Source organism: Schistocerca cancellata, chromosome 6 (genome assembly GCF_023864275.1).
Source record: "Schistocerca cancellata isolate TAMUIC-IGC-003103 chromosome 6, iqSchCanc2.1, whole genome shotgun sequence".
Taxonomy (NCBI): Eukaryota; Metazoa; Arthropoda; class Insecta; order Orthoptera; family Acrididae; genus Schistocerca; species Schistocerca cancellata.
Window position 1 is genome coordinate 429,320,353 of NC_064631.1, and position 288,358 is coordinate 429,608,710.

The window sequence follows — 288,358 nt, forward strand, 5'->3', positions numbered from 1 at the left end:
ATAGATCTGTCGGTATGCTCTCCAGCGCTTGCACACACCACTCAGTGGGAAGTGCTCAGTGACTTGCACTCAGGTGATCACTTCCCGATCAGCATTCACCTCGCAGACAGAGCGGTGCCAAAAGAAGTGTCCTGACGATGATGGTCTATTTTATCACAGTTACCGCTACCCGCAGACAAAATTCAGCTTTCCGACGCTCTAGAGTGGCTACTGAGAGGAGCAGTCCGGAATTTAGTTAACGACTTATGAAGAATAAAAATGCCCCTTCTCCATGTGGAAGCTGGTTTCTGCGTTGTCCGCAGTTGGTGACACGTCACCTTGTCAATTTATGATCTGTTGTAGAAAAGGCACCTCATAAGGTGGAGTGAAGAAATCCTCCTCGTCCTTTCAAACCTCATTTTGGCACTCGTGCAAGAGGCAGTTTTAATTCCACTTTTAAGACCTGGGAAGGGCCGCACATCCCTGAGTTATTATCATAGTGCTGTCCTCACTAGCTGCGTGGGAAAGACCTTGCAGCACTTGGTCAACGGCCAATTTGTCTGGATCTTAGAGTCGAGGCAGTGTGGGTTTTAAGGAGGTGATGCTCCTTCTCTGACTCGCTCGCCCCTGGGCAGGAGGTAGGTGTGCTGCTGGAATGGACACGGAATGGCCTGCTGCGCTGTGGCACTAAGTCTGCGATGCACTTAGCACGTGAAGCTCTTGCCCCACTATGGCCGCCAACAGGTCACTTCTACGGGCAGTTTCTTGTGGCGACCACATCCAACACAGTCCCATCGTCTTAGTAGAGCTGTGGAGCTGAGAACAATTTCGTTACAAAACGTCCATTACTTAAAGTCGGCAGCGGCGCATTTGTTGTGCATGTGTGCTACTGCCAGTCACGTGTCCTAAATCTCTGCCACTGCCAGTGCAGCAATCCGCGTTTCCCCTTGCTGCACGGATCAGTGCAGTTCTGCTGAGTCCGCTGTTGCACCAAACTAACCTGCCTCGCGTCATTACATCGGCTTTGTTGGATTATTACAGCGACAACACTACATGCACGTCTGCTGTCACTGCAGCTGCAATCAGACTTTCAGGTTCACATTATTATATCCGTATGTAATCGTTGTGCTACAGAAATAGTGGTCAGTGAAGGCACAGACAAGAGTGAAAGAGGAGATAATGAATTCTGGAATCCGCACCCGGTAAAATATTTTGAGCAAATGTCGAAAGATCCAATTTTTGGACAATCCATTCAGTCCAGCAGGGTTGATACGGTTATCTTACCCGAAGTGGCCACCGCACTATCAGCAAATGCTAGTAGGATGTTGCGTGGATAACGAAGAGCCACTTAAGTCATTACTACAAGAAGAAGAGTATATTAATAGCGAAGGTAATACGGGCGCGAGGCTGAGAGAAACTGTACGGTACGTCTTGACAACACAGAGAACATTCAATGAAAGAAGGAATGCACATTACAGAGCTCGAGGATCAGGTTGTGGATAAATCAACGAAACGGAACGGTAACAGTAGAGCGGAAGTGATAGATAGTGGATGCTGTGCAGGAAGACAAAGGACGCTGATTATTGATATTCGATGTCCCAGTACTCACCATGATCGAAATTTAGGAAATTTATGTTGTAAACTAGTGCAGTGATAAGCGGGAATGAGATATGCGCTGGAGTTTTCTGACATTTGTACAGCAAAGTTTCACTTCGCACCAGCATTCTGTATGGATGAGAGCAATTGTGTTTTTCGGTGTGAAGTCGATTTTCCTTACTTCCCTTCTTAATCGATTCCTAAGGTTCTCACAGTAGGTGATTGTTTTTCAAAATTTGCTTAATGATTGCGGCACTATGATCAGTCTATGTAGGATATCATCAGCATGTACTTTCCTCAGGAAGGAAGGTTATGAAACATATCTGCTGGAGACAACGTGGCATTTCATTTTTGTTACTGTTATTCTCTCCTCAATCACACACTCACTAGATTCGTTCTTCTTTCCTCTTATTAAATGATGCAAGGTTTTATATCCAAGTTGGGACACAGATGAACCCAGAGATCGCCACATCCTTCTAATTACGGCATTCAAATTAATTTGATGTAGGGTCGCCTTTTGTACTAGTCTGGCAAATTGAGAGAGTGTAAGTGAGCTTTCGCAGCATCGAGGTGTAGTATTGACCAGAAGGTTCAGCCATATCTGGGGAAGGATTTTCAGGAGCTCTAACAGTTTTGCCACGGCATAGGTTGGCTCCCCTACCTGCTGGTCCAGGAACAGTAATCGTTCATCAGTCTGCTCAGCTTTGTGTGCTTTCGGCACGCAGGCAGATTTTTTCGCAGCATCTGAGCAGGTGTCTGGGAGACGAGCCATACAAAATAGCCACGGCTGTTTGGAATGAAGGAATCGTTGGAGATGAAGAAAAGCTGTGCATTTCTTTACGGTCTATTTTGTTCATTCTGTTTGCCTTCTGTATCGCTTGCTGGCGACAGGCTGGATGCTAGTCATAAAACAACAGACTGCGGGTGGCTGACTCTCCAGATAACATCGCCAAATCAGTGGGAGAGTTAAACTTGTGCTACGTCTTGCCCGTTTTTTGAAGAAGTACTGTCGTGTTTCTCTGTCTCTAGGACTCGGAGGTCCTCGAACCGTCTCATGTCGTACTGAGAGGGAGACGCTATGATTGGTCGGGCCTAAAAAATGTAGACAGTGTAGTAGTCCCTCCAGGATGTCTGAGTTGCAACATTTTCCGTGAGTGGGAGCCTGTACCAAATTGTTAACATTTTGTTTAAACTACAATATTTAGAGATTGGCTAGCGGAAAAATAAACTTTTCGGAGAAGAGATAGTGTGGTTTGTTTCGTAGCATCCCATTGGGAGTTCATCTAAGAACATTTTAGACTGGCTAGTAGACAGGTTTTTGCCTCTTCTCCGCGTAGAGCTCAGAAGAAAGGCATTCTTGGTCATCCCTTTCGTTGTGGCCGCTCTTCTGGAGACTCTTCTTCGAGACTTCTGCGGGTACTTTTACTTAGGGATTTCGACTGCAGTTATTACTTCCATTTCGGCCTCTGCAGTTACTTAGGTTACAGCCTAACTTTATGTACCGGAGCATCAGGGTAACTTGGCGCTGTGGAGCTGCTAATGTGATTGCAGGCTGATGTGCTTGAGCCAGTGTTAGGCACGTTGCTCTAAAAATTAAGCGATCTTGTTTCGAATTACGATGTGCGTGATGGCTCGCTCGTGACTCAAGTAGTTGGGTTCCAGGATGTGTTTTCCCACAGGCGACGATGATCGATGCAGTCAACATATTTGGCGCTGATGACCTTGCTATTTAGCGCCCTCAGCCATAAATCGTCATCGTCACGATTCAGAATCGCGTGTGCAATTCACTCCGGTGGAACACGAGTTCAGTATCTGATGCGTTCCTCTTTCCTGCGCACTGTACCGTTCAGTGTTGTATTATGTTAACTGAAAGTATTTTGCAGACTTTATTGTACAAATTTCTCTTATCTTGTACTTCGGAGAATTTATTGCTTACTTTCCGAATAATGTTTATGGTTCTCCTCTTGTTTTGAATAGTACACATATTGATCAAGTTGGACCTGCACTATGTGATCAAAAGTATCCGAACACCCCAAAAACATACGTTTTTCATATTAGGTGCATTGCGCTGCCACCTACTGCCAGGTAATCCATATTAGCGATCGCAGTAGTCATTAGACATCGTGAAAGAGCAGAATGGGGCGCTCCGCGGAACTCACCGACTTCGAACGTGGTCAGGTGATTGGGTGTCGCCGGCCGGAGTGGCCATGCGGTTCTAGGCGCTACAGTCTGGAACCGAGCAACCGCTACGGTCGCAGGTTCGAATCCTGCCTCGGGCATGAATGTGTGTGATGTCCTTAGGTTAGATAGGTTTAATTAGTTCTAAGTTCTAGGCCACTGATGACCTCAGAAGTTAAGTCGCATAGTGCTCAGAGCCATTTGAACCATTAGATTGGGTGTCACTTGTGTCATACGTCTGTACTCGAGATTTCCACACCCCTAAACATCCCTAGGTCCACTGTTTCCGATGTGATAGTGAAGTGGAAACTTGAAGGGGTACGTGTAGCACAAAAGCGTACAGGTAGACCTTGTCTGTTGACTGACAGAGACCGCCAACAGTTGAAGAGGGTTGTAATGTGTAATAGGCAGACATCTATCCCGACCATTACACAGGAACTCCAAACTGCATCAGGGTCCACTGCAAGTACTATGACAGTTAGGCAGGAGGTGAGAAAACTTTGATTTCATGGTCGAGCGGCTGCTCATAAGCCACACATTTCGGCGATAAATGCCAAACGACGTCTCGCTAAATATTGGACGTTTGAACAGTGGAAAAACGTTGAGGAGTAACGAATCACGGTACATGATGTGGCGATCTGATGGCAGGTTGTGAGTATGGTCAATGCCCGGTGAACGTCATCTGCCAGCGTGTGTAGTGCCAACAGAAAAATCCAAAGGTGGTGGTGTTATGATGTGGTCGTGTTTTTCATGGAGGGGGCTTGCACCCCTTGTTGTTTTGCTTGGCACTACAACAGCACAGGCCTACAATGATGTTTTAAGCACTTTCTTGCTTCCCACTGTTGAAAAGCGATTCGGGGATGGTGATTGCATCTTTCAACACGATCGAGCACGTGTTAATAATGCACGGCCCGTGGCGGAGTAGTTACATGACAATAACATTCCTGTAATGGACTGGCCTGCACACAGTCCTGACCTGAATCCTGTATAATACCTTTGGGATGTTTTGGAACGCCCACTTCGTGCCATGCATCACCGACCGATATCGATACCTCTCCTCAGTGAAGTTCTCCGTGAAAAATGGACTGCCATTCCCCAAGAAACCTTTCAGCACTTGATTGAACGTATGCCTGCGAGACCGGAAGCTGTCATCAAGGCTAAGGGTGGGCCAACACCATATTGAATTCCAGGATTATCGATGGAGGACGCCATGAACTTGTAAGTCATTTTCAGCCAGATGTCCGGATACTTTCGATCACATTTATTCCTGTCGTTATTATTAATTTTGATAAGGACCACATCCACGATTCATTTGGCAGGCCGACCGCTGTGACCGAGCTGTTCTAGGCGCTTCAGTCCGGAACCACGCTGCTGCTACGGTCGCAGGTTCGCATCCTGCCTCGGGCGTGGGTGTGTGTGATGCCTTAGGTTAGTTAGATTTAAGTCTGGGGGACTGATGACCTCAGATGTTAAGTCCCATAGTGCTTGGAGCCATCTGAATCATTTATCAGGGGCATTAATTTACCAGTCGTTCCCGTTGCGCCCAGTTTGTCGTATTACATTTGCGTCGGAGCGGGGCGATCTGCATACCGACAGAGTTCACTCGAAACAGATCACAGACACGGCTTGCATCTAGGCATTGCCCCGTAGCGCCTTGAATTCCCGCGCTCGACTCACATCGGCGTCTTGCAATATGAACTGTCTGTGTGATTGTGAGGAGTTCCCTTGGCCAGGAAGATCCCCAGACCTGTTCCCGGAAAAACATGTGTGGGACCATCTGGTACGTCAACTTCAGCGTGTCAGCATACAGCATATCAGGACCAGTCCCACGACTAGTGAGCCGTCTACCATCTTGAGAGGATACAACGGCTGATGTCACCCTTCCCAGTCGAACCAGTGGATGCCTTCTTGCCAGAGGGAGGGGGTAGGGGGGGGGAGGGGGTGTAACGTCATATTGGTAAGTGGGCTCATACTGCCAAGCTCTTTGTAGATGTGACTCGGTTTTGCAATCAGTGAAATAACATCACACACCCGTGTAGTTTCATAGCGTTTTATCCTCCCCTTCAGCATTATAACTTTTTTTGTTTCGGGTGGTGTATAATTGAAGAACGCAGTGTTTACATGTGCTGAAAAGTCCCCTTAGAAAAATTTATGAATTACTGTGCTGATAAACCTTTTACATTATTTGATTTTCAAACAGCTGAGCAGAACTGAACGTACCCAGACATTTTGCTCTTTACTTATTCTGTTCAACACTGAACTGATACACAATATTTTTAGCGCAACGTAATCTGACTTTCAATAATCTCTACAAAAGAATGGCCCTGACTAACAGTAACATATACCTTTCATGAATCACTTACCTCACAAAAATCTTCGTTACTCGATCTACTGCAATACTGCGAGCGCCAATACTGCCAGCTAAATAAAATATTTTGACTACTGAAGGCACTAACTACTGATAGGTATAGTTAGCAAATAAAAGATTTTGATAGAGAACAAACAATGTATTTACCTTAATAATGTTCAAAAATCATCATATATATATCAGTTCATGATATCCAGTGTTACAAATTTACTCTTTCTGATGGATACACGTCCAGATCATCCGCTCTCAAAACTCCGCCATCTCTCTGCCCACATCCACCACTGCTGGCGGCTCACCTCCAACTGCGCAACGCTACGTGCTGTTCACATCCACCTGCCCAACACTAGAATAGCAAATATTCCAACAATGCAAACCAGCCACAGACTGCACACAGCACAGCCAGTGATTTTCATATAGAGCGCTACGTGGCGTTACCAGCATAAAAACCTACTTATAGTGTTAAGTTTTATTTCTTGGGGTTTGTGGACTTAGCGATGCTCCCCGTGGTGTAGCACGTCTTTCTGGGAGTCGAACAGTGCTGGAGGACTTGCGGTCCTGGTGGCAGCTCAGAGTGGGTCTATCAGATAGTAAAGTAAGTGTAGTATCGTTTTAGGTCTCCCTGACGTAGCTTTGGAGGAAATTTCAGGGATAGAAGAGTTCCATGGACCACTGCCATACAACGCGGAAGAATTCTCGACAGCTGAAACATCCGGTCGTGAAAGCCTTCATTGTTCGATTTATCGATTGTCATTTTTTATTTGTAGTTCAGTGTTGCTTTTTGGGCTGACATATCGTCATTTTATCATTTCGAGATAATAGGTGGAACTGTGGACACTAGAAAGTGGAATGCCAAGTGGAGAAATCGGAACATTACCGATATATTCTTCAGTTTGAGTACAGTAGAGGTATGACAGCAGCGGAAGCAGCCTGAAGCATTTCCGCCATGTGTGGGGATAATGCCACTGGACAGTGTACGACAAGAAAAGGGTCACCACATTTTAAGGAGGATTGTTTTGACTTTAGTGACTCTCCGCGTTCAGAGAGACCTTCTGAATTTGATGAAGATCATTTAAACGCATTGATTCACAATGATCGACGCAAGTGTACTCGAAAATTGGCAAATTTGATGAACTGTCATCATTCACCACCGTGTGACATTTAGATACATTGAAGAATGCTCAAAAATCGGGTGTATGGGTACCACACGCTTTAAGGCAAAATCATAGAAATCTGCGGGTGGCCATACGAGCGTCTCTGCTTACTCGTCATCAGTTGACTCGTGATCGGTACCGACCATTCCTTGGAGAGAAATAATGTCTTCTTGCAAACATAAGGAAAGGAAAGGAACGGTTGAGCCCAAACAAAGCTGCATCTCCCCGTACAAAGATAAGCTTGCATCCACAAAAGGTAATGTTATGCATCTGGTGGAGCAGGACGGTGCGGTGTACCACGAATTGCTTCTCCCAGGTGTAACCCTTACTACTGGCATTTATTGTCAACAACTGTGACGTCTTGCAGACGCTATCCAAGAACAACGACCAAGAAGACGGCGTGAAGTGATGCTACCCCCAGATAAAGACCGCCTGATAAAAATCAGTATACTGGAATTGAGGTAGGAAGCCATTCGGCATGCACCTTATTCACTTGATCTCGCGTCCTCAGATTTTCACTTTTTACGCTCTCTGTGGAACAACCTTCTAGGAACCTCCTTTCCGGATGAAAATGTGCTCCGAACGTTGCTTGACGAGTTTTTTGCCTCAAAACAATGTGATTTCTACAGCCGCGTAATCGAAAAGTTACCCCAGGGTTGGCAGACTGTTCTAAATATTGAAGGAGGATATATTATTGATAACTGAAGTGTCTGTTACGTGTATCTTCTATGCTTACTAAATTTATGGAATAACTCTACGAAATGATGCACCAACCTTATATTATAAGTACATAAATTACTTGATTCTAGTCTTCAGGTAGGTCAAGGTCATCCCGATTTCACAAAAACTGCGCTAACGCCAGATGCCACAAAGAGGTGTTTCAGATCGGTGGAGACTGTTAATATAGTATAGAAATCAAGGGAGATAGACTCCTTAGCCTGTTTAGAACCGCTTGCTAGTGCCGCAGGCCACAAAACCAGCCGCTGTTTATTTTGACCTAAAGTACAGTTCAGCTATAAACTTTGAGCATGTCAAACAGTTGTGTATTAATTTATTTCTGAACGAATATTAGGTAGCTGTATTATGTTTTCTGTAAATAATAAACTAACACTGAATGTCTCAGAAAAGTTTGTGTAGAGAATGGATGTCCACGACGGAAATCCAGCAACGATTTGCATTTCAAACCGACGGTGAATGTTCCACCTTGAATAGACGAAGAGGAAATGTTCAAGTCCATGGCCATCCCAACGTCCGTAGGGAATCTTCCTTCTAACGTAGGTCGTACCACCTGTAATAATAAAATCAAGATTATTTTTATGCCACTATCAACGTCAGCCACATCCGTTGCCTCTGTGAATGATGACTCTGATCCTATGGAAATCAGGCGGGTATAAGAATTCCTAGCAGGGTCATTTGTCGTCTATCAGACGAACCTCACGTACAATTCAATTACGGTGTACAGAACATCGACGCTATACGCGCCTGTGTGGCTGAGGTATGTGTGCAGGCAAGCTACGCTATGGATTACCATATTATCCGGATTTTAACATCTGTTTCGTCCTTCAGGGACTCAGTTTTCAAAGACGCTATTGAAATACGTTTGACGAACAGTTCAATTAGTAGTTATGATGGTTTTAATCTTGATAAAATGTGGAATGTGGCACTGCAGTAGTTAACTCTTACAGACGGCAGTGTCCGCCCTTGGTAGCTGAGTGGTCAGCGCGACGGACTGTCATCCCTAACGGCCCGGGTTCGATTCCCAGCTGGGCGGGGATTTCCTCTGCTCAGAGACTGGGTGTTGTCCTTACAATCATCCTTTCATCCCCATCGACACGCAAGTAGACGAAGTGGCGTCATCTCGGAAGACTTCCACCAGCGAACGGTCTATCCGACGGGAGGCCCTAGCCACACGGTACTTCCATTTTACAGACGGCGATACGGTTCCCTCTCGACCGGACCTTGTGAAACAACATCAGTTAAAAAGGGGTCGTGATAGCATATATCTGTGCCGCCTGCGTGATATTTCTCGGCTCAGCACCATATAAGATGGATATTGGTGCCTTACAGTCAGTCCGTCCTCCTCGCTCTGAAGAATGTAGGACGAATTGCAACTGAAATATTAGCAACGGACCAAGTATGGTTACGACTAAATTCCTGTAATATTATAAATCAAGGCACTAAAAGTACGCAGCAGGCAATAATACAAAATATTGTTGTTTGATTTGATTTTGAGCACACTGGACTCGCATTCGGGAGGACGGCGGTTCAAGGCCGCGTCCGGCCCCAGTCATGAGTTTGATCTCTTTTCTCTTCATTCCCAGGATTGCAGACTTCTTCTAAAGCATGGCTTGGGCATCATTACCTTACCATGCTTTTGTTTATGGACCTTGGTCCAATATTCTGCGTACTGTTTCCTAAGCTAGATCCGTAGTTCTAGTTTGGTCACAGTTTTGGTGATTGTCAGGACAGGTTCCGGTCCAATAAATGGAGTCGTTGCCCCCGTCCTGGCCAACCTGTCTGCTTGTTCACTGCCATGGATCCCTGAGTGGCCAGGGACCCACACTAGGCTTACCCTATTGCTTCCCCCTAGCTCCACCAAAGCCCTGTGGCATTCTGCAACAATCTTACATCTCTTTGCAGGAGCTATCAGTGATTTCAAGTCTGCATGGCTGCCGGAATACATGTAGATGCTACCGTCCTTGTAGCACCTACGCGTATTCTCCTCCACACATACCCTGATTACAGTAATTTCAGCTTGGAATACTGAGGCCAGTTTTCGTAGAGAGATGATACCCTCCAGTCTTGAATGAACACCGTACACCCCTGCCCCAACGCCTTGGTCTGATTTCGACCTATCAGTGAACCAAACATCATCACCTGTACGGTGTCGAACAGTTTTTTCCCACTGCTCTCTGCTTCCAGTTATTATACTGTAAGGCTTTTTGAATCAGCCGGGACTTATTACATAGTCAGCCGGCATTTCCCCGGCCATTTCTATATTTACCCCACTCACTCTCTTAGTGTGTGATTCTGGATATCCCGATGAGATCCAGTTTTTACCAGTTTTAAGTCTGTCTGCCCCAGCTGCTGCCTCCATATTGACCCAAAGGTTTAGTGGAGGCATGTCCTGCATGGCTTCCATTCCGGCAGTTGGTGTGCTGCTAATTCCGCCTGTTATGGCTAACAGGCCAGTCTCTGCACCTTAGCAAGCTCCTTAGCTGCAACCCGCTGTTCTACCTCCTTCATCCACACTATGGCCCAGTAGGAAATCCTAGGTCTAACCACCGTGGTATATATCCAGTGCATACCTCTTGGGCTTAGGCCCCAGTTTTAACCACAAGCCCTTCTGGTACTCACTAGAGTACTTTTAGCCTTGGAGCAGATGTTCTTAATGTGAGGGCTCCAAGTTAGTTTTCCATCTAATGTTACCCTAGATATTTCACTATCCCCCTCACAGGAAGAGTTTCATCAAAGAGCTTTAGATTCCAACTTGAGTGTTGGATGTGCCTCTTCGTGAATGGCACTACAACAGTCTTCTTAGGATTAACCCTTAGATTCTGTTTAATGCACCAGTATTGCACAATGTCTAACCTCCTTGTGCCATATTTCTGTGTCAGTAAATTTGCCAAGTATTACTATGACAAGGTCTTCTGCGTATCCTTGGCAGAAGCATTGTCTGGAATTTAGTTCCTCAATGAGTTCATTCACCACTAGATTCCACAACAAAGGGGACAGAACTCCTCCTTTTTGGAAACCTTTAGTGGTGTTAATTACCATGTTTACATTCATCATGGTAGCCTGTACCGTCCTTCCACTAAGCATGGTCTTGGTCCACCTACATATAGTGGTCCCTAGGTCATGCATCTCTGCTGCCCTTACCAGGGAATCGAAGGTCGTGTTACTGAAGGGCCCTCGATACCCAGGAATATGCAGAGGGCTATTCTTGGAAGTTAAGTGCTTCCTCCACCCTCCAAATGAGTTGACAGAGAGCCGCCGGCCGCGGTGGTCTCGCGGTTCTAGACGCGCCGTCCGGAACCGTGCGACTGCTATGGTCGGAGGTTGGAATCCTGCCTCGGGCATGGATGTGTGTGATGTCCTTAGGTTAGTTAGGTTTAAGTAGTTCTAAGTTGTAGGGGACTGATGACCACAGATGTTAAGTCCCATAGTGCTCAGAGCCATTTGAACCATTTTTTGACGGAGAGCTGACTCGCATGATTTACCTGGTTGATATGCGAGCTGGTTTGAATGTAGAGGGGCCCTACTTTGCCTCCTCTCCCCAACATATACATTAACCAGTTTTTCCTATGTTTTGACAATAAAGAAGGTCATACTGATTGGTCTCATATCCTTGTTCTTGGTATGATCAATTCTCCCTGGCTTTGGAATGAAGACAACCTTCAATGCCCTCCAAGCATTGGGAATGATTCCTACTGCTAGGCTAACCCTGAATAACCTGCATAGGACTCTTATGAGAGTCTCTCCTGCCTGTTGCAGGAGAGCTGGAAAGATTTCTTCTGGGCCACGTGACTTGAACCGTTGTAATGTTCCCATCGCCAATTGCATTTTATTGACGTCCTTACACTCCTTGGCCGATTCCCAGTCCTCTCTTCGAGTGCCTGAGAACCATTGTCTCTCCAGGATCACATTTTGTTGTACGATGAGTGCCAGAGCATATTGAGGAAGGTGAGTTTTGAGGAGTAGTTCCAGCGTCTCATGTGTTGTCTTTGTATATTTCCCATCCCCGTTCCTCAACATGCCTCCTGCATTGGTTGATACTCTAGTGAGGATTCTGTGAAATCTGGCTTGAGCAGCCGTGCTCTCCACTTCCACTCACAACGCATTCCAGGATGTCCCCTTTGCTTGTTTGATTGCAAGGTTGTAGTTGACAAGGGCCTCACGATATTTTGCTCATTGTCCTTTATGTCTCGCAAGGTTAAACAGTGTGATTCCCATTTCAACCTTGAATTAAATGTACATGTGGTCCGATGAAAATGGCTCTAACGCCACATGCCATTGTGTGACATAGCTGCCCATCGCCATGGAACCAAAGGTTATGCCAATTATTTCTTCCCTTCTGCTATTCCTGAATCTAGGTTCGTTGCCCCTATTGAGGACCTCCAAGTTGTTAGATAAAAAAAATTGAATAAGGTGCTCACCTCTACTGTTGGTGCCCTTGCTGCCCCACACAAGGTTGTGGGCATTTGCGTCACATCCCACCAACAGTTGTTCACCTTGCCGATGGCAAGCTTCTACTAGTCTCCTCACCTCCAAAGGAGTAGGAGAGCTGTCTCCATAAGGAAGGTATGCTAAGGCCAAACAATCTCCCTTGTGATACCTTCCTCAAATTGCTGCATTCTAATGGTCACTAGGTTCCTGGAGCAGAAATCCATCATCGGCATGAAAAAAATTCCATTTCTTACATAGATGCATGTCCTGGAGTTTCTTAGATTTCTAGCATGAATCAGCTTTAAATAAATAGGGTTCTTGTATCAGGGCTACTTCCACTTCCTGCCTCCCCAGGCAGCGGCTCAGGGCAACAGAGGCCCCTTTCCTGTGCTGCAGATTAATCTGCAGCACCACCAGTCTCTGTCTTGCTGCAGTCATTGCCTTTGAGGTCTTTGATAGCCCTGACGGTGTCCTGCGATACCCTAAAAACAATTTCAGGTCTTGCTCTCGGATCACCTTCAGGGACTCCTCTCCGACCTCCACCACCAGGGTTCGTCCTTCCGGTACAACATTCTGGTTGATCACTCCCCAGTCTTCTGCCGAAACTTTGGGCTTTTGGGCCCCTATTTTCTCGAACAAAGTCCTAGAGGAGACATCCTTAAGGAACTTTGGTACCCATATAGGTATCTTTGCGGTCTTAAGAAGCTCCGCTGCCGTCTTGACCAGCAGCTTCGCGTCTTTCCACGGGGATATTATGGGTATCTTGTCCTTAAGCCATTCCACCGTGTGCAGCTTCTCACAGACAAAAATAACTGCACCACGATCGAGATAGACCCTGCTGAAGTTGGGTCCTAGACTAGTGTCCCAAAAGAGTCAGATTTACAAGTACCTCCCACTGCGAGGTGATGGCTACCAGTGGATAGCCTTCCCGGATAACTGCCATCTGAAAAACCGAGACTGCAGTACTACAGGTCTGTTTCCCCATTTATTGCCTTGGTTTTTTCTGGGCTCTCTTATCCAGGGAGGAGGAAGTCTTAGATTCCTCCCTTATCCTCTTACTGCCTGTCTTCGACTTTGCGGGGGTCTGCATCTCCTCTTCATTGTGATACAAATTTTTCTTGGGGGTCTTAGGATCAAGCCCCTTTAGTTGCCTCCAATTGTCTTTAGGCAGCAGTTCTTTCCCTTCCTTTTTTCTCTGTTACCTGAGTAGTTTTGTCCTCTGGGCCACAGACAAGGCTTTAATCTTGATCTGGTCCAACTTTTCAGTTAAAGTTCCCACTTCTGGCTCAGGTCTAGACCCTGATTCAGTAGTGGGAGTGCCTTCCATCGGTCCTGTCCCCGATGTTTGGATATCTGAGGTCTCAGTTTACCTCTCAGTTTTTTTTAATTTATTTTATGTGGTCGTGTCCATCTTGGTCCCACGAGATTTAGGGATCTACACAGTCCACACTACGAATACCCTGCATGATGTAAGACTACTTACTCATGGAGGTCGCCGGGTATCCCTGAGGCTCCATTTGCGACACATCTTCCCATGTGCCGCGCACCGCTCGGCACGGATCGCATCACACCTTGGGTTGGGAAAGGGAATTGGGTAAGGACTAGGGGTGGATGGGGAAGATGGGACGTTGTGGGACACTCTTAGTCTGTTTCATCAGCTGAGGCCTTTCCGGCAGTAGGTCCTCTACCTTCGGCATAGCCCTCAGCTTCACGCGGATGTGCAAGCCTCTTCACCCGCACGGACAGTGCTTCGTCAAGATGGTGTGCCTGGAGAGGAAATATTTTTATTGTAAATACATGTTTTTGTAAATACATGTTTTCGTATGGAAGCCATCACCAAAGGAAATGCAGTACGCGAATGAAGGATTGAGACTATAATTGGTGAGTAGTTGAAGTTTTAGGTAGATAAATTTAGTTAAATTTAGTTTGTAAGTAACGTTATCGAAGTAATCGGGAAATGTGGTGGAAAATGTTAATAAACCAATCATGCTAGAAAAGAGAACCAAAGGACCGCATGTTGGCTGTCTGGTATTCGCTGATGATCCGGAAATACTCACAGGTGACACAGAAACTGCAGTAAGGCAAATCGAGGTCTTAAAAGAGACAAAAGTTATCCCAGTTGAGTTGTATCGATGTATGAGAAACTATGTGAATTTTAAAATGTAATACCATTGTTTTACTTTGTGAGCTTCAGTTAGTTGGTATGAGTCCAATCGGTATGAAGTGTGGATGGTGGACAGATGTGGGAAGACAAGACTGGAACTTTTCTCTATTGCGCCCTAGTAAAAGGCATTCATAAAGTCATGTGGATGTGCAAAATGTGTTTGCACTCAAGATGTGAACCGTTAATTATGTGAAACATATAAAAGCGGCACTTTAAAAAGTGTTTCAGTCAAGAATATTTCGAGTTTACCGGTTTACATTATTTCGGAAATGAACAGAACTTCATTAGTAATCTAAGTGTTTGGTGAATCGTTTATATCGAAACCCGGTTTCCTAGAAGAGTTAGATTTCATTCTGAAAAGTGACAAATCCTGGTCCCACTTACCGAGAACGTACCTCGTTTCATTAGAGGACAAATAGCAGTAACATCTACTTAGACATCAAGAGAATTAAGAAAAGTATAGCTTTTCAACTTCTGATTTATACAGCAGTTTACATTGGTGGTGCCTATCTGGAATCCTGGTCGCATAAAATGAACTATTAATATTTCTGTCATTTTAGACTGAAATTTCAAAGTAATAATTTCGATCAGTTAACTAACATCACTGTTTAATTAGACTGTGGGACTGGGTTGTTTAGTAGCTCCTTTCCTGGAATCAAGCAAAGTAAAAAAAAAAAAAAAAAAAAAAAAAAAATTGCCCATGTTGGGAGACTTTATAGTGAAATTCGCTGAGTTCAAAATGGAAACGTATTCATTCGTCTATGTGCTGGCCAACTGCTATTATAAAATGTTGAAGTATGATATTGAGGTAGAGGAACTGTAAAAATCTGCTAGAAATTAGTCCGAGGAGTCTGACTACAAACCGCATGTTTTCGAGTCGCCGTTCGTTGCTGGCGCATTGGTTCTCATGTACAGTTTTTTTATAATGTCTGAAAGAGAAAGATAAGTGCTTCTAAGTTGCTTATCAGATTGCTCAGTTATTGACCACGCTGTACTTGCACACGAGTAAGAGTAACTGGTGTTACGTTGGTATGTTGTGAGTGCCGCATAAAAATGGAAGTTTCGAAGTATAAACTTGTTAAATAGCGACTAACATATTTGGCAGTATGTGAGAGCCGTATACCGCTAACGTGGGCCTGCCTGTTACGAGAAACTTGGCGTATGTTTTTCGGCACCTAACAGTGTAGTGATAACAGTATGTAAATGGAGCGCTACAGTTTTCCTAGAAGCAAGATATTTTTCGTCATGACAAGTAACCTCTCTGACATGAAGCATCAGATACACATAATCTGAACAGATTACTAGAAACCGAACTCTCAGAATATCTTCTAATATGTCAATTGATAATTTCTGTAACTTAGGCAGGGGGACCTGGGCACAACGGGGTACCGTAGCGGAATGATGAGCGACGTTTTTCAGAGTCAAGGGAGTTGTGACCAGCGAGCGGCCAGTAAAACTGGACCAACCCGTTTCCGCTCGACTACGACAGCAATGTTTGTCTAGTTTTCATGTGTGATGGTGCGTGAAATTCTCGTTGTGTAATTTTATGTTCCTGTCTTCTAATTTCTGGAGATTTTGTAACCAAGGTAAGGTACACACTTATTTACATTACAGATGTTGTTAGTACACAATTAAAACATATTTAACGGTGTTCAGTATCGTGTAGTTAAATGTTTCTCGAGAGAATTTACCTCCCTAAACTGGGGAGGAACGAGTTGGGCGCAATGGGGAAGTACCCCATTCTGCCCTGTAATTTTTGTATCTAAAAGACAGTTTTTAGTAGGTCCCTAATTTATTTTTCAGGCAGTCATGGCCTAATGAGACAATGAACAATGCTGTCATGACGGTTTTTCTGGGCAGGTTGTGTATTTGAAGGCTTCAGACCAATTTGATGTTTTCCAGGCCACCCTGGGAAGGTGCCTTAAAAGGAGAAGGGAAACCCTAAGTACAATATTGATAAAATGACTGGAAAATTTGGAAACGTATTTACGGAGTCACGGGAACCTGGGATCTTCAAAAACTATGGAGGCTAGGTCACTCGGTTTAACAACGAAAGATTCAAATGGTTCAAATGGCTCTGAGCACTATGGGACTTAACATCTGTGGTCATCAGTCCCCTACAACTTAGAACTACTTAAACCTAACTAACCTAAGGACATCACACACATTCATACCCGAGGCAGGATTCGAACCTGCGGCCGTAGCGGTCGCGCGGTTCCAGACTGAAGCGCCTAGAACCGCACGGCCACATCGGCCGGCAACAACGAAAGACTTTTGTAGCTTAGTTTATCAGATGAGTGTAAGAAATGACATTGTTCATGTGTTTAAAAGTGAAACCGCAGACCGGGTCAACGAATCTCGTAAGAGGCTAACTGTTCTAACAGTTCTAACTGTTCTAAAAACCGGAAGAAACATCTTTTGCAAGGGCAATGGGTTTTAATAAAGCAGTTGTAGGTAGTTTTTTCGTTACTAATGAAATTAGTTGGCAAGGACTAACTAGCAGCTTCTTAAATATTTAACCACGATGAAACAGGCGTTTCAGTGAATCTTAAAAACTGTCAAAGATAATACAGGGGCGGACAAAAATAAAGAAACTGCAAAAGCACAACGCATTACCATGAGTAATATGATGTAGGAAATTCGTTGGCATTCAAAACAGTTTCTACTCGTCTATGAATGGATAAATACCGGTTCCGCCTGATTTCCAAGGCAAATCGTGGCGAGTTCAAATAACGACGATGTACTGAATAGCCGTATCGCACCTTCTCTGCTCAGTAATATCGAGACCTGGCGACCCTGATGGCCAACGAAGACGCGACAGTTCATCCTCGTGCTCACAAAACGATGCGAGCTGTGTGAACAGCGGCCCTGTCGTCTTGGAACACAGTATCGCCATTGGAGATCAAACGTTGTACCGAAGGGTGCGCCTGAGCAGGCAAAATGGTCACATAATTCTCGGCAGTAATGTGACCTTTCAGCGTAACAACGAGGTCTATAGTGTACCACGATATGGCTGCCCAAATCACCACCGAAACTCCGCCACGTTTCGCTCTTGGAATGTAAACTCGGCAACAAGTTGGGAACTGTGTGAAACAAGGTCCATTCAACCAAACGACTTCCTCCATTGCTCCATAGTCCAGGTTTTATGGCTTCGGCACCACGTTTTCCTGTTACGGGCATTTGTTCCACTGGTGAGTGGTTTTGGAATTCCAGCTCACCCTACGATTCCCTGCGTACGAAGCTCCATTCGTGTTATTTTCGTACTGACAAGTTTCGAGAATGCGATATTCACTTCTGTTGTGACTTTTACACCCGTCGTCCTCTTATTTTTCGTCACAATCCTATTCAATGACCGTCCGTCGCAATCAGTCAACACACAATTTCGCCCACGTTGGGTCTTAGCGGATGATGTTTCTCCGCTTTTCCTGTATGCGGTATAAATCTTCGATACGCTGCCTTTTGAAACATCAAACGCTTCGGTTACCTTGGTTACGGAAGCACCAACCATACGAACACAAACAATTTGCCCACGCTCGAATTCGCTTAGCTTCAACATAATGTGCTCACACCTACATACGATAAAGCACTGTTGTGACCACTACTCACACTTGCAATGTTTTGAGGGCATTGCACAGGTGTCGCTCGTGGTGAAATACAACAGCGCAACCTGCGGGCTTGGATAACATCTGCATTTATGTTCAAGCACACATTTATCATGGTGTTTCCATATTGTTGTCCAGCCCCTGTAGCTTGCAAGGGAAAACATCAAGTCGGGGACTTGATATCCTCAGAAAGCGGCGAAACCATATCCTGCCTAGTTTTTCTTTTATCGGCTTGCTTGAACGTGATGCCAATTTTTCGTTGATACAAGAAGTAGAAATAATTTAATTGCCACCAGGGGGTTGGGCTACGGTCCACAATAGCGGACGGATGTGTGCAGACAATTTTGTGCGGTTTCGAAAATTTGTGGAATTTGCTAAGGCATTATTCGGTCCAATCACATCAATGTGACCACCGCTTATGTTCGACGTCAACGTGCAATAAGCAATCACAGGCGGCAGGTGGCATCAGGAACAGTTATGGGTACATAAACCATGTCGGGGTATGCGGAAGACAGTGCAGTCGCTGTCGTAAAGCGGAAGCGGGGCGATTTACCTGACGCCCATGGGGCATGATCGATCAATGGCTCTGGGCCAAGGTGGGCCATTTCCGAAACATCTACATCTACATCTACATTTACATGGATACTCTGCAAAATACATTCAAGTGCCTGGCAGAGGGCTCATCGAAACACCTTCACAATTCTCTATTATTACAATGTCGTACAGCGCGCGGAAAGAATGAACACCTATATCTTTCCGTACAAGCTCTGATTTCCCTTATTTTATCGTGGTGATCGTTCCTCCCGATGTAGGTCGATGTCAACAAAATATTTTCGCATTCGGAGAAGACAGTTAGTGATTGGAATTTCCTGAGAGATTCCGTCGCAACGAAAAACGCCTTTCTTTTAATGATTTCCAGCCCAAATCCTGTATTTTTTCTGTGACACCCTCTCCCATATTTCGCGATAATACAAAACGTGCTGCCTATCTTTGAGCTTTTTCGGTGTACTCCGTCAGTCCTATCTGGTAAGGATCCCACACCGCGCAGCAGTATTCTAAACGAGGACAGACAAGCGTAGTGTAGGCAGTCTCCTTAGTAGGTCTGTTACATTTTCTATGTGTCCTGCTAATAAAACGCAGTCTTTGGTTAGCCTTCCCCACAACATTTTCTGTGTGTTCCTTCCAGTTTAAGTTGTTCGTAATTGTAATACCTAGATATTTAGTTGAATTTACGGCTGTTAGATTAGACTGATTTATTGCGTAACCGAAGTTTAACGAGTTTCTTTTACGACTCATGAGGACGACCTACCCGTTTTCGTTATTTAGGGTCAACTGCCACTTTTCGCACCATTCCGATACCTCTTCTAAATCGTTTTTCAGTTTGTTTTGATCTTCTGATGACTTTATTAGTCGATAAAAGACAGCGTCGTCTGTAAACAACCGAAGACGGCTCCTCAGATTGTCTCCAAAATCGTTGATATAGATAAGGAACAGCAAAGGGCCTATAACACTACCCTGGGGAACGCCAGAAGTCACTTCTGTTTTACTCGACGACTTTCCGTCAGTTACTAAGAACTGTGACCTCTCTGACAGGATATCATAAATCCAGTCACATAACTGAGACGATATTCCATAAGCACGCAATTCCACTACCAGCCGCTTGTGTGGTACAGTGTCAAAAGCCTTCCTGAAATCCAGAAATACGGAATCGATCTGACATCCCTTGTCAATAGCACTCAGCACTTCATGTAAATAAAGAGCTAGTTGAGTTTCACAGGAACAATGTTTTCTAAACCCATGATGACTGAGTGTCAATAGACCGTGTTCTTCGAGGTAATTCATAATGTTCGAACACAATATATGTTCCAAAATCCTGCTCCATATCGACGTTAACGATATGGGCCTGTAATTTAGTGGATTACTCCTACAACATTCCTCGAATATTGGTGTGACCTTTCAAACTTTCCAGTCTTTGGGTACGTATCTTTCGTCGAGCGAACGGTTGTATACGATTGTTAAGTATCGAGCTAATGTATCAGCACACTCCGAAAGGAACCTAATTGGTATACAGTTTGGACCAGAAGACTTGCTTTTATTAAGTGATTTAAGTTGCTTCACTACTCCTAGGATATTTACTTCTACGTTACTCATGTTGGCATCTGTTCTCGATTCGAATTCTGGAATATCTACTTCGTCTTCTTTTGTGAAGGCATTTCGGAAGGCTGTGTTTAGTAACTCTGCTTTTTACAGCACTGTCTTCGGTAGTATCTCCATTGCTATCGCGCAGAGATGGCATTGATTGTTTCTTGCCGCTAACATACTTCACATACGACCAGAATCAATCTGGATTTTCTGCCAGGTTTCGAGACAAAGTTTCGTTGTGGGAACTGTTATAGGCATGTCGCATTGAAGTCCACGATAAATTTCGAGCTTCTGTAAAAGATCGCCAATCTTGGGGATTTTGCGTCTATTTAAATATGGCATGTTTGTTTCGTTGTTTCTGCAAATCGATGTTATAAACTAAGCGAGGGAGAGTGGGGTTTCGTTGCAGTGTCTACCACCTCACAGCCTTCAGCTAATTGATGGTTCGTTTATGAAGCCATTAAGTCCGCACAATAGTGATGAGTTTCGAAAATGGCTACGACGCGACCCAAGGCAAGTCGTATATCCGTTTCATATTTCCGCACTTCTTGCGTCAGCTTTTATCAGAAGCACAACAATGGAAATTTCTCTTAAAAGTTTAAAATATGGCCGATTGTTCCATCCATATTCTCCGGAAACAGTTTTCTCCCAGTAGACACCAGTGATATCGGACTTACGGTAGGCCTTCAAGTAAAGAGCTGATCGTATCTGGAGCTGAACGATCGGAATTTACTTCGCCTGGTATATCGGATGAAAAAGACGTGCCTGCCAGGTTGGATGATAAAGTTGGCGAGGTTTCAGCCAAATGCAACGATGACACGCCGGCTAAGAAGGTCTGATCGAATGAGGGTAATTGTCCCAGCCCTTGGGGCTCTTGAATAATTGACAACATGGTCTATTCATTTAATGTTACACATGAAATTCTAACGACTTTGTCAAAAGTTCATAAAAGGGTGAATCGGAAGAGGGGTAAGACTCCTGTTACCGGGATTTTTACTTAGAGTCAGTTGAGGATTGGGCCGCTTGTTCCACATGCGAAAAACGGGCACATAATTCGTGTGCGGGAATAGAGAAGATAATGAGACTACCCTAGTCTGTGAATTTTGTGAACAGGATTAAGAAAAGGATGCAATCAATGAAAACTGCAGTTAAACCGTTATAGCTACTTAAAACCAAATAAATACAGAGGAAATTTTTTCTGTAGTTTTATATGATTTTTTTTTATAATTAGTTGGTGCAGAATGGGGCAAATGACATACGTTGCTGTTTCTAGAAAAAGAAATGTTCTTTTTTCCTTTCGGATTATTGTATTTTTGTGATCACTACATTATAATGAGTTCATAGAGAAATTTGCAGTTCTCTTAGTTAATCTTTTTGTATATTTGAAAAGCATTTTCAACTTCATATATCATCCTAAACTGGATTCCCCTGTACGGCAAGGTAATTAGATGTATTATGACAACATTACTAAACTTACGGAAACACCACACTATATATCTTAGACAATAATGTTAATCTATTGATATAATGTTACATGAACACTATTTACTATGTACACCCACACATGGACACAAGTGAGGGACCGCCCCAGGTCCATATCTCTCATGGAAAGGAAAAAATATAATATAGAAAATGATTTAATATATAATATAGAAAATGATTAAGAAGTCGGTATCACGTAGTAACAGGGTCGGAATTGGAACTGTCTTATGACCACTTACAAGTCACCATTCGTTTTACAGAATATTAAAAAATACCCAATATCCTCAGGTCTCGACCCCTGCCCCCCTTCCGTCCAAAATATCGTATGGGTGCTCTTGCTATTTACTACTACAAGTTGTCGGCAGACTACAAAGTTTTAATTTCTTCAGCATGAATTTCAGCTGGTTCCCTTTCCTGACTGCTTTAATGTATAGGATGAACAATATGGGTGAGTTTTTATAACCCTGTTTCACTCACTTCTTCACTACTCTGGCCCTTTCATGTGCTTCGATTTAGCTTCTGCATAGATTGTAGATACCCTTTTGTTCCCTGTAGTTCATCCGTGGTAACTTCGAAACTTCAAACAGGGTTTTGCAGTGAACATTGTCAAAAGCTTTTTTTAGATATACAAATGCTACGACCGTGACTTTTTTTCTTTCTATCTTGCAAGCTAAAACGCTGAGTCAGTATTGTCTCGCGTTACCCTACGAGTACATTTATTCGGACAGGAAGGCGACTTTCCCCTGGATTGGTTTCTACAAGCATTTCCATCAGTCGGTAGATAATTCGTGTTAGTACACACGTCAAAAAAAGGTTTGCATCACCTCGGTTCCGAGAGTTCCGGAACCTGTACAGAAAATTGGAAGAGAGATCAATATAAACATCATTTCTGCCCTTATTATTGCTCATGAAAACCACACATTGCATGTTGTGCCACCATACAACGAGACCTTCAGAGGTGGTTTCCCAGGTTGCTGTACACATCGGTACCTCTAATACCCAGTAGTCCCACCTCTTGAATGAGATTTTCACTCTGCTGTGGAGTGTGCGCTGATATGAAACTTCCTGGCAGATTAAAAATGTGTGCCGGACCGAGATTCGAACTCGGGAACTTTGCCTTTCGCGGGCAAGTGTTCTACCAACTGAGCTACCCAAGCACGACTCACGCCCCGTCCTCACAGCTTTACTTCTGCCAGTACCTAGTCTCCTACCTTCCAAATTTTACAGAAGCTCTCCTGCGAACCTTGCAGAACTAGCACTCCTGAAAGAAAGGATATTACAGAGACATGGCTTAGCCACAGCCTGGGCGATGTTTCCTCACGACTGTGAGGACGGGGCGAGAGTCGTGCTTGGGTAGCTCAGTTGGTAGAGCACTTGCCCGCGAAAGGCAAAGGTCCCGAGTTCGAGTCTCGGTCCGGCACACAGTTTTAATTTGCCAGGAAGTTTCAGTACGACCTCTTGTATTGAGGCATGCCTGTATTTGTCGTGGCATACAATCCACAAGTTCATTAAGGCACTGTTGGTCCCGATTGTCCCACTCCTCAACGGAGATTCGGTGTAGATCCCACAGAGTTGTTGGTGGGTCACATCGTTTCTAAACAGCCTTTTTCAATCTATCCCAGGCATGTTCGATAGCGTTCATGTCTGGAGAACATGCTGGCCTCTCTAGTCGAGCAATGTCGTTACCCTGAAGGAAATCATTCACAAGATGTGCACGATGGGGACGCGAATTGTCGTCAATGAAGACGAATGCCTCGCTAATATGTTGCCGATACCGTTGCACTATCAGTCGGAGGATGGTATTCACGTATCGTACAGCCGTTACGGCACCTTCCATGACCACCAGCGGTGTACGTCAGCCTCACCTAATGCCACCCGAAAACAACAGGGAACCTCCACCTTGCTGCACTCGTTTCGCTGGACAGTGTGTCTAAGGCGTTCAGCCTGACCGGGTTGCCTCCAAACACGTGTCCTACGACTGTCTGGTTGATGGCATATGCGACACTCATCGTGATGCCAATCCTAAGCGGTCCATTCGGCAAGTTGTTAGGCCCGTCTGTACCACGCTGTTTGGTGTCGTGATTGTAACGATGGACCTCGTCATGGACGTCGGGAGTGAAGTTGCACATCATGCAGCCTATTGCGCACAGTTTGAGTAGTAACACGACGCCCTGTGACTTCACGAAAAGCATTATTCAACATGGTGGCGTTGCTGTCAGGTTTATACCGCGAGCCATAATCCGTAGGTAGCGGTCATCCACTGCAGTAGTAGCTCTCGGGCGGCCTGAGCGAGGCATGTCATTGACAGTTCCTGTCTCTCTGTATCTCCTCAATGTCCGAACAAAATCGCTTTGAGAGCCCTTCCTGGCACAAAGTGACAATGCGGACGCGATCGAACCGCGGGATTGACCGTTTTGGCATGGTTGGACCACAGACAACAAGAGCCGTGTACCTCCTTCCCGGTGAAATGACTTTAACTGATCGGCTGTCGGACCCCCTCTGTCTAATAGGCGCTGCTCATGCATGTTTGTTTACATCTTTGGGTGGGTTTAGTGAGATCTCTGAACAGTAAAAGGGACTGTCACTGTGATACAATATCCACAGTCAACGTCTATCTTCAGGAGTTCTGGGAACAAGGCTCATATCTAGGTCATATCTAGGGGAAAGTTTTTTGTCGTGAGTAGTTCTTCCAAGGACCTTAATTGACCATGTGAGAATGTCATCTGCTCAGTTCCCGCCTGCTTTACTGGGTGGTAACGTCCTTGCCTCCCATGCCCTGGCCCTGGGTTCGATTCCAGGTCGGGTCGGAGATTTTCTCCGCCTGTGAACTGAATGTTGTGTTGTCCTCCTTATCGGACGCAAATCGCCCAATGTGGCGCCGAATGAAATAAGACTTGCACTTGGCGACCGAACCCAGTGGGACATCGCGCTCAACAATGATTTGTTTTAACTTGTCTTTATTTATTTACTCGCCACTAAAAAGCCAAAGTAATTAAATTAATATAGGGTTTACGTTGATGGCACATTTGTGAAAAGAAACTTTTTCTCTTTGTTAATGACGATCAGTTGTAATACTGTGGCTCTAATTTCGTGTAAACTATTAGAAACGATTTTATAAACGTTATAAAGTAGGCACAGTGGCTGTGTCAGAGATGTGGCGCTGTATAGAATCAAAGATTTGGGGCACGTAAAATCTGTATACCACTGATCTAGGTAAGATCTTTGGCGTACAACAGAGGAAATTGAGCCAGGAGTAAGCAGTGAGAGATATGGGAAACACTGTAGGCTCCAGCTATGAGAAAAAGCGCGCTCAAGTGAGTGTATATGTCAGCGTCGTGGCGGCAATGCATGTGGCCAACCTTAGTGAGTGTGAGGTGCATGCAATTCTGTCGGCCGCAGTACAGCGTTAATTAATGAAGAGGCTTCAAGAGAATTACAAAGGAAGAATTATCCACAACTGGAAAATGACCAGCAGCTTCGCCTCAAGTAAGACTGTACCATTTCAGACAACCAACACTGTGAAAGTGTGACAATGTTGTGAAGTTTTCAGTGGACAGTAAGTTCAGTAAGTGAAACTTCATCATAGTCCTACAGTAAGCACTAGTCTAGTTACTTAACCAAGACAATACTTCGATAATCATGGTTCTATCCTACTATCATATTAACCTAGTGTCACGTTATGCAAAGGAGAAACGTTTCGGTACAAAAGTTGATAGAAGTGCCAGGAAATAAAGTTAAATTCTATTTTAAGTTACTGGTTAAGCAAACTAAGTAAGTAAATTTTACACCAAAATGATATTAATTAAACATTTATATCAACCTTCAATGAATGTTGACTTTACTGAATCTGGCAAATGACATTGATTTTTGTACTCTTATTTATATAAGGGTGAGTCAGCTGCTTATACTGCTGTGTTTTATGCAACCTGCAATGCCTTCAAATACCACACGCAATGGTTTCATACTCCCTCGCTAGCTACTTGGCAGTTATTAGTCACACAGGAAAAATTAACAGCACTTTTTTCAAAAAATTTAATGTAGTTAAATTCTGTAGCGAGATGTGTTGTCGGTGGAGGTCACGGCTTTCGAGTTATTAAAAATACGCGTTTGGAGCTCACTTTTGCACGCTTTTCTTGAATAATTCGAAAATTACGACTTCTAGCGTAAACGTGTTCCAGTATTAACTTTAAGTACGTGATATTTCCTACAAGAAGGTCCTGTTAAACTTTTATGTAGGCTAACAGACTGAGCGTAGCGAGCGAGGAAAATATGAAAAATTTGGACGTGGTACCTGAAGGCATTGCGGATTACATAAAACCTAGAGGTAGGAGCAGCTAATTACCTGTATATTAGGAAGTTTCGTGTGTACAGGTAATGTGGAAATTTGTGGTAAGATCTTATGGGACCAAACTGCTGAGGTCATCGGTCCCTAAGCTTACACACTTCTTAATCTAACTTAAACTAACTTACGCTAAGGACAACACACATACCCATGCCCGAGGGATGACTCGAACCTCCGACGGGGTGGAGCTGCGCTGACCGTGACAAAGCGCCTCTGACCGATCGGCTATCCCGAGCGGCCTCGTGTGCATAGAAATTACACGTATCGGTCTCTTGGTTACCGAATTTTGGCGTTGCTTTCGTACGCTGTTGTCATTCACGATATCATTTACGTATAAATATTATACTTTTGGTAATGAATTTTGACCATTTGGGAGTAGTAGTTATTTAAACTCGGCGACAATGAACGTTACTGTGAGCTGACGCTACGCCGTTATTTCCGTGTTGCGCAAGACAATAAGTCAATCAATTTTGTTTTTGAATAATCCTAATTTTGTCGAATATCATGGTAAATGACCAATCTGATTTTGTAAACGCTTGCATATTCAACGGAGCTCCTTAATGAGTAATGACCGTTGTCGCTGTCTCGCTGGTGGTTACGTAGCACGTTCATATTCAGTCTGACCCAACTACTATAAAAAACTGTTGTTCACTTTAGGACTTGCGACCGTATTATTTCCCTCTATAATTAACTTCTCACAAAATTACAGTTTCTCATTTTGTAATAAATTCGACTAACTGATCAAAATTAACCTTATTACCCATATTTGCACCCGCTCGTTGTTAGGGCAACACATCCACGTGTCATAGTAACGATGAATTATAAACTTTTTCTTGTCATTTCCGTTCATTTTCTTCGGAACTGATGCTTTTTCCAGTAAATATGTATACTTAGACACGTTCGATCGGAAGTATCTCGAGGGCTGTGACAGAGATACAAAGACATAAAAAAAAGGCCTACAACCATTCATGACGACAACTTCTTTGAATTTAATTTTCGTTAACGTACTGATCAAGACATGTTGTTTACGTAAAATAAAAGCTCTTGAGACATCACATGTAGAGCTTCTGAAGACAACCGTCATCTCCCTTAACGGACACCATGGAATCTTAGGGACAGTGATGATTTTTGTGCGCGGTATTATCACCAAACAATTTAAACGTTCCCCAAAATTTAATTTTGTCCATTGTTATTGTTGTGGCGTATCAAGACAGCCATGCCACTCGGGAGTAGCCGAAATGCACGCGTTAAGCTCACGCAGATGGGCGTGAGGTCTGAAACAGGATACGTAATGAATGATATAAAGAAAAGTACGTAGCTGCTGTAATACTTAACTTTAATCCATCATTCGTATACAGCATTCTTGATGATACAAGTGAGACTCTCTCTAGATATGGTTAATGGCGCCTTGCTAGGTCGTAGCCATGGACTTAGCTGAAGGCTGTTCTAACTATCTCTCGGCAAATGAGAGAAAGGCTTCGTCAGTGTAGTCTCTAGCAACTTCGTCGTAAAACTGGGGCGAGTGCTAGTACGTCTCTCTAGACCTGCCGTGTGGTGGCGCTCGGTCTGCAATTACTGACAGTGGCGACACGCGGGTCCGACATGTACTAATGGACCGCGGCCGATTTAAAGCTGCCACCTAGCAAGTGTGGTGTCTGGCGGTGACACCACAGTTATCATCGTGACTGTATCGCTTTCGTAAAAAAAAGAAAGAACACGTCTCGAGTCAGTAATCGTGATTTTTGTTTCAACGCATAATACATTTTGAGCCTTGAGGGTTCATCGTCATTCTACAGCACTTTTTGACAACAGGTTAATGCTGGTCCTATCATCGATTACTCGCAGCGGTTCTCCTGCTGACACATCTCTATGCTGGCAGCTTCGGATATACTCGTGGGGATGAGATACACAACAACCTAGAATGAACAAGACACTTCACTCCCTGTAGTACTTGTACTGAGGATTCTAGATGTAACTATAATACTACGTAATGATAGGTTTTAACACTTGTACCGGTCACTGCTAGAGATTGATACGTCAGTTATACTGTCTTACTGGTTCGAAAACCAATTCCATCCTTTACATCGTATTTCTCTAACCCTACAATTTTGTTCTACGTGTTCAACTACATCACTTTGGAGGTACGTAGCTAAGCATCGCATTGTGAATTTTCACCCACTGTCTGGCCTTTATGTATATGTGGGATCTGCTGACGGACGTTAATGTACCGAGAATCTTCGGGGAGCCTTTTCGCACATACGGTGAGCGAATTACACAGTATTTTCCCTTATTGGAGAAAAGGAGTACAGCTTTAACGCAAATACTCTGCAGGTCACATGTAAGTTCCTGATAGAAGTTTCATCGAAGCACCTTCGCAATTCTCTATTATTGTAATCTCGTATAGCACGCAGAAAGGGCGAACACCTATATCTTTCCGTGCGAGCTCTAATTTCTCTTATTGTATCAAGGTGGTCGTTTCTCACTATGTAGGTCGGCGTCTAAAAATATTTTTGCATTCGGAGGAGAATGTTAGTGATTGGAATTTCTTGAGAAGATTCCTCCGCACCAAGAAACGCCATTGTTTTAATTATGTCCATCCCAAATCCTGTATCATTTCAGTGACACTCCCTCCCTTATTTCGCAGTAATACAAAACGTTCTGCCTTTCTTTGAACTTTTTCGATGCACTCCGTCAGTCTTATCTCATAAGGATCCCACACCGCGCAGCAATATTCTAAAAGAGGACGTACAAGCGTAGTGTAGGCAGTCTCTTTAGTAGATCTGGTACATTTTCTAAGTGTCTTGCCAATAAAACGCAGATTTTGGTTAGCCTTCCCAACAACATTTCCTATGTGTTCCTTCCAATTTAAGTAGTTCGTAATTGTAATTCCTAGGTATTTAGTTGAATTTACGGTCTTTAGAATTGACTGATTCATGATGTAACCGAGTTTAACGAATTCCTTTGGATGACCTCACACATTTCGTTATTTAGGGTCAATCTTGGCACAACTTCAAAAAATGGTTCAAATGGCTCTGAGAACTATGGGACTTAACATCTGAGGTCATCAGTCCCCAAGAACTTAGAACTACTTAAACCAAACTAACATAAGGACATCACACACATCCATGCCCGAGGCAGGATTCGAACCTGCGACCGTAACAGTCGCGCGGTTCCGAACTGAAGCGCCTAGAACCGCTCGGCCACCGCGGCCGGCGGCACAACTTCAAATAGGATTATTGAACAAGTTCTAGAACTTAGTCGAAATCGAATATGGAGTTAGTTAAGAGAAAAGTACGTAAAAGAGGCATAGAGCAATGACGAAACAGGCACCTACTCCCAATTCCAAAGAAGACAGGCGCTGACACGTGTCAGTATTAGTGAGTTATTACTTTAAATAAGTTGTGGTTGCAAAAAAATGCAATAAATTACTTGCAGAACGATGGAAAATTGTTGGATGCTGACCTCGGGGAATATCAGTTTGGAATTCAGAGATATGTAGGAACACGCAAGGCAATACTTAATTCTACGACTGAACTTAGAAGATAAGTTAAATAAAGACAAACCTACTTAAATAAAATTTGTAGAATTAGATAAATCTTTGATGACACTAACTGGAATACACTCTTTGAAAATCTAAAGACAGTAGTGATAAAATGGGGTAGTTAAATGTTATCAAAAAGTTGTACGGCAACCAGACTGCAGTTATAGGAGCTGAAATATATAGAGAAAACTAGCACGAATGATCACAGGTTTGTTTGACCCGTGGGAGAGTGTACCCAGATACTAAAGACACAGAACTGGCGGACCCTTGAAGAAAGACGTGAACTGTCCTGTGAAAGATTACTTAGAAAGTTTCAAGAACTCACTTTAAATGATGACTCAGGCGTTTACTACAATACGCTATGTACCGCTCGCACAGGGATTGTTAGGATAAGATCAGACTTATTACAACTCGCATAGAGGGATGTAAACAATCATTCTCACCACGCTTCACTCGTGAATGGAACAGCAAGCAACTCTAATAACTGGTACAATGGGATGTACCCTCTGCGATGAGCTGCACAAGGGTTGCAGAGTATAGATGGAGATGTAGACGTAGAAGTGATCGGTGAAGCTCGGCTGAGTTCGGGTCGCTTGTTGTCAACCTTACCTACGATACAATATTGTGCGCCGCAGCAATAAAGTACTCATTGTGTAAATAGTGTTGATTCTTGTGCGGTGATTTGCAAAGTGCTTATCATTAATCAGAAAAATAACAAAGATTCTGAATGCAGAACTCGGTCCTTCTGGCAGCCTACCATCAACTTTTGTGTCATTTTTGCGACTCTTTGTCCTATTAAATATTGGTTTCTGTATCAGCTATTAACCGCCTGCCCTGGGAGAAGGAGGCGGGGCTTGTCCCAACAACCGATGTACTCTGATATGATTGCAAGGCTTTGCTCCCAGCCTCCTCCGCAGAAGGGCCACTTTATAGCGTGCGATTAGTAGCTGAGACGGGGCTATAGCCTGTCCCCGATGTTATTCGTCTGTAAACTTGACGGAAACCAATGAGAAATTCGTAAAGGGAATTAAAGTTCACAGAGCAGTAACACAAAATTCGAGGTTTTCCGATGACACTGCAATTCAGTCAGACACGAGAGAGGAGCGAGAAGACCAGATGAACCAAATGGCTACTGCCTTGAAAATAGGTTATAAGATGAAAAGAAACAAGAGTAAAACGAGGATGATGGGATGTAGTCGAATTTAATCAGGCGATGCTGAAGGAATTAGTTGATGTACATTACCATTTGGGGAGCAAAGTAACTGACGGTGGATGAATCAGACGTGATACAAAATAAATACTGGAAATAACAAAAAAAGCATTTCTAAAAAAGTAGGCATTTTACCAACATCTAATACAAATCTAAATATTAGAAATTTTTTTCTGACGACATTTGTCTGCAGTATTGATTTGTACAGAAGTGTTTATATGTGCCTCTACATACACACCCCGCCAGCCACCTTATGGCGCATAGCGGAGGGTGCCTTGTACCACTACTAGCCATTTCCTTTCCTGTTCCACTTGCAAACAGAGCGAGGGTAAAACGACTATCTATATGCCTCCGTACTAGACCTAATTTCTCTTATCTTCGCGGACCTTATGCGAACTGTTACGCTGGCGACAGCAGAGCTGTTCCGCAGTCAACTTCAAATGTCCGTTCCCTAAATTTTCTCAGTACTGTTGCGCGAAAAGAACGTCGTCTCCACTTAAAGGAGTCCCCTTTGAGTTCACGAAGAAACTCCCTAATATTCACATGTTGATCACACCGGGTCGCACAAATGTTCTCTAAGGGGTCTCCTTCAAAGACGAACCACTCTTTCCTAAAATTCTCTCAGTTAATCGAACTCGATCGTTCGCCTTCCCTATTACCGCCCTAAAACGTGGACGAAAAGTGAAATAGGCAAAAAAGGAATAAGCTAGAAGATTCGTAAATGTACTGCTACACAAAAATGTTGAAGACTGAATGGGTACTCGTATAAGGAATGAGGATGCACTGGATGGTATTGGTCAGAAGAGAACTGTTGCCCTATACGACAACTCGACTAAAAGAAGTGACAAGTTGGTAGGACACTTCCTGAGGCGTGAAGCAATAGTTAATTTGGAAATGGAATAAAATAATGGTGCGCAAAAGTAATAGAGGGAAACTAAAGCTTGCGTAAAGTAAACATGTTCAAACAGACGTAGGTTGCAGTAACTATGTGGAGTCTTGCACAAGATACACTGTCCGTCCAAGAAGGTCCGTGATTGATTTTATTCCTGGCGTGTAAGAGACGTCAGCGCAATAGTTACGTTAACAATGTCAACTAACGTATGTAAACAACAGACAGAATTTCGACCAGTTACTTGTAAGCGGGCAGTGTAAACTAGTGGACGTGTGGCTGCCAACGTTGTTGTGTCACAAATTGCAATGGGGCAACATCTCTAGGTCGGGTGTTCAAGACATTTCCTCAGAATGTTTTAAAGACGAGAAAAGTATGCGGAAAGTTTGTCCCGTACTTCTTGACTCCCGAACAAAAATGACAACGTGTGGACGCCAGTGGCGACTTCATTGAAATGCAAAACGCAAACCATTCTTTTGTGGAAAGAAATCACACGGGTGACGAGATTTGACGTAATCAGTATGGACACACTACAAAAAGGCAAGGCGCAGATATTCATATGAGGGATCAACGCGTTGATGGCATAACCAACATTCGAGCCAATGTGACCCACGAGCTGAACTATATACAAAAGAACTTTTCTGCCAGTTTCGCTTGGTCGTATGAACGTTCTAGGCGTTTAATCAACTGGGGATCCTCGTAATATACAGGATGCTCGGAAATTCCCTTTACAAATTTGTAGGAATTCATGTTCGGAAACGTACCGATTCCGTGTTACAACCGTTCGCTAGTGAGGTATGCAACACTGCAGTCATGATGGGGAGCGGTTACGTCGAATCGGCTGATGTCATTTGACGTCCATCCTTTCTCTGTGACCTGGTTCGAGCCTTAATCACGTGACTGTGAGTGTTAGAGGAACATGACTGAGTACACGTTTGCAGAAAACGTCGACATAATCCTTATGCATTGCAAAGCTCGCGGTAATGGAACAGTTGATTCTCTCCTGTATCAAGTTCTTTCTCCATAACGTCCGACTCCATCGCATATCCTTTTCGCCACAGTTACGCAACGGCTTCGAGAAAGTGGTACCTTCACCGTCATCAGGCGTAATTGTGGTGATCCAAACAGACGCCGCACGCCTGAACTGGAAGTGACCGTACAACACCACGTTGAAGACAACCCGTCAACGAGTACACGAGAAATTTCTTTGGCTATTAATGAGTGGAATTTCGAAACAAATGACGACTGGGTCACCATTATTCAACTACTTGCAACAATGGCTGCGTTATAAACACGCTGTAGTACGGAAACGGCACGTTTCCGGACATGGGTTCCAATTCACGATATTATCAACTTACTTCCCTCTGTCGAATTAAGTCGGGTGATGCTGAGGGAATTAGATTAGGAAATGAGACACTTAAAGTAGTAAAGGAGTTTTGCTATTTATGGAGCAAAATAACTGATGATGGTCGAAGTAGAGAAGATATAAAATGTAGACTGGCAATGGCAAGGAAAGCGTTTCTGAAGAAGAGAAATTTGTTAACATCGAGTATAGATTTAAGTGTTAGGAAGTCGCTTCTGAAAGTATTTGTATGGAGTGTAGCCATGTATGGAAGTGAAACATGGACAATAAATAGTTTGGACAGGAAGAGAGTAGAAGCTTTCGAAATGTGGTGCTACAGAAGAATGCTGAAGATTAGATGGGTAGATCACATAACTAATGAGTAGGTGTTGAATAGAATTGGGGAGAAGAGGACTTTGTGGCACAACTTGACGAGAAGAAGGGACCGGTTGGTAGGACATGTTCTGAGACATCAAGCGATCACAAATTTAGCATTGAAGGGCAGCGTGGAGGGTAAAAATCGTAGAGGTAGACCAAGAATGAATACACTAAGCAGATTCAGAAGGATGTAGGTTGCAGTAGGTACTGGGAGATGAAGAAACTTGCACAGGATAGGGTAGCATGGAGAGCTGCATCAAACCAGTCTCAGGACTGAAGACTACAACAACAGCAACTCCCCTCTGCAAGTCCTAGAAGTTTGTAACAGCGTTTTTCGAATACCCTGTATGGCAATTAGGTCCAACATTTTTGTTTGCAAGAAAACGCGTGTCCGCGTATATGTGACAGGTTATGGAAGACGTAGTGACAGCAGCGTTGACGAACTACGTCGTTCAATCGGGGAGCGGGTTGCTGCGTGTATAATTTATTGCCTGATTAAAGCGCCTTCCCCTTAGGGCCGGACAAATGAGCTCATCTCTTGTGCCGGCACATCAGACGGCGCCGCCGCGCACGTCCTCGCACTGCCGCCGACGCCCTGAATCCCAATTACCGGCGCGGCGTTGGGCGACAAAAGGCGGGTGACCGACGGCCCGTCCGGCCGAAGCCGGCCGAGCGCGTCCGATGCAGCGGTCCAGCCGGCTGCGCCCTATGGAACAAAATGGCGGTCCCGTACCCGCCCACCGACCAATCGCAGTGCAGATCGGGCCCCGCCCATCCCCTCCCAACACGAACCGGTGGCGGGCGACGACAGCGCCCGCGGCGGGCACGCAGTCCAACTCGGCCCTCCCGGCCGTTGCCGCGTGCCGGCTCGAGAGGTGAGGAGACCTAGCCGCTGGAGCACCCCTCGCCCCGCCCAGAAGACGCGCGCTTTCAATCCCCGCTGAAATGCTTTTGTTTCTAGGCGGCGGCCGCTGCACCGATATTATCTGACCCGGCAGTGACAGTCCGGCACGCGACCGCTATCGCCGCCAGTGCTCGGCGCGTTTTCTCTCGCGAAGCCGTCCTCTCTCTGACGCCTGCCGAGATAGGCTGCACTGATTACCGCCGCTCAATTTACAGACGCTCCGAGCCGTGAAAATTGTTTTCGAAAGTGCTGTTTTTTTGCCTTTGTGTACGTTTCTCGTTTGTGAAGTAGTTCCGGAGCGTTGGAAGAGCTCACACTTGGAGAACTAAACTTTGGGAATAGTTGTCATTAGCCATCGTGTCGACTTCCCACGGCAAGGAGAGGACGCTCTAGATTTATCGGTAAACCTTGTTTATGCGCTGTGGTGAACAGCACGACATATCTTGATAAGTAGTAAACTTGAAGCTAATGTGCTATTATGAATCTCTTGCAGGACGAGAAATTATTTTTATTTGCTTATTGGTCGGCCTCTAAGTAATTTAATTTAGGAACGACAATATTTTCGGCCTGGTCTGTTATTAGATGCATTTATTCACTATCACCATTTGAGACTATTATGCCATTATGGAGTGTCGACTCACTATGAACTGCGTCAATGCATAATCATTGTTTTTAAGAGGACCCAACCCTCGTGTTAATAAAATTTATATCTTCACTATAAATAATAAATCAGTACTCTTCATCATTTATACATGAGAACGTAACACTTCATGTTATCATTCTTATCGAATCCGTGTCTTGATTTTCCAGCAAAAGAACGATCATCATTTATTTCACGCGTATGAAGTACGTGAACATGGTTGATGCGATGACAATGTCCTCTTAAGGAATCACTGTGTGTTGACACTCATCTTGGTGAGCTGTCATTTGATAATGACAGAATAGGCCGAAATCGCGACTATAAATAAATGCATACAATAACAGTCCAGGTGCAATACGTTTTCATTTCTAAAATATTGTAGAACGATGGACACAAGTCAACATCAAATAATACAGTCATTTATTTCTTTCGTTGGATTGCCTGTACGGAAAAAAGGACATTTAAGGTGCAATTGTTCGAGTGTTATACCTTGCAAAACAACACACGGGCAGATAATATTGTTAAAACCCGAAACGAAGCTCGCTGCTTAATTCTGTTGATGCATTTTCACGTTGTCGTTGTTTGGACTGGTTCCGCAGCCATATAAAACAATTTTTCAGGGGAAAAAAAGCTCAAAGAAAAATTGTGGTCTTTCGCTGATCATTCGTCCCCCACAAAGTGAATTATACAGCTATGGATCCGATCCAAGCAACCATCACGTGGGACTGCATCAGGATATTTACTGTATCAGCGTTGATAATGGGAATGTAAGTTTCCGAACCTCGTTTGCATTAGCTGTTGCTACAGATACTCAAAAGGAATCGCAGAACTTACCTCGTGATGCCTTTACATTCGAAAACGTACGCACATTTGTTATGACATCTGAGAGGAGAAGAAAGATATCGGAATCATGGATGTATGTTTGAAAGATATTAAACGAGTGATTATGAAAATTTCTTCTAGAACGTGTGAAGCCAGAGTAAGTCTCTCTCTGCAGCCGAAAGAGAGCAAAGTTACGATAGGATGTTTTCATACAAAAAACAGTCAGACCAGAATGAATTCTGCGCTTTTGGTATTACGAACAGCTGCGCTAAGAAACTGAAATTTGATTTTTTTTAATAGTCACGATCTTCTTGTAGTGGGCTAGCAAAACTTTTTATATCAGTTTTCTTCGTTTTCTGTAACTGCGTTGTCTAAATAGCACCGTTAGTTTGAGAAAAAACCGTGCCGTTTCTGATTGGAGGTGTTTATAAGGCAGATGAGAGTAAAGTCTCTGGTTCAAACCCCACTTCCTCTAAATAAACGTTTTTATTGTGGTTGTCGTCAGCGTACAGTTATTACCTCTTCTTCGGATGTTAACGCAAGACACGCTTAAACGTAGCACGTCAATATTCTATCTTGATAACCGCCCAACTGCGTAATCTGCGTTATAAGAGTTTTTCCTTCTTCGAATAGTACGTAGCCTGTCTTTTCTCCTTATGTTGAAGTGTGACCATCTCCACAAAAACGGATCTGTTTTTGACGTCTCTGTTAAGCAAGTACCATCACGATGCTCAGTTTGCATTATTTACTGTTCGTATTAATGTGGCTTTAATGATCACGTTTATAGATGTTAGTTTTGTCCCTATCATTATGAAAGTTTTCGTTGCTGCACTGCCTATAAACGCAAAAATTTGAGATAGGCGTATTGCGTTGTCTAGACAAAATAAAGCTACACGGGCGTTGAAGTTATATCAAAATGTGGAAACGGACAGACACTGACGCAGCAGAAGGGACGGTGGGAAGGTCCACTAGTCCCCATTTTTTATAGAAGAGCGTCTATATACTCTTGGGCAGTCGAGTAGACTACTCAGCGCTTTGGAGAACGAGAGATACGTGCGACAGTTTTCATCGTAATTTTTCCTCTTTGTTTAAGTCGGCTCATCCTGACATATACAATTTTGTAAGTAAGGGAAGAGTACGAACGATACTCTTAAATTTGGCAAAATGGCATCGCTTCTGGTTCCGTGCCAAAAACTGACAAGAAAACTAAGATACATCCAGAACAACGTTGCACACTAGAAAAGTTGGTGAAATGAACGTTATGAACTTAATGAAGTGGTTTTCGTACAGAGGTTAAATGTTATCGTTAGCTTAAAATATCTTGTGAATGAAAGTACATGCAATTGTATTAGTTATTACAGATTTTATTTTCTTTGAACTCTTTTTCGTTGTCCTTCCGTCAGGGTACTTAAGACAACAATTTTCTTTTTTGAATTTCTACATCTTTATCTACATGACTACTCCGAAATTCACACTTCAGTGCTTGGCAGAAGGTACATCGAACCACTTTAGACTGTTGCTGTACCGTTCCACTTTGAATAACATGGGCAAAATAACGAACAAAAAATCATTCTGTCGGAGCTCTGATTACTGTTATTTTATAACAATGATTATTTCTTCCTACAGAGATAGGCGTCAACAAATTATTTTCGCATTCGGAAGCGAAAGTTGGCGGCTGAAATTTCGTAATAAGGTCTCGCGGCAACGAGAAACGGCTTTGTTTTAATGTATCGTATCCGTGACACTCTCTCCACTATTTCGCGATAGTACAAAACGAGCTGTCCTTCTTTTAACTTTTGCTATTTCCTCAGTCAGTCGTGCCCTGTGCAGTACTCCAAAGTGAACGAAGAAGCGTAGTGTAGGCAGCCTCTTTAGTAGATCTGTAGCATCTTCTAAGTTGTCTGCGAATAAAATACTGTCTTTGGTTCGCCTTCCTCACAACATTATCTATTTTTTAGCGTAATAAAAATGTAATTGTGCTCTTTAGCTGAACATGGTACACTCCTTCAACATTATTTGAGTTATGAATAGCGGTGAGCGGTAGGAGAAAACGACTGGAGTGCTCCTAATTGCGTAGTTTGGGTACTAGAGATAAAGGCAATTTTGCGGAAGGCGCGGAGTTAGTCTGAGTTGGTAGCAAGCGGGAATTAGTTTCCCTACGGGTAGTAGCATCTCAGATACGGTAACGTCTATCTCCATATTACAGTACAGAAGTGCACAAGTGGTATCGGCGATTAACGTACTGCCGGGTCTTTTAAAAAAGAATGTGTCTGACAAGGGAACCGCACCTACTGCCGTCACCGATATCGTCCAAATTTATGGTATAGGGACAGAAGTGGCACCTCCAGACGACCAAACATTTAGGAAAAAACATCGTTTTTGGTGCGGGTCGGGCAAGGCTTGATTCTTTTGTTAGCCTAGTTTCCAGACAGCATTCGAACACAGCGCGAAGAGTAGACTTACATAATTGTAATCCGAGGGTCGTGGGGTCGAGCCTCTATGCGAAATCCTTTTTTGTATAAAATTTTTGCGTTACTTGCACCGTAAATAAACCGAAATAATATTCAGTGTATTATATTTATTCATATTTTCATAAATGACATGAAAAGGAAAAGTTCGGAAATTTGGGATTGCAGTTGAATTTCCAGGAAGGAATTGTCAGGCGGAGAGAGAATTTCGTACATAAAATTATATATATTTATCATTTTACAGTTTTGTTTACACGTGCTGGTGTGGAACTCATCGTAAGAACAGGTATCTTGCACACGTTATAACCGCCGTATCTTTACACTTACTTGTAGTTTTAAGATTTCTATAGAAAAACAAATTTAGTTTACAACCATAAAAGTTCTAAAAGGTTCTCTGTCATCGCACAGTATGGCAGCGAAACACGAGTAACGCATCATTCCTGAAAAAATTGGCAACGAATTATATTTTGGTGCAGTCTTTTCGGGATGTGATTCCTTTCTCTCTCTCTCTCGATAAGAGCAGTTCTTATGGTTTTTGATAAAGTTCTTTACGTAAGAATAAAAACGTGCTACCGTACCACTACACTGACGAATGCATTTCGGAGGAAGGGAGGGGGAGGGGAGGGAGAGACGATTCACTTCAATCTTCAGTACTCCATGATGACAATTCTTTATCTTAAAAAATCTCGTTGTACAATCATGAATTTGTTTGTCCCCTCCATGAATCAAACAACAGAGGACATTTGTTCTCCTGCGCGTGAGGCTTCATCACATCTGTCAAAAGATTTGTGTATTGTGTTGTTGGAAGTTCCCACATTTTGTTGAAATAATTGACGACTTACTGATCCACCAACTTTGTTTTCGCTTTTCTTTTTGACGGTTTTCATGAAAATATTAGCAAACACATTATTTCGAGCATTATTTTGGTTTATTTGTAGTGTAAGTAACGTAAAAACCGAAATTTAAAAAAATTAAAGAAGTTTCCTCAGAGATACTACTCGACCCCACGGCCATCAGATTACCGTTCTCTGCTCTTTCCTCTGCACCAGTCGTTGCCGCGCCAAAAATGATATTTCTTCCAACCGCTTGGTCATCTGCAGCTCCCTCTTCTACCACTTTCGTTTCTGGCCGAGCCCTGCTTAGCTATTCCATAAATCTGGACGAGATCCGTGGTGACGAGTAGACGCAGTCCCTTTGTTAGCGTGAAACCTGGTAACATACGGCGTGGTAATGTAGGATTTCTGTTGTACGCGCGTCGCGCCACACATTTCCGTTACAGGGCGGGAGGCAGCCGGCGTGCCTTGTAACACTGCGGCTTGGGTTTTTTGTTGCTCGCGCCACCGCGCTGCGGTCTGACAGCTACTGGGCACAATTCCGTGTGCGGGTAGCTGTATTGCGCTGTGCAAGTTGCTAAGAAAATTTCTTACTGGACTGCAGTGACAAAGAACCTACGTAGTTTTGAGGTGAATATCATCAGTTATTTGTATGCGTGACAAGAAATGTGTTGAAACACATTAGAATGTTTCGATAACTCAGTGATACTCGGTGTAACGAACCCTTGACACAAAGTTGGTGCACCATAGTTCGAGCGAAGCAGTAGAACTGTTCTTGCTCTTCGTATATCTCGCGTAGGCACCATGATAATAATAGAGGCTGGGTGTGTCAGAACCACCAAGAGCTTCTAATTAAATAATCTTTTATTCACCACTAGTTTCGGTCAGCTGATCATTAGGTAACATAATATTTACATCATTCTGTATAATATCATTCAGTTTTTCGTGGCCATCAGGCTTCCTATGCTTGCAAACTTTTTCATTTCAGAGTAGCACTTGGACATAACACCCTGAATAATTTGTTGGATATATTGCAATCTCTGTCTTCCCCTACAGCTTGTACCCTCTAAAGCTCCATCTAGAGCGCTGGGAGTTATTTCCTGGTGTCTTAACACAGATCCTGTAATCACATCCCTTCTTCCTGTCAGTATTTCCCGTATGTTCCTTTAATCGTTGATTCTGCGAAGAACTTCCTAATTTCTTGTGTTATCAGTCCATAAAATTTTGAACACTGTTCTCCAGTACCAAATCCGAAAGGCTTCGATTCTCTTCTATTACGGTTTCCCACATTCTGTGGTTCGTTACCATACGGTGCTGTGCTCCAAGCGTAAACTTTTCGAAATTTATTTCTCAAATTAAGGCCGCCATTGGGTGCTAACAGACTTCTATTGGACAGGAAAACCGTCCTCGCCTGTGCTACGCTGCTTTTTATGTCCTCCTTGCTTCGCCCGTTAGGTTTTATTTTCTTTATAAGGTAGCGGAATTCCTCATTTCATCTACTTCTTCGTCATCAGTTTTGATATTGTTTCGCTTACCTCATTTCCTCTCCGACTGATTGCTTTCGTCTTCTACTCTCATTCATAGAATGTGCTTATTAGACTGTTAATTCCATTCAACAGGTCCTGTAATTCTTCTTCACTTTCACTGAGAATAGTAATGTCATCAGTTAACCTTGTCACTGATGTCCTTTCACCGCGAATTTTTAATCTCACTCCTGAAACTTTAGTTTAGTTTTGTAACTGCTTCATCGATGTATAAACAGCAGTGGAAAAGATAACATTCCTGTATTACACCCTTTCTAACGCGAGAACTTCGTTCTTTATCTTCAGTTCTTACCCTTGGATTTTGTACATAGTATATATTACAGTCTTTCCCTACAGCTTTACACCAATTTTTCTCAGCGTTTAGAACATATTGAACCTTTTACATCGTCGACCGGTTTTTCTATATAAGTAGACTTATGAAGGTGTCTTGTTTCCTTTAATAAGAGCAACGTCAGGTCTCCCTCTCTTACGTCTTTACCCTTCCTAAAGCCAAACTGATCGTCACGAAAAAGACGATACTGTGGCGTGAAAAAAATAAAAACCATCTTGTTTCTGAAACTGATACCGTTGACGACAGTTCCGATGAAGCAAGATGGTTTTTATTTTGTCTTTTAGCGCTATAGTAACAACGAAATCATATTGTTACTTACTTATGATTTGTTGGTCTAAATTCGTAGTTAATACAGGTTTATTTCTCCATCAGTTTCTGGTGGTCCTTAAATGTGAATTTTTTCATATATGTAAGAGCTGTGTGGGACGACCTGCATAAACCATACCTACTGTTTGTTACACTGCTTTTGGCGGCTGTGACCAAATTTCGAAATTTCTTCTGAAGCCGAGACTGTGCGTTTAGTTTATCGGTGAGAAGTGTAGAACCGTTCCTCATTTGCATTAAGAGGGTATAAGCTCATTATTCTTCAGTCAGGTTTTATTTTGCGGGTGGGAGAAGACGGGAGAAAATCCTGATTCGGAATCATCTTTACAGGTCTCTCCATAACTGACTCGGAGAAGAAGTTCAAAGATCGAAGGAAGGCAAAGGACGGTAGCACCGTGTCAAGTAAAACACTACGGTGTTGAAATCAACCTTTGGCTTCATAACAGCTTTACCCTTATTCACAATAGAGCGCTCACCGCCTTACCTGCCAAGTTTTTAATTTTTCGCTCGCGTGTGCCCTTCCTTTTTTTCTTAGCAAGCGACAACATTTCATCGCTGCCACGGGGCACAATCTACACGTCAGGCCAATGACAGATTATTGATACGTGTATCAGAAGCATTTATTCCATCTGAACGATTAACAGACTGTTATGGTTAGCGGAGGATCCTGACTGTCATTACGTCGGCGAAATGGAAGACGGTCTTACTTTTCATATCATTGTTGAAAAGATGAAGATACATCTGGATGAAGATTCGTTGTAAGTACGAGAGGTCTGAGTACATGGTAGTGATTGGTATTTCTATTCTATGGTAGCGAGTGTTGTTTGTGTTGTTAGTAGTGAAGAAAGGAAAGCAAGAGTTGGCTCGTAGTCTGTTTCTCCCATCCTGTAGCAAAATCCGATCTTAACAAGATCTTAACAACAACTTCGAACGGACAACCTCCAGGAGTTTTCTACCCCTCCATTTTAGTGGCTCACGCCCTCATGATATCTACACACTTCAACAGCGAAATACTTATCATCGGTAAGGTTTTGGTTCATCTTTTCATCGAGGATTGTTGTGTATATCTGTAGGACACATATATTTCTTTGCTTATTTTTTCGAACACGCCATCCACTAGGATGTCATGTCAAAATATTATATCCGAAATAATTGGCAAATTTCTCAATTTGAAACTCATCATGTCAACAGATTTTAATTCCGTAATTTTTTATATACTGGCGCAGCAAGTGTTGTTAATATTATTCCCCACCCCCCACCCTCATGGAAATTAACTCGTAGTGTATATTACGGCACTTTCGGGCTTCGTCCTGTAAATTAAATCACGATTTCGGTTTGGTTCTTCTGTCGGTGTGCTGAGCTCTTCGTGAACATAGGCCATACTTCATTAGGTATCTACAGTCAGTTACGTAAAACTGCTCCAAATACTGTTATAAAGTGCATTAGTTGGCATCACTGCCACTAGAAGCGAGTATATCAACGCTACAAATTGCAGAACATTGCAGACGGCTGTGGTTCAATGGCGATAATAAGAAAAGTTTTGGAATTATATGAAGAAAGTAGAATAAATGTAAGCATGGACTTTCTTGCGAAGTGTTGTGAATATACAGTTCAGTGCCTCAAACCTTGTGTAGCAGAGGTACTAATATTCCACTACACGGGTCCATCATTGGTTTTCTGGCTCTAAATTTTGCAATAAATTCATCTTCGTCTTTTAAAAATGTCTGGGGTTAATAAATAAAACCAAGACTAAGCGTGGGTATACTCTTCAGATAGACGGGAAAATTTATTTTGCATTATTTCTAACAAATTAAGTACGACAGATATCTCACGTATTTCAAGGTTCCCATTGAGAACTCCGCAAAATGTAACAACTCAGTTTTATTATTAATACTCAGAGTAAAGCCAGCAAATGAAATGAATGAGGAATTTTTTTCTAGAAGATTCATAACCGTAGCACTGTATGAAGGCTGATATGAGGTGCTCTGCTCATTCCTTAAAAGTGAAGCGTGTGCTACCGATTTAGGAATGATCAATGGAATTTTAAACTGAGAATATGTGGAAGGTGATTTCCATTTCCGGCAATTGGCTTACAACCAATAATGGCAAATAACGTTTGGAACTAGAGAATTTGAACAATTTTCAATTTATTGGTGCAACAGAACTTTCCTAGTCAAAAATTTTTAAGCGTACTAGCTACATTCACTTCTATATTTTCACTCCGCAAGTCACCTTATAGTGTGTGTAGCAGAGAGTACTCTGTGTGCCACTGTTACTTTGTCTTTTTCCATTTCGGATCGCGAATGATTCGCTGGAAGACTGATTGTTGCTAAGCGTCCGTGTGAAGTCGAATTTTTGTAAGTTCATTGTCTTATCGATAGATATACTAAGGAAGAAGCAATGTAACTTACTGGTTGACTCTTCTGTGCACCTACGTTCTCGGAATTATAGCATTAAACCACACCATGACACAGAACGCCTCTCTTGCAGAATCTGCCACTGGAGTTGGCTGAGCAGTTCCGTGACGCTTTCGCGCGTATCAAGCAAATCTGTGACGAAACGTGCCTCTATTCTTTGGATCATCTGTCTTTCGTTCATTGATCTTATCTGGCAGGGATCCCAGACTGACGAGCAATGTTCAGATATATTCATAGAACGAGGGTGTTTTAAGGTATCACATTTGTGGGTGGACAACAGTTTCTGAGGATTCTTCCAACGAAGCTCAGTCTGGCATCTGTCTTACTGCTGTCAATTATAAGTGGTCGCTCCACTTTAAATTACTCTGCAGACAACAATTGGCCTTTCTTTCTATGTATGGGAAATACGTTTGTATATCTGAAAGTGTAGCTGTTTATGGGTGTCGAAGTGTGAAACCGATAACTTGCTCGAGATGTAGCTAGTGTACCTGCTTTCCAGAGTGTGGGTCTTCCAGAGTTGGGTGGCTCTTGCCTTTTTATCTTTCATTCTTTTCTCCAGATGTTAGAGCGGCGTGGCAGAGATCAGGCCAAATGCGGGACGGGCTGGTTGGTGCAGCAGCGGGGTTCCCAGTTGGGAATAAACGATAAGGGATTACGGATTCCGGTAACTGCCTTACAACCAAGGAAATTCTCCAGAAAACCATAGTCAAAACCGCCGGATCGTAAATATTTTTAATTTATTTCCAGGACAATGCTGTGCACCGCCCAGAGAAAAATTAATTTGCTGTATATGAGTGTGTGTCTCTGAGTGATTTGAATCCAGTGTTCGGACCTGGGTGGAGGTCATTGATTGTTAAAGTCTTTATTTTCCTCCCTTCCGACGCTCTCCCCGTCCCCCTCGCATACAAGTATAAATTGCAGCGCAGTCACGCTGATATTTAACGTACCACAAACGACTGCTATTTTAATAACAGTATAAATAGTATAAATTGCAGTGCAGTCACGCCGATTTTTAGCGTACTACAAACGACTGCTATACTGCTATTTTAATAATAGTAACAACAAAATGTACCAAATATTTTACTATTCGTAATAATGATAATAACAATATTTTTTTTGCATCGGTGGTTAGTACATCCCAGTAACGTAAGATCCAAGAAATCTATAAAATATGTTTTTTCTTGTTTTTCAGCTTTAGTCGTCTTTATCCACCAATACTGATTGGCTTGAAGCGTTTCGGAAGCATGCTGCAATAATCAGGTGCTTCACAGTTGCACGTACATTAACTTTTAATTACAGATTCTATTGGAGCGTGATGATTTTCTTGTTGTGCCAGTGAGATTACGTACCGAAATTTGTTCATATTCGATGAATACGTCGTTGACTAGCACAAAATGCGCCAGAGTACACATAACACCGTCAGTACACATTTTTGAATTTCCTGTTCGGAATGTAAACAGCTCAGTGTGAAAGTGTGAAGTGATGATGTTGGTTTTATTCTTAAGCTCTTTGTCACAGACAAGGACTCAGCAAAAATGGACAAATTTCGGTTCATAACCTCACTGATTCACCAGTCAAACAGACCTCATCAGAGTTCAAATTCCTAAAGGGCTCAAACAGAAACAAATTGGTAAATGAAAGTGCCAGAAGCAGAAAAATTATTTAATACATTTTCAAATAAGATATCAGATTTCGACATATTCCATATAACATGGATAAATTGAAGATCACGAAACTGTAATTCAAAATATGTAACTCTTCAAAGCCCTTTTTTCGAAAATTAGAAAAGTACAGAAGTAATGCAATCGATTTAAGAACCTTAAGTCAACAATATCTCACAACTCAGACAACGTCATAACTTATGCAGTATAAAATCGAAGTGTGTACTCGCTATTACCACTATTTTACTCAGAACAACGATAATGATAACAAGTCTAGAGACTATGCTTATGCGAACTTGTAATGTAGAGAAATCTACATATACATCTGTACTCCGCCAGCCGCCTTACGGTTTGTGGCAGAGAGTACTTGGCCGCGCTACTCCGTTTCCGCTTCCGGTTGCAAATGTTTCGCGGTAAGAACAACTGCCGGTAAGCATCCGCGTCAATTGGAATCTCTCTGATTTTATCTTTATTGTCTTTTCGTCAGATATAAGAAGGAGGAAGCAATATATTTGTTGACTCTACTAGGACCGTACGCTCTGGGAGTTTTATCGCTAAAGCACACCGTAATGCAGAATGCCTCTCTCGCCGCGTTTGCCTCTGGAGTTGCTGAGCATCTCCCTGGCGTTTTCGCGCTTACTAAATGAATCTGTAACTAATTGTGTTGCACTTCTGTGGATCTTCTCTATTTCCTCTGTCGGTCTAATGTGGTACGAATCCCAGATTGGCGAGCATATTGAAGTTTCAGTAACTGTAACTCCATCTTGGGTACACGAGCGTGGGACAGCGGCTGACCGATGAAACGTAACAATACTGTACCTACATCTATTATTTTGATATTGTTTTGTTAAACAAACGGTTTTGACGTTGCAATCAAGTCATCATCAGGCTTGTCGCATGAATGACATCAAGTATCACTCGTGCACGTATAGGACAAGGTCCCAATAATTGTATATGTTTCCGTAGATATACGAACTTAAACAGCATGAGCATGAGCGTTTCCTCCTGCGTTTGGGAAGTCTTTCTATACTTTTTCTCTTTTTAGAGGGTCTTTTCCTCTGTGTTACTTTCCTCAGCTGCCCGTGATTTGTTGGTTCCACTTGCAGACTCAAGAATCGGGTGAGATTTGTTACTGACTGCAGGTACGGCCTTTGTCTGAATGTGCGCCTTCAGCTGGTTGAGATGTTACTGGTTATGGCGAATCACCAGCCACGTGGTCAGAAACTCATTCAAGAAACTGGGAAGTATCTTGTGTTAAACGTAGCTTGTAATTTCTAGAATTCATCACTGTTTTCGAGACGCTTTATACTGCGTGCCACTTCCTCTCGGAAAGTTAGCTGTGATATAGAGATGTCGATGTACCGGGTGATCAAAAAGTTAGTATACATTTGGAAACTTAATAAACCACGGAATAAGGAAGATAGAAAGGTAAAAATTGACACACATCTTGGAATGACCAAGGGTTTTATTAGAACAAAAAAAAAAAAAAAAAAAAACATATTGCTAGACGCGCGAAAGATCTCTTGCGCGCGTCGTTTGTGTGATCGTGTGCTCATCCGCCACTTTCGTCATGCTTGGCCTCCCAGGTCCCCAGACCTCATTCCTTGCGATCATTGGCTTTGGGGTTACCTGAAGTCGCAAGTGTATCGTGATCGACCGACATCTCTAGGGATGCTGAAAGACAACATCCGACGCCAATGCCTCACCATAACCCCCGGACATGCTTTACAGTGCTGTTAACAACATTATTCCTCGACTACAGCTATCGTTGAGGAATGATTGTAGACATATTGAGCATTTCCTGTAAAGAACATCATCTTTGCTTTGTCTTACTTTGTTATGCTAATTATTGCTATTCTGATCGGATGAAGCGCCATCTGTCGGACATTTTTTGAACTTTTGTATTTTTTTGGTTCTAGTAAAACCCCATGTCATTCCAAGCGTGTGTGTCAATTTGTACCTCTCTATCTACATTATTCCGTGGTTTATTCAGTTTTCAAATTTATACCGACTTTTTGATCACCCGGTATGTCAGCATATAAATGCTTCGACTGAAATATTCTTTGGGAGAAGAGTGGGAGGGGCTCAGGACCCTTGCGAGTCCCCTCCTCTCCTAGAATCCGCGCCTGATTTTCGATCTACGAAAGTATCTGCGGAGCTTGGACGGTTTGGGGAGGAAACAAAAAGTTGAAATTTTGAAGCGTACCCAGAAGGAGCAATGACCACCAGAGTTTGGCATCCGGGGTAGAGTCGTGGCCGGCACACAACTTATAATGTGCCACCTGTTTCTAGTCTCTGTGGAGTTTGCATGTACGTGTATAGGTTGCGCCAGACATCGTCTATGGATCGCCCCTCCTTCGATGGCGACTATCGCAATCGGTAAAGGCCCCACTACGAAGGGCACACATTGCGGATCCACTCTTGCACTGTTTCACGATACATTGTCACTACTTCCATTGCTGCACTTTACCTTTTCTAGAGAACGGATATGCATTTCCGTTGTTGTTGAAATAAGAAATGTCAAGACAGAAGGAGTAAATCTACAGTGCCAATCGACCCACTGCGGTATTGCCACGAAGCTATCAAACGCAGCTGCAGATGTTCCACCAATGAGTGTAAAAATAACGGATATGCTGAGCATACCGTTTAGTATTTCATTTACTGTGAGTAATAAGCTCCAAGAAACAATAAAATATGTAGGTGCGAAAGCAAAATTTACTGTTAACAAATAAAGGCGCAGTGCAGTGTTTTCCTTCTCCCTTAAATGGCTCTGAATGAAGAACTGGGGTTGTAGTTTAAGAAAATATTGGAATAGGTTATCAATTGGTTCAAATGGCTCTGAGCACTATGGGACTTAACTGCTGTGGTCATCTGTCCCTTAGAACTTAAAACTACTTAAACCTAACTAGCCTAAGGACACCACACACATCCATGCCCGAGGCAGGATTTGAACCTGTGACCATAGCGGTCGCGTGGTTCCAGACTGTAGCGCTAGAACTGCTCGGCCACTCCGGCCAGCTGGAATAGGTTATCGTTAAAATTAGTTTTGACTACGCAGTTATCACAATATTTGTACGTTTCGTATTTCAACGTCTATAACAACACAGAATACGTTTTTTTCTTTCTTTGCTATTTTAAATTCACTATCATAGCTTGGCACTGATGACACTAAGTATCTACGGGTGGACGACTTGGCCGGCAACGTAGCCTTAATTCAGTTTATGGGTCACTCTGCAGAGTTACGATTAAAATTCAGAGAATAAGATTAAGTAACGGCACATCTTCACTTCCGTACAGCTTATACGATTTAATCAGCGCACGTCAGGAAAGTTCTCAGAAAACGAGACTTAATCGACAAACATCATCATAGCTCAACCCATCTGCAGGCAATATTTGTAAATTATATACGCAGAACTTCCTCGTTAATCAGTCTGCCTATTATTAAAGCAGTAACAAAACGTCTGTAGTACTTATTTAAATTAGTCTCCACGCGGAGACAGAAAAACACGGCAGGGGACTTTAAATTGTGTATGTATGTATGTACGGATGTGTGAATGCACAGATATGTGAAACAAGTTCTGCAGTGTGTGACGTCTGCAACGTTTGATGCAAGCTTAATGAGCTGTTGCAAATTGCTTTCACTTTAGATTAACTACTGACATGCCTCAAACGTTTATTAGAAAAATTTGCTTTTCACCCGACGAGGAACTTCGAAACCGAGAATGACACAATGATACGTGTGTAGATAAACATCAACTGGATGTAACTAGTAGCTTCGCTTATTTATTAGTTATCATAATTGCTGTATAATTTTACAAATGATAATGAAGTATTTGCACTTTGCGACAACACTGGTATATGTCGACAGCCACGTGGTGACTCGAAATGTAATTATCATAGACTACGTGATGGGAAACACGCCTTTCGAAACAATAACAGGCTATGGAAATGAGTTATTTGCGGCAGTCACAGTCTTGATAGTAGGCTTTTCTGATTTCCTTTTCTGCTTTCTTAGTGGATAATAGATACGTTCGAAATATTGCGTTCTAGGTACGAAATACGATGGCTGTTGTCAGGAAATAACTCACGCTTTTCAGGCGAGAAAATTGCATCCTACGTGGCAATAACACAAGCCGTAGATTGCTCTGCTTGAGCTCAGAATATTAAAGTACGATATCTATTCTCAACCAATACCTCTTAGATCGTGCTGCCCTGAATAACACGCATTTATCGCGAGTTTCCTGTGCCCGGCCTTTCTACGCTGTGCGCGGGGGGGAGACAGCAGATTGCGTGACGCGAAGTTGGTGGTCAGCCACTCCAAATGTACGGACGGCCTTCCGATCAGCATGACGCGTGGTGCACGGCAGTTATCGGCGCAGGAATACCCTGTTGATCCGATCACAGATGGAGAGGCAAAACGGGCGATCAATATGCGGTGTGGAGTGCTGTAAACCGTTCCCCTTGTAATAGCAGGTGGCATTCCGTGCACGATGGGAGGGGGGAACTATCTACTACCCACGGTACTTTATTCAGCGTGGTTTTTGTCGACAAAAAAACGATCTGAGCATTCTGGCGCCTGCGAGCGTTATAAAAATATTTAACTTACTTCATTTGTGCACTAAACCGAAAAATTTATCAGTGTTTCGAAGGTTCCTTTCTGGTAAAATCGTAAAATTTCTTTTTATCGTACTCAGGAAATAAATTACTTACGAGTAGTGGGTGTCGATATGTAGACGTCTTATACATTAGCGATCCGTCCCGGCTTCGCACGGACAGCACTAAAACACAAACCTTCAGATGTCAGGCACTCACGGTGTCAAAAGTTGCATATCGATAGAGTACCAATCAGAACACCGGTATGGTTTGTGCTATGTGCTGCCGTCCAGGAGAACGTGCGTAAACGGTAAGTAATAAATAGCACATGTCCTACTGAACAAAGGTGAAGTACAATTGTAAGCATTTGCTCTGTGGAGCTCACCTGGGGAAGTCGGCAGAGCTTTAGTTTATCGTACGAAGGGCTCTAGGTTTGATCCCTGGTACTGTTACTTTTTGTGCCATAGTACGTATGAAACTATTTTATGGCACAATATGTTCCTGGTGTGTGAAAGGACTGTTCGGAATTTATAGCAATGTTCTACTGGTAGTCCGCTTTCGCTTCGTTTATTTGAAAGTAGCAAACCTGCAGGATACGTTTTAAGTTTCACAGAATAAACACAAAAAATCGAAACAAGAATAAATAAACAATTGCAGCATACTTGTGGAAATATTAACAGTAATAATAATAACAGTACTAATAGTGACAGTACTAAGGACAGTAACTGCCGTACACCTATAAACTCCGAACAGTCCTTCTACATGTCAGGAACACTTTGTCCCAAATCACAGTTTCAGACCTACATTGGCATGACCAGCTCTCGAAAACGGTACCCTTGGTACGATTAACTAACGTACTACCGACTTCACTAAAGGAGCTTCACACGACAGATGCTCAAGGTATGCTTTTACTGTGCTATGTAGGTCATGTCGTACTTATTACTTACCGCCTACGGACGCTTTCCTGGACGGCAGCACATATCACAAACTATATCGGTGTTTTGGTTGACACTCTACCAATATGCAACGTTTGGTACCGATCTGACTGTCTGACATGTCAAGGTTGGTGTTTAAGTAATTACTACCGGACGACTTGACTGGCCCAGTGGTAATAAATTTTATGCACTACCATTCCTCGTAAATCGGCCTAACTATTATTGAAAACCGTATCAAAATCCCAACCTTAGTTCACAATATTAGCCTTCAGATACAGACACATAAACGCGTTGGGTGATTTTATTTTATAAGTAAAGATTTGCAACTCGCAGGAGCAGTTGTAGCCGAAGCTCTAAAGTAAGAGACAGAAGCATTTCTCAGGTGTACTACAAGGATTTATTTACTATGTGAATGTTACTGGGATGCTTATAAATTGGAATCAGCCTAAAAAATCTGCGTTCTCGTATTGAAACTGCGATGAGTAAAACTGTTAAATCAGATACTTTGCATTTCAAAGCATCTTCTTCCACTGCGTATTTTGTATAAGGTCTATGACAACAAGTTAATAATATTAGAAGCGCAAACGGCAGTAAGTAGACATTCACGTGTTCCTCTATAAATTGAATTTGTACGTACATCTTTGTGAGCGATCAACAAAGGACTGTTCGTCGTGCATTTTACAGGAGCTTTTGGATACTCTAACATGAATGTTGGTGTACAAGTAATGTAAGAATGGCATAGTTTTAGTTCTCAGAAATATTTTATTTTCATCGTTTCCGATTCTGTGAAATTCTAACAGTAAAACATATTTCTTCCTAAATATTTTAGTTATCTATGATATACTAAATCTTTGTCCAGAAAACTTGTAGGATCTGATGGCAAGATGAGATGAAGAAATAATCACTTTTCCGTAAGACGACAATTTACGATGACGCCCGATTTTTAACAGAGCATGAAACTAGTTACGACACTCTGTTCTGAATGCAGAACCAAACATGGATGCGAGTCTGATACTCGCTAGTAGGTACAGTCTTCTGGAGTTCTTCGCATGCATAGAGTAAGTACGTAGTGGCAAAACGTTTCCGACTTTAAAAATCAAATTTTTAATTTTCCTTTACAACTTACGGGATGCATCGAACTGGTTGGAGGATGGACGACCTCAGCCATGACATTTTTGTCAACATTATTAAGTATAGCCATCTGTTCCATATCTTGAAGTTGTAACACTGCGACAGTGTTGTGAAAATTAACTGGGCATGGCTCAGTAGTCATCATTGCAAGTCTTTCAATTGGACGACAATTCGACGACTTGCGTGTCCCTAACCCAAACCAGATATCCAACGAAGGAAAGAGGACCTTCAATTTAACGTGGAATACGCACCTTGTGTCGTTTTTGGCGGCTCCACACATCGTTGACTGGTGAAAGGTAAACTAAAGGCAGACTGAAAATTTCTGTGAACCGACCAGGGTCTGACAGCGCGATCTCTCGGTTTCCAGACACGTGATTTACGGTTAGACCATCAGGCCCGACAGTGTTATATTCAGTGGTAGAGCTGGCTGGTTCTACATTTACATCTACATCTACATTTACACACATAGTGCACAAGCCAACGTAAGGTGTACGGCGGAGAGTACCTTGTACCGCTGCTAATCAAACTCTTTCCAGTTCCACTAACAAATGGAGCGATGCAGAAGCGACCACATGCTTCCATACGGACGCTGATTTCTCTTATCTATGCGTTTTTTACGTGAGGTGTACGTTGGTGGCAGTATAATCGTTCTGTAGTCTCCAATATCAGTGTGAACTGACAGTTGTAGTTGGGTAAGCCGATTCGGTCGCCCTGCTATGATCATTCGCACCAATCTTCCGTATATACACTCGATGTGTCCTGTCAGCCAACCTGATGAGTAGTCCCATACATTTGATCGGTATTCAAGAGACTGCCGGCTGCTTAACTTATGACTGAGGCTGTGTCATCATTCCACTTAATATCTCCACGCACGTTTATTCGAAAATATTAGTGTGGCGTGACTGTATGCCTTATTAATGTTGTTGTCAAAGAGTATCGCGCTATGGTGATTCGTGACATAGGTCTACACTGTCTCGCACTTCTCTTGGCCATAACTGTTGTTCAAATTATATGATATTCTATTTCTGTAACTCCCAATGGCTCTTTGAGTGGGAAAAGCCTTTCAGTTGTACACAATTACAGTGATGTGCGCAAGAGACACGTCAGATGTGTAAACAGAATTGTGTAGGTGGCTGTGGTGTTGAGTGTAGAGTTTAGTACAGTATTTGTCTTGTGTTAAGAACGAGAAATGAAACAGAAGATGAAACACAATGACAAACCATACCTCGGAGTCTTTACTAAAAGTAAAAAATCGAGCATATCTACATCTACACACACATTCCGCAAATCACCACACGGTTCACGGCGGAGGACAGCGTCTATTACAACTAGTCGATCCCTGTATTGCTCGACTCGCAAACGCAGTGATGGAAAAACGACTGGCTGTATGCCTCTGTACTGGCTCTAATTTCTCTTGTCTTCGCGGTTCTTACGCAAAATGTACATTGGCGCCAGTATACTCTTTCTGCAGTCAGCCGCAAATTACGGTTCCCTAAATTTTCTCAATAGTCTTTCGAGAAAAGAACGTCCTCTTATCTCCAGGGATTCCCATTCTTTAGGTATTTAATGGACGTGAGTGTTCTGTTACTTAAGAAGTCCTCGAGCCACGCACGTATATAAAAAACTATTCCAAACGTCACACATTTGTTTACAGTCTGCAATGGAACACAATGTCGAAACCATTCCGGAAATCTAGTAATACACAATCGGCTTGTTGCCCTTCATCCATGGCTCGCAAAAGGGTAAGTTGAGTTTCGCACGACCGATGCTATCTAAATCTGTGTCGCACAGTGGACAGAAACTTTTCTGTCTGAAGAAAGTTCATTATACATCAAACTCGAACATGCTCAGTAATTTTACAGCAAACCGATGGTCAAGAAATAGGTCTGTAATTTCGCGCGTTTGTTCTTTTACCTTTGTTATATACAGGAGTCACTCGCCTTTGTTTCCAGTCGCTAAATGTCTTGCTCGATGGACCATCAATTGTGTCACATACCCTGACTCCAGGAGATGACAGGGAATACAAATATGAAGGTTGACTCAACGTCTAATGATCGATAACTTAAGAGTATAACCCGAAATCGAAGAAGGTCAAGAAAGAAATGGCAGTTCGTCTTTGTACTATCACGAAGTAAGGAAGAGCGTGTTATGGATATGTTAAACGAGTTGGGGTTTAAACAGAGATATTTTCCCATAATTACAATCATTAACCTCCTCCTCCGGATACGAAACAGAGTTTGTTGACTCTCATTTAATTACTGAGAAATGACCACATATGGAAAGATTAAGGTGTTATTTTCCCCTCATGCTGTGGAATGTCAGTGCAATACCGGGTGTAAGCCATAGCTACTTACAACCCACCACAATGGTGTTGGGGAAGTCCAGACGAACGGTTTGATATTGATACTTTTGGTCTATTGAATCGGGAAACTACATCAAATTGACTACAAAGGCCACCTAAGCTACGAAGTATTGGCGCCGCGCGAGGTTTTGAGTATTATCTCGCCCCATTACACCAACGACTAAGTCGGTCTGATTTCTGAATTTGTTTTTATTTCGTTGACATCAGCAATTTAAACATTGCAGTGAGGGCAATGAAAGAAAAAAAAACTTTTCTTAACGGTATGAAAAAACCGATTACGGTAACATTTCGATCTCAACTGAACCCTTACAAGCACAGTGGTCTCGTAATAAGAGGTTGAAGGAAACTAAATAATTTAATTATTAATTTACAAAATTTTGATGTAAAGCTTACAAAAACGTTAATTTTGCAATTTCTAAGTGCAAGAACAAGGCGTGTTGAAGATTCGAGAACGATTTTAGCTAGGAAAAGAATTAAGCTTTAAACGGTTAAGACAGAGTAAACACTTGGAGTAAAAAGCATTAGGACATTCGTAATCTCGCGTGGTGCTCACGCTCTAAAGCTTACGTAGCTTTTAAAGGCTGATTTGAGCCTTGATAGACCACAGATGTGCTGCATCAAATTGATCGTCTCGATTTCTCCCATATGTCTCAGTTACGTTATAAACAGTTATCCTTTACACCGTGTTGTCTGAAAGTGGTTCTGTGAACTTACTGTGGAACACTGAAGCTTGAATTTTAGCATAATCATGTAGATGTTTTAAGTAGTCAGGCTCTAGAATGCTTGATGCTGTGCGTCATATTTACCTTTGTTGTTCTAATCTTTTCATCTCTGGCGCAAGTACTACGGTCAGCATCCTATCTAATCTTTTTTAGACAATCTATGCGTGCCCCTACCATTTTATTCCCTACCCTTCCATTACGCACAACGTCGGATGGTTTCAAATGGCTCTGAGCACTATGGTACTTAACATCTGAGGTCATCAGTCCCCTAGAACTTAGAACTACTTAAACCTAACTAACCTAAGGACATCACACACATACATGCCCGAGGTAGCATTCGAACCACGTCGGCTGTAGCAGTTGTCACACTAGCCTGCAGCTTCTTCTGGTTAGGTACTTCCGTAGACCTCTTATCTCTCCTTTACAGTACCCCTTCATTTCATACTACCGAGCGAGGCGGTGCAGTGATCATCACAATGGAATAGCATTCGGGAGGACGACGGTTCAGTTCCCAGTCCGGCGATCCAGATTTACGTTTTCCGTGAAAAATACTCCAGGCAAACACTGGAATAGTTCCTTTGAAAGGGCTTGGCAGATTTCCTTCCCCGCCCTTGTATCAATCCGAACTCCTGCTCCAAGGACAGCGCTGTCGACAAGGTGTTAAATCCTAATCTTCCTGTGATGAAATAGTCTCGGGTGATCAACCGAGTGGTGGCGTCGTCTTGTCACAAAGTTTCGATGTGTTTCGTACCCATAATACTAAACTAATCTTCCTTCCTCTCATTTCGTACTTCCCTCGTCCACTTATCATTTAATATTTCTTGATACGAAAGGACTTCTAAAAGTAAGTTACACATTATTATGGCATGCAAAGTAACTTTTATTAAATGTTGCACTACAGTTAAAAGTGGTACAGATACAGGACGCTAATTTTCAACACAGTAACCAAGTATCTGCTAACAACGGTCGGAAAGTTCTACCAATCGTTCAATTACACAACGATGGAAATCCGCTTCTTGGTCACGGAGCGATTCGAGAACCGCTGTGTGAACATTCTCATCGTTGGAAAATCTCTTTTACCACTATATTTTCTTTCAAGTTGCGAAAAAAACGAAAATTGCACTGTGCAAGTTTGGGACTTCATGATCGGCACAACCACGCCTGTACGGCCTCCGTCAAATTGTTGGCACCATTTCCTTACGACTGGACGCGACATTGCATTTGATCCACACAGGCTACCGCCAGAATTTCGTGATGAATCTGTGTGCAATTTAGATACTTTGCTCAGAAGAATCGTACGGCTCCCACAGATTTCAACGTTTGAGTACGTTTCCAGCTGCCGCACCAGTTCAGTCCCACACTGTGAAAGCTTGTTACTCGTGCCGTAGCAGAACCGTGTCTGCAAGAAACCCGGAATGTGTACACTCTTCTGACAGTGCGCCAATGGTCCCTGAGGTGGGAGCGATATGTATGACATACTTTCTTAAGTCAGTACATACAACCACGTTTAAACTTCTTCCAATTACTTATCAGGATTTTGAATGGTCCACGTTTCACGTCCATAATGAGCAGCGCTCCAGCCCTGCAGTTTAGGAGACTCTCCCTCATTTGCACATCAATATGTGGTACCAGCGGAGCTCTTATATTCAAGAAAGCTCAATTCGCCTCTGCAAATCTGCTTTTGTTTCCACAATCCTTCGCAATCTCGCTTGGTAGCTAGAAGAAGTCCTCGACTGCTTGTACTACTCTGCCGTTCCTAAATTCGATGTTCTCCTTTCTTCTACGTCTCATCACATTCGTCTGTGCCTTGTTTATCACTGAGTCATACCAAGTATACCTTCCATTCCTTTCAAAATGTCTTTTTTTACATCCTGCTAGAAGCGGTGTGTCATTTGTGCACCTTAGTATTGCTATCAGTTCACTTTGCATTGTTATTTTTCGTCTGTAATTTTCTTTCACTTCTATTTCTGCTTTTCCAAAAAAAAAACCTCTATCACTGGTGGAACGAACTTTGAGAGTAGCCATTGCGGAAAATGGAATTGGAAACGTTATTGTCTAAAGAGTGGCCGTTGCGGGGAAAGAATCGAAAACTTTACTGTGGGAGGGATCCTTTTTCCATCTCGGCTGTTGCTTCCACATATTTACATTACTGAAACTAGCATAGCTGACTAAGTGCTGTCTGTAACAAACGGGTCAAAGATACAACAAATTCATGTTTGGTTTACAAAAAAAAAGCGAAAAAAAATATGTTTTAGAAATAACAGCCTAAAATTTGTACCTACAGAAGCCAACATATTGTAATGTTCAGCAGCGGACATAGCAGTTCAAATGGTTCAAATGGCTCTAAGCACTATGGGACTTAACATCTGAGGTCATCAGCCCCCTAGACTTAAAACTGCTTAAACCAAACTAACCTAAGGCAATCACACACATCCATGCCCGAGGCAGGATTCGAACCTGCGATCGTAGTAGCAGCGCGGTTCCTGACTGAAACGCCTAGAACCGCTCGGCCACAGCGGCCGGCGGACACAGCAGTTCTGGAAGCGTTCACATAGCGCCAAATTTAAAAAGAGAATGTTTACTGAATGTAGTAATAGTCATCCTCGAAACCACTCTCATATTGTAAGTCACTGAACATTTTCACTTTCCTTATTAAAAACCGATTGCCACTTCCGTCCACGCGGGCCTCACAGCAAAGATACGGCTTTATAAATCATTGTGTTCGTACGTCGATAAATTTGCCAGAGCTGTATCCGTAATAGGTATGTGTCACTATGGACATATTAAAGGCTCGACATTGTGACAAAAGACGTCCCATGCGAACAGTGTGCCAAAGCAGCAAATTCGCCAGCAGATTGAGGTGAGTTTGAAGAAAGGGAGAAAGGAATTCTTTATTGAATTTGACGTAAAGTGATTAAAAGTGTGGATCTGCCAGACGGTACCTAACAATGATGTTAAAAAAAACTATGTATACAAGCGAGTACCAAATATATGTATATTCCGAAGAAGGCTTGCAATTGCTAAGGCGACGTTTTACGACTGTCTTGTAATTCTTAGCTGTTATTATAATATATGGCTCTGACAGATGATACATATATATAAAAGTATGTAACAAATGATGGCCGGCCGGTTTGGCCGAGCGGTTCAAGGCCCTTCAGTCTGGCACCGCGCGACCGCTACGGTCACAGGTTCGAATCCTGCCTCGGGCATGGATGTGTGTGATGTCCTTAGGCTAGTTAGGTTTACGTAGTTCTAAGTCTAGGGGACTGATGACCTCAGATGTTAAGACCCTTAGTGCTCAGAACCATTTGAACCATTTTTGAACAAATGATGAATATGAAGGCATATTTTTCCGTGGCAGAGGGAGTGGGAATCTGTAGTCTTCTATTATTTCCGTGCAGTATGTGCCGTGACTGGTAGAGACTGGCGATTGAGGCAGAGGGTGGATAAGGCAACATTGGTGAAAACGGCAGACCAATAGCAACGAGCATACAGGGGCGCGATGACTGCATTCGGCTTTGCCAACACAACAAATCTGCGATGGCCGAACACTAGAAAATGTCGCAAGAAAATAAAATTCAACGGAACATGCGTACCCGCATAGCAACATATATAAACATCGTAACATAATGAAAAGAGAGAATGGCGTAAGGCCTGCTCTCTCCTGATTGCCAGCCATCAGAGGCCAACAGCCCGCACGAACAACAGATGACGCGAGCGCTTATCGGCGAATAACTGCAGGCAGGCGGACTGCGTCCTGCAGGAGGAAAACAGGAGTCTACACCTCATTCGCCGATAAATACCAATATTGACACCAAGTTCAAGAAGCGTCAGAGGACAGAAGATTAATATTCACTCCACCAAAGGAAATAAAGTACAGTGAAATTTGTTACTGCTTCGGTCACACGAGGCCAGTATTATCAACGTTTCTGGAAAGTTGTGACGTAATGTAATGCTCAGCAGAGAAGTTTGAACAAAATGTAATGGACTCCGCGCCTCAAAATACACTAGTAGACCCAAAAGACCACTCCAACCGTAGCCGAAACATTGGTTTCATCAGCAATAATTATTCAAAATATGGCGCGGTTAGTCAGATAACTTTCACGTTAACTAACCCTAGCAACCATAACTTTCCACTTTTATAGCTCCCACATGGTTTCTTTTAAAATATATTAGTTTCTCTTTGTACCTTAGCCCCAGTCAGTGACTCTTCTTCATTCTGCTGCCCATGACTGTGCGCAAGGTCAGGATTGGTTCACTGATAAATATTCCCTTCCTGAAAGCAGTTCATGGATGTGTGTGATGTCCTTAGGTTAGTTAGGTTTAAGTAGTTCTAAGTTCTAGGGGACTGATGACCACAGATGTTAAGTCCCATAGTGCTCAGAGCCATTTGAACCATTTTTTGAACGTTTAACGCAACTTCATGTGCCTCATAATATGAAGGTCTGAGGTATTGTGACGTAGCATTTCTTTTAATGGACTAGAACAACAACACATGTTCAAGTTTACGTCTTCAACCACTTTTCACATTTTCTTTATGTTGCATAAATACATAGTTAGCTGAAGAGTGTTTCTGGATTCTTAACGTAATACTGGTTCTTGCAATTATGTGAATAGCCCGTATAATTTGCTTCTATGTTAAGGTGTCTGCCAGTTCAAGATTTTCGACATTTCTATGACGTTCTCCCGTGAGTCAAACAAAGCTGTGACCATTACTGCCGGCCTTTCTGTGACTGCACTGTTAGTGGTGTAAGGGTCCCACACACTTCAGCAATAATCTGAGACCCAATAGTGATATGTAAGCAGACTTCGTCGTAGACTGACAGCATTTTGCCACTATCCTGTCAACGCACCGAATTCTGTTGTTTAATTTACCTACGACTGAGCTTATGTGACCATTTCATTTCACATCCCTCAAATTTGTTACATCCAGTTGTCTGTATAAGTGGACTGATTCTAATTGCGAATCACTGATTTTGTAGTGAAACGATACTACAAATGTTTGTTTAGTGAAGTGCATAATGTTACCTTTCTAAACCTTAAAGCTAGTTTCCCGTATTTACATAGCTTTGAAATCTCATAAAGATCTAACAATATTTGATCTCACGGTACTTCATGACTGATAATTGCGTCATCTTCGAAAGGTGTGAGGATATTATACATATTGCCTACAACTCATTAGTATACAACATGAACATCAAGGATCTCAAAACACTTCCCTGGTCTCACCTTAGATTACTTTGACATATATCGATGACTCCAAGATAACGTGCTGTGTCCTACCTGCCAAGAAATCTTCAATTCAGGCTTGAATTGCGCATGATGCCCAATACAATCGTACTGTCTAGTATTGAGCCTGTTTTAGTTATAAAGAAATGAGCAGAGGAAGTCCTTTCCACGTATTAAAAACACTGCTGCAAAGTATCTGTCGATGAATCACCACCAGTGGGTCAAGTTTCTACTATATGATGTCTCTTAAAAGGTCTTATATCCAAGCAGAAACACCAGGGAAGAACAGGATTTAAAGTCCTGTCGATACAGAGAATAGGAATAGGGAAAGTGCAGGAAATAGACCGCAACAAATAGAAAAGAAGAGTCTGGCGATTCCTTTAAATCGATGTAGCAACACTTATACGAGGATAGCTGAAATGCTAAACGTACTACTTCGACTAACATGTATCTCATGTAATGATAGTGGCGATACCATTAGAAAACTTCAACATTTGTTCGCTGGTAACTACAGTCTTCCTTAACGAGTAACATCAGCGAATAGAAATGAAAGAGGGAAAACGTAACACATAGTGGTACGTACACCATGTAGCATCATTTACATACCGTGAGGTGGCTTGCGGAGTAACTTACAGATGCAAATGTGGAAAGAAGGGGATGGTACTGTTTACGTCGGGAGACTAGGAACTAGCTCAAATGGACACAGAGGACGAGGAAAAAGGCCGCGGCCTAGACGAGGACACATAATCGTATGGCTGTACGGAAACTGAATGTACAATTTCTCTGGTCCGACTACAATAATGGACTAAAATGTGCGTCACCTCGCTTGGATGCATGCATGCTAAACTGTGATCTATGGCCACCCGAGTTTCGAACCAGCTATTCCTCAGCCTCAGCAACACGGCTGTTCAGTTCTGTCAGTTTTCGTAGGTGCACGTAGGGTAAACCGGGGCAAGTTGACGATATTAACGGTTTACAACTTTTAGTTCACTCACTTTTTAGACAGTTAAATTTTCTTTGCATGTATTAATAGAATGATACTTTGCTCTGTTCTACGTAGCATCATATCTTTTTTATTTTAATATAATCACTGTTAATTTGACAGTTCCCCGAAATAATGGAAAAGCGTCGTCTTATCGCAGTTGAAATGACAATACTGATAAAAGTCTGTGACGGTTGTGCTATTGTACTGAATTATTGGCTTTCTTTGAAAGATTTACAGCCATGAATAACGGAAAACATTGGGGAAAGAATTAACAATTTCTTTGTTCGGGTGAACCAACGCAGTTAGCGGTCTAGCATAAAAATCCCCCGATACAGTCAACGCTCCAGCTCAAAAGTAATGAGGTGAGGCCTGAATGGGTCTGAACAGTTTAGCACAGTACCACAGTCAAGTTAAACCTCTCCGGGCGACCACGAGTAATAAAGCAAAGACTACTCCGCCACAAAAATAAGAATAAACAGTTCTCACAACTTCGAGTACCAACTACTAATAAAAATTGAGCACTCCCTGCTCTCATTTGAAAAAAAGATAATTATACTCTCACACATATAAACGTTCGATATAAGAAACAAATGTCTGCAGAAAACGATGTCGATTATATTTTTGGTAACTGCTACATGCAGTGCCGCTTTGTATGAATAATTTCCTAGATGTCTTTTAATAGGTAAAAATGTCGATAAAAGCCCGTTGCGGTGAAAATCCGATCAGTCGGAGAAGAACACAAACCAAGGACTGCTATAACACAACTGATTTGTAATCTTCGTTCTTTAGGAAATAGCAGCTGGTTGTCGCCATCGCTTCCCTTGTTCCTTGCCCACTGTTCAGCACCTCCGCTTCACTTTCGAGTACTCTCTATCCCCCGTGTTGTGATGTTCATGGCATCTCGTATGTTCTCCGCATGCAGCAATTTTCACATAAACGAGTTGTAAAGGTATTTTCTTCCCACTTTCCGTCCTTCTCCGTCACTCAGCATACATTCTTGTTTCACGTTTTGAATTACTTCTTCGCATGCGAATGTATACGCACTCAATACATTTTTGTTCTCTGAAAGTATAAGACATTACATTAATTATTCAAATATTGCTATACATTTCTTATTAAATAGTATACAATGAAACGATTGTTACATCGAAAATCAGTACAACTTAAGATCAGTAACATTCCCAGAAGTCATACAAATTTTCCTAATTCAAGCAGTTCCCATACCACTGAGCGTGGTATTTCCAACACATCTACATCTGCATCTACATCTATTCTCCGCAAGCCACCTTCCGATGCGTGGCGGAGGATACTTCACATAGCGCTGTCACTTGCTCCTTTTCCTGTTCCTGTCGTGTATGGTTTGCGGGAAGAACTTCTGTTGGTAAGCCTCCGAGTGGGTTCGCATCGCTTTAATATTGTTTTCATGGTCCTTTCGCGAGATGCACACAGAAGGAACCAACATATATGTCGACTCTTCTAGGAACATAAGCTCTCGCAGTTTTAACAATAAACCATGCGATGATGCAGAACGTCTCTCTCGCACCTCGTGCTACCGGAGTTGACTGAGTCTCCATGACGCTTTCGCATTTATCAAATGAAGCTGTAACAAAACGCATTGCTCTTCTTTGGATCTTTTCTACTTCCTCTATCAATCCTATCTTGTGCTGATCACAGACTGACTAGCAATATTCAAGCATTAGTCGAAGGAAGGTTTGGGAAGCTACTTCCTTTATTGATGGACCACGTTTCTTGAGGATTCCTTTAATGAATCTCAAGGTAGCATCTTCCTTACTTCGATTCCACTTCAAATCAGTCCGTACATCTACTCCTAGATATTTTACGGAAAATACCTGTTTCTAGTGACTGTTCTGCAATTATATAATCACACAATAAACGGTCTTTCTGTCTACGTATCCGCAATACGTTACATTAGTTTATGTTGATGGTCAGTCGCTACTCACCGCACCAAGCAGCGATCCTTGCAGGTCTTTTTGCATTTCGCTAAAATTTTCTTGCCTTACGACTTCTCTGTATACAAAAGCATTATCCGCGAAAAGTCGAAAAGTGTCATGGAACTTCCGACGTTACTAGGTCATTTATATACACTGTAAATCGCAATGGTTCAGTGACGCTCCGTGGAGGTAACCCTGAAGTTACTTTTACTTCTGAAGACTTCACTCCGTTCAGAATGATATGCTGTGTCCTGTTTGCCAGAACTCTTCAGTCCAATCACACAGTTGACGTGATACTCCGTACGCTCGTATTTTGTTCAGTAGGCGGCAATGCGGAATTGTATCGAACGCCTTCCAGAAGCCAATGAACATGGCATATACCTAGGCACCTGTATCTAATGCTCCGTCAAGTCTTTTGATGGAGGATCAACGTAGATGTCATTACATGCAGGACACTGCATAATAGTTTCTTTGCATGTATTACTCTGTTGTTTAAAACGTTCTTGTTTCTTGCTTGAAATAAACAAAACAAAAAACAACTTCGGCACCGTTTTGACGTAATGGGAACACTATCTGTTGAAAGTACTGCTAATTCACTTTTCTATGTCGGATGTTCATTAGGAGATTCATTAGCAATTTCTGTGGCCTGGACTTTAGCTACTGCTGCCTGACTAGGAGCATTTTCAGTTTTAACATTCTCCGTAACAAGCACATGGTCTGTGATTTTCGCCATAGAAATACTTGCTCGTTAGACTCAAGCGGATGATAATGCTCAATCCCTCATTATTTGAACCCATTAACTGCATTGCCTATTACGGACGCTTTGCAATAACCAGTGCTGAATAGAGGCTCGACAGATTATGAGTTCGTCAACTTTCCCCAAGATCTTGACCCAGCCAGATACGTTGAATGTCTTTGATTTTTGAAGTGGGACTAGAAAGAATAAGACATTAATGAACAGTGGATGTGGAACATATCGAGTTACGTAGACATGTAGAGCAAAGAATGATCAAGTATTGACCCTGCTATTTCACAAGAGCTAATGTTCAACATCTTGAAAATTATACGAGTCATCAGGCAATGCACACAACAATTACCTAACGGACACTGAACTGGCGGCAACGGTTTTACTGTGCAACTTATTGGTGTACCACCTTGTGAACTGTTAGTAGTATCCTATAGTGCTGCTAACTATAGTTGTGGATTGTAACCAAGTGATTAGTCATCTTTTTCTGTTCGTTAACTTGCCCCGAACTCCCCTTATTTTGTAGTTTAACTGTATCTGGTTATTTGGTAGGTATAGTTGTAAATAATAACAATGAAAGTAGTATCAATATCTTGAAGGAAGCATGTCCTAATCCGAAGGTCAAATTCCAGCAGTGATTAAGTTTCCGCTGTTGTGATTGGAACTGCCTAGCTACTGGTTTAGCGCCCATTCTTAGACAGACAATCTGCAGGAAACGGTGGAGAGCTTTGGTTAAATTATTCAGGATGCACTACAAAATACATAAAAAATATTTTAATCGTCATTGACAGCCTGTTCTTATTGAGCATGATAATCATGATCGAATGTCATGACATGAACCAGAACAGGTTGGACGTGTAACATAATTTACTACGTTTCGACAACACATGTAAAAGGCTCTCTGTAGATATGTGTAGGCCCACTATCGTACAATCACACAGCTGAAGAGAAAAGTTTTTCCTCCGCGTACCTCTGACGATAGGGTTGTTCCGCTAAGGCGCAGATTCAAAGAGGGGAGTGGGGGGTGGGATGATGGGTGTTGGGAAGTAGGGGGTGGAGAGGGTCATATGGGAATCATAACCCTCCCGCCTCTCCCCAAAATAGGAAAAAGGATGTGGATAAGTTACTATTTTTATATTATAACTTTTATATATTTTATTGTTATTATTATTAATATCCCTTGGTATTCGTCTCTGTAGCACGTTAAAGGTCACAGTAACGGCAAATTATATTTTCGTGGATTCTGCTGTCATTTCGTAGTGACCGTACAATGTTTACGGGAACAATTTTAGTGAGTTCAGTGGTTAATGTGAGCGAAGTCGAATATAGAGCTCTTTCAGCAGTTAGAAAGTCGTGTGAATAAAGTTCATTTGAATGTAGCTATGAGAACCATTAGGGGCACAGTCTGATCTACACTGACATGCTGGTTACAAATAATATCGAACATTTATCAGCTCACTTTCGTCGAAAGACGGCTCTCCACAATTGTTTCTAAAATTGAGACAATCCTTCGTAGCTAAGATATGCTTGTACTCACTAGGAAACGCTTAAAGTCCAGAAGACCAGCGCATGAAGAAGAAGTCCAAATGTTCTCCACTTGGTTCAACCGGGTCGCTGAATGGGAATGCGATGGCAAGTCACGAAAACACGGGATGACGAACTTACTGACAACCAAAATTTAACGTTTCAGGCTTCCATCTCCTACGGAGGTGTGGGTATAGCTTAATAGATTCGGACTGCAGAAAGCATGTGGAGACGCAATTTGCACAAAAGAGGCTTTCGCGCTGACAGCATGTGTGACTGTGGTGATATTCCGACAATGAGCCACTTTGTAAATGAGTGTCCTAACAGACGTTTCCCTGATGGTATCAGGAGCCTACATGAAGCATCTGACGAGGCGCTCCACTGCAGTGACTTTTCCGACAGTCTCATGTAACGTAGGCCGCTGAATGTTTATTTAATTAAGTACTTGCACTTGTGTATATTTTGGTTGAATTTTTGTATCCTTATACCTCCGACGATGACGTCGTCAGAGTCGCAGCACAAGCTCGTATCGGACAATGATTGGGAAGGAAAACTGCCATTTTCTTTCCAGTGGAGCTATCCCGACATTCGAATTAATCGATCCACCCTAAATCTGGTTGACAGCAAAGGAATTTCAAGCCCGCTCTTATAGGAAGAAATTACAGTGCAGTTCGAAGTGTTGGTCCTAGCTCAGAAGACACTTCTGACAGTATCATGTATAAGAATTTCTTCACATTCAATTCAATTATGGGGCACAGGAAGATTAACTGCTTACATGTCTGTATTTACGCTGTAAGTAATTTAATCTTGTCTTCTCAGTCCCTCCTGGAGTGATAAGCAAGGGTAGTATATTCACAGATTCCTGTTCCTTCTCCTTCTTCATTAATTAACTATTCATTTGTCTTTGGCTAGCACAAATCTGTACTCACCCACAGATTGCGATCTTCAAACCCGTTAATTAAACACAATCATTCTGAGCTTCTTCTTGTGGGTACTATTTTCCAACGTACCTTGGTCCGTCTGAATACCAAACAGAAGGAAAAACTAGACGTAAAGCGAAACCTTAGAGTGCTTTCTGAAGTTAATCCACGAAAAACGTAGTCATTTGAGACGTAATATGGTATTACGTTATCATTTGCTTTTTACTTCTCATTAATGCTAGTGAACAATAACCCATGAGTTGCAAATACTAGTCAAAACGTGGCCGTGGTTATGTGGATCTTAATATTCGTACTAATGGCGTGCGCAATTTCCTATGTTGTCGAGGAAATTTCTCCGTGCTATCAGCCGAGTGGAAGTGACAACGAAGAATCACATTGTCTGAAGATGACAGATAAGAAACACGTCGAAACATCGCTTAAAGACGCTGCTGCGACTAAGCTGATAATTCGGGCGTATTTCGTCGGAGAAATTCTCCGAGAAAGCTGGATTGTCGTACATCGTATAGTGTTTTGCTGGTGGCGAAAGCGCAGTGTTGACCTCATTATCATACAGCTGGCCGGCGGTCCGGTGATTGATGTGCTTTAAAGAAAGCAATATCCTCGATGCCGTAGGAAAGGGTAAAGTCAATATTACGAAAGCATTTCAACACGAATGTAATTTGTGTTGCACAAACTACTGAAGCAAAACAGCTATAAAACGTTGACGACCCAAGGAGTACGTTTGAATGGGCAATTTAATTTCATATACCTGTTGGGAAATATTCCGCAGGAGTTTATCACTTTTTCATTACCGCTTCACTGTGGTTTATCCCGAATTAAAACTCCTAATAACGGTATTGGCATCGAGACATAGAAAATGTTGCTGTGTCTTCAATCTGTGCTGTTCTTGTTAAATGGTGTTATGGTAGCTGCTGATAGTAGTTTTCATTTGATGCTCAGCACCCTTCTTTTCAGCTGCCACTCTCGTTGCAGTAACTGTAGATGATCGAAAAAACTAATGGCCAGTATTGTGTAAGGACCGCGTGTACCTTCCCAAATGTTATTACAGTGTGAATCCTGCTCTGTGGCGAGCGCAGTAATTTTCAACTGAAAGTCGTGCGAATAAAAACCTATTCCTTAGTGTATGTAAGCGCGTGCTTCAAAGAACTCTACTTGTGCGATGACATTTTACTCGTTTGTTTGCGCAGTATTTTGCCGCAACAGGAACGCTGTAACTTCTGAGTCCGCACGGACTGTATAAACCCGTTCTTTATGAACTATCCGGCATACAAAGTGTGGTCACGTCCACTTGACCTAATACGTGATCAACTTTGCGTTGTTCAGTTTAAAAGGCTCAGCGCAATTTACGGTAATCGTTAAACATTTAGTACCACTGCACTGTTATCACGCAGTTCGATTTATCACAGCTGCAGTTGTTGTAACTTTTGTAGAAGTTATTTACCACATAATGTTTTAAAGCTCCGTACATCCTGTTTGGGAGTAAACACAATCCATGAATAACAAGTGGTTTGAAGCAACGTTATATACAGAGGGGAGGATGCGGTTGTTGGGCGCCTGTTCTTCCATATTACTTGTTCCAGTGGTTTAACATGTTAACATTTCGTCCTGAGTGTCTGCTACTGATATTTTATTTCTTTTCGTTAGGTTAAAAGAAACTGCTGTTACAAAGCCATACACTAGTGTAGTGTGCTAGACTACGAGCCCTTGAAGCTGCTGAAAGAGAAACTTTCTCGATTATGAATTGAGAATGTCTACGCCTGTACACTTATTCTGATAGCCACCGTAGAGAGTGTGGCGAAGAGCACTCGTTATTTATTCGAGTTTTATTCACGTACAGCATTAGGGAGAAAACGGCCATGATTCAAATTCCTTTAGCTTGTGTTAATAGCTCTTATACCAGATATAAGAAGGTAACAGCAGTGTAGTTCTTCAGTTTATACGAAATACAATTTTCGGAAGGGACGGGACTCTGTTTCGCGAGGAGAGTGTCTTCTTTGCGCCAGTTCCCTTAAAAGAAATGTGAACACCACTTTAACATTGTCGTACAGACTCAACCAACCGTTAAAAAAGCTACCGCTATGTTTGTAATTCTTTCGTTTTTTTTCCACGTTCCATTTTAGTGAGAATACAAATTGCTTACGGATTAGTCTTTGTGAATGTCTCGTCTATTACCTGCTTACAGGCATACTGAACTTTTCTATTTGATACGTAGTCCAAATCTATTCTGGTCCAAAGTATCCCGACAACCATTAGTGGACATTAATATGGGGTGTGTTCATACTTCGCCTTTATGACGGCTTGAACTCTGCTTTCAGTGAGGTGTTTGGAAATCCGTGGAGGAATGACAATCCACTACCCTCCAACAACCGGAACAAGAAAATATAATTACGTTGGACGCTGGGATCTGGATCGAAGTAGACTTATTCGAAAGCGTTCCTTTGGGTACAGGTCGGGGCTGATACAATCGTCGGCTTCGAACTGTTCCTCTGCTACATGTCGTAAACAGCGCTGCAGATTATGTCCATATTCTTGCACATTTAGCCTTCACTTAAGCGCAATATGGGGACCACAACCTAACCTCGTGAAACACCCGTATACTACAACATAAACTCCTCCATAATTGACTGTTGTCCTACTCGTGATCGCAGGTAACATTTTCCAGGCATTTACCAAACCTAAACCCACTCATCGATTTGCCACAAGGTACAGCGTAATTCATCACTGCACATCACTCGTTTTCACTCTACTCGACCACTGTGCTCCATTCTTTTTAACTCGCAAGGTCATTGTGCCAGCTGGACTGTTAGCAGCACTTCGTGACTCACGAGGTACAGCTTCCACTGACTTCCGACGGCTTCTTACAAGCTCTCTACGCAATGCTCGACAGTCCCTGTTATTCAGTACACGACGTCCGTCCGGTCATGGTTTAGGCGTGGTTGTTACTTTGCGCTTCCGTTTCTCAATCACATTAGTAACAGTCGACTACCGCAGCTTTGGAAAAGTGGAAATCTCTTCAGGATTTGTTGCTCAGATGTCATCCAATGACTAGTCCACGGTCAAAGTCATTGAGTTTTCCTGACCGACCCGTTTTGCTGTTAATGCTTCTGTTCTAACAGCACAATAGCCCCGTCTTCTCTTATACTGGTGGATCTGCCTGTTGGGATATCTAGTGGTCATTACAGAGGAGTGTCAGAATACTTTCGATCGGAGAGTTTATGTTGCATTTCTTTCCAATCTGTAATATTAGCAGTTGTTTTTTAGCAGACGGGCATGGTATAGGAATTTGTTAATATTGTTCCACGGAGATATGTTCTTGTATTTGTATTTCTTATTTGCGTGTTTGTGAATTTTTCAGGTGATATGCAACTCACAACTCCAGAAAGAGTGAGATGACAGAGTACTTCACACACTGGGATGGTTTAAAATCCCTGTCTAGCGGGTCCAGATTTGGGTTACTTTAAATCGATTGAAATGAAGGTGAAGATTGTTTCTTTCAAAAGTTCACGCTCAAATTCCTTCACCTTTTTCGAAGTCCGAATTTACGGCTCGTCTTCAATTACCTTCTCATCGACGAATTTTGAAGTTCTATTCTTTTCCTGTTCCTTCGACAACTATGATTGAGTATATTTTTCCAGTCGTCCAGAACTGCATTGGAATAATGCTGAGACGATATTTCGTTAGTTTACGCTGTTCATTATATCCGTCACGTATCGGCGATTAGATTACTACGTTAGTTGTCAGGAATGTCATGTACAGAGATTTGAGGTTGGGAAACTACGAGAATTTGTGAGCGACAGGAGAGCTGCTTGTGGTACTAAGGTTGTTTGCTGTAGCCTGCAGTCCGGAGGCTAGTCTGATGCAGCTCCCTATGCTATTCTATCCTGTACAAGCATATTCTTGAACGGATAACTACCGTAACCTATATCCTTCTGAATCTGCTTACTGTATTCATCTCTTGGTCTCCCCATACGATTTTTACCCCCCCCCCCCTCCACTCTTCCCACAGTACTAAATTGGTGATCTCTTCACGTCTCAGAATGTGCCCTATCAACTTCTCCCTTTTCTTTACTGCTTGTTCAATGCAGAGATTGAGTAACATTGGGGATAGGTTACAACTCCCTTCTCAACCACTGCTTTCCCTTCATGCCCTAGACTCGTATTAGTGCCGTCTGGTTTCTGTACAAGCTGTAAGTAATATTTCGTTCCCTGTATTTCACCCCTACTACTTTTAGAATTTCAATGAGAATATTCTAGTTGTCATTGTCAAAAGTTTTATCTCAGTCTACAAATACTATAAACGAAGGTTTGCCTTTCCTTAACCTATCTTCTAAGATAAGTCGTAGGGTCAGTATTTCCTTGCGTGTTCCTCCACTTCTCCGAAATCCAAACTGATCCCGCCCGAGGTTGGCTTCCACAAGATTTTTCATTCTTCTGTAAAGAATTCGAGTTAGCGTTTGGCAACCATGACTTATTAAGTCTCTGAATGTCCATCTTTTCAGAGATGGTTGCAGGACTCGGCTGTTCGGTACAGGATGTCAAGTTAAACAACTTTCAGCCATCTAATTTCCAAACTTATTTTATTTGGCTACCAGTTTCGGCGATTTATTATGCCTTCTTCAGGCCCCCTGACGGACGTATAGGAAGATTCCATCCTCGGTTCCGGTCAAAATAGAGGCCTGCACTGAAACACTGGTATTTGTAGATATCTGCTTGATACAGTGGTCACTTCAATTATGATAGTTGGAGCGATCATACAGCTGCTCCTCTTCGCTCCAAACACATTTTTAATTTTCCAGTTGATGGTATTTCTCTTTCACCTAGTGAAATACGCTTTTAAATTCTTACATCTGTATTCTAGTCATTCCTGCTTAGCGATTTTGCACTTCCTGTCAATCTCATTTTTTAGACGTTTATTTTCCCTTTCACCTACTTCAGTAAGTGCACTTCTATATTTTAACGGCAGAAAGCAAGAGGAAATTAAGCTGAATATTTTTCCAAGCGCCTGTAGCTCTACTGCATGGTTAAATGATGACGGCAACCTCTTGTGTACAAATTCCCCATTCGAATCTCTGCTCGGGGGCTACTCAGGAGGATGTCGTTATCAGGAGAAATAAAACTAGCGCTCTACGAATCGGAGTCTGGAACATCAGATACTGGGTTAGAAAATTTTGAAAATGGATATGGAGAGGTTAAAGTTAGATATAATGGGCATTAGTGAAGTTCGGTGGCAGGAGGAACTGGACTGCTGGTAAAGTGAAAACTGGGTTATAAGTACAAAATCAGACAGGGGGAATGCAGGAATAGGTGTAATAATAAATATGAAAATAGGATTGTGGGTAAATTACAATGAACAACGTAGTGAATTATATATGGTAGCAAAGATGACACGAAGTCCACACCCACCATAGTTAAGCGAGACGAAAATTTAATAGGATTGGAGGACTGGAATTCGATAGTAGGAAAAGAAAGGAAAGGAAAAGTAGTATTTGAATACGGACTGAAGGGAAAGGAGTCTTAGAATTTTTCGCAGAGAGAGAGAGAGAGAGAGAGAGAGAGAGAGAGAGAGAGAGAGAGAGACAAAAAAGAAGGTTGTATATGAGGAGGAGACCTGTATACAACGAAAGGTTTCAGATTGTATAATATAGTAACCAGATTTTAAACTGTAAGACATTTCCTGGGGCAGATGAGGACTCTGACCACAACGTCTTAGTTATAAACTGATGTCAAGGTAATAACAGGAAATACTGAAGTGTTTCATCTTTGCATAAGATGAACGTATCGTGGCCATATGGAGTTCATAAACTGAAGCTGATGTAGCTCCCGAAAAAGTCAGTGTCATTCGTGTAAATGTAGCTCTGGACCGCATTCGACTAAAACAGAAAATAAATTATTGTAACTGGTGATGATGCATTATGAACAAAAATATTCTTGAATACGATTTTCACTCTGCAGCGGTGTGTGCGCTGGTGTGAAACTTTCTGGCAGATTAAAACTGTGTGCCGGACCGAGACTCGAACTCGGGACCTTTGCCTATGGTAGTTGGTAGTGCACTTGCCCGCGAAAGTGAATAAATATGTCTTTGCGTATAAGGCTGCATGATTACTCCATAAACTTTAGAGCTTCAGCAATTATTTATCATCCAGTCTAACATTTGTTTCTAACAAAACTGGTGTGGGAAAAATTTAACATCATAGCTCGAACTGTATTCCCGTGCACACTTACACATGCTGCAACGCAGGTTTGTAACATCACATTGCGTTAGATACTCTATCACGAAGTTTTCTGTCGTGGGGTACTGTAATTTTGTTAAAAATGTGTGCTGGACCGGGAATCAAACACAGACCTCTGCGGGCTGTGGTCATAGCAGTCAGTGAGTGCACTCCAGTCACAGCTAAGATGCTCCAGCACCCGTTTCCGGACTCAGTGGGGGCTTCATGCTCACCTTCTGGACTAGTACTCCAAGGAGAGTGGGTGTGGTGGTGAACGGTACGTCTGCCTCTGTACCGGAGCGGTCAGCGTGACTTCTTTGCAGAAGACGCAGGTTCAGTTCCCGGTCCTACCAAGGATTTTCGCTTGATAAGATGACTGGAAGGGCTGCTCCCAGACTGCCACCTGAGGAGCTGCCTGAATGCGAAGCAGCAACACCATGGTATCGGAACCTGACAGCAGCCGGGGAAACGGTAACCTGACCCCCGAGCCCCTGCGCACAGCATCTGAATGACCCCACTGGCGAAGGATGACACGGAGGCCGGTCGGTACTGAGCGGACTGACAGCGCTAGCACGATGAGCTGGTCAGTTAGCCTATATCGGATCAGATATCGTAAGCCGTTCTTTTTATCAACCGATAGTTCAGTTTTCTTTCTAACTCATTATTATGACTTATTTTTATTGCTGAAAACAATACGTGCTTGTACACTCCTGGAAATTGAAATAAGAACACCGTGAATTCATTGTCCCAGGAAGGGGAAACTTTATTGACACATTCCTGGGGTCAGATACATCACATGATCACACTGACAGAACCACAGGCACATAGACACAGGCAACAGAGCATGCACAATGTCGGCACTAGTACAGTGTATATCCACCTTTCGCAGCAATGCAGGCTGCTATTCTCCCATGGAGACGATCGTAGAGATGCTGGATGTAGCCCTGTGGAACGGCTTGCCATGCCATTTCCACCTGGCGCCTCAGTTGGACCAGCGTTCGTGCTGGACGTGCAGACCGCGTGAGACGACGCTTCATCCAGTCCCAAACATGCTCAATGGGGGACAGATCCGGAGATCTTGCTGGCCAGGGTAGTTGACTTACACCTTCTAGAGCACGTCGGGTGGCACGGGATACATGCGGACGTGCATTGTCCTGTTGGAACAGCAAGTTCCCTTGCCGGTCTAGGAATGGTAGAACGATGGGTTCGATGACGGTTTGGATGTACCGTGCACTATTCAGTGTCCCCTCGACGATCACCAGTGGTGTACGGCCAGTGTAGGAGATCGCTCCCCACACCATGATGCCGGGTGTTGGCCCTGTGTGCCTCGGTCGTATGCAGTCCTGATTGTGGCGCTCACCTGCACGGCGCCAAACACGCATACGACCATCATTGGCACCAAGGCAGAAGCGACTCTCATCGCTGAAGACGACACGTCTCCATTCGTCCCTCCATTCACGCCTGTCGCGACACCACTGGAGGCGGGCTGCACGATGTTGGGGCGTGAGCGGAAGACGGCCTAACGGTGTGCGGGACCGTAGCCTAGCTTCATGGAGACGGTTGCGAATGGTCCTCGCCGATACCCCAGGAGCAACAGTGTCCCTAATTTGCTGGGAAGTGGCGGTGCGGTCCCCTACGGCACTGCGTAGGATCCTACGGTCTTGGCGTGCATCCGTGCGTCGCTGCGGTCCGGTCCCAGGTCGACGGGCACGTGCACCTTCCGTCGACCGCTGGCGACAACATCGATGTACTGTGGAGACCTCACGCCCCACGTGTTGAGCAATTCGGCGGTACGTCCACCCGGCCTCCCGCATGCCCACTATACGCCATCACTCAAAGTCCGTCAACTGCACATACGGTTCACGTCCACGCTGTCGCGGCATGCTACCAGTGTTAAAGACTGCGATGGAGCTCCGTATGCTACGGCAAACTGGCTGACACTGACGGCGGCGGTGCACAAATGCTGCGCAGCTAGCGCCATTCGACGGCCAACACCGCGGTTCCTAGTGTGTCCGCTGTGCCGTGCGTGTGATCATTGCTTGTACAGCCCTCTCGCAGTGTCCGGAGCAAGTATGGTGGGTCTGACACACCGGTGTCAATGTGTTCTTTTTTCCATTTCCAGGAGTGTATATGGACAAATTTATTAACAGGTGAGTAATGTAATGATCTGTTTTAAAATACCAGAAATCAGTCACTTTAATGCAATAAATAAAAGAAATGAAATAAATGAAAAAGGCTGACCGTCAGAAAGATCTCTAGTAGCTGCTACCTTTTCAAAGAAGAAAAATATTTATTTTCGAAAGAGATGCTATGCTTATTCTCCTTCAAAAGATCCTAGTTTTCTATATTTGCATGCACAGATCGCTGCGCAGTTTTCACATAGAATTAATGTTGCTACTTACAGTTACTAATAAATACCCTTCAGGGCAAAAGTAATGACGCACCACGAAGAAACGGAAATCGGTAGATGCGATGCACATGTACAGACAAACATATGATTACAGTGTCAGAAAAAAAAAAAATGGTTCAAATGGCTCTGAGCACTATGGGACTTAACTGCTGTGGTCATCAGTCCCCTAGAACTTAGAACTACTTAAACCTAACTAAAATAAGGACATTACACACATCCATGCCCGAGGCAGGATTCGGACCTGCGACCGTAGTGGTCGCGCGGTTCCAGCGCCTAGAACCGCTCGGCAACTCCGGCCGGCAGTGTCAGAAAAATTGGATGATTTATTGAAGAGCAATAGCTTCACAAATTGAGCAAATCAGTAACGCGTTGGTCCACCTCTGGCCCTAATGCAAGCAGTTATTCTGATTGCCATTGATTGGTAGAGTTGTTGGATGTCCTCATGAGAAGTATCGTGCCAAATACTGGCCAACTGGCGCTTAAGATCGTCGAAACCCCGAGCAGGTTGTAGGCGATAATGTTCCAAATGTTCTCGATTGGGGAGACATCCGGCGATCTTGCTCGGCTAGGTAGGTTTTGGCAAGCGTGAAGACAAGCCGCAGAAACTCTCGGCGATTGCGGGCGGGCATTATCTTGCTGAAAGCCAGGAGCCTTGCCATGAAGGGAAACAAAACGGGTAATAGAATATCGTCTACGAGCCGCTGTGCTCTAACTGTCCCGCGGGTGAAAACCACAGGGGGCCTGCTGTGCAAAGAAATGGCACCCCAGACCACTGCTTCTGGTTGTCGGGCCATATGGAGAGCGACAGTCGGGATGGTATCCCGTAGCTGCCTGGGACGTCTACAGTCACACCTTCAGCACTGAATCTCATTGACTGAAGTAGAATTGTCTTTAGTAATAAATCCCGCATCAAACTGAGCCCCAATGACCTGTGAAGAAGCGTCTGGGTATGACGCGGGCAGCGGCAGGACACAAGTTTGAATTTCGCCGGCCATGGGGTCCGACAACCAGAAGTGATGCTATGGGATACCATTTCTTTCCATAGTAGGGCTCCTTTGGTTGTTATCTGCGGCACCCTTACAGCATCGCGGTACGTCGACGTTATTCTACGTCCTGTTTTGTTGCCCTTCAGGGCAAGCCATTCTGGGCTTACATTTTAAGAAGGTGATGTCCTCCTGCACATGGCGTGAGTTTCTATTGCTTGCCTTCGTGCTTGCCAAATCCCGCTGTGGCCAGCAAGTTCGCCGAATCTCTCCCCATTGAGAACATCTGGAGCATTATGGGTTGGGCCATCCAACCAGCTCGGGATTTTGACGATCTTACGAGCCATTTGACCAGAATTTGCCACGATATCTCTCATGAGGACGTCCAACGGCTCTATCAAACAATACCGAATAACTGATACCATAGCGGTCAGAGGTGGACCAACGCTTTATTCACTCGCACAATTTGTAAAGCTCTACCTCTTGAATAAAATATCCAGTTTGTCTGAAATTATACTCTTTTCTTTGTCTGTAGAATAACTGATACCATAGCGGTCAGAGGTGGACCAACGGTTTATTCACTCGCACAATTTGTAAATTTCTACCTCTTGAATGAAATATCCAGTTTGTCTGAAATTATACTCTTTTCTTTGTCTGTACAGACAAATCACACCTACTGATTTCCGTTCCATTCAGAAAACTGCTTCGTTGTTTGTCGTCTTTTTTGCCTTAGAGTGTACATCACTTAGGTCTGCTGAGAAATTCGTCAATGGAACACCAATAAATAATTTAGGCTCCTCGTAATCTATACTTTATTATCAGAGGTTGAAAATATCGCTTCAGTTGTAAGTTACTTTATTTTCACACGTCCGGTTTCGGACTGTTATAAGCCCATCCTCAGGTGTGGTAGCTGTGCTGTGGTCCCCGAGCGCCGCGTGTACCAGGCACGGTATGCTGCCTATGATCGCAGAACAGTGACTCCCTGTTCTGTTCTCATAGGCAGCGCACCGCGCCTGTATAGTCAAATCGCAAACGAAAAATATGACATGTACTAGCAGACTGCAAGTGCTATTCGACAAACGATAAAACCGGAATCAGTTTAGAAAATTGTTGATTGTACAGATAACAGACCACTACAATTTCTTTTTGAAAAGAGGAAGTACAAAGACAACATTGTTCGTTTTTTAACAACAACATTGTACCCTATTAGAAACAGTATCAATGACCATATGAAATGATGATTTCTTTTTATTGAAAATATATTTAATTGCTCGATGTACCTCAACATCAGAGTGAAAATGTTCAATACTTTAAACTTAGCACAGAAAAGTATAAAAAAACTTAAAACGATAGTTCGGCTTAAAAATAAGAAAAAGGAATACGGTTTACAGACTATCAGGGAATGAAGGAAAGACTTTAATGATGTGGAGGCACTGATACTAATCAACTAACCGTCATGATTTATGTGCCTATTTGATTCAGATTTTGTTTCTTTAATAAAAGTAATCTTTTGTAATACGCATGTTAGACCAGTACACTATATACTTTTATTATTGCCTTATGTTTTACTCTAATGCCTTAATAAGTAGCATGAAGTTAATATATTTACTGTTTTATTTACCAAGAGAAGTTTATTTAGTAAGAGAAATTATGTATCAAATACAGCTCATTTTTGGCTTCTCAATTAAAAGAAAATTATGTGCTAAGGCCGTTAAAGTATAACAAAAGACGCAGGTTGTGGTCCCACTGCAGCAAACAGAAGCTGCTGCGAAGTTTCAAAATACATAGGGTACGAGAGCGGAATTAGATGAATTTTCCCAAGGAGATTAACTGGTCTGTGGACTACGAAATTACAAACAGCTAATCGTTAACGTAAAGTAGCTATAATTAATCTAACACAAAAAGTGCATGGAAAAATAATTGCCTTGGTGTAGCAAAATGTGCAGAGCACATACTGTTTGTTGTTGTTTATAATACAAATTTTGAATGATAATTTAGATATCGATTACATTGAAAAAATGGTGCGTACAATTCGTATGGACGCAGTAAGAGGAACCATGTCCTACAATGCCAAACTTCCTGAGAGAAAACGTATTTTCCAGGTTCAAACATCTGCATCTATAGTCCGCAAGCCAAATTTCGATAGGGAGGAAGGAGGGGGGCACGGGCAGAGAATACTTCAGGTGTACAATCATGTCCTTGCTTTGGTATTTCGTTGGTGAGTAGTGCACAGGAAGCTTCCACATGAGTTCGAGTTTCTCAGACATGCCTGTTGTATAGTGGAGTGTGTGTAGGAGGAAGTAATATGTTGCATGTCTCCTCTTGGAACCTATACACTCGGACTGTTAACAATAACAAGTCCCCATCATTCGCAACGCCTTGGCAGTCGTGGCTTCCATTGGAGTCAGTTGAACGTACGGTCTAAATGGAGGTGAAACACGGCGCTCTTCTCTCTCTCTTCTATTAACAACGACGCGCAATATTCAAGAATCGGCTGAACATATGTGTCATAACCTACTTCTCCGCCGGGTTGGTTAGGAGTTTTCCAATAAATCTCAAACATTTGTTTGTTCTTACATTAGTGTTCCTGATACATTGCAGTTTAACTCTCTCGGTACTAATACTGCTACATGTTTGCAAGTTGCGACTGTTTCCAATGATGAATCGCCAATAATGTTATACATCCAACAAAACAAGTAACTGAAAATGTAGGGTCAAGTGCTACTCTGAGGTAAATAGGTTAAAGCAGGATAGAAATTCGTGATGAGCCACATCAAACCGGGCAGAAGACTGATGACTCAAAAATAATAAATGATGGAACAGTAATGGATATCTGCCCCTATTCATCTGCAGTACGTTACATTTGTTTAATGAGCCTGCATCAACAATCGATCCTGAACAGGTATTCTAAATTATGGCACAATTTTATAAATTGCAACACCATCTGCGAACAGCACTGTGGAGTTTCCGGCATTGTCCACTAGATCATTTGCACGCAGGGTTATTTTTCTAAATGGGGACAAACTGTAGGAAACAGTCTTGAGAAGATAAGGAGCATATGGCCGAAAATGCGTCCCAAAGCGAGGTAGATATATTTCAGAATGTAGATTTCAGTGATTTAAAGCTCAAATGAGAATACAGCAGGCAATGAATATTCTGTCTGTAGTAGTGGTTTTAGGAGCTGTAGCATCATTACGTAGGAGTCACTTTACCCTTCGTACCACAAAAAGCACGTCTTCCAGCAGGGCAGGCTCACATGTAGAGAGTACAGATATGCCTCGGCTGTGTGACGTTGTGGAAGGATGACAGGTGCTACGAGGCGGTCGCTAGTTATACCTGCCCACATGCTGAGGCTGAGCCGGTGCTGAAAGTTCCACCATAACAAGGAAATTCTCTACAGCCCACCGGTGGGTGTTATGAAGGTTGATGAGCCCACCACTCGTAAAGGTAGCCTCGTATGTGACAGCGACAGATGACAAATCCCAGCACCTTGCTGTCCTGTGCGACGAACTAGCGATAAAACCGGAGCTTCGAAGGCAATTCCGAAGATAATAAGGCCTGCACACATTCTAAGTGATGCGGGTAGTTGAAGCTGTCGTAGTGAATATTCCACGGCAGTCGTCTGGTATAACTCATACTGGCGGGCCACCTCACTGGTACTGATGCCTGAGCCACTGTCAAAGATTTTATTTCCACTTTCAAGTGGGTGTACCTCACATGGAACACATTTCCGGCCATTTGCCCAAATGACCTTATTTGCTTCTTATCCACTCAGGAATCGTTTCTACAGTTTGGTTCCTTTTAGCAAAATCACCCTGTATGCTCTACATGGATAACGCTTACATATCATATAAAATAACGTACGCAGAATTTAAGCACACAGAATTACTTTTTATTTCTAGCAACACGAGTACACATCAATAAACTAACACAAAAACACGACACTGATAGTAACTTCACAGATAAGCTTTGTACCAACGGTAAAACACACTACACTCGATTGCTGGGTCGATTACTCCTACGTACTACATCTTAACAGTAAAGGCACTATAACATTATCTTGAACTACTCCCGAAATTACTTTTGCATCCAACGGTTTCACTTCACCAAGAATTCTTGAGATCTGTCTGCTGCAAGTCCTGCATAAAATCACAATTCTGGTCCTATATAATATAAACTCGTATTTTTTCCAGTACATGAGAGTGTGGAACTGTATTGACTGCAATCCAGAGTGAAGGGAAACGGTATTAACCCGAGCACAGCTGTCTAGTGTCTTCTACAAGCCGGAGCGTTGACCAAATGCGTAGTGGTAGCAAAAGCCTCATGACTCTGCTCCCTCAATCACTATTAGCCACCGAACTCTCGTCAGGAGTGAGATTTCGGGAAGATGTCCTTTTCTTACATCTTTCACTCGCTAACCATGAAAGTTGTGCGGGCTGTTGTAGAATATTGTTCTCTCCAGCCAAACATCCCTTTAAGCCAGCAGTGGGGTGAACTGAATCCCAATTGGAGATATTTGGGAGGGGCTATTCGGTTCCAACATTCGCCTAATGACAAGGGGAAACCTCCCTAAAACCTTGATCGGTTTGAGGGATTGGAAAAATGTTGTCCCTTGCCCCAAGCCAAAAATTATGGCTGATCACCTATCTGGGAAAAATCGGACGAGTTAAGAATTTCAGGTATCTCGGTTAAGTCATCCAGGAGAATGTATTAGCAGGAGAAGCATTTAATGTCAGGATGAGGAAGTTAGACCAAGCATACCATCTGACGAACAATATCTATAGCAAAAAGTCTATGAGTATAGGGGCCAAGTTAGGACATTATAAAACAGTTGTAAAACTTTGACCATGATTGGGCAAGGTCAAGCTGAGTGGCTGGAAAAGCTAGAGCGTAGGATATTAAGGAAAATCCTAGGTAATGGATGGGTTGATGGACAATGGCGAATGAGAGCAAATGAGGACTTCTACAGCAAGACAGAACCTATCACAGCATCCATTAAGAAGAGACGATTGTTATTTTACGGTCATCTCATGAGGATGAACTGTGACCGACTAACAAAAAGGATGTGGAGTTTCATCCAATCTAAGAAAACAAGGCCAAGATGGTTCGAAGAATGTGAAGAAGACCTTAGGCGGATTGGTATCTCAGAGAGAGAAATTTCTGACAGGAATAAATTTAGAAGATTAGTGAACAACTACCAAGGTTTTAGAACGGCTTCAACGTCCAAAAGATGGACAATGAGCTTGTAGTGGGAGATAAGTGGGACTGTTTGTTTTATATCTCACTAAATGCCACATCTTGTCTGATATCAGTCCTTCTTATCAATATTTGATCATCAGTACTACTACTTTATCACAAAAGAAGGACTGCATTTAGAGAAATAGTGCGACTTAGTGCTAAGTACTAAACTCACCGAACTCTTTCCCAATAAAAGCTCCTTAACACGTCGGCGCGGCTGCACGTTTTTAGGCAACGGGCTGCTGACGTCACGAACCGACCGTTGCGTAGTTACGTACAAATAGATCAGCTTGCTGAGATTGTTTATTGCTGTAATGCTTTCTGAGTCGTTCCTCTGAAGATATCTCCAGCACTGGAAGTCTGAAGGTTATGCATTTGACCACTGCCTCATGCTCACCAAATTAAATTCAACAAAACCTCAAATGACGGCCTTGAAAGCCTGCTTTTAATGATTATCCGCATACGTGCGTTGGCGCCCTCTGCATCGGAGGCAGGTACTGGCGTCCGCTCGGCCTCAGAATGGATACTCGTTCTGTAAATGTTTTCCTTTCTTATTAGCTTGCTTAGAATCGCGTAACTCGGCCGTGCTGATGTGTTGATGTGGGTTTTCAGAGCGCGGGGAATCGCAGTGGAGGCGCGCGCGGCCAGCCACAGGTGGAAACAATAACGCCCACGCGCGGCGCGAGCGAGTTCGGGGGCGGCGTCGGCGTCGGCGAGGGCGTCGACGTCTGCGTCGCGGGAGCATGCAGCGGCGGCGACATGCCGCGCCCCAGCCGCGACTCGTACGGCGACCAGAAGCCGCCCTACTCGTACATCTCGCTGACGGCGATGGCCATCTGGAGCTCGCCCGAGAAGATGCTGCCGCTGGCGGACATCTACCGCTTCATCACCGACCGCTTCCCGTACTACCGCCGCAACACGCAGCGCTGGCAGAACTCGCTGCGGCACAACCTCTCCTTCAACGACTGCTTCGTCAAAGTGCCGCGCCGGCCCGACAGGCCGGGCAAGGGCGCCTACTGGACGCTGCACCCGGCGGCCATCAACATGTTCGAGAACGGCTCCTTCTTGCGCCGCCGGAAGAGGTTCAAACTCCCTAAGGTAAACACAGTTACGACCACTCAGACTTCCGCGCGTATCTGCCGTGCGTCTACACATTGTTCCATAAGCAATGTGCTAGTGCGACCAGTCACATAGAACCAGACCAAAACTATCCGAAAGCCCCATGTACTATGGAACAGGCCACAACACGTAAAAACAGGCAGACCCGCCAGTATAAAAGGAAGCAAGGAGTACTGTGTTGCCAGTAGAGAAACAGGAACTGCACAATGTGTCAGTCAGGGTGTAAGTTCCCCAGTGGTGTTTCAATATGAAATTTAGCCCAAATTTACCTCTCACTCTAAATTCTGCGTGTTACCAAAACAATGTACCCACAAACTGTTATCCAGCTTAAACTCGTATGCTAATCTTTGACTAAACAGAACCTAATTTGAATTGAACGTTAAGAGGTCTGAATATATCTTCTCTTTATATTATATGCAGAACAGGAGTAAAACAATTATCTGGGCCTAATCAAAATTTCCATTTACCTCGCGTCTTGACAACATTGTTGCAGATTTCTCCAAAGCACGACAGAAAAATGCAAGCAGGCAGTGGCTAAGCTAGATTTCTATTTTTAAATAAAATTTCCAAGCAATATTCCTACTGTTGCATACCACCTGGTTCAGTGTGCTAATGCGTAATGATAAACCTTCTTTAAACTGTGGGATGGAGAGAGAAGCTGTTTCATGTTATACGATTTCTAGACAACGATTTTAGAATTAAGTATGTATGACGATAGGACATCTGTTAAGTCATCGGGGAATGATTTCCATGGTACCAGACGCAGGCAGCTGTAGGGGGCAAAAATAATAGTGGAAGACAGAGACTGGAATACATCGAGAAAATAACTGAGAAGGTAGGCGGGCCACATCAAACCCGTTAGAATACTAGTGACTCCAAAAAACATGCATTCAAGAACACAGGGTAAAACTTCGCGTGATCTTCCACAGAACATTGGCCTAAAGAATACTGTGCTTAACAAAGTGAACAATGATTTTAATAGGGTACAATATTAACAGAGAATTTCTATAAAAATCAAACAGCTTAATCAGTTGAGGCGTTAACCATGACTCAGGGAAGTGGGGTCGTCTTTCTCTCAGCTCTGAGCAAGTTAACAAAGTTAACTAGCTGACAACAATCATTCCGATAAACTAGCTGCGCCTTGCTGCAGTCTTACGTCAAAGTTCTTCTCTTATATTCTTTTCGCATTTCAATATATACATAATACTCATCCTTGCTGTCCTTTAGGTATAGGGTCATATCAACAGCAGCAGTAAATGGCATAACGGGAATAGGACTCGTTACAAATAGGAAGGTACGACAGAGAGATAGTTACTGTGAACCGTTCAGTGATAGGATTGTTCTCATCAGAATCGCCAGCACATCAATAACTGAGATCCTCCAATACCGAATATAATCACTAGTTAACATAGCACTACTGCATATGTCCATCACCTGCCTCACTTCAGGTGAGGATGTATCAGACTGCGCGAGGCAAAGACTGTACCACGAAAATACTAAAGATTTTTTAACAGTAACGTAACTTGCTCTCTGTCTGACGATCTTATCGATAACTTACAAAAATCAAAATGAAACGCCCACCTTACAAGGCGAGCAGAGTCACTTAGTCACTGCGCGGTACTTGAGTAACATACACAGTGTATCCCAGTTCAGTTAGGACTATGGGTTATGAAAAATAAGTCATGGATTATGTTCACAAAATCACTGTATTTAGTCTAAATAGTCTACCCCTGAATCAAAATACAACTGAAATCGTTTTAAAAGTATTTCGAAACAGTCATTGTATTCCTTTTTTGCAGCTGCTTTAGTACTGCTGTACAGTTTTCTTGGGTGTCCTTAACTGCGTCATAACTGTGTCCTTTCATTTCCATCTTCAGTTTGGGAAACAAGCAAAAGCCGGCTGGGGCCAAATTCGGCGAAAACGGCGAGTAATCCAGGGCTGTGATCCCTTTGTTGACCAAAACTCCGTGCAAAATCTTCGCTTCGTCGGCTGGGGTGTCGTTATGAAGGAGCAACCAGTAAACTCCTTTCCGGTATTCATGTCGAATTCGACGAATTCTCCCCCATAAACGCCAGAGGGCTCAAAAGATGTTGTCTCAGTTCTTCACTGCCATTTTCCGACGAGTGTCAGACACGTATTGTTACATTCGCGGACAGGATTCCTACAGCAGTAATGTTTGTTCTTTAACTTTCTACACAGCTGTTTTTGAGCCTTCAAGGATGATAAAGCCGCAACTCGCCACGAGATGGCATTGAACTTAGGAATTTCACACAAGCAGTCGTAACGGAACTGGGACAGACATTTCAACCCATTTAAAAGCTGCCCAAGTGGGCTGCTGCTGATGTGGTGGTGAAGTGGAGACGTAGAGGAACAACCACAACTAAACCAAGACCAGGAAAACTTCATGTACCGTCGGACAGGGACGGCAGAGCATTGCGGAGGATGGCTGCAAAACATCGCTTGAAATCTGCAGAAGGAATCGATTGTGAGTTCCGAAGTGCTGCCAGCAGTCCATATATCATAATGGCTGTGCGTAGAGAGATAAAAAGAGTGGGGATACATTGGTCTACCATTTCCTCACAAACCACACCCTTCTGTAGTGAATGATAAGCGACGCTTCAGGTGTTGCAAAGAGCGGCGCCACACGACAGTGGATCCCACACACGAGCGATTTCCGATAAATCACGCTACACTCTTAAGCAATCCGATGGAATGGTTTGGTTTTGCGAATGCCTGAAGGAGTCTACCATCACGAGTAGTGCAAACAGTGAAGTGCAGAGGAGGCGTGTGACGTTGCGAGGATGTCTTTCGTGACTAGGATATGGTCCCCTTACTAAGGTAACGAAATTGTTAAAGCGTGGAGGGATGTGAACAAATTTTACGGCATTGTGTACTGCGTACAGTAGAAAACCTGTTCGAAAATGATGATTGTATCGGCATGACAATGCACCCTGTCATGAAGCAGCATTTACCAGGGTTGGAACTTTAATAGTGGCAACTATTTACCCGGGTTCGATTCCCGGCGGGGTCAGGGATTTTCTCTGCCTCGTGATGACTGGGTGTTGTGTGCTGTCCTTAGGTTAGTTAGGTTTAAGTAGTTCTAAGTTCTAGGGGACTTATGACCATAGATGTTAAGTCCCATAGTGCTGAGAGCCATTTGAACCATTTTTTGCATCTATTTATTTACAGCTCGTACAAAACAGATACGTGTTTCAAAGTTTTACTGACCTTCAGAGTAGTCACCAGCATTGTGTATACCCTTTTTCCAGCGATGTGGAAGTCGTAGGATACTCTTAACAGTGCCAGTTGTGTTGGCAGTTCGAGCGAGTTTGTAACAGTTCTGAAGCAAATTCCGTGAGTGTTTCCTTCGGTTTAAAAATCGAGTTGAGCTCACGGGGGCTTAAGTCAGGGTAGTGTAGTAGGTGGTGTAGCACGTAGCAGCCCCATCAGTCAAACAAATCAGTAACAGCTTGCACTGTACGTGCTTGAGCATTGTCCTGCAAAATGATGGTCAGGTCCTGCAGAAAATGTCATCACTTCTGTCTCTATGCTGTTCATTTTTGGAACACAACATACGACCAGCTTGGAAACAGAAGTGATGAACTTTCTGCAGGACCTGACCATCATTTTGCACGACAATGCTCAAGCACGTACAGTGCAAGCTGTTACTGATTTGTTTGACTGATGGGGCTGCTAAGTGCTATACCACCTACTGCACTCCCCTGACTTAAACCCTCGTAAGTTCAACTCGCTGGAAGCAGGTTATACACAATGCTGGTGACTAGTTTGAAGGCCAGTAAAACTTTGAAACACGTATCTATTTTATACGAGCTGTAAATAAGTAGTTGCCACTATTAAAGTTCCAAACCTCCTATGTTGCAATGATTTCTGGCAATAACATTCCTGAGAAGGATTATCCTACGCAAAATCCCAACCTGAAGCGAATGGGACAGTTTTGGGACGAGTCAGAACGTCGACTTCACTCCATAACCCAGCACCCAACATCCCCACCTTTCATGGTTTCGGCCCTTGAGGAAGAAAGAGCTGCCATTCCTCCACAGGCATTCAGACAGCTCACTGGAAGTGTATCCAGCAGAATTCAGGTTTTAAAAAAGGCGAAGGGTGGACACACCCCTTATTAATTATTACTGTAATGTATCCGGATTGTTTTGGTCAGATAGCGTACGACTGCGTCGACTGCAGTGGTTTTAGAGAGCTGCAGATGATATTCTCCTGCGTGAAGCGTGAAACTGAGTGTCAGTCCAATGACATACCACCGTTTCTGTCCCGTAAGTACGCATTTAATTTGTCAGACGCTCGGTGCATGTATCGTATTCCATATGGCTCTAAGGCGATAATTATCGAGGAAAGCTTGCGTAAAAATTTCGTAGACTTGCTGTTTTTGTACGAACTTTAGACTCCTTGCTAAGAAGCATTGCCTCACGATTTACGAGAGTTGTCCAGAAAGTATGTTCCGATCGCTCGCAAAATGGAAGCCACAGTGAAAATCAGAAACATTTTGTTTTCAAGAGTTAGCTACACTTTCCAGATACTTCTCTACATAGTCGCCGCTCCGACTTAGACATTTGTCGGAGCGTTATACCAAATTTCCACCACCATCGTCATAGAAGGCACGTGTCTGTGCTTTCCGATAATTCTCTACGCTGGTCGATAGCGCGTAGCCTGCGCCCAAGTGTTGTCTTCCTATCCAGTGTTTCATGTGAACAGAGATGATACTCAGGACAAGCAAATTAGGGCTGTGTTGTGGGTGATCGAACACTTCCCATGTGCTGCATGAGCTGCTTCACTGCCCCTGCAGAGTGCGGATGAGAATTCCCATGAAGAAGGAAGTGCGTGACGGTTGTGTTATGTGGGCTGCATTCATTAAGGCGAAGCCTCTCAGCGGGCCCTCCTAGTTGGCGGGAGACATCGTTGTTCTAGGCACATTTACTCGCTCACAATGCACTCACAACAGAAAATAGCGTCTTGATGCGATCGACGGTCATACTAGAGACACTACCGAACATGTCTGTGCGAAGCTTCATCAGGTTTTCACTGTGGTGTCCATTCCGCGACCGTTCGGTGCATTACTTTCTGGGCAACCCTCGTATTTATTTTGGCAGTTACGAGGGTTGTCCAGAAAGTAATGCACCGAATTTATTTGCTTCAACAATTCTGTACTGAACGTGATGAGAATTACACACACGAAAGAACAGTGTTTTATCTACACATCCTATTCCTCCACGTAATCTCCAGCCCATTCTATGGCTTCCTCCAGCGCGAAACAAGGGCATGTATGCCCTGTCTGTACGAATCCTTGTCCAGGGGACGGAGCCAGTGCTTCACTGTGTGAATCACATACTCATCGTCCTCAAATGTCTTCCACGAATGGCATCCTTTAATGGCCAAACTAAGTGGAAGTGTTCGAGGTCAAGGCTATAGGATGGATGGGGTAACACAGTCCAACCCTGTTTTGCGGTGTGTTAAGCAGTCCTCAGACTTGTGTGGGGCCGAGCAACATTGTGTTGCAGCATAACATCTTCTGGGTTCCTGTGGTGCCGAAGTCGCCGGAAGCGCATCTTCAGTTTTGTTAATGTGTTGAAATATGCTTCTGAATTAATGGTACCGCCTCTTAGCATCACATCAATGACAATCACACCTTCACAGTCCCAGATCATGACTTTACCGGCGGAAGCAATTACTTTGAATTTTTTCTTCTGTGGGGAGTGGGAATGGCTCCATTCCATTGGCCGTCGTTTTGTTTCAAGCTCAAAATGGTGAACCTAGGTTTCATCACCTGTCACAATCCGGGACAAGAAGACCTCCCCCTCAGCTTTAAAACGTTCAACAAACAAAGACAAATGTTTTTTCTTTGCGATTTGTGATCCACCGTTAGACACCGCGGGATCCATCTTGCACACACTTTTGAATATCCAAGAGTGCGGATAATTGCAGCCACTCTTCCTTTGCTAACTGACAACTGCCGAGCCGTTACGCGTCTGTCATCGAGTATGACAACATGAGCTCGTTGCAACATGTCAGGTGTGACAGCCGTGGATGGTCTCCCCGAACGCTGCAAATCTTGAAGCTCCGCCGAACCGCCTTCTGGTGACCTCACCCTCCGTGCCCAGCGACTAACTGCACTTCTGTCGACAGCAGATGCTCCGTAGACTTTGCACGAGCGTTTGTGAATATTCTCCACAGTTCCTTTCTCTGCAGTGAGAAACTCAACGACAGCACGTTGCTTGTAACGTACATACCTATAGACGCCACTTCGAAACTGTCCTGCATCTACGCTATCTGTCGGAAGTGACGGAAACTTGGTGCTCTCACTCTCGAGGCTTCAAATAATACATACTTAACATTTTGCATTCGTAGCATTGTTTTCGGCTGAGAAAAAAATCGCCGTCCATTACTTTCTGGGCAACCCTCGTATTTACTATAATACCTGTCTCGACTATTAATTGCAATAATTTTTGCAACGGACATTCTTTACTTCCCAGTGGTTAATAGTTTCGTCAAAGATAACCTTTGTTTTCGATCGAATTAAGCACTCAGCTCTATTTCGGTTTTGTCATTTGAGTTACCAGGATGAAATCTAATTAATATCATAGTAGGTAATCGCATAGTTTTGTTTGGGTACTTCTTGTCATGCGGGTCACTAAAGGCAAATAACTCAGCGAGAAACGGACCAAGGCTTCCTCCTGGAAACCAACACGTATTTCCTGAGTATTCTTGAAAGGAGCATAAAATGTGTGACAATTCTGTGATCTGTATACGTATCCTTCGCAAGATTAGTTCTTCATTTCCCCACTGAGCCAACTCTTTAGACGCAATCAGCAAGCGGCAATTTGAGGTAACATGTAATGAAAGTATTGAAAATTCATGCGATAAACTGATACTAAGTTCGTGCGTACTTCCACTTACATCACACATAGCAAAATTTTTACTTTTGAGTTGTAAGTTGTGGGAGAATGGACAGGTGGTGAAATAGCTTGTTCCTCTATATCACATATTAGTCTCTTATACACAATGAGTCTGCTTCGTTAAAATTATCTGTGCTTCCAATATTGGTTATATCGGACCCAAATTTTTCACAGAAACTGTTATTATAAACACGTCCTTTTTTTAGAGTGCCCTAATCAGTTCCTATTATAATTTTTTTAAAAGTATTAACAATGCGTAAACTTATTTGATTCTGTCCCACAGTCTGCCTGTTTTGCGTAACGTAGACCATAATTAGAAACGAGGTTGCGTTGACAGATGGGACAAGCTACAAGCGACTTTCGTGACAGAAGACAAGACGAGTGTTCACGTGTGTGACTCTTGGCGATGACGGCCGGCTTTCATCGTGGTCAACAGTGCGCGTCTGACTAGGATAATCGCTGCGCAGACGGCCCGTCACAGTGCCAGGATTTGTCAAGCACCAGACAAGCCTTATTCTGTGTAATTCACGACAGAACACTTTTATGAGGCACCGAACCGCGTTCTTTCCACTACGCACTTGTCGTTCTCGTAAATGTGCGTCAGGCGATTCATCCTGCTAGGGGAACATCTTCGCCGCTATGCAACTAAGATGAAGGTACTAGTTGACGGCAGAAGTTTCATTGCCACTCTGTACTGTGAAATAGTTACCTGGTTGCCTGGTTTGAAAGTGACATATACTGTTTACGATAAATTTCATTAAAGAATAACTACAATGGAAATCAGTACTTAGTATACCAATTCTCTGGAGCCTTGTGCAATGCGTTCGTGAACTCACATCATAAAAATTAGTATTGCACGCATTTAAAAGCGTGTGTCATTATGGAAGATAAATATGCTGTCCTTGGAATCTATTTCTGAACATACTCGAGCGCCCTATGCTCTTATTTTTCGTATATTTCCTTGTCCTCTTCAGCTCCTAATTATTCGTACTCCATTTATTGCTGTTAACTTGCAGTCAAAAGAAATCCGACATACGTCATCCTCCTTACAACGCTAGCGAAATTCTCAACACAGGTTCTCTTTCTAGAGTCCAAACGGAAGGAGAAGCAGCAAGGGAATACACTCCAGTAGTCAGTCAATTGGGGATGTCCAAATCCACATGTAAAGTGATAATACACGAATTGTATTCACAGCTGCAAATAAGAACAAACATCAGCTGTATAAGGTACTGACGACAGGAAAATTTGTGCCGCAACGTCACTCGAACCCAGATGTCCCGCTTTACGCGAGCAGTCGCCTTAAGCGCTTTGGCTATCCGTGGATGACTCACGGCTAGACCCAAACCTACATGTGTCATCTTTCCTACGTCACAACCTGTAGTCGTACGTACATGATGTAATACCAATACAGAGGAGGACTTTTTAATTGAAAGTTGTTGCACGGTATCTGCGGATAAATACGATATTGTAGGAATTATGCCATTAATATAAATTTAAGTCACAATTTCACCGAGGAGCCCTAGCGTATGTCTCAGATTAGGATGATAACCAATGGAGTCGATAATGAATTTTCTCGTCATTTTGTTTTCTTTTTGTTTTTAATTATATTAATGTCTGTCACGCGTCTCCAAGTATAAGTGTTTTTCATCTTATGACACCTAGCTCAGTTAGTGTGTATCTCTCACATGACAGCACAGATCACTTTCGTGTGGAAATGGCTCCCGTAAGTATCACACTCAGTGGCTGGAGATGAAAGTGGTTGGGTTGTGCGAAGATTCAGTGTTCCTCGCTTGACGTCTTTATATCTGCAACAACAACTGTAGAGACAGTTCGGCACCAACATTTACTGTCTTCTGTACCCTCCCGGGTCTGGAGTGAGCTGGGTCCTCTTCATGTTGCATTTAAGTTGATCGTTGTAACGCGTCACTGAAGCTCCTCGATACTCACACCAGAGTGCTTTTCGCGCCAAAGAACTTCCTTGGAAAGTCTAGTGTCATTCACACAGCGGACATTTCTCAATCGTCTTAGGTGATGTTGTAGACACGCGTTCTTTTTAGGACTTACACGTTAGTGACATGATCCTAGTAACGTTCAGTATTGTTCTGATCTTCTGCCGGTGGAAGCGCACAAACGTTTGGATACGACGACAATATATCGTCTAGTTTCGCAGGTGTATTGTAACATAGAAATGATAACAGACTGATATGCCATTAGACTGATATACCACAAGTTCATGTGCTCTCCAGGCTCTTCTTTTGTGAAGGTATTAATGACGTTCCAGCGGCTGTTTGTGCAGCACACTTCTGCACGTAATGTGTGGAGGTGCAGATCTTAGATAGAGGTACAGAATCTGGGAGAGTAACAGCATACACAAGGCTACTCCTAGGTATCTCCAGGGTTTCAGCAGATGACTGCGCGAAAATTACGAGACATAAGGAAAATGGACACATATCAGTGAATAGACCATCACTTCAAGGTTTTTCACCCACGTCACAGATGGGAAACATAAGCATCCTTTGTGACGTGGAATATGTCAGTACGTGCGGAAATTTATTGATGTCGCTGATACAAATTTCCTGGGAAAACACGACAGCATCCCAAGCTGGAAATCTATCCATTGTAGTAGTAACAGTGGTATTAGTAAAATCTGTAGTAATTTCATTGCTCCATAAATCACTTTTACAAGACTACTGGGCATTACAATTCAATAACAACAAAAATAACATAATTCAAACATACAGGCACTTATGTACTTACGGGACTAGTTTGACACGGGTGGAACAGGTAGTCGCTCGTGGACTGAAAGGGGAGGAGCCATCACTGCATTTGCCTGAAGTAATTAGGGAAACCATGGAAACCTAAATCAGGATGGCTGAACGAAGACTGGAACCTCCAAGCTCCTGAGTGCAAGGACAATTTGTTTAAAACCGTGCCAGTTTACTCGTTTTATACATAGTTCACATGGATCTGAACACTATGGGACTTAACATCGGAGGTCATCAGTCCCCTAGAACTTAGAACTACTTAAACCTAACTAACTTAAGGACATCACACACATCTATGCCCGAGACAGGATTAGAACCTGCGACCGTAGCTGTTGCGCGGTTCCAGACAGAAGCGCCTAGAAACCGCTCGGCCATTATCCATAGTGTACAGCGATGTTTTGCAATGAAGTTATATAATAATGTAAAAGACTAGTGCTACACTATTCATTTACTTCTCACTCCCAGTCACTGCACACACTGCACGGGCATTGTTTCACAATGCAAAACTACACACACTATCTACTGACGTCATGACGACAGAGACGATGTTTGATTCCTATGCTGTGTGTCGCAACTTTTCATTTGCGAGAGTAAAATCTTAGTCAGCATCCTACTATAATGAGTAAGACTATAAGGTTTCAGTATTATACATTTCATAGTTTTTGGAATAAGGTTTTCCAATAAAGAAAAGAAAAGAAAAGAAGAAAAGTAGTAGCAAACATAGTGGATAAGTGTTAAATGAATTAGTAGACATTTTCTTTCCGTGATTATTACTTATTTGTGTTACATTTTGTATCACACCCCCAACTCTGCGTTATCTCATTGTAAGTAATCTATCATTATGTAGAATGTATTGCATAGCAATAATTTTTGAACTGACTTTTTAGACAAGTTCGATTCAGTTATCCCTTGCATCGCCCTGGACAGTTTTATTCCTTGGCAGAAAAAGGTGTTTACAATTTTACGTTCATTCTTTCTAAATAAAAAAATAAGTTCAGTCTAGATCTTGTTTCATGGTCACTGACAGAGTAATTTGCACAGTAATTATCGAAGTTTTTTTTATATGCGCAATTGACAGGTAAATGTACTCACATGGTTGCCTATCTGCAGGCGCGAACTAATTCGATGCGACAATACAGGTGATATTTCTACGTGTTCTAATACGCGTGCCCCTAGTGCAGCTACACCATGTAGCGCCCGACGAATCGGAACTTTCAGAGATGCCCTGTCAACTACTTTGTGTCATATTTCTGTACGTTTTGGCTCAGTCGCCTTCTGAAACCCCAGAGGTTCTTACGAATAAGAGCGAGTGTTCAGCACCTTAATCACACGTTCATTATTTTAAGTTTTCGTCTGGAGGTACGCATTTTTTTAACAAATTATATAGAGTGAAACTTCCTGGCAGATTAAAACTGTGTGCGGGACCGAGACTCGAACTAGAGACCTTTGCCTTTCGTGGGCAAGTGCTCTACCAACTGAGCTACCCAAGCACGACTCACGGCCCGTCCTCACAGCTTTACTTCTGCCAGTACTTCGTCTCCTACACAGTTTTAATCTGCCAAGAAGTTTCATATCAGCGCACACTCCGCTGCAGAGTGAAAATCTCACTCTGGAAACATCCCCTAGGCTGTGGCTACGCCATGTCTCCGCAATGTCCTTTCTTTCAGGAGTGCTAATTCTGCAAGGTTCGCAGGAGAGCTTCTGTAAAGTTTTGAAGGTAGGAAACGAGGTACTGGCAGAAGTAAAGCTGTGAGGACGGGGTGTGAGTCGTGCTTCGGTAGCTCAGTTGGTAGAGTGCTTGCCCGCGAAAGGCAAAGGTCCCGAGTTCGGGTCTCGGTCGGGCACACAGTTTTAATCTGCCAAGAAGTTTCATATCAGCGCACACTCCGCTGGAGAGTGAAAAGCTCATTGTGGAAATTATAGAGTCATCACATACTAATTTACACATCGATGATATAGCTACACACACTATCTGATCAAAGGTATCCATATACCGACAGACGACATTAATATGGAGTGATTCCACCCTCCTCCTTTATGATGGCTGGACTTAGAATGTATGTAGAGGCGTGACAGCCCGTTCTTCCTCAAGAGAGGAACGCTAGGGTCTGGAGCGACTCATCCCAAAGGTGTTCCATTGTGCTCAAGCTGGAACGCTGGGCAGGCGAGTTCATTTCAGGGATAATATTCTCCACAGACCGTCGCCACACAGATGCTGCTTTATGACAGGGTGGACTGTTATGATGAATCAAACAGCCATCGCGTCCCATATGTTGCTCTATTGTACGCAGTACACAACGCTGGAAATTATCTTCATATCCTTCCGCATTTAGCGTTTCCTTACTCACAGTGAGGGCACCACACACGAACCACGAAATACACCTTATTCCGTAACACCATCTTGTCCGTACTTCATTGCTCTCACTACATATGATAGCAGGTTAATGTTCTCCGGGCAGTTGCCAAAACGAAGCCCTTCCATCATATTGCCCAACAGTATAGCGTGATTAGTCCCTTCAAATCACTCATTTCCATCGATCGTTCAGTGGCACCCCTCTTCTGATCAACTCAAGTGTCGCATTTTGAGAAGCTCCTCGTCCATTGTACCCCATTCTTCTTAACTCCCTATACGGAGTCTACGTGGAAGCTGGGCTGCTGTTAGAACTTCGGAACTCACGAGTGGTTCTTTCTGCTGTTTCCGCGAGGTTTTCTGCAACCACTATCCGCAATGCTCGACGGCCCTGTCTGTCAGGAAAAGAGGTCTGCCTGTTGTTACATTAGCTGTGGTTGTTTGTTTGCGTTTCCAATTCACAATCAGATCACGAATGGTCGACCTGAGCAGCTTTAGAGGGGTTGAAATGTCCCTGACAGATGTGTTACTTGGGTGACATCCAGTCTCTAATCAACGTTCGAAGTCACTGAGCTCGCCTGACCGACACATTCTGTTGTTGCAGCTATTCTACTGACAACGCAATACTAAAACTAAACTCCGCCAGAATACGCCATGAAGGCCCAACGGGTCCGACCGACCGCCGTGTCGTTCTCAGAACACAGGCGTCACTGGATGCGGATATGGAGGGGCATATAGTCAGCACACCGCTCTCCCGGCCGTATGTCAGTTTACGAGACCGGAGCCGTTGCTTCTTGATCATGTAGCTCCTCAGTTTGCCTTACAAGGGCTGAGAGCACCACGGTTGTCTACAGCGCTCGACAGACCGGATGGTCACCCATCCAACTGCTAGCCCACTCCTGCAGCGCTTAACTTCGGTGATCTGACGGGAACCGGTGTTACCACTGCGGCAAGGCCGTTGGCACAACGCAGACGCTGACGCTGGTGCAATTTAGACAAAATTGTCATACCTACGGTTCCTAGGGGGGTGAAGACTAGATATTACCATTCTTGTTGATTTGTCCTTGCTGGCGGAGCCTGTAAAAGAGGTAAACACAGTCTGATGGGCGATTGGTAAAACTTAATCCCTCAGCAGGTCAGGCCAACGCGTGTTTGGCCTGTGGTGAGGTTGTTGGCCCAGTCCTCCGATGAGCCGGTCGCGGGAGTGGCCGGCTTGCTCTTAGAACTTCTTGGCGCTGCTGCGAATCCTATCTCAGAGAGGCAGGATCCCGGTGTCCTCGTGGAGTTGGCGCGTCGAGTAGCGCCTTGGAAGATGCATGGCAGTCTTCAGCGACGATTCTGTATCCGCTGCAGAGTCACAATGTGAACATCTGCGGCTTCCCCCCCCCCCCCCCCCCCCCCCAGACCACAACCGCATACTCTAACAGTGGGCCGACCTATGTTAGGTATAGCGTGTGGTGGCAATGACGACTGCGGGTTTAGCAGCGGATACAGGGTGCGAAAGCGTCCTATTGCTATCCCTTTAACATCACGGACGTGCTGCTTCCAGGTGAGCCTGCGGTCTAGTGTTACCCCTAGGTATTTTGCCGACCCACTCCATGGGATAGGTTCTCCCAGGATTTCGACTGGCGTAAGCCCTGGCGGCAGAAGTCTTCGAGTGAAGACAACTGCCTGGATCGTGGCGTTGAATTTGAGCCGCCATTTTGTTGCCCACGACCCCAAGGCATCACACCCGCGTTGGAGGCGGTTTCTCAGCACTTGGGGGTTCATGCTGCGAATGAACAGGGCTGTATCATCCGCGTACAGCGCCAGTTCAACTCCTGCCACTTTCGGGGCGTCGGCAGTGTACAGGGAGTACAGAGAGGGGCCGAGTACCGACCACTGCGGCACTCCTGCACGTATCTGCCGGTCTGTGGCACAGCGCAGTAGTGCCCGCCTCCTTTTATAGCGGTGGGTCTGTTTCTCGTGACATCTAATGGCTACTTGCGCATTACATAGCGGTGACCGGAGAAACATATCACCCAGTGTGTATAAGCTAATTTCGCTTCAAGCGCGACTACTCCGTACTACAACCGCTCATTCGTTTGATCAGTTTGGCTCATGAAGTATATATTTTTAAAAACTTGTTGAGTAATCAAGTACGCCGCGCGGAATTAGAAGAGCGGTCTAAGGCGCTGCAGTCATGGACTCGGCGGCTGGTCCCATCGGAGGTTCGAGTCCTCCCTTGGGTGTGTGTGTTTGTCCTTAGGATAATTTAGATTAATTAGTGTGTAAGCTTAGGGACTGATGACCTTAGCAGTTAAGTCCCATAAGATTTCACACACATTTGAACAGTAATCAAGTACATAGTATATTATGCATCAATGGTACAGATACACACACTGAGATGACAAAAGTCATGGGATACCTGTTAATACCGTGTCCAGGCTTCTTTTACCCGGCGTGGTGCATCAAATCGAAGTTGCACGGACTCAATAAGTCGTGGAAAGTCCACTGCAGAGATATTGAGCCATGCTGCATCTATAGCCGTCCACAATTGCGATAGTATTTGCCGATGCAGGATTTTGTGCACGAGATGACCTCTCGATTTTGTCCCATAAATATTCGATGGAATTCATGTCGGATGGTCTGTCCAGAATGTTCCTCAAACCACTAGCGAACAACTATGGCTCTGTGACTTGGCGCAATGTCATCAATAAAAATTCTATCGTTGTTTGCGAACATGAACTTCATGAATGGCTGCAAATGGTCTCCAAGTGCTCGAACATAACTGTTTACAGCCAATGATCGGTTCTGTTGGACCAGAGGAAAAGTCTTTCATTCCTTGTGTACGTGGTGCTACCGCCAACTGTATATTCGCATATCGCTATCCCACGAATTTTGTCACCTCGCTGTATGTGAGGACTAACAAGAAAGTGTGACCATAAAAATAACGACTTTTGTCGTGCATATATCTATTTCGTAGCTGTTATCAGCTTATACCAAAGGTATCGAATGTGAAGCGGAGGGACAGTCGGAAAACAAAGCCCTGCCTCCAAGAGAAAGTTCGTCCAAACGTGTATTAAAATGCGAGCGTGGAGGGGGCGGCATTTCGGCGGCAGATGCTTCAATCAGCGCTTTTTAATAGCAGTGGCGGTGGCGGCAGTACACAACGGGAGGGAAACAAGTTGCGGCCTGGCCCGTATTATATAATCCGTTAAAGCGCCGAGAGCCGAAATTACACGTCTGCGGCGGCGGCCGTGGGAATACACCACGTGGCGCACGCTCTACTCTGCCTCCTTCCAGAGCGCGGCGGCTGGATAATTGTCAGCTGCTGCTGCATCCGTGATGACTCACAGTTTACACCAGTTGTTCTTGCCAAGCGTAACAGACAAAGCGATAAATGTGGGACGGGAATTACGTTGTACATTTTAAAGCATCTGGGTCCCGACTAAAAACAACGGCGTAGTTCCAACTTGTTTGCAAGAGAACCAGAAGCTAATGTCCATTATCTGTCAGACAACTGCTCATTGTGAGAGGCTAACCACTGCTTGGATTTAAGCGCCAGTTTGACTAACTTGAGTGGTAGTTCTTGTGCTGCTCACAGTTCGTTACGTGTCGGTATTCCTGCCGTGCTGTATCAGAAGGAGCAACATTACGAAACCAGTGGAGGGCTGTGTCCGCATTCACCTACTCTTTGCTCTAAGAGCCCGTTCACTTTTTTCATGTATTGTTGAGGTGCAGAAAACGTTAAATGTGGAAAGAGGCCAGATGTTGTGCAGGCATAAATACTTCAAAAGTATAAAACACATTTATTAACAACAGAATTCAATGCATCAAAGAGCACCACTAAAAGTAAAACACAGGGAAAATGACTAACTCTCATTTACGAATTAACTTAATATCTAGAATAACATGCCAAACAGTGAAATTCCTGGCCTTCAAATTAATTTTAGCCTTGCAATAACAAGATCAGCACAAAGTAACAGTCAAACACATCGCTGATAACTGTATAAGCTGGAAGGAATGACAAGAAAAATAAAATAGCCAGCTTGTACATCAGGGAAAAAATTCAGAATTAAACCAAATAGAGCTGACACACCAGGCCCCAAAACTAATTCAAATATAGCTAATGAACAAGAGAAATAGTAAGTAGATATTAGGGCACAGTGAATCAGACTATATGATGCTAGGTCATAGGACAAAATAAATTAGACTAGTAATTCACCCAAGGCCAGCAATCTCAAAGCCAAGAAGGTGAAACAGTTGAAAGACATACATTGTCTTTTGTACCTCTTTCATTGACTATAGATCCCATTAACTTAACTAGAAATCGTGTTAACGTTTGCCTGTTTTCAGTTCTTTAGGGTAACACTTTCGTTTTATTGTATTTTTAAGTGGCTTCTCTGATCAATAACTTCTAAAATAAAAAAATAACCGGATTAACGAACAACGGTGCATTTCTGTGTGGCCTGCGTGACTAGTAGAGCATGGAGAAACTGTCCTTCCAGCCAAAGTTTTAGTTGAGTCTTTTCATTGGCTCTTCAGATATCTTGGGAGAAGTTTTTTAAAGCATCTGATAGCGCAAGAGCTCTGCACAAGATCTAATTGGACTAGATCATAATGCAGAAAAGCGTGACACTGGACTGGCCAGTTAGGACTGCGAAAACACGGGCATGGAGCGGTCATTTTCGCTTGCTAGAAGCTAAACAGGTTTGGGGTCATGGAGAGAGCAGTTCAGATAGCCATGGGATCTCGGAGTGTGCAGTCATATATCTATGTTGTTGTATAAAGTTCAGAGTGTGCTCGGGGGAGTATCAGAGATTATGAAAAATAACTTTATTCAGAATACAGTCAGTAATAGTGCGAATTTATAGGGACTATTGTCGATGCTGAAGGGTATCAGATAGATATTGGGCGTTGCATAAATCAGGTCTTTGTCGAATGGAGCAGATGACTGATGGAAGTCAACAGAAGTTGCTACCGTGGCGGGGCTGCTTCATTCAGCGAGAAGAAATGATAAGAAACATATAATTATAAGCGTGGTTAACGAGGGGAATGAGGAGTGAATTTAGAGTTCTTCTTTCAGTTCGCGTAAGTGTCCACTTCGATCTTTCACATACCGGAATGATCCATACTTGTATTATCTACCAATGCTTTAACTAGTGGTGCTTTACTTAATCACTGCATGATTGATCTTACATGCTCTGTAGTGCGGGCCGCTCTGGCCTCATAAAAAAGTTCCTAAGCAATTAGGGAACGATGATGTGATGTGATGTTTTTCTGAAGGTACACTGCGCTTATAGTGTGCTGTTGGCGATAAAGCAGGGGCGCAGTTTTGACCAATTGGTTTCTGTAACATCCACTCGTGGGAGTCAATGGAAGACGTATCTGAGGCCGCTTTAATCCCATGTAAACATCCACCACGTGAGAACATCCTTTCTGTCAGTCAGGACTTATCCCTCTTGGCAAGTGGGATAACGGGCCTCATGATTCTTGTTGTACTTCTACATTGCTACTGAAATATTAGCCCACTGGACAAAATACTTCTATTAGTCACCCCTTAAATAAACACTTTAATCGGTTTTTGGCCCTGTGATAATACAAAACTGTTCCATAACCATGTGATTTCCTCCCCCCCCCCTCCCCCTGTTGATGAGCCAATACAGTGAAGTGGTGTCTGAAGGAGAATGGCAGACAGGAGCTATCATGTCTGAACTTGCCCAGGACCATACTGTGAATACAGCTGGCCGATTTGTTGCTGACCAAAACGACCGCAACAAATGGTGTATCGCTCACAGCCATGTAACACGACATAACAACATTTGTAGCAATAATCTAACAGACAAGGTCCGGAGACGAGCGTCACTCCTTCACGATGACACGCGGTTTCAGATGCTACCTTAATGACTCCAGTCAGTCAATATAGGTCAATATCAACCAGTTTATGAGCGAAACTTGCGAAGTGAGTTGCCTGCAATGGACATATGGAGTCGGAGACGTGGCATTGTTCACACCGGGACAATGGACCAAAGAACGCAGAATATCGGTGATAGTTCACTGTGCATGTATAGTGGTCCAAAGAGTCTCAATTTTGACTCTTTTCAAACAATGCAAGATGTCGGTGCACAGACTGTCCAATGAGGCGTTTAACCAACACTGTCTGGAGGGTATAGTTCAGACTGGAGGTGAGTCTGTCTTGTTTTGAGGATAGTTTTCGTATCATTACTTGGCCATCTCATTCAAGTTACCGTAAATGTGTACCAGGATGTTGTTTTCTAGATTCTCGGCGAAGATGTGTTACTCTTTCTTCTGCACGTTTCCATGAGGAACATTAAATGAGCTAAAGTGGAGACTGATTGAGTTAACTACATAACGTGTTTCAATGAATTAAAAGCAAAAGTGATTCTTTAAGCAGATTCAAGTTCAACGAACTCACAAGCACTAGGAAATTTTCTAACACTGAGAGGGTAGATACATGTTTGCCTTCGCAATTCATAATAAGTTTAGGACACGAAACTTGCAAAAACTTATACGTGGAATGCGAACACCACAATAATGAATTAGCAGCAAATCTTTCCAATGAGAACCGCTTCGAATAACCATTAATAATTTAAAGCTCTCACCAGTAATTGCAAACCCGTCTCGCCGCATATAACGTCCAGCAACCGACGACTCGAACACAACGGACAGATTGAGTCAAAGCGAACTGTAAGCATGTTCTTTTAATTGTTAGCACTCTGACAGGCTGAAAGGATAAGGGAAGCATCAGAAGTGATTATTTCTCCACCACATTTCAGAAAAACATATATATCGACACTGGTAGCAGAGACGTCTTTGCTAGGTATCAGCAAAAATAAGTTCGCGAGTTACTGAAGAAAAGCTGTCGACAAACTGAAAGTGGCCTTTAACAGGAAACTTTCAGAAGCAGTTCGTAGTAGCTAATGTCGTGCTAGCGACGCCGCTTAACCATGCATGTGATGTGTATGGATACTATGGCGTTTTGTAGAGGCCAGAAAGTAATGTCGTTCAGTGCCCCCAAAACCATTTTAATCTACTTCGAGTCCAAACAAGCTAGAATCTAGATCTATCCATCTTACAGTATGTGGCGGAAAAAACTTGACGTATCACTATCGTTTCCTTGCTTTCTGTTCACGGATGGTTCGCTAAAAGAGCGTCGATCGACAAGCGTCCATATCACTTCAAGTTTCTCTGGTTTTCTCGAGGCTGACATTAGCGAAATGTGTGAGTGTGTTCGCGGAGGGGGTGGGGGAGAGGGGGAGAGACACAGTATGTTCCCCGACTCTTCTTGGAACGTTAGCGTTGGAGTTGAAGTTCAATGCGTACCTATGTGACGCTCTCGTGTTTGCTAATCGCTGTCCACCACGAGACACTTCGAGTTTCTTTGAATCTTATCTCTTTCCTCCATTAATTCTTCCCAGTAACGCTCTCAGAATGTCAGACAATACTAACGAATCGGTCGAATCATGATTTTTCAAGCTACCTCTTTCTTGGATGGGTTATAGTATTTTCTTAAAAATTTTCCAGTAATCTCAGTGTACCATCTGCTTACCACGAAATTAACTTTATTTGGTTATTCCTTGTCCGATAGCTGGATACGCATATTTCTAGATGTTTCACGGCTGTTTCTTTTTCTAACGATTCTTCGTCAATCGTGTAATCGAAGAAAAATCGGATTTCTTGCTTGTTTGTAATGCTTGTGTATTACTGTCGCTGAGTGCCCGGCGTTGCCCAGGCAGGTATTTACTCCAGTCTTCTGGTGGTTCGTCTCGTCCTTCCTCCTCTCTCTGTCCGCCACCTCCTCCCACGCTCTCCCACTCTCCTCCCCCCCCCCACCCCTCACTGTCCATTTTCTCATACTCCCCCCTCTCTCTATCCATTTCCTCCTCTTCCCTCTCTCTGTCCATCTCCTCTTCCCCGTCTCTGTCCATCTGCTGCCCACCATCTCTATCCATCTCCTCCTCTTTACTTTCTCTGTTCATGACCTCCCCTCTTATCTCTCTACACCTCCTCCCGCTCTCTGTCCACATCTCTCTCTCTCTCTGTCCATATCCTCCTCTCCTCTATATGTGTTCATCTCTTCCTTCTCATTTTCCGTCTCTCCGTCTCCTGCTCTCCCACCCTTCACTGTCTGTTTCCTTCATCTCAGGAGGAGGTTGGTGCTCTTGCTACCACAACATTTCTTTCCAGACAGTAAGTAACATGTGTACCAGATTGTTTGAAATGGATTCTGGAGTTTAGAAAGAGCTTTTTACACGCGGCTTCACCCATGTGCGCGCATGTCACATATATTTCACATATGTTTAACGTATTTCACACTTGTTTGTATACATATTTCAACTGTATCTCTAGAGAATTTCTTCGCCATGGAGTTTCGTTTTCAGGCATCTTAATGTTTAGGACGTTTTATCTCCAGAACTATGTGTCATACAGTACCATAATTTTTCAGGTACTTTCAGTATTATAAGTGAATACTGTCTGTAAAACGTATCGCGAATAGAATCGATAGAAAAGAAGTAACAAATTAGAACGTCATGCCTGATGCGTCAGTTTTACTGCAGTAAAATTTTCTCCTTTCAATATTTTGTGAAGGGGCGTCACCCAGAAAAGGTTTCACGAGGGTTTGAAACTATGTGAAAGGTTTTTTGCAAGTGGCTAAGTGCCCTCATTCTCATATACTGGATTAATAAAGTCTGGGTATTGTCGTGTCGTGAGCTATACATATTTTTCACCTCCACCCCCATCATAGGTAAGTGGTTCTACCCCCACAGCACTTCTTTCCACACAGTAAGTGATGTGTGTACCATGTTTTGTTCAAATGAATCCAATAGTTTAGGAGGAGATGTGGAACTTATGTACAAACATACATCCATTTTTGTAGTATGTATGGATTTATTTATGTCGGCGAAGAACTGCTAGAAACTGCACCAAGTGGCGATTCTTTGGACGTTTTCCTTGATTTCGTTAGAGTTTTGTGATGTTGAGACTTTTCTACTTATGGAGACATTATCCGCAACAGCCTTATGGAGGTGCCCAAGTTATCACTCAGATCTTTTACGTATATCGTGAACAATAGACGGTGTACAATACTTCGTACGGTTATTAACCTACACACCTCACGATACCTTATACGTGAAAACGAAATGTCCAGCTGGGAAGATAGTGCAATATTCAGTAAATTTATATTTTGTGCGAGAGGCGAAAGTGAGAAACTGTATAGAACGTTACCGTGAGAGGAAACGATTAAAACAACGTTCATTCACCCAAATTTAGGTTTTCCTTGATTTCCCTATGTCGATTAAGACAAATTCAGGGATGTTTACTTCCTCTTTCTTCCAAAATGCGAGTCTGTGCTCCGTCTCTGTTGACAATGTTTCCGACGTGTTGTTAAACGTTAATCTTCCATCTCTCCTCCATTATCTCGAATTCCATCAGGAAGTGAAAGACTATGACATCAATCTGGACGTCATTGCCTGAATTTTTAGCGTGGATGAACAGAATAAGTTCCATAAAATCGGCGTTTTAGGACGCCTGTTTATTCATTAAGAGGAGAGTTTCGGTTTCTGTAATGGCAGTACTACGCAGGGTTGAAACTTTTACATAGTTCTACAATCGAATGCTGTCAAGCCCTTACGTATTCGTATCCATCCCACGACCCCTGCTGTAAAGGGGAAATATCCGTACTGTTTCCAATGAACTCGTGTAGTAGACATGTGTATCGTACTGATGTCGGACTATTTCATTAGCCGGCCGCGGTGGTCGATCGGTTCTAGGCACTTCAGTCCGGGGCCGCGCGGCTGCTACGGTCGCAGGTTCGAATCCTGCCTCGGGCATGTATGTGTATGATGTCCTTAGTTTTAAGTAGTTCTAAGTCTAGGGGACTGATGACCTCAGATGTTAAGTCCGATAGTGCTTAGTGCCATCTGAACCATTTGAACTATTTCATTACTGCGGAATTGTAGACAGAGTTACTAGTATGTGACAAACTAAAACTATAAACCAGACTATGATTCGAAACTTGTTTTCTGCATTCAGCCGGCCGAGGTGGCCGAGCGGTTCTAGGCGCTACAGTTTGGAACCGCGCGACCGCTACGGTCGCAGGTTCGACTCCTACCTCGGGCATGGATGTGTGTGATGTCCTTAGGTTAGTTAGGTTTAGGTAGTTCTAAGTTCTAGGGGACTGATGACCTCAGAAGTTAAGTCCAATCGTGCTCAGAGCCATTTGAACTATTTCTCCATTCCACAAACACTGACTGCCAAATGAACACCCCTCTTGAACTGACTCTAAACATGCCTGCAGACTTTGTAAAAAATTCCAGTTTAAAAACTTGTATTCATACCGCAAACGAGTGCGTCAGTTTGACACAAAACTAAAAAAGCCAATAGTCTGCGAATGTCGATAGAAACACGCTGGTAGGCTATAATTAAAAAAAAATTGGTGTCATATGTAGAAACTCTAATTTCAGCTCATTGTAGTTTTGTAAGGCACTAATTATGTCGTAGTAGTTTGGACGCATTATTATGAAACATTTTTATTTCTTTTTTTCCGCCATTAGTCAATTTGACATGAAGTTCATTCCCTCTGCGAGATTAAGTGGTGCTGAATGTTCTTGGTCAGCAGTGTAGCTCCTTTCTTATGCAAATTTCATTGGTACGCACGCGTGTAAATTTTACGTCAGCATCAACTGATCCACGAATGAATGGTGCGTGGCTGCAGATTGGCAAATGTTTTCTGTTTCTTTTGTTTATTCATCGTAAATAGCGAGAATTAAAAAAAAGTACAGCGCAAAAGTGCTAACAGTAGATGAGTGAGACGTGCAGCTTTACCGGACATTTATACGCGTCCAGACTCATGTGATTTATTACTGGTGGTGGTTGTTACTGTTGTAAGGAAAGCACCACTTCAAGAGAAAAAAAAAGATAAGATCGCAGGACTGTGAAGTAATTTGTAAGCCTCGGTGTCTTTTTGCTCCCACAACCTTGCAGTTACCGTGGTGTTCGTCATACGCGGAACAAACGACAACCTCTGCAAATGTCACATTCATCATTAAAAATATACAGCTGCAGTAGTGATTTATGTGCTGCGCACAGGTCACTTTCCAGTCATTCAACCGCAGGTGAGATAAAATAAACATAAAAAGAAGGAAGTATAATAATGATTTACTGACATGCAGGTATGCGAAGGACTGTAGACATTGACAGAAACTTGTGTGTACAACGCATCGCACGAAGACGGCGACCATCGTCTTCTAAATACTTCCTTACTTAATCAATCTCGCCCACATCTCCTTCGCAGTGTAGACGACATAAGGGATCAGTATCTTTACCCGTCCGCACTGCAGGTATCGCCATTTTTTTCAACGACTCTTTCCTGTATACACTGTCACAGATATGTACACCTAATTAGGCATACCACTATCGTTAAATCCAGCCTAGTCTTCAAAGATGGGATGTCTAGGTAACCTGCTTTCTCGGATCACTAGACAAACAATTTAAACAAATCGTATTAATGAGTTTTATTACGAAATGTAAGTGACAATACGTATTTTGGAGAATTACATACATGTGTCGCAAGCAAAGGGCAACATGCAAAATAATCAACATTCCTCAGTGTATATAATTCCTAAGTTGCTGCTATACAAGTACTTAATGTTGATGCTACTATTCGACCGGCCGCGTCCAGTAGGGCGCGGCGCTTATGCCCTCTTCGCATAGAGGCCGCTGCTGTTGCGTTGTCGTCCTGAAGAGGGCTCAGTCAGCGTGCTACTGGCTGACCTGCACCCACGGCCGTCGCTGCTCTATAGTTCCCGACTGGCGTGCCGGCGCTTGACTTTACTCCGTAACAACTTTGATTATTATTTGATTTTAATAAAAGCTTCCGAAATGAATTCGGCTTACTGTAAGTGATCATCGTTACTAGTGCGTCTGTATCATATAGTACAGTTAAACAGGGACAGTGTTATGTTATACCCAATAGTGCGTAGCCCTGTAATTGAATTGTTGTCAGTCGGAATAACTGCAGTCTAGTTTAAGAAGAAGAAGAATAAATGCTTGCACGTAGAACATTATATACAAATTCCCATTCCAAATATGCACAACGCACAACCCACAACAACAAACACAACAAGATTAAACAGATTAAACACAGTTAAACTAAGCTGATTTTGTAGAGTGCAGCGATTAGAATAAGTTAAGCGATTGAATAATACTTCTATTATAAAGGGCGTAAATAGTGAGCATATACAGGATGGTCCATTGACAGTGACCGGGTCTAATATCTCACGAAATAAGCACCAAACGATAAAACTACGTAGAACGAAACTCGTCTAGCTTGAAGGGGGAAACCAGATGGCGCTATGGTTGGCCCGCTAGATGGCACTGCCATAGGTCAAACAGATCCAACTGCGTTTTTTCAAATAAGAACACCCATTTTTTATTACATATTCGTGTACTACGTAAAGAAGTATGAATGTTTTAGATGGACCACTTTTTTCGCTTTGTGATAGATGACGCTGTAATAGTCACAAACGTATAAGTACGTGGTATCACGTAACATTCCGTCATTGCGGACGGTATTTGCTTACCCGTGTTAAAATGGACCGTTTACCAAAAGGTCGATATCGTGTTGATGTATGGCTACTGTGATCAAAATGCCCAACGGGCGTGTGCTATGTATGCTGCTCGGTATCCTGGACGACATCATCCAAGTGTCCGGAGCGTTCGCCGGATAGTTACGTTATTTAAGGAAACAGGAAGTGTTCAACCACATGTGAAACGCCAACCAGGACCTGCAACAAATGATGGTAGCCAAGTAGGTGTTATAGCTGCTGTTGTGGCTAATCCACACATCGGTAGTAGAGAAATTGCCCGAGAATCGGGAATCTCAAAAACGTCGGTGTTGAGAATGGTACATCAACATCGATTGCACCCGTACCATATTTCTATGCACCAGGAATTGCATGGCAACGACTTTGAACGTCGTGTACAGTTCTACCACTGGGCACAAGAGAAATTACGGGACGATGACAGATTTTTTTGCACGCGTTCTATTTAGCGACGAAGCGTCATTCACCAACAGCGGTAACGTAAACCGGCATAACATGCACTATTGGGAACGGAATATCCACGATGGCTGCGACAAGTGGAACATCAGCGACCTTGGCGGGTTAATGTATGGTGCGGAATTATGGGAGGAAGGATTATTGGCCCCCATTTTATCGATGGCAATCTAAATGGTGCAATGTATGCTGATTTCCTACGTAATGTTCTACCGATGTTACTACAAGATGTATTACTGCATGACAGAGTGGCGATGTACTTCCAACATGATGGATGTCCCGCACATAGCTCGCTAGCGTATGAAGCGGTATTGAACAGCATATTTCATGACAGGTGGATTGGTCGTCGAAGTACCATACCATGTCCAGCACGTTCACCGGATCTGACGTCCCCGGATTTCTCTCTGTGGGAAAAGTTGTAGGATATTTGCTATGATGATTCACCGACAACACCTGACAACATGCCTCAGCGCATTGTCAATGCATGTGCGAACATTACGGAAGGCGAACTACTCGCTGTTGAGAGGAATGTCGTTACACGTAGTGCCAAATGCATTGAGGTTGAAGGACATCATTTTGAGCATTTATTGCATTAATGTGGTATTTACAGGTAATCACGCTGTAACAGCATGCGTTCTCAGAAATGATAAGTTCACAAAGGTACATGTGTCACATTGGAACAACCGATATAAAATTTTCAAACGTACCTACGTTCCGTATTTTAATTTAAAAAACCTACCTGTAACCAACTGTTCATCCAAAATTGTGAGCCATACGTTTGTGACTATTACAGCGTTATCTGTCACAAAGCGAAAAAAGTGGTCCAACTAAAACATTCATATTTCTTTATGTGCTACACGAATATGTAATAAAAAATGGGGGTTTCTATTTAAAAAAAACGCATTTGATACCCGTTTGACCTATGGCAGCGCCATCTAGCGGGCCAACCATAGCGCCATATGGTTTCCCCCTTCAAGCTACAAAAGTTTCGTGCTTTTTAGCTTTTTGGTTTGACGCTTATTTCGTGTGATATTTGGCCCGGTCACGATCAATAGACCACCCTGTATACACAGATGCGACAAATATCTTGTCGGACCTCCTTTTCTGGGAGTAGTAAAGCAAAGCGACGTGAAGCGGACTCAACAAGTCGTTGCAAATCCCACGCAGAAATATTGAGCCATGCTGCCTCTGTAGTCGCCCATGACTGCCGGTGCAGGGCTTTGTACACGAACTAACCCCTCGATTATATCCCATAAATGTCGAACTGTTCAGGATGTTCTTCAAACCAATCGTCGACAGTTGCGTCCCGTTGACATGGAGCATTGCTATCCATAAAAAAAATCCATTGTGTTTGCGGACATGAAGTTCATGAACGGCAGCGATCATATTCATTTCTAACCAATGATCGGTTCAATTGAACGGAGAATGAAGTACACTCCATGTAAACAGAGCCCTCACCATCATGGCGCCACCAACGACTTGCACATTTTCTTGCTGAAAACTTGGGTCCATTGCTCCGTGGGGTCTGCGCCACACTCTAGTCTTACCAGCGGCTCTTACCAACTGAAATCGGGACTCATATGACCAGGCCATTTAGGGTCCAACCGATACGGTCACTAGTCCAGGGCCGGCTGGGGTGGCCGAGCGGTTCTAGGCGCTACAGTCTGGAACCGCGCGACCGCTACGGTCGCAGGTTCGAATCCTGCCTCGGGCATGGATGTGTGTGTGTTGTCCTTAGGTTAGTTAGGTTTAAGTAGTTCTAAGTTGTAGGGGACTGATGACCTCAGAAGTTAAGTCCCGTAGTGCTCAGAGCCATTTGAACTAGTCCACGAGACGCGATTATGACTATGTCGTGCTGTTAGCAAAGACAATCGTGTCGGTAGCCTGGTGGCATGGCCCATTAACGCCAAATCGCAGCACTGCTTCAACGGATACGTTTGCCGTACGTCCCACATTGATTTCTGCGGTTATTTCACGTTGAGTAGCTTGTCTGTTAACACTGACAGTGCAGATCGTGGACCACAGCTTTGTGCGTTGTGAGAAGTAACGCCTGAAATTGCGTATTATCGGCACATTCTTGACACTGTGGATCTCGGAATATTGAATTCCCTGACGATTTCAGAAATAGAATATCGCATGTGTTTGCTCCAACTATCATTACGTGTTCAAAGGTTGTTAATTGTCACTTTAATACAAATGACAGATCCGCCAACGCACTGTCCTTTTATAGCTTGTGCACGCGATACTACCGCCATTTGCATATGTGCATATCAATATCCTATGACTTTTATCACCTCAGAGCAATTGTTACAAAAATGTCATGTAGTACGTCGCGTCAGAGGAACAGATTTGCAAGTCACAGCGAATAAAAAGTCCTTTACGTGCAATAAAGCAATAATTTCAGCATGTTGTTTTCTTCTAGGGAATTACGTCATATGCGCGTGTATAGTTAAAAATGGGGTGTTAGAATAACCTTGACAACACCAACGGCTTACCATCGTAGTTGTGCTGCAGATAAAGCAGGTAGTCTTCTTCACTCGCACGACCGATTTTGGCCGCTTTCCATAAGTTACCGTAGAAAACTGTGGTGGAAAACTGACACCACAGCGTAATTACAATACTGATGCTTCATTTTTATGTAAGTACAGATATATTTTCGACAAATGGTGCCTTGACACTTACAATTGTTCCTCTTGTGTCTGTTTAGTCACCAGCAAATAATTTTCGTTGTATTTATACATTGATCTCCAGCAATATAAACATGTACAAGAATGTATAAACACCTGAGGATGGACACACACCCGAAACAGATTGTGTGATGAATAAGTAATCTTTTATTGTGACTGGTAGGGGAAATTTTCACTACACAGAATTATGTGTAACTTTCATGTGCAATAGCAGAATATGTACGTTGGAAGTGCTGCATGCAAATGCAGTCCATGATGATGCCTTGAGGCGAGAAGCATCAGGCGAAACAAGTACCGCCTTCATTCAGTTGCATACAGAATGTCTTATCCCAAAAATCATTCATGTAATATTAATAGGAACAAAGGAACGAGAGTTCGTCATTGTTAAATATGTAAGATAGATTTCTTTTGACTCATTGTAAAACGTGTGTTTTGACCGTGTCGTTATATTAGTTAAGGCACTGCTATTTTGTTTAGACATATAAACAGTAATACTGCATCTTATAACACTCACGGCCCAGTTACGTTAATGTGACCACAGCCTATGTTCGACGTCAGCGTGCAGTAACCATTCACAAGTGACAGTTGGCAGCACTAACTGTGGAGAATACATTAAAGGCGTTAGATGGACGCGGAGAATAGCGCAGTATATTTCGTAATGCGGAAACGGAGCGAGATATCTGACGTACAAAAGGGCATGATCATGGCTTTCAGGCCAATGGTGGAAGCATTTGCGAAAAGGCTAAGTATGTAAAGTGTTCGATTGCCGCCCTGATTTAAGTATACTGCGTATGTGTTCAACAGAGATGTGAACCCAAGTCCTTGACTTTCACGAACAGTAGTTCCACATTACCAGTTATGCGATCCAACGGATTTATATAGGCTTGCCCGTTTTCCATCGAAACTCTTCATGGAGCTGTGGATAAACCGAACTTTGTGCTAACTTCATTCGCTTAAGGGAAGTAGTCTCGTAGCAATTACTTTCCGACAACTTTCTGTTACCATACTTCTTTTTCGTGTACGTGTCATTCCTTAGGTAGATCGAGCTCTTTGGGTAATGACGTATGAAAACCCGGGAACTTTTCAGCCGCAAGCCAGGCAAAGTGCTGGTGGGGTAGGAGGAGTACAAATAGAGAATGTTTGAGAATTGGTTTCCAGTTCCTCCGTTTTCTTTAAAACTAAGAAAATCTGCCAGAAAATCCTAGAAACTGAGTAAGGGAATTACTTTTAATTTGACTCTGCCATAGAAGTTTCAGACAAAAAATGAAAGCCTAATGAATGTGAAAGTGTATTTGTTTATAAGTGTACTGAGGGAAGTTGTATCTTTTCTACATAATTTTTTGTGATCTGAAATTGAAGTAAACTGAACTGCTCTGCCTTATCCTGTGTGTATCTGTGTTGTAATGCTGAACAAAACAAGTGGTGAAATTTCAGAAAGTTATCTGATTAAAAATCTCTAACCGTATTTTTAAATAATATGGTAATCAGAGATATAAAACTGTTGACTAAACAAGCTATTCCGTGAAACTATATTGTGCGGTACAATGAGTAGTACTACAATTCGTGACTTTAAATTCCAAAACATGAAGCTAAAAGAATGAAAGAGCTACGTAAAATTACTAACTGAATTTTGAAGGAATGAACCATTAAAACGTTTCTTAACAAATGTTCTGTGAATTTAAGTGTGCAGTCTGCCTGGCAAACTTTTAAACACAGAATTGTGTTGTATGTATGTTAACTGGGAACCTAGAAACGACGGAGAGGCTCCGTCCCCGCCGCAGCCGCAGTGGTCCACAACCCCACGACGACTACCGCAGTCCACTTCACCCTTCCGCCGCCCACACCGAACCCAGGGTTATTGTGCGGTTCGGCCCCCGGTGGACCCCCCCCCCTCCCCCCCAGGGAACGTCTCACACTAGACGTGTGTAGCCCGTATGTTTGAGTGGTAGAGTAATGGTGGTGTACGCGTACATGGAGAACTTGTTTGCGCAGCAATCGCCGACGTAGTGTAACTGAGGCGAAATAAGGGGAACCAGCCCGCATTCGCCGAGGCAGATGGAAAACCGCCTAAAAACCATTCACAGACTGGCTGGTTCACCGGATCTCGACACAAATCCGCCGGTGGATTCGTGCCGGGGACAAGGAGCTCCTTCCCGCCCGGAAATCCGTGCGTTAGACCGCACGGCCAACCGGGCGGGCAAACAAAGAATAATGGACACGGAAATGTAACACTGTACTGTGTAAATAAAATTATCTGTGCAGGAAATTAAATCTGAATTGAATTCTTCTGACCCTATTCTGATAATGAATTTTGAAAACACAGCTAAGAGAATGTTCTAACTGTAATATAACTGTACCGTAAAACTGGCCGTAAAAAGTTTCGTACGGCTCACCTGTGGCAACAGGAAACTTGGTAGTGCGGCAGAGAGCAAGCTAAATAGGAAAGAAAAAGCCTTGCGCTAGTGAAATGCAAGGACGTGCAACTATTCTAAACAGACCATGCTTTACTTTTACTCTGTGCAGTTGTGTTCTCACCGTGAAATGCGGCGACATAGACAATCAGAAAATAAAATTCTTTTGCGAAAAGACGGTGCTGTAATTTGAAATTGGTAAATGACTTGAGGAAAATCGAGCTTCCAAAAACTCTGTTGCCTAAAGCAAACTAACTGCCTGACTATAAAATCATCTTTACAACATTTATCCTTTGTATCAAATACTACTCTGTCAAAACTATTTACTGAAATGTTGAAGGAGTGTTACAATCTTTAACTTCCTAGTGCAAGCCATGTGAATTAAAAACTTTACTTACTCTCGTTTGAACAATAAAAATAACTATCTGAAACCAATGAAGAGAGATTCCACAAAAATTTTCCGATATTCAAACACACCACGATAACTCGCAAGCAGTTTAGAAACACTTTACCTAAAATCTTTTCAGTTGTCCAGTTCCTCTTTACATGATCCACACGGACTCGACTAATGTCTGAAGTAGTGCTGGAAGGAACTGACACCATGAATCCTGCAGTGCTGTCCATAAGTAAGAGTACGAGGGGTTGGAGTTCTCTTCTGAACAGCACGTTCCAAGGCATCCCAGATATACTCAATAATGTACATGTCTGGGGGGGTTTGGTGAACAGCGGAAGTGATTAAACTCAGAAAAGTGTTCCTGTAGCCACTATGTAGCAATTCTCGACGTGTGGGGAGTCACATTGTCCTATTGGAATCGCCCAAGTCCGTCGCAAGGCGCAATGGACATGAATGGATGCAGGTGATGAAACAGGATGCTTACGTGCATGTCACCTTTCAGAGTCGTATCTAGACGTATCAGGTGTCCCATATCACTCCAACTGCACACTCCCCACACCATTAAAGAGCCTCCAGCAGCGTGAACAGTCCACAGCTGATATACATGGTCCATAGATTCATGAGGTTGTCTTTGCACCCGTACCCGTCTACCTGCTCGATAAAATATTAAACGAGACTCGTCCGACCAGGCAAGATATTTACAGTCATCAACAGTCCAATGTCTGTGTTGACGGGCCCAAGTGAGGCGTAAGGCTTTGTGTCGTGTAGTCATCAAGGGTACACGAGTAGGCTTTCGGCTCCGAAAGCCCATATCGGTGATGTTTCGTTGAATGGTTTACACGCTGACACTCGCTGAAGGCCCAACATTGGAATCTGTAGCAAACTGCGGAAGGGTTGCACTTCTGTCACGTTGAACGATTCTATTCAGTCGTCGTTGGTTCTGTTATTGCTGGATCTTCTTCCGGCCGCAGCGATGTCGGGGATTAGATGTTTTACCGGATTCCTATATTCACGGTACAATCGTGAAATGGTCGTATGGGAAAATACCAACTTAATCGCTACCTTAGAGATTCTGTGTCCAATCGCTTGTACGCGACTGTAACACCACGTTCAAACGCAGTAAAATCTTGAAAAACTGCCATTGTAGCCGAATAAGCGATCAAACAACTGCGCAACTGTCTTATATAGGTGTTGCCGACCTCAGAGCCGTATTCTGCCGGTTCACACATCTCTGTATTTGAATATTCATGCCTATACTAGTGTCTCTGGCGCTTCAATGCATAAAGCTTACATCGCTTTCCATGAGTACCAAGAATAAGCTACTAACCTTACAACGCCAATGACTTGCTCGACATGTGCAGCGTACTTGTGTTGCTACCGTTCAGCCGCGCGGGGTAGCCGCGCGGTTTAGGACGTCTTGTCCCGGTCCTCGCGGTCTAGGACATGTTGTCACGGTCCGCGCGGCTCCCCCCGTCGGAGGTTCGAGCCCTCCCTCGGGCATGGGTGTGTGTGTCGTCCTTAATGTAAGTTAGTTTAAATTAGATTAAGTAGTGCGTAAGCAAAGGGACTGATGACCTGAGAAGTTTGGTCCCGTAAGACCTTACCAAAATTTTCCAGATTTCTGCTACCGATCATATTAGGCACAGGGATTCCCCCCATTCCTCCCCCTCCCCGCACCCGACTGGAGATAGTTGAGTTTCGCCTTTACGATGGCTTGAATTCCGCTGAGTATACTTTCAGTGAGGTGTCTGAATGTCTAGGGAGGAATGTCCCTCAAGAACCGGAACCAGATAAAGTATTTGGACTCTTTGGTCTGGGCAGAAGTCAACGTTCTATCTCATCGCAAAGGAGTTCCATCGAATTCAGGTGGACACTCGTTACAGATTTGTCCATTTCAGGAAGGTTACTGTACCCAAACCATTGACTCATGGATGCTCCTTTATGGCAGTGTGCTTTCTCATACTCATACAAATCACTGTACGCAGTTAACTTTTCCTTCAGCAGAACAATGGGACCGCAGCATCATCGCGAAAAACATCACGATAGTGTCACACCACCTCTTCCATAGTTCGCTGTTGGCACTACACTTGTCATAGGTAACGTTCTCCAGGGATTCCCCAAACCCAAACCCTTATGTCGGATCGCTACCGTCTATAGCGTAATTCATCACTCCAGATTACTATTTTCCAGTCATTTACTCTCCAGTGGCGTCCTTCATTACACCGTCTCAAGCCTCGCATAGCACTGGCTACCGAAGGGCGTGGCTTATGAAAACTTGCTCAACAATGTACGCCATTCTTTTTTAATCCCTACATACAGTCATTGTACTAGCTGGACTGGTGGTAGCACTTTGAAATTCACGAGTTATGCCTTCCACGGATTTCAAGCGGAATTTTTACAACGACCCTCCACAATGATCCACATATCCTATCAGTCAGTACATGTAACCTGCGTGGTCTAAGTTTAACTGTGGTTCTCCCTTTGCGTTTCCAATTCGCAGTCACAACACCAACAGTCTACTCGGGCAGCTTTAGAAGACCTGAAATGTCTCTGAGTGATTAGTCAAGTGGCATCCACGTTCAAAGACACTGAGCTGTCCTAGCGGACTCGTTCTGTTGTTACTGTTTCTGTACTGTCAGCATAATGCTCACCGTCCCCTTTTATACTGCCGGGATCGTCTCTCATGACACATAGTGGTCAATTCCGCATAACAATTCCGGATACTTTTGGTCAGATAGTGCATGTATTGGGTTGGTGCATAAGACAGTAGCGTTGGTATTGCACTTGCTATGTGTTTATTTATCGAATGTCATTGTAGTTCACTGTTGCTATTTGAGATTACATGTTGTTATTTTGTCATTTTCAGATAGTGATTGGAGCTGCGAAACCTGAAAAACTGAAGATTAAATGGATAAACTGGAACATTTACGACATATTCTGCTGTTTGCATTCAGTAGAGGAGTAACAGCACCGAAAAACATTTGCGCCGTGTGTGGGGATAATGCCACTGGGCATAGAACGGCATGAAACTTGTTTTCTCGTTTTGACGAGGATCGTTCTCCATGTTCAGGACAGCGTTAGGGGTTTCATGAAGCTCCTTTGAACGCATCAATCCACAATGGTCCACATCAGTCTACTCGACAACTGGCATGCGTGATGAACTATGATCATCCCACTATCGTACATTTTCATGCAGAGGAAGATTCAAAAATCGGGTGTATGGGCACTGCATGCTCTCAGCCAAAATCACAGGAATTTGCGGGTGGGAATATGAACGTCTATGCTCCCTCCTCATCAATTGGCTCGTGAACAACACCTATCATTCCTAGCCTGTGTCGTTACAGATGACGAGAAATGGTGTCTTTATGCTAACGTAAGGCAAAGGAATGGTTGAGCCCAAAGAAAGCAGCAACTCCCCGTACAAAGGCCTCCGCGTATCCACAAAAGGGAACGTTATGCATTTGGTGGAACAGTGATGGCGTGGTGTACCACGAATTGCTTCCCCGAGGTATAAGCATCACTACTGACGTTTCCTGTCAACAACTGAGATGTCTTGGAGATGCAATCCGGGGACAAATTCCAGGAAGACTGCGCGAAGTGATGCTAATCCACAGTAACGGGGTTGCATTGGGAGGTCTTTCACACTCACCTTTTTCATCTGATCTTGCGCCCTCAGATATTAAACTTATCCGCTCTCTAACGCACAGTCTTCAAGGAACTTCCTTTCTGGATGAAAAACCACTGCGGAAATGGCTCGACGAGTTCTTCGCCTCAAAACAACGTGATTTCTACAGTCACGGGGTCGAAAATGTACATAGAGTTAGCAGTCATTTGTAAATATTCGAAGAGCATATATAGTTGATGACTAAAGCTCCTGTTATGTGTATCTATTGTGTTTATTAAGCTTACTGAAAACAGCTACGAATTTATGCACCAACCTAATATGTTTGTATGTGAGTGTGTACAGGTTCTGTGTGTTGGCGAGAGTGTTGTCGCGGCTGTCCGGCTGACTTGTAATCTGCAGGTGAGCAGTCAGTACTTGTGGTGTGGTTACGTGCGGACAGGTGGAGAAGGAGGCCCTGGAGGCGGGGCTGGCGAGCATGGCGTCCTCGCTGCACCCGGTAGGCGGCGGCGGCGGCGCGCCGGCCACGACGCTGCCGCGGGCGCTGGCGGCGCCGCCCAAGTCGTTCAGCATCGACAGCATCATCCAGCAGGACGCGCCGCCCCCAGCCGCCCCCGTGCCCGCGCTGCAGCCACCTCCTCAGCCGCAGCCGCAGCCGATGCCGCCCACGCACTCTCAGCCTCCGCAGCTGCCGCCGCCCGCGCTGCCCGTCATGCCCACACCTCTAGGTGCGTACCTTCCTCGTGCCTTACGGACTTATATTGATGGCCAATAAAATTGCAAAACCAGGAATAATACTTATTAACGAAATAAGGAGAACTTAAGGTCTTCGTAATTCAATTCGGGATGAGACTTCGCAGTTCAGTAGTATACTTCAAGGGTGTCCACCAATAAAAGTTGTAAATTCTGAGAAGGTCTCTAAAGTCTTACATGCATCTCATACACCGGTCTATTCGTACGCTCTGGCAGCATAGCGAAATAGTTGCGCCTGTAGCAGCTCGCTTTCCACACAGGCCATGCGGGGTCAGTCCTACCTCTGAGTCACTTATTATTTTGTTTCCGATAAAGATAATTGTCTGAAATATTATCTCTAAAATTGTATATTGACATTCCCAACCATTGTTTAAAGTCTTATGCGGGAAAAGAACACTTTCTATCAATTATTGACTCTTCGGGAGAACAAACAAAGCCTGAATTATGTGACGAAATCTTTGAGAATGATGAGAAATCATCGACTTGTGTAATTAAAGTGATTCCTGGAAAATATACCCCTCTTATTCAACCCTGTGACGCTTATTTTTATAGACAGATACAAAATATAATTAAGAATTGTGATTATCTGATTAAAAATGATAGAGAAATAAATTACCGTAAAGAATATCTAAAAATTTAATCAAAAGCGCATCATAAAATATCATCGCCAATTTTTAATGAAATGATTCGTTATTCTTAATGAGCTTCCAGGCTTTCTGTCGAACGAGAAGTGTTCATGAATGTTAACGGAGCACATTTTCCAACACATGTATAAAAAAAAATGTTGGTTGCGTAAATAGCCTCTTACATAAATTGTATAAAATGTCAAAATATTTTTTCCATGCTTTGGTGATAATTACCATTCTGGTGCTTGAATATAAAATACGAAATTGCACATAAAGATGGTATTCTAAAAAACTGTTATATAAATAAAACCCTAACCGAAATTTTGTACAGTAATAATTAAAGCTTTAATTTGCCTCCATTAAAAATCAACTTTTGAAAAGAAAATATTAATTGTAATTCTCTTTTTATGATGATTAGCTGTAAGAGTCATTTCATAAATAAAAAATATGATTCTGTTCATAATATTTTAGGTCATTAACTGTATTCTAAAGTTGTTATAATTTTTAAAACAATTAAAAAAATTAAATGCTACCTTAAGGTGGGATTCAACCTGGATCGCCCGTGTGGCAAGTCAGTTCACTACAGGCGCATCAATTTCGCTGTGCTTTCGTAGCATATCAGTTGACTGTTATATGAGCCCCATGTAAAACTAAAGAGCCTTTTTCCTCGGAATGTTATGACTAGTGCGCTTTACAACTTTTATGGGTGGGCACTCTTGAGGGATATTACTAACTTGCGAAGTCTCATTCTGACTTGAATTTCCAAGACAGTAGGATTCTCTTGTTAGTGTGCTTGAACAGTATAGGAGGAAAGATACGTGATTAATGTTATGTTATTCAGTGGGCGAAATTTAGTTACAGAATTGCAGATTGGTATGATCTAACGAAACTACGATCGCCTCGATCTACAACATATGAAATATTAGTTCACTTTTTTACATGACTGACAGAAAGATTGTTAATTTCGTACAATATATTGCCACAGGAGTGTTCGATTATATAGAACTGTCTGTGACACTAAAGCACCATTTGATGCCCACAATTACAAACTCTGATCATGAATTACAAGTTCAACAATTACAAAAGTACAGTTGCAGCTGAGACTTCACGGCCCTGGTGTTCTAACTAGATGATGTGGAATGCTTCATCAGAGATCACGAACTGGACAGAGTGAGCCCGTGCTCGGCCCTATATCTACCTCTTTGCGACGGTGCTGCGGTGCTGACAGAGGGCGTGTCTTCAGGAGCGCCTTCCATTTGTCGCTGACGACTGCAAGGAGAAGCCACTAATGTCTGCACTATTGACACACGTTGCTAACTCTGGTGTTGCAATGCCATATTTGCATGACGCAAGGCTCCAATCGGATGGACATCGAGAGGCACCGATCTTGGGTGACAAATACGTCATTCTACATTGCTCTATGTCAGAGTTCATCATTTGAAGTGGTTCCCAGCTGGTGGTGAGAACAAATCCATGACAAGATAATGACTCGTTTCAATGGGTGAGAGATCCAGAGTACGCGCTGCGAAGAGCAACAGTCGAAAAACATCTGTTTCTAGTCTGGTCAACGGTACAGTGTAATCTACCCCCTCCTTCCTGATTCCAGCTGTTGTCCGCAGTAAACAAAGTCTATTATGAAAAATTTGAGAGGAGCTAAGATTACAACAAACTTTCTAGTTTACTTAGCTCTTCGTGTAGAGTTGTCTCCAGTTCTTCTTGTCTACGGATCTGATTCTTGAAGCTAAATTGTCACATTTTAGGTCCTCATGGTTGAATTGATGTAAATAAATTTGAAGATTGTTGTTGCAGAATTTTTGTTGCTACGTTAATATATGTTGTCACATTCTGGTATATCATATAGTCTTTTGCGTTTTCACATTAACAAAGCCGAAATTACATTGTGAGACCAAAATAAAAAATTCGTATGATCACATTAGAGGCATGCTTACTACTACTTCACTCGTTGGTAATAACCACATTCCAGAGGGTTTACAATTTTTCTTGACATATGAATTTCTTTTAATTTCGATTATTATTTCATAAATGAATCCTGAAATAAATATAGTAAACAGTACTAGACTGCGTAAAATAATAATTAGTATTATAAGTGTGCCAAATAATTCGTAATTTCAAATGTTTCTAAAAAATAATTTTAACTGTACATTCAGAGCTAGTACAGTAGATATCGACTGTATCATCGAAAATAAAGTAATTCCTTTTCATGAATTTTAGCGTGAAATATAACATACTGTGTATAAAATTATATCATAGTTTTTAGAAATACTGACCTGTCCAAAATTCGAAAAATAATACTGGTATCGACAACTACTGTGGAGGAAAAGTACTGCTGGAGGAGGATGTCCCATTACAACGGGTAACATGCGATACTGCATTATCTTGTTGAAAGTAACGTCAAAGGGGTCTCGGAGAAAAGGCGCAGCCACTGACTGAATGATACCAGGAATGTAACGGCAGCTCTCCAGGTTACTGGGTACAGAAATCATAGGTGACTGCGTGTATACCCAAATGACACTTCACATCATCACGCCAGGTGCTTATGATAATAGTGGGCCAATATGACAATAACGAATTCCACCTGGCAAGCGTTTTTTCGTCAAAACGTAAACATTTATTGGTAGTTTTGTTGAGATTAGAATCTATTGTTAATTCTTTGTCTGATCTTGTCGGATCCCCCACATATCGATGCGGCCATCATGTTGCCATAAATAGAATCGGAACTCGTCTTAAAAGACAACCTGCTGCCACTCCGGAGTCCAATACTGTCGTTGAGTGCAGCACCGTCGGCGCGGCCCTCACTGCTACCGCGGCGTCAAGGGTAACCACAACAATGCTCATTATGCTGCCAGTCAGTAGTGTTCCAGATGTCATGGCACTGTCCGCGTTGACACTCCTCAGTTTGGAAACAAATCCATTTCCTGACACTGGATACATGACGTGGCTGTACGATCAAGTGAACCAGATCTCTGTCCTTTCAGGCGCTAGTCGCGTGCGGCCTTGGAAATCCCCTATGGCTTTGACTTGGGTTCTCCTGAACACATCGATTTCATATGTGTGTAAGAGTATTAGATCACAACCAACGAGTGTTGCATTATCGCTATCGATAATCCGCAGTCTCGCTAGGCTACGATACGTGCTTGTAGACTTTTCTCCTTCCTTGACGAGGCGCACGTAACCAACATTCCAATGGGCTTTTTTTTCTTATATACAGAATACAGATAGATGGCTTTGCTCCTGTCTACTTTTTGCGGTTGTGCTGATACGCTAATCTTTTGCGTGTAGTACACTTCGTGCCACTTGATGTTTGTTGCATGCTGCCTTCATGATGCTGTTGTTTTAATGGCCAGCCAAGTGCTACAAGTTTGCTTTCACTTTTAGAGTCTCTCATTTTTTCTCCCTATGGGTAGAGCAGGTTTTTTTCGAGTAACAGCCCTTTGAAGAGTGAGGGGTTTGCAGCCAAATACCGGGCAAGATGTTAGTGGGGCAGAAGAAGCTCCAGTTTGGTATGTTCGGAAAGCTATTGCCAGTTGCACTATTTGCCTTAAGACGAAGGAAAACCTATATAAATTGACCAGAGATGGAGAGAGGAACTTTGTTTTTTTAATTCTGGAACATTAGCAGCGACTTAAACAGTTATAAAGAAGGAATGAAATTTTTCACTCTGCAGCGGAGTGTGCGCTGACATGTAACTTCCTAGAAGATTAAAACTGTGTGCCGGACCGAGACTCGAACTCGGGACCTTTGCCTTTCGCGGGCAAGTATTCTACCAATTCTTTCGCGGGCAAGTGCTCTACCAATAGAGTTGCCCGCGAAAGTGTTGGTAGAGCACTTGCCCGCGAAAGGCAAAGGTCCCGAGTTCGAGTCTCGGACCGGCACACAGATTTAATCTGCTAGGAAGTTTTTGCCCGCGAAAGAGCTTATAGAGCACTTGCCCGAGAAAGGCAAAGGTCCCGAGTTCGACTCTCGGACCGGCACACAGATTTAATCTGAATTAACGCTCCGACTACGAGCGACCGATGGTTCTGCTAAATGGAGCACACAGTCTCCAATACAGTTACGACTGAGAAATTTTCCTTTTTGGAATGACTGTACCTGGGAAAACATAGACTCGTAAGATCAATGGATGATCTACGCCTAGGAAAGGTAGCTGTTGCGGTTTACTTACTTACTTACTACAGACACAGAATGACTTAGTGGCCGGTCAGCTTTGTTAGGCTCACTGCGCCTTATCATCGACTTCTGCATTTATGTTAGAGCATCCTTAGGTATTTCTGGAACTGGAGGGAGGAGGATATTAGTGTTTAACGTCCCGTCGACAACGAGGTCATTAGAGACGGAGCGGAAGCTCGGGTGAGGAAAGGATGGGGAAGGAAATCGGCCGTGCCCTTTCAAAGGAACCATCCCGGCATTTGCCTGAAGCGATTTAGGGAAATCACGGAAAACCTAAATCAGGATGGCCGGAGACGGGATTGAACCGTCGTCCTCCCGAATGCGAGTCCAGTGTGCTAACCACTGCGCCACCTCGCTCGGTTCTGGAACTGGAGAAGTCATTGATAGTGAATAGTCGGAATGATAAGCTCTAAATGGTCTGGGGAATGGGAATATCATAGAGAAACGAGCAATATATAACAAATAAGAAAAGAGGGAAAACATAGTGGAAGTAATAACTATGGAATCAAGAAAGAAAGTTAATTTAAAAGTATTAAGTCAGCATTTACGACTTCTGATCTCAGTTATTTAATTTCAGTGTTGAAAAATTTGTAAAATAAAACATGTGAATGCATACAAATATCAACACGAGAAGTGCAACGCAAATTTCATCCGGTCGGAAGCATGAAATGTCATTGCCATCACCTTCATCATCATGGAAGTTGATTACAGTTGTTTCATTTCCCGTATCTCAGTTGCCATTTTTATCAGTCTTTCCAATCCTCCTTTTGTAATCCTTGGGTTTCCTTGGCTATTTGAACTTCCATATTCCATTTTCGCCCAATCCATCTTATTTTTCACCTTGATACGTCACTCTTTTACTTCCTTTGAACATCTGTCGAAGGTGGTGTGTCGTTTCCACCTAAGCGGTTTTGTTTCAATTGTCTCCTTAAAATCAGCTTCAACGCTTTTTTTCTCTAATTTCTTGATTTCTTCTCTAATCCCTTCTTGTTACTCGACAGACAAGCAGACAAGTGTATTTGATTACCATTGCTCCTATTTTATTTTTATTCGTGGAAGCAGTTTCCACATTTCGCCCCATATATCATTATACCACTATCATTTTGCACATTCGTCTCTATGTGTTTTCAGTTATATTTTTACTTTACATTAACTACATAGCTGTCTTATTGTTAATGTACCTTCATCAACTCTGTTCACAATACCTGCTTACGTGTCAGCTTAATTTGTTATTGAACTCTTAAGTACTTCTATAATTTACCACTTTTTTATAATTCTCGATTTGCTCGTACGTCACTCCCGTTGCTTCTAACTGCGACGAATTCTGTCCTCTTTGCATTCATTGATTGTTCTTACGGCGTATTCTGTCTTCTTTCCTATCATTAGTACAACCCATTTCAGACACTTAACCCTTAATTTGTGTAGCGTGTGATGCACATCATGTGATGTGATTACCAGAGCGGCTGCAAACTGTTGACTATAGGAAGCAATTTCTCAGTCTGGTACACTCATTTTACGCAGTTTTTTTTCTCTGCTTGATGGGGCATTTTGTACATAGGTCCTAAAGAGTGTTGGGCACGTACATCATTCTTGCCATTCTCTCTTAGTGATCCGTATAGGTCCACAGAGTTTATTTCAAAACGCTATTACTTGTTGTAACATTTTTGAACGTTTTATACCTTCGTAATGAGCTGCCAACTTTGCAATTTTGTTGCAATGTATACAGCGACCTATTTGGCTGGGATAGTGTGATATGCCTTTTGAACAGCAGACAACAACATAGAGATTTTCTAAGTTCCAAAATTTGCGAGGTACTTGTGAAAGGACTAAAAGAATTCTGCTGTCTAGAGAGCAATGTAACGTTACGTGACTGAAGAAGGAAATATATTAGGAACATTACTAATTAGGTGAGCATGGTTTTATTCGGCAACAGAGCTCTACTGATAACAAATGTTTACTGAAACTGAGGTAGAGTTCTTTGGAGCTGTGAATATGTTGTTGTTGTTGGGGTCTTCAGTCCTGAGACTGGTTTGATGCAACTCTCCATGCTATTCTATCCTGTGCAAGATTCTTCATCTCCCAGTACCTACTGCAACCTACATCCTTCTGAATCTGCTTAGTGTATTCATCTCTTGGTCTCCCCCTACGATTTTTACCCTCCACCCTGCCCTCCAATACTAAATTGGTGATCCCTTGATGCCTCAGAACATGTCCTACCAACCGATCCCTTCTTCTGGTCAAGTTGTGCCACAAACTTCTCTTCTCCCCAATCCTATTCAATACTTCCTCATTAGTTATGTGGTCTACCCATCTAATCTTCAGCAATCTTCTGTAGCACCACTTTTCGAAAGCTTCTATTCTCTTCTTGTCCAAACTATTTACCGTCCATGTTTCACTTCCATACATGGCTACACTCCATACAAATACTTTCAGAAACGACTTCCTGACACTTAAATCTATACTCGATGTTAGCAAATTTCTCTTCTTCAGAAACGCTTTCCTTGCCATTGCCAGTCTACATTTTATATCCCCTCTACTTCGACCATCATCAGTTATTTTGCTCCCCAAATAGCAAAACTCCTTTACTACTTTAAGTGTCTCATTTCCTAATCTAATACCCTCAACATCACCCGACTTAAATCGACTGCATTCCATTATCCTCGTTTTGCTTTTATTTATGTTCATCATATATCCTCCCTTCAAGACACCATCCATTCCGTTCAACTGCTCTTCCAAGTCCTTTGCTGTCTCTGATAGAATTACAATGTCATCGGCGAACCTCAAAGTTTTTATTTCTTCTCCATGGATTTTAATACCTACTCCGAATTTTTCTTTTGTTTCCTTTACTGCTTGCTCAATATACAGATTGAATAACATCGGGGATAGGCTACAACCCTGTCTTACTCCCTTCCCAACAACTGCTTCCCTTTCATGTCCCTCGACTCTTATAACTGCCATTTGGTTTCTGTACAAATTGTAAATAGCCTTTCGCTCCCTGTATTTTACCCCTGCCACCTTCAGAATTTGAAAGAGAGTATTCCAGTCAACATTGTCAAAAGCTTTCTCTAAGTCTACAAATGCTAGAAACGTAGGTTTGCCTTTCCTTAATCTTTCTTCTAAGATAAGTCGTAAGGTCAGTATTGCCTCACGTGTTCCAACATTTCTACGGAATCCAAACTGATCTTCCCCGAGGTCGGCTTCTACTAGTTTTTCCATTCATCTGTAAGGAATTCGTGTTAGTATTTTGCAGCTGTGGCTTATTAAACTGATTGATCGGTAATTTTCACATCTGTCAACACCTGCTTTCTTTGGGATTGGAATTGTTATATTCTTCTTGAAGTCTGAGGGTATTTGGCCTGTTTCATACATCTTGCTCACCAGATGGTAGAGTTTTGTCAGGGCTGGCTCTCCCAAGGCCATCAGTAGTTCCAATGGAATGTTGTCTACTCCGGGGGCCTTGTTTCGACTCAGGTCTTTCAGTGCTCTGTCAAACTCTTCACGCAGTATCGTATCTCCCATTTCATCTTCATCTACATCCTCTTCCATTTCCAGAATATTGTCCTCAAGTACATCACCCTTGTATAGACCCTCTATATACTTCTTCCATCTTTCTGCTTTCCCTTCTTTGTTTAGAACTGGGTTTCCATCTGAGCTCTTGATGTTCATACAAGTGGTTCTCTTATCTCCAAAGGTCTCTTTAATTTTCCTGTAGGCAGTATCTATCTTACCCCTAGTGAGGTAAGCCTCTACATCCTTACATTTGTCCTCTAGCCATCCCTGCTTAGCCATTTTGCACTTCCTGTCGATCTCATTTTTGAGACGTTTGTATTCCTTTTTGCCTGCTTCATTTACTGCATTTTTATATTTTCTCCTTTCATCAATTAAATTCAATATTTCTTCTGTTACCCAAGGATTTCTACTAGCCCTCTTCTTTTTACCTACTGCTGCCTTCACTACTTCATCCCTCAAAGCTACCCATTCTTCTTCTACTGTATTTCTTTCCCCCGTTCCTGTCAATTGTTCCCTTATGCTCTCCCTGAAACTCTGTACAACCTCTGGTTTAGTCAGTTTATCCAGGGCCCATCTCCTTAAATTCCCACCTTTTTGCAGTTTCTTCAGTTTTAATCTACAGGTCATAACCAATAGATTGTGGTCAGAGTCCACATCTGCCCCTGGAAATGTCTTACAATTTAAAACCTGGTTCCTAAATCTGTGTCTTACTATTATATAATCTATCTGATATCTTTCAGTATCTCCAGGGTTCTTCCATGTATACAACCTTCTATCATGATTCTTAAACTAAGTGTTAGCTATGATTAAGTTGTGCTCTGTGCAAAATTCTACCAGGCGGCTTCCTCTTTCATTTCTTAGCCCCAATCCATATTCACCTACTATGTTTCCTTCTCTCCCTTTTCCTACACTCGAATTCCAGTCACCCATCACTATTAAATTTTCGTCTCCCTTCACTATCTGAATAATTTCTTTTATTTCATCATACATTTCTTCAATTTCTTCTTCATCTGCAGAGCTAGTTGGCATATAAACTTGTACTACTGTAGTAGGTGTGGGCTTCGTATCTATCTTGGCCACATTAATGCGTTCACTATGCTGTTTGTAGTAGCTTACCCGCATTCCTATTTTCCTATTCATTATTAAACCTACTCCTGCATTACCCCTATTTGACTTTGTATTTATAACCCTGTAGTCACCTGACCAGAAGTCTTGTTCCTCCTGCCACCGAACTTCACTAATTCCCACTATATCTAACTTTAACCTATCCATTTCCCTTTTTAAATTTTCTAACCTACCTGCCCGATTAAGGGATCTGACATTCCACGCTCCGATACGTAGAACGCCAGTTTTCTTTCTCCTGATAACGACGTCCTGTGAATATAGGACAAATCAAAACTGTATGTCAGATTGGGATCTTTTTCCTTTTGAACAGCATTGTATGTGATTGATATATGAATAGTGGGAGGGACGCTGGAAAAGTAACTGGAAGCGTAACGAAAAGATCTCGGGTGTGGGGACAAGTGGTAGTGTTGAGGCACCGGGGCGTTTCAACGAGTGTCATACTCATTACTTTTGGGCGAAAAACCGTAAGAGTTTAAAATATAATAGCATAGAAGGATGTTAAATGAATTAAGAGGACGGTTAGAAAATGATATAATGATTTACCAGGAGGAGATGGCAAAGTAAATAATTGATGGGCATACCTTATCATTCTGGACATTCGTTCTGCAGTGTACCACAAGGGCTGGTTTTCAAAACATTCTCAACAGTATTTTTTGAGAATAATTTGTTTCCTCCAAGAATTCTCATTCAACTTCAGGTGCGTTTCCGTAAGGTACTGACTGATATGACCATCGACAAATCTAGGAGCACCACTCTGAAGTGCATCATGCGACGGACCCAGTTGCCTTTGTATGAGAAGAATTCATCCGGCAGGTTGCCACCATAGAGAGTACGCCACCTGTACGCGGTCTCATGGGATTGGCTGAGTGAAAGGCTACAAGTCTGAAAGGGCGTTCTGCTGGCAGAAAGTCTTCGGGTCTTTAAGTCGAGAAAAGTCAAACATATGGTGGACTTTACCCGCATTGCAGTTAAATGTTTCTTCCTTCCTGGAACCTGCTCCAGAGCCATGTTATGACGCTAAGTACGACATTCAAATGTTGGTCCATCTTGAGATGACTATTTGGGGTCTCGGAATTGTCAATTAAACAACTACGAGTAATGTCGGCCAAATGTGTTCAGTGTCCCACCCTACTTCGCAGTGTTACAGGCACGAAACGCATATCACACGCAGTAAGAACATTATACCTAGGGTGACCTCCAAAAAGACTGTTGCAGGCCCACTAAACGATCTCAGATTGGCATGTCGCGTTTTCCGGTTTGTCCTCATACGTCTCGAAGCTCTGTCTTATGGACACCGTAATTAAGCACCTTTTTAATGTTTGAAAAAACTGGTAGCTAACAATGTATTATTTCATTAACAGCTGTTGCTGCTCCTGAAACTTTTTTTCGAAAATTTACGATATATCACTTGAACAAACATATTGCTGAAAACCGTTTTTGTCCATTACTACACTGTGGCTAGAGAGGGGTTATAAGTGGTATCGCTGACAGCCAACTCTTCCCAACAACGTCGGGGCGAGTAAGATGAAATAAAATAGATTATAGTACGTACGGATGATCCAATGGAAGCTCATGTGAACCTATCCGCCGGCGACGCTGGAAGGTAGCAACTCCAGAAGACTGTGGCGACGACCTGCAGAGAATAGATGATTGGTGCAGAGGGTGATACATGTATTGTATTGAACTAGAGATCTAGAAACGACGGAGAGGTTCGTCCCTATCGTAGCCCTCAGTGATTCACAACCCCACAATAGGCTACAGCAATCCACTCACCCCACCGCCGTCCCACACCGAACCCAGAGTTATTGTGCGGTTCGGCCCCCAGTGGACCACCCCGAGAACGTCTCACACCAGACGACTGTAACCCCAATGTTTGCGTGGTAGGGTAATTATTGTGTACGCATACGTGGATATAGTGTTTGTGCGGCAACCACCGACATAGTGTAACTGAGACAGAATAAAGGGAAACAGCCCGCATTCAACAAGGCAAATGGAAAACCGCCTTACAAACAATCCAGAGACTGACCGGCACACTGGACTTCGACACTGATCTACCGGGCGGATTCGTGCTGGGGACCGGCACGCCTTCGTGCCCGGAAAGCAGTGCGTTAGACCGCACGGCTAACCGGGCAGGCGGATGAAAGCTACTCTGAACGTAAGTTAATGTGATATATTGCTGATGAAGAAGTCCACCACTGTTCAATTGCAATATCAGTGACAGTCAATGGAAACAGTAACTAAGGTAAAATACTTAGGAGTAGCCATCCGGAGCGATCAGAAGTGCAAAGATCACATAAAATGAACTGTAGGAAGAGTAGATACCAGACTGAGAGTCATAGTAGGAGTCTTGAGGAAATTATTTTTAACCATGAAAGAAGTGGCTTAGAAAACGTATGTTAACAGCAATTACTATTTCTCATTATTCAGTAACCGTTATTAGACTGAGTTAATAATATATATATATCCAACGAAAAGATCCAACGAAGATTGGCGCGTTTCATCGGATCGTTTAGTTGGTGTGCGAGTGTTACGCAGACAATCAACCTACTCCAGTGGCAGAAGCTACAAGAGAGCAGTGTGTATCATATCATGGAAAGTTTTACTGCTGAAGTTTCGAGAGCGTACGTTCCGGAATGAGTTTTGCAATGTATTAATTCCTCTTAAACACGACCCGCGAAATGACCACAACGAAAAAAATCAGAGAAATTATAGCTCATACGGAGGTTTGCCGAACTCATTCTACGTACGTGCCATTGACGAATGGAACAGGGAACGGGGGAAAAGATACGCTACCAAAAGTGCCCTCCGCCACACACCGTAAGGTGGCTTGCCGCGTAGAGATAAAAATATAGGAGTGGAAAAAAGTGGACTCTATAGAATTCTGAGGCAAACTGCTCAGCTTTAGCAAAGGAATCTCGAGAAGGAAACCGTGGAGATGAACATACCGACATCAGACTCGCGATCGAAACTATGTGTTCAGCTTTTGGGGTTTTGGAACAGTGAGTGGTTCCCTGTGGACGCTACGAACAAGCTTCATACCAGAATGAGATAGAGTCTCGGTCCGGCACACAGTTTTAATCTGCGAGGAAATTTCAAGATACATACCCTTCTCGAAGGATATATGTCATGCTTTGCCAACTACCTGTCGGCCATACCTGGTTGACTTATGGTGACATCCTCAGATGAGAAAATCTGTTGGCATTGTGGCGCCTCTCAGTCCGTGGTCCATGTCCTGTAACAATAATCCAGCGTCGCTACTTTGCGGTGAATGATGTAGCTTTCAGATAATGGCTTCCTGGTAGAGTATACGGTTTTATAGATTGTTAGACAGAGTGACGGCCGGCGCACCGCCACTCCAGTGCATGTTATTACATTTAAATTTCGTTTACTACTTTAAATATTATTTTAGTCTTTTAACCTTTTGTGACTTGAGCACTAAGTCTGTATCCAGTAGTGACTTATAGGGCCACTGGTCTAGTGTGGAAGAAGACTTCCTGCCGTAAAATGAACGTGAACTGGTTACTTCAAACAGAAACAATTATCCTGCCTCACTGCAGCTCCTCATCTTCTAAATTCTTTTCTTCTCTAAATACTTTTCTCTTAGCTCTCTGCCTGAGAGGACACCTATTTATCTCCTGGAGACCGGTGGGTTTCGATTCGTAAAGGGAAAAGGAATTAATGATCTCGATGTATAGTCCTTTTCGTTAATGTTGTTGTAGTCTTCAGTCCAGAGACTGGTATGATGCAGCTTTCCATTCTCTTCTATCCTGTGCAAGCCTCTTCATCTCCGAGTAACTACTGCAACCCCCATCCTTCTGAATCTGTTTAGTGTATTCATGTCAAATGAAAAATTTATAAAAGAATTGAAATCTCCAAAAATTCGTACGTTAACTCATTCAGCTGGCCGGTGTGACGCGCCCACAGATTTCAACCGGCTGGTGCTGACGACGCTGCAGACGGAGCGGGCGTCGCGCTGCTCGTCGGGGCTGTGCCCCGCGGCGGCGGCGGCCGTGGCGGCGTCCTACGTGTCGGCGTGCCTGCACCACCCGCCCCCGCAGCTGCAGCCGCAGCCGCCCCCGCCGCCCCCGGCCGTGTGGCTGCCGCCGCTGGCGCCGCAGTCGTACCCCTACTCGTACTCGTACCTGCACGCGGCCACGCTGTACGCGGCCGCGCTCGGCCTCCTGGGGCCCGCCGCCGCCTCCACGACGGCCGCCGGCGCCGCGGCGCTGCCCAAGGCGCCACCGCTCAAGCCGCACGCGCTGCCGCCCCCGGCGCACGGACTCGCGCTGCCGCCGCCCGCGCCGCCGGCCACTCCGTTCCTCGACGTCGTCGACTCCAGCTCCAACAGCTCCACAGACTTGTTCGCCGCACACGTCAAGGCCGAGCTTAGAACACGTGAGTCCGTGCACCACTCACTCGCCGTTATTCTCAACGCGAGCCACAGAGGACGAGTTTGACAGAGAACACACACATCTGACTTAAGTTTAAAGCTTTTCTATACTACTGGCCATTAAAATTGCTACACCAAGAAGAAATGCAGATGATAAACGGGTATTCATTGGACAAATATATTATACTAGAACTGACATGTGATTACATTTTCACGCAATTTGGGTGCATAGATCCTGAGAAATCAATACCCAGAACAATCACCTCTGGCCGCAATAATGCCCTTGATACGCCTGGGCACTGAGTCATACAGAGCTTGGATGGTGTGCACAGGTACAGCTGCCCATTCAGCTTCAACACGATACCACAGTTCATCAAGAGTAGTGACTGGAGTATTGAGACGAGCCAGTTGCTCGGCCACCATTGACCAGACGTTTTCAATTGGTGAGAGATCTGGAGAATGTACTGGCCAGGGCAGCAGTCGAACATTTTCTGTATCCAGAAAGGCCCGTACAGGACCTGCAACATGGGGTCGCGCATTATCTTGTTGAAATGAAGAATTTCGCAGGGATCGAATGAAGGGTAGAGCCACGGGTCGTAACACATCTGAAATGTAACGTCCACTGTTCAAAGTGACGTCAATGCGAACAAGAGGTGACCGAGACGTGTAACCAATGGCACCCCATACCATCACGCCGGGTGATACGCCAGTATGGCGATGACGAATACACGCTTCCAATGTGCGTTCACCGCGATGTCGCCAAACACGGATGCGACCATGATGATGCTGTAAAGAGAACCTGGATTCATCCGAAAATATGACGTTTTGCCATTCGTACACCCAGGTTCGCCGTTGAGTACACCATCGGAGGCGCTCCGGTCTGTGATGCAGCGTCAAGGGTAACCGCAGCCATGGTCTCCGAGCTGATAGTCCATGCTGCTGCAAACGTCATCTAACTGTTCGTGCAGATGGTTGTTGTCTCGCAAACGTCCGCATCTGTTGACTCAGGGATCGAGACGTGGCTGCAGGATCCGTTAAAGCCATGCGGATAAGATGTGTGTCATCTCGACTGCTAGTGATACGATGCCGTTGGGATCCAGCACGGCGTTCTGTGTTACCCTCCTGAACCCACGGATTCCATATTATTCTGACAGTCATTGGATCTCGACCAACGCGACAGCAATGTCGCGATACGATAAACCGCAATCGCGATAGGCTACAATCCGACCTTTATTAAAGTCGGAAACGTGATGGTACGCATTTCTCCTCCTTACACGAGGCATCTTCAAAATGCGTTTGTAAGGGCTGTTGATGAACTACATGACTGAGAAGTAGCGGCCTCGGTCACGAAAAGTGGTAACGGCGAGGAGAGCCGTGTACTTACCACGTGCCGCTGCACATCCACATCCAACCTCTGGGCAGAGGATGCCATGGCGGTCGGTCGGTACTGATGGGCCCTCAAGGCCTTTTCGGGCGGAGTTATATTTACAGTGTTTTTTGGTCATCAAATAATACAAGTTATCTCCCGGATGCCTTTATCCGTAACAAATTAAAGCACACAAGAAAATGAACGAAGTAAGAGGATCGGATACCTGAAGTTTCAAAAGTTCAGAGTCAGTCGTAGGATGTCGTCAGTGATATTCGATGAAAACATGAACGTATTCAGAGGCCGCGCGGGATTAGCCGAGCGGTCTCAGGAGCTGCTGTCATGGACTGTGCGGCTGGTCCCGGCGGAGGTTCGAGTCCTCCCTCGGGCATGGGTGTGTGTGTTTGTCGTTAGGGTAATTTAGGTTAAGTAGTGTGTAAGCTTAGGGACTGATGACCTTAGCAGTTAAGTCCCATAAGATTTCACACACATTTGAAAATTTTCGTATTCAGAGTTTTCCGCACGTCAGTTGAGGAATCAACGTACCGAAGTCGTACTGAAAGAGCCCAGTGTGGCGATGAGGTGACGGCGGCTTTGCAGCTGGCGGTGATGTGCTTAAAGTGGCTGCCTGAAAAGAACACACTTTCGCCTGCTCTGTTATATCTTCTCTCGTAAATCCCCAGACCTGCGAAACCTATGATCTTCATGGTCTCTGCCATCGATGGATCTACGTCCAGCAATGGGAAAGATATGGTAGCAAACAGCTCAGTCAAGTGTTGTAGTGCCGCTCTTCCACCGCATTCTGCGATCTCATACACGAGGGGCAAATCGGCCGTCTACGCATCTGACACTTTAATTTCTTCCTACGTATAAAACGTTCAAACAACTTACCGGAATGCAGCCGGGTGACGTCTTCGACAACCGGCGTGGTATACGTCATCCGGCTGTTCTTTGAACTACTCACCTGTTAATATATCGATTCTATCGTATACCGTTGTTAATATTTAACTGACAGTGGCGAAAAAAAAAAAACACTGAGACGCAACAGAATAGTATGCATGCAAGCTTATGGGCGAAGAGTAAGTTTTGTATTATTGTTGTCAATCAAAAGTACCGTAAATGGAAGAAGTTTGTATCCAACTAAACCACAAGACAAACTGCGCATACCGTCGGTATCTGCACTACTCTGACACATTTACAGTGCATCGTAAGTACAAAAATAAAAGGGTAAGAAGTAAAACGAAGTGTAATTACTCTGTAGCTAGCGACAGGAGACAGCATGTCCCCTTGAACCAAAACATGCAGAGAATACCACTAAACAGCATCAAAAATTTTGTCGGTGGGGTTCGGGTTTATCCTGTAACAGGTGCTTATTTTTATTTGGCCTCGATGCATTCACATAACACGTTTATAATGAATAACAGTATCGATCATATATTACCTACCTAAAGAATTCGTAAGTCGTAGCTGGTTAGTGACAATAGCCGTCATGGATGCTTTGCTCGCCATGTGCCACCGAAGACGTAGAATTCTGCAGTTAGGTAGTGTATGGCTCAGACCGATAACAATAAAACGGTGTTCTGCATTCGTATCTAAAACAACTAAAAGGTAGCATACAAGGAATAATTCGTTTTTATTAGTCTTCCTATCGTTTTCAGAGCAGAAATTATCTACCTGACTCATTGAAACAATAGGCCGAGCTGAGTCGCTGGTGGTCAAACCTTCGTGTCTTAGCTGTGCAAGTACATCTCAATTCACGATGCAGTGCTTCACTATATCTCCCAGCAATCCACACCCCGCACAGGCTCTTTTGTGAATGTCTATAGAATCTGGTGTCCTGGAACATTGCAGAAGAGTGCATTGATACAAGCTAGAGTTTTAGTTTTTACGTTTTCCAGGCGAACAAGGAGACTAGAAATGTCATGAATATCCGGGTGGAATTCCGAAATCTCATTGAACAACTCGAAGTTCCTTCTAAACACAAGTACCTCACGCTTGTCCTCAGTCTTCCCTACACAAAGATCTTTGTTGTACATAAGCTAATCTCATAGGAGGTTCTGTTATTTGTCATTTGCCATTTGTTATATCAGCTACACAGAAACAGTTAAAAATTAGGACCCACAATTTTTTAATAGTTTGTGCCTACATCTTGTTGGTGGCACAATTTTATCTCGCTGGGTAACGTTTCTGGTACATAACAGACGTGTGTCCGTGGTCCGTCTTTTGTGACAACACAAAGAAGGTCAAGGTGAATAACTCATTGCTTGACAACAAGATTAGGCTGTTTTCTAGTAGTGATATTAGAACGCTTACTGAAATTAGATTTGTCATCTAGGATAACATGAATTAGGTAGATTCATGAAAGCTGAAACCCTTTTCCAAGCCCTCGTTATTTTCGTTTTCTTCCTTACGAGTACAATCTTTCGCATTCCTTATATTCCGCATGTAGTACAAAAAACGTTTTCTCTGTTGTGTCAGTCCACATAACTATAAAAGGTTATGCAAATTTGCAACCGTCGAACAACTGTAGACAAGAGCGGACAAACTCACATATAGAGATCTGAATAAAGTGACATGGAAGCTGTACATTGTTTGCTCATATCTCGTTCGGTTTCATATATTGCATTTTGGGAATAAATTATACAGGAATTAACTATGAAAATGGTCATCAAATCTGTGGATGTTAAATGAAATATACTTAAACAGTTTAAATGACCTAATTCCAGAACACTCTTCCGAAAAATAACTATCAGAATATGCGTTTCACAGGCGCTCTCCACCAGAACAGTTACGATTTCACAACAGACCTAAGCCTTTCGTAGTACGAGCACCATTACTGTCATCAATTCGCATTAAATTAATGGGCAATGCAAATAATAACAGGAGACTCATTCGATGGACAAACAGGCTTAATTTTAAAAGTTGCTCTTGTGTCAGGCGAGTACGCTATTTGCAGAACTTAAAAATTTTAAAAGTTGCTCTTGTGTCAGGCGAGTACGCTATTTGCAGAACTTAAAAAAGTAATGCATCATGGTTCACGAGCTGAAAATTATCTGCAAATTGTTGGCGGCATTACAGACCGTCAGTTGTATAAATTAGGATATTTTTGATCAACAGAACTCAAGTATAGTTTTAGTTTCAAGAAACAATTCCTTATGAGGTTCATTAGGTCACACCTGTGAGGCGTGGGGAATTGTGAACAGAACAGAAAGAGGGTTGAATGACGCCACGTTATGGAAGCTAAAATTAAAAGTTTTAGCTTGTGAGGGAAGGAACAGGAACCATCAAAAATACATCCTACAGTCATCACAGACAGCAAGATTGTAATATATATGGCAAGCAGAATATCAACAACATAAATCGTGAGCCGGAAGCAAGTATCAGATAAGTCAAAGTATTCACTGAATGAAACGTTGACCCACGTCGGTCCTCTTCGTCAGCGGATATTGGAATTTATTGGTGTAATGAAAATGTAACACTTCCATTGCAATATTAGCGACAACGCTACGCTATACCTCCTCTTCAACTCCGTAGCTCCAATCGGCCAATCAGAACGACAGATCAGTTTAATGAAATAATGATTTACACGTTTGTTCGGTACCAGCTTACAGTACAGGCAATGAAACAATTAACCGACAGAAATTAATAATGAATCACTGAATATATTGTTTATTGTTACAGTTTTTCCTTATCCAAAAACTAATTCGTGTTACTCTTTGCTCCAAGAGAAACTTTTTTTTATGGCACAACACATATTGGTTCAAATGGTTCAAATGGCTCTGAGCACTATGGGACTCAACTGCTGAGGTCATTAGTCCTATAGAGCTTAGAACTAGTTAAACCTAACTAACCTAAGGACATCACAAACAGCCATGCCCGAGGCAGGATTCGAACCTGCGACCGTAGCGGCCTTGCGGTTCCAGACTGCAGCGCCTTTAACCGCACGGCCACTTCGGCCGGCCAACACATATTGAATTTATTCAAAACCTCCGGTATACTGTAAACGTGGCAGGAATGATTAAGCTGTACATAAACACGAAATGGGTGCAATTTCAACCATGTTATGACGAAACACACCCTTCAGTGCGTCTGCACCTCTAGACTGCCACTGATCAACGAGCGTTAACTCAAATATTACTCCCAGCGCGCGACCGTCACAAAAAACAGCAACAACAATTTATAAAACACTGTCAGTTGAAGGTAATGTCAACCTTCTTCAAAAAATTACCAAGAAAGGTAAAAATTTGGATCCCTTCGAATACAATGCTAGGGGAGTTTCCGTTAGATCACGTGGCTATTTCTAAATGCAGTTTTAAAGAAATCGTGACTGTAAAAGTAGCAAGAAACAGGGAATTTGATTCTGATCATTACCTGACTAAAATTAAACTGAAACTTCTCCCCAATAAAAACCAAAAGAGACAGCAAAAATTAATTAAATATAACACAGACAGGCTCAACATCACCAAAGAGGTAATAAAAAATTTTCAGGAAGAAATTAAACTAACTAAATCAGGGAAATGGGAAGAAATACCGAAAGAAATCAACAGGGCAGCGAAAAATGTATTTGGAACAACAAAAAGGAAGAAGAATGTCTGGTGGAATGAAATCTGTGAAGAAGCAGTTATAGAAAGAGCAAAACAGGGGAGGAAATGGAAAAGTTCTGGGTTGCCTGAACACCTTGATGAATTTAGAATGCAGAGGAAAGAAACAGCAGGAATAATAAAGAGTGTTAAAAGATCTTTTGAGAAATCGCAACTTCTTGACATACAAACAACTTTGTAAAAAATAACTTTCAGGATTTCTATCAGATGTTTTAAAGTCGTCTAAAGGGCTACAAAGCTTCAAGTATTTGCTTCACAGATGAAAATCGTAAAGTAGGCATAAGCAACAGACAGAATTGTGAAATACTAAGAAAGTACTTTGAAAAACGAAAATACAGAAGCAGATCCACCGACTACAGCTGAAGAAATTAAATAAAGCAATACAACAAAACCAGTAGACAAGACTCTATTACACATGAACTTACTAAATGGTCTCAACCAAAAATTATAACTAACCTTCAGCTCATGTTTGAAGAAATATGTGAAAATGAAAAGGTACCAGAAGATAAGCAAAACGTAAATAACTACAGTGGGTTGGCAGTGGGTTATAAAATATTTTCAACAATACTACTAAACAAGGTGAAAGCAACTTGATAGCCATTTGGAAGAATATCAGTGTGTATTTAGAATGGGTAGACTTTCTCAGAACAGTTTTCAACCTAATGACCATAATTCAACACAGACTTGCAAACTCCAAAGATACGGTTGTAACATTTATAGATTTTAGAAAGGCATTTGACTCGTTTGATAAGGAAACACAAGATAAAGTGATCAGAGAATTTGGCATCAAATCCAAGTTAGCAAACCTTATTCCAGACACCAAATCAAAAGTAAAGTTTCGGGGTGAAACATCGAAGGCATTCACATAAAAACAGGTGTAAGGCAAGGTGATGGCCTGTCTCCACTCCTCTTTAACTGCGTACTAGAGAATATAGTAAGAGAATGGAAACAAAAACTAAAAGAACAGAAGCTATCACCAATCATATTGGGAACTAAAAACAAAGGTACTGAAATTCACTGTTTAGCGTTTGAGGGTGATTTGTCATTCTTGCTAAAAACCTAACAAATGCTAGAATACGAACCAATCCCTTAGAAGAAATAGCTGACAAAGCAGGTTTAAGAATATCTGTAGAAAAAACAAAATTTATGAAAAATATAAAAATGCTCCTGGTTCCCTGGCAACAGATATTCGCCAGATAAACAGGATAAATAAATTTAAATATTTGGGAGAAATTATCCAATTAAATGGCTTAGAAAAATTCGCTGTTGAAGAAAGAGTACATAAATTGGAGAGATCTTATGGAATAACTAGGAATGTCTACAATAATAGGTGTCTGTCTAAAAATTTGAAGATACAGCTCTACAACACTGTAATAACACCAAAATGTCTTTATGAAAGTGAATGTTTAGTATTGAACTACGAATTACACAAACTTGAAACCCTAGAAAGAAAAATCATTCGGAAAATACTTGGTCCACCAAAAGATATAGAGGTATGAAAGTTAAGAAGCAATGAAGGAATTTATCGCAACATAGAAAACATAAATGAAACAATACGAAAGAGGCGACTGATATTTTTTGGACACTTATACAGAATGAACAGCACCAGGTTAACCAATCAGATTTTTAAATATCTTTGGGAAAAGAAGTCAACAATAGCCTGGATTCAAGAATTTAACAAAGATTTGGAAAGAAACAACATAAATGGAAGGATTCCAAGGCAGGAGGGAGAAGAAGACAGGGTTAAAATGGTCCTAGGAGAGAAAGAGGATACATAGTGAAAGAATACTGGAGGAAAAAGGAAGAAGCATTGATATTGGTACGTGGTCCTTAGATGACCCAAATGAAGAAGGAAGAAGAAGAAAGAAAACACTGTCAGCAGGCAAAGATTATTTTTTATTGTTGCTCACAGCTTAACTAGCTGTCGCTGCATGACTATCGATATTCAGTACGAGCAAAACTAAAGAATATTCTTGAAACACTAGAAGAGAAGTAAATTATGCATACATTCTAACAATGTGTATACATTGTAATTACTGGCAGCAACATGTATGTAATGCATGTGTGACCCAAGTTTGTTGTCAGTTTGGCAAAAAACGTGCAACAAAAAACGGGTGCATTCAAATGCTGCTTCGAAATTTTCATATTCTAGGCAGCAGACTCCACCTACTGGACGAGGTCCCTGAAAGCTTGAAACAACTGGCCATGATAAATCGGGAGTGTTGTAGTGTGACTTACGAACGAACGGCAGAGTTTGTTTACAGACAGAGGAATTACTATCTCAAAAACAATACCAGAATGCCTCTCTCTCAGATAGATCAGCATTTAGTTGGTCTAATGTATCAAAGAGAGTTGACTGTAAGCCGCACAAAACAACCTTTCAGTATTTTCATTTGTGTATCGTCTGTTACTGCACCTATTACTGCAAACAATATCAAGTGAGATCATAATTATATTGTAACTGTAAATGCTATGATAGTACAAAGCATCTTCTACAGTCTATGGCTGAAATACATTACCTAAATAGAAATGTGCGGTACATGTAAAAGATATGTTTGCCTGTACTTGATTGTATAAGACTATCTACACATTACATACAGGTCTACCGACAAGAATCAGCATTCCAGTTTCAGAGTGACAAGAGTCGAGAAAGATCAGTTTATAAACAACTATGTCTTCAGATACTGAACATTGTTTTAACTGTGGCAGGTTATCACGATACTTCAAATATTTAGTGGTGTTTATTGTTATGACCTGACGAAAGTACAATCATCTGGTCATAACTGCGGATGCTTTGATTGCTCTTGGCGCTGGTTGATCGGAACTACTACATATGAAATGTTAGCTCACTTTATTACAAGAATGACAAAAAGTTTTAGATAATTTTATAGAGTCCATAGCCACAGGAATATGCCAAATATTCACAGATGTCTTTGAATATTAAAGCATCACTTGATGTACGCTTTTTCTATCTCCTTTCTGGAAGTATAAAGTTCACAAAGTTCTGAAACATAGTACATTTCAAGACAAGAGTCACATGTGTCCTAACTAGACGATGTTGCCTGCTTGATTGGAGACCACGAACTGAGCAGAGGCTTCCTCTGCTTGGCTGTGTATTGACCTCCGTGCGGTGACACTGTGGAGCTGGGAGCGAGGGTGTGGCTGCAAGTCGTCGCTATATCCTGTGGTATCGATGCGAGCTGTCAACTTCTGTTTGGCACAGCGATCTTTGGGCAACACCACATTTACATTTAGAGCAAAGGTGTTTGCTGTCGTCTCGTATACATCCATTTTCCAAAGAACTCGTTTTTTTGTGTAGCGTGTACTGTGTATAATAGACATTAGAGAATGGAAATAACTGTACCATGGAAACATAACCACGTAATTTTAGAACTGACAAGCTGTTTACCGTCAATGACAACTTACGTGGAGCACAGCACAATGATAAGTTATGCGAGTGACATGTTGCCTAATTTGTGGTGGTTCAATAATCCTCTAAGTAAAGTATTGTTATTTTATATATTTGGTTCTATCTAGTCAGTGCCAGGTTTTCTGGGAATGTAAGCTCTCGTCGTTACCATTATAATCCAGAATCTTGTGTTTTGCTGTTCTTATCTTCATGTATATCACATGGATTAAGTGGTAAGATGGAATATGGTCAGACAAGCCAGTGGACTTGACATCGTAAGCGATTATAGTAATTATTCAGTGATTGTAGTTATTACTGTGCAGATTACGTGATAAATGTTCCAAGTTACGCTTCAGCGGTAATCGTTGCACGGGATGGTTGTTTTCGCTAGTGAATATTCCTTAAGCTGTAATATTACTGATGTAAATTTAACGTGTTCAGACTGTGTGGGGCATTACGAAACGTTTCCTTGAAGTTTATAAGAATAATCAAACAAATAATAATTAATGTTTAAAAAACTCTGACTAACTGTCCTAAATATTCCATTCTCCGTTTGTATTTGTGACACTACTTACTCTCTCAGCCAAGGCGCGTCATTTAGATACCTGTCCGTTATCAAGACGTAAAAGAAATATATCGTCACTGAATTCACGGATGTTTCAAATTGTAATTAAACCAAATAAACGTGATGCAGACTACGATGGCCACAGTGATACACAGGAGTTTAGAGCTATAAGGTATTTCATTCTACAGCGTAAATGAAGTACTCAGTGGTTCTGTAGTTACAAAATATAACTAAGAATTAACTGAGAAAGACTAAGATACAGACATGTTTCAATGAGAGTTTTTTGAAAACAGCCATTGTCAGTTAGCAATAGCTCGACGTTATGTGAGAAATCGTCCCCGTTGACAAATAAATAATGCAATTAGTGGGAGTACTACGAGTACATACACGATTTCCATACTTTTTGATGAGAATGTGTATGTTTCCGTCCCTCTTTAAGGACTGTGTGACATAGTGTAATATATTGTTCCGTTTTGAATACACCATTTCTTAACGGTGTTGTGGATAACAGTGTAGGAGGTACTAACATTTGTGAATGGTACGAAAGTCAAGAAAGCCGGTACAGATACTGTGAAACTTATATGATATACTTAATAACAACTAAAGACAAAATATTCGTTTGTGAACGAGCGCCTTTAGCATTATGCCTAAAATTCGCATTTTGAAATATTGTTCATATCTGATTTTACGCATATTAAGGTGTAGCTCATGTCCTAATTTTTACATAAAAAGAAAATTAAGTAAAAAAATTAAGCAATACTTAATTATAAATCATAGTTGTTCTTGTATTAAGTACATTAATGTATTAATCTGTAACCAGGTCATTAGTGAAGTGCTTAAGTCACAAAGTGCACACAACATCTGTGGAAAATCGAGATCAGTTTCGGTGTGAAAATGTCAGTTAGTGAAGCGCAGTGCGACTTTAGACCTGTGATTACGCAAAGAGGAATCAAATAAATCCTAAGGACACATAAAATTTTAGTGGTATTTTATTTTATATAAAAATTAAGCAGTAACTATTAGGAGTGAAAGCAAAACAGTATAATATTTAAGAACAGTAATTGATTTTGCCTTCAATGTAAAAGGCAAAATGCTTTTGACGTAATATGTATACACACTGCTGCACGTAAAACGCTGTTACTTATACAAAAAGGCTTTTACAGCTGCTGCGAAAAATATTCACTCCATTAAACTTGTGCTAGAGAAAATACTTCAGTTCCCACAGTACCACTCAATATCTGTGGAATATTTGGATTAAAATTGTTTGATTATTAAGACAGAAGTGTGACGACAAAATACGAATTGCAGAGTGATTTGGGAACCTTTCAACAGCCTATAATTAACTAAAAACTTTCGGCTTCTGATATAACAGGCAGGTGGTAGCCTCATATCGTTGACTGCTTTATCAATTACCACTGGTACAATCATACGACGGAAACAATCTGTCAGAAAGAAAGTTACGAGAATGTAACAAAGTAGATGTATATATATCAGAGCGAATGGCTAGCGAGTTCCGCTTTAAATACTGTAAACGATTCAAACAACGTTTGAGATAATCTACTAATAATTTGTAAACAACTCCATTACCTAACAATGCAGTGTCTTTTTGTGAGATGTTGTATAGCAAATAAGGAAAAAACTATAAGAGAAGCAGTATACGACAGAACCAAACCAATCTGATATCAGGTGTCAGGAACCTCATTTTCCAAAATATATAGAAGCTACACGTTACGATAAACAGAGCTACATCCTGTGAAACAGTGACTACACTGACGGCAAACTAGTCGGCACGTTAAATCCTAAAGTCTGTTGGTAGGACACTCGGATCTGTGCTGGCGCTCCACATACAGCTTTAGGTGATGACTCTTTCCATGGACTACTGGAAATGATTATCCAGTGTAACCGGTACTACTGCTGAAATATTTTTATGAGACTTAACTGTAATAAGCTTTGTTGCTATAAGGTGTTCTTGCTGCTGCTCTCTGTCTAACGTGGGAAATATGAATAAGCTCCATCAAGTCATATAATCACCTGATTACCAGATCGTCCCCCGTATTTTCAAAATCTCGCTTCCAGAGGCCAAGAACGGTGGAACTATGCAAATGTAGACGAGATGTGGCTCAAATTCAAAGATATAGTAGCAACAGTAATTGAGAGATTTATACCTCATAAATTGGTAAGAGATGGAACTGATCCCCCGTGGTACACAAAACAGGTCCGAACGCTGTTGCAGAGGCAACGGAAAAAGCATGTGAAGTTCAGAAGAACGCGAAATCCCGAAGATTGGCTAAAATTTACAGACGCGCGAAATTTGGCACGGACTTCAATGCGAGATGCCTTTAATAGGTTCCACAACGAAACATTGTATCGAAATTTGGTAGAAAATCCGAAGAAATTCTGGTAGAGTGTAAAGTACACAAGCGGCAAGACACAGTCAATACCTTCGCTGCGCAGTGCCGATGGTACTGTTACCGACGATTGTGCCGCTAAAGCGGAGTTATTGAACGCAGTTTTCAGAAATTCCTTCACCAGGGAAGACGAATGGAATATTCCAGAATTTGAAACACGAACGGCTGCTAGCATGAGTTTCTTAGAATTAGATACCTTAGGGGTTGCGAAGCAACTCAAATCGCTTGATACGGGCAAGTCTTCAGGTCCAGATTGTATACCGATTAGGTTCCTTTCAGATTACGCTGATACAATAGCTCCCTACTTAGAAATCATATACAACCGCTCGCTCACCGATAGATCTGTACCTACAGATTGGAAAATTGCGCAAGTCGCACCAGTGTTTAAGAAGGGTAGTAGGAGTAAACCATCGAACTACAGACCTATGTCATTGACGTCGGTTAGCAGTAGGGTTTTGGAGCATATACTGTATTCAAACATAATGAATCACCTCGAGGGGAACGATCTATTGATACGTAATCAGCATGGTTTCAGGAAACATTGTTCTTGTGCAACGCAGCTAGCTCTTTATTCGTACGAAGTAATGGTCGCTATCGACAGGGGATCTCAAGTTGATTCCGTATTTCTAGATTTCCGGAAAGCTTTTGACACCGTTCCTCACAAGCGATTTCTAATCAAGCTGCGGGCCTATGGGGTATCGTCTCAGTTGTGCGACTGGATTCGTGATTTCCTGTCAGGAAGGTCGCAGTTCGTAGTAATAGACGGCAAATCATCCAGTAAAACTGAAGTGATATGAGGTGTTCCCCAGGGAAGCGTCCTGGGACCTCTGCTGTTCCTGATCTATATAAATGACCTGGGTGACAATCTGAGCAGTTCTCTTAGGTTGTTCGCAGATGATGCTGTAATTTACCGTCTAGTAAGGTCATCCGAAGACCAGTATCAGTTGGAAAGCGATTTAGAAAAGATTGCTGTATGGTGTGGCAGGTGGCAGTTGACGCTAAATAACGAAAAGTGTGAGGTGATCCACATGAGTTCCAAAAGAAATCCGTTGGAATTCGATTACTCGATAAATAGTACAATTCTCAAGGCTGTCAATTCAACTAAATACCTGGGTGTTAAAATTACGAACAACTTCAGTTGGAAAGACCACATAGATAATATTGTGGGGAATGCGAGCCAAAGGTTGCGTTTCATTGGCAGGACACTTAGAAGATGCAACAAGTCCACTAAAGAGACGGCTTACACTACACTCGTTCGTCCTCTGTTATAATATTGCTGCGCGGTGTGGGATCCTTACCAGATGGGATTGACCGAGGACATCGAAAGGGTGCAAAAAAGGGCAGCTCGTTTTGTATTATCGCGTAATAGGGGAGAGAGTGTGGCAGATATGATACGCGAGTTGGGATGGAAGTCATTAAAGCAAAGACGTTTTTCGTCGCGGCGAGATCTATTTACGAAATTTGAGTCACCAACTTTCTCTTCCGAATGCGAAAATATTTTGTTGAGCCCAACCTACATAGGTAGGAATGGTCATCAAAATGAAATGAGAGAAATCAGAGCTCGAACAGAAAGGTTTAGGTGTTCGTTTTTCCCGCGCGCTGTTCGGGAGTGGAATGGTAGGGAGATAGTATGATTTTAGTTCGATGAACCCTCTGCCAAGCACTTAAATGTGAATTGCGGAGTAATCATGTAGATGTAGCTGTAGAGTTAGTAACATCGGTTCTCACTTAAGTTGTTCATTCCAGACTGCCATTATCTGATGACAGCTTCCCACATGATCCAGTAAGCTCCGCGTCGTTGCGTGAAGCTTAGTGGGTAGACATGTATAGTTTGGTGCCAGTTATCATGTACACTCCACATGCTGAATTCATAGAAGGCTACGGTAGCAGCAGACAATATCCAGGTTTCTTGTGACGAAGAAAACAAATCCGCTTTGGGCATTAATGACAATTTCGAAATAAATTCACCGAATGCAAAATAACTTGGCTTCAGGTGTATTAGGTGTAGATGTACAGTAGTATGGATTGGTTAATACTACCACTTGGTAATTAGTAAATATTAATGACAAGCTTGAGGGTTCCTGCAGGCTTCGTACTGCGAAATTCTATCATCCATACGTTTCCCGTTAGTGGTATGCTGATGGGGATGATGTAAAAGTCCCACTGAGAGAGAAGGCGCAATGGTTAGCAGCCTCCCGGGAGGACGGCGATTCAGACCCGAGTCTGAGCATCCAGAGTTCCCTCAATCGCTACTCGTAAATGCTGGGTTGGTTCGTTTGAAAGGGCATGGCCGATTTCCTTCCCCACCCTAGAAACATTCCGAGCTTGTGCTCCAGTTCCAATGATTTTCATATCGACGGAACGTACAACACTAATCTTCATTTTTTTTTGTAAGACTCCCACCACGTTCTACGGTTTTACCATAATGCATTCAATTTTTGCAATTGCTTTATGAAGACGATCCGGATTTGGAACAACGCAGATTTGTTCATTTAGCTACCACTGACTCAAGGTAATAACCACAAGTTTGTTCAGTACCACTTTAAAACTAGCCAGTTGATGCAATCAGCTGTTTTACGTAAGTTTTAGATTTCTCTGTTTACCGGTATTATTATTAGACAGTAGAATGCTCGCGTGCCTACTCATTCCTTTGGCCATAAGTGGTTACAATTCAGTTGCTTTTTAGATAATGTGCAGACAAGCATTTTAACGGAATTTTCGTACTGTTTTGATTTTGCCATTTGTATGGCAGTCGTAATGCACGTGAAAGGATAATGAAGACAAAATATCTATTCATGTTATACATCTTTTATCTGAAATCTAGAAAGATATTAATTTATCGGAGTATAAGTTCACATACTTTTCGCTGTTTGAACTGGTTTAACAGGTATTCTCCTACTGAATATTTTCCCGTATCTCTCTCTTTCTACACCACTCCATTCTTGTCTCAACACTATTCCCGCACTGAGAGCGTATAAAAGAGGCATTATCGAATCATATCGATTTCAATGGCGCTTTGCATAACTTAAAACATTAGTGCAGGCAAACATTTACACTGGGAACAGGCCTTTGCAGTGCTCCACACTTTCTGTGCGAAGGTTTATAAAAGTTGAGAAATTGTAATACCTAAGAGCCATAATGAAACACACGTTTTGTGTAATATGTAAGACCTGCTCTGGCGCAGCATTAAATTGATGATGATCGAGCAGATACAGACTAGCGGAAATAGCGGTCAGGCAGCTCTGTTACACTCAGCAATAAGCAACACGGCTGTTACAAAATACAGTTATTGTTGTGTGACGGATATGAATTACTGATTTATCCTTCCATCTCCAAGATCCTCTTTAGCCTCAGCTCTTAATAAATAACTACAGGCTTGCAATTGTAAATAAATATAGTGATGGGCCACAACATTATGACCACTGCCCACCGCGAGGTTGGATATCAGTTGGTAATGTCGCGGGTAGGTCATGCTAGAAGAAAAGTATGTAGGCGCAGCAGAGGCGAATGGGGAATTATTCTGGCGACGATACAGGCCGCAAATGGGAAAATGCCCTGATATAGACGACTGTGGGGATACATTGCTATGGCCCGGTACCTGGGAATCAACATCTCGAAAGCAGCAGAACTGCTCGGCTATTCGTGTGCCGCTGTCTATGGAAAGTGGCTGAATAATAGTGAAGCCACGAGAATGTGACAAGCTGTTTACACGCATCAGCACAGAACGTGGGGATCGGAGGTTTGCCTTGTCTGTAATGCAACATAGCCGGCGATCTGTGGCAGATCTGCCGACAGAATACAATTCTGGTGTATACACTTGTGTAGCGGGGCATATCCGTTGAGGGAACACCGCTGAACATGGGTTATCGCATCAGACGGTAAATACGTGTTCCCATGCTGCTCCAACGACATCGTCATCTAAGATTCCGGTGCCGTGGGCACTGGATCATCGATACTGGACCGTGCATGATTCCAAATGTGTCGCCTGGTGGTATGATTCACGTTTCTTGTGGCACCATGTTGATGGTAATGTCCAGATACGGCGTCATCCAGGCAAATGTCTCCTCGAAACATGCACTGCACTATGCTATAGGCCGATGGGGACAGCTGTATGCTATGAGTGACACACACTTCAACTTGAACCGTGGTTGTAATCGAATACAGCATCACAGCTATGAGCTATTTGAACATTATTGTGGACCACCTGCATCCCTTTACGCTTAATGTCTTCCCCGATGGCGATAGTACACTCCTGGAAATGGAAAAAAGAACACATTGACACCGGTGTGTCAGACCCACCATACTTGCTCCGGACACTGCGAGAGGGCTGTACAAGCAATGATCACACGCACGGCACAGCGGACACACCAGGAACCGCGGTGTTGGCCGTCGAATGGCGCTAGCTGCGCAGCATTTGTGCACCGCCGCCGTCAGTGTCAGCCAGTTTGCCGTGGCATACGGAGCTCCATCGCAGTCTTTAACACTGGTAGCATGCCGCGACAGCGTGGACGTGAACCGTATGTGCAGTTGACGGACTTTGAGCGAGGGCGTATAGTGGGCATGCGGGAGGCCGGGTGGACGTACCGCCGAATTGCTCAACACGTGGGGCATGAGGTCTCCACAGTACATCGATGTTGTCGCCAGTGGTCGGCGGAAGGTGCACGTGCCTGTCGACCTGGAACCGGACCGCAGCGACGCACGGATGCACGCCAAGACCGTAGGATCCTACGAAGTGCCGTAGGGGACCGCACCGCCACTTCCCAGCAAATTAGGGACACTGTTGCTCCTGGGGTATCGGCGAGGACCATTCGCAACCGTCTCCATGAAGCTGGGCTACGGTCCCGCACACCGTTAGGCCGTCTTCCGCTCACGCCCCAACATCGTGCAGCCCGCCTCCAGTGGTGTCGCGACAGGCGTGAATGGAGGGACGAATGGAGACGTGTCGTCTTCAGCGATGAGAGTCGCTTCTGCCTTGGTGCCAATGATGGTCGTATGCGTGTTTGGCGCCGTGCAGGTGAGCGCCACAATCAGGAGTGCATACGACCGAGGCACACAGGGCCAACACCCGGCATCATGGTGTGGGGAGCGATCTCCTACACTGGCCGTACACCACTGGTGATCGTCGAGGGGACACTGAATAGTGCACGGTACATCCAAACCGTCATCGAACCCATCGTTCTACCATTCCTAGACCGGCAAGGGAACTTGCTGTTCCAACAGGACAATGCACGTCCGCATGTATCCCGTGCCACCCAACGTGCTCTAGAAGGTGTAAGTCAACTACCCTGGCCAGTAAGATCTCCGGATCTGTCCCCCATTGAGCATGTTTGGGACTGGATGAAGCGTCGTCTCACGCGGTCTGCACGTCCAGCACGAACGCTGGTCCAACTGAGGCGCCAGGTGGAAATGGCATGGCAAGCCGTTCCACAGGACTACATCCAGCATCTCTACGATCGTCTCCATGGCAGAATAGCAGCCTGCATTGCTGCGAAAGGTGGATATACACTGTACTAGTGCCGACATTGTGCATGCTCTGTTGCCTGTGTCTATGTGCCTGTGGTTCTGTCAGTGTGATCATGTGATGTATCTGACCCCAGGAATGTGTCAATAAAGTTTCCCCTTCCTGGGACAATGAATTCACGGTGTTCTTATTTCAATTTCCAGGAGTGTATTTCCAGCAGGATAACTGTCCATGTCGCAAGGCCACAAACGTGCTGCAATGGTTTGAGGAGCGTGATCGTGAACTGACGTTAATGTCCTGACTAATCTTATTACGACGGCACACATCTGTGATGCTAACGGGTGCCAGCTCTGTGTCCACAAACCACCGACTCGTAATTTAAGTTAATTGCATGATCTGTGCGTAAGCATCTGGCGTCAGGTACCTCCGGAAACCTACTAAAGACTTGTCGAATTCATGCCACAAAGAATTTCAGTATAGCGCCCTAAAGACGGAGAAACACAACATTAAGCAGGCGGTCAAAATGTTCAAGTTAATTCGTACAAAACATCGCATGAGGCAAACCATCATACGTATTACTAGTAAGAGAAACTATGAAACGAATACGATATTGGCACATACTTACAGAATTCCCACAGTTACCATGTTGCAGCGAATCTTCCGGTGTGTCACTATGAGATCGCGAGTGGCGTCACGTAGCACGCGTAAACCACCAACCTCGTTGTGTACGCGATTCGGAAATACAGCAAGGTCTGTTGCAGTGTGTTTCATACAGGAACCTAGTGCCTTCATCCTCATCTTAATTACGTCTCTAAGCGAAGTAATTTTCGCTTAACAGGATACTATAGCCTTATTAGACGTGCGCAAATGGTTCATTACAAACAGTTCATTTACTGCGAGACTGCGTTGAAAAATAATTGGTGAAACCGGAACTCTGTTAATGAGCAAAGAAAAAAAGCAATAACTTAGAAGCAGTTATGGAATGTAACGAATGAAATATGAAGCCGCCCTGAGTGACATATTTTTACTTATTAACACTTCTGAAGTAAGATTTGTGAAACTGTTTCACCTGAGAACATTGCCCGTAAACAAAAATATACTTGGCTGAAAATAGGAAATGTACTGGAGCGTCAAGATCTTTCAGTTAACAGCAGACTCAGGAGAACTTCAAAGTGTTTTGTGGTTCAAGTATGCAAAACTGCAAAGTGAGTGAAAAATAACGCATCAAAATCTGAACCAGGAAATTTCCACGTTGCTTAACGTTATGCCACTTATTTCGGGAACTAGCCCTTGTGTAAAATTATTTTTGGGTCTTGACGTCACATGTCTGAACATTCATTTCCTCCACTTTTATTCAGTAGATATGCATACTGTAGGTCAATTAATACTTTTACAGTTACATAATGCATTTGCGATTTTATATATATATATATATATATATATATATATATATATATATATATATATATATATATATATATATATATATATTTACTTTGCCATTACCTAGCCATTATTATTGTTATTAATGGTAGTAGTATTATTAGAGTTACTATGTTGAACCACAGAATTGTCGTCAATCAAAACATGTAACAACTTCGAAAAATGTCAAAAACCCGTCCCATTACATAAATAGAGGGAATGGATCTAAAAGTAAAAAGAAAAAATAAATAAATAAATTGAAAACATACACGAAAAAATCTCTGTAACTCCAGTCTGGATTTTGATCGGGAAATTACTAGTTTTCAGGAAACACATTTACAGATTTACTGTGATAAAAAGAAACAGAAAAAAACTTAGATGTCTTACAGTTACAGTATTTCATACTGAACGTACTTCAGAAGACTTTTATGCATTAGATAATAGAAACCTACTTGTACGAATTAAATACCGTTGGCTCTACAGTAAGCTAATGTATTAGATATATACAGTCCTTAAGTTTATGTGTGAGTTGGCCAGTATAAACACATATTATGGAAAATCTATTTCCAAAAAAGCTTTACACTGTTAACTGAATGTATGTACTGCCTGTTTCTATAGTAGATGTATTCATTTTACCTTGATCGCAACAGTCACCACGTATCGGTGGAAACTGACCCTTGTAATGGCTGCTTAACAAAACTCACGGACGGTTTTGACAGTGGGTAGGTAGCTGATGGGCAAGGCGGTGTGTCTGGCAAGGGTAGGGAAAATGTGAACGGTCTTAGAGCAATAAGAACATACGAAATTTCTTACCGCGCGGTTTGTGCCTAGTTCGGTAGAGATGTCCCCACAATCTCAGCCTCAGGTGAACACCCGGCCCACCATTCTTAAACATTAAGCACTGTTTACAGACTCCGGTAGAAGCCACAATTTCTTCATCAGGGGAAAATGTCTATAAAGAATTCCAGAGCGTGTAACGTTTACCGCGTGCAAAAACCGAATCACGTAGACGGTAGCTGTTAGAGCTTGCTACTCTCACTACGTGGGCATGTCCATAGTAAGAACTTCACCAAGCTAGTCTTCACACGTCGCTAGAGGGAGAATGTCCGTCTGACACACAACACTTTTTAGCTTGACGTTCTGTATTTTCGAAGCACTATCGTGTTTGAGGCCTAAAAGTACGCATAAGTAGCTCGTCTTGCCTGAGAGAGCGTTACAACAATGCTGCATTTCTTATTATGACAAATGCGTTATCTTGTGATGACACCTTTGTAACGTTGCTGAATATCGCCACTTGAATCACACGGAGATTATGGTGTAACGAAAAAGTAGCGCTAGGTGATTAAAACTGGCTACAGCTTTAAGCGAACTGAACTTATTTACTTAATGCCTAATAAATACGAACTCACATATGAGAATAAACGACTCTTTTGATACTTGCAATTCAATCTCTGTTTTCTTCTCCATTTCCTTGGGTCGATTTTCACCATTCGGCCGTAGAAACAGTCACTACTTAATGTACAGAAATTTGTTAAAATTGATGTAGAAAGTAGAAAAAAAGCGCTGAGTTTGGTAATCACAAATTTTCAGAACTTTGATTTAAATTTGTGATGTTGTGATTATGATGTTATAAAAAGTGAGTGACAATGTAAAAATGCCAAGCGGTGACAGTTCAAATGATACAAGATGTAAACAGTCCGAGTTAGTTGGAAATTTCCTGGGAGCCGTAGGCCTACATATTTTATGCAGAAAATGCCTTGCAAATCACTCGCATATCCCATATTCTGAAAGGTTGTGTTCTATATGGAATCGTTATCAAGTGTAGCGTAGGTGGTAAAGAAAATAGTATCAGTGCTGCTCGATCTGTGGTAGGCCTCTATACTCAGCCCGAGAGATACATAGCCTAAAGAAAACCTACAATGGGAATCTCAGAGAGGCGCCATGCATAAGATGGACAGCTTTAAAAAATTCGAGTGTCAGTGTTGTCTTCCGGTTTAAAGAAACACGTCACTTGATTCAGTATAAATATTAGAGAAGACTCATAATGATAACATCAGGAGATTAGGAGCTACGCAGAAATGAACAACAGCCGTGTACGGTGTGATACTGGGTTCGAAACGGTTCGAAACTGTTCGAAACACACAACAATGTGGTTCAAAAATGGCTCTGAGCACTATGGGACTCAACATCTTAGGTCATAAGTCCCCTAGAACGTAGAACTACTTAAACCTAACTAACCTAAGGACATCACACACACCCATGCCCGAGGCAGGATTCGAACCTGCGACCGTAGCAGTCCCGCGGTTCCGGACTGCAGCGCCAGAACCGCTAGACCACCGCGGCCGGCACAACAATGTGGCTCAGAATGGTTTGATACATGTGTATACGTAGGCAGGCATACTGTAACATGTAAATTATGAACAGTTTCGCTGGTACCTGACGTAAAAAAAATTGAGAGGCTGGATGTAACTTGCAGTAGCTTGCAATGACGCATTAGATCACTGCTCTAGAGAGCACCACAGCCATGTAACTAAACTTTGATTTTAAAATTTAAAATGATGTTAGAATATTATTTCATGGGACACACAAACTGAAGCTGTACAGTAAAATATAAGAAACTTATATTTATTTGCAATTTCAGGTTAAGTGAAAGGCTAGAAAAGTATGTTATTATTAATTTGTATTAGAAATAATGTAAGAAAATATATTGTTGCTCCATTAAGAACCACTGACTTTCTTTTTGCATAGAGAGTATTGTACAGTTTCGCAAACATCCGTAGTCGTCTCAAGCGCGAATGGAAACTCTGCTCACTGAACCCATTGTTAAAATAGCGAAAATACAAACTGTTTATTCACTCAGTATTTGACGGAATTGCTTGGTACATGTACTTCCTGAAGATAGCCACCATTTATGCGATTCTAACACATTGTATAATTCGTAAACTAAATTAAGTTCTGTAATCAGATCACGTGTATTGTAATCTGTCGTCAAAAGATTATGAAAATGTCGCCAGATCCAGTAATAATAATGGATTCATTATTTTCCTCCTCTTTTTTTGCCAGGACACTGAACAACATAGTATAAGTTACTTTAAATTCATTGCTATTCGTAATCCACACAGCATTATTATCTTTCTATTAATTTTAATTCTTAGCTTAAATTTCAAAACCCCAAGATAGATAAAGGCCAATAAGAGATGATACATGGCAAACGGTCATTGAACAAGCAATTTCTTTGTCTAATATTAATATATGGGAGTTACCAGATATAAGTGCAGGTATTTCAATTGGTGACTGATTACGGTGTACTGAGCAACATTACATCAGTATTTATGTCATTTGCTGACTAATAATTATAGCCCTTTATGATGTTAGGTTCGTTGGTGCCTCCAAGTACATGCGACAACAGCAGGCTATCAATGCTTATTTTCCCCTGGACAAAAGGACAAGTGTTGACGTGTTGATGGGTGGACGTCTGTACTGACAGGCGTAGTCCACTTAGTGGTATAATGCTACCGTGCACAAAACATCAGTTCGAGTAGTTTGTGCCGGCCGTTGTGGCCGTGCGGTTCTAGGCGCTTCAGTCCGGAACCGCGTGACCGCTACGGTCGCAGGTTCGAATCCTGCCTCGGGCATGGATGTGTGTGATGTCCTTAGGTTAGTTGGGTTTAAGTAGTTCTAAGTTCTAGGGGACTGCTGACCTCAGAAGTTAAGTCCCATAGTGCTCAGAGCCATTTTTCGAATAGTTTGTGACGTGTTTGTGTAAAGACTGTTCGACGCACAAGAAAAACAAACAGCACACTGATGTAAGTACATATTAAGCAACAACATATGAATATATCTGCACTTACCCATTACAACTTGTGTAACTGTTACAGCTTCATCGCTAATGACATGAAACCTCCTTTTTTTCCTGTTTTATGCATCCGAAGTAAATCAGCAGTGGCAATGCGTCCGTTAAGGCTCTACGGCTGAGCCTACCCAAAAAATTCCAAAATAGTTCGTCCAAACTGAATATAAGCGGATCTTATCACGTATCCTAGTAAATGTTGTCAGGTATTTTGCGTCTGAAATTCTTACATGCACCCACCGGTATTATAATGCATCACTCCTCTAGCTTTGCAACCAATAGCTGCTAGTAACTCCGTGATTCTTACGAGCATGCGTAGTAAGCATGTTCCTTTCACGTGGCGGACTGCGGTTTCTACAGAATGGATAGGGTTTTTAAAATCTGACGTTGATTTGTTTCTACTTCTCGCCGGCAGGCGGATACAGGCCTTGGAGTGACAAGTTATTCAGCAGTTTCCTAACAGATAGCGCTACTTCGCATCGTCTAGCACGCTAGCAACAAGCCGGGCAGAATGAGAAACCAATAACTCATAATTTAAATGTTTATTTAAAACACAAAGAACAAGAAGGAATTCATAATTCACAGAAAATAACTGTGAACGCATCACAAGATGATAGGATTAGCATATACACATTCATTGTTCTTTAGACTAAAATTTATAGGCTTCCATATCAACAATACTAGACGTCCTTATGGTGAAATCCGGAACATGAATTCTGTAGTTAAAATGTAAGAACCAGTGCCAGTGACTAACTGATTACTTAAGTATGTTTTGGTGTGCCCGCTCACATGTGAGGAGTCATCGTCAATTTGTCTTGTCATTGTGTTGTCGAGAGGAAAACTTCAAGTTGTCTAATATTAAAATCGCTATCTTTTAATGTATGGTATTGCTGACTACTTCAAACTGTCATGGACGCGTTTATTTCATCACAAAATGCACTTAATTTTTTAATAGAAAATCCTGAATTCTTCTCCCGCCTTTCTTTAGAAGATAAACTCCTGGTGAAAGAACGAAAGCTGACGCCAAGCATGTCTATGAAAAAATCTTATCGAAAATTTGTAAGGCATTTCCAAAAACAATAACACAACTCAAAACCATTGTTAAGTGGCAACGTTGTAAGGAACAAACTTTTTTGTTATTACTGTCTGCTATTTGGAACGGGCAATGACGGTTTTGAATGGCGTAGGTGAAGAGTAGGTAAAAAGAATATTTACAATTTCCTTTCGAAAGCTAAAAAGCATGAATTTTCCATTTCACAATCACAGCAGCCGTTAAATATAAGCAGCTAGGTAAAGTAAGAACTGGCCGTGTTCTTTCAGAACCAATAGGCCTGAAAGTTTTGAAATATTATGAGAAGACTGATCGTAACAGAAATATTATGACGACACTAATTTCTACTATATTCGTTTTAGCACGGCAAGAGTTAGCTCATCGAGGTCGTGCCGAATCTTAGGGGACTGATGACCTCCCATGTTAAGTCCCATAGTGCTCAGAGCCATTTGAACCATTTTGAACGATGCCGAATCTGAGGTGTGAGTAAGTAAAGGAAATTATTTAGAGCTTCTGGATTTCTTAGCAGAAGAAGAACCATACATGAAAGATCATTTAGCAACCGATGGAATATTTAAAGGCTCTACTTCTGACACACAGAATGAGTTAAAAGCTTGTATTATGGATGTTGTTAAAGAACAAATTTCAAGTGAAATTAAAAATCGTCCTTTTGTATCAGTATAAGCCGACGAAACAACGGCTGGCTCCATTAGAAGTCAAATGAGTGTAATTTTTAGTTTCGCAAATAACGAATCAGGAGAAATACAGGTTTTTATGACGTACCCAAAGACCGGAGTGCACAAGAAATAGCCACTATTCAGTTGCAATTGCTAAGCAGTTGCAATATTGATAAAAACAAATTAGAATCGCAAACATACGACGGCTGCAGTGCAATGGCAGGGAGAAATTATAGCGTCCATTCTATTATGAAACAAGCACATCCTCATGCTTTCTTTACCCACTGCTACGCACATCAGTTGAACCTGGCCCTCCTCTATGCCTGTTAAAAAATTAAGCACGTAAAAATTTTTGCGCCTTTCCATTATTGCGCATGGTGAGTGCTTCGTGGTATGTTGTGGATAAGCAGACCATTTTTACACAGTAATTACAGAAATTTCTCAGGAAGCAAGTGATGCTCGAGTGGGAATTTTGGGGACGAAAACTCTTGTCAATGATTCCTAGAGGGAACGAGCCCACAATATGAAATGAAATTTCTGTTTCAGTAAAATAAGTGAACTTCTGAGGGAAAGGGGATTTAAACTACAAAGTCCTTGTGAAATAAGGAGGAATTTTCATTCACACGCTGTAAAAAGCATTATTCTTCTCTATACAGACCTGAGAGCAGCATTTAATGATGTGATAAATAATGAAGGGTGGGACGATAATTCTTTACATCAAGCAATTGAGGGTCTAAGTAGTATACTGTTTCAGTTAACACTCAGAAAGCTATTTAAAATTCGACACAGCCTATAATTTAACGGAAATCCGACACACGAAAGTAATTGTCATAACCAAGGTATTGCAAAAAGTAGAAGTCACGTTAGAGGCAAGAAAAATTCTGAAGCCTGTTCGATATGAAAACCCAACGCCTTTCCATTACTGCGCATAGTGAGTGCTTCGTGGCATGTCTGTGGATAAGCAGACTATTGTTACAGAGTAATTACAGAAATTTCTCAGGAAGCAAGTGATTCTCGAGTGGGAATTTTGGGAAAGAAAACTGTTGTCAATGTTTCCTAGAGGGAACGAGTCCAGAATATGAACTGAAATTGTATAACTTTTGTGAATATTTATTTTGTACCATATTTTTAAGGTACAGTCAGTTGGTCTTCAGCAGTAACAAAATTTGCATAAGATATCTTCTGTCAAACCCGGCGCATTTAAACAGAAAATGACTTAAAAGATTAAAAAAAGATAGGAGGGCACTGATTCACATCAAGATGTTTTACATGGAATTTCTTGTACGTTATGTAACACGCAGATAATTTTGATATGTTGCTGAAGTGCTAAACGTAGCGTCACATAGTAGGCTTTATAATGAGGCCTCATACGTGTAACTTGGGATGTTGTTAATTCTGCTGTCCAGACTAACATCTTAAGGATGTAATCACTCTTTCATTTTTTAATTTTTCTGCTGTTAATCGCAATTAATGAGTGTAGAATATTCAAACGCACATACCTAACGAGATGGCGCAGTGATTAAGACAGTGGACCTGTATTCGCAATGGCAAAGGTACAAATTTCTGCCCAGCCATCCAGCAGTGGGCTTCCCATAGTCACCATATATGTTGCGATAGTTCCTTAAAGGAGGGCTGACCGATTAACTTCACTGTTGTTGTAGAATCGGAACTTGCATTCCGTCTTTAATGACATTCACATCGACTGAACATTGGTTCTTACCTTCATCTTATTCTTTGAATAGACGAATGCTAGTGTTTACTGACGTGTACTCTAACAGAAATAATTAACTGTATTAACTGATAACAGATTTCATACTGTCATGAGAAATGCCGTAACTGTACACTATTTGTTAAAAAAATTGCTGAGACTGTTAAAATAAATATTTTATAAGGATGTTATTATTATTATTATTGCGCTATTAGTTGTCTTTATTAGAAAAACCAGTCATACATTTATTTTAGTTGTGACACGTGCTTTTCTGTTGTTCCTCATTTCTCTATAGTTTTAGAATTTTTGCATTGTTGGTACCTCTTCACACGTTTCTTTTGAAATGGATGTTGAGAATAGACCGGTAGATCAGAAATCTGCTGACATCAAAATAAAAAGTTTTTACTATGTTCCCAAACTATCGTTTTGTAGGTTCTTCGTGGCAGTCTCTGTCTGTGAAACGTGCATTTTCTGGCGATTATTAATAACATCTAATGATGGTTCACATCGAGTTCCACTCGTCTGGACGAGAGAACCGTTCAGGACACAATATGGAGATGTTATTCGGTGCACGAGAGAAGTATTTAGTTCGTAGCATAAAACAGAGACGAAGAACGTATGTTCTTAGAAGACAATAAATACTTAGATTTAGAACATAGGACAGGTGCTGAAAAATTCCTGGAAATAACTGTACCTCTTCGTAAGGCTGTTCGTCAATTTACTGAGAAAATTCGAGAGGAAGGAATGTAGAAAAGAACGGAAAGAACATTAATATAAAAAGAAAGGCCGATTGATGTATTCGTAAGAAACTGCTGTAGTATATCCTTAAAGGGAGAAGAAACGTTGGTAAATGCAAGAGAAGATGGGTGGATCAAGAAGTCACAACGATCCAACTGGTCTAATGCTCGAGGGAGGGGGAGAAGCAGAGGAGGAATGAAAAATGTAGCTTACATTGTTCTGCTGCGAACCTAAGTCAAATGATCACGAAAGTAAAAGTCGGATGGATTTAAAAGTAATGTGTCGAGTAATATCGGATGAAAAAGGGGCGTGACATAATTATAACGAGTATACATTTCGATGCAGTAAAATTATTTCCATGCTTCAGCAATGAAAGCAGTTATTATGTTTGAAATTTTAAACCGCTTACTTCAACAATGAAAAGCTGGAAGCAATGTTTAGATTTAATGAATTTGTACAACGGCTGCAGTTGACAGCACTTCCAGGTCTTGAAGTTACGTCCCTAACGAGGTACTGGTTCTGTTGGTGACTCATTGGAGTCGAAACCCAATTATCGTAAATCCACCATTTCTCCAATATATTTGTGAACAAAAATGTCTGTATGGAGGGTACTTATTTTCTGGAAAAAATCCAGTTTGCGAACATGTGTCACCTACGCACTGCTTACACAAGAAGTAGTACCATCCGCAATTGTCATTTGCGACAGTTGGTTTTTCAACATTATCAGTACGCGAGACCCGTGTTGTATTTATAGAATCTTACAGTCAGTCTGTCTTGACGTTCACGCTTGTAACGACACATGTTTATTGCTCAACAGTTCTCACCATTCTATACGAATGTCCAATCCTCACAGAAGCGTCTATGCCTGTGACAATCCACCATGAAACGTCGAGGTAACGTGAGATTTAACACGCACACGGACGGGTCACGCCGTAATGCGCGGCTGCGGCTACCGAGAGAATACAGCGTGCTGCATACTCAATGAAGGCTTTTTGCATTTCGTTTCGCTCTGACACTTGTGCGTAAGGCAACATTGTAGGAGAGCGTTAAATCAGCGCGATACGAATCTGCAAATAGGGCAGCGCGGCCAGGGCGGCGCGGCGCGGCTGTTTGCGGCGGCTGTGACGCCTGGCTGGCCCGCACCTGTGTTACGGGGGCGTCCCGCCGGCACGAATTTAACGCGCACCGCGGGCAGCCGAGCCGGCCAGCTACACGAGCTTCCTGCGGATAACGCCGGGCCCGTGTTCGTCCGCTTCCTATTTGCATCTGGTAATTACTGCTGGTCTTTACACCAGTACATTAATGCTTATTAGGCGCTCATCAGGGAGGCGCGAACTGCATTTAGAACCAAGCCACTGGCCATGCGCTAACACAGGAACCGTGAGTTACGGAGACAGTTTCCGATGAAGGAAAATTGCCTGTCTGCAGAAGTTGAAATGGAATAGTTGACACAGCTTTTATCTTTTCTGCAAGACAGGAAATATCACGTATCGGTTTCCTGTCAGCAACAGGTACTTCAACGTCGATGTTCGGGATGGTTCCTTTGCAAGGTCACATCCCATTTCGTTCCCCATTCTTCACACAATCCGAGCTTGTGCTCCGTCTCTAATGATCTGGATTTCGACGATACGTTAAACGCGATATTTCTCTTCTTTCCAGTTCGATGCAATCAGACTTGATGTACCACACGGTTTTATTTTGGGTCCTCTGTTGTTTCTAATACATTTACATGATCATCCACTCAAAATATAAAATTCATTACTTCTCAAAGAATTGCACAAGCTACGAAAATAGTTTATTTTAACTACTGAATACGAGGTATAGACATCGTTAGGATTTAGGGCTGCAGACAGAACATGGAAAACCAACAAACGAGAATTAATGAAGCCCCTGAGTTCAGATATATTTACAATACCCATGATTACCATTACACGTGATTTAAAAATCATGAAAATTTGGAAATTTGTGGTAAGTTCTAAGTGACCAAACTGCTGAGGTTATCTCTCTCTGAGCTTACACACTACTTAATCTAACTTATACTAACTTACGCTATGGACAACACACACACACCCATGCCGGAGGGAGGACTCGAACCTCCGATGGAGGGAGCCGCGCGAACCGCGACAAGTAGCGCTAGACAGCGCTGCTACCCCGCGCGGCTAAAAATGAGGAAACTAGTGCATTATGCAGAGTTGGATTCACTAATGACTTAAGGAACCTTTTTTTCGGGGGGGGGGGGGGGGTGATAACAGAACTTAATGGGACAGTATTTTCAGAATACAGGAGCATGATATCAAAATTATGTTTGATGTCAACCCCTACAACGACATCTTAAAAACGTGAAGCTTCAAACGTCTTCACAATGATCAGAATCAAAAACAACCTCTACATGGCCTTGACATCAGTACAGAAAGGAGTAACATTTATAGGTACAATCTGTCAGAGCATTTAAATGTTTTATAGGTCATGTGGTGGAGTTCGAATTAAAGAACTTCATTTGGAAATTGCATACAGGACCTATTTCGTTGATGATTAGCGTTACCAATACTCCTCTCATTACCGTTTTAGGTTATTTTATAGGTGATATTAGCATTGTAAAACAAAATTTTATAACATTAAGTCTTTTGTTGTACTGTACTTAAATGTACATTTACAGCCCTCTCCGCAGGATCCGTGTAATAGGATCAATGTAAGCTAGTGTAATGTGATTAACGTTTGAAATCTTTGTAGGGATTAACACATGTTCTCAAATTTTTTGTGAATGTAGTGGTCTATAGTCACTATAAAATGATATTTAGGAAACAAGTTATCATTTTTTTCCTGAATTTTTAATGTAAATTTTCACAATTTAATTTCTTGAATCCAAGTATTAGAGTAAATGCTTCTAAAGTTGATCTACATCATCATGGTACTATCTATGCTCCAAGGTAAATAATTCATAGTTGTAGTTTTAGAAGTGTCTGAGAAAAATGGGCAATACACTAAAAAATGCCATTTTAAGATAATTGAATTGTAAAGAAAAAAATTAATATGCCACCAACTGATACACACAAAATATGTTATAATCCTCCCGGCTGGTTGTCGCCACCTCCTTCTTCACCTACCTCCTTTCCTTGGATCTAGCTTCTTTTGAAATTTTGTTTGCTGAAATCCCTGCCTTAATGATTCGCAGTTGGTCCATATCCATCACACTTTTAGTGGTTTTTTTTAACCTCTATGAATTCCAAGATGTTCCAAAACCTATAGTATCCCGGAATAGGTATCATTAAAAGTAAGACTAGCGTCAGAAACACCAATTTCGATCTTACAACAGAAACATTTTTTGATGTCCTTGACCATAGAACAGTATTAAGAGATTCGTTGGCATTTTGTTTTTTGCCTTTCAGACTGTTCTTCAACAACTCGGGATCGGCAAGATCCTGAAACTAAGCTTCATGGTAAGGACAGCAGCATTTGGTTTAGTAATTTTGTTGAGGAGAAAGTGTGTAATTTATCTTCCACTTTCACCTTCAGGTATTTACTCCTCTCAATGGAAGACAGGCTGTGGATTGATTCAGCAACTGTAGACAGCTTGTAGAAATAAATTGTCCACACATCTCTTTTCATACCATCAGAATTATGCCTGTTACTTCTAATAGCCGTACCATAATATTGTATAATCTGATCAGTTTGTTTATCAGTCAGTCGATGCCTTGTACTTAGACCCCGTGATAACTTAGAAGGTCCCGATTGCTGTTTCAGTCTACGCAACCTCGTGTTCAGCCTCTTTTGCACATGATTAAATGATTAATGCACTTTAGTTTTGTAACTGACAAGTGACCATAGGGTTTACTCTCCAGCAATAAAGCAAAACAAAATTCTCAGAAATATCAGTGTATGATTATTTTCAAACAGCTATTCAAAATGGTAAATATTCGAATATTTCATTAAAACAAACACCCAATTAAGAGTAAATATTCACGTTTTCATAATCTGCATAAAAGTGAAAATGTCAAATTTTCTAAAACTTCCTGGCAGATTAAAACTATGTGCCGGACCGAGACTCCGTTGCAGAGTGAAAATGTCATTCTGGTTACATTTTCTAATTTCGGGTGGATCCTAATGTTTTGCCTCAGGAGTGTATATATACGTATAATTTCGATATTATGTCATGTCGGTCGTACAAGCTCACTCGTTAGCTCTGGCATCTTTCGAAACGGCATAGATCAAACAATTTCTCGGAGAGTATTTTCGCTACAGCTGAAGTTTTTTACCTTCAAAAATGGTGTGACATCTTCCCAAAGTTGGTTGACTATTATCATTATCATCGTAGTCATCATCACCCCGACGCGTCTTGTTCAAAGGCGAAATATTGCGGTCTAAAATTAAAGTTTTTTACCCATTTCTTATTTGACGTACCATAGCTCTCCTCTTTAGTTCTGTAGTAAACTGATTCTGAGATTCTCGCATATAAATTTAAAACCAACATATTTACAGTCTATAATTCTTTATGAGATTTTATTATTTATACATATACTGCCCGGTATGACATCTTTGTTAGAGAATACCATTCTTTCAGTTCTGACGTCTATATTTCCATATAGTATTTATCTGATATATTTTTAAGGTTGCAGGTAGATCTTTGAAGAGCGTCTGTTACAGTTGCTAGAAAAGTCAACAATGTTGTCAGTAATATCAGCAAAAGCAGTCCAATCTATCGACTTCTAAATCGTCTGATGTAATCAATTCGTTTAGGTACATGTTTCGATACGGATGAGCTGTATTTAGTTGACCTAACATGTCTTATTAAAGCGTTTATACAAATGTTGAATAGAAAGGAGGACCGTGCGTTTACTTTCTGACTCCCGTAAAAAGCAGTTTCCAGCTTGATAATTTGTCTTCGCTTCCAAATGCAAACAGGATTTTCTCTTATATGTTGTAAGAATTCATTATAACTTATTTGGAATGTGCTTTTGCATTGTCAGCAGCTTGGTATCTTTTACCATGTCACAAGCGTTTTATAGTCCACCAAAGAAATACATGCGACAGTATTAAATTCTCTCCGTCTCTTTGTCAAGAGTTTCGTTGTAAAGCAACCGCGAAGCTCACTGAAAACATTCAGTTGTTCTCCACAAGTTCTTCTCCTAGTATATTTAGAATGTGTTCATTTGGTCTGTATTACATTTTGTGTGCAATCTAATTTAAGAAAACATTAACTGTGAAATGTGTTAATTTTTCCTCCATAGTAAAACATTGGATAGTTCTGGATGAAGACTTCATTTGCTAGCTGGTTTTCCTTTTTTTATTTTTGTAGTTTATTTATGTTATTCACAAAACAATTACTGGATGTCTGGTATCTTCTGATTTAAGGACGTCCTACTTTTCTTATTGCCTTTGTTGGTAATTTGTAGCACTTTCATAACGTTTCCAAAATCAGTGATTTCTTCCGCTCTCAGGTAAATGGCAAACAAGGGTTGACGTGCTTAAGTTATTTAATTGTAGTGCACTCAAAACTTCCTTGTATTTGCTACTGAAATTTTTCTCTGTGTTACCCTTACCATGTAGTGAAGTTGTGGTAGTCAGGCATAGGAGGTATCTAAGACTTGATACTGAGGGTGCTAGAGCTGTAGGTGGTCAGACGGGTAGTTCCCAGCACAGTGATCTGGAATAGGAAGTGCGAGCCTATAGACGTTGCCTTGGGATATGGTGTGGTGGTGGAGGGAGGAGGCATATTGGTGCAGCAGCAGTACAGAATTGATGAGGATAATGAAGACAATCGGTACTTTGTCCCCAAATTTAGGGGATGTGTATGGTTTGTGATGATGTGTGACTCATTGAGAATTTAATCAATTGTTACAGGATGTGTGTAGGTGAAGGAAGATGGATACGGAAGGGCAACGCACACTACCTGGTGTTCTACGGCTCATAAAATTTTAGGATTGCTGGGATTCAAGTGACGTTGAGGATAAATCGAATTATATTAATAATAATAAAAGTAATAATAGTGACCCCACTAAAAGAGTACTCTGATGGGTTTGAAGGGCTGTAGACGTTGTACCGCTGGTACCAGATGGTTATATGACCCTCCACTACTGATGTGTCATGGCAGTGATGAGGTGGGTACGCGATGGTCCGCTGTATGCCTTCAGCGCTAAGATGGGTCAACGAGGAGATGTGAGAGGATGTCGACGCCATCGGGTTTGTAACTGTCCGTGACCACATCGAATTTGCCGGATTCGTTAGTAGACGAAAGAGATCAACTGCTGTCCGTGTTGCAGGTCCTTTGCAACCGGTTTCCGAGCGATCCCTGCAAAGGAATCTGCATGCAGTGGAGGGCTCAAGTCGGGTTCATCGTAAATGGCCGTTACTCGCAACGTAATGCTGCACGTCTTCGATTGGTCAAACAACACAGGACGGACACGCCTGTTGCGTTGCCAGACAAGTCAAGATTTTCTCTCTTTTCAATTGGTGAAAAGTATAGAGTGCATCAATGGCCCAATGGTTAGTTTAGCCCATTTAGGTTATATGGAGGATGGTGTTCAGGCCGTAAGCGATTCAGTGATATTTTGAAGGTATTTTGCTTATAAAGACTTGGGCCCACTCATTCAACTAACAGCATGAACCAAGAAGTTTATTACAACATTCTCCCTGACCTTGTGTTGCCCATTCCTCTACGCTTCATTGTGAGTACCTTCTGTGCACTCCCATCTTCACGATAACATTAGCCACATTCACAGGGCTACGCACGTACTTTCCGCGTTTTATGACCTCTCACGCAAACTGTTGCACCTCGATAGACCGCAATTCACCCGATCTTTATACTTACTTACTACGTTGGCCACACAAACCGCAATCGGTTTCTGGCCTCGCTAATCAGCCTCCTCCATCTCCCTCGGTCCGTGTGGTCTTCTTCAGCTCACCCCACCTTACACATATCCTCTCTGATCCCGTCCCGATCTTAATACAGTAGAAAATGTCTGCGCCTATTTGCAACAGCGGGTGAAACGTAGCAGTAAACATCCTCGCACTTAGGCAGGTCTGTGACAGCGGTCCCCAACCTGGGGGTAATTATCCCCTGGGTGGTGAAACGTAATTTTGTGAGGGGTAAAAACAAAAGGGTTCAGTTGTGGTTCAACCATGAAACTAAATTACTTTCAAAAATTATTCTTGTCAATATTTTGTAAGGCTGTAACATTGACTACAAAAGTTACCAATAATAATTTTTTTTCAAATACTAGCATTCACGCATGACACAATGTGGGGAGGTTACAGCTCGTGAATCGACTGTATGAACAAGTCCTTCCTGACATAGTCCGCCCTTACACACATACTTTATACAATAGTTTCTGCCATGCATCTACGACATTAAAACTGAGACGTATTACAGCCCAGATGCTTGAATATCTCATGAAAATGCCTGCTGCAAGTTATACGTTGTTACCACGATCAACCGGATATTGCTTTATTATTCACATCACAACAATAAGCGAAGTAACTGACAGCAAAACACAACTATGTAATGGCTGCTGCACTGCTGTAGCGTCTACACTGTATTACTATTGTATTGTAGACGTAAAGCACTTCACTTTCTGCCGGGTCAGAAGTAAGGAGTCCCGCAACCAACAGATTTACAAACAGTAGGCCAAAGTATAGTGCAGAAATTTTAATTTGGTTGATTTTAAATGGGGGTGCAGTGTGTCGTCCAAGGAAATTTCGCTAGGGTGGGGAGGAACAGAGGAAATGTGTTTGTGTCCAGTGGCTACTCTCACTGTTGATAGTTGGCTTTCCTTTCTGAGAAGTTCTGTGTAGCATTCCTAATGCAGTGACAGTCTCTTCATCATTCTATAAAAAACGGTCCTTAGAATTAAGCAACACTAAATTCTCATTGATTTATAAGTTTGTGAAGTAAACGTAACTCCGTCTTGCAGTTTTGGAGTGTGGGACTGCAGCTGGTCGATGAAGTGAGAAAATAATATTCTAGCAGCCGTTATTTTTATATGTTTTTTTTCCTAGGCTACCGGTTTCGACTCCTCAATAGTCATCTTCAGGCCCCTTGAATGACAAAGAGCATCCGGTCGTACATGTATATAACAGGGAACCTATGATTTCGTAGGCTTTGGCGGCGTAATAAGTCTTGAAAGTCTCTTCGGGTTTGCTGCCAGATACTAAAAAAAAAAAAAAAAAAATTGATTCATTATTTCGGCAATCCAAGTGTTTGCCATCTTCAGGAGAACGCTATTTCTGCTACTTAGTCCCAAGACAACAGTTCTCAGTGCGGTTTAGCAGCAGAAGAAGCGTTCTCCTGAAGATGGCAAACAGTTGGATCGCCGAAATATTGAATCGAGTTGATTTTAGTATCCGGCAGCAAATCCGAAGAGACTTTCAATTGGGAGCCTATATTTGCGTCTGGCTCCCGTAGAAGACTTCACGAGGAATGTGTGCTCTTCACACATGTACGAGTGGATGCTTTATTGTAGTTCATGCTACAGGGCCTGAATATGACTATCGAGGGGTCCTAACTGGTAGCTTAAATAAAAGCTAAAAAAATAACGGCTGCTGGAGTATTATTTTTACGGTCCATTAGTCTTTCGTTTATTAACACATTTACAAAAACTAAATATCATTTATCTTAGGTGATTTTCAAATGGTTCAAATGGCTCGGAACACTATGGGACTTAACTTCTGAGCTCATCAGTCCCCTACAACTTAGAACTACTTGAACCTAACTAACCTAAGGACATCACACACATCCATGCCCGAGGCAGTATTCGAACCTGTTACCGTAGCGGTCGCGCGGTTCCAGACTGTAGCGCCTAGAACCGCTCGGCCATCCCGGCCGGACGAACTGAGTCTGTTACCAAGGTGTTACGTGGTATTAGTGAGAAGTCTCCTGGGGATGATTAATTTTTAGTTTGATGTGCTTATAACTCTTATTATGTTTCATGAACGACCTTGACAACAGACCACGCTGTAAGTTCGAAGTCACAGGCACTTGTGAGTAATTTAAAAGAGTCTCTGTGATGATGTGTGAGACTTTAACACACACCACGTCTTGGTCGTATGGGGATAGTAGGATTTAACGTACCTGTTACGGGCCATTCATCTCAGTTGCTAAATTACGCCGCGCTATTTGTGGGAGATGCTTCTCCGGCGTGATGAACACACGCGGACGGCACCTCGTGAGTTGCCGCTAATGCCGCCGTAAGCGCGTCGTAGTCGACGATCTCCGTGTCCGCGTGCCGTAAATCTCCAGAAGCAGGGCCATTCGGCCGGCCTGCGCGAAGAGGGCCACTTACTTGTTAGTTCCGGCAGGCGATGAAGACGAGTCCGGGGAATCGGCTCTGATGCCCGCCACAAGCACAGTGTTTATCGCGCGGCTCGATTCGACGCGCTGCACGCCGTGTGCAGCCGCGCCGTGACGTCATATTTCATCGGCTTGCTGTCGCGCTCGCGTGTTCCTAATGGCCTAAGTATGGAGAGCCTGGCGTTAATTATATAAACAATAACGTGCTAGCGCAGCTATTAATAACTGGCTCCTCGGCCCCACAGCCGGGGCCACGTGTGTGTGTGTGTGTGTGTGTGTGTGTGTGTGTGTGTATGTGAGCCTGTCTGCGTGTGTGTGTGCATGGATGCGTGCGTAAGCTAAACTTTGAGGCATAATTTTGTTGGTAATTATGCTGTGCTTGCGCTGCTGAATATCACCAGTGAGTACAGTGATATATAGTGTCACGGGAAATTAAAAAGAATGAACCTAACAGGCCACGTTATGGCTGTAAAATATTGCATCGATGGAGACAAGTTATTGTTCATTGTGCAAGCCGAGTTCCTGCTGGCCACTCTAAAAGAGGGATATGTCACACATATGCATACACCTTAAATCTCGTATATTTTGGTAGTACAGGAGGCGTATCAGAGCAATTCCACTCTCTCCATCCTGTTTCGAACTATGTTTAAAACTATGGCCATCCTACTATGCTTCATACTTTGCGTTTCCCCCTCTCGTGTTTCGATTTGCCAGAACATGGAAGAATTTATCAATAGTGCAAGCCTAGAACCGGAGAAAAGAATGAAGCCGCTCTGTTAGCTGTTGTTGATGTACAACTTCATTCTCGCTTGTTATTTTGGAATCCTTCAGACTAGACTTCTCAGGTTACTGCCATCTTGCATATTTCGGGCGTTTCGTATTTTCGATGCCTCAGAAACTCATAGAGGACTATTTTCATAACCGCCTCATATTCCATCAATGGGCATATGATGAAACAGAAATAAATCTACATTGTTTAGACCCGTTTTCTCTTTGAGGATTCAGTTTTCGCGAATCATGGAGTCTGGTAAAGTCACATTTTGTAGGAAATCGAAAATCAGTGTGCTAAACCAATTAACAGTTGTTGTGAAAGGTATTGGTCACAAACTTGTTGATCTGTTTTATTTACAGTTGCTTTGGATAAGCAAAGGATGAACACTTTCTGTAGGATGGATTACTATATTTACATGAAAATATAGCCTTCCTTGAATGTCGCATTATTTGGCTCGAAGGTAATGGTTGCTCTACACAGTCCTCTCGAGACGCACGGGAAGTATCAGACAACCGGAGAAGTGGTATAAGAACTTGGACTGTTACACCGCAAATCTTAATCCTCAACACTTTTTTATCCGATGTTTGTTAAATGAGAAGATGTTCCAATAAATGCTAACAATACATTGCAAACGCATATAGAGAGACTGAGGGGACTTTCGTTCTTTTTATATTTTTTTCCAAAAGCAATCAGTAAAGGTTTCGATGTGGAAGGACATTTCGGACATTTATTCTAGGTCCTGTAAAAATAAGTTTTTATAAATATTTAGAAAGTAAATGAAAATAAACTATTATTTCTTCTCGAACACGGATGTGTCGTAATGAAATACGGATTCCCATTGTGAAAAATACAGCTGCCATCTGTCTTTTCCGCAACAGCGTAACCCAGTAGAAAATGGATAATGCCATCCAGTATATCCTCGGTAGATAACTCACCATATCATGCATTACAGTCTGAAAAAAGTAACGCACACCGGAGTTCTTTCGTAAATACAGGGACGTCTTAGTTACAGACAGATAAGTGATTTAATATGACGAAAGTTACAAGAGTTCTCGAACAAACATGAAGTTCTGTGTGTGAGATACCAAGTAATTCTAGACTAAACTCGAGAATACGTTTATAAATCATGCATGTTTCTTATTAAGAAAATAAGACGTAAACATATCTACAATAAGTGGAAGCTTCTTGCCACAGAAGCTTGCAAATAGACACATCACATTGTAGTAGACACAACAGAATATATAATCACCATTTGTAAACGAAGACCGGCCGGTGTGGCCGAGCGGTTCTAAGCACTTCAGTCTGGAAACGCACGACCGCTACTCTCGCAGGTTCGAATCCTACCTCGGGCATGGATGTGTGTGATGTCCTTAGGTTAGTTAGGTTGAAGTAGTTCTTAGTTCTAGGGGACTGATGACCTCAGCTGTTCAGTCCCATAGTGCTCAGACCCATTTGAATTTTGTAAACGAAGACAGCCGCCTTTGACACGCGTCTCACAACAGATTTTTTGTAAAATTGCCTTGTCTATTGTAAGACACATGATAATTCAGTTTCAGTTGGTGTTATGGTTGGCTCGGTGCAGTTCTCTCCTGCAAACCTGTACCTGTCTGCGTAGCTACTTCGACCTACATTCATTCGAACCGGCTTGCTGTGATCAAGCATTAGTCTCCCCTCACAATTTTTGCATCCCACACTCCGAAGCATTTCCGAACTGACCTCAAACTATGTTGTATCGACCGATCCCGTCTTTCAGTTATATTGTGTCACAACTTTAGTTTTTTTCCCTGTTTGATTCAGTGCCTTTTTATTAGTTGTACGATTTACCATTCTAAATTTCAACATCCTTCTGTAGTACCATATTTTAAAAGCTTCTGTGCTTTTCTTGTCTGATCTGTTCATAATCTACGATTCACTTTCATCCAAGGCTATTCTCTAGACAAACACGTTCAGAAAAGACTTAAATTTACATTCTATGCTGCTAATTTCTCCTTTTCAGAAACACTCTTCTTGCAAAGCGACAGTTACATGGACGCTGTTAACCTCGACGTAGAGCGCCCGTAAGCTCCAGTTGCATGGTTCCACCTCTGCTGTTGCTTGCTTAAGTTGTTATCACCTTTAGTAGATGAGAATGGCCTATAAGGCCCAAATTACCCAATCGTGCGAAACTTAGTAAAGTAAATACTTGTTAATCAAGCAACAACAGAGGGGTAAATACTGGGACTCAACATCTATGGTCATCAGTCCCATAGAACTTAGAACTACTTAAACCTAACTAACCTAAGGACATCACACAACACCCAGTCATCACGAGGCAGAGAAAATACTGACAGTCTGCTGTTTTAATCTTCTATACTTACTTCACGTTGCTATTTGGTAGCTACCACTTTTAGTATCTCATTCCTTAACTTAATTATGTCAGCATCACTTGATGTATTTCGCCTTCATACAGTTACCATTGTTTTACTCTTTTTGATATTTATCTTTTAACCTCTCTTCAAGATACTATCTACTCTGTTCAAATTACCTAACTACATTGTCATATCTGACGGAATTATAAAATCATTCGCAAACCTCAAAGTTTTTCTAACATGTCCCTGACCTCTAACTCATTTTCCAAAATTTTCCGTGATTTCCTGTACTTCTTACTAAATATAAAGATGGAGTTACTTTGGGAATAAGTTATGAAATTAACCCACTCTCTTCACAATACTGCTTTCCGCTCATATCCCTCGACTCTTACAACTGCAGTTTGTTTTCTGTACGAGATCCAGGTAACAGTTCACTCACTCTCTGTATTTAATTTAAAAACATAAGTTTGCCTTTCTTCACTCTGTCATGGTCACTCTTTGGATAGTATTGATCCGCCTGTTGCTACAGTTCTCTGATAATCCCTGAGGGCAACTTCAACGGATGTTTCCATCCTTCAGTAAACAGTCAGTTTCAATATTTCCCAGCTATGACTTACACTGACGGACAAAAATCACAATACCAAAAAACAATTCTGTAGAGTAATGAAATTTCGAGAATATATGTGCATAGGTAACATATTTAAGTGATTAACATTGTAAGATCACAGGTTAATATAAGCGCGAAGCATACCATTACAAATGCGAAATACTGGTGCATAAATAACCGGTGCAACCGCCACACTGTTGAATGTAAGCGTGCAAACGTGCATGCATTGTGTTTTAAAAATGCAGGGTGTCAATTTGTGGTTCTCACGGAATTCCATGCGCGTTGCATTTGCTCGGAAAATACAGGGGTGATGAATGCTGTTTGAGGATGATGCTGGAGTCGTCGTCCAATGATGTCTCATATGTGTTCGATTGGAGACAGATCTGGTGTTCGAGTAGGGCAAGGCCACATGTCAACACTCTGTAAAGCATAGTGGGCTACAACAGCGGTATGCGAGCGATAGTCATCATGTTGGGAAACACCACCTGGAACGCACATGTCGAAACACCAGACGGGCGTACAAATTTTCAGACAGGATGCGTGGGATCATCATGAGAGTGCTCTTGCTGTCATACAAAATCGCACACCAGAGCATATTTCCAGATGTAGGTCGGGTGTGTCTAGCGCGCAGACAGCTTCGTTGCAGGCCCTCAGCTGGCCTTTTTCTATCCAACACACGGCCATCACTGGCACCGTGGTAGTACCAGTTTTCATCAGAAATACATCAGACCACCAACCAGCCCTCCAATGAACTCTCGCTTGACAACACTGAAGTCGTAAATGGGTGTCTGACTCTAAACTGTCCTTGAAGCAACTGCTTTGTAATAGTTCGTTGTGTCACTGTGGTGGCAACTAATGCTAAGATTGCTGATGCAGATGCAGTACGATGCGTCAGAGCCAAGCACAATGGTGTTTGTACAGAAACCAGATGGCAGTTATAAGGGTCGAGGGACATGAAAGGTAAGCTGTTGTTGGGAAGGGAGTAAGACAAGGTTGTAGCCTCTCCCCGATGTTATTCAATCTGTATATTGAGCAAGCAGTAAAGGAAACAAAAGAAAAATTCGGAGTAGGTATTAAAATCCATGGAGAAGAAATAAAAACTTTGACGTTCGCCGATGAGATTGTAATTCTGTCAGAGACCGCAAAGAACTTGGAAGAGCAGTTGAATGGAATGGATAGCGTCTTGAAGGGAGGATATATGATGAACATCAACAAAAGCAAATCGAGCATAATGGAATGTAGTCAAATTAAGTCGGGTGATGCTGAGGGAATTAGATTAGGAAATGAGACACTTAAAGTAGTAAAGGAGTTTTGCTATTTGGGGAGCAAAATAACTGATGATGGTCGAAGTAGAGAGGATATAAAATGTAGACTGGCAATGGCAAGGAAAGCGTTTTTGAAGAAGAGAAATTTGTTAACATCGAGTATAGATTTAAATGTCAGGAAGTCATTTCTGAAAGTATTTGTATGGAGTGTAGCCATGTATGGAAGTGAAACATGGACGATAAATAGTTTGGACAAGAAGAGAATAGAAGCTTTCGAAATATGGTGCTACAGAAGAATGCTGAAGATTAGATGGGTAGATCACATAACTAATGAGGAAGTATTGAATAGGATTGGGGAGAAGTTTGTGGCACAACTTGACCAGAAGAAGGGATCGGTTGGTAGGACATGTTCTGAGGCATCAAGGGATCACCAATTTAGTATTGGAGGGCAGCGTGGAGGGAAAAAATCGTAGAGGGAGACCAAGAGAGGAATACACTAAGCAGATTTAGAAGAATGTAGGTTGCAGTAGGTACTGGGAGATGAAGAAGCTTGCACAGGATAGAGTAGCATGGAGAGCTGCATCAAACCAGTCTCAGGACTGAAGACCACAACAACAACAACGTGAGCGTCCGGAGCCCAGTGTTCTTGCGGCCGTACATTCTCGTAACTGCGCTGCCAGCAATCATTCCTGCCAAGTATTTCTGTAACATCGCAGAAGGAACGTCTAGCATTTCGTAACCCTATAATAAGTCCTCGTTCAAACTCAGTGAGGTGTTGATAAAGGCCTCTTTGTCACCTTAAAGGCATTCTTGACTACCATCAGTTCACACCTCCAATTTCAAAGGTAACTAACGCTCAAGACCGTTCAGCGTGTATTTAAAAAAATACCTGATTTGCATTCTCGTAGTGGCACTCCTAGCGCCACTCTTATGCGACTGCAACGAAATCTGAACAGACATCATCTTTCAGATGTAGAAGCACACCTACCAACTTTCGTTTGTATTTCACAACTTCTTCTTCGTGATGCCTCGTTTTTTCCGTCAATATAATCGTATTAATAAAGAAATGATTTACGGTGTAGCATACTTACAAAAATATTGTAGTTTTCACACATAGAGGTCAATGTATTTGGAGACATGAAAAGAAGCAAAATAATCACAGTTGGTTGCATCTTTTTGTGAGATTATTACATTTTGCGTATTTTGCCTTCTGTTCCACGGTTACGCGGGTTCCCCTACCCCCTCCCCCATTTCACCTGTGTTTTCAATTCAGAGACAGAATTATTTCGTTAGAAGAGTTTAAGATTTTGTTAATCAGAAGTCAACATTCATAAATAGGCATTGAAAAATAATTCTTGAGAAGCAACAGTAATTATTCACACTAGAAGCAACAATGGCCAACCACAGTAACAATAGTCAGGCTCAGTAACAATGGTCAACCTGCAGCTGTGAAATCAAACAAAAATTTAAAGAATGATGCTACAACAGTTGAAACATAAATTCAGTTACCGCTAACATAAATTTAACTGTTTCTGTTTATCGACTGTGTAGTGTCTTCTTGGGTGTGTGTGTTTTTTTTTCTTTTTACCGGAACGGATTTTTCACAACATAATGATGCTATAGGTGAAGAAGTTGTGCTTACTTTCAGAAGAATTCAAAACACAGTTTATCGAAACTGATGGCATAATTCTACTATGCCCTCTGCGAAGTAATTACTGCAATCGATCACAGGCATCATAGAAACAGAATAAACCAGCACATCCAGAAAAAAAACAGTTAAAGAAGACTGAACAAACCTAAGAAAACTACTCTGAGACTCACCTTCGCTTTAGAATCAGAAAAGCAGAGGTCATTGGACGAGGTTAGAGCGGAACTTGCCATGAAATTAATCCAGTCAGGAATTCCAGTCCAGAAGGTATACCATACTACATTCAAATCATTTCCCAAGAAGTACACTCAAAGGTCAATACCGGAAGAGAGCACTCTGAGAAAATGTTACGTTCAGCCAATTAATGAGAACGTTTTAGAGAAAATAAAGGAGGCGATAGACAAACGTGAAGCGGGATTCGTTTTAGATGAAACTACTGAAGAGCTGCAAATATATATTTAGAATGACTTGGTTTTTCCACTATCTGGTGAATGGATAAAACCTACGCTTTTTAAAATGTACCAGCTCGAGAAGACAAATGACTGCATGATAATGCAATCATTCAATGGGTCATGTACAAACCTGTGGCCAGGATGGATACCTTACGAAGAAGTCAAGCTTATGGTGACTGATGAATCAAGTTGTATGCTTTCGGCTTTCCAACAGTTAAAGGGCATACACCCCAATCTTAACCATGTGATATGTATGGCACATGGTCTACAGCGTATTTGCAGAAGTATCAGAGAAAATTACTGCAGGGTAAATGACTTCATTGCTGCACCGAGGAAGATTCTGATAAAATCTTAAAGGCTCCCAGTTGTCAAGTTTTGTAGCAAGACATGACAGCATTTCACCTTACACAATTTCCTGGCATCACAACGTGGGGTACTTGGATAAAATGCGCAGTTTTCCTGTACGAAAACTTTGAAAAATCAAACACTTAATATGTCCAGTAGACTCGATGGACGCAGCACCAATTAAGCAGGCCCAAAAATTAGTCAACAGCAAAGATCTAGAGTTGCAACTTTTCTCAGTGTATGGCTACAAATTTTTGTCAGATGTGCTTCAGTATTTGGAAGGAAAAGGTGTGGAGAAGGAGGAACATTGGAAGAACCTCTTTGATGGATATGGTAAATACAATTTCGAATTAAATTTGAAGAAGAAGCTAGAAGCTGAAACATTTGCAAGTTTTGCTGTACTTCCGTTACGGGTGCTGACAAGATATGCTCCATTAATTTCTTTAGATGTCAAGCGGGTTTGCTCAGTAAGGAGCTTAAAGAGCAAGCGGCTTAGTATCAAACATAATCCAACATAACAGAACCCTGTAAATGGAACCAAGAAAGTTAATGTAGGTGGTTTGAACCAAAATAAATTAATTTCATCATCACCTTTCTCGCACCTTTTTGTATGTATTTTCAGAAGCTTCTTCTCCATTTTCTGAGAGTAGTATGAGGTGCACTCAAGTTCTAAGGCCTCCGATTTTTTTTCTCCGGACTGGAAAGAGATAGAAACATGGGCATTGTTTTAAAATGAGGCCGCGTTCATTGTCAATACATCCCATAGATGGCAGCACCGTACGGCAGATGGAATTTTACCGCCAGCGGCGAGAATGAGAACTGTTTTAAATACTTAAAATGGCATCGTTTTCCTTACTTGAACAGCGTGCAATCATTCGTTTTCTGAATTTGCGTGGTGTGAAACCAATTGAAATTCATCGACAGTTGAAGGAGACATGTGGTGATGGAGTTATGGATGTGTCGAAAGTGCGTTCGTGGGTGCGACAGTCTAATGAAGGCAGAACATCAAGTGACAACAAACCGAAACAACCTCGGGCTCGCACAAGCCGGTCTGACGACATGATCGAGAAAGTGGAGAGAATTGTTTTGGGGGATTGCCGAATGACTGTTGAACAGATCGCCTCCAGAGTTTGCATTTCTGTGGGTTCTGTGCACACAATCCTGCATGACGACCTGAAAATGCGAAAAGTGTCATCCAGGTGGGTGCCACGAATGCTGACAGACGACCACATGGCTGCCCGTGTGGCATGTTGCCAAGCAATGTTGACGCGCAACGACAGCATGAATGGGACTTTCTTTTCGTCGGTTGTGACAATGGATGAGACGTGGATGCCATTTTTCAATCCAGAAACAAAGCGCCAGTCAGCTCAATGGAAGCACACAGATTCACCGCCACCAAAAAAATTTCGGGCAACCGCCAGTGCTGAAAAAATGATGGTGTCCATGTTCTGGGACAGCGAGGGCGTAATCCTTACCCATTGCGTTCCAAAGGGCACTACGGTAACAGGTGCATCCTATGAAAATGTTTTGAAGAACAAATTCTTTCCTGCACTGCAACAAAAACGTCCGGGTAGGGCTGCGCGTGTGCTGTTTCACCAAGACAACGCACCCGCACATCGAGCTAACGTTACGCAACAGTTTCTTCGTGAAAACAACTTTGAAGTGATTTCTCATGCTCCCTACTCACATGACCTGGCTCCTAGTGTCTTTTGGCTTTTTCCAACAATGAAAGACACTCTCCGTGGCCGCACATTCACCAGCCGTGCTGCTATTGCCTCAGCGATTTTCCAGTGGTCAAAACTTACTCCTAAAGAAGCCTTCGCCGCTGCCATGGAATCATGGCGTCAGCGTTGTGAAAAATGTGTACGTCTGCAGGGCGATTACGTCGAGAAGTAACGCCGGTTTCATCGATTTCGGGTGAGTAGTTAATTAGAAAAAAAATCGGAGGCCTTAGAACTTGAATGCACCTCGTACGCATCTTAAAATCCTTTCACTGCTTATTCAACTACTTCTATAATATTCACACCTGTTAACACCTATGCGATTTGAACTTGGGATTATTACATTATTCTTAAAATATGAACCAACGGCTTGCCTGCAGTGGTAATACCGGTTGCCGTCACATCACCAAAGTTAACCGCTGACAGGCTTACGAAGCACTAGGATGGGTGGCCGTGCGGTCTGCTGGGCGCTGTTGGCAAGCGGCGTGGACTCGGTCCTTGTGCGGCACAGTGAAGAGCTGCTTGACTGACAAGTTGCGTCTCCGCTGACCGCATGTACCCCTGTATTCGCATCCAATGACGCATGTCGGTTGGGGATGACACGGCGGTATGTCGGTACCGCTGAGCCTTCAAGGCCTATTCGGATGGAGCCAGAGAGAGAGAGTTTCTTCAAATCCGACAGTATTTCGCTTCCCTCACATGTCTCGCATATTTCATGGAGTAATCTGATCGCTGTATGTTCTCTCCAGGATCTTAATTAATCTAAGGAAATATCATTTACTAGAGGTCCGTTGGTGTTCTGTCAAATTCACTGCACGATTTCACATCTCTCATCACAAGCAAGTCTTAATCCATTTCTGCAGAGTCTCATACATAAACATCTTAAAGTAAGCTCAGAGGATAAAGTCCAGAAGAGTGAGATCCGGTAATCAAAAAATGGTTCAAATGGCTCTCAGCACTATGGGACTTAACATCTGAGGTCATCAGTCCCCTAGGACTTAGAAGTGCTTAAACCTAACTAACCTAAGGACATCACACACATCCATGCCCGAGGCAGGATTCGAACCTGCGACCGTCGCGGTCTCGTGGTTCCACACGATATTGTAATCGCGCTGGCCATCTGGCCATGGGACAGAATCTCCCCTTCCAATCCCAATGATAACGCTACGTGTTGTCAGGTGTACTGTACAGAATAACATATCCCACCATGCACACATCACAAGTTGTATGTTGCACTGGACATCAGGTATAGTGATGTACGTGCAGCATAGGGTGATGCATGCAGTCGTCGTATAACACAAGTGCTATGAGCTATGTTGCAGACAGTATGTCTGTTTCGTGGTCAGACGTGTAGGCTGTTTATCACCTGCTGCCTGTTCCAGTGTACAACAGACATCACGGATCTTTGCGAGAGTGTAACAGAACTGCATACGCCGTTGCAATACATGCAATGTGGCTCGTGGTCATCGCTATGAACAATTACTGTGAGCTACGTTGTGGTTATTCAGTGTATCCTGTGTATGTCCATAACACAGTAAATATACATTTCTGACCATTGGTTGCCTACCTCAATATAATCGGTAGTAGACCCACTATCACCTACTTCAGATTGAGCAAAAGGTTTGAGAAAACCAGTATAGTTGCGTAGATGACATGGATCAGAGTTCCAAGATATACCCCTCTTTCCAACACCAGCTCAAACGCTGCATACCACCCATCCATCTTTTTCCCACCCCTTTCTCCAATAAAGCGGCTGGGGTGGATGAAATTAAGTCGGAACTCATCAAATACAGTGGAATGTCAGGTCTTATATGGCTACACAGGATAATTGAAATGGCCTGGGAGTCGGGACAGGTTCCATCAGACTGGACAAAAGCAGTAATCACACCAATCTTTAAACATGGAAACAGAAAATATTGTAACAACTACAGAGGTATCTCTTTAATCAGCGTTGTGGGTAAAATCTTCTCAGGTATTGTTGAAAGGAAAGTGCGAGTATTAGTTCAGGACCAATTGGATGACAATCAGTGTGGGTTTAGGCCTCTTAGAGGTTGTCAGGACCAGAGCTTTAGCTTACGGCAAATAATGGAGAAGTGTTATGAGTGGAACAGGGAATTGTATCTATGCTTTATAGATCTAGAAAAGGCATATGACCGGGTTCCTAGGAGGAAGTTATTGTCTGTTCTACAAGATTATGGAATAGGAGGCAAACTTTTGCAAGCAATTAAAGGTCTTTACATGGATAGTCAGGCAGCAGTTAGAGTTGACGGTAAATTGAGCTCATGGTTCAGAGTAGTTTCAGGGGTAAGACAAAGCTGCAACCTGTCCCCACTGTTGTTCATATTATTTATGGATCGTATGTTGAAAACAATAGACTGGCTGGGTGAGATTAAGATATGTGAACACAAAATAAGCAGTCTTGCATATGCGGATGACTTAGTTGTGATGGCAGATTCGATTGAAAGTTTGCGAAGTAATATTTCAGAGCTAGATCAGAAATGTAAGGACTATGGTATGAAGATTAGCATCTCCAAAACGAAAGTAATGTCAGTGGGAAAGAAATATAAACGGATGGAGTGCCAAATAGGAGGCGCTCAGCTACGATCTACTCTCTTCTGCAAGAAGGAAGTCAGTACCAAGACTAAGTTATCTGTGCACCGTTCAATCTTTCGACCAACTTTGTTGTATGGGAGCGAAAGCTGGGTGGATTCAGGCTACCTTATCAACAAGGTTGAGGTTACGGATATGAAAGTAGCTAGGACGATTGCAGGTACTAGTAGATGGGAACAATGGCAGGAGGGTGTCCACAATGAAGAAATCAAAGAAAAACTGGGAATGAACTCTATGTAGCAGTCAGGGCGAACAGGCTTAGATGGTGGGGTCATGTTACACGCATGGGAGAAGGAAGGTTACCCAAGAGACTCATGGATTCAGCAGTAGAGGGTAGGAGGAGTCGGGGCACACCGAGGAGAAGGTACCTGGATTCGGTTAAGAATGATTTTGAAGTAACAGGTTTAACTTCAGAAGAGGTACCAAAGTTAGCACTGAATAGGAGATCATGGAGGAACTGTATAAGGGGGGCTATGCTCCAGACTGAACGCTAAAAGGCATAATCAGTCTTAAATGATGATGATGATGATGATGATTTCTCCACCTTGCTGACTTTTGGTCGCTGTTGCTGTTCCACGGGATCCCATGGTCATGCTCATCATTCCATCTCTTCGATGACCGCAGCAATTTTCATACATCGCCAGCATCACCATTTCGCCTTAGCATCCTTCACATTATCATCAGTAATTATACATAAGCTGTAATAATAAAGTCATCTTTGTTGTAGTTGTTGTGGTCTTCAGCCCAGAGAGTGGTTTGATGCGGCTCTCCATGCTACTCTATCCTGTGAAAGCTTCTTCATTTCCAGGTGACTAGTGCACCCAAAACAGCCTTATGATTCTGCTTAGTGTATTCATCCCTAGGTCTCCCTCTACAATTTTTACCCTCCACGCTGCCCTCCAATACTAAATTCTAAGTTGGTGGTCCTTTGATGCCTCAGAACATGTCCTACCAACCGATCCCCTCTTCTAGAGAAGTTGTGCCACAAATTTCTCTTCTCTTCAATTCTTTACAGTACCGCCTTATTAGCTTTGTGATCTACCCATCTGATCTTCAGCATTTCGAAAGCTTCTATTCTCTTCTTTTCTAAACTACTTATCGTCCATATTTCACTTCCTACATGACTACACTCCATACAAATACTTTCAGAAAAGACTTCCTAACACTTAAATCTATAATCGATGTAAACAAATTTCTCTTCTTCAGAAACGCTTTTCTTGCCGTCGCCAGTCTACATTTTACATCCTCCCTACTTGGAGCATCCCCAAATAACATAACTCATCTACTACTTTAGGTGTCTAATTTCCTAATGTAATTCCATCAGAATCACCTGATTTAATTAGACTACATTCCATTATCCTCGTTTTGCTTTTGCTGATGTTTATTTTATAGCCTCCTTTCAAGACACTGTCCATCCCATTCAGCTGCTCTTCCAGGCCCCTTGCTGTCTCTGTCAGAATTACAATGTCATCGGAAAACCTCAAAGTTTCTGCTTCTTCTCCATGGATTTTAATTCCTACTCCAAATTTTTCTTTTGTTTCTTTTCCTGGTTGGTCAATATACATTGACCGTTGGGGATAGGCTTCAACTCTGTCTCATTCCCTTCACCACCAATGCTTCTCTTTCATGCCCCTCGACTCTTATATCTGCCATCCTGTTTCTGAAGAAATTGCAAATAGACTTCACCCTATATTTTACCCCTGCCACCTTCAGAATTTCAAGGAGAGTGTTCCAGTCAACATTGTCAAAAGTTTTCTCTAAGTCTACAAATGCTAGAAACATAGGTTTGCCTTTCCTTAATCTATCTTCAAAGATAAGACGTAGGGTCAGTACTGCCTCACGTGTTCCTACATTTCTGCGGAATCCAAACTGATCTTCCCAGAGGTCGGCTTGTAGCAGTTTTTCCATCGTCTGTAAAGAATTCGTGTCAGTATATTGCAGCTGTGACTTATTAACCAGATAGTTCGGTAATTTTCACACCTGTCAACATCTGCATTCTTTGGGATTGGAATTATTATATTCTTCTTGAAGTCTGAGTTTATTTCGCCTGTTCATACATCTTGCTCAGGAGATGGTAGAGTTTTGTCAGTCCTGGCTCTCCCAAGGCTATCAGCAGTTGTAATGGAATGTTGTCTAATCCCGGGGACTTGTTTCGACTTAGGTCTTTCAGTGCTCTGTCAAAGTCTTCACGCAGTATCACATCTCCCATTTCAGCTTCATCTACATCCTCTTCCATTTACATAATATTGTCCTCAAGAACATCACCCTTATATAGACTCTCTATATACTCCTCCCACCTTTCTGCTTTCCCTTCTTTGCTTGGAACTGGGTTTCTATCCGGGCTCTTATATTCGTGCAAGTGGTTCTCTTTTCTCCAAAGGTCTCTTTAATTTTCCTATAGGCAGTCGCTATCTCACCCCTAGTGACATATGCCTCTACGTCCTTACATTTGTCCTCTAGCCATCACTGATTAGTCATTTTGCCTCTGTCGATGTCAGTTTTGAGACGTTTGTATTTCTTTTTGCCTGCTTCATTTAGTGCATTTTTATATTTTCTCTTTTCATCAATTAAATTCAATATCTCTTCTGTTACCCAAGGACATCTACTAGCCCTCGTGTTTTTACCTACTTGATCCTCTACTGCCTTCACTATTTCATCTCTCAAAGCTACCCATGGTTCTCCTCCTGTATTTCTTTCCCCCATTCTTGTCAATCGTACCCTAATAATCTCTCTGAAACTCTCTACAACCTCTGGTTCTTTCAGTTTATCCAGGTCCCATCTCCTTAAATTCCCACCTTTTTGCAATTTCTTCAATTTTAATATACAGATCAGACCAATAGATTGTCGTCAGAATCCACATCTGCCCCCGGAAATGTCTTACAGTTTAAAACCTGGTTCATAAACCTCGGTATAACCATTAAATAATCTATCTGAAACCTTCCAGTGTCTCCAGGCCCCTTCCACGAATACAACGTTCTTTCATGATTCTCAATCCAGGTGTTAGCTATGATTAAGTTATGCTCTTTGCACAATTCTGCCAGGCGGCTTCCTCTTCCTCCCCCATCCCATATTCACCTACTACTTTTCCTTTTCTTCCTTTTCCTACTATCGAGTTTCAGTCGCCAATGACTATTAAATTTTCGTCCCCCTTCACTATCTGAATAATTTCTTTTATCTCATCATACATTTCTTCAATCTCTTCGTTGTTTGCCGAAGTAGTTGGCATATAAACTTGTACTACTGTGGGAGGCGTGGGCTTCGTGTCTATCTCGGCCACAATAATGCGTTACGATGCTGTTCGTAGTAGCGTAGTTGGGATCCTATCTTTTTATTCATTATTAAACCCTCTCCTGCATTACCTCTATTTGATTTTATATTTATAATCCTGTATTCACCTAACCAGAACACCAGTTCCAATATGTCTAACTTTAACCTATTCATTTCCCTTTTTAAATTTACTAACCTACCTGCCCGATTAAGAGACCTGACAATCCACGCTCCGATCCGTAGAGTTTTGTTTCTCCTGATAACGATGTCATCCCAAGCTGTCCCCTCCCGGAATCCGAATGGGGGACTATTTTAACTCCGGAATATTTTACCCAAGAGGACGCAATCATCATTTAACCATGCAGTAAAGCTGCATGCTCTCGAGAAAAATTACGGCTGTAGTTCCCCCTTGCTTTCAGCCGTAAAATCATCTATAAAGTTTCAAAAAATACGTCAGTATTTTCCACCAAAGTGTATTTTAGAAATTCGTGTTTTATTGACAACTGTTTTTATGTATTTGAAAACATCATTGCAAGTTGTGTAACATTTGACGGATGAGCTGTATTGTTCGCTGTCAGCCCGATCCTTCGAGCGGAATTTGAAACAGCTATGAACAAAAAGTAAATTAAAAAAACGTGATAACTAGCTCGGACACGGATAGCTAAAGTAAGTATAGCTGTCACAGCAAGATGTCACATGGTCTAGTACGATCGTCTGCGGCTGAGATAACAGTTAGAACTGGAAAGGTCTTTGCAGACACGTGAGACCACCGTTTCTGCCACATCTGGCCAGCTCGTCCGAGAATGGCAAGAGGAGTGGAGGGGCCGAGTGTGGGCGCGCTCCCGGAAACTGCAGGCCGTTTCCGTGCGGCCGGACGGCAGCCGGCGAGTGAGAACCTGTTGATCCCGCGCGGGCGTGGGCGGGCGCGGTAATTAGCTGGCGACAGCGGCGCTGTGCACCTGTCGCCTTCCCAGCCCAGCTGCGCTCCGGGCCCCACAATGGCCGCCGGCGCTTTCTCGCCGCATTGTGGCTGCGCCACAATAGCCGCGCCGCGCACAATGGGGCCGTAGCACTCTGTGTGCACACGCTCCGCCGTTACGCCGACTGTTTTCTGCTGCCGCTGCGAGCACATGACGTCTGTATGCCGCGCGGTGGCACCCCGGCCACACAGCCTCGGCAGCTGGCCCGCCCCTCGCAGTAGAATGGGAGGCGGCCTCCGACAGCGCCCGTACCGGCGACCATTGCCGTTATACGTACTCCGCGGCCCCGGTGCGTCCTTTTTGTGGGACTGTCCACAGTCTTCCAGGCCCGACAATTAGTAAGATATTACAGTGTAACTGTTCCTAAATTATAATCCTCCTTCGCTTAGCTCTCTTGTGCAACAAGTATAGTTTTCCATATGATATCTCATTCTCCGCGAATTTCATACGTTTCCGTCAACCACAGCTGTTTCTTTTGCTTTGATGTATGCATTCCGTCCGCTCATCCGCCTACACAGCTCCCTTTGTTCCTTAGTATACACAACGGAGGTAGCTGAACCCGTCACCCCTCTTAAAATACAGCTATATCGGCCTACTGCCCATCTGGACTACCACGCTTGTAAGCTTCAGTCTGGAACCGCGCGACCGCTACGGTCGCAGGTTCGAATCCTGCCTCGGGCATGGATGTGTGTGATGTCCTTAGGTTAGTTAGGTTTAAGTAGTTCTAAGTTTTAGAGGACTGATGACCTCTGAAGTTAAGTCCCATAGTGCTCAGAGCCATTTGAACCATTTTTGAACCACGCTTGTAAAGGTGAGAAGTTCAGAAGTATTTTCGTATGGAAGGCATAATTTTTTTTATTACAGAATTTGGTCAATCCCAGACTGCTTACAATCTAATACTATGGTACAATTTTTCTTCTTATCGTCGCAAAACTTCTTCATGCTTTGGTTGATCGCCTGCTTATGTTCATTTGACATCACTCTCCGCGACTACGGTTTCTCTTGTTGGATATGAAATTTTGCAGTATTGTTTAGTGGCCTAAAAACTACGCTGCCCTGTGTGATTTTTTGTGCTGCTAAGTCTTCTTAAATCCTTTTCCGTGTCTTCCACCCATACTGTGAATTTTTTAATTGGGAAACAAAACTGAACGTTTTCTTCGTTAGCCTAGTGTCTTTCACTCTGTTAATGTTTCTGTAAATCTTTAACATCCTCCTTCTTATGGCGTGTGTGATTGTTTCCATATTTCTACATAAATCTGAATTTCTCCTCGTCGTTCAGTTGTTATCTTTGTCCATTTGGGATCCTAAGGATTTTCTGAATATTTTCCTTTCTTCCTTTTCCAGTTCTTATTGTTCACGTGGTTTATTCACTATAAGGCATTCAGATCCGTACATTGCTTCTGGTTTAGTTACTGATGCGTAATTCTAATTTTCTTTTCTTGTCTGCATTTCTCCTCTTCATTCAGTTCAAAAATGGCTCGAGCACTATGGACTTAACATCTGAGGTCATCAGTCCCCTAGACTTAGAACTACTTAAACCTAACTAACCTAAGGACATCATACACATCCATGCCCGAAGCACTTGCCCATGCCCGAAAGAACTTGCCCCCCTTCTAACAGCCGTGTACCGCAAGTCTCTAGAGGAACGGAAGGTTCCAAATGATTGGAAAAGAGCACAGGTAGTCCCAGTCCTCAAGAAGGGTCGTCGAGCAGATGCGCAAAACTATAGACCTATATCTCTGACGTCGATCTGTTGTAGAATTTTAGAACATGTTTTTTCCTCGAGTATCATGTCGTTTTTGGAAACCCAGAATCTACTATGTAGGAATCAACCTGGACTCCGGAAACAGCGATTGTGTGAGACCCAACTCGCTTTATTTGTTCATGAGACCCATAAAATATTAGATACAGGCTCCCAGGTAGATGCTATTTTTCTTGACTTCCGGAAGGCGTTCGATACAGTTCCGCACTGTCGCCTGATAAACAAAGTAAGAGCCTACGGAATATCAGACCAGCTGTGTGACTGGATTGAAGAGTTTTTGGCAAACAGAACACAGCATGTTGTTATCAATGGAGAGACGTCTACAGACGTTAAAGTAACCTCTGGCGTGCCACAGGGGAGTGTTATGGGACCATTGCTTTTCACAATATATATAAATGACCTAGTAGATAGTGTCGGAAGTTCCATGCGGCTTTTCGCGGATGATGCTGTAGTATACAGAGAAGTTGCAGCATTAGAAAATTGTAGCGAAATTCAGGAAGATCTGCAGCGGATAGGCACTTGGTGCAGGGAGTGGCAACTGACCCTTAACATAGACAAATGTAATGTATTGCGAATACATAGAAAGAAGAATCATTTATTGTATGATTATATGATAGCGGAACAAACACTGGTAGCAGTTACTTCTGTAAAATATCTGGGAATATGCGTGCGGAACGATTTGAAGTGGAATGATCATATAAAATTAATTGTTGGTAAGGCGGGTACCAGGTTGAGATTCATTGGGAGAGTCCTTAGAAAATGTAGTCCATCAACAAAGGAGGTGGCTTACAAAACACTCGTTCGACCTATACTTGAGTATTGCTCATCAGTGTGGGATCCGTACCAGATCGGGTTGACGGAGGAGATAGAGAAGATCCAAAGAAGAGCGGCGCGTTTCGACACAGGGTTATTTGGTAACCGTGATAGCGTTACGGAGATGTTTAACAAACTCAAGTGGCAGACTCTGCAAGAGAGGCTCTCTGCATCGCGGTGTAGCTTGCTCGCCAGGTTTCGAGAGGGTGCGTTCCTGGATGAGGTATCGAATATATTGCTTCCCCCTACTTATATCTCCCGAGCAGATCACGAATGTAAAATTAGAGAGATTAGAGCGCGCACGGAGGCTTTCAGACAGTCGTTCTTCCCGCGAACCATACGCGACTGGAACAGGAAAGGGAGGTAATGACGGTGGCACGTAAAGTGCCCTCCGCCACACACCGTTGGGTGGCTTGCGGAGTATGGATGTAGATGTAGATGTAGGATTCGAACCTGCGACCGTAGCAGTCGCGCGGTTCCGGACTGAAGCGCCTAGAACCGCTCGGTCATGACGGCCGGCTTCATTCAATTGTTATCTTTGTCCATTTCTGGTCCTAAGAATTTTCTGAGTATTTTCTTTTCTTCTATTTTCAGTTCTCATTGTTCACGTGCTTTATTGTGTATAAGGCATTCTGATCCGTACAGTGCTTCCGGTTTAGCTACTGATGCATACTTCTAATTTTCTTTTCTTACTTCGGCTTGAGGTGTCCATTCCTTTTTCTTCAATTTTTCTTTACTTATGTTGTTATCTAATCTGTTTGATTGTATCCATTCTCCAAAATAATTGTACTTATCAATTATTTTCAGTTTTCCATGATGTGTTCTTATGTATTTTCATCTGCTATGCCTTTTGTTTCGAGTCATCAGTCTTCTGACTGATTTAATGCGGCCCGCCACGAATTCCTCTCCTGTGCCAACTTCTTCATCTCAGAGCAACACATGCAACCTAGGTTCTCAATTATCTGCTGGATGTAGTCCGATATCTGTCTTCTTCTACAGTTCTTGCCCTCTACGGCTCCCTCTAGTACCATGGAAATCATTCCTTGATATCTTAACAGAAATCTTATTATCCTGTCCCTTCTGCTTGTCAGTGTTTTCCACCTATTCCTTACCTCTCCGATTTTGCGCAGTCATCCTGATTTTCAACATTCGTCTGCAGCACCACATTTCACATGCTCAGATTCTATTCTGTCTCGGTTTTCCTACAGTCCACGTTTCACTATCAGTGCTGTGCTCTGTGCTCCAAACGTACATTCTCAGAAATTTCTTCCTCAAATTAAGGCATGTATTTAGTACTAGGAGACTTCTCTTGGCCAATAATGCCTTTTTTGCCAGTGCTAGTCTGCTTTTGATGTCCTCCTTGCTCCGTCCGTCACGGATTATTTTGCTGTCTAGGTAGCAGAATTCCTTAACTTCATTTGCTTCGTGACCATCAATCCTGATGTTAAGTTTCTCGCTGTTCTCATTTATGCTGCTTCTCATTACTTTCGTCTTTCTTCGATTTACTCTCAATCCATATTCTGTACTTATTAGACTGTTCATTCCATTCAGCAAATCATGTAATTTTTCTTCACTTTCACTGCTATGCTTATGTTCAATCTATTCCTAATCCGGTTCAAAATGGTTCAAATGGCTCTGAGCACTATGGGACTTAACATCTACGGTCATCAGTCCCCTAGAACTTAGGGCTACTTAAACCTAACTAACCTAAGGACAGCACACAACACCCAGCCATCACGAGGCAGAGAAAATTCCTGACCCCGCCGGGAATCGAACCCGGGACCCGGGCGTGGGAAGCGAGAACGCTACCGCACGACCACGAGATGCGGGCAGCTAATCCGGTTTTAGTTGGAATTCTGTGGAGTATTTCTGTCATTAACTTTGCATCTGTTTTGTCCTCAGAAAGTATTGCAATATCGCCAGAAAAAGGGAGAAATTTGACCTCGAATCTTTCTGTTCCTTATCGCAGACGTGTGCTTTCGATATTACCTTGTATTATCCCACACTCTCATTACCTTATCTTATACAAAACTGAGTAGAACAGGTGAGAGCCCGTCGTCCTGCCGAACGCCTGTGTTAATTCTGAAGGGCTTAGAAGCTTCTCCTAGGAATTTAACTTTTGAAGTCGGGTCTGCGAGTGTGTTCGACTGATTGTCTGGTGGTTTTTTCGATGCCCATTTCTCTTAGATTTGGGGATACTATCTGTATGTCTAAGGCATCGTAGGCTTTTTATAAGTCAATGAAGGTAATCAATGTGTTAAGGTTCGGTATTGTTATGATCCTGAGGATTGTTTGCAAGTGAAAAATTTGATCTGGACACGATCTACTTTTCCTGAAGCCCGCTTCGTACTCTCCAGTTGTGTGTTCTGCTTCATCTTAAACCTTATCAACAGTGTTGTGGACGTAGTTTCTTAGGCGACTAGAAGTAGAGATATGCTTCGGTAACTGTTGTACGTCCCGTCTCCCTTCTTACGTACTGTATAGAATATGGCTTGTTTCCAATGGTCCGGTATTCCATTTTTTCTTCCAGGAAACTTTAATAACATTAAGAGACAATTACTTTTTTTCACTTTGGCTGCCGTCTGATCGCTTTAATTTATTTCATACGATGCGCTCACGTCGGCGATTTGCCATTTTCAAGTGATTACTTATAACGTGTACGTTCTGCGTATGTACAGATGTACGTATTATGCGTAATAGCTTCAAAATGTCGCATCGCCTAAATTTGCGGATCATGTAAGATAAATGAGTGTGATCCTAGTACAGCAGAGGTAGAAAGTGGAATTTTCTTTGAGGAAGCTGAGAAATTACTGGACAAATAATGGTTCAAATGGCTCTGAGCCCTATTGGACTTAACTGCTGAGGTCATCAGTCCCCTATAACTTAGAACTACTAAAACCTAACCAACGTAAGGACATCACACACACCCACGCCCGAGGCAGGATTCGAACCTGCGTCCGTAGCGGTCGCGCGGTTCCAGACTGTAGCGCCTAGAACCGCTCGGCCACTCCGGCCGGCCAATTACTGAACACATAGATTTCGGAATAGAAACGGGGATCAGGGAATCAATTATTTTTATATATTTACCCGTGTCAGAAACTTATCTTTACAATATACACAGTTATACACAGTATACACATATTTACCAAAAAGAACATTCAGAATTGTCATCAATCAAATTTGAGTACCAGATGACATTCATTCAGACTTGAGCCAGACCGAGGGCACTATCGTTCGGAAGCGTAAGGTGCCGCACTGAACAGGTAAATGGATAAAGAGGGCACTGGAACAGGTGTTCCACGGTCTGTTTTTCTGCACACTCTCATTTCCTATCATCCGACGTGAAACTCCGTAGTTTGAGGGAGGACTTCGTTCTACGGACCCCAGTTCTTAAGTGACCTCCAAACACGCCACTCCTCGTTGCAGCGGGCCGGAAGAACTTCTCGCGGTTGCATTCAGTCATACCATACCGATTTCCATCGAAAAAGTCTTGTCTGGAGGGTGTTCAAAGATATTGCTGTTCGAGTGATTGTTTTCTGAGTTTAGCTTAGGCCACGGTAGTAATTGACGAAACGCTGAATGAACGCCATCGTTTACAGCCTTCAGCTGTTCATGATCGGCTACAACTTCTCGACGTATATTTGGAATTGTGATATCGTCCCAAGGCAGTATATCTTCTCAAAATGAGTATGTTTCCAACACCCTGTAATCAGCGTGCAAGCTTCGTTCAGAACAGGATCCTCTGTGTGGGTATGAGATGATTTACACCAAACAGGGGATGTATACTCTCCTTCAAAGTAGTAGAAAGCCACAGCAGTGGTTCTAAGAACTAACAGCTTAGCTTGCTATGTTTGTGCCTCTTGAGTTCCTGAAGGTGTTATTTTGAGCGCTTGTTTTATGTTTGACCTTGTAGGAGTGTTGTCTGAAGGTGAGGCAGGGATCCAGTGTTACTTATAGTCACTTTGGAATGAAACAGTCCTCCAAAAGGATGCCACTCTAAGACAGAGTGAGTTTTGTTGAGGTCTTTATAATCCTGTGTTGCAATGTAGAGAGTAGAGTTTCTGAAGGATTGTGCCGTAGGTGGTTAGCCTTATAGTACACTGAAATGACAAAAATCATAGGATAGCGATATGCACAAAAGGGTAGTACACTGGCGGAACTGTCATTTGTACTCAGGTGTTTCATGTGAAAAGGTTTCCGACGTGATTATGGCCTCATGACGGGAATTAGCAGACTTTGATATTGGAATGATAGTTGGGGCAAGACGCAAAGGACTTTCCATTTCGGAAAATGTTAGGGAATTCAATACTCTGAGATCCACAGTGCCGATTATACCAAATTTCAGGCATTACCTCTCACTACGGACAACGCAGTGCCTCTCAGTTACAACGACTGCGATGCAGAGGCGTTTGTGTAGACTGTCAGTGGTAACAGACAAGCAGGACTGCGTGAAATAACAGCAGAAATCAATATGGGACAAACAAGCAGGACTACGTGAAATAACAGCAGAAATCAATATGGGACGTGTGACGAACGTATACGTTTGGGCAGTACGGCGAAATTTGGCGTTCACGGGCTATGGCAGCTGACGACCGACGCGAGTGCCTTTGCTAACAGCACCACATCGTCTTCAGTGCCTCTCTTGGGCTCATGACCATATCGGCTGTACCCTAGACGACTGGAAAACCACGACCCTGCCAGATGAATCCCAATCTCAGTTCCGAAGAGCTGATGGTAGGTTTCGAGAGAAGAGCAGACTCCGCGAAGCTATGGACCCAAGTTGTCAACAAGGCACTTTGCAAGTTGGTGGTGGCCACATATGGGCTATATTTATAGGGAATGGACTGGGTCCTCTGGCCCAAGTGATCTGACCAGTGAGTGGAAATGGTTATGGAGAGATCACCTGCAGCCATTCACAAACTTCATGTTCCCACAAAACGACGGAATTTTGTAGTGATGACAGTGCACCATGTCACCGGACCATAGCTGGTTTGAAGAACATTCTGGACTTTTCGAGCGAATTATTTGTCCATCTAGACTGCTCGACATGAACCCCACCGAACATTTCTGGGACATAATCGAGAGGTCAGGTCGTGCACAAAGTCCTGCACAGGGAACACTTTGGCAGTTACGGCTGGCTGTAGAGGCAGCACGGCTCAATACTTCTGCACGCGACTTACAACTTGTTTGAGTCCATGCCACGTCGACTTGCTGCAGTAGGTCGGGCGAAAAGAGGTCCGACACGATTTAAGAAGTATTCCACGACTTTTTAACATCAGTGACTACTATCTCTTCACATGCCTCACATTGCTCTTAGTAATTGAAGGGAAAGTGAAGAAAAATTCCGATATCTTCCTAGGACTTGTTGACCTATAGAGAAAGTAAGATAGAATAAAGTAGTCCTAATCCTTAGAAGTTTGTAGCGTAAGTCCAAATGCAAACCAGTAGTCTAAAGCATGTAAAAGAATCCAAGTGTAAATAATAAAATTAAGAGGTCAAGAACTGCAGCTTCGTTTTAAAAAGGGCAAAATGTGGTTTCAGCATATTACCACTGTTAAGCGACTTGTATGTTGAAGAAGCAATAAAGTAAGAGAACTAAAGGTATAAAGGTGAATAGAAGATCAGGTGGAACAGGTACCAAACCTAAGGTTCAAAGGCAATGGAGTCCTTCTGGGAGAAATTAAGGAAGACTTTGAAGATTTTGTGATAGGTCTGGACAGCATACTTGGTGCAGCATATCTCTTAAACAAAGCAGAGATATTCCTCACATACTGGACGAGATGACCACGACCACATAAGCTAATTATCATAAAATAATGTACGCTGGAAAACGTTGATTTAATGAGTGATATTGCTACCAGAAACAAACAGATTTGGCGAAGATATCTTTCTTAACTGATACTTCTAGAGTTTTAGGACATATTGATATGAAAATGAGAAAAAAGTTCGTAAAAGTGAACGCTTGGAACACAGTGTTGTAAGGAATTGAAACGTTGACCTTGGAAAACCAGAGAAGAATCTGGAAGTATCTGAAATATAGTACTATCGAAAACCAAGATCTCCAGCATGATCTTATATAGAAAAATCGTGTATATAGTGGTATACACCATCACTTCGAAAAAACGAAATGAATAATGTAGGCTCAGTGGCAGGCCCTTATTCTCAGAACAGGTTATAGTGGAATAACAGTACAATCGCAGCCACGAGTCTACATTAAAATCACGGATTCTTTGAATCTCCTCGACTGTGTAAAACGATGCGGAATATGGACGCTGCTGATATTTGAAGAGTGACTAAAATGTGCATCAGGTAAAGAATATTTATCGAGGTTTAACTCACTTTCAACTTAAAAACAATATTTCTGAACCCTGTCAAATAAATATAAATGTGAAATAGAACTAAGTGCCCCACAACCAGCGTTATTTCTTCACATACTGGACGAGATGACCAACACCACATAATCTAATTGTCATAAAATAAAGTACGCTAGAAAACTTTGATTTAATGGGTGATATTTATCGCATATCCAACACGTTCCAAACCATTGCATCAGAAACTGAAAACTTAACCAGATAAGCGTATTTATTGGCCTCAGGATCATAACAAAAAAAGGGAAAAAAGAACGGGCACGGAAGAAATATTCAGATGCCACGTGGAAATAAAGAAGATCCCATCATTTTGCTAATCTGTTAGCGCTATCTGGTGGCGACACTGAGGCAGGAAGATTGGGGTTAAACGTGGCGTCGTCGAAGAGATCGTTACGGACGGAGCTCAGTTTTAGATCTGATAAAAGTAAAGAAGGAAACTAACTGCGTTCTTTTCAAAGGAACCATGGCTTAAACGATCTACGGAAGCCACTGAAATCCTAAATCGAGATTGGAAGAAGGAGATTTTAGGTCCACTACTCGCCTTGGCATTTGCAATACTTCTGTAAGTAATCCCATCATCACAGCGAAGGCGAATAAGGCGATTTTCAGAATACCGAAAGATGACGCTGCAAAACTAATTCGACTGGGACCTTTGACTAAATGAAGAAATAAAAAATGGTGGAAGGCCTTAGCATGTGGGATTGGAGGGTGCAGCAACGAAGGGATACACTTTCATTAATCCCAAAAGAGTGTAACTAGGAAAGTCTTAAAACGGATCACGAGGAATATACGCTCTAGATACTGTGACAGTTTGAATACGTAGCTCAGACATTAATGGCAATACAATGAATAGTATGTCATCAGAAAAGGTTCACGGTTCGGTACATTTCCATCTCACTGTAAGTACACTGATTTGTTAAAATCGCGTTACGATTTGAAGTCTCTCTCAGGGTACAGACAACTTTCATTGAGGGAACGATGTCGACACTTGGAACATTCTGTCGCTCATGATCGTTAGCTTTTGAATTCCATTGCGTGCTCCTTGACTCTGAAAACTTTCTACTCTGGACGACGAACAAAAGCCTAAGGAAACATATTATAGAAAGACGTCGGTTGAGCTCTAATGGTTGTCATAGTGGCAGAAAATCTTTAAAACAAACGGATTTGGCTAGTGAGTCACAAAAGACGTAGTGAACGTTTGGTGGAGAGCACGAAAAAAAAATTTACTAATATAAATAAAGACCCTATCTTATTCCGTCTGCAGCAAGCCTAAGTTCAAAATTACGATCTATTAATGAAGGCCGACCGCTGTGGTCGAGCGGTTCTAGGCGCTTCCTTCCGGAACTGCGCTGCTGCTACGGTCGCAGATTCGAATCCTGCCTCGGGCATGGATGTGTGTTATGTCCTTATGTTAGTTAGGTTTAAGTAGTTCTAAGTCTAGAGGACTGATGACCTAATATGTTAAGTCCCATAGTGCTTAGAGCCATTTTTTATTAATGATGGAATGATCTTGATAAAACTGAGAAGCATTTGCAAATACCGAATAAACGTGTAACAGAGAGGGATACAGATTTATTTGAATGTTCCCTGGATATTCAATTTGAAATCGATTTCAGGTTAGTCCCATGGAACGCGTATATCAAATGAGCTTCTGCGTGTGAGATAATTTAATACACACAGGCAGTACATAATTTCCTCGGATAAAGGAATATAGTTTTTATGACACTCATCTTTCGTGGAAAGAAAAATGCCATAAACAAAGTAATCCACCAGGTCGCATCACCATACAACAACACCTGTACCCCTATCACAGAGCCGTGAGCTTGCAGCATCCTGTGCATCAGGTTCGATTCCGTTAGAGCCATTGTGCACAGCGACTGTGAAAAGAAGTCAATAGTCGCAATTCAATCTGTAATTTTTTCTAGGTCCATATTTCACCTACAGATGATAGTTACACTGTAGGTGAAATCTAGATCTGCAAAAAAGTGCAGATTGAATCGTAGCTGATTGCTGACTTACTTCCTGTTATGATTTTGTGTATGTTACGGAAACTATTTCTACGCAGTGCCATATTAGTTTTATTGTTATAAAGTCATTTCGTACTTCGAGAATGACCCCACTAAAGCCACATTTGCAGTGTAATTGTGTTTTGTAAACTTTCCCATCATATCTCCTTCTCAGCTTTGATGTTATAAACGATTTTCTACGCTTCTGGAATTGAAAAGAGAGGAAAATTATCTCCATGAAAAGCAGAGCTAAAATTCCTTATAACCACAAGTAATACAACTGTGCTATTAAATTGAAGTTCACAAGACACGAAACGTTTTTCACAGACGTAGTATTTGTAACGTTTCTAATAATAGAAGACGGAATAATAAGGAGAAAAATCTGATCTGCTGTCAATGGAAGCCGTTTCGGGATTCCAATGTCATGTAGTGTAACTGACGAAAGATGAAGGAAGGTTTGGTCAGTATTCCAGCTCATCTGCATTCGGCGGCTTGATGCTACGCATGAGAGCTACATGCATCAGTGTGCATGGAAAAAAGAGACATTCTTAAAAAAAAGGTGAATGGGAAAATGTAATATATCTACACAACTAATGTAACATGTTTTCGTAAATTATATCGAACTGGAAGAAAATGGAAGTATCAAGCACCATACTGAACTGACGTGAGATTAAAAGTATGGCTGCCTGTTTTACATATTACTCCTTACTCATTAGGTGCATTGTGCAAAGAAATGTTAGACGTATCAATGTTTGCAAAATTATTTTCTGTACATCACCAGTCGAGGTACTTTCTGTATATGATGAGGAACTATAAGGCTACTTATCGCATTAGATAGTACATTATTTTATGTGTTTTTCTGTTAGCGTTATTTTACAAGAATAGTATCTTTCATACCACTCTTCATGCTTTCCCGGCGGATACGTTGAATATAAGACTCTCGGGCATTACGTTTTGAGAATCCCATAATGTGGGAACTCAGAGGACTAAAAGACATACAGAAAAATGACATATCAGTGGATGGCACATCTTTCCAAGTTGCAATTCGTAATAAGCGCCGTGGCGCAGCTGCACTATGGGCCAAGCATGTCACAGCATCCGTTCCGAATTGTCGCTTAGAATTAATTCAAACGGTACTTACATTGAGAACTTGCAACGTGAGTTAAGAAATTAAAAAGATGTTCTTTCTACTGGCACGTGTTTCTTTTATTGCAGTTTTCACAAAGGCACCTTCTGAAATCCCAGAGGTGGATGTGAATAATTATGTTGTTCATCGAGATGACAGCTGGACATCGTCTAGTGGTGGCTGTGTGTTAGGGTTTCCACGTAGTGACTACCATTAGAGCATACAGAGACTTCGTATGATAGTCGCTCGCGCACAAGTGAGTTGCTCTCAGACGGATGGTAGTAGCGTGTTCAGAGAAGTCTATCCATGCACCACGTGATTGGTGATGCTGCTGAATGCCGCTGTGGCTGAGAGCCGAACTAAATTCCTTGCCACTGTAATATCAACGATCTGCCATTGTTAATTTGGAATCATTTGTTTTGCTAACCACTCAAAAAATCAGCTGAAACTACTAACTGAAAAATACAAACAGCTATACATCGGAGGCTTTTGGAAGTGTGTTAAACAACATTTCCATTCTCTCGAGGACTGAAAATCTAGGAAATGACTCCTGAATACCTGTATAATCACAAATTGATCTTCCAGTTATATCTATTACATGCAATTTAACGTTCTGAGACTGTGGTTGATCACATGTTTTGTTAATAAATACAAATTTTCCGATTTCGTACGATTAACCTCACAATGACTGACTGTATGATGCAAGGGAATTGTGTATCAGTTTCTATTAGATACTGTTATTATATGTCAATTACAAACTTGACCAAAGTAATAATGCTTGGTCCTTGTGTGATGATGCATGTAGTATTTTAAAATTGCTAAAGAAATGAAAGTAGTATTTTTACCGTTTATGATTTCCTTATAACAGAGAAAATTATTGAGTTCCTAAATATGTCTGTAATTCGTATTGCCGCTTTTAAACGTTCGTAAGACGTCTGTTTTACTACACCTTTTCGTTCCACTCACGCTTCTGTTGCTTGCTTTGCTTTGCTGTTGATGTGACCTTCAAACCGGATACTGGTTTGGTACAGGTTTCCACACTAGTCTTCCTGTACAAACCTCTTCATATGTGCATAAATACTGCAACGTACATCCATTTCAACATGTTTTGTGTCGGTCAAGCGTTGCTTTACATCCATAATTTTTAATTTGCGAGACAATTTATGGATACCTCAGGGCGTGTCCTACCAACCGATTTCTCCTATTAATCAAATTGTGACATTAATTTCTTTTCTCCCCGGTTCGATCCTGTATGTCCCAATAGTTATTCGATCTATCCATTTAATCTTCAGCATTCAACATAACTCCACGTTTCAAAAACTTCCGCTCCCTTCTTGTTTGGAGTGTTTATTTTCAACCTTTCACTTCCGTGCAAAGCTATACTGTAGGCCGATACCGTCAGGACAGAGTATCTAACATTCATTTATGTTCGATTCTTTTTTTTTTAGAAACGCTTTTTGCTGCTGCCAGTCTGCATTATACATCTTCTTTTGTCATCGTCATTTATTTCTCTGCTCAAATACCAAAATCCATTTACTGCAATCTTCTTCACTTTCGTTAGTTATTTTGCTGCTCAAATTGGAAAACTCGTCTATTACTCTTAGTGCCTCATTTCTTAATCTAATTCCCTAAGAATCGGCCGGCTGGAGTGGCCGATCGGTTCTAGGCGCTGCAGCCTGGAACCGCGCGACCGCTACGTTCGCAGGTTCGAATCCAGCCTCGGGCATGGCTGTGTGTGATGTCCTTAGGTTAGTTAGGTTTAAGTAGTTCTAAGTTCTAGAGGACTGATGACATCCGCTGCCAAGTCCCATAGTGCACAGAGCCATTTGAACCATCTGAACCTAAGAATCGTCTGATTTAATTCGACTACATCCCTTACCCAATTTTACTTTTGTTGCTCTTTACCTTTCAGCCGCTTTTCAAGGCACTATCCGTTCCGTTCAACTGACCTTCCATGTCATTTCCCTCATTGACAGAACTGCAATATCATTGATGATCTCAAAATTTTTATTTCTTCTCCCTAAAATTTGATTCTCTTTCCCCATTTCTCCTTGGATTCCTTCACAACTTGGCCAAAGTACAAATTGAAGATCATCAGGGATAGACTCCACTGTCTTCTCACTTCCTTCTTTATCATGTATTTCGACAGTTATAAGTTCAGTCTGCTTTCCGCTTATGTTGTAAGTAGTCTTTCACTCCCTATATTTAATCCTTATTAGTTTTTTTTAATTTCTAAGAGCGTAGGTCAATCAAAGTTGTAAAACTTTTTTCTCTAGATCTATAGATGTTGTAAGTGTTGGATTGCTATATCCATCTAAACATCCTCACGTGCTATACCTAATATTATCATTCTAATTTCAAGCCAAGGTAACTTATTGCTAGGAAACAACCAATCCATCTTTCTACCCTACCCCCTTAACTTCTGGATGCGTGAGCTACAACTACAGTGGAACCTCATTTATGTGGACTAGGTGCTACCATAGTTCATGTTGATCATCGAAAACCTTGATAAAACTGAAATTCTGAAAAAAATTAGACTGCCATTGGTTAAATGTCATAAACACACACTTTATATTTATTTTCACATATACACATAAATTGTAAATTATTTTCACATATTGTGAATGGATGTTAAAAAGAGACACTTTGAGTGTTGTACACAGAAAAAGTCTGAGTGTTTATTTTCAGCCAGAACAGTATTTCGTTTAGTACAGCACTGTCGTGCAGGCATTCCACCAGTATTGTTTCGGCCGAGGTAATTTCTACAGGGTGTCCCAAATAAACCATTATTTTATGTGTCCTAATATCTTCAGACTGAGCGCCAACTTTGTTAGCAAGCCCATCACAATATCATCATTGTGTGCATACGAACAAACGACGATAATTGTATCATCAGCAACCATATCGTGATTTATGCGTTAATATCTACGTCTGATCCTCCTGGAATGTTTGCAAATGCTTCAACAAACATCGATGGTGATATGGTCACCACTTGATGTCTTTACACTCACTACAATACAGTAATTCATAACAACCTCTGTACTGACTCCGTACAAAGTTCCGTGCATGGCGATTGGCCAAATTTAAATTTAATGTTTGTCATCTTCGACTGTTGTCGCTATTACTTACTTGCGGAGTGTCAAATACTTACAGTTTGTACTAAAAAAAACCAGATGAACGAGAGACATGGATTAATGAAGCCCGAATAAACGAGGTTCCACTATACTGTTGTTTGTTTGTAATAGGTGCCCAGTTCGGCAGGCGTGTCGCGGGAGTGTATACACGCTAGGCGCCGGAACCACCTAACACTAGCCTTCTCACGGCGGCAGAGAAAACGTGACGACGAGCGAACACTGTCATCGCTCTTAGCCCGGTGTAAGGGGCATTGTCTCGAGAACAACAGGCTTTCTGCACTGTTGGGGCCCCATCACACCAGCTGTCTCAGCCGTGGAGATATTGTAAGTGGTGATGACGCTACGGACTTAACCACGTACTTTGCTTTGACGCAAGTCGCCACTGGATGCCCCAAAAAATTAGCAGTCTACTGTTTATGATTACTTCTTGTTCTTAACTCCTGTCAGATGAACGAAATAGTGGTTTTAAATCGTAAATGTTACAATGCTTCCGTGAATAACACAATGTCAGGAAGGCATTTTCAGATTTTTATGGCCTGAAACGCATTTTTGATCCAGTAATACAACGGGTTTTGCTTTGTCAGTGTAAATTTGATTTTTGTTATACGTTTCGAATAAAATAGAACACATATGTGTGATGTGATGAGGCTGTTTTCGTGCCCATCATTTAGTTTAATACTCACTGTGAAATTGATGTTCGGTCTATGTCCCTTTCCCCACAATCCCAGAAGAAATATTGCTATGTGTGGTTGGTTTCCAATCTTACCTTCTCACCACTTTTAGAGTCGGATTGACGGGGAATACGAAGTCGAATGATTGAAATGAAACCACTACAGTAAAAACAATCAGCCCAGGCAAAATTCATGTCTACAATAGAAAATTAGGCTTGACTGAGCCCTGTTACGAGTGAATTGTAATTCCTCTATACTTTAGACTATACCAAAACGATTAGTATACCAGTAAAGTGCGCAAGCTGGAACTTTTTTTTTATGTACGCGCTTCAGCTAGAATTTTTGGGCAACTGGTATGGCAGACGTCAAATTTATGATTGTGACATCATGACAACTCGACTTACTGTACCTCTATGGTCTTAGCACTGCACAGTGGCGTGTTCTCCGGAGAGTTTACAGCGCTCTTGCACATGAAAGTTTCTATATGTAGAAGCAAATTACTGTGAATGACACAAATTTATTAAGAATGATTATTCAGTGGATTATGTAATAATATGTCCCATCTTAATATTCGAATGTAAAAAAGCAGAGCATCCCATAAATGTTGCAATAAACTTCGACAGGTCGCAGAGAGTGTCTTCAGGAACAAATCGAGTATAGGAACCCACATCTGGAAACGTCATCCAATGACGCTATAAAGCATCAACGATATAGGCGTCGACGCTTGCCACGAGGCAACCCCTTCGGTAGCAAATGTGATTCTGTATGCTGATGGACCATAGGCGTAACTTATCGCAATGTCGTTTGCTATTCAGTGATAATGACTGACTGCCACGATCGTTACTGGAGAAGATGGATTTAGGTGCTGCGTAGACAGGCCTTGTCTCCCATTAACGCGATGCCCCGTTACTTTGGTGGATGATGTTTTCGGACTTGGGTTTCAATCTGCAGTTTACATTTCTCCTGTACACGGAAAAACACTGGAGATCTTAGAGGGTTTCAGCTGGACGCTGTGCTGTTGCTGTTGCAGTGACCTGTGGTGTAATTAACTGTACATGGAAAACATACGTAAACACTACACAGAGACCCAATACTGTTGAAATACTGTCCACCAGAAATTTTGCTTCGTTTCATATGCTACTTTTTGATGTTTAGAAGGGTGCAAGTTATTTAGAATTAATGTAATTAGAGTCCAACTCGGTAACAAGTTCAGCATTATAGAATATGATGCCACTAAAGGAGAAAGGATGTGTTGTATAGTTAAGATGGATAAATATGGAGATGTACCTGTAGAACGAAGGCGGTTGTGGCTAACCAAACCATCCTGAAATACAGCTGTGATGATTTTTTTTAACATTTATGTAATTCATCTGTGAAAAACAGACTGATCAACATTACTTACAAGGGAACTCCCTACCGCACCCCATTCAGATTTAGTGGTAAGGTGGCCCAGTGGAGAGCTCGTCAGACGGCCGGGGTGGCCGAGCGGTTCTAGGCGCTACAGTCTGGAACCGCGCGACCGCTACGGTCCCAGGTTCGAATCCTGCCTCGCGCATGGGTGTGTGTGATGTCCTTAGGTTAGTTAGGTTTAAGTAGTTCTAAGTTCTAGGGGACTGCTGACCACAGAAGTTAAGTCCCATAGTGCTCAGACCAATTTCAACCATTTGGAGAGCCCGTCAAAAACTGAAGAAAGGTCAAGCATGAAAACAATAAGAAGGTGTACTGAACTGTGAAAAAGAAAACAAAATGGAGACAATGAACGCTCCGGGAACAAAAAGTGCAATAAAGAGCAGTCTCAGACCGCAAAGGCGTCGTGGGTAAGTAGTTATGGTGTTGGACTGCATAGCGGGAGAGTCGTGTTAAAAACTCCCCCTTGCCATTTATTTATATCTTTTTTTACAACATTATGAACTGTCCATCCGATCACTGAAATGTTTGTTCTCTCTCTGTAGTCTTGGCAGTTGTCATACTATATACAGCTTACAGAATATGAGTCATGAACTAACAATACATGTAAATGTCATGAATAGTGAGAGCAGGCAACATACCGCATAGACGTCTCACAGAAATGGAAACAACAAATAAATGGGTGTGAACTATGTAACAACAAATAATTTCAAGAGAAGAGACTTCCAAAATGGAACGCAACTTCATAACCTCTAAAAACATATGTTTTGACACAGCACAGAGAAACTGTGTGATTGTGATACTGTTGTGTTCATTTGTTGCAGATTATGTGACAAACTATCATGTTTTGATTATTTCCTTGGGAGTGATCACATTCACATTCATACGAGCACTTATATCGGACAAGGAGGCATATTTCATTCGCTTACCAGTCGTAAAAATTATGTGCGTCGATAAGAGATTCCTGTCATATGACACAAGTGTGTATGATACACCTGAAGTATTTTCCGGTTGAGTATTAGGCCGACTTGTCACATTGACGTTTGTAGTTACCATTCGAAAGCCACTTCCTTTCGGCTGCCAACAGAGTAATTGTGCAGAATCATTGTAGGTCCCTACCTTACACCTCTCTGTTACAAGCTGACGTTACACCACAACACAGACACAAATTTCAATAAAGCGAACAGGGGAAAAGGAAAGTTGTCGCGAGGGAGATTTAAACACGGCTCGCACGCCTGGCAATCCAACACCGCAACCACTTAACCACGGTGCAATTTGTCCTTCCAGTTGTTCTGTGTTATATTTCTTTTTCTTGAACTGTTCACTGTTTCTATTTCGCTTCTTTATCACAGTATAGTTCACCTTCTTTCTGTTTTCATGCTTGATCTGTGTTCAGTTTTTGACGGGATGTCCACTGACCCCTCTTACCACTAAATCTGAGGGTGGGGGATGGGGAGTTTTCCTTGTTAGATAAACGATACTAGAAAATGACATGAAAATGGAATGCAAATGAAAAGGCAACTGAACAAAAACTGTTAGAGAGAAGATAAGTGTCACGTAGACGTGATTTCCGTAAATCGCTTGAGCCAAATGCCAGGATGGTTCTTTTGACAAGCCCACGGCCGATTTACTCCCACGCCCACGTTTAATCCGTCCTTGTGCTCCGTCTCCAAAGAGTTCGTTGTCGACGAGACTTTAAACACTAATCTTCCTTCCTCCTTTCAAGATGGTGTTGTTCGCTAGATGACGGAAAGGAATGCAAAAATAACTTACAAAATTATTGACAGAGTGACTGTGGAGGAAAATATTCCCCAGATCTGGAAGAATTCTGCAATCATTTTACTTCACGAGCACTAGGACACTTACGAGATTAAAAAGAAAATTATAGACTCTGTTTCGTTGATGTCTACAATATTAAGTAACATTAGCGTCAGACGTGCAGAAGAAAACACGGCATCAATGTGGCACAGGAACGAATTGGCTTTGGAAGTGGGTATAAACATTTCACCACTTGAAATTTGAGAGTAAAATTGTAGGATGAGGCAAGGAATGTGAATTATCATTTGGTCTCGGATTCATATCCTCTGACTCAGGTTCAAAAGAATCTGTACCGAAAATCTGTGACAAACGATACAGCAGTTCAATTTGTTTTAGTATACTGATAAACATATCCACAAATGCTATAGCTTCAGTTAGACTATATCATGATAGTGAGAAAGAATTGAGAGAAGTATCGGCTAGTAGAATCCATCACATCAAAACTATTCACAGTGAGCGTAAAGGAAGATTCCTTCACTGGAAAGAACAAGTAAGACTATGTGTAAATCTGGCGTGTCTGAACCACCTTCGTTTGCCTGATTAAATATGACAGTTCGTCACCGGTGTAGATAAACGTCAACAACGAAATGAGGACAGAATGCAGCAAGTTTCAATGTGGGGCATAAAGACATTTATGATGAACTAAAACAATATGTAATTAAAATATAAAAAAATACTACAAACTAATGATAAAATCAGTGAACCGCTCAAAGAAATATTTGTTGTTGGGGTAGGTGAAGTGGACGAGTAAATGCGAGCTTGGTTGCTATTGGTACACAAGAGTTTTCAAAATGAGGATTCCAATACGTGTGATGTGGAAATTCTGCAAGCAGGGTGTATTAAGACATTTGCCTTGTATTAATAAGACATCTCCTAATACGACAACTGTACAAAATCTGACAGTTATGTAAGTAAGGGAGATTAGAAAATCTGTGGTAATAACGTAGACAGTGTAACTGAAGACTGTAACACACAGAAATGTCTACAAGAGACCTTTCTTTAGCAATGGCTATAAAAAGCAGAGATAAAGATGATGACGGTGGTGGTTGTGATGATGGTATGTGCAATTTTTTACGTAAGTTATCAATTTGATACTTCTGCATCTCGTATGCTATATACGCTAAATCACACTGTTCCAGTAAGATATGCAATAACTTGCTCTCCAGTTCGTATTTTAATGTAGGACTTCACTCCTGTAAGATACTAAAACTTACTTTTATGAGAAAGGGATTATGATTTTTTTACTCGAAATTGGATATTTAAGGACTGCATGTTAACCATCAAGCTCATTTTCAGTGTCTAGATCTTGTTCGTCGGCTGTATTTGATGTCCTGCCAGTATCTCTTGAGTATATCAATCAGCGCTCTCTTTATCTTTTATTGTGAAGTTGTTCATCATTCTCTTGAAACATTCCTGTAATTTATGTTAATAAAATGGTAGTAATTATTTTAATAGTAATAAAAATTATTGTAAGTTACACCAGCTACAAATGAATTTAAATTTAAATTTTGAAACTCACCTGTGCCATCAAGTTGTTTGCTTGGAGAGTAGTAGCTACCACATTTTCAGTTATTTCCTCATTGAACGTTTAACCTAGGCGCTCAATCCGGAACCGCGCGACTGCTACGGTCGCAGGTTCGAATCCTGCCTCGGGCATGGATGTGTGTGATGTCCTTAGGTTAGTTAGGTTTAAGTAGTTCTAAGTTCTAGGGGACTGATGACCACAGATGTTATGTCCCATAGTGCTCAGAGCCATTTGAACCATTTTTTGAACGTTTAACGCAACTTCATGTGCCTCATAATATGAAGGTCTGAGGTATTGTGACGTAGCATTTCTTTTAATGGACTAGAACACAACACATGTTCAAGTTTACGTCTTCAACCACTTTTCACATTTTCTTTATGTTGCATAAATACGTAGACTTCACACCGCAAAAAATAGTATTGCGGTCATTCAAAAAGAAAAGAGTACGAGGCTCTAAAATGAAAATTTACCGAAGGGATCGTTATGCAGTTGCCTACGAAAGAAGTCGTGGTTCCTATAAGAGCAGTGAGGCTCAAAACTCACCGCTAGAGAATATGGGCGTACACACACGTGACGACAGAGCGAGCAAATGCTCGCGTCCACCATTCATTGTCCTCAGTAGCGCTGATAGCAGAGAAATGGAGAGTTCAGAAGAAGAGCAAAGGGATGTATCGCGTCTTCGCACACCGGAAGGAATGCGAGGACGGAAATTAATCGAAGAATAGCACAAGTGTACAGAGAGTACCGTATTTCCGTTGCACTTCCAACATTCGATCCGACCGCTAAGGTAATGGCTGCCACCGTAACTTGTCTGTCTTCAGTAACGAGGCCATCCACCTACTGGACAATGTTATTGGTAACACGTTGTGGCGTTCCAGACCTTTGGCTAACGACATCCGTCCGCCCTTGAATCGCTTGTGGCACGCCTTGTGCTTAGCAACGAACATGCAGCGCTCATCGTATAGTTGCGCCAGTCTTTGATGAATTTCCTTTCCCTGAACTCATTACTCTGTTAGCAAAGCGCTACACCCATTTGCTCTTCCTTTGGAGCCTTTATTTATTTGTTTTCAGCACGACTAAGTGCACATACACGTAATCCCCTTGGTTGTCACGTGGATGCCCTTTTCGATGAGTTAGGGCCCCAGAGCTCTTACAGGGGCCACACCTTCTTTCGTAGGAAATGACATTAGGATCCATTCAGCGGTTTTCAGTTTACAGCTTCTAGCACATTTCTTTTTGAATCACCTTAATAGTTTAACTATGGTAACGTTAAGCACTAGTAGGGTACCAAAGGCAGGTTATACTATTGGTACATTATTCTGACACTTACGTATATAATTGGTTACATAATATCAAGTAAACCGTTTTTGAGTTATTACACTTCTTTACCCAAATAGCTGACTCTACTTCTACACTGCTAAGCCAAAACATTTTGACCACTTCCCACCGCGACGTTGGATGCCGCTTGGTGACGTTGCGGGCACGTGACGCGCTATGAAACATATGTAAGTGCAGTGTAGACGGATGGCAGAACACCCAAGCGAAGATACTGGCAGCGAATGGGTAAATCCATTAAGATAAGCGACTTTGAGTACGGTCAAACTATAACTACCAAGAGTCTGTGAACGAGTATCTCGACAACGACGAAGCTTGTCGATTGTTCACGTGCTACTGTCGTGAGTATCTACGGAGAGAGAGATATAAGGACTGTGAAGCTACCACTAGGCGCTAAATGACCCGACCTTCACTACTCTTCATAGAACGCCGGCTTCGGAGGCTTGTCTGCTGTGTAGAGTAGGACAGATGGTGATCTGTTGCGTCTCTGCCGAAAGAGCACAACGCTGGTGCACGCACAAGAGTTTCGGAGCACACTGTTCATTGTGCATTCCTGAACGTGGAGCGTCACAACAGACCACCTCTATATGTTCACATTTTGACCCAGCGATATCGGTAGTTAAGACTGCAGTCTGCACCGAAACATCGGGATTCGATGGTCGAACAATGGAGACGTGTCGGCTCTACAGGTGAAATCATATGCTTCATCGAGGTGAACGGCGGCTCGAAACCAGTAGCGCGCCGCGGACGCAGGCTGGTGAGAGCAGTACTATACTACGGGCGACATTTTTCTGCCTTGCGTACGACCTGCGGTGGTAATCGAAGACACACTTACAGCTATGAACCACCTGCACACGTTTGTGCGTGATATCTTCCCCGACGGCGATGCCATCTTTGGTGTCTCGACGACTAAATTCGCCTGGTGTTAATCCTATGGAATCCATCTCGGTCGCTATCAGGGGCCATCACTGAGTACGCAAATCAGCTTCCCGTTATCTGCTTGAATCACATGAGCTGTACGTTGACATCTACTGCCATATAGCTCCACAAACCTACCAAAATACTGTCCGATCCGTGATACGCGGAATAAGTGATCAATTTCGTTCCAAAGACGGACAAACAATCTTCTAAGCAGGTGGTCATAATGTTTTGGCTCATCAGTCTATATCTTGACGTTTGCGTAAAAGTCATGTATTAAATTCCGAGCTACTCCAGACTTTGAAACTATGTAAATACAATAAAAATGTATGTTAACTGCTATTCATCATGTAAGAAATTCTTGCCTGGGTGACATGACAGGAAAAAAAAGCTTTGCTTTCAAAATCTAATGTCAAAAATCTAACTGTACCTAACGAGCTTCTTATCTCATGGAAGCGATAAGTATGACTTCTGCACCAGTAAATAAAAAACTGCGCACTGTTAGAAAACAGCTGTAGTTTCTCTTACCAGTGAGACTGGAACTGGGTTATATATCGGAGTCAAGATATCTTTAGGTCTCGTGTTCATTTCATCATCAGGACATCATAATGTTGCGAAATTATATCAATGATTTGGAGAATTTTAAACTCAAACATTCTTCATTCATTAAACAACAAATGAAGAGTAATTAGTTTCAGATGATTCAGTACTCTGCAATTGTGAAATGAATTCGTATCTACAGTGAGCCTCGGCATGCTGCTGTGCTTAAACATTAGTGAATTTTTCGATTTGGAATTCTGTGCATAAAATTACACAAAAAAATATTGTTGGCGAAATAGGAACGTTAACTTCCTCATTCTGTCAACAGGGCAGTAATATGTAAAACAAAGTAATCTATGAATTAAGAGTTTTCAGTGGGAAGAATTCATAGTCGTAATTAGTAATCTGAATTAGCGATTGACAAAAACATAAAATTAATATTCTGCAAAAAAGAAAGGAAATGGAAGACGATGATGGGTTTATGTGCAGGTGACATTTAAGTCAATAGAGGTGATAAGCAAGCTAATTTAAAGAACACCTTGAATGGCTCATAAATCGAACCTACCAATTTGAAGAAAGATCTTGACATTTGCCTGAAGGGATTTAGTGAAAGCGAGGAACTTATCGAGGTAGTCTGGTGGAGACTGTAAGTGTAATGCTTACTTTAGCCAGAGCAGTGTACCGTTTCCTTTGTTTGTCTTTGGTTGAACTATGTTTATCACATGAGACAGCTGTCGGTCGAATTGTTGTCCAACTGGTGAATTACTGTTAGGCTGCGCGAGCTGATTACCTGACTGGCGTTCCGACTACCGACCTGTAAGCTGCAAACAGGAAACTGAGAGGTATCTTTTACATCGGACTCCATTTCCCAATATCTATTATCACAGACAAAATGCATTTGAGATTATCATTCTTCTACAGCCATTTTGTTCGCGACATTGAGCGGAAGGAATGTTTCACAGCCTCTTGGAATAACTAAATTCTCCCAACTTCTGGTCACATGAGAAATTGATTACCTCAGGTCTTTAGGCTTCGCCCTTCATGACGGATTTTCAGAGTGTCATCTGATAGCAAGGACCAGTATATATCACGCATGTAAAAAAATACATTTGAGTCGTACTTTGGTCCACAAGGTACATAGCAACTGAATACCATATTCATCGTTCTGGTTAATGTAATTACCACATTATTGATTTTGGCAGAGGGTCGTCTTTATCTTATTATTTTGTATTATTCCAGGTATCCATTTAGTCCATCTTAGTTCAGATGTAATATTGAATAACAAAATTTCGTTTTGTCTAGACTTGAACAATGTTTACCTCCAGATTAACTGCTTATATCTCACGGAAAGACGTCTGAATTTCATTTATTTCAAGAAAAGTTAGTTTTTCGATGGAATTGTGGGTATCAGAATGTTTATGCTTCCACCGCTCATCACCATTCTAACAGCAGAGCTGACCAATATCTTATTGGATTTCTAGCTGATTTGTAGCAATTCACATGATTCTATTTCTATATTCTTCCTTTTATTATATCCAGAACAAAATAGATAGTTTAACTGAAATGCTTCTCAGAAACTGAGAAAAATACATATGCGCCTAGCCACCACTGCAGCTCAGTGTTTTAAATTCAAATGAATCTACAGAAGACACTACTAGTCGTATCATTATTAATCTGTGGTTGAGAGCTTTGATGTAATTTGAAGTAAACTCAGTTTATAAATCTATCGTACATGTAAGTGTTATTGGGTAAAAAATGTCTGAGAGGAGCACCACATTCGCAGGCAGCTTCCAAGCATCCAGGCTAAAATCTCCATAACAAACTGCTGACAGCCTGTATGTATTCCTTATAATGAAAACTGTCTGTTCGAATCAAAATGGAATAACAAATTAAGTGACATATTGTCTTTACAATGTTCAGTAAGTATTACTTATATGAAAAACAAACAAACAAATGATATTCCAACATCTAAGGCAATTATGTAGATATTATTTGTAAACATGACTGATCTCTTTCTTTCAACCAGTCTCCGAATTATTTGGTTTGTTCATCTCTCTTATTATAAGTCCCTTATTTATCCTTATTTATTAATATGTAATTGTAATAAGTGTTAATCATTCTGATGAAGCCAGATATAAGGGTACGGCATGTAAAATAATTTTCTTGGGTGTAAGACAAGCGTGAAATGCAAGTAAATATGGCAATTAAATGATTATATGACTTTATATATAATACATGTAGCTCGATAAAAGAGTTTAAAAGTGTGAACAGAGATAAAATACTCCGCGAAACTCTCGTTGACGTTAGAAACTTTTATGGATCTTTGCTGAGCTCATTTGGCACACTGAAATGTGATTACTAATCTAGCTACAGCCAAACATTTTACTTGCTTTAAGTGTTATAATAATAGGCTCGTAGATAATCGGAAAATCTATAACTGAAATAGTTTTTGTGATCTGTCAAATTACTTTCTACGTTTTGGCTATTGTGTATAAAGTATGCATGTGAAATTACACATCTAATAGGTTATTAGCAGCCACTAGCGTTACAAAAACGTGGAACTGGAAAACTACATTTTTGATTTGTTATCAAGAGATATGACAAGAAATATCTGTTCATTACCGCCAGTATTTGCAAAGTGAACAACTGTTAATCTAAATATACACTTGTCCTACTTACACAGTAGGTTAACATGGATTTATTTTGTCTCGTAATATGTTATACAGTGACAGTACATTATTCTAACATAAAGTAACATGACAACCATGGCTTCACTGGATTTGATGGCTTGCTGACTCAATGAAACCAGAACAGACCTTAAAAACCAGAACATCACTTGGATGTCTTAGAGTTTTTTTACTGGCAATAAAATGGCTTTCACCGGTAGCCTACATTCATTTGTGTTTGTGAAAAATGCCAAGCCGCAATTTGGTTCGAATTTGACATTGAACTTTATGTTTTCCTAAATGTAGTTATATGGGATGAGTCATAGGCCGAAGGAAAGAAATCTTATCACCACCGATAGAGCAATGTCTAGAACTCCTCTATGATGTTGAAACCAGCCGTCAGAGATATGTGATAGTTAATATACTGAAGACCATGTTATCTTGATGACTGGGTGTTGTGTGCTGTCCTTAGGTTAGTTAGGTTTAAGTAGTTCTAAGTTCCAGGGGACTGATGACCATAGATGTTAAGTCCCATAGTGTTCAGAGCCATTTGAATCGTTTTGAAGATCATGTTACCACAGTTTTCATCCCTTTTCATTCTTACAGCGAAAGAAATTGAGAGAATCGACATCTTGTTGTTCATTTCACGAGAATGTTTTTTTCTTGCCAGTTTTGGGTAAGAATGCTTAACATATTTTCAGTTTAACAGTTCCGTATAATAATGTTCATATATTCAGAAAACCCGAAGTGTATAGTCTGTTGCTAGAAAAGGAATTATTAAAATATCCTTTCAGTGTCAAGCTTTTAACTAACGCAACACACTAACTGTAGGGTGTTTGGCGTAATGTGAACGATTTTCAAAGCCACGCTAATAGTTTTCATTTTCTAGGTGTGGATCGTGCTGTGACCCAGAAGAAGGCCGCTGCAATCGTGGCCGAAACTTTGATTTTTCTCCAGCAGCAGTAGTTTTTACATTATGACGCGGTACTACACCCAGAAAACTTTTATGTCGATCGTGGAATAGCTTCCACTGGGTGCTCGATCACTCTCAGATGAAGAGGTTGGCATTGGAAACCAAGTCGTGGCAGGCATCACCAAAGCAGTCAGAAGACTGGTGACCTAAAAACAAAAGGAAAAGAGGAAGATGTAGATGGAGGATATCATCAAACCAGTCGATAGATCGACGACTTAAAAAAAAAAAACAGTTAACAGATGTAACGTTACTCGCAAATTCATAAAGCAGCATTTTTCTTACGTTAAATTCTAAAAGCCGTGGATCAAGGCAGACGGATACACACAGTACCTTATGAATTCCCAAAGAGATGTAATTCAGTACCACACATACTCAAATTATCAAAAGTACGATTATATGGGATATCAAGAGAGATCTGTGATCGGATTTCCTGCGCCCTCGGGAAGTGTGTTCGTTCCCTTGCAACCATGTTGTACATTAATGACTTTGCAGACAATATTAATAGTAACCTCAGAGTTTTCGCCGATTGTGTAGTACTCTGTAGTCAAGTACAGTTGGAAAAAAAGCTGTACATATATTCAGCCAGATCTCGATAAGATTTCAAAATGGCTCACAGATTGGCAACTCGCTCTGTACAAATATGAAATGGAACGATCACATAATCTCGGTCGTCGGTAAACATGTGGTAGATTGCGTTTCATTGTAGAATACTATTGAAATACAAGTCTGTCTGCTATGGAGATTACACGTGAAATACTCGTGCGACCCCTCTTAGAATGTCATTCACATATGTGGTACCCATACAAAATGGGACTAGAGGCATTGAACAGATACAAAGAAGGACAGCACGAATGGTCACAGGTTACTATTTTCTTTTTTAAGCCATGGCAGAGGGTCAGGAAGATGCTGAAAGAACTAAACTGGCAGAAGGCTGAAGAGAGTTGCAACCTATCCCAGGATAGTTTTCTTAGAAATTTTCCAAAAATAACGTTAAGTGATGATTCGAGGATAATACTAAAACTCTCTATTTATCGCTCACATGACGATCACGAAGAGAAGATTAAACTAACCGCGGCCGGCAGAGGCGTTCAAGCTATTATTCTTCCCACACTCCATACAGGAGTGGAACTGGAAGATGGTACAATGGGATGTACTTTCTGCCGTACACTTCACTGTAGTTTGCAGAGTATAGGTGTAGATGTACGTGTGGCCACATTAAATCTTGACCTATGGAAGAAGACGAAACCGAGAAGATGGAAATGAGTCGCCGCTTTTCGGCCCGACTTGTACATTTTTTGAGTCAATGACCGAGGAAGAGCGTAGTTCCTGACCACGCGGAACTCCGCAATATCCATTACAGCTAAAGAGGGGGAGAGAGAGAGAGATCCGTCGATTTTATCTCCGGAAACGAAGATTATGCACGGACATCAGGAGAGAGTCTTATCTCAAACTCGCAGGCCAGATCTCAGTGTGTGATATTCGCCTCACTATCGTCCGGAACGTAAAAGAAAAGGCGGAAGAAGAGATAGGAGAGGGAGCGGATGAAAAAGCGAGAAAGACACGGACTCCGGTGTTAATGGTGACCGTGACTGCGGCGCGTCGAGTGGACACGCGCATCATCAGGAACCGCAGATGCCAGATGTTGGGCGGCTAACGCAGGGCGCGTGACTGTCCGGCGGCTACTTTCTCGGTCTAATTATCATCACTAATTGAGGACGGGCCAGCTGAACAGCGTAGCAAGCGGGATAATGGATTAAGGCCTCTTTCCGCGCGTGCTGCCGTGGTCAGGTAGTGGTTTCCTGCTTCCTCACTTGTTCTGTGTTCCTCTGACAGGTCGTTCCACATTTTATTAATGAAATGTATTCGCAGTTACGAAAGCGAACAAGCATCAGCTGTATAAGGGAATGGTGACGATGAAAATTCGTGCCGGATGGGGCTCGAATCCCTATTTCCCACTTCACGCGGGCGGTCGCAGTAGTCGCTTTGGCTATCCGTACATGACTCACGGTCGTACACAAACTTTCACATGTCGTCGTTCATGTTCCGCAACCTGTACTCGTAAACACATTGTACAATTCCCGTACAGAGGAGGACTTTTTAATACGGGTCTGGTCGTGAATCGTGCAGGGATAGCAAAGGGGTTAAAACCACCGCTCGTGTAAAGCGGGGAATCCTGGTTCGAGCCCCGGTCCAGCAAAAATTTTCATTGTAGTCATACCCTTATACAGCTGATGGTTGTTCGCATTCGCGACTGCAAGTAAATTTCAAATATTTCATAAAGGTTGCAGTCGCCGCAGTGCTTATTCCTTCGCACATGCATGTATTTATGAAGAAACATTGATCGTCCTTCTTAACAACAAAGACACTAATTCATTCTAGAAATATTTTCCTTTTTCATTGTCTCCGGATGATGTTCTTTTTTATCCTCACTCCTGTTGTTGGCCAAATGCGGCCTGCTACTATTTGCTCCGCTGTAACAATCTCCCCGTCTCAGAGTGGGACTTACAGTTTCAGTTGTTTGCTGGAATATCTATCTTCCTCTACAATTTTTGTCCTCTACGGCTCCCTGTAGTAACATGGAAGGGATTCTCTGAAAACTTAACACATGTCCTATAGTCAGGTGCAGATACAGCCTTGGGTTCTGGTAGCGGTCACTGTTTGATGGTGACGTTCAAAATATGTTTCATCTTTGACGACACTGTTTGGGATAGGGGGCTGCATGATTCTAATCTAAACACCCTGCACAGTACTTTTACTATAGTTTGGTATGGAGGCTACCTTCACTGCAGATTATCCATATTCATAGTTAGTATATACACTCCTCCCCCACCTTTTCCTGCAAATATAACTTGCTATTATTATTACATAACTTCGGAAAAACTGAAATTCAGATAAACATACCACTTGAAGAGTGGTCGTCATAAAATTTAAGATTCTGATATGTTATGTAACTGATTTAAGAGCTATAAACATATTTTGCAGAACTTCATTTGTAAATAATATCGATCAGTGCAACTTTTGTTGTGTGTCCAGACCCATTGCTTCCGTGCGCTTCACAATAACTCCTGAGAATGCAAATTAAAAAGGATTTGTGAGCTAAATTTGCAGGTGATAAGTTAAAAGTTCACAATAATGTAGAGAGCGTCCACAATAAACTCGTTAAAAAAAAAAAAACTGAGACGAAGAAAGCGCACTGAAGACAGCACTAAGGTGCTGAAACATGTTTGAGTCTATATGGAAAAAAAATGTTTTGCGTAACAGGCCGACCTTATATTCAATAATGGTGTCTTTTTATGTTTTAATGGATTTTTGTGTGTGTCGCCTTGAATTCAGGATAATTTCGTTAATGTGTATATTAATCACTTACACATAAATTTTTTTTCTATTTTTGTTTAATTTGTATTTATTATCATAGTCGAATCTTTGTATAGGCCTCTTATCCATTGCTTTCCATTATGGTTCAAATTTTGCTCCTGTTCAATGTGTCAAGGCTTTAACAAAATTTATAAATGCTGTTGTCTGTAGGTTATATTTTCGTCTTTTTTCTGTTACTTGTTGCAGACCACACATATTGTCTGTGATTATTCTTCCTTTTCTAAATCCAGCCTGTTCCTCACTAATGAAAGTTTTCGAAATTGTTTTATGTTTGTTATTCCTTACTGCTCTGTACAACTTTTATACTGAGTTGAGAAGGTTTACACCTCAACAATTTTTATGATCTTATCGGTCACCCTTCTAGAACAGATATATGTATATATTGTCTCATTGTGAAGCGTAACAAATTTTTCTACAACAAAGGGAACCTTCAGGAAAAATTTATTTCATTTGCTCATGTCAGAGATCTCGTGTGATGGGAAATTTTTCACGCGAATTCCAATAGAGCTATTATATATTTTGAAGATGCATGGCAAATTCAAATTATTCTTTATTAGATTCCTTACGTTCTGTTGCTCCGACTGTTTCATACGAAGTTTTATTAACTTTGATTTTATTATCTTTAATTGTTTTAATTGGTAGTTTTAATATAGTTGATTTTATAAATTATCAGTTTTATTGTTGATTTGTTATTACTTCTTTGTCTTTGGCTTGAGCTTGTGGCATAGAACTGTACTAATTCTTTTTCATTGTTACTACCGGTCTGTGTAATATACCATCTTCTCGGTATGTATAAGATTATTATTACACGTGAGTAATATTAATTTTTTTTCATGCCGAGAAGGTGGTGTATTCCAGAAAGCGGTAGTAATAATGATAAAATATTAGTACAGCTCTGCGTCATGCATTTTTTTAAATAATGAGAAATAATTAAATGGGAACAGTGTACGTCTGGTGTGGTTAGGGCTCATGAGTATGTGTAGTGGAAAGTTGAAACTACATGGCATATTAAAATTGCGTGCTGGATCGAGAATCGCACTACGAACATTCGCCTGTCTTGACAAAATGCTCTTCCGACGAAGGCATCCGGGCTGGACGCCACTACCTCTCTCGTGCCTTCCAGACTTCACAGAAGTTATCCTGAATACTTTGTCCGGACAGTTCTAACAGTTCGGTCGGCGGAGCATTTGCCTGCTGAAGGTGGCGCTTGTAAGTGCGAGTCACAGTCTGACACAGTTTAAATTGTCACGAAGTTTCAGTTCAGCGCACACTCCACTGCAGTGTGGAGGAGTCATCCTGCAGTTAAAACATCTTGATTTCGGCGGGGTAAAACAATGTCCCTTTGAAGTCGGCGTTCCAGGTTTCATTCCAGCTAACAGTTTCAATCTACTAGGAAAAAAAAGTGCCTGCAAAGTGAAAGATTCGTTCTGAAAAGAACTCGTAGACCATGCCTAAGCTATTTATCTGCGACGTCCATTCTTTCAGAAGTACTAGGTCGGACATGTGTGTAGGGCAGCTTCTATGAAATGTAAGTGTAGAACAGGGGCGCTGGAAGAATTAAAGCTGTGAAAGCTAATCGTATTAGTGCCTGGATAGCTCACACGGTAAGAGCGTTGCTAACGAAATCTGAACTTCTAGATTATAGCCTCGGTCCAGCACACAGGTTGATTCTATAGGGATGGTGATTGTCTAACAACAGTAACTGAAGCAGCTCAAAAAATCTCCTTAGTAAAAAAGTTGCACCTAAGGAAAATCAACAGTAATCACACCCCTCCTACGTAGCCGAGACTGCTAACGCATCTTGAACGCACACCGAAGCACAGTACGCTCTTTGCAAATTATTCACGCAGTGTTTATGTAACCACATCCCCCCCCCCTCCCCGGTAGTTGGAGACTGTCAGGCTCAGTGTAACGTACAGCGTAGCCTCACATCGAAAACAGAATGACGTGAATTGCAGAATTGCAAGCAGTGCGAAAGGAATGCGATTCGCTGTCTCAAGGAACGCTGCATTCATTGAAGGATTGGCAATGCAGCGTGCGTCTGTTCTAGGTATTTTCGACGTCATTAGTGGAAACAAGAAACGCGAGTGACAGTTGTTTTAGCTGAAGTAGCGCAAGCAACATACAGAGCTATTTTAGTTTATGCTTTGAATTATATTTTTATTGTAACATTCCATTTTACAGCATTTTCATTTGTAGGCATTTACTGATTATAATCACGTAAATAAAAATGAATGAATAAATAGAAAACAAATTATAAACCCCTGGAGCCTACCGCCTTGGGAGAATTTCTGGGAATAGCTAAAGGCAATGACTCAAGAGGGACAGATCGTTTCTTTTTTTGGTAGGGTTAAACTGGCGGTGCCAAGTAGGGGTAGATTTGATTTTCTTTTATTTTTGAAGATTAAACTTAGATAGGTAAGGAGACAGGTCCACGACCCCATGAAAAAAAAATAATTCCTAGGCGCGTAGTTTCATAAGACAGGGGACGGGGAAAGAAATCCAAAGGTTGTGGGTTCGATCCCTACAAGGGACGGCTGCGCGGTGGCACTTGATTCAGAGGTACGCCGACTAGAATCCTTGAGCTGTATCAAATTTTCACTGCCAGTATTTGGCCTGCTAGAGGAGAACGAAGTAGCTGCGTGAGTTTCCTGAGCACCAGTCTTTGTGGCAGTGTCCTGGACCACATTCAAAATCTGTGCGCGTCGTTTCATGTATTGAGGGCATGTGACACTGTTGATGCTGGTCCCTTCGTCAAACGGGGGCGTTAAGCCCGGCGGCCCCCTTCGTGCTATTCGAGAGGCGTGAGCTGAGTGCCGGTACCTTCTCCCTTCTCTCATCATCATCATTATCATCATCCTAGACAAACGCTAGATTATAGATTCATCCATTACACTCACCTACATTCCACAAGTACACATTCCCGACAACTCCTCTCACACATCCGCAACGAAACGGACCATTGTTCGCGGAGTAAGAACGCCAGTTCAGCTGGGATGTGTATGCCGCTCAACCCAGCACCCCTTGGAATGTCCCAGCGAACCGTATGTCATTTACATTTTAACAGTAATTACAGATTCGTGAACATATAAACCATGTACACTATTAAATGACATTTCTCGCGTTCAAAACGTGTTCTTAGTTTTAAATAAAACTGAACAATCCGACAGTCGGTAATTATGCTGACTTTTACATATGTTTTGCTCGGAGTACATCTCAGGCTCTACAATCTCGTAATTCTATAGTTACCTCTTTGTTAGGATTCGAACTCATTATCAGTCATTTGGTACACATTTATTACTGATTTACAACTGAATACTTCATTTACAGGATTGAGATTAACAACATTGTCAGGTCTTACACAATGAAAATAATATCATTTATATACCGTAGCTGTAAATGCTTGTCTGGACAATACTTAAAATAGTATTCCTTACATCCAACTTAAAAACATGTAGCTACATCGTCAGCGTTCTAGCTAGAAAACTGGAAGGTTGCTGGCAAACTGTGATGACTTCAGTCAGTAAAAATGCGTGTGTACATTATAAGCGAAATCAAACAATAATACAGGCAACACAGATGCTGAAAAATATGGAACAGAATGAATAATTAAAAATGTATTGTAATATCGGTTGTGTTCTTAACTTAGTTATTGTATATTACTTATATCTGAAGATGTTTGAACTCTTCCAGAAGCAGTTACACTAATAAACAAGTGTCCCGCTTTTTCGATATTTGATTTGGAGAATCGTAAATAATGTTCGACAAAAATAATTTTGTGACCGCGTATCGAGCTTGCACTAAAGCTAATGTGAGCATACCAGCTTAAATTGATCTGTAGGGATGCTCTTTCCTACTTGCAGGGTGTCGTAGCCCGAACGGCTGTTTTACGATCCTGTGGTCAAACGGCATGGTGTTTTTTGCCTGCTTAACCGAATTACATTTATCTGCGTTAAGGATCAACATGCAGTCTTGGTGCGAAGCCCTTCCATCTTCTTGATGCTAGCAAATAATCTTCAAATGCGTAAATTTCATATACACATTTAGATATTGGGCTCTGAAAACCTGCCCTCCTTTGTGTCTTATTCAGACCTTACCACACACCACTCTACAAGTTGTTCTAATGTGTTTTGTTTCGTTGCGCTTTAATTTTCAGCCACATCGGTATTGCTTCGAGTTTAGTTTGCACCGAGTGGGAAAGTAAACAACGTTTACAACCAGTTGTGCATCTCCTGCAAATGTTATCCCTGTACAGACTATTTGTATTCCGCGCTATCCGTCCGATAAGAAGGCGTGTTGCTTCTTACAGCGTTGAGTACCAAAAATGTATACATATTCCCAATATATTTGATTCTACGTATGTAAGAGTAAACACTAAATATTGTAACTAATTAACTATCCAGTAACTAAGCGACTATGTGAAACATCATCACAAGCCCTAGCAGATGAACATAACATCCAGTTACTAGTCACCAATCTGTTTATTTTCAACTAAATTACAATTTCATGTGCTTCTGTACACCAAATACTTCATCGATCGCATTCCTTCAGTGCTTATATTCATTAATTTATTTGTCCTGGTCACTGTCAATATTGTGTATCGCATCACTGTATTCGATCTCTCACCAACCTCTCATACTGCTGAAGGTTATTCACAACTCCCCGTCACTGCTATCTTTCCCTCACATTCACCGTCTCTCCGTTGTAAACACCTCTCAGATCTCTGTTTAGGTCTCCAATATTTCCTACGAACTTCATAATTTCATTCCTAAACGTAATGATTTTTTTTACATCACTGAGAACCATGAGTGTATCCGTATTCCCGATTAACAACTGCGTTTTCCTCTGACATTCTCAGTAGATGTTGAACCAGCACATTCACAAAGTGCTCATGATCTCTTTCTTGTTCTGTGAAGGTAAGGTTTTAGGGTACAGGCTGTGCCCTGTCATAAAATAATCCATACCTGTACTGAGAAGGATGTGATCCAGTTGTAGTAACTAGACTCTATAATCAGAGCCCTGTAGTTCCACTTCCCCACTCCCGTAGGGATTCTTCAAGTGCTCACTTTCGAAGGTCTAATTTATTATCTATATTCTAACCCGTAATTTATGTACTTTACCTTTCTACTGGTAACAAATATGTTACGAAAGACATCTGACTGTAATGTCAAGGTGGCATATTCCCAGGATAACGAGAAGACCCTCTGCTGATGTAGTACTGAAGGCTTCCACCATCCTTATCGCAACCTCGCTGATTACGTCTTAACGTAGCTCTGCGCCGTGCCCGGTAGGGCCAGTGGGCTCAAACACTTTCTGCTCCTGTATCCATTCATTCCGTTTGGTGAGGCTATCAATTTATGATGACCTGTTCCACGGTTGCCTGCAATAGGTCTCGTGAACACATGTTGTAGTGGTATAATGTAAGTATGTATGGTATAAAGTTTCGATATGTATGATATTTCTGGCTTCGCACAGTACTAAAACAAATCCGACAATTACACCCCAAATATACCTTCACCAGCCCTGAAAGTTAATTATAACTTAAACGCTGTTACAAATTGCATGCGTGCTACGATCTCGGTAAAAGTCAAGTCGCAACACCCGTTGCGACTATTAACAATTACAATTGTCTAGAAATAGCCCTGTGTTTCTGTATGCAGTTACATCCTTTCAAACATCCCAAACAACAACAACGTCTCCTGAACAGTTTTCTGGAGTGCGACGAACGATCTTCGCTTCAGACAATGTCATCTTATTAGCAAGGACTTTGTAGTCGTCTGTAAGTCTTCAGTCGAGCCGCATAGCATCGCCTATTTTCCGCAAGCGTTTGTTTTGTGAAACTGTGTCAACAGCTTTTCGTGACTCAAGGAACTTAATACATATTCCTGACGTATTGTCGTTGGAACAGCGACCAGTACAGCGCTCAAGAAGTATAGGTTTGTGTCTGCAGTCACAGTTTATTTATTTTGCCTACTGGCTACCGGTTTCGGTATACAGTACCGTCCCCAGGACATTCCGTGATCAAAAAATCCAATTGAATACGTAGAACAGTATTGCAAGAGCAATTTACAAAAATATTATCCTTTATGACATCAGACGCTTGATACACATTGAACCTCTTGACCCTGACACGCAGTCGTTACGCTTGCTTCCCAAGTAGGTATGTCAAACACTAAAAGAAAATGTCAATGTTGAACTTGAAATAGACGTAAGTTGCGGCCGGTGGTGTTAGTAGTGCCCCCTACGTACAGAGTTTACTTTATTTATTATTATTATTACTATTATTATTCTTTCTTTCTTTTCTCAGACGTTATGTCTGGTCTAAAATGGAAAGTGACGCGGACCTTGATCAAGCGTGACTTCCTTTTAACTGTACGGTATATGTTATACTGCTTTTAGGAACTTTAGGGTAATTGAACATGTATCAGTAATTACGGATTTCTGTAGTTGTATATATAAGTTTGGATGTAGCTGTATTGCATTGATGTACTGGTGGATATTGTGTGGTATGACTCCTGTAGTTGATAGTATAATTGGTATAATGTCAACTTTATCCTGATGCCACATGTCCTTGACTTCCTCAGCCAGTTGGATGTATTTTTCAATTTTTTCTCCTGTTTTCTTTTATATATTTGTTGTATTGGGTATGGATATTTCGATTAGTTGTGTTAATTTTTTCTTTTTATTATTATTATTGTTATTATTACTAATATAATTATTATTACCTCTTTAAAAAGTCACAATGTAAAAGGTATCTGAAAATAGCATAGTATCTGAAATTAAAAAATTACTAAGAAAATAGTCCCAGCTGTAATAATAAATTAAAAGCAGGATCACAAATGTGTGGACTTAAAATCGGCTCATCAATTATAGACATACAGCACCGCCAGGTTCACAACATAATAACTGGATTACAGTGCCACAATAGGATAATGTTTCCAGTACTACTCGTTTGTTTGTGATTCTTTACGGTCCCTAATATCAAAGCCCATCGATGCAGCCTTTCATGCAGTTGCATGTTACCAACGTGGGGAGATTACCGCCGCCGTGGACGATCCATGTGCTACGACACGGCGTCGAGGATGTACGCTGCTGTGCCACCGAGAGTCCCAGCGTACACGTTTACACAGCTTGGATAAACTGGAAACCGGATATGCGGCCAACAACCATCAACTGCAAAGTAATATATAGCTACAGTACGTCGCTAGTGCTTCAGGTCGCAGGATTTCTTTTCAATAAAAACATGCTTTTGCGTTTCTATTATTTAACGCTATTATTGTAAGACCACTTGCTTAACTGCATGGTCAGATCCATGTATTATAGTGGTATAAACTGTATACAACGTAAAATATAAACTTGGCTAAACACATTTGCGATTTTGCTTTTAATTTTTTATTACAGTTGGGAGTATTTTTTTATATAATTTCTTGATTCGAAATGCTATGCTACTTCAGATATTTTTTTATATTGTGACGTTTTTAAAAGGTAAAATAATAATAATAGTAATAATAATAATAACAATTAATAATTAATAAACAAAATAAACTTTACAAAGAGTGCACTCTTATCACAATTTGCATCTATTTAAAGCTCAACACTGACCATTCCTTTTAATACTTGACACACCTGCTGGGGAAGCTAGCATGACGACTGCGTGCAAGGGATGAGAGGCTGTCTTATATTTTAAGGTTCACTGTACACCATGCGTTTGCTGTCATCAGAGATGGTATTCCTGTAAATTTCTCTTGGACTACTGATATGAGTACGTAATTAAATTTATTGATCATCAGATGGTTCGAGGATGGCCCCGTGTACCGAAACAGGTAGCCATCAGGCAAAAATAAATAAATTGCTACTGTAGACACAAACATATACCAGAATGTACTTGAACAAAAGAAACTTAAATTTACAGGCCTTCAAGGGAATGGTCCTTAATGGTGCCCCCTGCTATCAATAGACAGCAAATCATTGAGTCGGCAGCACTTAAAGTGGCCGGCTGTTTCGTTATACACATCTACAGTAAGAAGAATCCATTTTCTGTTGTAGTAATTGTGTTTGACTTTATGACGGGGGGAAGAATAGGCTTCGGTCTTACGGAAGGCGCAATTCCGATGTATAAAAATTAAATGCAATCCCTTTACCATATCGTTGGTACTAAAATATAGCTCCGTCGGCAATGATTGCTCTGTCGATGGGTTCTTAGTACTAACAAAAAGTACCATTTAGCTTCATAAATACTGAAAGAGCCATTGCAGAGAAATGAGTAATATTTCACCCCGGAAAACTGCGTTTACTAATCCTGTTTTTCTCCACAACCTAATGAGGCACTTCCTATTACCACTTTTTCATTGTGGATGATATATGAGATAATTAAGAGATCATGAATTTTCACTTTATTTAAGATGCGTCTGTAGAATGTGATTCTCATTATAGCATTTCAAATCAAAGTAGTGTGACAAGATGGTTTCTGTCATGTTCTTCCGTTCGAACGTCTCTAGTGTGTTTTGGACTTGTTCGTTAGTTATGGTAAAACACTGTTGCTATTACCTCCAAAACCGCCAGTTTTATAGATTAATAATTTATAAACTCAGGCTGCGCGTACACGACAAATGACATTAATATTAGCCCAAAACTTTTTTTATTTTTTTTTAAAGACGAACGAAACACTAACAGTTTTCGCTGCCGATGAGAACGAATCAAACCATTTACACTATGATATCTGATAAGTGTGTACTGGTGTGTACTGCGAGTAATATCAGACAGATGTTGCATTGTTGCTATGCTAACGTTTTACTAGATCTTACAAAGCTCTTAAAGAGTGATAACGTTTTGTGCTCTAAATTAGTGAAGCAGGCGCTGTGCTGGTAACTGCCAGAAAGAAAACTATAATTATTATACAAATAATATAAAATGGCTGAGGGCAGCGATTAACGTTTGGCCACAGAATTTCAGCTCACACATTTAAGCGATTTGCTCATTTAATATTCGGTGATTATTTCAAACACTTAGATATTCTTTCTATTTTGTATTCTTGTCTTTTGTGTTCTCGTTAAGGCATTTAATGCAATAAATTCAGGTAACTAGGATTCTGATACAATGTGAATTTCCGTGTAGTGAACGCACTTGATAGACTATAATACAGGTAAAACAATGACTCAACATGACTCGACATAAAACATGACTCAACATAAAATGTTGATGTTAGAATATTTGAGAGAAATGTAATATATGACAGTGTTCCTTACACTAGTTTAAAAAATTGGGTCTCTAAAATAACATTATATTTTATTTGTTTCAGGACCTTAGGGGAGCTCGGCTGAGAGGAACATTGGTATCTGAGGGTGAGTTTCAGACTTGTATCAGTGTTTCCTGTGTCCAGTTATACATGAGCTGTGGAAGTGTAGCGTCGGAATGATAACTATGTTGTGGTGTTCCTGTGAGTGCATCCCAATCAGTCTCCACCACGGAAGCTTGATGTGCTGGGAATCGCTGTACATATTCAAACAAATGTCAATGTACAATTATTTATGAGATATTCGAGAGAAATAAAGATAATAATTACGATTATTTGTTACCCTGTGCGAAAATACTTGAAATGTGTTTACTTTTTCTAGCAGCACCTGAACACTTCTCCCCCATTAGTTACGAAAAACTTGGAAGAACGCTGTTAAGAATAAGTCTTACGTGAGACACCATATGTTTTATTACGTTTTTGAGAGCAGAGGATGAAGTGCTGCACGCTCACAGTCTACCCACTAAAATGCAATTGTCTGTCCGACCTGAATAGTAAATTTAAATGTCACTGTAGAAGCAGGGATTTTAAGAGGTCTTGAGAACGCATCTCTTTTTAGAAATATCTGTGTGACAGGTAATAATTTGACTTACAATTAAGCATAGAACAGATCATAATGAAGTTTAGCGAAAGTTATTTCAGAGCAGCAAAGGCGTAAAATTTACATCGAGTTAAAAAATCTGCTGTTAAGACGTTTTAATTTTTAGGGAACTTGTTATTAATGTTCAGACTATCTGCTTAAACACTGTGTTGGAAATACTACCGTATATATTACGCTACAAAAAAGAAACAGCTGGTGGCTGTCTCGGGTCCATTAAGTTACAAATCTCATAGCGCGTATTTGTAAATTAGAAAAGATGAAAAGGAAGAAATGACTAATTTATAAATCTACAACATCATGTTCATGTAACAGCTTCAATTACCAGCTATAAATCCTCCGTTTTCTCATAGCACAGATAAAACAGATTATCCATAGTATTATTACTGCACCTACAGTATTGCTTCCTCTAGGGTTTGACTGTGCTGGATGATGAAGCAGTGAACACTTGGCTGCTCGTTTGTGCGGTTTTAATTTCATCATCACCTGCAGCCGGAGGCTGCTCATATGTCATACCCATCCTACATTTTTCTACTGTCAGGAAAGAATTACCTGGTTCATGTACATGTGACAATTTCTCCTGCATTTGACCGTTTCTGGCTGGCAGCTACTGATTTCAATGCAGCAGGTGATGATGACGATGTTGCCCTGTGTGTTGTCACGTTTGCAAATGAGATTTATATTATTCGGCACAGTTCTTAAATACACCATTTGCCTGCGGTGCTTTTGTTACAATATATGGATTTGGGAGTTTGTGATGGTCCTTGTTATAATCAGGCCTTTTTATTTTTTTGTTTCCAAGACTCTGACATTGCGGTATTGTCTGTAACAGTAGCTCACAGAGCTACAGGATAATAGGTATAATAGCGTCGGGGAGAAAGAGCCCTGACTAAATGATCTAGACGCGGCTGCTACGTGCTTCGGCGTGAATCAATCAAGTCTCTATGGAAACGTCTAAGTGTTGTCGCTGCTCTACACTGAGATGACCAAAGTCGTAAGATACGTTCTAATATGGTGCTTGACCTCCTTTTGCTCGGCGCAGTGCAGAAACTTGACGTGGCTTGGACTGATAAGTCGCTGGAAGCCCCTGCAGCAATACTGAGCCGTCCTGCACCTATAGCCGTCCATATTTGCGAATGTGTTGCCGGTGCAGGATTTTGTGTGCGAACTGCCGCTCGTTCATTTGCCACAAATGTTCGATGGGACTCATGTCGGGCGATCTGGGTAACCAGACCATTCCAGAATGTTCTTTAAGAAAGTCGCTAACAGTTGTGGCCCGGTGACATGGCGCACTGCCATCCATAAAAATTACATCTTTGTTTGGGAACATGAAATCCCTGAATGGCTGCAGGTGATCTCCAAATTGCCTAACATAAACATTTCCAAACAATGATCGGTTCAGTTGGACCAGAGTACCCAATATACTCCACGTAAACACAGCCCACATCATTATGGAGCAAAAAATGTTCAAATGTGTGCGAAATCTTATGGGACTTAACTGCTAAGGTCATCAGTCCCTAAGCTTACACACTACTTAACCTAAATTATCCTGAGGACAAACACACAGACCCATGCCCGAGGGAGGACTTGAACCTCCGCCGGGACCAGCCGCAGAGACCAGCGCCACAGACCGCTCGGCTAATCCCGCGAGGCCATTATGCAGCCGCCACAGGCTTGCACAGTGCGTTGTTGAGAACTTGGATCTATGGCTTCGTGGCCTCTGCGCCACATTCGAACGCTACCATCAGCCCTTATCAACTTAAATCGGGACTCATCAAACCAAGCTACGGTTTTCCAGTCGTCTAAGGTCCAACAGATATGGTCACGAGCCTAGAAGATGCGTGACAGGTGACGTGCTATTAGCAAAGGCACTCGTGTCGTTCGTCTGCTGCCATAGCCCATTAACATCAAATTTCGCCGCACTGTCCTAACACATACGTTCGTCGTACGTCCCACATCGATTTCTGCGGTTATTTCACGTAGTGGTGCTTGTCTGTTAGTACTGACAACTCCATGCAAGTACCGAAGTGTAGGTAGTCGCCCAGTGCGTTGTCCGTGGAGAGAGGTAATACCTGAAATGTGGTATTCTCGGCACACACTTGGCGCTTTGGATCTCGGAATATTGACTTCCCTAACGATTTCCGAAATTGAATGTCCCATGCGTCTAGCTCCGACTACCTTTTCGCTTTCAAGGTCTGGTAATTCCCGTCATGTGGCCAAAATCACGTCGGAAACTTTTTCACGTGAAACAACTGTGTACAATGACAGCTACGCCAGTGTACTGCCTTTTGTACCTTGGCCGGCCGGAGTGGCCGAGCGGTTTAAGGCGCTACAGCCTGGAACCGCACTACCGCTACGGTCGCAGGTTCGAAACCTGCCTCGGGCATGGATGTGTGTGATGTCCTTAGGTTAGTTAGGTTTAAGTAGTTCTAAATTCTAGGGGACTTATGACCACAGCAGTTGAGTCCCATAGTGCTCAGAGCCTTTTGAACCATTTTTGTACCTTGTATAGGCGATACTACCGCCATCTGTACATGTGCACATCGCTATCCCACGAACTTTGTCTCAGTGTATAGAGGACTATTGCTTTCGCCTGCAGCGCTTGTGCTGCGCAGATGATAGCTGATAACAACGCTGCCGACTGCCAGGTATCGTCTCTCGCCAACTATAGGCTACTGTAGCTAGAGCAGCTCTTAAGTCACATCTGGTGAACACAGCTGATCGTTAGTGTAAAGAGCGGCTCATCGTGTGAGAAGATGTGTTAAAGGCAGACATACAAATCGTGGATGACGTAGAAGATGGGCGCCAAATAACAGATATTTTAAATAGAAATATTAATAAGTCACTTTTCGTGTGGGAAATGTCAGGGGGAGTCTATCAGTCATTGGCAATAACTGTGACGTTATTCCTATACAGTGAACTTCGAATCTTCCTATATGAATGAGTGGGAATAAGTCACTGGAGAGTATACGAAGCAGTACGAAACAGTGCGATGTTGAACAGCAGATTTTTTAACGCATTGAATCAGTCAGTCGACGCTTAGATACGATCATAATGAGGTCTCCTTGTAGGCAACATCTCAATATTTCCCACTTTCTATTTAATTATTTAAGTTATTATTAGAATTGTATCTTTGTAAAGTTCACGGTGCTTACTGTCAGTAAATTCGCAGTGATGGCATTCCTATTTTTCCATCTGTTAAGGGTAGCTACCTGCTTTCCTATCAGAAGCTACACTTTATCAGTTTACAGCACAACTGCACTAACGACTCCGAGTAACATTATCAGAAGAACTGCAAACGAAGCAGGTAGGAGAAGGTATAGATGCTTACTCAAGACGCTAGTTCAAGGGTGGACTAGCCTCACCTAGCCTCCCTGACTGACAATGTTTCGCTCGATGTAGGAATAAGGCGCCCGATGTAAGAACCAACTGCTCATGGCTGAAGTGTCTGCTCCTAATTAACAATGTTGTGGGAAAATCTTGAAATGGATGTTTCATCTTGCTCAAACCTTTTATTTTTATTTTTACGACTACAACTGAGAGAACAACAATCAGTATACCCATTGTACGTTGGTTTCCATACTTATACGAAAACAACAGGTACGCGGTAAGCCATTAAGCTACCGACACGAACATTGGATATTTGTTTGCCACAGAACAAGAGTAAAAGTCGTCTCAATCCTGAAGCTGATCAGAAGATCACAGTGCTTTAGTAGGCATGGACATGGTATGCACTTGCTTTTATCCTGCCTATTAAGAAACTTTATAATGTATTAATGTAAAAGGGGAATAGATGCTGAATGATGAATGCATGCAGCTTGGCGCTAACTTTGTGTAATGTTTTGTCTGTATAGACGTGTATCTGTTGCCTTTAAGATCCTTTCACTTTCACACATAAATCTATACAGTAAAGTAAGGGCCTCCCGTTTTGTCTTTAGGCTGATCCGTGATAAGACAGGCGAAAAGTTAGACTAATGGAGGATTATTAGTATTTTCTCTTATTTCATTCGCTCTCTCTCTCTCTCTCTCTCCTTTATCTATGTACAGTTTTAAATATAATATTTCATTACGTGAAATCAGCCCAATAGAATCTCTGGTGGAGCCCTTCGTCTTAGTATTGGCTCTGAGCACTATGGGACTCAACTGCTGTGGTCATAAGTCCCCTAGAACTTAGAACTACTTAAACCTAACTAACCTAAGGACAGCACACAACACCCAGCCATCACGAGGCAGAGAAAATCCCTGACCCCGCCGGGAATCGAATCCGGGAACCCGGGCGTGGGAAGCGAGAACGCTACCGCACGACCACGAGATGCGGGCGTCTTAGTATTCAGCGGCTGGCTTGCTGTAAGAGATCTTTACATTTATTATTATTGTTAAGCGCTGCATTCAGTTGGGAAAATCGATCGTTTGAACAATTCGTTCCTTTTACGACAGATTTTGAATTCCAGATGTGTACGAAGCCTTTTTGGACGATTTAACAAAGATTCGGTGATTGCAGGCTCTCTTCGACACAGCTGAAACTTCCCCACTAATTACAGGGCCAACGCGATCATCAATGATTCAGACAAAGAACTCATTCGTTCGTTCACTCCAGAAAAAAAAGGGGTCACAAACCTTATTTATGAAGGAAATTGTATATTCAATCCATCTCCATTACATGTCCAGACTTCTGTTGATTCCAAGTCTTAATTCTTTTCCGTTTACAGTCTTTCTCTCTCTCTTCAAATAACCCGCTAGTGGCACAAATGTTTATAGCTCGCTTTAGCGCGAAGAAAAGCAAATACGTCTCTCTTAGAAACCCGTCAATCTTTCAACAGATACTTCCGAAGCTGTCCTAGATACCCGTCTAACAACCATGGAGAATCCATACATGTATCTCTGTTATTCCAAAGAATAAACGTACTAGAAAATACTTTGGCGTCGACGAGCTGTCGCCGCATATGTTACTAGAAAATCAGATCAGATGCTTTTCCAAAGTAAATAAATGTGGATGGTTTGATTGACAATGATTAATTGGTGCGTGGTAGAGGGTAATTTTCCGTGGAGAGATTACAACTTGTCACTTAGTTTACCAAATACGGTAATTGAACTTCTTGAACTAGGAATCTAAACTACAGTGCTACTTCGCACTTTTCGCACACAGAAAGTATTTTCTTTGGAAACAAAAAACTATAAGCCACAAAAAAGTCTTATCCAGTGGCGGGTGAAACACAATTTTTCTGAATTTCTAGAGAGACCCTTACCCGCTCAACCAAGTCACTCTGACATAATACTATTCATGTAAAGATGTTGCTATTCACTTGGCTCATGCGTACACTGAAGACGTCTGGCGATCGAAAACTACAATGATTGTCGGAGTGATGTGACAGTGAGACAAGGCACCTAGGATATCCAAGATGAACAAAGAGCCCGGGGAACTTGATTTGTGGACTTAATGTGATGGTAACCAGGCGGATTTTTGGGGCCATGTGAGACTCAGATAGGACTAAGCGTGACACCAAATTTTAGCTTTCCTTCGTTCGTGGACTGTATTAAAATTGTCTGAAAAATACAGTGGTAAAGGACTGAGCCATATTTTATCTACGGTCTAAATCCACATAAAAGATGGTGTCATCGATTACAAAACACAATGGAATCCATGATTCTGGTGTGCATCCATCACGGCGAGTCTTGTTTGCACCGCTCGCTGCCTGTCAAAATGGGGAAGGTTTGAAGTCATCTACTTAACATCTGCACTGGGCTGTCGAATAATGGAGCAGCGTTCCTACACGGATGTGCCTGCAAAACTAGGCTGATCAGATTTCCAAGAGAAAAAACCAAAACGCCTGTGTTCATACTTTATACCTAACTTCATTATTACACTTACTCTTACCTTTCTTGTCAGTTATCACGATATTTTTACTATAATAGACCTATGACGATGCAGCAGCTGTAAAACCGATAGCAAAAATGTATCTCCGTTTTCTGAATTGGAAAGTAACATTTCACATAAATAAAATTCTTTTCTTTAGAAATAAAAGTGACCGATATATACTTGTTTATTGCAGTAGCGTGGATATATTTTCTGCAATGTTTAGTCACTTACTAGGTACTTAGGTACAAATTGTTAATCCTAAAAACCCTGTAGTATTACTCTCTGTAATCAGATGCAAGTTATACATTTCATACTAAAACTTCATATATTGTTTGACTGCGTATTGTTAGAGCAAGCGTGCACACGTTCCAAACAGAATTCAGTAAGGACTGGTAACTGACGTCACACCGCTCACGTTTTTCACTATTAACTTTCATATGACAGCAGTCCCGTTAGGACAAATGATTTAAGTCACACTCCTCTATACCTCCTTTGGTTTTGGTTTTACTTGTATGGAGGGCCATAAAACGGGAAATCAACAAGTTAGAGTTGGGGGTAGGTAGTACCTGTTTTTCTTTTCTACGTATCTATTATTCTTTCTGTAAGTATAAGACGAATTAAACCAATACTGTAGGCCTACAGAGGGTATCGTGAATATGTATGTTTCTATGATGGTCCATATCTAGGAAAGTTGTTTTTCACAAATATTTAATTAAATGAGAAATATTGCACGCATTTTGTTTCTCGATTAAGAATCGGGACAATTATGTGCCCGGAATAATTTTTTCGGGACACGAGGACATTAAGTGAAAATGGGGACGGTCTCGGCAAAACCAGGACGTCTGGTCAGCCTGAGCAAAGTTAAAGCGAATGAGTCTCAGATTGGCAATAAGTCACATCGTACGCCACCTCAGAAGAGGCAGCAATAGTGCACCTTCTGGCGGGCATAGTCCAGGTACTACCGGGAGATCCCTGATGGTAATGCTCCATCCTTTTGCCGATGCAATTGCTGCTGATGTCATCCCCGTCTTTAAAACACAATCCATATCTTTAACAGTAAATAGCAATCATTAACTATTTCGATTTTCCGACTGAGTACACATTTCATAGGTGCCGCCGTTAAACGTGATATTCATCCAGTACATGCCGCACAGATGCAGAGAGTAAACATAGGTTACATTTATCTAGCTTGTCTTCAATCAAACGTCAGCTCTAGAAATTCCAGCGTTCTTGAATTTGTCTGCGTTACATATTACAAATGTTTGAGTTTTCATAATGATTTGCGATTCTCCCTTGAGTTACGAATCGCTACAGTTCAGATTTCAACATGACACCTCTGCCAGAAATAAATGTGACGATGTTGTAATTTTTTAACTTAAATTTAATTGTGTGAACACTATGTTCTCTTTTTTCGCCATTAAAATTATCTTCTTTCCTACATGAATACTTATAAAACTGAAGAAATTATAGTGTATGGAAAGACTGGTATTGTTTGTACTAGAATTTTCACGTATATAACTCACGACGGAACATATATCCCCGTTTTCGTTGCAAGTGCTTGCTCAGAAACGGCTAAACGAAATTCTAGTGTTGCTCCAAAATGTGTTGTTCACACAATTAATAAAGACCAAATGTCTTGAATGCTGTCGGAGAAGCAGGTTCATTAATATTTTTAAGTAATTTGTAAGACGTCTTCGTTAAAAAATAAAGACAGCGTAAAAAATACTGCACCGATGCCTGTAGTATTTGAAAGTATCAGCTAGCTCATCTTGAAGTCAGTGAGGAAGGTGTTTTGATAATTCATTACTACTGAACACCGGTTGACACCTTATGATTCCCGAGTTACCAAAAGAGGGACTCTGTCTACGCCCGTACCCGTTCTCTATAATATAAGCAATATTTCCAAGACCTTATAAATAGTTTGCAATAGCTGCACAGAACTGATCCCAAGAACGGGTATAATACATTAAAAAATGTTCATTGAGTGGTGGTGATAATGATTATGATCGAACAAGATACTTCCACTAAAGGTAACCTAATATAATAGTCTTATTCATTCTTTGGTTTTCCACATCCCGCTAGGTGAATACCGTGCTGGTACCCTCGTTCCGCCTCAGTTACACGATTCACGGACATTTGAAAACGTTCGCACTATTTCATGACTTACACTAGATGCATACAGCTGAGATACATTGCTTACGTCCCGGGGGTTCGGGATGGCGGCAGAAAGGGCATCCGGCCACCCTCTGCCATTTTCACTGCCAAATCCGTAATAACAAGGCCGAACACGCGTTGGAGCGGGACAAAGGCCCCAAGAAAGAAGAAAAGTCATTAATACGTTTCTGATAGCCACAATGGACCTGCACTGGATTTTACCTTCTTCTCTCGTCAGTAACATTAAAACGCTACATCCGCTATTTAAAAAAAATCACATTCCACGAACCAATGATTCTAATGCAACATACCTCTTGACTTGTTCTTCGGGATCTCTCCGACAACGGTGCTATACTGTTTTTTCAGGATGGTCGGTTTATTTCTTCTCCAGGTAAAACAAATGAGCGCATTGACAACATTTTCGGTGTCGAATTTTCAAGAGAGTATCGCGTATCCGTAAAAAAGTTTCGTTTTATTCTTCAGCATTAAAATAGAAGTTTATGAAGATGTGTGTTGCGACCATCGTACGGACTGACTTAAGAAAAGGTGCTTCTATTCTTGTAATGCAACTGACTTACAGTAGCAGAAGTACCAGTGGCAACATTTAAAAATGTCTGATACACACAACTATAATCTACGTGCAGAAAGTGGGTAATATCGATTGTAAAAAATATTTCTTCCGACTTCTTACAACTTACCTCTACGGAGAGAAATAATGATTTCATGTATAGGGTTTTTCAGGAAACAGTTCTGGATGAGGAGTACTTTGCTTGAGTACTATGCTGCCCCTGGTATCCTCTTTAGTAGCCCTCACTGCGATTTCAGCAGCTTTCAATATCGAATCCTGCAGGAGTAATCTACACTCAACTGAAACATACGAAATGGAAATAATAATAGTTTAGAAAATTCTGTTAGCAGGTAAATGAAAAGACGAAATGGATCTATCGTAATAATGCTCACTTTTCTCATAATTTAATATCTAACGGCCATTAGGTTTCATTCCGAATCACGCGATCGTAGCTTTATCGATATAACTGAAAGTGATCTGTTTAAAAAAGAAATATGAGAAATTCTATACTTTGCGATACTTTTATTACAAACGAAATTAAATGTGGACGCTAAAGATTAAATCTTGAAGAGTAAAGGACGCGAACAACCTGGAAGGCACAAAGTAAAAGTTCCCACAGTTAGATGTGTGAACAAGTGATGTATTGTAATAGATGTTGCTGTAGCAGAGCACAGTGGGATTGGAAGGTAGTCCGCTTGAGATGCTCGGGTGGGCTAGTAATGAGACGACGAAAAACACTGGCATTTTAGCACAGGGACAGAATACTTTAATAATTACTGTTAAACAAAAAGGGTACGACCACAGACATGATCCAAGGATCAAGTCTTTTTATAAATTTCCTGTAGTAATTCCGGTTTTTAACTAACTGAAAAATAAAAGTTTTCTAAAATAACTGTAGGCATGATGTAGAGCCAAAAATACCCTGTTGTTGAAATTCTGAAGCTGACTTGGCGCATTAGCAATTCAGTCTTGGCTTGAGTTTTGCCTGGGACACCTTAAGTGTCAGTTATGATGAAGTTGTTATTAATATCGCACTTTCATTTTGTGTGCCGTTAAATAAATCGCTACCTGAGAGAGAGGGTAAGGGGCTTTGAAATTATGCCAAATTACAAACGATTTTTACGTAGTATATGTTGAAGTGACAGTAGCCGAGGTTATGAGTATTTTTCCATTTGTTCATTGTAACAGGACAGTACATTTGACTGTATCGAGTAAACATCGACTGAGACACTGAGAACCATAAGGATCCACAGCACAGAAACAAAATTTTGAGGAAAGTAGATATTACGAAAATCAAATTTCCAGACAAACTACCAGTCTCATAGGTCTGAACTGTTTTTTAACCAAGTCTCATTCTGTACTTCCTATGAAAAAATAATGTACCCACTTTATGTTACAACATATTAATCAATTTTTAAGATTATATTTATTATTAACGTTAATTCAAAAAATTTTCTTGTATATGCTAGTCACGATAGCGTCATTTTACACTTGTGAAGTTTGTAATTAATGTGAAACTAAATCAGAACATAAAGAACAGATTCACACACACACACACACACACACACACACAAAGTTATGACGTAATCCAGCACTTCATTGTCCTAGCTATCGTCATTTTCACTAAGCATATCCTAGGGCTTTCGCTTCAGATAAAACTGCCGGTACGCCTCCAACTATGAAGTATTACTACTGTGTACATTATGTAGAACTAAATTATGTTGTGTATCCTAGATAAAAATTGAGAAGTGTAGAGTAACAAAATTATTCTTCGTGTTTGGACCCTTACGAAACTGAATATCCGAGGAATCGGATGTGCAGTGTGGGGCTACACATATAAGTAAAGCTGGTTCACCATAAGATCAACAGATGTCAGGAGCATCTATACATGCTAAAATCTTAAACTGATGACAGTGTTGTTTAGGCCTCTCTGGTTCTTACAAGGGAACCTCCCCATCGCACCCCCCTCAGATTTAGTTATAATTTGGCACAGTGGATAGGCCTTGAAAAACTGAACACACATCAGTCGAGAAAACAGGAAGAAGTTACGTGGAACTATGAAAAAATAAGCAAAATATACAAACTGAGTAGTCCATGGGCAACATAGGCAACATCAAGGACAATGTGAGTACGGTAACGCCGCGGTCTCGTGGTTAGCGTGAGCACCTGCGGAGCGCGAGGTCCTTGGTTCAAACCTTTCCTCAAGCGAAAAGTTTACTGACTTTATTTTTGCAAAGTTATGATCTGTCCGTTCGTTCATGGACATCTCTGTTCAGTGTAATAAGTTTAGTGTCTGTGTTTTGCGACTGCACCGCAAAACCGTGCGATTAGTAGACGAAAGGACGTGCCTCTCCAATGGGAACCGAAAACATTTGATCCAGGAAAACACGTCTGATATATTCTATACGACACTGGTGATGGCATGTGCGTCACGTGACAGGAATATGTTGTCGACCCACATAACCTGCACACTTGGCGAATGGGTAAAAAGATTCTTCTACCTTGCCCGATTTAGGTTTTCTTATGGATGTGATAATCACTCCCAAAAAGGTGATGAAAACATAAGAGTGTGTCACATAAACTCCAACAAATGAATGCAACAGTTACACAGTCGCACAGTTTTCTCTGTGCTCTGTCAAAACATATGTTTTTAACGTTATCAAATTTTTCGGTGTGTAGACCGTCAAATCCTGCATATGTCCAAGCAAATCTGAACATGTCCTGGTATTTTGGAGAGCGAAATTGATTATGTGTGCGTGCCTGAACTCTGATAATTGTCTGAAAAAAAAATTAAAATATTCTCTCGAGAGAAGACTTGAACCAAGGACCTGTCGTTCCACAGCTGCTCGCGCTAACCACGGGACCACGGCGCTCCTATGCTCATATTTACATTGATGTGGCCTATGTTGCCCATGGACTACTCAGTTTGTATATTTTGCTTATTTTTTCATAGTTCCACATAACTTCTTCCTGATTTCTCGATTGATCTGTGTTCAGTTTTTCAAGGCCTATCCACTGTGCCAACTTAAAACTAAATCTGAGGGGGGTGCGATGGGGAGGTTCCCTTGTTAGCGCTAATATTAATAGTATTCCTTTTGACATTCAAGAGAACCGCATCACAGTCCGCTAGTCCATCGTCTATCACATGCAAGTGAAGTTGTTTTTCGGCAACAAGCGCTAAATCTGCGAAGGAAAAGAAATTACAAACGAAGTGGCGCATAGCGTCGCCGAGACCACACCGATGTCAGCTTAGGGTTGAGTACACGTAAGTTCTGTTACCGAGGAGCAGCTCGCTATGGGACACGTATCCACCAAAGTAATTATACGGCGGCGATGACAGTACAGCCTGCGCTCACGTTGTAGGACTGTTATTTTGGTGCTTCACATTATTTAAATGGCAGTGTACATGTAATAGTTATGTGTGTGCAAATTTACATAAATATTGTAAGGACCAGTCTCAGGTAGCACCTGAAGAAGACAGCGAGGCTGTTGAAATATCGTGCGAGAACGACGCGAACATCCGGCTGGATTCCCGAATATCCAAGATGTCTACATACATATTGTTCGGAAATTCCCATTAAAAACTTCTTGGACCTGTAGGTGGGTGTGGGAACATAATATTTCGAGTAGGAAACGTATCGTTTCCATTCTACTATGCGTTCAATTCAGATGATCAACACGTCCGGTTTTGCTTGAGGATATGAAATAGGCGTGATGCAGTACAATTCCTAGGTAACAATCCGAAAGGAAACATAACGAAACATCTAATTATAAAAAAAATGGTTCAAATGGTTCTGAGCACTACGGGACTTAACTTCTGAGGTCATCAGTCCCCTAGAACTTAGAACTACTTAAACATAACTAACCTAAGGACATCAAATACATCCATGCCCGAGGCAGGATTGGAACCTGCGACCACAGCAGTCGCGCGGTTTCAGACTCTAGCGCCTAGAACCGCTCGGCCACACCGGCCGGCACTGACTATCACTTTAGCGCGTTCGTTTGTATGAACACTTAAACATTACGTTTTAACATTATACTAAAACAAAAAAAGAGCCCAGAATATGGTACATACAGAAAGTGCTGTTCAAGCGTTAATACAAATAAAAGTGCTTAGGCGATAAATATATGTTTCCTTTCGAACTGATACCTAATAACTGTACTGCGTGAAGCCTATTTCAGTTGCTCAAGAATAAGTTGACCGATTAACATATGAACTGAAGCCGTCGTAGAACGGAAACGGTACTGCAATTCCTAGAAGTTTGTGAAGGGTGTTTCCGAACACACTGAGTATCTTCTAACAGGGAAGTAAAGAAAACAATAGAAAAATAGTCTGCCGCTCGTGGTCTCGCGGTAGCGTTCTCGCTTCCCGAGCACGGGGTCCCGGGTTCGATTCCGAGCGGGGTCAGGGATTTTCACTTGCCCCGCGATGACTAGGTGTTATTGGGTTGTCTTCATCATTGTCATTTATCCACATTATGGTCGGAGGAAGACAACGGAAAGCCACCTCCATTAGGACCCTGCCTAGTACGGCGGTGCGGGTCTCCTGCATCGTTCTCCTACGCTCTGCCAAGGAGCATAGGACTTCATTTCCATAGAAAAATAGATAGGGCAGGAAAATTCCGTTACAATTCCCCTTGCACTTTACCTCCTCTTCCGAAAACCTCTTTCTTACTGTTCTGCGAAGTTCACGTTGAACCACAATGGTTATGAGGGATAACCCTGCCTTACACCCGAATCAGTCCTCGGCAATAACGTGAACAGTAAACGGGCTGAAGTGTACAAAGCAGCAGCAACCAGTTTCCCAAAAGCGTATCATTCCGGCTGAAAAGAAAGGCAGCGTGTCCCACGCGCCTCGGTCCGGACTGCGCGGTGGCTGAAAAGGAAAGGGCAGCCTGCTTTTGAACCAGACCGGAGACTGCCGCGTAGCGGACCCAATTAAACTTAATGGCCGGCCCGCGCCTCCCGTAATTACAAAGCGAGCTTAATGCGCTCCATTAACGAGGTTTTCCCCTGGCGCGGCCAATACCAATAGGCTCAGTGTTCGCCGCCGCCGCCGCTGCCGCGCTGCTGTCTGCGCCGCCGAAACTATCGCGCTCCCGCATCGTAATTGCGGCGCCGGTAGGAGATTTTTCGCGAGTAGCAGCTCCGGGAAGCGGCGCACCTCTGACCGAGCGCTCGCTGTGTGTGTGTGTGTGTGTGTGTGAGTGAGTGTGAGTGTGAGAGAGCGCGCGTGCGCGTGTGTGAGAGGTGCGTGCCGGCCGTGCGTGCGGGCGGGCTCCTTTGAGAGGAGCCGGCCGGCGCCAGATGCGGCCGATAAGATACGAGTGGCTGAGTTACGGCCAGCACGCGGCCTCCAGCCGCCGCTCCGACGCCCGCGCCGCGCCGCGCCGCGCTTCGTTCCTCGCATTCGAGGGCCGCGCCCATGCTGTACGTGTGAGGGCACTAAAAGCGACGTGGCACCACGACCGACAGTGAAAAACTGAGTGTAAAGATTTTTCACCGAATACACGAGATGTGCAAGTCGGCTGTTCGTAATTTTGTACCACCTCATCGAAAGTATCCGGACGCCTACGCTGAAGAGCCAAAGAAACTGGTACACCTGCCTAATATCGTGTAGTGCCACCGCGGGCACGTAGAAGTGCCGCAACACGACGTGGTTCTCTTCTGCACAGCACGATGCAAGGCATCCCAGATATGCTCAATAATCTTCATTGGCTGGGGTGTTTTGGTAGCCAGCGGAAGTGTTTAAACTCAGAAGAGTATTCCTGAAGCCACTCTGTAGCAATTCTGGACGTGTGGGATGTCGCACTGTCCTGATGGAATTGCCCAAGTCCGTCGGAATGCACATGAATGGATTCAGGTGATTAGACAGGTTGCTTATGTACGTGTCACCTGTCAGAGTCGTATCTAGACGTATTAGAGTTCCCATATCAATCCAACCGCACGCGCCCCACGCCACTACAGAGCCTCCACCAGCTTGAACTGTTCCCTGCTGACATGCAGGGTCCGTGGATTCATGAGAATGTCTCCATATCCGTACACGTCCATCCGCGCGACACAACTTGAAAAGAGACTCGTCCGAGGAGGCAACATGTTTTCAGTAATCAACAGTCTAATTTCGGTGTTGAAGGGCCCAGGCGAGGTGTAAGCTTTGTGTCGTGCATTCATCAAGGGTACACGAGTAGGTCTTCGGCTCCGAGAGCCCATACCGATGATGTTTCGTTGAATTATTGGCACGCTGACACTTGTTCATGGCGCAACACTGAAATCTGCAGCAATTTGCGGAAAGGTTGCACTTGGGTCACGTTGAACAATTCTTTTCAGTCGTCATTGATCCCGTTCTTGCAGGATCTTTTTTCGGCCGCAGCGATGTTGGAGATTTGATGTTTTAGCGGATTCCTGATATTCACAGTACACGCGTGAAACGGTCAGACGGGAAAATCCCCACTTCATCCCTACCTCGCAGATATTGTGTGCCATCGCTCGTGCACCGACATTCGAACCCACTTAAATCTTGATAACTTGCCATTGTAGCTGCAGTAATCAATCTAACAGATTGCGCCAGACATTTGTGGTCATGTACAGGCGTTTCCGACTTCGGATCCGTATACTTCGTGTATACATGTCTCTGTATTTGAATACGCATGCCTATACCAGTTTCTTTGGCGCCTCAGTGTATAACTTGTCATTAATGTGGGGTATGCCCACCCTTCGCCTTTGTTGTGATGGCTTGAACTCTGCTGGGAACCTTCCAGAAAGGTGTCTCATTGTCTGAGGACGAATATTTACCCATTCTTCCTAAAGAGCAGCATGTACTTGTGTTGGAGGCTGGGGTCTGGTACGAAGTCAACGTTCTGACTCATCCATAAGGTGATCAGTTGCATTCAGGTCCGGACTCTGGGCAGGGCAGTCCATTTCCGGAATGTTTTTCTTCACAAACCACTTCCTCACAGATCGTATTTTATGACAGTATGGTTTGTCACACTGATACAGTTATCATCCCCGAGGTGTTCCTCTACTGTACACATCACACAACACTGCGAAATGTATTCATTTCCTTCCGCAATTAACATTATCTGAAGCGCAATAAGTGAATCACAGCTTAATCACAAAAAAAAAAACACTTCACTACTTGTACATCATCTCCTCCGTAGTTGCCGGCCGGTGTGACCGTGCGGTTCTAGGCGCGTCAGTCTGGAACCGCGTGACCGCTACGGTCACAGGTTCGAATCCTGCCTCGGGCATGGATGTGTGTGATGTCCTTAGGTTAGTTAGGTTTAAGTAGTTCTAAGTTCTAGGGGACTGATGACCACAGATGTTGAGTCCCATAGTGCTCAGAGCCATTTGAACCATTTTTTTTTTCCTCCGTAGTTTTCTGTTGGCACTACACATGGTAGATGTTAACGTTCTCCAGGCATTTGTCAAACTCAAACCCTTCCATCGGATTGCCATGGGATGCAGAGTGATTCGTCATTCTGCACTACTTTTCTCTAGCCATCAACTGTCCAGTGGCGTCGTTATTTACACCACCTGTAGCGTCCCTCAGCTTTGTCTATAGAAACGCGTCATGTTTTAGGTGCTGTTAAGCCGTTGCATCATGTTAGTTTTACCTCCCTACGAACAATAATTGTGTAAGATGGACTGCTGGTAGCACTTCGGAATTTACAAGTGACTCCTTCCGCTGATTTCAAGTGATTTTTTTATTACGGTGCTCGCAATTCTGAACGGACCCTTCTCGTATGTATATGAGCAGACACCTGCTCATAACTTACACTATGTGATCAAAAGTATCCGGACAACTGGCTCAAAATGATTTACAAGTACGTGGCGCCCTCCGTCGGTAATTCTGGAATTCAATATGGTGTTGGCCCACCCTTAGCGTTGATGATAGCTTCCAACCTCTCCGGGATACGCTCAATCATGTGCTGGAAGGTTTCTTGGGGAATGGCAGCCTATTCTTCACAGAGTGCTGCACTGAGGAGACGTATCGATGTAGGTTGGTGAGGCCTGGCACGAAGTCGGCGTTATAAAACGTCCCAAAGGTGTTCTTTAGGATTCAGGTCAGTACTCTGTGCAGGACGGTCCATTACTGGGACGTTATTGTCGTGTAACCACTCCACCACAGGCCGTACATAATGACAGGTGCTCGATCGTGTTGAAAGATGAAATCGCCATCCCCGAATTGCTCTTCAACAGCAGGAAGCAAGAAGGTGCTTAAACATCAATGTAGGCCTGTTCTGTTATAGTGCCAAGTAAAATAACAAGGGGCGCAAGCCCTCTACATGAAAAACACGACCACACCCTAACACCACCAACTCCGAATTTTACTGTTGACACTACACATGATGGCAAATGACGTTCACCGGGCATTCGCCATACCCACACAGTGCCATCGGATCGCCACTTTGTGTACCGTTATTCGTCACTCCACACAACATTTTTCCACTGTTCAGTCGTCCAACGTTTACTCTCCTTACACCAAGCAAGGCGTCGTTTGGCATTTACCGGCATGATGTGTGGCTTATGAGCAGCGGTTCGACCATGAAATCCAAGTTTTCTCACCTGCCGCCTAACTGTGATAGTACTTGCATTGTTCCTGATGCAGTCTGGAATTCCTGTGTGATGGTTTGGACAGATGTCTGTCTATTACACATTACGACCCTCTTCTATTGTCGGCCGTCTCATCAGTCAACAGACTACGCTTTTCTGCTGTAAGTGTCCCTTCACTTTACTGTTACATCGGAAACAGTGGACCCGGGGAAGTTTAGGAGTGTGGAAATCTCGCTTACAGACGTATGGCACAAGTGACACCCAATCACCTGACCGCGTTGGAAGTCCGTGAGTTCCGCTGAGCGCCACATTCTGCTCTCTCACGATGTTTGGTGACTATTGAGGTCGATGATATGGAGTACCTGGCACCAGGCGGCAGTATAATGCACGTAAAATGAAAAACGTATGTTTTTGGGGGTGTCCGGGAACTGACGGAACACGCAGACCTGCGTTAACCACAGCGCCAACTGGGACACAGTGTTTATTGCAATTGCTCGGACTATCTCGGTACGCCTCATGGCCGACTCATACTCCAAGTAAGCGCCACCTGTCCGCAGTTCCTGTCCATTTCCTCCACGCTCGCTACTCTGAGATTCCCGCTGGAAGTCGGAAGTACTTGCGTATCTGCACTGAAGAAGGTGTATATAGTGCCCATTTAGACGAATCCATTATCTTAATGCGTGGTGTCTGTTCTTTTGGAAATGCGAACTTAAAGTGGCCTTCCACTGTCTACATTGTTTGGTGCTACGGAACCTGTTTCCCCAAGACTCGGGAACATTCGGCTGAATCGCTGAAGAGATGGTACCTTGCGTAATTGAAATCGTTCAATCTGCAGGCTATGGGCTCTCAGATTAACTCAGTCTGATAAATCATAGCAATAAATAATGCCTGCCATTTCATTTATGGAGTAAAAGACCTTCGTTGCTAGACTGTGTCAATGTATCTGAAAGAGAGAAAACATGTTGTACCGCCCCACAAACATCACAATACTATGTACTTTAAACGTGACATGTAAGTAAGCCAAACATCACGGTACGCACCCGAAATTAGGATAAATGTAAGCGAACGTAAACAGATGTAACAAGACTACAGTACAATCACACAACGTAAACAGAACAACTCACTGCAGACCACTGAGCCAACTAATGTTTACATCGATACTGCACACAGTATACCGGCAGGCTGTTGACCCTGGTATGACGCGGAGCGCCAATGTGACATCCGTGCTCATATCCGCAACCATACGTTCGTGATGCCTCCTTGCGTCGTAGTATTTCGAGCTAGAGGTTGTAATTAACGTTAATTATCGGGTAGTCGTCTGTAGTAGGACAAGAAATGCACTGCCATGGGTGACATCACAAGACCACCTCCTATGAACACGTGTTCAAATGTCGTTTGTCACAACGTATGTTTGTGGGACCCATAGTCATGAGAGATTTTCGTCTTGTTTTGGCGCATACCACCATCCCTTGAAGTATTGGACAGTTTTTTCAACACCGTGTACACAAAAGATAAACGTACGAAAGGCGAGTAAATTGCGCTAGCCATACTTGAAAGGCGTCGAAGTTAGAGTACGTAATGCAAGTGATATACCTAACGAATAATTCGTGAAACCAAAGGAGCTAAGCAGAAGTAATTACTAAACTCGTGGTCCCGTAGAATATGACTTGCAACATGCAAGCCGCTATCGAGAACTGTATAATGAAATTTTTTACTGAGTTTTCCAAAGAGCCCATAACCAGTGACATCGTAGGGTCATCACGAGTCCTTGCTCAGATTCATAAAACATATGAGACTTAATGATAACGTTCTGCAAACAAACAAAAATTGATTCTGCGGAACATATTCTAAATGCAAAATTAATGGCCAATTAACGAGGCCCATTCGTACAAAATCACCCTACACACAGTCCTCGTGGAGCCACTTTTAGAAAAGTTCTGTCTAGAATTGCACGGTTTACACATTTTTGACAGCAGAAGTGTTTGTTCCACAATTACAAATGACGTCAGTATAATAGGAAACAACAATCAACACTTACAAAGAACCCAGTTGATGTTCAGGATCCAAACTAAACGCAAACAAAACTCATCTCTTATTAGGAGCACACAAAGATTACATTCAAACCAGATGGCTGCAGCTAGCAGACGCAAGGACAAAATAGGTGTGATTACCATTGCAGATCCAAATTAATGTTGAATCGAAACTGCCATCGTAGTACTTACTGTGGTTAAAGAACATGCCGTTAGGAATTTAGACCACATACAGAAAGTGGAACTAATACACACATCAAAAAAAGTTTTGCATCACCTCGGTGCTGAGAGTTCTGGAACCTGTGCAGAAAATTGGAATAGAGATCAACATAAAAATCATTTCCGCCCTTTTTATTGCTCATGAAAACCCACAAATTCCATGTTCTACCACCATACAGCGAGACCTTCAGAGGTGGTGGTCCAGACTGCTGTACACACCGATATCCCTAATACCCAGTAGCACGTCGTCTTGCATTGATCCTTGCCTGTATTCGTCGTGGCATATTATCCACAAGTTCATCAAGGCACTGTTGCTCCAGATTGTCTCACTCCTCAACGGCGATTCGGCGTAGATCCCTCAGAGTGGTTACTGGGTCACGTCGTCCATAAACAGCCCTTTTCAGTCTATCCCAGACACGTTCGATAGGGTTCATGTCTGGAGAACATGCTGGCCACTCTAGTCGAGCTGATGGCTTGGTGTTGTATGCTGTCCTTAGGTTAGTTAGGTTTAAGTAGTTCTAAGTTCTAGGGGACTGATGACCATAGAAGTTAAGTCCCATAGTGCTCAGAGCCATTTGAACCATCTAGTCGAGCGATGTCGTTATTCTAAAGGAAGTCTTTCACAAGATGTGCACGATGGGGGCGCGAATTGTCGTCCATGAAGACGAATGGCTCAAATTGTTCAAATGGCTCTGAGCACTATGGGACTTAACTTCTGAGGTCATCAGTCCCCTAGAACTTAGAACTACTTAAACCTAACTAACCTAAGGACATCACTCACATCCATGCCCGAGGCAGGATTCGAACCTGCAACCGTAGCAGTCACGCGGTTCCAGACCGAAGCGCCTAGAAACGTTCGGCCACGCCGGCCGGCGAAGACGAATGCCTCTCGAATATGCTGCCGATATGGTTGCACTATCGGTTGGAGGATGGCATTCATGTATCTGACAGTGTGTCAAAGGCGTTCAGCCCGACCGGGCTGCCTCCAAACACGTCTCCGACGATTGTCTGGTTGAAGGCATATGCGACACGCATAGGTGAAGAAAACGTGATGCCTGGGCGGGCCATTCGGCATGTTGTTGGGCCCATCTGTACCGCTGTGCGTGGTGCCGCGGTTGCAAAGATGGATCTCGCCATGGATGTCAGGAGTAATGTTGCGCATCACGCAGTCTATTGCGCACAGTTTGAGTAGTAACACGATGTCCTGTGGCTGCACGAAAAGCGTTATTCAACATGGTGGCGTTGCTGTCAGGGTTCATCTGAGCCATAATCTCCAGGTAGCGGCCATCCATTGAAGCAGTAGCTCTTGGGCGGCCTGAGCGAGTCATGTCATCGACGTTTCCTTTCTCTCTGTATCTCCTCCATGTCCGAACAACATCGGTTTAGTTCACTCCGAGACGCCTGGACACTTCCCTTGTTGAGAGCCGTTCCTGGCACAAAGTAACAATACGGAAGCGATCGAACTGCGGTATTGACCGTCTAGGCATTGTTCAACTACAGACAGCACGAGCCGTGTAGCACCACCTCCCTGGTGGAATGACGAAGTGATCGGCTGTAGGACCCTTCCGTCTAATAGGTGCTGCTCATGCATGGTTGTTTACATCTTTGGGCAGGTGTAGTGAATCCTCTGAACCGTCAAAGGTACTGTGTCTGTAATACAATATCCACAGTCAACGTCTATCTTCAGGAGTTCTGAGAACCGGGGGTTGTGCAAAACTTTTGATGTGTGTAAATAATTATATATACGTTTACAATAAAGTATATGACATATCACAACAACCTTGCCAACAGCTGATGGCACTTCAAAACGCGTTTTTGCTTGTTCTCGTTGTTACCCCTTCAAAATGATGGAGTTAATGCGTTTAATAGGTGGATTAGGACTGACGGATGTACCATGCACTGCGCTGTCCATTGTAAAAGCGTTAAGAGTGTTACAAAATAATCGAAATACGACAGAAAAAGTCATGACATTAACAACTCCTGAACTAATCCGCTTTAGAAAAATCTATTTAGAAACTAGCTACTTTCAAGCAAATTCCCCCGACCAACGCATCTTCAGTAATGTCAGACTTAACTTTGCCTCCCCCACGGCTAATGAAGGAACCTAACAGAATACAAATATCCGCAGAAGACCTGGATAAAAATCAGACAAAATATTCACGTACCGACACAAGGGCCCACAACAAACTCATTGTCGTACGGTGTTGTAAACGAAACAATAGCTTTGGGAGAAAAGCTACGTAAAATAAAGTTACGACCAACGCCGTATTGCGTGAATGTCACTTGGTAGATACGCTTGGACATACATTCATCTGGAGAAACCAAAACGAAATTCGGGGCCGGACTAAGGAAAATATTGCAGTTCTGACCAGGACAGCCTAAGCAACTACATGCATAACGCAAAATACCAGCCCCGAATACTCGTTTACACAGAGGCCAAAAGCAGTAATTACATTTGGCTTCTCGGTCCATGCTGGGTGTTTCCGTAAAGGCGCGCACTAATTTAACATGACATAGAGGATGCTCCACTGAACAAATTGAGATAGGGAACCTGGTGTCGGCGAAGCCTGGTTAAGGAGATATGGAAGTAGACTTGTTTACAGTTTTATCTAGCATTACTGTTCTGCAGCTTATTTACAACGAACAAGCGTACGCCTTTACACGTACTGTGCTGTTTATTTAAGTGCACATTCTTTATCTCCTGCAAGGAAACAAGAAGGACGAGCCATATCTTCTACCTGGCCGTCTGAATGGCCACCTGAACTTAAGTTTCGAGCACAGAAGTCTGCCTGAGTTGTCGAAGAACGTACGCTTGATTGTCAGTGAGAGAATGTGGGTGCAACATGACGGTACAGCGCCTCATTTAAGTTTGGATGTTCTCAACCATCTCAATCCTGCATTTCTTGATCGCTGGATTGGAAGGGGAGGTTCTATTATATGGGTGCGAGGTCACCCGACCTGAATACCTTCATGATTTCCTATGGGGATATCTAAAGTCACTTGTTTGTGTGACCCCTGTGGACACGGACTTGGAACTAGTTGCCAGAATTGTAGCTGTCTGTGATGTGATTCGAAAGACACCAGGAATATTTGAAAGAGTGCGTCAGAATCTTGTTCGCCATGTCATGCTTTCATTGTGGTAGATGACCGTCAGTTACAGCAAATCTTGTAAGATGCAATATAAATGGTACGTTCAATGTGTCAATGAGGGTATTTGCAGTTAACTGTAACTGATATAAATAAAAAAGTACACAGTAATGTATTTTAATTCCAATTATCTCCTTGAGCTGGCTTCTCCGACCCTAGGTTCCCCGCCTCAGAATGTTCAATAGAGCCTGCTCTATGTCCTGTTAAAGTTTAGCACGCTGTTACGGAAACACCCTAATGTCTATTACGCGACCACCACAAATTCTCTCCCAAAACGGCTATGTAATATATCTCACGGTGTAGCACAAAAGTGTAAGAAAACATAAACATTACAGGAAATCGTGCTAAAACTTTCTGACAGCTACAATTCCTGCGGAGTATCCGTCTCAGACACCCACTCTACAAACTACGCTAACGGTGCAGAGCCTTCTCATCCTCTGAAGTTTAGACGTAAAAGAACATATCGAACTAATTCCTTTTGAAACGTCCCCTTAGAAAAATTTATGAATTACTGTGCTGATAAACCTTTTATATTATTTGCTTTTCAAACAGCTGAGCAAAACTGAACGTACTCAAACATTCACTAAAGTGACACACAATATTTTTAGCGTAACGGAATCTGACTTTCAAAAATCCCTACAAAAGAATGGCCCTGACTAACATTAACCTATACCTTTCACAAATCACTTACCTCACCAAAAATCTTCGTTACTCGAACTACTGCAATACAGCGAGCGCCACTACTGCCAGCTAAATAAGAGATTCAAACTACTGAAGGCACTAACTACTGATAGGCATAGTTAGCAAATGAAAGATTTTGATAGAGAAAAAACAATGTATTTAACTTAATAGTGTTGAAAAGTCATAATATACATAGCAGTTCATGACATCCAGTCTTACAAATTTCAAAACTCCGCCATCTCTCTCCCCACATCTACCACTGCTGGCGGCTCACCTCCAACTGCGCAACGCTACGCGCTGTTCACATCCAGCTGCCCAACACTACAATGGCAGACAACAATGCAAACTAGCCACAAACTGCACACAGCACAGCCAGTAATTTTCATACAGAGCGCTACGTAACGTTGCCAATAAGAAAACATAAACAGCCTACTTACACTTTTACTGCTTGTTTTGTGCTGGAGCTAAAATTGAGGAAATGTTTTCAGTAGTTTAAACATGCGTGGAGACACCTACAGATGGAACAGAACCCCAGCTTTTTTATTTGTCTTGTCTTTTCTCTTTACACTCAAGTGTCACTGTCAGCGAGCCGGACTAGGCTCAGTATGCTATTCATGGTGGGTTGGCAAAAGGAGCTGTCGTATGTGCATCCTTTCTATTTGTTTTTAACTGTATGTGAGGAATTAACAGAAACTCAAGTCACAAGCATCGGATCACTGAAGAAAGGCGAGCAATGAAGTATTCCTGAGTTGAAAAATTCTTTTTGCTTAAACGAAAATTATTTTCCAGGATATATATGTATATATTCTTCATCACTTTCCGCTATCATCTTAAATATTCACAAAGGAGGCGTTATTTTAAGTTGGGAAACGTTTTATTTATGAAGAATGTTAACATCTCTTTACCTAGAAGACATAACGTAGAAAAGTTGCTACGTCAGAAGGAAAGAGGATTCCTCCCACGTAGAAGAGAACTTTAACTACATAAAAAGCAACAGTTTTAGTCATTCATTAGCGAAGCAAAATATTTTCGCAGCCACCAGTATAGCACACATACAGATAGTTAGCCGAAGAAGGCAATTAAGGAGACCGAATGGCATGAGGTAGAAGGGGTCGTTAGAAGCCCTCCTCCCTCCCCTTCCCAAAAAAAGAAAACAAGAATGGGAGTAGAAAAACTACAAGAAGCAAAACTATCCTTGATCTAGAGGTAGCATCTTTGACTAGTACGGTCCTGACCGCATTTTCGATTCTAGTCAGTGCTTAATGACGACAACAAGCTCCCTGTTCAAGCGTTGAAAAGATGTTGCCCGGCCGCGACGTTATCTTCTGCCTCGCACTGTCCTACGGATGCGGTACGGAGCTGCACGAGGTCATCACACCACTCTCCCGACCATTTTGCCGACTTTCCAGACCGTGGGACCGCTACTTCCCATTCAAGTAGCTCCTCATCTGACATACGAGGCTGAATGCACCCTGTATCAATCCTCCCACTAAGGAAAAATTCTTGGCAGTACAAGGAATCGACACAGGTCGACGTTTATCACTCAGCCACGGTGGCTGACAGCCACTGCTTAAATTTTGAATAAAAAGCATTAGCAATGGTGGCATAAGACATTGGGCAAAATGAGTCACTCTCGTTCTGCCAACGGCCTCAAAGAGCGTGGAGGAGCGGATGAAGACTTCTGGATAGTAGCTGGGCCTTCAATAAGGGATCTGCTGCTAAAAGGCGGAAAAAAACACCAATGATCAATGGCATGAGGATGCAGATAGCAATGGAAACCACAGCGTTAAAGGTACTTGATGTGTATCCAAAGGAAATGTGACTTGTGGTTAGAAAAAAGTGCCATAATGATCTCACCGTTTGAAACAAGATTCCGAAAAGTATTCCCATTTGGATCTTTGAGATGGGATTGCCAGTTTGGAGGTAATTATGTGAAAAAAAATACTGAGTAACTAACGAATGGGTAGCATTCGACAAGTCGGAATGTGGGATGTGAGAAATCTGAATGTGGTAGGGAAGCTAAGAAGTTGTTTGGGAAATGGAAAGATGCAGACTACATATAATGGGGACCAGAGAAGTTAAATTGGAGATAAAGACTTTTTGTTCAGACGACTATGGGATAATATCAACTACAGCATAAAGAGATATAGCGGTGCTAGGATTATTGTGAGTAGTGCGGTAGGTAAAAGAGGATGTTACTTTGAATTATTCAGTGACAGGATTATTCCCATTACAATTCACAGCAAACCAGCGCTAACAGTAGTATTTCACGGATGTATGAAAGTACGGAATGTGATCGCGTCGTTTTGTTTGTATTTCTGTCGAATGCTACGGCAAGTAATCGTGTACTGTTTTGATACTAAGGTGACACTGTTGTAAGTATTTGTGGCACAAACAAGCAGGTTCGCATTTGAAGAACGTATTCTTCTTAGCGTATGGGTGCATGAAAAGGAAGAGAGACATACGACGAAATTCGGAACATTTATAATTGCTTCAAGAAAGAAGCCCCAACGCAGGCTAATCTTCGGGAAACTGGAAAGAAAGGCCTTTGCAACTGGGTCTGCGATAGATGCACCACACATTGGAAAACCCACGAAATATGATAACGAATATTTAAATACATAATTGCTTCGTTCGCCAGTAAAATCAACAAGGAAGCGGTGGGCGGAGATAAACATTCACAAGTTATCGTTCATTTCGACATGGCAGCATCAGTGATTTAACTGCTCATGATATGAATACGCGACGTGGATCGTGCGAAGAGTTACTTGCGGTGAATCCGAATCAGCGCAGAGAACGTTGATCAGACAAGCTGCAGTCTCCGGTGTTCCCAGGGTCACCTGCATCACACCCCGTGATGATGTTGGCCTCTATTACGTTCGGCAATAGGTTATTCACGGCCACCATGTTCCTTTGCATAGCGAAGGCGGGTCGATGCCATGGCTAAAGACCATTTAAAAAAAAATGGTTCAAATGGCTCTGAGCGCTATGGGACTCAACATCTTAGGTCATAAGTCCCCTAGAACTTAGAACTAGTTAAACCTAACTAACCTAAGGACATCACACACACCCATGCCCGAGGCAGGATTCGAACCTGCGACCGTAGCAGTCCCGCGGTTCCTGCAGCGCCAGAACCGCTAGACCACCGCGGCCGGCTACCATTTAAAAACTCTATCGGGTTGTGCACAGCTTGCTGTGTGTCCATTGCTTAATGAATGGACGTAAAGATAAGGGAGTTGCAGGGAAGTATTTTCTAGATAATCTAATTAACATAATAGGATTTCAGGAACAAAAAAACTGTAAAAAACGGACTAAAATATCTTCTAGGATATAAGCGATATGTATCAACGGCAACTAATCAATAAATAAGAGTTTGCAATCATGATTCTGTCCACTTCTTGAGCTTTCTCTTTTCGTGCGATTTGGAGACGTCTGATGGTACTATCTCCAGGACGGGTATTGTCGCAGTAATTTGTTCTCGCGGTAAGAATTACGTTTCGTATACCACAATATATACTTCGTTTGTTAGGCATTTAAATATTGATTAATTTTCTCCATTGTTTTGTTACATCTGAATGTAGAAATTTAAATTGAGTCGGTCCAGTACTTTTAGAGATGTTTGGTACCAACGTTTCTGTCAAATGTTCATTAGGAGATCGTGTAGAAGTTTGAAGTACATCGCCCAAGAACTATTAGAGATTTTTGGTAACAATCTTTCACCTTAATATACATATATGTTTCAAGTTAGATTATAAAATTTTATGTAGGGAGTGGTCTTCCTCTTGTCTTGACGGTGTGCAAAATATGACCAACATCGGTATAGAACTGTAGATTTGTATGAATTACAATTAAACAAATGGACACACTTTTTTTATTTATATAGGTACGAAATATGTAAGATCATTCATTTCTGTGTTATTCCATTCTCGCATGTATTTTTTTGTTAAATGAAACTTTTACTTGAGCTACGGAGTCGTTTTACATTCCTGTTGTCCTTTCATGTTGCTTCTTGGTTCTTTAGCGTATATACATCTACACCTACATGGATATTCTGCAAATCACGTTTACGTGCCTGCAGAGGGTTTATCGACCACCTTCGCAATTGTCTGTTATTCCAGTCTCCTATAGAGCGCGGAAGGAACGAACACCTGCATCTTTCCGTAAGAGCTCTGATTACCCTTATTTTATCACGGTGATCGTTTCTTCCTATGTAGGTCCGTGTCAACAAAATATTTTCGCATCTGGAAGAGCTAATTGGTGGTTGGAATCTTGTGAGAAGGAAATTTTGGAAATCTGTGGTGGTAAGTTCCTATGGGATCAAACTGCTGAGGTCATCGGTCTCTAGGCTTACACACTACTTAATCTAACTTAAACTGACTTACGCTAAGGTTAACACACACACCCATGCTCGAGGTAGTTCTCGAACTTCCGATGGGGGAAGCCGCACGAAACTTGGCAAGGCGCCTCAGACCGCTGCAACGAAAAACGCCTTTCTCTTAATGATGCCCACCCCAAATCCTGTATCATTTCAGTGACACTCTCTCCCCTACTTCGCGATAATACAAAACGTGCTGTCCTTCTTTGAACTTTTTCAGTGTACTCCGTCAATCGTATCTGGTACGGATCCCACACCGCGCAGCAGTATTCTAAAAGAGGACGGACAAGCGCAGTGTAGGCAGTCTCCTTGCTAGATTTCTTACGTTTTCTAAATAAAACGCAGTCTTTGGTTAGCCTTCTCCACAACATTTTCTATGTGTTACTTCCAATTTAAGTTATTCGTAATTGTAATTCCTAGGTAGGCCTACTTGGTTGAATTTACGGCCTTTAGATTTGACTGATTTGTCGAGTAACCGAAGTTTAACGGTTTCCTTTCAGCACTCATATGGATGACTTACCACTTTTCGCTATTTATAGTCAACTGCCAATTTTCGCACCATACAGATATTAAATCGTTTTGCAAATATAACATTAGAAGATTCCGATCGAAGCCTCTTGCGTATCCTGTACATTAATATAGACTTTGTAATTCCTGGTACTGTGAGAGATGACGGAAGATGAACCTCGCGCACCAGTGTTCCCGCAACGCGATGTCGGTCTTCAGGAGTGGCTCCAGCTTTCAGACGGCGGTTAACCGCCCAGCCGCGCAGATGGGGAGCCTTCCTCGGCGGGCGATTAGAGCAGGCTGCTGGCTTCGGCTGACGGGATGGCGCCGGCTAATCGATGAGCAGCGGCGAGCCGCAGGCCCCCCTCGCGTGCTCGCCTGCGCCTCCTGTGCGTCTGTTTCCGCGAGGTGCGTGAGGCGCGCGTGCGCAGACCGCAGCCTCCGCCACCTGCCGGGCCGCGCCCGTGCCCCTAATAGACCTCCACTTGCGGTTCCTCCGAGGCCTCCTCCTGGCCTCGCCTCTCTTCCACCTTGCTGGCGCCACTAATGCTGGACGTCGCCCTAATTTGCCCGCACTTTTCTCTCCGTTCCCTACCTCTCCACGCGTGAGCTGCGGTGGGTCAAAGCTTCCCAGAGTAATGGAGCTTACGTGGGAGCGATGAGATGAAATTTAATAGCGTTGATTTGTCTTCTTCCTCTTCTTCACTTTAGGTAGTAACCTTCTTGCCTGTTCCAGTCACGGTGTCGGTATCCATCCCGTAGTCTTACGGGTTCTCGTTTTACTTGTGGTTTGCACTTCTCATTTATTTTCCTATTCCTCCTGTTGCCACCCTATATACAGGGTGCTCAGGAACAGTCCGAAAAAACTGCAACTTTTTTGCAGGGTAAATTGTGCTGTGAAATAACTGTCAAGGGAAAAATTCGAAATGTTGTGGAACTTTCGAGTTAATTAACATTGAAGCTACCCAATAAGAGTGTTGTGCGTTCAGATACAAGAGAAGCCGCCAGAGACGGTATTGAAAACATATTTTTCTCAAGAAATGATTCTACCTTATATACTGTAATCTTAAATTTGTCAGTTTTAGGTACATTTAGCTCGTGAACGATCCATGATAACGTTATAAAATTTTAATGGGTGGTGGAGGAAGAGTCTCTCTCCACTGATCTATATTTGTAGGTAAGTCGCTTGCATGATTTATTTTTTAGAGAATTTTTTGCAAGATGTAAATTTTTTCCACATATTTAATCTTTATTAATTCATAATTTCTAAAATATTAAACTGAACTTCTCTTAAAAATGCATCATTGATGTTCAGCTCAGTTTTGTAAGTTGTGTAAGTTTCACTGTTCTATGATGGTAAGTTCCTGAGAAAATGTAAATAATCATTAAAAAACTAAAATCTCAGGAAACAAGCTTTAAAGATGTACATAGTTTGTTACTGATCTTAGAACTTCCCGAGCCGGCTTGTGTGGCCGAGGGTTCTAGGCACTTCAGTCTGAAACCGCGCGACCGCTACGGTTGCAGGTTCGAATCCTGCCTCGGGCATGGGTGTGTGTGATGTCCTTAGGTTAGTTAGGTTTAAGTAGTTCTAGGGGACTGATGACCTCGGATATTAAGTTCCATAGTGCTCAGAGCCATTTGAACCATTCAGAACATCCCTGGACCATATCTGAGTCATCTGCATTTTCTACATCCTCTCTGGCTCTCTTAAAATTCCTTGAGTGCATTCTTGCCTTCCTAGCTATCATAGTCACTTCATAATCTGCTTTCTTCACATGGATAGCATCCAATTCGGAACATGCCATCAGCAGCGGGAATTATATCAAAATGTTAGAAGTAGTCACAATCTAGCTACATTAGCCCATTACAAACAGTCTTGTAAGGTGCTTAAAATGTTATTAGGAAGGCAAAGAGTATGTGTTATGCAAATAGAATAGATAATTCACAGGATAAAATTAAAACCATATGGTCAGTTGTGAGGGAAGTGTCTAGTCAGCAGCACAAGGTTGACGATATGAAGTCAGTTCGTAATAAAAATATTTCTGTTACTGATAAATCAGATACATGCACAGTATTTAGCAATCAATCTCTGAGCATTGCTCGTGAATGAAATAAAAATTTAGTTTCTACAGGGAATCATATAAATTTCTTAGTAAATGCCTTTCCGAGATTGATGTCTGAAATACTCCTCTGAGATACAGACAAGGGGGAGGTTGAGTCAATAATTAAATTACTGAAGACTAAGGACTCTCATGGATATGATGGATTGCCTAGAAGAATATGAAAGCAATGTGCTGCACATGTTAGCCCTGTATTTAGCCATATTTGTAATGTTTCCTTTAGGACTGGTCAGTTTCATGAACGATTAAAGTACTCAGTAGTGAGGCCGCTTTATAAAAAGGGAGAAAATGATAATGCAGACAATTTTAGACCTATTTCTATGTCATCAGTGTTTGCTAAAGTTATTGAAAAACCTGTGTATGTAAGCATAATTTATCTTGTTATATCACACGATTTGTTATAAGACGTACAGTTGGGCTTTAGAAGTCGTTTACAACTGAAAATGCTATAGTCTCTTTTCTCTGTGAGGTACTAGATGGGTTGAACAACAGGTTTCGAACGCTACGCTTATTTTTCATTTAACTAAAGCGTTTGATTGTGTTGATCACAAAATATTGCTCCAGAAGTTGGACCATTACAGAATACAGAGAGTAGCTCACAATTGGTTTAACTCCTACAGACAGCAAAAGGTCATTATTAACAATGTTGAGAATGGCTGTGATATGTGGTCAGAGTGGGGTACAGTCAAGTGACGGGGTGCCCCAGGGATCAGTGTTGGGGCCACTCTGGTTCCTTTTTTATATAAATGATATTCTCTGTAGTATTGTGGGTAACTCAAAAATATTTCTGTTTGCTGATGACACTAGCTTGGTAGTAAAGGATGTTGTGTGCAACATTAGCCTGGTTCATGACCTAAGTTCATGGCTTGTAGAAAATAAACTACCGCTAAATCACAGTAAGACTAAGTTTTTACAGTTTCTAACACAAATTTCAACAAAACATGACGTTTTAATTTCACAGAATGGGCATATGATTAGTGAAACTGAACAGTTCAGATTTCTAGGTGTCCAGATAGTCGTCGAAAGCCCACGTTCAGGATCTTATTCAGAGACTTAATGCTGCCATTTTTACTATTCGAAAGGTATCTGAAGTGAGTGATCGTTCAACACGAAAATTAGTCTATTTTGCTTATTTTCATTCGCTTATGTCATATGGTATTATATTTTGGGGTAATTCTTCCCATTCTAAAAGGATATTCTATGGTCGAAACGGGTGGTTCGGGCAATAAGTGGTGTAAGTTCACGAACCTCTTGTCGACCCCTGTTCACGAGTCTGGGTATTTTGACACTGGCCTCTCAATATATATATATTCCTTACTGTCATTTCTTGTTAACAATACTAGTTTATTCCCAAGAATAAGCAGCTTTCACTCTGTTAATACCCGGCAGAAATCAAACCTGCTTTTGGATCGAACTTCCTTAACTCTTGTGCAGAAAGGTGTGAAGTATAGTGCTGCGTCCGTTTTCAATAAGATACCGCGTTCATAAACGTTTTATTTTTATCTGTTATTATTTTTATTTTGTAATTTCATGTACTGACAAGTTCCATGACATTGGAGATTTGCTCCTTAATTTAGTCCTAAAGTTACATCCAAATTCCTCACGGTTTTGGAATACGTTCGGAGAGAACAGATGGCAGTTGTTCATGGAATTTAGAACTGTGGAGCTGCAACTGACTGGGAGTTTTTCAAATTTGCTCTCAATTCCAGATTTAGCGCTGAACGTACATATGGAAAATTTCAGTATTGATCTTCAGGTCTACCACTTAGGCCAATCTGGAGGTCGTCGGCCTAGAAATGCTCTATAAAGGAGGTCAGAGCTGACGAGATGCCGTGCAGATACAAGGAGAGCAATATTGGGCCCAGGTCTGGTCCCTGTGGTACTGCTGAGAAAATATGCTTCCAGGACGACTTTTCATCCCTACAAACAACACGTTGCTGTCTGTTTCTCAAGTAGCTTTCAAACCACTTTAGCGTACTATCTGAAAATTCTATCTGTCGCATTTTTCTGAGCGTTATGTCTATGTTAAAGGTATCAAATCGTTTGCTAAAGTCTAGTGGTGTCGATATTGTGGCATCACGGTTGTCCACGGCATAAATCAGGTCAACAGTTACCTGAAATACACAATCACCCGTCTCACCTGATCTTAAGCTGATTAACTGGTAGAAGTTTCGTTTTTCAATCACAGTTATGTATTGAGACATTAAAATGGTCCAGCGAACTATATTGTAAATGTCCACATCTACCATATGATCTACAGCCGTAGTTTCGAGGTGAGACCCCGATGAAGCTATTAGACAAGATGATGAATGGAAGACACCGTGGCGTATATTGTATTTCAATAATTTTAGTCATTTTCAACATACTTTCAACACTATAAATGGAAACGATTTCAGTCGTAAGAGACGCATGGGGAACCCCACTTCATGCCTTGTTATATTCTCCACAGTAGAATAGCGTGTTAGTAAATTGGGTGCGTCACATGTCATTGTGGCCTACCAGCTACGTATATTATGTTATACCGAGACTAACCAGTGAGGAAATCTTTGATAACGTCTCGACATTCCAGAAGCTGTGTTCCCACATCCAACCTAATCTCTGTATTCTACGATGCACAGATGTCCGTGTGTTCTGTGCACCATAGTGATGGTATGGTTGGCCACTGGTTGCAGTTATCGAGAATTAGATTGGAGAGTGATGTTCTGCACTATGATCCCTGCATGCAACGGCGTTCCGTGTCGTCGAGGTATTCGTGTTATCCATAGCAGTTGACTTTGGGGGTACAAAATTACCCAAAGAAAGACATTCACGGAACAGCATTGACATGGTGGATTGAGTGAATCATAGCACTTGCATGGCCATGCAGAGGGCTCCTATTATTTGACTACTACGAAATACGCTGATATCGAGTGTCTTGCGCATCCTGGGGTCACAGTGGCGGCCAGCATATTTTTGTACAGTAACCTATGCAGCCCATAGTGGAGACAAGTCTGCTGTTCACCCAAACCTGACAGTTGCTTTTTTTAATGTCGCCAGTCTTTCGACTGGTTTAATACTGTCCCCTGTACTTTCCTATCTACTGTCACTCGTTTGATCTTTCTGTAATTGCATATCCTCTATAGTCTCTTTGTCTACGATTTTGTACCTCTGATTCTTCTTCTACGTACTCTTATCCTGCTGTTTGCGAAAATTGCAAAACCGACAAGAAAACATTTGATTAAAGAGACATTTATTTTACAGATTAGGGACATGAATATACACAATTAATTAGAATTATATAGCTGGATATATACTGTGAGGGTGAGAACTTAGTATCTGCGGTGTGAAGCAACGAGGTGTTGCAATCAGAGCCTCTAAACTTCGTGACATGTAATCAAGGAAGGATTAGATACGCCATAGGCAACACACTTTGTAGAAGCGTCAACAGAGGACCGATGGTGGTTTCAGGAGGACCAAAACTAACCAAATGCCAACCTACCACATTCCAGACATGCTCGATGGGCTACATTGTTCGAAGAAGGCTTGCACTTTCATCGCTACACGTAGCGTGGCATAGTCCTGCTGAAATATGGCATGCGGAACTGCCTGCAGGAGGAAAAGTGCCTGTGGCACTAAGACTTCCTTTATGTAGCGACTGCTGTTGAGATTTCCCTCAATACTTAGGTGGGTGGATCGCATGCTACAGCGAATCGCGCCCTGAATTTTGCCACTTAGGGTTTGTCCACTATGCCGCTTAACAGTGCAGTCTGCCCGATGCTGTTCACCACGGCAGCGTCCAACACGTAGGAGAAGCTGACGCGCCTCTCTTCCGAAAACAGTTTTATGACTAAGCACGCCAGTGACGACATTAATGTGCCCATTGCAGTTGAGGGGTGGTCGTTTCTGGTGAATTAAAGTCATCGCAATTGTGTACCACCTGTGCAGCTCACAGTAGATGCTGTCAAAGCGTCAAGGCATACATCACCACACCCGTCAGAGTTGTCTAAGTGGAGCCAACTCTGTGGACGAAGCTGCAGATTACGGCCATGCGGACAAGATGGTGGTTACCCTGTGTACACACTCGTATCGTACAACCATTTTCTCTCCGCTGATTCCACTCACGCACCACTGTCGTACCAGCTTTCCCTGTACGAGCCGCTATTTCGCGTTACAACAGACTCCTTTTCTGGAGACCAATCATTCGCATGCTGATATGGGGCGTTTTGACGTCGAAGAGGCATATCAGCACTTGTTTGCTCGTTTTCACTTTGATGGCTTTACAGAGATTGAATATGCCGCAACACTGACCAGTTTGGTCTCACAAAAGAGGGCGCTGCTGGCCTTACATGCACGCCACATCCCTGCAGTGTTAATTACTTAGTATCATTCCACTGTTCTACACATCCTCCGATTTTGGAGTGATGCAGATCATTCTTTCTGGCTGTTGCAGTATTCACTAACAGTGATGTAACCAATCTTAGGACAACGTTCTACGAGTCGGGGCGTGGAATGTCAGAAGCTTGGACGTGGTAGAGAAGCTATAAAATGTGAAAAGGGTAGTGGAAAGACTCAGTCTAGATATAGGAGGGGTCAGTGAAACGAAGTGGAAAGAAGACAAGGATTTCTGGTCAGATGAGTATAGGTTAATATCAACAGCAGCAGAAAATGGTATAACGGGAGCAGGATTCGTTATGAATAGGTAGGTAGGGTAGAGAGTGTGTGACTGTGAACAGTGCAGTGATAGGGTTGTTCTTTTTGCAATCGACAGCAATCCAACACCGACAACGATAGTTCAGATACACATGCCGACGTTGCAAGCTGAAGAGGAAAAGACAGAAAATATATGAGGATATCCAAAGGATAATACAGTACCTAAGGAGAGATGAAAATCTAATAGTCATGGGAGACTGAAATGCAGTTGTAGGGGAAGGAGTAGAAGAAAATATTTGAGAAGAATATGGACTTGAGAGAAAGAGTGGGAGAGGAGAAAGATTAACTGAGTTTCGTAACAAATTTTAGCTGGTAATAGCGAATACTAGGTTCAAGAATGACAAGAAGAGTAGGTATACGTGGAAGAGGCAGGGTGGTACCGGAAGATTTTAGTTTGATTACGTCAGACAGAGATTCCTAAATCAGATACTGGATTGTAAGGCGTAACCAGAAGCAGACAGACTCACATTACAATGTAGTAGCGATGAAGAGTAGGCTGAAGTTCAAGAAAATAGTCAGGAATAGTTAATATTCAAAGAAGTGGGGTACGGAAGTACTAAGAAATGATGAGTACAAGGAATGAGAGAATGAAATTATCTAAGGCTAAGCAGTAAGGAATAGCTCAGCAGGCAGTACAGCAGAAGAGGAATGGACATCTCTAAACTGGGCAATCACGGAAGCTGGAAAGAAAAGCATATATACAAAGAAGGTAACTGCGGTGGAACCATGGGTAACAGAAGAAATACTTCAGTTGATCGATTAACAGAAGGATGTAAAATTATGTTCAGGGAAGTTCACGAACACATAAATACAAGTCGCTGAGGAATGAAATAATTTGGAAGCGCAGGGAAGCTAAGACGAAATGGCTGCATGAAAAATGTGAAGAAATCAAAAAAGAAATGATTGTCGGAAGGACTGACTCAGCACATAGGAAAGTCAAAACTACCTTCGGTGAAATTAAAAGCAAAGGTGGTAACGTAAAGACTGCAACGGGAATTCAGCTGTTGAATGCAGAGAAGAGAACGGATTGGTGGAAAGAGTACACTGAAGGCCTCTGTGAGTAATACGATTTGTATTGTGTGACAAATGAAGATACAGAAGTCGATTTAGAAGAAAAAGGGGATCCAGTATTGGAATCAGAAACGAAGAGAGCTTTGGAGGACTCAAGATCAAATAAGGCAGAACTGATAGATAACATTCCATCAGAATTTCTAAAATCATTAGGGGAAGTGGGAAACCCCTATTCACGTTGGTGTGTGGAATATATGAGTCTGACGATATACAGTCTGATTTTCGGAAAAATATCATCCACATAATTCCGAGGGCCGCAAGAGCTGACAGTTGCGAGAATTATCTCACAGTCAGCTTAACAGCGGCCCGCCCGGTTGGCCGTGCGGTCTAAGACACGGCTTTTCGGTCGGGAAGGAGCGTCTGGTCCCCGGCACGAAACCGCCCGCCAGATTTGTGTCGAGGTCCGGTGAACCGGCCAGTCTGTGGATGGTTTTTAGGCGGTTTTCGATCTGCCTCGGCGAATGCGGGCTGGTTCCCCTTATTCCGCCTCAGTTACACTATGACGGCGATTGCTGCGCAATTAAGTTCTCCATGTACGCGTACACCACTCTACCACGCAAACACAGGGGTTACACTTGTCTGGTGTGGGACGTTCCCTGGGGGGTCTACCGGGGGCTGAACCGCACAATAACTGTGGGTTCGGTGTGGGGCGGCGGAGGGGTGAAGTGGACTGCGGTAGTCGTCGTGGGGTTGTGGACCAATGCGGCTGCGGCGGGGACGGAGCCTCTCCGTCGTTTCTAGGTCCCCGGTTGACATACAATACAGCTTAATAGCTCATGCATCCCAGTTGCTGACAAGAACTATATATAGAGAGAGAGGATTGGAAAAAATATTTAGGATGTGTTACATGACGATCAGTCCGGTTTTAGGAAAGGTAAGGCACTAGACAGGCAATTCAGACGTTGCGGTTGACAATGGAAGAAAGACTAAAGAAAAATCAGTACACGTTCATATGATCTGTCGGCCTGAAAAAAGCACTCAACAATATCAAATCGTGCAAGATATTCGAAATTCTGAGAAAACCAGGGGTAAGCTATAGGAAGAGACGGGTAATGTACAACATGTACGAGAGCCAAGAGGAAATAAGAGTGGACGACAAAGAACGATGTGCTCGAATGAAAAAGGGTTTAAGACAGGGATGTAGTCATTCACCCTTACTGTTCAAAGAAAGATTCAGGACTGGAATTAAAATTCAAGGTGAAAGGATATGAATGATACGATCCGCTGACAACATTGCTATCCTGAGTGAAAGTGAAGAAGAATTACGTGATTTGTTGCAAGACGAAAGAAATGTGAAGTAGCAGAAATGAGAAGAGCAGGAAACTTATCAGGATGGATGGTCACGAAGCAGATGAAGTTAAGGAATAATACTACCTAGGCAGCCAAACTGCCAATGACGGACGGAACAAGGAGGACGTGAAAGGCAGACTGTCACTGGCAAAAACGGCATTCCTGGTCAAGAGAAGTGCCCTAGTATCAAACTTGGGCTTTAACTTGAGGAAGAAGTTTCAGAGGATGTACGTTTGGATCACACCATTGTGTGGTAGTTAAACACAGACTGTGGGGAAACCGTAACAGAAGAGAATCGAAGGATTTGAGTTGTGATGCTACAGACTAATGTAGAAAATTAGGTGGACTGACAAGGTACCGAATGAGGAATTTCTGTGCAGAATCGGAGAGGAAAGGAATATGTGGAAAATACTACAAGGAGAGGGGACACAGGATGATAGGACATCTGTTAAGACATCAGGTAATGACTTCCACCGTACTAGAGGGAGCTGCAGAGGGCAAAATTGTAGAAGACAGCAGAGGTTGGAATACATCCAGCAAATAATTGAGGACGTACATTCTACGAGGTTGGCACAGGCACAGGAGACGAATTCGTGGCGGTCTGTTTAAAATCAGTCGGAAGACTGAAGACTAAAAAAAAAAAAAGCAATCCACAATCACTACTCTTCCTCACTAGACATTAAAGTTGTTTCACATCATCCACTACAATATTATCGTGATATCAATAGAACCGATATAATCCTTTCTATTAGTCTTTGTAACTTTCGTCTTTGCTTTGTATTTCCTTAAAGCATACTCTGGTTAAATTTACCGTCCGCTTCTTTCAACACCCCGACATCTGTCTGCGAATCAAATAATTCGTATCTATTCTAATAGCACTTGTATACGCCTATGGATATTTTCTTTCACTCCCTTCATCGTACTTCGACATAAAAGTTGCACACCAGTGTTGACACACTAGGACACGCCTTACAGTCTCTTGAAAACGAACTTTTTTTTATGGTGTTGAGACAGCAACCAGCCACAAATTTATTTTCAGTTCTTTTATTCAAAGGGTACCGTTACCGGTTTCGAATCGTTATGATTCATCTTCAGACTGTTTTCATGCATTTAATTACAACATGCGGTGCGTTTTTTATAGATTAATTGTCCTAAAATATAAATAGTACATAATTATAAGCACGCCACACAGATGGTTGCGTTACAGATTTTCGTTGGATGTGACTTACGTGAAATGTCGGTTTGGAGTGTTTGTTTTCATAACATCCGTCCAACAAATGTGAATACATTCCCACTGTATTCTTATCGGTGCACACGGAAATTTTTCTCCCTGAAAACGATTTATCACAGAACAGATTTCTAACACGCACCACATGTTTTGATGCATACAAAGTGCTTACAAACATATGAGTGTCTATGATGCTATGATATATCGTAACATTATGAAGATATCCCATGTTTGGAAAAAGATCATATGTTCACTTATGCAACTGAAGAGCCTTTTACACTAGTACAGAGAGACACTGGTTTTGTGAGTTTTAGAGCGAATACTGTTACATTAATTATAAAGTAGTTCCATTTTTTGTGTACTGTATAGGTAAGACAGTACATTTTTTATTTACATTTAGCATCATGAGAATTATTGTAACATGTAAACTTGCTACTTGATCTGCAGATAGGCGTAGGAATGTTACTTGCTTTGGAGTGTGGAAAATAATTTTTGGAAATTTTTCAAGAAAGGGGTGTTAGCTAACTCGGTTTGTTCATTAAGAATATAGTCTGGGGTGCTGTTTTTGTGTGTGTATGTATTTCTATTTCTTCTAATATATTCATAGTGGCTCCTTTTTCTGCTAGATGTAAAATTTTTAAGTTGTTCTCAATGTTTCTCACTGAATGGTTTTCTTCAGCAATATGGGCTGCAAATGCAGATTTGTTCAAGTTTCCAAGCCTTAAAGCATCAATGTGTTCTTTGTATCTAACTTCAAAACTTCTGCCTGTCTGTCCAATATAGAATTTTGGGCATGTATCGCATTTGAGTTTGTATATTTCTGATTTACCGTAGGGAGTCTTGGAGGTATTTACATTATGGATTACTTTTTGTTGTAATTTATTTTTTGTAGAGAAGCTGTTTGTGATAATTTTGTTTTTAAATAAGTTTGCTATTTAGTGTGATAGTGGGCCTATGTATGGGAGAGTAGCATATTTATGTTTAGGTTCTGTGGCACACTGATTTGGCTTGGGGCGCATGTTGTATGGATTCCTGTGAAGTAGACCTATGGTTTTTGTCTTCATTTTGTAGTGGAGTTTTTCTGTTATTATGGTTTTTTTAGTTGCCTGTCACTTTGAAACATCCCCTTAAAAAAAATAATGTATTACTGTACTGGTAAACACCTTACGTTATTTGATTTTCAAACAGCTGAGCAAAACTGAACGTACTCAGACATTTCTCTCTTTACTTATTCTGATCATCACTAAAATGACACACAATATTTTTTGCGCAACGCAATCTGACTTTCAATAATCCCTACAAATGAAAGGCCCTGACTAACAATCACCTATACCTTTCATGAATCACTTACCTCACAAAAATCTTCGTTACTCGAACTACTGCAATACAGCGAGCGCCAATGCTGCCAGCTAAATAAAATATTCTAACTACTGAAGGCACTAACTACTGATAGGCATACTTAGCAAATGAAAGATTTTGATAGAGAACAATGTATTTACCTTAATAGTGTTCAACAGTTCGTGACATCCAGTCTTACAAATTTATTCTCCCTGATGGACACACGTCCAGATCATTCGCTCTCAAAACTCCGCCATCTCTCCCCCCACGTCCACCACTGCTGGCGGCTCACCTCCCAACTGCGCAACGCTACGCGCTGTTCACATCCAACTGCCCAACAGTACAATGGCGAATATTCCAACAATGCCAACCAGCCACAGACCGCACACAGCACAGCCACTGATTTTCATACAGAGCGCTACGTGGCGTTACCAATATAAAAACCTAAACAGCCTACTTACAACTTTCATAATTGATACTAGATGTTTGGAGTATTCGTCTGTCTCTGTACGTTAGAGCCAGTCTTCGAACGACTGTAAACACCTTATTCCACCTACAATTGTCCAAGGCTTTTCGAGGACGACGAATTCTAGGAAGGTACACCGATGTTTCTCCAGTATTCCTACTATTACTAAGTACAAGAGCGAAGTGCTTCGACTGCAACTTGCCCTTTCCAGAAACAGTACTCAACTTCGATCAGTATTACATAAATTTTTCTTTCTTTTGTTCTGCAGCCATATCTAAATCAGTTCGATGACTATATATGAAACTATATTCAATGGTGTCCACTGAATGACATATGGTTCCACTCGTGCGAGTTTGGCAGCCTGACTCGATATGAATAGAAGAACAAAATTGTTCCCTTGTAGCAGACAGTTTCGCAAGGGTTTCTTAGAAGACGAGGAACGCCGCCTATGAAACAGCAGCGCTCGCCATCCGGCGGGTCTATTTTGCTGCCAAAGCCTTCGTGCCTGCTGGTGCCCGGCCAGAGGTGGGATGATGACCGGTAAGCACTTAATGCGGCGGTCGTTATCTCCATTAGGGTCAGCCGTTCCCGACACCCGGCGGCCGCCGCCTGCGGTCTGCCCGCGCCTATTGTGCGGACTCGACTCTCGCGTGACGCTCTCTTCCCCGGCGCTGTGGCGGCAGTGGCGGCGGCTGTCCGCAGCTCCCATCCTGCTCCAAGCCACAGAGCTGCCCCGGCCGGAGGGCTACTCCTCATACGAGACGCACAACTATATGACGCGCTTACCCTTCACGCTAATACTTTCTCCCAAGTGCAGTGCAAGGGTTTTGTTGACACCTGACATCTCTCCAGTAATGCATCATGTCCGGCACCATGAAATCACAATGGAGGCAAGTAGTATCATGCGTCGGTATATTGATAATTTTTACTTATGGACCGTCTGACAGCAACTGAATAAAACACAATTTAAGTGCCATACGCGTTTATTTTCTGCAAGGCATCATCAGTGGCCTGGAATATGTACATATGTTTGCTATTTAATTTACATTTTTGTCACTGAAACTATAGGTTGTAAACAGTTCTGGTGGTTGGTATTTCCTATTAAGTAGAATTTTTTTGAACAGTACTTACAGGTTGCGAGGACAATTTCTTACATATTACGCTCCTGTAGCATTTTTGGTGTTGTTGTTCTTCTTATGAATGGCAATTTGCGGTTTTTTCCCCACGTTCCACAGCACTATGAACTGAACGCTTGTTTAAATGCAATGTTTTGGTTTCTACTGCCGACTGTCAAATATTTTTGCCAAAGATCGAATGTTATTGCCAAACTTTCGAGTGTAATTATTGAAGTATCTGTGATCTGTTCGTGTATGCATTTGTGTGTGCGCTTGTGTATGTGTGTGTGTGTGTGTGTGTGTGTGTGTGTTTTGGTGTGATATATTTTTTTGTGCTCTCTGTGCATGCGTGTGTGTGTGTGTGTGTGTGTGTGTGTCCAGAAGATGAAGGGGGAAGGCCGGCCGGAGTGGCCGAGCGGTTCTAGGCGCTACAGTCTGGAATCGCGTGACCGTTTCGGTCGCAGGTTCGAATCCTGCCTCGGGGCATGGATGTGTGTGATGTCCTTAGGTTAGTTATGTTTAAGTAGTTCTAAGTTCTAGGGGACTGATGACCTAAGGAGTTAAGTCCCATAGTGCTCAGAGCCATTTGAACCATCTGAAGGGGGAAGAGTTTTTTTGTTTTATCTTATCCTTTCCTTTGTTAAGTGTAGTAGGGAGCTTGTGCTGATGTGTGTTTGTTCATTTATCACATGTTTGTTTTCTGCTATCGCTTTCTGGATGTGGAACTTTTCTTGCGTTTGTGTAATATGTTTGTCATGGTTGCTTATTCTTATTATTTTCATTTCTTGTTCCATGCTTGCAGGATGTTGATTATGGCGTTTTAAATGTTCTGAAAATGCGGAATGGTTTGTTTCATACTTCCAACATCTGGTATGTTCTTTGTATCTTGTTTCAAAATTCGTGCATGTCATGCCTATGTATACTGCATCACAACTTTGACATTCAAGTTTATGTATTTCTGATTGATGGAATTTGTCCCTCTTGGTAGCTCGCTGACTTAGGTGTGATTGGAGGGTTTGCTCAGGCTTATATGCTATTTTGAAGCCCTGTCTCTTTAGGATATTTGCAACTCTCTGTGTTAGTTTATGTGTGTAGGTCACGGTGTACCATCTGGTTCTTTTCTGTGTGGTGTTGTCATTGTGTGTGTTTGTTGAGTGTGTTTGTAAGTTTTCAGCTTGTGAGTTCTCTTGTGTTCCGCAAAGGTTGTGTTTGTTTTGCATTTGTGTTTTTATTTTTTGATTGAGCCTGTGTACCACATGTGTACCACAGTTGAAGTATCAGGCGTCGCTCAAGCGTCGGTATTAAATCCTATACTCATTTCGTTGCATGTTAGTGCTGTGTCATTACATTTGTCTTATTACAAAAACCACAAGTACGCCGATTAGCTCAAGTTGTATATAAGTGCAACATCAGTAAAGCAGAACACAGCTATCAGCTCTCTCAATACCTGCCTGTTTGCCCTATTAAAATGGTCCTCAGGATGTAGGGTTAAACTCAAGCCATCTGAAACCCAAGCTGTACTTGCTGGTAATTCTAGCCTCAATAGCCCGTATTACCGGCAATCTCTACCATCTTTAACGGTAAATGGGACAAACATCAACTTCTGCCCTTCAGCAAAGATTCTAGAAGTAACAATGGACGAAAATCTAAACTGTACTGAGCACGTAAGTGCAACGTGCAAGAATGCATCAGAATCTCTCCATGCCCTACAAAAACATAAAACACTATTTCCTCTTGACCTGAAAAAGAAACTTGTACAAACACTTATACTTCCAATTACTGATTACAGCGATGGTGTCCTGCAAGGCCTTTCTCAGGAAAGCTCACGGCACCGGGAAATGCATGTGAATGCCTGTGTTCGTTATATCTATGATGATCAACTCCTCGATCATATTTCACCATCATATGCAAAGATATCCTGGCAGTGTGCAGACAAGGACAAAGATTTCATTACCCCCTGTCTTCCCCACTGTCGTATCAACATACACCGTCCCTCATATCTCTCCTCCACTTTAACGCTCTTGTCTCAATAAACTGGAAAAAATCCGTTCTCATCAGAGTAACATCCTTTCTGCGCCATTCCATTGTCCAGCTACTTTCTCGAAATCCTTCTCGGTAGCAGCAAGACGACTCTGGAATAATCTCCCGCATCATATTAAAGAACTGAACAACGTCTCCAGTAGCGGAAGACAGTGAATGACATATCCACTAAAGCAACAATAATTATTAACATTGTTCCTGCACACACTCGTTAAGCATGTACATCCCTCTTTCGAACCAGATCTTCCTCATTTTATAGTTTTCTTAGTTGATGAAGTCTCCTAAAAATTTCAAAAAAATAGTTCAAATGACTCTGTGCACTATGCGACTTAACTTCTGAGGCCATCAGTCGCCTAGAACTTAGAACTAATTAAACATAACTAACCTAAGGACATCACACACATCCATGCCCGGGGCAGGATTCGAACCTGCGACCGTAGCGCTAAAAATTTCCTTTCCCACAACTCGCCATATGAGAAAATATGTATTTTGCAGAACCATTAATTCTTTTTATGACTGTCACTATCATTAATGTTATTATTATGATTATTAAAGTTATTCCTATTGTCACTATTACTTAAGTCAGTATTATTTGTTCACATTTTTACTATAAACACTCAAATCATTTTGATACTGTTTGTAATATTAAAATTTCAATTTCCTAGATAACCATGACGTAAAAAGGCAGTGTATGTGTGCAGCCCTGGTCCTATGTAAGACATATTAGTCATCAGCTCTAATCAGATCAGTCTAAATAAATAAATCAGTAAAATAATTGTATCAATCGAAACTTTTCATCATCAGAAGATATACGACGATTCCCGTGCAACAGAGGATTAATTGCTGCACATATAAATATCGCCACTCTTCTTTTCTGAGAATGACTAATATACTGGGTGTTAAAAAAAGGACCGCCTCATTAACTGATTGGTCACCACAGCTGACTGCCACGCGGAAGATCCGACTCCAATTCTCGGTATGGCCAGACATGTTTTGTTGGTGGTGGGACTGGAACAGGAAAAACTCTGCACCGTGATGCTCGTTGAGGAGCTACTTGACCCAGCAGTAACGACTCCAGGTCAGGAAAACAAATAACGGCCGGGAGAGCGGTGTCTCAATCCTGCATCCTATGAGAACACTGGCAGAGGATGACCTGGTTATCGGTCGGTCCCGATGACCCCACCAGCGCCGAAAATGCATTAAGAGCTACGAGCAGCTGCTTATCCTTGCTAGTGTGAAACATCTCTTCTACTGCAAACTCTTTGCTGTAACTAAGGACCTGCAGAATTCAATAAACAATGAAAACAAACGAGAACACGTGATTCTCTTACTATGAAACAATTGTGTTTCTTACATTATCTGTTTGTTATTACGTTTCCTTTCGTTTGCCAGATCATAACACAAGGTCATGTCTGCCGTTTCCTGTTTGGCTTAATAGGTTTCCATTCTGCTGTTAAGTACAAAGATAAAACTAGAATGTAAATGCGTTTCACAAACTTACCACAAAACCCAGTTTCTTTTAGGACTACAACAAGCGCAGCATTTACCAGAATTTAAATACGGTAACAACACTAACACATATTTACTGCATGCTATGAGCAGGGAAAACAACAGAGGAATATGCTCCCATATGTTACTGAATTCTGTAGGTCGGTTGTAACAGCAAGGAGATTGGAATGGAAGAAATGTGTTTCCCAGTGGCGGTGATGAACAAGTGCTCAAAGATCTTAAGGTATACATATACACTCCTGGAAATTGAAATAAGAACACCGTGAATTCATTGTCCCAGGAAGGGGAAACTTTATTGACACATTCCTGGGGTCAGATACATCACATGATCACACTGACAGAACCACAGGCACATAGACACAGGCAACAGAGCATGCACAATGTCGGCACTAGTACAGTGTATATCCACCTTTCGCAGCAATGCAGGCTGCTATTCTCCCATGGAGACGATCGTAGAGATGCTGGATGTAGTCCTGTGGAACGGCTTGCCATGCCATTTCCACCTGGCGCCTCAGTTGGACCAGCGTTCGTGCTGGACGTGCAGACCGCGTGAGACGACGCTTCATCCAGTCCCAAACATGCTGAATGGGGGACAGATCCGGAGATCTTGCTGGCCAGGGTAGTTGACTTACACCTTCTAGAGCACGTTGGGTGGCACGGGATACATGCGGACGTGCATTGTCCTGTTGGAACAGCACGTTCCCTTGCCGGTCTAGGAATGGTAGAACGATGGGTTCGATGACGGTTTGGATGTACCGTGCACTATTCAGTGTCCCCTCGACGATCACCAGTGGTGTACGGCCAGTGTAGGAGATCGCTCCCCGCAACACGATGCCGGGTGTTGGCCCTGTGTGCCTCGGTCATATGCAGTCCTGATTGTGGCGCTCACCTGCACGGCGCCAAACACGCATACGACCATCATTGGCACCAAGGCAGAAGCGACTCTCATCGCTGAAGACGACACGTCTCCATTCGTCCCTCCATTCACGCCTGTCGCGACACCACTGGAGGCGGGCTGCACGATGTTGGGGCGTGAGCGGAAGACGGCCTAACGGTGTGCGGGACCGTAGCCCAGCTTCATGGAGACTGTTGCGAATGGTCCTCGCCGATACCCCAGGAGCAACAGTGTCCCTAATTTGCTGGGAAGTGGCGGTGCGGTCCCCTACGGCACTGCGTAGGATCCTACGGTCTTGGAGTGCATCCGTGCGTCGCTGCGGTCCGGTCCCAGGTCGACGGGCACGTGCACCTTCCGCCGACCACTGGCGACAACATCGATGTACTGTGGAGACCTCACGCCCCACGTGTTGAGCAATTCGGCGGTACGTCCACCCGGCCTCCCGCATGCCCACTATACGCCCTCGCTCAAAGTCCGTCAACTGCACATACGGTTCACGTCCACGCTGTCGCGGCATGCTACCAGTGTTAAAGACTGCGATGGAGCTCCGTATGCCACGGCAAACTGGCTGACACTGACGGCGGCGGTGCACAAATGCTGCGCAGCTAGCGCCATTCGACGGCCAACACCGCGGTTCCTGGTGTGTCCGCTGTGCCGTGCGTGTGATCATTGCTTGTACAGCCCTCTCGCAGTGTCCGGAGCAAGTATGGTGGGTCTGACACACCGGTGTCAATGTGTTCTTTTTTCCATTTCCAGGAGTGTAGCTCTTGTTTTGGACCACAGTAGCACCTCTCATATTACGGACTATTTTTATCATCCTGTATAATAGGTCTTAAACACCGATAGAAATCTCTCTGAACGTGTGTATAGGGTAAAGCTTCTATGAAAGTGAATATTCGACTCTGAGAGAAAAGGAAAAGTTGAGTATCGGAGCGTTTCAGGGATAGTTATAAAGAAGAATACTGAAAGAATGAGTTAAGAACAGTGAGCTTCTTCTGAGAATCTGCAACGAAAGAAATATTTGGAAAACATTATCTAAAAGAACGTATGGGACCATACGAGATGTGTTGAGACATGGGCGAATTCCTTCCACGGTGCTACACGCAGCAGTAGGGGGCAAAAATTGTAGGGAATGAGAGATATCAGAAGTTTTCTCGTGAAAAAAATTCAACTGTTTCTCTGAAATGTTACGCTTATACAACACAGCGAGAACTAACAACGAAAATTAATAGATTAGTACGTGCCAGCCTGCGTTCAGATAATACTTTTTATGTTGTTCCAAACGGGAATGAAACAGGATAAATTAATTATAACTAATATAATTGTGTCTTCTACCAATCAGGTGTGGCTCGTATCAGTAGATATACGGGTATGAGCATTTATCTGTGTTGAGAGTTTTTTAACAAATAAATGCTTTGCGTGGGCGAACGTGACGAGTACAGTTAAAAATTATCACTTTTCTGTGCAGTTCATCAGCACAAGACTGAAATATATTGCATTTGTATATTTCTGTGGGTGTTCCAGATTCATCGATTGCATAGCGGTTATTATCTGTAAGTATTATTAAATTTACTTAAGTCTGTTTCTTCTTACATAGTCGACGTTTCGAGCACTCTGCTGGGATCTTCTTCAGGATCATCTGTTGTTTCTGGATAGCTGGAAGCTCTCGATTATCAGTGTGGCGTTCACTTGTAAAAGTGAATTTTCCCACACTTATTCTGAAGAAGTGGGGTTTCCGGGGTGAAACTGTATCTGCTACTATTGGTGGGCCGACTTCATTGGATAGGTGACAAAACAGGCAGACCAGGACAGAGGGATTGTTTCTCAAAATGTTACTGTCGTGCATGTGGCTTCCTGGCCGTTGTTTGTATTACACTACTGGCCATTAAAATTGCTACACCACGAAGATGACATGATGCAGACACGAAATTAAACCGACCGGAAGAAGATGCTGTGATACGCAAATGATTAGTTTTTCAAAGTATTCACACAAGGTTGGCGCCGGTGGCGACACCTACAACGTGCTGATATGAGGAAAGTTTCCAACCGATTTTTCATACACAAACAGCAGTTGACCGGCGTTGCCTGGTGAAACGTTGTTGTGATGCCTCGTGTAAGGAGGAGAAATGCGTACCATCACGTTTCCGACTTTGATAAAGGTTTATTGTATCGTGACATTGCTGCTCGCGTTGGTCGACAACCAGACTGTCAGCAGAATATTGAATCAGTGGGTTCAGGAGGGTAATACGGAACGCCGTGCTGGATCCCAACGGCCTCGTATCACTAGCACTCGAGATGACAGGCATCTTATCCGCATGGCTGTAACGGATCGTGCAGCCACGTCTCGATTCCTGAGTCAACAGACCAGGACGTTAGCAAGACAACAACCATCTGCACGAACAGTTCGACGACGTTTGCAGCAGCATGGACTATCAGCTCGGAGGCCATGGCTGCGGCTACCCTTGACGCTGCATCACAAACAGGAGCGCCTGTGATGGTGTACTCAACGACGAACCTGGGTGCACGAATGACAAAACGTCATTTTTTCGGATAAATCCAATTTCTGTTTACAGCATCATGATGGTCGTATCCGTGTTTGGCGACATCGCGGTGAACGCACATTGGAAGCGTGTATTCGTCATCGCCATACTGGCGTAACACCCGGCTTGATGGTATGGGTGCCATTGGTTACACGTCTCGGTCACCTCTTGTTCGCATTGACGGCACTTTGAACAGTAGACGTTACATATCATATATGTTACGACCCGTGGCTCTACCCTTCATTCGATCCCTGGGAAACCCTACATTTCAGCAGCATAATGCACGACCGCATGTTGCAGGTCCTATACGAGCCTTTCTGGATACAGAAAATGTTCGACTGCTGCCCTGGCCAGCACATTCTCAAGATCTCTCACCAATTGAAAACGTCTGGTCAATGGTGGCCGAGCAACTGGCTCGTCAGAATACACTAGTCACTACTCTTGATGAACTGTGGTATCGTGTTGAAGCTGCATGGGCAGCTGTACCTGTACACGCCATCCAAGCTCTGTTTGACACAATGCCCAGGCGTATCAAGGCCGTTATTACGGCCAGAGGTGGTTGTTCCGGGTACTGATTTCTCAGGATTTATGCACCCAAATTGCGTGAAAATGTAATCACATGTCAGTTCTAGTATATTATATTTGTCCAATGAATACCCGTTTATCATCTGCATTTCTTCTTGGTGTAGCAATTTTAATGTCCAGTAGTGTAGTCGACCGCAATAGTACTTCACTTGGTAGTGAGAGCGCTTCGGTCGGCTTATCGTGAGCTTTTATTGTGGTATTTCGGGAGGACGCGCTGAACCCCTTGATAGTATGTTCACAGTTGTCATGAACGTATTCACAATGCGATGCGTTTTTCTTAGTCAGCACTGTTCATGCTTACCGTGACGTCACCGCGTGTTTCCGAGAACGACCACGGGAGGCCAAGTGCAGACGTATCGTGGTCGTGCAGTACTCTTAGCACGCCGTTACTGCGTATTTGCTTCCTTAACGCCAGTAAACCACGAAACTCGAAGAATGTAGCCGTCTTCTCTACTGATGTTACATTAGCGAATAGAAATCTCAAGCGTTTATGCAGCCACGCATTGAATGAGAGCTTCGTAGATTCGATAATTTCTTAATTGACAATGATCCTAAAATCCGCTTCATTTTGGTGAGGTCGGTGTTGCGTTCCTAAGAGTTTTGGTCTGGCAATACTCTAGAACACAGATCTACAGAAATCATAGGAACACAAATAGGTACTGAAACGCCTGTTCGTACAACCACTCAACCCAGAAACAGTGCTCAGCGCAGTTCATCAACAGATAGGGCTTACAGACGAAATATTACTAATTATGCCAGTCCAACGGACGAGGAATCGCCTTGTCACTCTTTTAAGTTCCCTTCCGTTTCTAGATACACTGAATGCATAAGCAAAATTTTTCGCCAAAATGTTATAAAGACGCCATTTTTCTGTCAGAACGAAGTAAAACACATTTTCCGACGCTAAGCCGATGGACAACATTATTTCCCCATTGAAGGAGTCTATGAACTGACGCGTGGTTTTGGCAAAGTGTCTAGAGACGAAACTGGAAGGACTGCAATTCACAGTTAAGTGACTGACAGAGTGTTCATCGAACCACCGTGAAGCTATTTTGTTACCGCCCCGCTCTCGAACGGCGTACGGGAAAAACTAGCACTTCAATTTTTCTGTGCGAGGTCTGATTTCTCTTATTTTATTATGATGATAATTTCTCCCGATGTAGGTGGACGCTAACAAAATATTTTCAAAATCGCAAGAAAAAGTTGGCGATTGAAATTATACGAGAAAACCCTGCAGACACGGAAAACTCGTTTGTTCAAGTGATTGCCATCCCAATTCACGTATCATGTCCGTGGATCTGTCTCTCCTATTTCGCGATATTACAAAAAGAGTTGTTCTTCTTTGAATTTTCGATGTTCTTTGTCAGACTCATATGATTTAGACCGCACACTGAAGATTAGTACTACAGAAGGGGGAGAACAAGCGTGGTGTAAGCGGTCTCTTTAGTAGATCTGTTGCACTTTCTAAGTGGTCTGCCAATAATTCGCAGTCTTTGGTTTGCTTTCGCCACAACATTATCTATATGATCGATCGAATTTAAGTTACAAGTAAATGTAATCCTTAAGTACTTAGCTGAATTTATAGTCTTTAGATTTGTGTGATTTATTGTGTAACCGAACTATAGCCGACTTTTTTTTTTTTTTTTGCCCTCATGTGGATGACTTAGCACTTTCCATTATTTAGGGTCAACTGCCATTTTTCGCATTTTGCCTAAATCACTCTGCAATTGATTTTGATCGCCTGATGACTTAATATGACGGTAAATGACAGCGTCATCTGGAAATAATCGTAGAGGGCTCCTCAAATTGTCTCCAATGTCGTTTACGTAGATCAGGAATGGCAGTGGGCCTACATCTCTTCCTTGTGAAGCGCCAGATATCACTTCTGTTTAACTCGATGACTTTCCGTCAGTTACTACCTTTAGAAAAGATGTGAAATCTGCGGAAGCGGAACTTCAGAGGAACGGCGATCAGGACATTGATTTCAATAATGTACATTTGTTAATAGAGGAAATCGAGAGGCGATTACGATTTCTAAGAAAAAAATGTTATTTCAGTGGAGAAGGCGGCTATAGGCTTCCAACTTCGTCGATTCCTGCCGTCAAGGAAGTAAATATGCAGCCACGGTACATGAGAAATTCAAACGATTCACCCCCTCTTGCTCTGCCTGTTCTGCTATCTGTCCAATGACGATGACCTACCAACCTCTGTTTTATAAGTGAACCCGTCAGTAATCTTCGAAAGTATTCAGCTAACCGAAATACAAGAAGATTCTGAAAAAGATCCCAGCAGGCGGCGGCGGGGGGGAGGGGGAGGGGGAGCGGAAATTCCGATTGAATGAGAAGATAATAACAACATGACCCCGCCTAACAACCTCGAGGATTTCACATTTATTAAATTTGTTATTACCAGCTCTGTTATAATCTTCGAGAAAACTATGTTTACATATCTAATTGCATATATTCAGAAAAGGCGTGATAGGTTACAGTTTCTTGATTACGGTGAATTATGTGCCTGATAAAACTTTGTATGTGTGTAAAAAATTAATCTATTGACAATAAAGGATTAGCCAGTAGTCCCTCGAGTTAAGGTTTTACTTAAGAGAGTGGGAGTTCAGTGCGACAAGTACATGTTCTGTGGGAATTTGCCGCATATGTTATCGTGCAGTGTGGATTCCTGTTACCAGGTTCGTAGAATCTGCTGCTGTATAGCATATAAATGCAAGGAAGAGCGACAATGAAACCTATTTTCGACACGGATCCATAGGCCAGTACACGAGTAGGACAGACGATCTTCAAAATACCTTACATCCTTATTCCATGCGACACTCTAAGGAGACCTAATACATCTAACAAAGAAATGGCATTCGTTACTATCATCAGAAGCTATACACTATTTCATCTCTGTATTTGAAATCAAACAACAGCAAACGAAGGTGGTTGTGTGAAACAGGACGACTCTTTGTGTCTGCGACATCGGCATGATCTCAGAACTGTGCAAAACATATTTCTATATTAGTACAGTACAGAATGCTTTAAAAGGATCCGTGAATTTATTCAAGATCAAGGGGCGGGATAGTTACTAGCTTATTGTCAACATTGGGATACATTTGTTACACAGAAGAATTGAAAAATTGCGGAGACGAGGAAATAATGGAGCACATCGTTTCTGATCTCCTACAACGAACCAAGTGATGATGATGCAGATGATGATTTAACAGATAGTTCTGAGATCAGGTAATAAAAATTTAGGTGTAGATTGAATTTTTAATAGGCCGGTTGGTGTGGCCTAGTGGTTCTAGGCGTTTCAGTCTGGTACCGCGCGACCCCTACGGTCGCAGGTTCGAATCCTGCCTCGGGCATGGATGTGTGTGATGTCCTTAGGTTAGTCAGGTTTAACTAGTTCTAAGTTCTATGGGACTGATTACCTCATAAGTTAAGTCCCATACGGCTCAGAGCCATTTGAACCACTTTTTGAATTTTTAATACCCAAGAAGCACGGCGCTCCTGTGCGAGTGTCTGCGATCTGCTTTTATGTAAACAAATTTTTTGCAAGGCTCGTTGTTCTCAGTTTTGACTATCTTCAGTCTGTTCTTTCGTATTGGGACACCACGTACGTGTGCAAATAAGCAAGGATGCACACACAACGCTGTTTTAATAAATGTTTTTATGAGACGTATTTTGTTTACAAGCAACATGTTCTCAAAAGAATCCAGTAAATGAAACCCTTCTTTTTGTTTCCCAGTGTACTTGCTAATTTCATCTCTTCAGCGTAAGCCATTGATTCCAAAGTTTTCTTGTCGATGTTAATGGAATGTGAAGTGTTACGCCAAAACAGCAACCTATCTTCCACGCTTTTTTCTACTCAGTAGTTTTAAATGATTTGACATACTGTGACGAAAGTACAAGTGCTGCAGTGTGTAAACTGGTTTTTCACAATAGTCCATGCTGCGTACACCTTCCGCATTGTCATGCATTATGAATAATGACGACAATTTAAAAGCTTTGTCGAACAGCTATCTAATTAAGGGGATGCAATTTCTTGTCCTGAGTAGGTCGCTAAAGAAATGAAGGATTACCGCGGAATGAAACAGCATTTCTCTTTGAAATGGTAAAGTTTCGTTGCATAGACATCGAAGCCACTTAACTGTAGGAAGCATACTTCGTTGTAATTAATTACTACCACTTTCCCGAGTGAAATTCTAATCGGTGGACTTCTGCATAATAATGAAAAAAACATTACGTGATGTCGCTACCGTCTTAACAAACGTCCAACGATCGGAAGTCCTCTTTCGTTCTCCATAGTCGTCGGAACCGGCACTTTATCCACGTACTTTGGGTTAGAGTCAGTTACGGGACTTTTGGGCTGACATTTTTGGTCTTTTTCGAATTTGAACATCTGTGATATTGTGTTACTGATAAAATTCGTCTCGAAGTTCTGGAAGCTTGCATCACTGGTTATGGCTTAATGTTCATCAGCGAGGTTCGACTCCCGGAGAGTACCTCCGGTTTTTGTGCGATAGGAATCTCTAGAACGCGTCCAGACAACCCATGCCAAAGCAGAATCAATCTGTCATTCACGTCTAGCTAGCTTGGAGTCCGCCCCCGGTAGCTGAATGGTCAGCGCGACAGACTGTCAATCCTAAGGGCCCGGGTTCGATTCCCGGCGGGCTCGGAGATTTTCTCCGCTCCGGGACTGGGTGTTGTGTTGTCCTAATCATCATCATTTCACCCTCATCGACGCGCAAGTCGCCGAAGTGGCGTCAAATCGAAAGACTTGCACCAGGCGAACGGTCTACCCGACGGGAGGCCCTAGCCACACGACATTTCATTTCAGCTAGCTTGGAGTAGCTACTCATCGGCCAACTCCAACTGAATCCAATGTGATGCTGACATCAACTGAAATTACGATGCAAAAGACAGTTGGAATTAGTTATTAGTTCCGTAACGAACACAGTGAATTCAGAAACGTTAATAACAACAAGATAATCTTTGAATTGCTTTAGTTTGAGCTCCAATTTAATTATATAATGAAGAATTGGAAACGATTCTTACCTCACAACTTAATCGTCTGAGACTGAGTTTAGATCTTAGAAACTAAAGCACCTGCCATACTTTTCAAATACGCACGCGATACAATTTTTTAATGTTATATTCAATTTTCTTCAGACAGTTTACAGGAATAGCAACTGATGCAACGAGTTCTGCAGCCCGACAATTTTACATTGCAGCTCGTCCCTGTCACGCTACTGCCGAGCCCTGACTGGCTGACTGACTCAATCTCAAAATATTTTTATCCCTCGCGTCGCTACAACGTTAATGCACAGGCGTATCTACATGAATTTTCTACATGTCGTTCTTCCGGGCCACATTATTCTGTAAAACAGAACTGTCATCTTTGTTTACGTCAATACAGATTGAACATTATTTTTCAATTGTATTACGATACGTATCAAGGAATTAAGAATTTCGTAGCATGTTTTTTTAGCAGTTTACGAATTTTTGTGCCAAAATGATATTAATTTTTTGAAACGTTGAAACTGGACAACATTATATAACATGAATTTAAACAATGTTTTCTCTGTTGAGAATTGATATTACATCCCTTGCATTTTTTTGCAGAAAATAATATTATAAATTACGCTACGTTCCAAGATTATTGAACAATTGCTAATTGTTTAATTAACATGACTGGCAACTAGAGTGAGCTTTTCACATCCGTTAGTTTAGTGCCTCCAAAATACATTGCAGAACATTCCTTGAAATTTCGGACGATCTTTCGGATGTCCACAGATTGCTGCCACGTAAATTGTTGTGTTTGTTTTGTAAATCTCGCAGTTATAAAATACTTACCATTAGTGAACAACAAGTGATCAGTGTTTAACAAGGAATCTTTTACAATGTTTACGGGTTTTCTAACAAACCGTCGTTCACTAACAGATTACAGAAACCTCAAAGCATTTGAGTCACGAAGACTGTTCTGTTGACTCAAGTTAGTATAAATTCAAGCTTTGTTTTTACATATTGTTCACAATGTCACAAAATTAAAGTGTAAGCTTAATTTTTCAAATTATAAGGGCCGATCAAAGAGATTAGGTTAGAGAGCGTTGCTGCAGCGTATATGCAACGTAGCGACACTCTGATGCTGGTTTGTAAGCACCTACAAGAATACAAGGGATCAGTGTGGCATTCGTGTCTTAGCGACGCGGATACGGTGGATGCAGAAACGTGATCTCCGGCGACTTTATAACCAAATGCGCCCAAGCAGTAACGAGTTGCTATTATTCTTTTCTTGGTTGCCCAAGGACACACACTGGTAGATAAATGTTGGAGAATGAAGAATGTGTATGGGGCAGCATGTCTATCGTAAACCACCCTTGTGGAATGGAGCGACAGGGGGTACTGCTATTTCATGATAATGCTCCTCTCTATATCGCACATGTCGTAACGTAGAAGTTACCCCAACTCAAAAGGGAGATAACCTTCTATAGACCCCATTTTTCCCCATGCAATTATTACACCTTCGGTCCTTTAAAACTGACCTTGAAGGATCGACGATTCCTGTCCTTCAACCAGGTGCGTCGGTGGTTGAGTGCCTCAATACTCACGACGATTTTGCGTGTTTGGCACGGTACGGCCGTAGTGCGAAAACTTTTTGATCGGTCCTTAGACGTGAAACGTAAGCGAAAACAGTAATTACTTTGCAAGAACCTTGTAAACGAACAGGCAGGCTGCTTTACTAAACGAAATCAAGCGGGAATATTTTTCGGTTGCTTAACTCACACGGAAGCTTGGAAACTGTTTTTATCGTGAACTGAGCATACTTCATCCATCATGACAAAGCCTCTAATTTCTAATTTTGTGGGCAAACCGTCCAACTTGTAAGTACAGAGATTGTTTATTACCAGCTGATGCTCTACACAGCATTTGCTAAAATGTATTAATACTTGCCCACTGTATTCGGTTCTGATTTCATTGTCCTGCAGGGGAAAACCCTGATTCAGCTGAAAATTGTCCTTATCATGAAAAGTTTCAAATCCTACATACTTTGCTTAGTTTTTTGCATTACTGCTACTTTTAACCGGTTAATTCCACCACACAGCTGAACAGCTTCTAAGGCAAAATAAAACTTCTTGTCTCGAGACACCACAATAAACACAGATACATGCAAGATGTCCGAAAGATATTTAGTTGAATGTAGGTTTTACATATTTTTAAGAAAATGTGATGGGCTTGAAACTGTTGTCTAAGTTTTGCACACCGAAACAATTTTAATGGTCAACGGGAAAATCTCTGGATGATCACTCTTGAAACTTCACTTTTAGTCATCATAATCGATGTTCTTTGGAAGACTGCATCCGTCTCATTAATGAGTTAAATGATGAAATAGTGCACCAGTTCCAAGACGCCAACAGACCTACGAACTAAAGTTCGATAAAAAGTGTCCGCTCCACATGGACCCACACGAGACCGACAGATGCCATGAACTCAACTACTTATTAAAACTGTTGTGCAAAGGAAATGCTAATCATTTTCATGAAAGTTAATTATTTGAATGATATCAAAATGGGCGCAAGTAACTCGCTTATGGTGTCGGTAGCTGTACATTTACAATACCTAACATTAAATGGTATGTGCTGCGCCACGAAAAGGTAGAGGCGTGGAATTGCGGAATTCTTGTAAATTTCGCGCAGCTATGGCTGGAACGTAGCAGTTAAGAGACCGGCTGTCACGTTGGATGGCAAGAGCGGCCATGTTGATATGTTGCAAAAAGTTGTGATAGGCAAGGTTTACGACATCGCTCCCAGACGGGAAGGCACGGCCTGGCGGTCATTATATAAGTGTGAAGTAATCAGGAAAGCACAGGGCACTGACGTGCTATGACGACCTAATACGTTGCAGCTACAACGGTCCCCAGTGCAGATCATATAACACAAAACAAAATATTCATATAATAGTTTGCAGGCAAGGCTAGGAGACTGAAGTGTCATTTACTATACGTATCTCACGGAGCACAGCTAGTTAGTATCACGTCCCCAGAGCTATAACGAAGACCACTCGTCGTCTCCTGTAGACGCCACTTTCGGTTACGCTTTGTTTTCTGATCTGTGGAGGCAGAACGCACCAGTCTGACACCGAGCATGGAAAAAGATTTGAGCACTCGTCTGTCTGTGCGTTGGGGGCGAAGCGGGTTGAGAAAAACTGACGTTGTAATTATTACAGTGCACTCCACTTGTCCCTTCCAGAGGAACTACGCTACAGGCATAGAGAAAAGTAGAAGAAACCGAGCATGGAGGTTCAAATCAGGCAGTAGTGTCGTCATTCTGTCCTCGTCAAGAATCGGAAAGATTGACGATTGTTTAAGTTGGGTGTCAACTACAATCACCCTTTGGTGATGGATGCTGGCGGCCTGCCGGCCCTGTGAAGCAACCTCGAACCTCCGCTGCACGGACGCGTCATAGCTATGGTGGGGCGGCCCGCACCTCGGAGCTGCACGGGCGCGAGGAGCGAGAGGGCTGCGCTTGAGGGAGCAGCCGACACACACGGCGGCCACTTAGTGGTGGATCGAGCAGGAGCGGTACGTCTGCAAGGCTGGGTGACCGGACGCCGACGCTGCAGATTCCGGCATTGGCATTGATGCTGATCCACTCACGCCCGGTGCGCGGCTCCATCGCCGAGTTCAGCAGAAGGCCTGCTGTGTGCCTTAGATGTAATAAAGTCAGTGACGCACTAGCCTGTGTGTCTCTGTATGCTATGGCGTGAGTCACCCCTCTCTCCCAAATCGTACCTCTCGGTCGTTCTGAAATATCACAACCACTGAGCACGGGGTGATTGTAACATAGGGAATTTCTAAAAGCTCAGATTCAAGGTCCATGAAATTACAATGTTTATTTTCTCTTTTTTTATTAGAATATGATTAACAAGGCAAAATAATTTGAGATCACGATCTGTAATGGAATAATCTGATTGTACCCCATAAATCACTGATATACACTACTGGCCATTAAAATTGCTGCACCAAGAAGAAATGCAGGTGATAAACGGGTATTCATTGGACAAATATATTATACTAGAACTGACATGTGATTACATTTTCAAGCAATTTGGATGCATAGAGCCTGAGAAATCACTACCCAGAACAACCACCTCTGGCCGTAATAACGGACTTGATACGCCTGGGGATTGAGTCAAACAGAGCTTGGATGGCGTGTACAGGTACAGCTGCCCATGCAGCTTCAACACGATACCACAGTTCATCAAGAGTAGTGACTTGCGTATTCTGACGAGCCAGTTGCTCGGCCACCATTGACCAGACGTTTTCAATTGGTGAGAGATCTGGAGAATGTGCTGGCCATGGCAGCAGTCGAACATTTTCTGTATCCAGAAAGGCCCGTATAGGACCTGCAACATGCGGTCGTGCATTATCCTGCTGAAATGTAGGGTTTCCCAGGGATCGAATGAAGGGTAGAGCCACGGGTCGTAACACATCTGATATGTAATGCCTACTGTTCGGGTGCCGTCAATGCGAACAAGAGGTGACCGAGACGTGTACCCAATGGTACCCCTTACCATAACGCCGGTTGATACGCCAGTATGGCGATGACGAATACACGCTTCCAATGTGCGTTCACCGCGATGTCGCCAAACAAGTATACGACCACCATGATGCTGTAAACAGAAACTGGATTCATCCGAAAAAATGACGTTTCGTCATTCGTGCACCCAGGTTCGTCGTTGAGTACACCATCACAGACGCTCCTGTTTGTGATGCAGCGTTAAGGGTAGCCGCAGCCATGGCCTCCGAGCTGATAGTCCATGCTGCTGCAAACGTCGTCGAACTGTTCGTGCAGATGGTTGTTGTCTTGCTAACGTCCTGGTCTGTTGACTCAGGAATCGAGACGTGGCTGCACGATCCGTTACAGCCATGCGGATAAGATGCCTGTCATCTCGAGTGCTAGTGATACGAGGCCGTTGGGATCCAGCACGGCGTTCCGTATTACCCTCCTGAACCCACTGGTTCCATATTCTGCTGACAGTCTTTGGTTCTCGACCAACGCGAGCAGCAATGTCGCGATACGATAAACCCTTATCAAAGTCGGAAACGTGATCGTACGCATTTCTCCTCCTTACACGAGGCATCACAACAACGTTTCACCAGGCAACGCCGGTCAACTATTGTTTGTGTATGAGAAATCGGTTGGAAACTTTCCTCATGTCAGCACGTTGTAGGTGTCGCCACCGGCGCCAACTTTGTCTGAATGCTCTGAGAAGCTAATCATTTGCATATCACAGCATCTTCTTCCTGTCGGTTATATTTCGCGTCTGTAGCACGTCATCTTTGTGGTGTAGCAATTTTAATGCTCCGTAGTTTAGTTAACTAATACAGTATACGGATGGGAAGACTGTACTGATAAAGCGAGAGCAAAAGGATAATGTCATTCTGAATACTAAAGACAGTCACAGAAACTGCTTGTTGCATAAGGTGTTACACAAATGTGAACTCAATGTCTGCCCAATAAATAACTGGTGAAGCACGTAAAATTGTACATGTATTGAAGAACGATTACAGACTGAATACAACATGTGGTCACATTGTGCCTAGATCTCGAAATATCGCACTACAGATGCATATCATCAACTGTGTGCCAGTAACTGCAGCTCCAGGAAATGCATTGACGGCAATGGGTGAGTCACGAACATCAGTTGCGGCATGGCCAGAAGTCCCTCCTTTCTGACATCCTTCCGCCTTCGTAGTTCCATCAGCTCGAAATTTTTCAAAGTCTGGATCGAGAGTAAAGAGAGCTCTCTGAAAGCCGAGTCCCGAGACAACTTCACCGCAAGAGCATCTGCCTTGTAATCGGCCCCCAGACTCCTCTGCATCTCAGCTCCAGGGTTCGGTATTATAATACCGTACACCTTACTCCGCCAATCGGAAGGCTAGCTTCAGAGCTTCTGTCCAATGAATGTTTATAGTGAAGTTACATCTTCCTTCTGCGGTAATTTTTTAAATGAATAACTTGGCTGCGTTCTCACGCACAGACAGACGAGTGCTCAAATCTTTTTCCATGCTCGGTGTCAGACTGGTGCGTTCTGCCTCCACAGATCAGAAAACAAAGCGTAACCGAAAGTGGCGTCTACAGGAGACGACGAGTGGTCTTCGTTATAGCTCTGGGGACGTGATACTAACTAGCTGTGCTCCGTGAGATACGTATAGTAAATGACACTTCAGTCTCCTAGCCTTGCCTGCAAACTACACTCCTGGAAATGGAAAAAAGAACACATTGACACCGGTGTGTCAGACCCACCGTACTTGCTCCGGACACTGCGAGAGGGCTGTACAAGCAATGATCACACGCACGGCACAGCGGACACACCAGGAACCGCGGTGTTGGCCGTCGAATGGCGCTAGCTGCGGAGCATTTGTGTACCGCCGCCGTCAGTGTCAGCCAGTTTGCCGTGGCATACGGAGCTCCATCGCAGTCTTTAACACTGGTAGCATGCCGCGACAGCGTGGACGTGAACCGTATGTGCAGTTGACGGACTTTGAGCGAGGTCGTATAGTGGGCATGCGGGAGGCCGGGTGGACGTACCGCCGAATTGCTCAACACGTGGGGCGTGAGGTCTCCACAGTACATCGATGTTGTCGCCAGTGGTCGGCGGAAGGTGCACGTGCCCGTCGACCTGGGACCGGACCGCAGCGACGCACGGATGCACGCCAAGACCGTAGGATCCTACGCAGTGCCGTAGGGGACCGCACCGCCACTTCCCAGCAAATTAGGGACACTGTTGCTCCTGGGGTATCGGCGAGGACCATTCGCAACCGTCTCCATGAAGCTGGGCTACGGTCCCGCACACCGTTAGGCCGTCTTCCGCTCACGCCCCAACATCGTGCAGCCCGCCTCCAGTGGTGTCGCGACAGGCGTGAATGGAGGGACGAATGGAGACGTGTCGTCTTCAGCGATGAGAGTCGCTTCTGCCTTGGTGCCAATGATGGTCGTATGCGTGTTTGGCGCCGTGCAGGTGAGCGCCACAATCAGGACTGCATACGACCGAGGCACACAGGGCCAACACCCGGCATCATGGTGTGGGGAGCGATCTCCTACACTGGCCGTACACCACTGGTGATCGTCGAGGGGACACTGAATAGTGCACGGTACATCCAAACCGTCATCGAACCCATCGTTCTACCATTCCTAGACCGGCAAGGGAACTTGCTGTTCCAACAGGACAATGCACGTCCGCATGTATCCCGTGCCACCCAACGTGCTCTAGAAGGTGTAAGTCAACTACCCTGGCCAGCAAGATCTCCGGATCTGTCCCCCATTGAGCATGTTTGGGACTGGATGAAACATCGTCTCACGCGGTCTGCACGTCCAGCACGAACGCTGGTCCAACTGAGGCGCCAGGTGGAAATGGCATGGCAAGCCGTTCCACAGGACTACATCCAGCATCTCTACGATCGTCTCCATGGGAGAATAGCAGCCTGCATTGCTGCGAAAGGTGGATATACACTGTACTAGTGCCGACATTGTGCATGCTCTGTTGCCTGTGTCTATGTGCCTGTGGTTCTGTCAGTGTGATCATGTGATGTATCTGACCCCAGGAATGTGTCAATAAAGTTTCCCCTTCCTGGGACAATGAATTCACGGTGTTCTTATTTCAATTTCCAGGAGTGTATTATATGAATATTTTGTTTTGTGTTACATGATCTGCACAAAGTATCGGAAATATACGCATCTCTAAAGTCCCGCTCATGCAAGAAGATTACTGAGTAACTTTGTGAGATGAAAAAGTGAAGGCAGGAGAGGAGCAAGAGTGTAAAAAGGCAACGCTTACTGGAGATCCTTGGGTATCAGAGGAATTTAATGGAGAAAATATAAAAATGCAGCAAATGTAGCAGGCGAAAGGGAATGCAAAATAAGAATGACTGAAAGGGCAAATGGGCTAGGTAGGGACGGCTAGTGGACAAATTTAAGTTTATAGGAGCATGTATAACTAGAGGAAAGATAGACACGGCTTACAGGAAAATTATGGGGAGACTCCACACTAAAAATATTTTTTTTCAAAAAAATTTTGACGAATATTTCACGTCTTTGGAATGTTTACTCGTAGATCCCAAAACAATTTGACTGTGTATGAATTGCAAGTACATCTAACAAATATTTTAAATATTTCAATGTTGACTACGCGAGGGTCCGTGGCACACTGACAGCTGCCAAAGTGGTCCAGGTAGTGCCTGTCTGTCAGAGACTTGCATCTGAAGCACTGCTGGTAAGACGCAAAGATGGCAAGACATAAAATGCAGTAAAGTTTTCATAGCATCATTGGTAAAAAAACTTCCTTATCACCGTCCTAGAAGACGACACGTTTATCTAGAGATCAAAGACAGATCCAGCAGTCCGCAAGATACTACCTGGACAAGGAAAAAGGAAAACTTTCAGAAAAAGTTCCCTAGTCTTCAAATTGCAACAAGAAAAAATCTTATAGGAGTAGGTGAATTTAAATGCGTATGTGTCTTGTACTAGCATTCATTTTCCGATAAAATTTTAAAAATACTTTTTTTGGTAAGTTTATTTCTCGTACTTGTATACTTCTCTGGATTGAAGTTATCGAAAATATAGTTCGTCTATTTTATTATCACGTTTATATGCCGAGAAGTAAAGAAAATTTAAGTGTAAAACTTGAAAAAGTGCTGAAACTAATAACATTTCTCATAAAACGAATGCATAGAACTGAAGAGCAATGTCTTGTGAACGTATCTAAAAAATCTGTAATACAAAACTGAGGTCTGAGTACCAAACGTTGGTTTCAGAAATACCATTCAGAATCCTATTAACATTTCAGAAATCAAAAACCAATGAAATTCTAGACTTCTACCATTGGGTATTGCCACATCTTTATGTGATAGACACGATTTTAAATTCCATTGAAATCAAAAATAGTTAAATTTTTGGTTAGGGACTCCCCTGAAAGAGGTCTTACAGCTGTATGAATATCAAGGGCTCATATGGAAAACCATTAGTTAGCAACACAAGGAAAGCTGAAGGGCGGAAAGAATATATCGAGGGACTACCCATGGGAAATGAACTTGAGGGTAATGAAAATTAGGGGAAGAGGAAGTAAATAAAGATGACACGGGAGATATGACACTGCGAGAACAATCTGACAGTGCACTGAAAGACCTCAGTCGAAACAAGTACCCTGGAATAGACGACATTCCGTCAGAACTACTGACATCCTTGGGTGACCTAACCATGACACAACTGTTCCACCTGGTGAGCAAGATAAATGAGACAGAGGAATTACCCTCAGACTTCAAGAAGGATGTAACAGTTCCGAAGAATGCAGGTGCTGACAGAAATGAATATTACTGAACTATCAGTTTAATAAGCTGTGGTTGTAAAATATCGACACGAATTTTTTACAGAAGAATGGAAAAACTGATAGAAGCCGATCTCAGGGAAGATCAATTTGGGAACACGTGTGACAAGAATGACCCTACGACTTATCTTAGAAGAAAGGTTAAGTAAATGAAAAGGTAAGTTTATTGCTTTTGCGGTTTAGAGAAAGCTTTTGACGAGTTTGGCTGGAAAACCCCCTTAGAAATTCTGAAGGTAGTAGGGGCTAAATACAGTGAGGAAAAGATTATTTACAATTCATACGGAAACAGAACGGAAGCTAGAAACGTCTGGCATGAAAGGGAGCAATGGTTGAGAAAGGAGTGAAAAATGGTTGTACCATGAGTAAGCAGTAAAGGAAGCCAAAGAAAAATTTGGAGAAGGAACCAAAGTTCAGGGAGCAGAAACAAAATCTTGGAGGTTTGCTGATGACATTGTAATTATATTGGAGACAGCAACGGACTTATATGAGGGGTCGAACGGAATGGACAATGTCCTGAAACGAGGACATTAACAAAACCAAAACAAATGTAATGGAATATAATCGAATTAAGTCAGGTAATGCTGACGGAACTAGATTAGGGAGCAAAACACTACAGATAGTAAATAATTTTTGCTATTTTGGCAGTAAAATGACTGATGATGACATAAGTAGAGTGGATTTAAAATTTAGACGCAACGATAAGAATAATGTTTATGAATAAGAGCAATTTGTTAATGTCGAATGTAAATGCAGGTGTCAAG

General features: G+C 42.4%; 1 protein-coding gene and 1 pseudogene across 1 annotated transcript; one reads left to right on the top strand and one right to left on the bottom strand.

Moving 5' to 3' along the window:
* The first annotated feature begins 34,478 nt into the window (after nt 1-34,478).
* Nucleotides 34,479-159,927, top strand: LOC126088366 (forkhead box protein B2-like). The gene is made up of 5 exons (XM_049906503.1): nt 34,479-34,835; nt 82,046-82,531; nt 117,209-117,494; nt 130,893-131,363; nt 159,692-159,927. The coding sequence occupies exons 2-5, from the start codon at nt 82,193-82,195 to the stop codon at nt 159,925-159,927; spliced, it is 1,332 nt and encodes a 443-aa protein (XP_049762460.1). The 5' UTR covers nt 34,479-34,835; nt 82,046-82,192.
* On the bottom strand, nt 95,440-95,557 carry LOC126089860 (5S ribosomal RNA; annotated as a pseudogene).
* Nucleotides 159,928-288,358: the final 128,431 nt, after the last annotated feature.

Excerpts from the sequence above, each read along its gene's own strand:
- LOC126088366 (XM_049906503.1), top strand. The coding sequence starts at position 82,193 with ATGCCGCGCCCCAGCCGCGACTCGTACGGCGACCAGAAGCCGCCCTAC. Across the intron at positions 82,532-117,208 it reads AGAGGTTCAAACTCCCTAAG|GTGGAGAAGGAGGCCCTGGA; the intron begins GTAAACACAGTT and ends ACGTGCGGACAG. Across the intron at positions 131,364-159,691 it reads CAAGGCCGAGCTTAGAACAC|GGCAGCGCGGCCAGGGCGGC; the intron begins GTGAGTCCGTGC and ends ATCTGCAAATAG.